Genomic DNA, 238169 nt, shown 5'->3' with positions numbered 1-238169 from the left:
GCCTGCTTCTCTTTTCTCCATCCTGCTCACCATCAGGCCATTGTCTGTCTTCTTGACAGCTGTCATGAGATGAGCTTCTCCCCTATGCTTTTTTCCCAGATGTTGCATCTCGTATGTTTTGTCTTATCTGAATGGCAAGAAGAATGTGCCTTAGGAAGTTGACTCCAGGTTATTGTCTGACCAAGTGGATGAGATTTTCTGCCTGAACTTCAAACTGTCTGTCTTACAATGAGAGATTTTTGTGGTTGCTTCTGAGTTATTGACTGGACTCTTCATAACCAATGCAGCAGTGCTTACACAAGGGTTTCTCACCCATTGTACTGCTGATATTTGGACTAGAATAAGCCTTTGTTGGGGAGAGGGAGGTTGTCTTGTGCATTGTAGGGAGATTGGCAGAATCCCTGGTCTCTACCCACTAGACTCCAGTAATGTTTACCCCATAGCTCTTGGGCACCAAAAATGTCTGCAGACGTTGCCAAGCATCCCTGGAAACAAATCCCTCTCAGCCAAGAATCACTGAGCTAGATGATGTGGTCCTACTGTGGGGGTTAGTTATAGCCTTGTTTTAGCTAGTAGCAACTTAATGGTTACTAGTTTTAGTGGTTACTTGCTCTTTCATTTAGTAACTGTGCAATCCAGTCAAATTGCACAACCTCTCGGTGCCTCAGTTTATCATGTTTAAAATGGATTTTATAAGCCTTATTATATACACAATGTACCCTTGTGATAAGGAATACATGCAAGACTTTAGAGTTGCATCTTAAATCTGGAAAGCCTTCAATACATTTTGGGCAATACTAAGCTGGTTTAGGAAATACCAAGTACTCCTTTTTCAAAGAGGCAGATTTTGAGATAAATCTTAGCATCAGTAACATAGGAAAATAGACACATTTTACATGCTATAGGATAGGAATGAGAGAGAGTGCTTTTTCACTATTTACCATGGTGTTAGATTTAATCCTCCACTAACTGAGTGAGATGGTGCTATGACCCATTTTGCAGTTGAGAAATTACATTATCAGAGAACTCAGGCAAGGAGCTCAGGGTCTCCCAAAGTAGAATCAGGATTCTAAGTTGCCCCGGAACTGGAATTTGTAACAGCTGAGATACTAGCTTCTTTTAAGGAACTGGCCTGTCCAGCAGGATAAAACCTCACTCCATGAGGAAATGCCCCACTCCTCCATTGACACGATTGACATTCTTACCTCCGTCCTCTATGGCTCTGTTTGCTCCGTGAGAGCCTGGGAAGGGCTTGTTCATCTCTATGGCTCAGTTTTCTCTCCACTCACCTGATAAGAATTGTTTAAGTGCTCGCTGAAAGAATGATTGGGAGAGAGTGAGGCAAGGGGTGCAGACTGTGTTTCTTAATGTGCGAAATGTATACTGGTATCTGAGATGATTTCAGAATGTGCCAGACTTTAAAAACATTATTTTAGTTTGTCTGTTTTGATTTTAAACTGTATTAGAAAAACCTATTAACACATTAAGCCTGGGCTTTCACAACTATTATTGCCTAAAATGTGACCGAGTGAAAAAATTGAATTGATTTTTTAAAATAGACTAAGTAGATAATGGTACATATTTGTGGCAATTATAGGAGATGTGACTATGAATGATTGCAGACGAGAGATCCACCAAGGGAAGCACGTTCATATCAGTTGCTAACATTTTCCTGGGTACTTGGTAAGCACCATGCATTATTCTCTGCTTGGCTTTCTTTATCTGTATTAATCCTCATGAATAACCTATGGAAGTAGTTTACTTCCATTTTATAGATGAGGAAACTGAGGCAGAGAGCAAGGTCTTGCTAACAGTCCTGTAGCTGGTAATTACTAGCATCAGAATTTGAACTGAAGCAGTTGCACTCCAGAGCTCACATTTCTATCCCAAACACCAGATAAAGCTGGAATGAGAGACAACAATGAGAGGGACTGGAGGTTCAATAGTTCAAAATATGGAGGAGGGAGAGGCTGTTAGTACTGAAAAAGTGGGTTTGAGCCCAGGGGAAGAAAGTCATTCCTCAAACCAAACACACAAGGACTCTGGGCTCAAGCCCAAGAGCTTCAGCCAAAACAGGAGCCAAGGTCCTCTGACACCCTTGCAGGCTCTGTGCTGCTGGGGTTATTTCAGTTCTTGCTACTGCAAGGTCAGGAGCATTCCCAGCTGGCAGTATGCCACCAAGTGCCCTCAGCAGGGACCTAGTCCCTTGCACCATTCAACATCTTTTGAATGCAAGGTTCTCTTTGTGCCCAAGAGTTCCCATTTTGTGGTGACTGTTTTTGTTTTAAGCTTTCTATGCAAATGACATGCTAATGGTCCAGTCCTGAGGGAAATCCCTTCCCAAGGTGACAGACAGGGAATTTTCATTTCTACAGTGTGCCTGTCCTTTTCTGCTGAAGCCACCACAGTTGGCATCTGCTCATTTTGTTCATTTTCCTCCTGAAATAGGCTGCCTCATCATTGCTTATCACATTTCTAATTAGTTTCTTTTTTTACTTGAATAATTATAGCTCCACACTCCATGGGTTTGGGGCCATGCCTTTCAGGCCTACTTTGCAAACTATGCTGATAAAGATAAGGCTGTGAACTTGCCCACAAAACATGGCCTGCCAATCAGTCTCACAGTGTAATTTAATTCTAATATACCTCCTGATCTTTGGTGCATTTAAAAATAACTTGTTAATAGTCTTCCTATTCTAATTAAGCTAAAATTGCACACACTGAAATGCTTGCTCTTTTGCATGTGCTTGCTCTCTCTCTCTCTCTCTCTCTCTCTCTCTACACACACACACACACACACACACACACACAAAATGATCCTTAAAAATCATTTCTGTATGGCACCTATGCAGCACAGTGCTTCTGAAATTGTCTCCAAGTTCTTCCCTCAACCTGTTCCCATAATGGAAAACCACAGAACACAACAACTGTAGCCCTGGCATCTTAGGGTCATCAAAATATTCATAATGAAGTCTAAATGTTGATAACAAAGTGAATAAAATAGAAACTCCTGGAGCTAGATGCCATTAGTTCAGATCCCAGCTCTGCCGCTTATTGTGTAACTTTGGGCAAATCTCCCAACTATTTCCATTTCTTGGTTCCTTAACGTATACAATGCTGACCATGATAGGCCCTATCTAGAAATGTTGTGAGAACTAAATAAGATGCCTTTTTAAAAGTGGTTAGAACAAAAGCATTAGTTATTAGACATTATTATTATTATTATTATTATTATTATTATTATTATTACATTCCTTAAAATGAAGTTGTGATGACGGAATATTTGAAGGATGTATTTTCCCCCAAATCTTGGAGTTAAATCAACTTCTTTGAGGGGGCTATTTAATGCAGGTGAGTAGCATGGCTGTGAGGTAAACACGGGGTCTGTGAGACAGGAAGCCTTAGCTATTAGTCTGGCTCCACCGCCCTGCTCAACAGACTTTGGCCCATCTGAAAAATCATCCCTGCCCTACCTACATAGAAAGCTGGAGAAAATGAAATGAAAGAAGAAATAAAAGACATGGGAAAAGTACCCAGATATCCTTAATGTGAAGTATAAACTCTCTAGGAACATTAGACCCTTATTCATTAGTAACATTAGTAGAATTTTCAAATATAACCTTTATGTATAGCATGGATTTATACATATTCGAATCATCCTAAGCTCTACAAAGAAGGTATTATTTTCTTTTACAGTTAAGGAAATTGAAATAAGTATCTTATTCAAGTTCATATCATTTGAATACAGGTCTACTCCTCTGAACTGTTTTTCTCCACATTTTTTTTCCTTCATCTAACATTCATAAGTGGAATACAACATGGTACGTTATCCAATATCTGCTGGCATCTTAAAAGCAAGAAATACATGCAACTCAGCATCTTATCCCAGCACCTAGCACTGAGTGGAGCATACAGTAGTCTTCTAATAAATGTGAAGAAAGAAATGGAGGCTCTTGGCCTTTAGAAGTCTGATCCACTTGAGGAGACAGACATACAAACTGCATGTCATCAGGATGTCCTCATCAGCAATGTCTTTTGGAATAAAACACCCTATAGATAAAACATCCTGGATTTTGCAAAGAAACTCTGAGCATGAGCCTGATTATTGTCCTGCATCTGCCCTTGTGGCACTAGCCATGGTCTTGTTCCTTGGTATCTTACAACTCTCAATGAGCTTGTATTAGTTTCCTAGGGCTAACCACCTCAATTTTGGCAGCTTAAACCAATGTAAATTATTATTTGAGAGACTAGAAGCTTGAAAACAAGGTGAATGCAGATCCGTATGGCCTCTGAAAGTGCTAAGGGACAATCCAGACCAGACAGTCTCAGCCTGGCTTTGCCTAGCTTCTATGGGCTCCAGGTGTCCCATAGCATTTCTTGGCTTGTAGACACATCACTCCAATTTCTGCCTCCCTCCTCATATCACTTCATCCTTTTCTCTGTGTGTTTCTCATGAGGATATTTGTCATTTGATTTAGGTCTCACCTGGATAATCCAGGATCATCTCATCTCAAAGTCCATAACTTAGTTATATTACTAAAGATCCTTTTTCCAAAGAGAATCACTCACAGGCTCCAGGGATTGGGACATGGACATTTCTCCTTGGGGACACCATTCAACTACTACAGAGCTTTAACCAATTCCCCTGGTATGAATTCTTCTGAAGTGAAAAAAATCGCAAGTTTATAACTCTCAATCATGCAAAGACTTTTCAAAAATGATTCTGACAGCTCCACAAATCTCATTTGGTTCCATTTTCTATCTTAATGAAATAATGGAGATGTTTACACTGTATAGTAATTAAAATATCATGTAAGGATTACTCTTTCTTTCACTGATTTCATATACTTTTTTACACAGCTATCATTTTTGCAGCAGTTATAATTTTTTTCTCTCCAGGACCATAAGAATGAGATGAAGTTGGCAATTCTCTTCCCACTCATTGTTCTGTCTCTGGATGCCACTCTGTGCTCAATAGCTCTGATACAAAGCAGGGAGCAAGCCATGCTACTCAAACCTGAATTCTAGCTCAAATCCTCTTACTAAGTCTCTCAGCTCCATGGCCTTGGGTATTCTAGTTATTTTACAATAAGACTTACTGGCTCAAAGGAACATTTTAATTTTGTTCAAAATTTTATTTTGATCCAAACCCCAAATTTTATTTTGTTCAAAACCCAGTGCAAAGGAAGGAAGCGTAGTCTCCTGCCACTTAATGGGAAAAGTATCAAAGTATTGGGGGGCAATGTTTTAAAATCACCACAAACAATTTACACCACATAAGTCTCAGTCTCTCATATGTAAAATGGGACAAAATTATCTCCAAGTTTCCTGTGGCGCTTAAAGCGTATAAGGCTACTTTCCTTCATCTATCTTAATTCATGTGCCATGTTAGTTAGCTTTGTGTTGCTGTAACAAAATACCTGAAGAAACAGCCCACAGGAGGAAAGGTTGATTTTGGCCCAGGGCTTCAGATTGTTTTAATACACACTCAGCTGGCTCCTTTGCTATGAGCCTGTGGTAAGGCAGAACATCATGGCAGAAGGAGTTGGTGAAGGAAAGCTGCTTACCTCAGGGTAGTCAGGGAGGAAAAGAGAAGAAAGAGCTGAGGTCAAGACATAGTCCCTGAGTTCATGTCCCCAGGGACCTGGTTCTTCTAACTACCTCCCACTCCTACAGTTTCTACCACCTTTCAATAATGCCATCAGATTACGACTCCATAAAGGATTAATCCATTGATGAATTTAGATGTTTCATGATCCAATCACACCCCAAAAGTCTCACTTCTGAAAATTACTGCCCTGGGGACCAAACCTTTGGCCCATGAACTTTTGGATACAGTTAGATACAAACTGAAAGCCATGCTAACTTCTTTTATACTATAACATAACCATATTACATAAAATTAGAGGGGAAAAAAAACAGAGGAAAATGGTTCAGTTTCAATAGCCTTTCACTTCTTTATGTGTATATTACGAGTTGTTTTGCATAGTTGAATTTGTGGGTGTGGTATTTATGTGTTTTAATGCGTGAATGTGGTAAACCCCCCAGCACACCATTTTTGAAATCTTTTTTCTCAAAGTTAAATAAGCTAGAAAGACATTCTGAAATTTTATCTTTAAGAGCCATTAGTTACCATTCCAACTAAACATACTGTGTGGCAGTAAAATTTAATATTCTAATTAATTTGCAGTGGTTATTGACTTTAAATTACAAACTCAGGTATGCAAGGAGTGTTGCATCTTAATTTTTTTTCCATAAATTTATTAAATTTTGATTCTGAACCCTTAACCTCCTGGATTGGCAAGAAATCTAGCCCTTGATTCTTAGCATGACACTTCCCTTAAACAACTGAGGCCTTGCTCTTGTTTCATGTCTCATGCAGTAAGAAAAAGGTAAGAGATTAGGCAGTTATTGGTGAAACCTGATTCATCCTGAGATACTCATTACCATCCCTGCTGGGCTTGTTAGGTCTTCCTGACCCCTGGATTCTTGCCTGGGCAAGTGTCACAAGTCTAAACCTGCTCTGTGGTGGGCCAGGGTTCCCTTTGTAGCCAGCACTTGGGAGCATCAGTTAGACACTCTCAGCTCAGAGACCACCACCATGGTAACTTTTTCAGGTCCTGGGGATTCTATCTCTTCACCTTTCCTGGCTGGCTCTACTCCTGCTCTTTTCTCAATGAGTGTTGGTAGCTTTTCAATTTGGAACTTGAATCACCAAATACATAGTTCACCTAATCTTTAAACCTTCCCTGTAGAAGGACATATTTGTATCTCATCTTTCTTGTGCTTCAAAGGAAGGCAAGACGAATCAAATGATTGTTTTTCCACAGTAAGAGTGAATGCTCACTTTCTGCTACAAAAGAACACAGGAAGCTTATTTATGTGCATTGCGTATCTCCCGGAATAACAAAGGGACTCCCACTTCCCTCTGATAGTTTGTTTGGGTCTGTGTTTGACGACTTCCTAAATCTCCTGGGTGGGATGGGAGAGTAGCCTCTTCCACAACTGAAGACACTGAAGAAATGCCAAAAAGAGAACAAAATGGTGGGCTCAGCATTTATTGTTGGGATTATACAAATCCATGATCCCTTATGTTCTAGATCACATTCAAAAACTGAGAAAAATCTAAATAAATTTTCTAGCTCATTGGCCTTCTAAACCTGACCCAAACTGGTGTGAAGCAGCTACTTATAGTCTTAATTTACCCCAGGATGATTTTCAGGGTAAGCTTGTTAAACTGAAAAACCGTTTTACATTTCCAGACCTTGAGCTTTGAATGTCAAGTGACAATCTGGGGCCCAGTGGGGGTGGGGGTGGGGCTCTACATAGGCAGAGGACTGGAAGCATCCGAACAGGCAAGGCTCCTGTTTCCCATGACCAAATCTAGTTAAAATTTTCTAGTTAAGGAATTATGATGACGTCAGATGTCTGCGAGTTCAGTGATCAATATGCTGCACACCTAGAGGGAACATGCAGATTGAAGCTAATTCATAATTCAGAGATTACCCACGCCTCATCAGAGTAGTACCTTATACTGTCAGCCCAAGGACATATCAGGGATGCAAAGTCAGCAATTAGGACACCTAGAATCCATTCAACTGAGCATCATATGTCTCGTGTGCTAAGGAGTTACATCAGTAGTCTTGTTCATGTTGGAACTGAGAAAATGACACTCCAAAGTTTGGCTTTAGGACATGCTGAGCTGAAGAAACATTCTCAGAACCAGCGTTTCTTTGACTTAACGTCAACTCTCTCCCACCCTGTCTCTGGATCCTCTTTTTTTTTTTTTTTCTGAAGTTCAGGGAGAGACTTGTTCATGAAGTTCCTTATCTACCTAAAGACCAGATTCATTAAAAAATTGCTTTCAAATCTCCTTAACAAAATGCCATTAAGAGGAAGATTAAACTTGTATCATAGAGGAAGGGACTAAAAACCAAACATCACACCTAGAGTCTAGAGGAATAGTGTCCCAAGCCATTGTCTGTTCTCTGGATTTCTTTTCTCCCCTAGAAATCATTTACTACCCATAATGGTTAATCTGAATTGCCAATTTGATTGGATTAAGATATGCCAAGGATTATGGGTGTATCAATGAGAGTGTGTCTAGGAATGATTGGCATGTGGGATAGCCAACTGAAATGGAGTCCCTCTCTAAGTGTGGGCAGCACTGATCAATAGGATGATGGCTTGGATGAACTAAAAGTTGGAAGAACAAGGAAGCTGCAGCAGACACAAGTTCAGTTCTTCTTGAAGTTTAACTCTCAGACTTGGAAGGTTAAAGTGAATGCTCTGCTTGGAAAAGAATGGGATCCTGCAAGTTGGGATGGTGATATATAAGAGGGGCCTAGTGGGGCTGGGGTCATTGAACTCTCATATTCTAATGAGTTTATTTTGCTAGAAGTTGTTGAATTCCCACCCTTAATCACCACTGAGACATCCCAAACCCCACCCTTTGTTGCTTTGGCTTCTCCACCCTTCCTGGAGGGAACTAATCCTGCTTTGCTTATGGAAACAGAAAAACTTTTGGTGATTCAGTTGCTCAGCATGAAGATGTTGATTCTCCTCAGGATTCACCCTCACCACCCACTTTCACTTCCAGGCCTATAACTAAATCCAAATCTAAGCAGGTCCCTAGAGGTGAGGTCTAGAGAGTGGCCCATGAGGACATACACTACACTCTGAAGGAACTTCTTGAGTTTTTTAATTCATACAAACAGAGGTTTTGGAAACATGTGTGGGAATGGATTTTAAGTGTGTGACATAATGGTGGAAAGAACATAAACTTATCAGGTTGAATTTATTGATATTGACACATTAAGCAGAGATTCTAGATTTAATTTAATAGCTCGAAGCATTAAAGAAAGGGTACTAATTATTTGGTTGAAGTATGGGTCCAAAGATGGTCTACTATAAATGAGCTGGAAATGCCTGACCTCTCTTGGTTTACTGTTGATGAGGGAATTCAAAGGCTCAGAGAATTTGGATCTGTCATGTACAATCTTCTCCTCCATACTTGGGCAGTCCAGAAGATGTACCTTCACCAAAACTATAAGAAACAAATGTGTGAAGGAGCACCAGCATCCTTGAAGAGCTCTGTTGTTGCTCTCCTTTGCATACCAGACCTTACCTTAAGAGTCAATCAATTGGAAGACTTAAATACAATGGGCATGATTAGATCTCGGGCAGGAACAGGCCAAGGGACAGCCCTCAATCACCAAAGACAGGGTGGTCGTAAGTTACCCTAATGAACAGCAAAAGGGAAGAAGTTGAGACAATGTCCTGATTCATGAAGGTCTCTGGCGTTGGCTAATTAGTCCTGGTGTTCCTAGAAGCCAAATAGATGGGAAACCCACCAAATTCTTACTTGACTTATACAAGCAGAAAAATTGCGGGGCAAATGTACAAAAGTATGCCCCAGATCATAGCAGCAGAGAATCACGGCCCCTCAACCACTTTCTAAATTTGAGTCAATTTACAGACCTCTAACTCTTTAAATGAAGGGGAGGCCAGGTACCCTTGAGGAAGGACCCTGTTATCCTACCAAAAATCTTTACTATTAATCTTTTTCCAATCCTTCCCTAAAGCGACCTAAGGCCTTTGCCCAGATACCTGTGCATTAGGGAAAAGGCAATGATCAAAACTTTTGGGGCTGACTAGACACAGGCTCTGAATTGACATCGATTCCAGGAGAGCCAAAAGTGTCAATGTGGCCCTCCAGTAAAAGTAGGAGCTTATGGAGGTCAGGTGATCAATGGACTTTTGGCCAAGATCCAACTCACAGTGGGTCCAGTGGGCCCCTGAACTCATCCTGTGGTTATTTCTCTAGTCCTGGAATGTATAATCAGGATAGATATACTTAACACTTGGCAAAACTCCTGTTGGATCCTGTTTGCATAAAGATGGAGGGAATATTTATAATATTTCTAGCCCATTCACATATTCAGAACGCCAATAATTTCATCAATGAATACACATTTGCACAACTATTATGATCATTACCAAAACCTCTGATTATTGATATACTGAAGATAGGTGAAATGCTTGTAGTAACAATTTTTGAGTTGGAACAGAACTGGATTTGTTGGAGTGCCACATCACTGTGGCTTCTATGGACTATTCTAGTCATGATGATGCCAGTATGGCTCTGTTGTTGGCACCAGTGGTGCCAATTGAAAAGCCGTTCATGTAGGCCATGCCTTGTGGCTTTGTTTCATGAGACAGGCACTGTTAACAATACAGATATTGTGTTAGGAAATTAAATCATTCACATAACAGCATTAGATTAAGAAATTAAGCCCTTCCAATGTTATACATCCTCACGAATAGATACTAAGTGTGATTTCTTTTTTTAAAATATTTTTAATCTTTTCATAATATCTTTATTTTTTGACAGAGAGAGAGAATTTTAATATTTATTTTTTTTTTAGTTCTCGGCAGACACAACATCTTTGTTGGTATGTGGTGCTGAGGATCGAACCTGGGCCGCATGCATGCCAGGCGAGCGCGCTACAGCTTGAGCCACATCCCCAGCCCCTAAGTGTGATTTCTTAAAGTTTTAATATTGAGTTTTTAAATTTAACATTGAATATTTGAAATTTGAGTAGGCGATAACAGAGGTGACTAAGTAAATGCAGTCAGTTTACCCCAAGAAAATTAGATGACAACTAAAAGACAATGGTAAGGCACAGAACATGCTACCCCAAAATATTGGCATTCCAGAAAACAACAGAAGCAGGAAGGCCACTCTCACCTGTCCCTCACCCTTCTGACTCTATCCCCTTATGAACACTCCCATTGCATTTTTATTTAGGAAATAATTGCCTTTCTAAAGATCCAATTGTTATAGCCTATTTTTGTATTATTAACAATACCTATATTACACAAGACCAGAGACTGGGTGATTCACAAAGGAAAGAAATTTATTTCCCACAGTTGTGGAGGCTGGGAAACATGACCAAGGGACTAGTATCTGGTGGGGCAGAGCTGCCATCTTGCTGTGACAATTGCACAGTGAAAATCATCAGCTGGGAGGAAGTGAGGGTGACAGGCCAGAGGGCTGGATGCCTGCTTTTATAAGGAACTTACTCTGAAGATCACAAACCCACTTCCATGCTAATGGCAAGTCCTCAAAGCCTGATCACTCCTTTGAGGCCCACCTCCCAACCCCACATTCGAGTTTCTAATATGTGAACTTTGGGGGACACATTCAAATGATAACACCAATAGATATCCAATTCTATTTTCTTAACGATTTTCTATGGCATTGTTTTCAAATAATCAGTAATTTATTCACTCAAGAATTTATTAAGTTGTATGGTATGGGCTTGACTGAAGATTATTTAGGTTTTCTAATTGCTAACCAATGACTGCAAAAATGATGGGGCGAAACATTGAAGGACAAACAGGATATTTGCACAGCCTTAAATTTCTCTCCCCAAATGTTTATTAGTTACTGCTGGTGATTTTACCAAATGTCTACAAAGTCTTTGAGACTCTTCCCTCTAGGAAATGGAGCTTAATTCTCCTCCACTGGGATTTGGCTTGGGTTTAGTAACTCAGTTCTAAGGAATAGCATGTGAAAAGGAGAAAAAGTGAGAACAATACCTTGGCTGTGGAGAAACAAACCAGGCACCATCTTTACCAAGTAATCAGGTTAGCATCACCATTAATAAAACTGGACACAGGTCAGATGTCTTAGTCTGTGGTTAATTTTGTCCTCCTACCAAAGCAAAGACTTTCTGTGTCTGCTACCTAATGTCCTGTGAATCATGAGTTTTTTCCCAGTACAGCTGGAAAAAGAACACAATATTCCAGGTCCTGTGTGAACAATGGATGCTGTCTTTTAGTTTGTGTGAGGAGTTATTAGTCCAGCCACAAGCAATTTCCTTTAGGCATATGTCCTAAGTCCTCTATGTACCTGGTCTCTGCAGCTCTCTAATATGTCTCCTTACCTCAGGGAGTCTGCTGAGCTCCTCTTGGGTTCACATCCCTGAGCCACCACCTAAAACTCACTCTTTCAATAAAGTGCTACAATAATGTCTTCAGCTTATGGGTTTCCTGATTCTCAGAGATCACTGCCTTTCATTGCCTAATGTCCAACATCTTGAAAACTCTCATATCATAGTTCTTTCCAGTTGTTTAGCTGTTTTGTGCAGGACAGTCGATGTGGTTCCTGTTGGAATAGATAAATTCCTGATGGAATAGTCCATCTATTCCATCTTGGATGAAATCAGAAGACCACTTTTGTTATTTCTTTCTATTTTTACATCCATCACCTAATCTTTTGGTCTTTGTGTTCATTTATTTTGCACAAGACAGTTTCTCAAGTTAATTTCTGCTTAATTTATTTTAAATATCCAAGTATTTTATATTTAATTTTTTATGATCAAAATACTAAAGCATTATTGCATTTAGTCATTTATTATCAAAATGCCAAAGCATCAAAGCAACCATATGTGTTGTTTCCAGTGCAGGGTTGAACTGTAAAAGCATAATGAGGATGTGCAGAATGTGCAGATAAGTTAATGAATCAATAAAATTTCCTTTATAGAGCTGTTGTAAAAATTAATCAAATAATATTTGGGTAAGTGTCTAGCACTAGAATGTGTTTAAAAATATTTTATTTCTATTTTCAAATGTTACTGATTTCTCTCCTTTTATTAATTGATTCTCTGAGGTCAAATTATTAATCTTTTTTTTCTAACTATGCTGCTTTTCATTCCCTTCCAGGTCATTTGGATCTGGATTTAAATTTCCTAAGGAACCCATAGGTGCTTGAACTGGTCGAGTGTGAGGCTCCACTCCACCATTGCTGTTCACTCAAGGTCAGGAAGGAATCTGATACACAAACCTGGCAGAATCTAAAATGTGCTTGAATTTTGTGATATAGAATGACTGTTTCTGAGTATTTTCCCCTCATTTTCATTATTTAAGGGCTATTCTGGTGGATAAGAGGTAGAAGGATTTCAGGGACAATTACACTTCAAATTAAGGAAGATTAGCAGCAAAATCAAGTTCTCAATAGAATCCCAAGTTATCCACACATACAGCTACTGTGTTTAATTCAGCACGCTCTTCAATGAACATTCATCGGAACTATCTTATTTTTATTATTTTGACAATAAAAACTAGAAGGAATTAATTTATGTAGGAACAGACCCAAGACTTTAAGACATCCAGCTATCAATCAGGCAGGCGATATTGCAAAATGCTGAGCTCGCACGAAATCTCAGGTCAGCAGCAGCAGCACAAATGCCAATCATTGGTTTCTAATTACCAGGCACTTTCTAGAAGACAGTAGCTGGCACTGCTGCTGGTGACCCAGTTTTTCTTCAGTCTTCATATGAATGGTAATGCATGGTTGTTGGCTTGTTCTAGTTTTCTGAATTATATCTCTTGTATTGCTCATACAAATTCTTTCCTCCACCTGCTTGCTAAATTAGCACCTCTCTAGTGTTTTTTTGGTGATGACAACCGTTTCTCCATTTACCAAGAATCGAAGATTTGCATGGATCTTCTCCAAATGCCCTTACTCATAAGCGTCCACCCTCAACGTGTCCTTCAGAAGAGGATAATCCATACACATCACATGTATTAAACTGCTGTCCTTGAAGGTATAACTTAAACATCAACTAGTATTCAGATCCATTACCTTGGGACCAATTCAATCTCACTTAGAAATATAATTGTTAGGCACAAGTAACTCTCTCTTATGCCAACTGGATTTGATTGTTTAGATTTAGCCTCTATAGCATTCAATCTATTCTTTTCTCGAGATATAAACGTAGTGGTGTTGCTGGATCACTGCTTTCCAGTTCAAGTTTTTTAGTGCCTTTCTGACTTCCTCTGTTCAACATATTGATCAAGAGTCAGCCCCCACCGCATGATCCCCATACCTTAAAACCTATAGTCCAGTCCCCGATATATAACTATACACACACTATAGGTTAAGAGTAGGATTTTTGTCAATATCTATTGAGGTCACATTTTTTTATGATGAGACTAATACAGCTAGGGGGTGCTATGCTGTAGTATAAACATGCAGTATTAGTCACATGAGTGTTATTCCAGTGGTTTAGCTAAGGATGAGAACAGGCCCACCTGCCACATAATCAGTTTAAGTGTAATCTCCAGGATTGGTTCTTCAACCTTAGTCGTTTACATTAGAAGATACAAGAATTTCCATTGCGACTTATTATGTGGATACAACTACATATGGATATCCTAAGCTTTCAGAGTGGAGAATTAAGAAAAAAACATCACACACACACACACACACACACACACTCACAATTTGTACACCAAATTAGTAAGTTATCTGGAAGACCAGCAAGCCCCTATAACAAAAATGTGAAACCTCCCTAGATGATGTATAGGTTAAGTTGTATAGCTCTGCCCCCAAGAAGGTGAGGGATGTCAAAATTCATCTGCAGGTTTCAGACAGCTGTCCGTAAAACACTGAGCTTGGGCTACCAGTTCCAGAATAAGAAAATTATTTCCTCTACACTCAAATCTCAGAGAGACTTTAGGGAAACATGGTGTTTAGGTCCTTGACTTCTTGACTAATCATTCAACTAAAGAATTCAACTTATATGATGATGTAGGCATGAGGTAGAAGACATCATTTAAGATTTGTCATGGGTTCTTAAATGCCCAAGAATAGGAAGGTGAGGAGGTAATGGAATTCTTTCAAGAATCCATTGCTCATTCCTTTCCCTGCCCAGTCCACCATCAGGATGGGACCACACCTGCAGGGAGAAAATCTGTTTCTATTAGAGTTTCACAACTCTCTTATCCCTTGGTCTCTGGCACAGCACGACCCACCCTCAGATACCTCAAAGCCTTCTAATAACATAGAATATATTTAGGACTCATCATCCCTATGAACTAGAGTTTCTACTATTTGTGTACTATACTGTTATCATCTACAGTTGGAATTTCAAATTCTGGTCTATTTTATACATAAACCTGTACCAGATTGTGCTAATGAAATGTTAAAAATGCATCTATGGCTTGTGCTGTTTTAATGTGGATGTATGTTCCTGTAAAAAAAATATTTAGAAATCAAAATCATATTTATTCCAAGAAATTTTTTTCTGAGATGAATCTAAATTAAATTTTAAGTAGAAACATTTTTCTTCTTTAGTGCATTTACCAACCAGAGCACTGATTTCTCAGCTTGTAGAAAGGGTTTTAAGATTAAAGGTGTTTTTTTTTTTTTAAGTTTTCTTTAAGACAACAGAGTAGTTGTTTAACATTTATCTATCTAAATGCCTCCTCAAATTAAAAAAAAAGTCATATCAAAGGCAATTTAACAGACCAACCTACCAATCACTCTTACTTCTACAATTATTTATTGAACAATTACTATATGCCAGGCTCCCTATGTGACAGTTTATATGGCTGCAGATACCTTTTGGGTGGATGGAGGACAAGCAGAGAAACTATCTCTAAAAAGAACAGAGAATCAAGTTGACATCTGATAGGTAAGCATACATTTTGTCAGGTGAAGAGATAGAAAAGGGAAATATCATTTAAGGAAGAAGTACTACATTCAACGGTTTTGACATGTAGATAAACAGGGTGGGATCTAAAGGGAGGCTGCATTTTCTGGACCTCAGTACGAAGAAGTCTGCTCCACATGAATCTGAAACTTCATGGGAGTTGGAAGGATTCAGGGCCTTGGCAGCTGCTTGTAGAATTTGATCTTTATCTTGAAAATTAGAATCATTTGCCTCCATATAGCTTAAGTAGCAAGATGGGACAAGATTCAGAAGCAACATATGGATGCAGCAAAGAGGCTGTGTTAGCTTTTAATCCCTGTGACAAAATACTTGAGAAAAACAATATAAAAGGAAGAAAGTTATTTTGACTCTTGGTTTAGGATGTTTCAGTCCATGTCCGCTTGGCCCCTTTGCTGTGGGCTTATGGTGAGATAGAACATGGCGGAGGGGAGCCCGTGGTGTAGTAAGCTTCTCACTTAGTGACTTGATCCAGGAAACAGAGAGAAAGCTCAATTTTATAACAAAACGCTTCCTTCAAAACCCATGAATCGACGAATCCAAAAAATGGATTCATCTACTGATGAGGTCAGAGCCCTCGTGATCCAACCACCTCCCGAGAGTCCCACTTTTGAATATTACTGCATTGGAGACTGAGTCTTCATCACACGTGTTTTGGAGAGATGCTTCAGATCCAAACTGTAACAGAGGTCATTACTGTAACAGAGGTTATAGTTCAGGGGGAAAGTAACAGAAACTTGAAATTTGGATGTGAAACCAGACACAGGCATAAACAGATAAGTGGAGATATATTTTAGAGCTACATCCAACAAGGCCTGTTAACAGGTTGGAAAGTACAGGAGAGAGGGAGATGGAAGTATGAGGCATCTGGGGTTTGCCAAATTAGATAGAAAATAGTGAGTTAACTGAGGTGTAAAACATGGAGAAGGGAAAAGGCCTGGGGAGTGACCTTGGGTTGTGGGTAGGAAATCATGAGTCCATTTTGTACATGCTGAATTTGAGTGGCATTGGGACACTCAGATGGAGTTATCAATTGTTACAGATTGGATCCAGAATGTCCCCCAAAGGCTCATGTGATAAAGGTTTGGTTTCCAATGTGGAAATGTTCAGAGACAAGTAGTTTTGAGCAAAGAATGGATGTGAGGATTCTGACTTCATCAATGGATTATTTCCTGGAGGGATTCATTCATAACTGAATGCACTATTAGGAGGTGGTAGACACTATAAGCTAAAGGGATTCGGTCCTTGGAAACATGCCTTTGGAGATTATGTCTTGTTCCTATTCCTTCCTTCCTCTCTCTCTCTCCTTCTTGACCACCACAAAGTAGTGGGCCCTACCCATTTGCCACGCTGTCCTGCCTCAACATAATCCCAGAAACAATGGAGTCAGCCAACCATGGATGGCAATCTCTGAACGATGAGCTAAAATAACTCCTTCCTTCTTCTAAGTTGTTTTTTCTCAGCTTTTATGTCACAGCAACAAAAAGCTGACTAACACAAACCCAGTATTTCAACATGGGGTCACGGAGCTCAGGAAAGGCCAATGAAACTAAAACAATGGCCCAATACTCCGAAATTGTTATTCTTCTCACCTTCAATGTGTTCCCTGTTAAAAAGTTTTAATAATTTAACTCAAAAGGTTCTTTGTGTACTACCACCCTCTGTCTTCAATGGCAAAAGCAGAAAGAAAAATTCCTGTTTTCTAGTTTGAGAAAGGTGCCGTGGCCGTCTGATAGAATTAATATCCCCTGAGACCAACTTAGTTATTGGTGCTTTTCTTTGCTAAGTAACTGTGAAAGTCAGGTACAGAGAGATTGCTGGAATTACTCTTTTTTTCCATGTGTACCCTCCAATAAAAGGAAATGGAAAAAGCTAGCCACGCTCTGGATGAGTTAGATTTAGATTTAAATCTTGTATCACTGCTCAGTAGCTTGTCAATCTTAAGTATTTTTAAAAATAATAAAAATTATTATTGTAATAATAATACAAGCTCCCCCACTGTAATAATAACTCCCATCTGGCGGGGTTTGTGAGGATACATAAGGCCCTGTCAAGAAGGTGGCATTGGAGGTGGCATATAGTAGGAGTGCCAGGTATTGTCATAATTATCCTTGATCTCTGCATTAGAATGTCCTGAAATTTGTAGGTGTTTGTTTGTTTGTTTGTTTTTGCCATAAGAAATGACATATCTGCAGGACAAAGGGGTTAAGGAAAAAAGAGGCCCATGCTACTTTTGTAATTTGGCTATGGTACTCCACATTCCTGCCCATATTCACCTCCCACCCCATGAATCTTTATTTAAGAGCCTGGGTAGAACAGAAAAAAGAGCTGAGAGATATAACTCACGTTTTTCCATTTATGACTCTGGTTTAACCAGGAGTTGTCTATTTACAGAACAATGAGTTATCCCCAAAGACCCAGGAAAGATTCCCCTTTCTGGATACTTCTGCTACTCACCTGTGCTCCCCAAAGTCACGCCATCATGAAAAGGGAATGTCTTTCTGAATATAGTTGGATTAAGGAAATTTCATCTAATATTTCTTAAGTTAAACTGTATAAAATAAACCTTATAGATATTAGAACAAATCAAACCAGGTGTAATTGGTTGAAATAAATTCCCATTGGATAATGCATTAGGTCAGTTCAGATGGGTTTAAATTAAGAAGAATCAAACTGGTCCTGAAGATCTAAAATTGAAAATAATTATTTTCTAGTTTCACCCAGGCTCTTATGGAGTCAAGGGGATTAAAGCATTTCGAGTTCTATCCATCCATTTCAGGATGGATTAGATAAGTACGAACCAGACAGACTGACTGGATTCCAAGTAGTTCTAATTGGAATCACCCTTTATCAGCCTTGGTTAATTAATGAGCTGTCTGGAAAAATAAAACTTTGCTTTAAGAACTGTTGTCACTCCACAATTGTGGCATGATGGTAAGGCCCATGAGTCTCCTCCATTGCCCATTCTTTATTACTGACAGGACATTTTTCTTTCTTAATGACAGGGCTACTTGTATAGATGTTGACATTAACATATCTGGTTAAAATGATCAACATCTCCACATCAACATATCTAGTTAAAATGAAACCACATACAAACCAACCAAAAAGCTACGTTTCCCAGTCTCACCTCAAGAAACACGTGTTCCCCAAAGCAAATCGTCGTGGTGGAGTTCCCTTCTGTTTCTTTGTGTTTGAAATGTGGAAAACATGGCTGGAAGCATGGGGTTGATGATTGAATTCATCCCTAAGGACAGCAGAGCAAAAGTATGGACTTGCTATGCCCTCCCTCTGAGGCAGCCTTCCCCCAATTCCACATGACTCTCTCCTTCGATTCCACATCTCCACTCAAATATCAGCTCAACAGAGGCCTCATCCAACCAAATTTTCTACATAGTACACAGGACCCCTCTCACTTCCACAATCTAACAAGAGAGTAAACTCTCTTGATTTTTTGTCAAAGTACTTGCCATCACCTGGTTTGGTATATATTTATGAGCTAATTGTTTGCCTTCCCTGGAATGAAAGTTTGAGAGTTTTATTCACTGTGTATCTTTAGTACCTAAGATCATTACCTACAAAATGGCAGGCACACTGCCGACATTTTTAGTGAATAAAGGAATAATGAGTTGTCATCACCCTTTCATCAAATACCTGTTAGCATTTCCCATTGATGAAGGAATTGCCACTTCTCAGAAGAAACACAGCAGCTGAGCTGTGGCTGTGGTTTCCCATTACTGAGGAGAAGACAGAGTACACAAGGCACAAACCCACACGGAGCTACAACCACTCTTTCCATTTTATTCAAGGCATTAACTGAAAAACGGCCAGCTTCCTATTTCCTCAATTGTTTAACTAAATTGCCAATTAATACAGTTCCCTTCTAAAAATGTATTGTTATAATCTGGCGAAGAGGAGATGACAGGAAAAGAAAAGTGAGTGACACGAAATACACTAATATTGCTCTTTATTTCATGAAATCCAAATTATTGCAAGCATCAATTTTAGGACCATTTTGTGTAGACATTAACCAAAAAAGGCAACAAGAAATTCAAAATACATACACACACACAGAACTATCACCACAGAATGTGAAGTAATTCAGAAAAAAAATTAAAATATTCTTTGATTAAAAGATGCTTAGCATGCAGAAGGCCCTGGGCTTGATCCCCAGCACAGAAAAAAATTATATATATTGGCTAAAGAATATATTGAGAAAACATGCACACTAAAATAATAATGTGCAATAAAAGCAAAACACTAAACATCTGCTCAAAATTTAAATGACATAAGCTAAAGATGAAGTATAGGAAGGTCACTGTATATGTTAAGTCTAACCCTTGAAAACTCTTCATTCACCTACCAATGCAGAACTTTAACTCTGTACCCACATCTTCAAATATTGTCCACATCTTAGTCACATGAAAGTCTTCTGGGAATCTAGGACCAGGACTACCATCCACTTCTAGGAAAAATGAAGGAGGTGTTTCCATTGAAAGAACTCTGATTCCCAGATTCTCTGCCCAATATAAGCCATGTAGTAGTCTACGCTGACATTTCAAAGCTTGGGAAAGGGAATGTCATACAACCATGGACTTCATTCTCGTTATTCTTACAAGGCAGAGAGCAAGACAAGGAATGGGCCCCTACAGATAAAAGAGACCCACACAAACATTACGTATGAGGTGTTCATCCCCAGCTCATGATGTGACCGATTTTAGGAAGTGAATTAAAACTATTGCTCCTCAATGGAAAGATCACACTGCAAAGTATTTAGTTTTTATCCTAATCTCTAATGTAGGTACTTAGAACAGACAATGGTTAATTTTAGCTTTTGAAAATAAAAATTTAGCCTGCATAAAGCATATATTTTTATAAGATGAACATTTTGTATAGTCTTCAAAAAAAAAATCTTTGACATGCTTCTGATACCCTTAAAAACACCATACTAAAATGCCACAGCAGTATTTTCAAAGAGTAGCTCAGGGGCTACTAAAGTATTAGATATCGTCTTGCTGGCAAAACACTAGTTATTCAATCAATAAAAGGCGTTTTCTAAACCAGTGTGTTCAGATTTTACCATGCATCAGAATCACCTGGGAGGCTTGTTAAAACACAAAATACTGGCTGCTGCATTCCCCTGGCCCCCTAGAATTTCTGATTTAGTTGGTCTGGGGTGAGGCTTGAGAATCTAAATATTAATAAGTTCCCCAGTGATGCTGATGTGGCTAGAGCCGAGACCACACCTTGAGAACCCTGCCTTAAACTATTAATTTATATGTTCTTTAAACAGCAAAGTAAGTTTAGAACACAGGATCCATATGGTATTTACTGACCTCTCTATAAGGCTGTGTCCAGAGACATCTCTTAAAAAAAAAAAAAAAAATTCCTCCTTTATACCAACAGTAGTTCCCAGACAGCAAGAATCCCTAATACCATTTGCTTAGCATTTTGGTTTTGCTGTGTCTGGACTGTCCCATTTCCCATCAGAAGTATTATAATTTACTACATGTCTCCAGATGCCCTCCCCAGGACAGGATCCATTTCTCTGGGGGACCAAAAGCCACAGCTACATGTCTCTACCCAGGAGGTCTATCTCATCCAGGAGGAAGTCCATGTCTTCCCGGCGCACTTGAGGGCTGATCACCACCTGGCGGAAGAAGTTGACCTTCCCCCGGTGGGGTTGGTAGCCCAGCATGAGGCTTCCCTTCTTCATCATCCTCTCCTTAATGGCTGGGGCCACCTGCAAGGGGAGAGAAGGGAGGAGGTGAAAGACAAGAACACCAAAGTATTTCAACTACATTTTCATTAGCCAACTGCTGGTGGGGAACCTACTCTCAGTACACAAGGCCAACGTTATAGTAATTCATTGAGAACTAACAGTATAGGAATACTGATGAGTACGTTAGACTTCTTATTTCATTTGATCTTCATAATAACCCCCTGAATTAAATATTACTAATTACATTTACAGATGAGGAAACTTAGGCACATGGAGGTTAAACAAATAGCTCAGGTCCCAGGCAGTCTCACTGTAAGCTCAGACTCAACACCTAAATCATTTTGCAATGTTGCCTTCCTAAAAATCAATTTCTATATCCACAGAGGTCACCATTTCAAAAGTACCAAATGTTATGTTCCCAAATTTGTCTAAAGTAAATATACTCCAGTTCCTATAATCCCAGCGACTTGGGAGTCTGAGGCAGGAGGATTGCAAGTTTGAGATGAGCCTAAGAAACTTAGCGAGACCGTGTCTCAAAATTAAACATAAAAAGGGCTGGGGATATAGCTCAGTGGTAAAGAGCCCCTGGATTTAATCCTCAGTACAAAAAAAAATCCTCTAGTTAAAGTACCTTGAATGAAACAATTTAATCATAGACAAAAACAAACAAAATCACTTTAAGTGTCTATCAAGGAAAAACCAATATGAGTATTATGTGTAATTCTATTTTAAAGACTAATAGTTATTAGGTTATACATAGGAAACTGTACCTTTTTTGTCAATTATTGTTCTCTAAAAATATTTGCTAAAGAAAAAGTCATGGAAGGAAATGAAAGCTTGATATTATCCTTGCATATATAAAATACAAATGCTGTCTTTTATTAAGGATAAAGGTGGTAATGCAACTAGGAAACTCGTATTTTAAGAATAAGAATTTGAAGTTGACTTGAGAAGTGATAATTCAAATGCACACATTTTTCTAAAAGTTTAATGTTTGAGGAAGTTAATCCAAGTTAAGAATCACATGGGAAAATCAATCTCTCAAAGCAGTAATGTGCCCACACAAGAGGTCAGTTGTCAAGTTTAAAATAGTGAAGTTAATTTTTGAAACTCCACAATAAAAAAAAATTAAGAATGCACCCTTATGGACTTGAAAACATACATAAAAGTTTTTTCATTCGCCTTTATTTTATCTCTTTCAAAACTTTTGAGCATGCCCTCTGTGAATATGTGGGAGGGGAACTTCATGAAATTCTGTCCTTGTCTTAGAACAAAGACGTGTAGCTCGCCCAGAAGCAAGGAATGCATTTAGAAATAATACCAGGCAGAATGGGCTTTAAACTCCTTAGGTATGGGCATAAATGTCAGCTCTCAGGAGCCTTTCTCTCATATGACACACCCTTAATACTCTACATTTTGAACATACCTATGTTTTTAGACAGCTGTGTACCTGAAAGCAAGGCCAGTCCACTTCACCCGACACTCAACACAATCCAATCCATCTTTCCCAAAGATGATGGAAAAATCAGGTGTTTGGACCCCAGGAAATATGATGTGTTGAGCTTAGCCACAAGGGAGGTTCAAGGGTAATTTAAGCAGTTTTTTTGTTTATTTGTTTTCCAGACATACTAATTTTAGAACCTAAATCTTTCAAAACATAGACTGTACCATGTTGACAACAACCAACACCGTCAGCAAAATCACCTTGGCATTAAAAGATTGGCAGTTTTTCTTAGAATATAACAAGACAAAAAGAAAATGCATGGGTGTTAAAAAAAAAAAAACAAACAGAAAAAGAAGATGAAATCTAAGAGTAAAACAGTGAAACAATGACCATCAGGGTCTATAAGTTCCTGGAAATGGGTCACATATTTTATTTTGAGCTTTCTAGAGATTGGAAAAACAGGACTAATTAAACAACAGCCCTCATTCTCTTTGCAAAACTTAGTGACAAGCATTCAGTGAACACTGAAAGCAGGAAGCTGTAGGAAACTCTCTACTATGCTTACCCATATCCTCTTGGATTCATAAATACATTATAAGGCACATTTTCTCCCTAAACTGTTTATGCAAGTATCATTTGTTATTAGACATAGTGCTAGGAGCCACAAGCAAATATACAATGTATGGCACCTTTGGTTGTAAAGTGACGCCAGCTAGCCACTGAGATGATTATGTTAAGATTTACATTCATATGCAAATTGGACTCCCGCTGTTCACCTTGGCCTGCTACCGGACTCATGTTACGGACTCATGTTACCAGACTCTTGGAGAGTTCCCATTGGTTGGGGAAGGATAGTAGGAGGAAATTCCGGGGGAGGTCCGGGGGACCCCGGGGTTCCGGTCGGCGCGCGGTTCCGGTCGGACACCCTCGTGGGAGGACCGGTTTTTGACTTGCTGGCGCTGAGAGTGTTAGCGGCTTTTTCAAAATAAAGTTTTGTTCCTGCTTGATTGGCTCGTGATTCTGTGCCCAGCCAAGACTGCGGCATTTGGCGGCCCGTGCGGGGAACGCCTGAAGCTTAGAGGTGAGTAAATTGCTCGCCCCTGAGGGAAGGCGACAGGATGGATGACCTTCTCAAAAAACAATGTGTTCTTGTTTTGATTTATTTTGTTTTTATTTCGAGCTCCCTAGCCCTAGAATTTTCTCAGGCGAACTGGGAAAAATGGTTGGCTCAAGGTTTGAAGTTATTCGGCCCTGAGAAAGAGAAAATTGATACAACCATTGTCTGCTCCGTTTTTGTTTCATTCTGCTTCGGCTTTGTTTTATCCTACCTTATTGGGTTAGGTTATAGTAGATTAGAATCCAATAAAAAACAAACCGAAAAACTGTTAAGTAAATTGTTAGAGGTCCAGACTATGGTAGAAAAAACGCTAGGTCAAGCAAAAGAGAAGGTCTCTCAAGCTAGTCAGACAGAGGAAAATTTAAAAAAAGCAAGCTTAGAGGACAAGCAGCCATCAGGTGGAGAATTACAACAGGAGGTTGCTACCAACTCCGTTCTATCACCAGAGGGCGTAACTCAGCCAACAGCTCCATCTACCGCTGAGCGGCCCTCAATTCCCGTAGTTGATGGACGGAATTCTGAGGCAGGACCCCAAAGATTAGCATGCCCTGTACTTGAGCAGGCAGGAGGGCAACGAATTCACCGTGCTTTAGATTTCAAAACAATAAAGCAATTAAAGGAGGCTGTAACGACCTATGGGCCGCAAGCTCCCTTCACAATAAGCATGGTCGAATCTGTTACCAACTTGGACATGACACCAGCAGATTGGGCTAACATGTGTCGATCTGTGCTAAACGGAGGACAATATTTGTTATGGAAGGTTGCCAATGAGGAATTTTGCATGGAGACAGCTAGGCGAAATGCAGAAGCTGGTTATCCTCAAAGAAATATAGAAATGCTTTTGGGGAAGGGACCTTATGAGGGTCAAAGACAACAAATTGAATATGACCCTGGTGTGTACGCACAAATTGCTGTAGATGCAGTTAGGGCATGGAAAACTTTACAGGGGCATGGAGACTTACAAGGTCAATTATCTAAGGTAATACAAGGAACTAATGAACCTTATGCTGAATTTGTAGATAGACTTATTCAGTCAGCCTCTAGGATATTTGGAAATACAGAACAGGTAATGCCATTTATAAAACAACTGGCTTATGACCAAGCAAATCGTTGCTGCAGAGAGGTCATTAGACCATGGAGACATGAGGATTTAAACACATATATTAAATTATGTAGAGACATTAATGAACAGGGGCAAGTCTTAGCAGCAGTACAACAGGCTTTAGATGCCAGGCCAAGAACATGCTATAATTGTAATCAAACAGGACATTTTAAAAGGAGTTGCCCCATAAGAGGAGGGTTTAACAAAGCTGGATATCAAAGGAATAGAATACCAGGTATTTGCCCACGATGCCGTAGAGGGAGACATTGGGCTAATGAATGCCGTTCTCAAACCACCATAGAGGGTATTCCGTTATCAAAAAACGGACAAGGACCAAGTGTTTACCCACGATATCGTGGAGAAAGGTATCAAGCTCCATTGCCAAAAAACGGACTAGAGGGCCCAATGCCCCGGGGCCCCAAACCACAAATATATGGGGCAATGGAGGAACCCAACAGCCCCATCAAGGTAGTGCCCAGGACGCATTATCCATTAAATCCCTCATCAGACAAACTAGAGGGAGCGCAGGGCTGGACATCTGCGCCTCTGCCAGAGCAGTACTAACCCCAGAGATGGGAATTCAAATCATTCCCACAGGAGTAAAAGGACCTCTTCCCCAGGGAACAGTAGGCTTATTATTGGGACGCAGTTCTTCTACACTAAAAGGACTTATGATAAGTCCTGGGGTAATTGATCCCGATTATGAAGGTGAAATAAAAATTATAGCTAGTTCTCCAAGAGGTATATCAGTAATTTCACCAGGAGATAGAATAGCACAGTTATTAATAATACCCAGCCTGCATGATAAATTTTCCAGTTGTAATGTAGAAAGAGGTTCCAAGGGATTAGGCTCCACAGGTGTAGATTGGGCTATGCTGTCTTTGAATTTAGATTCTCGCCCAATGCTAAAATTAAATATTCAAGGACATGACTTTAATGGGCTGCTGGACACAGGAGCTGACCTTAGTGTCATCTCTCGTCAAGAATGGCCAAAATATTGGCCATTACAACAAGCCACTCAAACGCTTCGAGGCCTAGGAGTGGCAACAAATCCCCATAGAAGTGCTATGGTATTAGATTGGAGGGATCCTGAAGGATGTGAAGGAACTATACAGCCCTATGTATTGGATCATCTTCCTGTAAATTTATGGGGACGAGATGTCCTAGATCAATTAGGATTGACATTAACAAATAACATCAATCCTAACGCGCCCACTACTAGGGCTAAACAAGGCTTTAGGAAAGAAAAAAGATTAAGAGAACAAGAACAAGGTATGACAGCACCTATTCAAATAGATCAAGAAATAAATAGACATGAATTGGGTTTTCAGAAAGGGCCACTGAGACAATCAAAATTACTTGGAAATCAGAAAGACCAGTGTGGGTTCCTCAGTGGCCCTTGACTAAAGAAAAGATACAAGTAGCCCATGACTTGGTCAGACAACAGTTAGCGGAAGGACATATACAACCTTCCGTATCCCCCTATAATACTCCCATTTTTGTCATTAAAAAGAAATCTGGTAAATGGAGATTATTACAAGATTTAAGAGCCATTAATAATGAGATGGTTATTATGGGACCTGCTCAATCAGGGATTCCTCAATTGTCTGCTTTACCAAAAACCTGGCATGTTTTAGTTATAGATATTAAAGATTGTTTCTTTTCAATTCCAATTCATCCCGAGGATAGTCCACATTTTGCATTTACTATCCCTGCACTGAATCATGAAGGTCCTGATCAGAGATATGAATGGAAAGTACTCCCTCAAGGGATGGCTAACAGCCCAACTATGTGTCAAATTTATGTTAATAAAGCAATCCAGCCACTTAGAAACCAAAATCCTGAACTACAAATATTTCACTATATGGATGATGTGTTATTGGCACATAAAGATAAAAACACATTACTAGAATGTTATGCCACACTTACAAACTTATTGAAAAACTATAATCTAGAGATAGCAATAGATAAAGTACAATTAAATCTTCCAATTAATTATTTAGGAGTTCTATTATCCTCAACCATGGTCCGTCCACCAAAAATTCAAATACGAGTAGATCAACTCAAATCACTTAATGACTTTCAAAAGTTATTGGGAGACATAAATTGGATAAGGCCTTATCTAGGCATACCAACAGGAGAGTTAGGACCTTTATTTGATATTCTAAAAGGTCCATCAGATCCAAATTCACCCCGCATGTTAACGCCTGAAGCAAGAAAAGTATTAAAAATCATTGAAACATATATGGAAAATATGCATTTGGATAGAATTGATATAAGTTTGCCTTTATTATTTATTGTACTACCAACAAAAAATATTCCTACAGGAGTATTTTGGCAAGAAGGTCCATTATTGTGGATACATTTATCTTATTCCCCTAACACTATTCTTACTAGATATCCTGAGGCTGTAGGACAATTAATACTCAAAGGAATAAAAGCAGCTAAGGGAGTGTTTGGGATTTCTCCCAATAAAATTATTACTCCATATACTATAGATCAAATTGATGAGTTAGCTAATGAGTTAAATACTTGGGCAATAATCCTGTGTAAAACTAGTGTTTCATTTGATAATCACTTACCATCTAATCCTTTGTTGTCTTTTTGGTCTAAGCATCCTGTAGTTTTTCCAAAAATGACAAGAAAAACCCCTATCATAAATGCTCCAAATATATTCACTGATGGGTCAAACAATGGTACAGCAGCAGTAGTTACTCCTGATCAAACTTTTACATTTTTAGTACCCAAACAATCAGCTCAAAAGGTAGAGCTTAATGCAGTATTACAAGCTTTTATGATGTTTAAAGATTCTGTATTTAATTTATTTTCTGATAGTCAGTATGTAGTTAATGCTATTAATTCCCTTGAAGATGCTGGTAGGATTTCCCCTTCCTCTACTGTTTTCTCTTTGTTTTCCGATATACAAAGTCTAATCTGGGACCGAAAAGATCCATTCTTCATAGGTCATATCAGGGCACATACAGGATTGCCTGGAGCCCTTAGTATGGGCAATGAACTAGCAGATAAATCTACACATGACATACATATTTTCTCCACAATAGAAGAAGCTATAAATTTTCATAAAAGGTTCCATGTCAATGCTAATACTTTACAAAAGCGTTTTAAAATAACTAAAGAACAGGCCAGACATATAATAAAACAATGTCAAAATTGTGTGACATTTTTACCACAAGTTAATCTTGGAGTCAATCCTAGAGGACTAATACCTAACCATATTTGGCAGATGGACGTCACACACTTGCCAGAATTTGGAAAATTAAAATATTTACATGTTACAGTTGATACCTCTTCCGGATTTTTGATGGGCTCCCTTCATGCCGGAGAAAAAACTAAAGATGTTATAGCTCATTGCTTACAAAATTTTGCCACTGTGGGCGTTCCAAAACAGTTAAAAACGGACAACGGTCCTGGTTATACTTCCTCCTCTTTTAAACAATTTTGCTCATCATTTGGTATTACTCACATAACAGGAATTCCATACAATCCACAAGGACAAGGCATAGTTGAAAGAGCTCATCAAACTATTAAAATGTACTTATTAAAACAAAAGGAGGGAATTGGAAAGGGGTATATATCCCCCAAAGATAAACTTAAAATAACCCTTTTTACTCTAAACTTTTTAAATTTAGATTCATCGGGACTTAGTGCTGCGGAAAGACATTTGTACCCCAAAAATGTACATAAGCCTAAGGTACTTTGGAAAGATATTCTAACAGGACAATGGAAAGGCCCGGATCCAGTGATAGTCTGGAATCGGGGCGCTGTCTGTGTTTTCCCACAGGATGAACAGCAACCAATTTGGATTCCAGAGAGATTAACTAAAACAATTTCTACAGAAAAAGAAGATGATTTGACTCAAATCCATAACAGCTGACATCCAGAGCTCCAGCTTGGCTATTCTTACATCGGCGACAGTGATTAACCAAGGTGTTTTTTTTTTTTTTTCAGTATCTATTTTATTATTGCATTTTTCCACATCATAAAGTTCTATTTTATTTTTGAGCTCATACAAACCTAGGTTAATGTTTTTCTGATCAGTTTTATTTTTTGACTGTGTTTTATTTTTTTTTTTTATTTATTTATTTATTTATTTATTTTTTGACTGTGGAATTTTTAAACATTGCAATGGAGATTTCACCTAAGTATAGTTACAAGGCCTTTATTTACTATTGTCTTATGTGTTGTATGTTGTGTGCACACTTCTGTTTTGTGTTGTATGTCTGTATGTGTGTATGTCCATATTTCTTATATGAGGAGCGCTCATGAAAAAATGGATCCGAATTTTTTCTTTATTCACGTGATTTATATGGTTTAATTTAAATTAGGTGAACAGCTGTTTATGATTGTTGTTAAAGATGGTTAACAGATCTGTTTGTTTACTTTCACCATTCCTTTTCATTATATTTAATAACTCTGTTCAGGATAATGTCTCTTTAGCATCATTGCCAGAATTTCCATCTCCATCCCAATTCCGGTGAAGACTGAGATAAAACCAAACTACAGCTTCTATGATAGCTATCACAGTAAACTGTATAAACTGATGCATCAATGAATATAACTCAACAAGTAATGCTCAATCAAGGACTTGATTTACTTTGGGAGGAAATGGACATATTGATAGACTCCTCCAATTTGAACTGCTTGCAGAACTTGCCTGGACTATATATCAGTTGTATACATTGTAAAATATCATCTGGTGCACCGAATTGTGGTACTGCTGGCATATCTTTGCTGATGGTGTCACCAGTGATGCAATTTCCTTGCCAGCTCACCCCATGTTTATTGTGGTAATACTGGCATATCTTTGCTGATGGTGTCACCAGTGACGCAATTTTTCCAAGGAGCCATCAATTGGCTTGGTGTCGTGGCATTTCTGTATCCTCCTCCCTTCTACTAGTGATGGTCTAAAATTTGGGGGCCAACAGAGGTGAGGCAAAGAACCTCACCCCCCCACTGGCACCAAGGCAAAATTTGGGGGCCAACAGAGGTGAGGCAAGAACCTCACCCCCCCACTGGTGCATAGGCCTATCCACGAGCATGGCTGAATGCTGGACCGGTAGTCAGCGACGGGTTGCTCTGATTACAGTGGATTCAACCTAAGACAGGAAGCTGACGCCTAAAGGTCAGTTCTCCCATGACGGGTAAGAACCATATGTTAAATTGGACAACCTACCAGGCACGGTCCCTAGCCACATTGCTTGTTGCTTAATTAAACAGAAGGGGGCAGATGCTAGGAGCCACAAGCAAATATACAATGTATGGCACCTTTGGTTGTAAAGTGACGCCAGCTAGCCACTGAGATGATTATGTTAAGATTTACATTCATATGCAAATTGGACTCCCGCTGTTCACCTTGGCCTGCTACCGGACTCATGTTACGGACTCATGTTACCAGACTCTTGGAGAGTTCCCATTGGTTGGGGAAGGATAGTAGGAGGAAATTCCGGGGGAGGTCCGGGGGACCCCGGGGTTCCGGTCGGCGCGCGGTTCCGGTCGGACACCCTCGTGGGAGGACCGGTTTTTGACTTGCTGGCGCTGAGAGTGTTAGCGGCTTTTTCAAAATAAAGTTTTGTTCCTGCTTGATTGGCTCGTGATTCTGTGCCCAGCCAAGACTGCGGCAACATAGAAAATTTAAAAAAAAAATGTATGTAAGCCCATGAAAGCAAGTATCCAAACAGAGTAGTTTCTAAAAAGACTAAGTAACATCTTTTGGAAAGACTAGGTAGAGGTGCCATCAAGGTAGATGTAGAAAGAGAACTATAAAGCTGTTAACACAAAATCTTGAGAATCTGGACTGATTCTGCACTCAGATTGCTACGTAGGTGTCTGGGTACTCACTATATCTAAAGGATCTGACAGATGATTCTCATAGAGCCTGATTTAAATAACAGAGAGCAGGCCTAATCTCTAGCCCTCTACTCAGGAAGAATTTTACTTGCTTTGAAAAAGCTTTGGAAATACTCATTTGTTGGGGGGGGGGAACCTTTCCATCAAAAGATGAGGAAATTAATGTGTACAGACACACAAGCAAAAATATTTAAATGTAAAATGCAAATAAGATAAAAATATTTAAGTTGTGTATGCTTGGATGTTTCACATTTTTGAAGGATTAGGATTATCTGCTTAAGTGATTCATCCTCATCACCTTAAGTATGAGGGCTTCTGATATACATGTGTGTATGTGTGTGTACATGTGAATATGTGCATGCATGCTCACAGGTCATATAAACTTCGAAAGTATCATCCATCACTCTTTTTTTTTATTGGTTGTTCAAAACATTACAAAGCTCATGACATATCATCTTTCATACATTTGATTCAAGTGAGTTATGAACTCCCATTTTTACCCCAAATACAAATCGCAGAATCACATCAGTTACACATTCACAATTTTTACATAATGCCATATTAGTGACTGTTGTATTCTGCTGCCTTTCCTATCCCCTACTATCCCCCATCCTCTCCCCTCCCATCTTCCCTCTCTACCTCATCTGTTGTTGTTCAGTTCTCTCCCTTGTTTTTCCCCCCCCTTTCCCCTCACAACCTCTTATATGTGATTCATCCATCACTCTTAAAATCTCCTGCTTTGTCACAGGACAACACAGAATCACAGTCCAGCTTACACTCATGACAAAAGCACATTTATTTTTAATTTAAATAAATGGTGTCTGGTCTCAGGAATATAAACTGAACCTAAGTGGAAAAAAACCTAATAGTTCCAATGCTAATCAATATTAGGGAGACCTGGTTCACAAGAGCCAAATGTCTATCCAAGAGAGCCACAGGCTATTAATTTTAGAACCTACAACTTGTGATTCTATGAATTTTTTAAGTAAAAATTCCCTTCAGGTACATCTCCATCATACTCTAGTTATCCAGGGAATAACCAGCTTTGACATACAGCCAATTTCAAAACAGATCTATTCTTGGCTTAGGCCTTATTTGCATAGTTTTTATTCCTGTTTACTTTTCAGTAACTCTATTTTTCTCCAGAAAAGGGGGTATTTTATGCCTTACCTTTAGAGAGCATTAGGATTTTGAGTCCAGTTCATAATGTGTCTGAGGCACAAATGAAGCAATTATCAATAGGAATCTGTCAGGTTTGCATTTTTTTGTAAGCAAACCAGAAATATTTTTAAAGTAAGCAAAAAAGATAAACAATAAGAGGACCCTTTGGATGTTTTAATGAAAAGATATTCTGAATGTTCAATTCAGAAGTGTGTTCTGTGGGCAAAACACATGGAATAAGAACCAAACTTTTAAGTCAAATTTTGTCACTGGCTTTCCAAAGATTATAAAGAGATGACTAATCATCTATGTGATTCAGAGAACCAATTAAGCAAGGGCCTGACAGTCCAACAGACATTTTTATCAATGTATCCATGAACCATAGGATTAATTCCTAGAGGTAGTTGCTGTTAGGTAAACAGGGAAGGTCTCCTTTTTCTATGAATACTTCATGGGAAAGAAGGCCATAAGCAACCCCAAGGCTGATACTCATTAAATCTCTCTCACAAATTATTATTGCTGTGGTAGTAGGGAATTATTGTTATTTTTAACAAATAGTTTACCAATCCTTTACAATTTGCAGTTGTTTTTTGTGTGTCTTATTCCCATAAATTCAACTTAAAGCTTATCTGAAAGGAATCCATGTTTTTGCAATTTAGGGACCAAGAATGTTCTCATTAACAGCCAGCTTATCACCTTTGCACTTAAAAAAAATCAAACATTTTCTATTTATTAAGCTGCAGACATAGTCCAAGGCTGGGCAATTTGGATATTCCCTTTTGCTGATCACAGCAGAGAAGCAGTCCTAATCTGACAGGATGGAATATTCACAAGGGAAAGAAAATATGCGCAAACTAAATGTAAGTATCCAAATATCACCCCTAAATGGAGCATGCATGGCGGAAAGCAATTTGGCAGCAGTGAGATTGCTTTCCAGCTCTCAATTATTTTACTTCTGGTTTTCCTTCAAATTGTAAATCACTTTCTGTGCTTGTGCCTCAGTGCACTGGACTCTGAATCTTAAGTGGAGGAAGATCCTGACATTTCTATTTGGTTGCACAGCTACTCAATCTACACGTTTCTGTAGAACTTCTGTTTTTCCCCCCCTTAAATTATGTTCGAGCAGTGATTCAGTCATTTAAACAGAATTCTGTTGTCATACTGCTGCAGCCCATGATAGCATTTGATATTTAAAAGTTACTTAAACTCAAGGGGAAATAAAATAAAATGTCACTCTCTCTCTCTCTGGCCAAGTACAGAAATTTGATAAGCAACTGACCAGGCAACATCCCAGCCTTGGATTAAAATAAAATAGTGATATCCATAAAATGCCATTTCTTTTGAAAAATGTGTTCCACACTTAATATTAACAAGAACATATTTTTTTTTTTCACTAGACAAAGTACGTCTCAAACTGTCTGTGGGAAAGGGATCAGTTTTATTTTATTTTTCAATGCATTATAGATTTAAGACTTTGGTAAAACATAATAAATATTTATTATTGGAAAAATAAATAAAAAGATACAAAAATACAAGCCTAATTTTGGTTTATATTTTTAAGTCCAACATTAAAGCTAATTTGTTAAGTTGCCATAAAAAACTCCTGAATAGTAGTAACTCTGTGTTCCCTGCTTTTCTTACTGATTGGTAATTGAGCAGCTCATGGATCTGTGAGGGGCTATAACCACAGTTGGAAGAGTACTGTTCTGTTTGAACTCCCTTGTCTCCGTGGGTATACTATTTTAACCATGACATTGGATGTCATTTTGCAGACTTATTTCTGCTTACTGGCATGGTCTCCACACTATTTTGAATGGTGATTTTGTATTCCACTATATCATTGTGCTATAATTGACCTAAACATTTCCCAATTGCCAGATATTGGCTTTGCTTCAGTTACACTGGCATGTCATCGAAACCATGGACCCAATCATGAAAACTCTTAAATCAGTTCTTCAAAGTGGAGTCCAGAGATCATAATAATAAATGGTTCAAAATATCCTAGAATATAGGATTACAATACAATGTTTTCCTATCAATTTCTATATGGGTAAAATAGTCAAAATTTTCAGTTATAAAATATGGGGTAGAACATCACCCAGGTTGGCTACAAGAACAAACCCTATAATTAAAAGAAATGATCCTTTGGCAGCAAATAGGAAGGACAAAGACTACATGAACTTCTACTATACACCAGGATGGCAAGACTACTCAGAACCTGAAATAAACTCAAAGCAATTTAAGTTTTGCTAAATCCTCCTCTAAGCCATGGCAAATATATATTCCTCAAACTCTAGATTTTAGGGCTGTCTTCTCAATTTCAATTTTATCAATTTACATTCCATTTCCTCCAAGGTAGTCAAATTATTTGAAGGGTGGAAGGCTAAATTCATAGTAATTTGTAAATCCTGTGGATATTGCACAGGACAAGCAGATAGATTAATGAATTAAAAAGTGAAGTATAAAAATTGTATTGCAATTAAATTTTTTTCAAAGATTATCTTGTCCATATCAAAAGCAGATTATCTAGAATTACTTCCTTTAAAGGGCCAGATAGTAAATATTTTAGGCCTTGCAAGCAAAGCAATTTCAGTGGCAAGTACTCAACTATGCCATCATGGAATGAAAGTTGTCATAGACAAAATATAAGCAAATGAACATGACTGTGTTCTAATAAAACTTTATTTAGGGACAAAGAAATTTAGTATCTTACAATTTTTACATGTCATAAAATATTATACTGTTTTGGTTATTTTGAAATCATTCAAAAATATAAAGCCCATTCCACATTCCTACACTGGCATAAATAAATAAGGACATAAGGTAAATTTGGTTTTGGACCATCATTTATCATCTCTCTGGTCTAAAAAAAAAAAAAAAAGAAAAACTACATTATGATATATAAAAACTAAGAAGCCTAAGTGTTCTAAGAAGACAGGAATCATAGTCCTCACCAGCTAAAGGTCAGTCAACCATCTGAGATAAGCAAACCTAGAGAGATGACTCATCCTGAGGGCCCCATTTGCACACATGGAAAATTAGCCATGTGAGAAAGTGTGTAGTCCCATTATTTGTTTACTAATTTCTCTGTCTCCATAAATAAAGCATTATGGATGCCCTTTCATGAGTCAGTGAGTTTGAAGATCAGAACATATACACTGGATTGCAAAACATGAAACATGGATATTTACATCTCTGTTTGCCTTTTAGCTTCAATTGAAATGAAAAAAAAAACAGATCTTATTTGTTTCTGATTGAAGAACTCAACAATGTGCTGCATGTAAGAACTTCCTAAAACCTAATGAATATTTCATATTTTAATTAGATATTTGGATTTCTTCTCATTGTAAATATAAACTGGGTTTTCCTTTCCTTTACACAACTTACAACATGTAGAGTTGAAATGAGTTTTTAATCCAGGTAAATATAAACACCTGGATATCTTCCATCTTGAAAACTCCATGTGACCCAGGGAAGTTGGTACCAAATGAATAGTTATTAAGATAAAGCATTTCCTGATGATCTAAACCTAACATAGTGCAACAGAAAAAGTGATTACATTTTGTCTTATATAAATGGAATATCTCACCTGCTATATCCAAAAACAAAAAACAAAAAAAAAACAATCCTAGCTCACAATTTAAAGAAGTTTTCCTTTGTGTTTCCAAACTGGTCTGAATAATTTGTCTCTTTCTCCAAACAAGACAACCCCCATACCAGGCCTTTACCCTCCCAATGAAGCTTGCTTTTGCCTATAACCCTTAACTGCAGAGATTTTGGTTATGCGTGATCTCACTGATAATTTCCACCCCACTGTGGAAGACACCAACATTGTCAAAATGAGTGTTAGTATATCTACATTCCTTAAGAGCATTTGCCACCTTCTTAGTTTATGTCCAGGTACTATCAAAATCTCTCTGCTTGGTGCTTTTTTTAAAAATTTTATTACTTATTTAAGTCTTAGGTAAAATGATCCTATTTCACTGTCACTTCATCAAGTTACATACTTTCCTTTTGGAATGGGAAATAGAAAAAGAACCCTGTCTTCTGTTGAAACAACTTGATCAGTGAGAACAGAAAGCTGATTCTCTCCTTTCTCTGTGTAGAAAAAAAAAATCCCACTGTACAATTTAAACTTCTTGGATTATTGTTTGTGACATTCTGGAAAAAGCAAACCATAGGGATGGAGAACAGATAAGTGATTGTCAGAAGCACAGGGTGAGCAGAGAGGTTGAGGAGGCAGCCCTTGGGAATTCTACAGGTGAAAGAATTGTTCCATATGATATTACAGTGGTGGATATATACAGACTATGGAACTACAAATTCTTTTAAAAGCTGGATCTTTATTTTTCTTTATAACCCACAGAGAAAATTTTAATATCTTACCAGTGGCTAACATTACGCAATGGGCAAAACCCATACTACTGTGTACCATAAAAGGTGAACTCTACCTGCATGGGAATTTTAAAATGAATACATGAATTAACTTTAAATAGAGATGAGGCTCTGTGAGGACATGTAGCTACATGACAGGTAGAGCTCCCAGCACCTCCATTCTCTTAACTGTAGGCAAGAGATGGTAACAAGAGTGCAGCACCTCTCCACCTCTTTGCTGACTACAGATGGCATGTGATGCCCGAGGTGAAGAGTGTACCCAGTGGACAAAAGGCAGCTTGCAGTGGAAATTGACATCCTTATTCAAGAAGAACCTACAGAAGAAACTCTAAGAAGGAGGTGGAATTCTGAACTGGGATTTTTTCTTCTGTTTCTACCACTAATTATGTGTCCCTAAGCAAGTCACCTAACTTCTCTGTAAGTCTAGAAGGGAGAAGAGTCACATTCACTTAGGTGCCAATGATGGAGTTATCAGGACAATGTGACACTTGAAGCTTTTCGACACCATGCACACAGTGGAATAATGGAAAGGCTTTGGGGTTCAAGGATCTGGGGGCATCTACCACAAATGAGATAAAACATTTAAATGTACCCACCATATATATAATTACAGAATATGTAATGTTGGAAGAAAACTTGGAATTTGAATAGAAGATTAATTATAGAAGATTTCATTCGAGTTGTGTTTATTTGGTTAAAATAATTTCATCATGTTTCATTTTGCAGTTTTCCTTCTGTATTTTGGAACTATTTTTAAAAGCTGTAAGATGATTTTATGTGTCCCCATCCCACTACCTCTCACACTTACTTTGCCTGATGGGTAAACAAACTAGCTATGTTCAAACCAGAGTGACCACATAGACAGTTTGCTTAGTACAAACCCAGCCTATACCTGGTTTTCTGTAATTATCAATAGCATTCCTTTTCACTCTCAAAACTGTGAAAGATGATAGGCTGTATGATTTCAACTGGCCACAGACAAGTAGACTAGTTTTAGACTGACTCAGGCCCAATTCCAGAAATTCTATGTGACTTTGGGCAAATATTTAACCCTTCTGAGAATCATATTAAGAACTCAGCAGTAACCTGTCTCTAAATAAAGTAATAAAATATTTAAAAAGGGCTGAGAATGTGGCTCCCCGTGGTGAAGTGTTCTGGGGTTCAATTCCCAGGACCAAAAAAGAAAAAAAGAGAAAAAAAACCTGATAATCTCTTGCAAAACTGTTAAGTGGACCAAGTGAAACAATGTACATAAACATATGGAGGGCTGAGTGTGGCATCTTTTAAGCACTAAATAATAGGAATTAATATTAATTAATTAATTAAATTACTATTATTAATTCGAATATTTCTTAAAATGAATTTATTTTTAATAAATTTATATTTATACCTGTTTTTTTTATTACACTACTTCATTATTCTTGAGGTGGGAGCATTTTAAAGTATTATGAAAAACATCACTTGCAATTTATTCTTTCTCCCCAAAGCATCTAAACTATATTTAAACACTTGTAAGAGAAGTTGAGCTAGCAGTTTTAGAAATTGGAGAAAAAAAGTCCTTTAATTGGAACTTGGGAGAGGCACTGGTGGGGTGAGAGGTGAGAGGTGTTCTGGATACAAAAAGCAATTTGAGAGAGCAGAGAGGTGATTGACAATCTCAGATTGTTCATGTGAATTAAAAAAAAAAAAAACAATGCCAGTAACCTTCAAAGAAGTTGTTATCCAACTTTTTTGTTAATCATAAAACCTGTGAAAGTGTTCAAAGCACTTATCCATGGCCAAAGAAACAATGAGCCTCTTTGTTTTGATCACTTGAAGAAGAATAAATTTTCCTCTTTCATATATGTTCTGCCATTTGTCACCTGTCTGACTGTTGTCTGACTCCTTTGCACAACTCTTACTCATGTCCCCTGGTATCCCCTCTCCATAATTCAGAGGTGAAATGTATCAGTATAAGTCTCTCAAGCTTAAATTATGCAAAATTGGTGGTCTATAGCCCATGAAATCATATGTATCTAAGAGATCATTTCAGCTTGGCAGAACAGGAAGAAATAAGCTACATTTTGACTGGACATGCCTTTTTCAAATATGAATTTTTACCCTTATTTTCTTCCAGAGTACATCTGAAAAATCAGACATGCACAAAATAACAATGCCTCAATTTAAAAGAATGACCCCATTCATGCTCTGTAATACAAATGGGGAAAGCCACAAATACAGAGTTTAGAGTCTCAAAAAGTCTGAAGAACATAGTTAGCTTTCCATTTGGTGTTTACAACATAGAAATGACGGTGACAGCAATTCTAATAAACGTAATGTCAGTCATATATTCAAGGCAGCTGAAATGAACAGTCATAAAAACAAACCAAACTGAACTGAAAGCTTTAGCTGAAGAATGGACACAATAAACATTTTACACACTCTATAAAGCAAAAGCTTAATACTCAGTTGTGTCCCCACAGCTATCAGAGCTAATAGCTCCTGAGTAACTGTTGTGGGCCAAAACCCAAATTGTAGCTCATGTTGAGAGATCCCTATTTCACTTCCTAAAATGAGGAGTTGTGCAGCAGCATTCAGCCAAAGGTGATACCAGCTCCCTGGGGGCATCTGGAAAAATTCTGGATTGTTGTAATGACTCTGGGGTGCTACTTGCATTTAGTGTTCCCGGATCAGGGACGTTAAACACCTCACCAGGATTAAAATAAACCTGACCAAGACTGTCCCTGTTGAGAACCTCTTTTCAGGATCTCCATTGGCACACCAGGGTCATTTGAGATTCTCTCATGATTTGGTAAGCTTGCTTTAGCCCTTAGCAGATAACAAAAAAGATGGGCCAGCAAAGTAAATGGGATCTAAGAGCTTAAAAGGATTTTCAGGTTGATTCCATATTCATGTTGTTTAACATATTCAACAAGTGCCAATCTACTGGAGAGCAAAACATGGGTATAATACCACGTATTTCTCTAGGTCTTATGGGTAGTGGTCCAGTGTTTTGGAACACTTTATCTGGTCATTTCAGCAGGGATATGGTGTTATCATCCCAGCATGGCTTCTTACTACAATAAGTGGGTCAGATTCCTAAAGTTTTGCTAACATGGATGTGCATTCAAACCTTCCTGCACATTCAGTGAGATGAGGAGTACCCCAAAACCATTCTAAGAAGGGCAAAAATGCTAATTGCTCTTTCCACAGCTTATCTCAAGGTCACTTTTCCTGAGAAACTTACTCCCCTACAATATTTTGCACTGGGCCTTTAGCATCTGAAATTCTGTGTATTGATTGATTGAATGCCACCAAGCTTCCAAGAACCAAAGAGGCTCTTTGGGGTGAAAATGCAAAAAAACCCCTACCTAGCAGCACAGGCACCAGTGTGGAAGGCTCTCTTGGCATGGGCACACTAATAATTTTAAGGTACTAAACCTACATATTAGGATTGGGTGAATTGGCTTCCTGAGTTGTAGAATTATTGGTTTTTCAACTATATTCTGGGATTTCATAAGGCCAGAGGTGAAAAGGAAGTTATCTCATGGTGTCATGACCTGAGGGATATGGCTACATGCAGGGTGCCACGACATTCAAATTCTGCCTCATTGAGATGCCAGTATCCACTGGCCTGTATCCTCTTTCCTGCTCAATCCCCTAAACCTGAGCACCTACCTCCTTGTTATAGTTGTTGTTGTTGTTGTTGTTTTTAATCTCTCTCTGAGTATTTGCTCCAGGAGTAAACTGAAATCTGAGTTGTCTTTTTCACTTATTTTTGTCCAGTTGAATACAGGTGTGTATTATCCACTACAGAGTCAGCGGGACACACAGGAAGTACTCCCAGCTCACCCCATGGCTTTTCTTTGCATCTCTATTTATAAATTGTTTTCATACAGCTCACTGCACTTCTTTTATTCAGCTTCAGTGCATCCCAAAGCATTCCAGGGTTTCCACCTCAGAGGCAAACCTGAACTTTTAAAGTCACAGGTTTTATGCACCATGCTTTTGCTATTGAAGGAGCATATTTTAAAATAGTATTTTTTCTCTACTGCTCATAAAAAATATAAAGAAACTGTTAAGAGATAGGTGTTTTCCTTAAAATCTTTATAAGTCTTTATAAAAGATCCTTACAATTAATGTTATGAATATTAATCAATAGTCTTTAATAGCAATCCAGCTCACTTAGGTAACGAAATGCTTTAGGTTTGCACATTTTGAGAGAAGTAACGAAAGTGAATTACATAGTCTTCCTTATAGAGCTCCCTCCACACGCTTCACCTATGTGCTTTTGACTGCAAATGGCCCTTTCCTCAAAGTCACTGTGGTCCCGTTCCATCCTGGGGGTTCCAGGCTAATGAGGGGTACAAAAGAGCTACCACAAAAGGCAAAAAGGAGGCAAAAACAGTCAGGAGCCTTCTCTACCCACACCAAATTCCCAGCTCCACTTTACCTGTTTTATGTATATTAAAGTTCTGTGTAAAATTTTGTTTGGCATTAAAGGCTTTGGTATTTAAAAAGAAAAAAGTATGAACTAGAAATGGGGATATACTATTATTTTTCCGTTTTCATTGTGGAATACCTGAAATGTAGCCCTCAAGATGTTACCAAATAGAAATTTTCCTACATGACAAGTCTAAGCGGAGGAGGTGGGTCTTGAAGTCTTAATTTTTTTTCCAAATTGGAGAAGCTGTTGAGAAAGATCACAGAGAACCACAATGATTTGCTAAAAGCAACATTCTTTTCCTTGAGAGTCATGTTCAAGTACAGCGATGAAAATAACAAATCACTTTCACAGAATTGAACCCCCAATGTGTTCCTAGTGCAGTTACACAACAAAGTATTATCACCTGCCAAAGGACTTCTCTGCTTCTCACAGGTAGTCCCCATTCCACTCCTGCATTCTTACTCTCCCCGATGTTTCTGCAGGGTTTCAAGTTATCCACTGGCCATCTAAATGTTTCTCTTTTTGTTAAATACCTGTTCAGGGCCTTTACCCATTTCTGTTTTAGGTGATCAATTTTTTTTCTTACTAATATAGAACTCTTTACTATTATTTCATGTAGCTTTAACATTGATGTAACCAAGCCTATCAATTACATGTATGTGTGCATAGAGAATGAATATACATATAATCCAATGAATTCCAACACTGGTTTTTTACAGTCCTATCCTCAACAAGGATTCAATAAATCGTGGTTGTTCTCTGATTTGATTTTGACACACACTTTAAATGCTTTCAAGCATTCTATTTGTACCTTGCATAAATTAGAGATAGAACCAATACCCCACATTTAACCAGTGGTCTCAGCACCACTAATGGAATAAGGCTGCCTTTTTCCAGTGTGACTGGGAACATATGTGATTCCTATAAATACTCAGACCTGAACTTTCTATTCTGTAGGATTAATCAATTTTCAGACTAACCCAAGCTATTTTACAGTTTTATAATGCTAAATTGCATGAGAAGAGAATTCATTTTAGTATTCCTTTAAAACATTTTTGCTATCATCAACCTTGTCTCCTACATGATCTCTGAAAACCCTTTTGACAAGTTAAAGCAAATCCTCTCTTTAGCATGACTAGAGCTATATTAAGCTCGTATATTAATTAGAGAACATTATTTTTTTTTCACTTAAAATTATGTGTTTTCCTGTTTCTAAATGTGGTAGAATTTTAAAAGTATGACTGAAAATCCTTTGGCACTCCTCTCAAAGAAATTTCTTGAATGGGACAGTGTTCCTGGCAGTCTAGTTACCAGTAGTGTGCAGTGGAAGTGCTGCTGTGTAGCCTCCCAGGTGAGGCCAGGAGGGGCAGACCAGTGTCCAACCTGTTTTCAGGGACACTGACTTTCCCCCAAGTCCTGCTCTCCTGCACCCATCATGCTCTGAGGAATCCTAGGCCACATAGAGAGGTCTCATGGAGGTTCTCTGGTTCTCAGCCCCAAGTGAGCCCCAGGCTAGGGCCAGCATCAACGATCAAACCTGTGAGTGAGAAGACTTCCAGAATATTCCAGTCCTAGACATTGAATCATTCTTGGCTATTTTAGTCTTCCCAGATGAGGCTCCAGATATCCTATTCCCTCAGTGCTCTTTCCGAATTCCTGAGTATAATAAAATGAGCTGCTAAAAGGTGCTACATTCGGAGTAATTTATAAAATAGAAATTGCTATTATTACACTAAGGATTGTTTTGGCCTTTAAAGTTTTATAGTTTTCTTCCATAAGTACTGTTCTTTATTTAAGTAATCTCTCTCTCTCTCTCTTTTTTTTTTAAGTTTTTAGTTGTTGATAGACCTTTCTTTTATTTATTTATATGTGGTGCTGAGGATTGAACCCAGGGCCTCACACATGCCAGGTAATCACTCCACTGAGCCACAACTCCAGCCCTTAAGTTATCTCTTATCATTATTTAATGTATCTTTGTTTTTATGATGATAAAGTAATTCTGACTAAAGAGCTGCTTTCTGATGTAAATTCATTTTCCTAGTACCTGCTTTCTTACTCCTTATGTAAGGGTAAAACAAACACAAAAAACTCTTTTTAAAAAGATATTCATATCTGTACATCTATCAAAGTAAATTCTGAAAGTCTTTTTATCTAATGCCCTTAAGGTATGTATGTATGTATGTATGTGTGTGCGTGCATGTGTGTGTATATATTTTTATATATACACACACACACGCACACACACACTCTGTCTAAAGTGAATACATTTTAGCCTTTCCTTTTAAATATTTTAAAGTTAATGTCTTTTCTGATCATGATATTGTCCAGAATGCCCAGAATAATATTAACTGCTAGCGCTGAGGGGGCCAGATGTTATTAATTTGCTACTGAGTTTATTGGGGGAAGCTTTCCATGTTTAATATATATTAATCTAATACATCATACCAGAAAACAAAAGAATATTCACTGTGAGATAACCTTAAACCTTCCTATTAATTTTTTTTTAAAGAGAGTGAAAGAGGGGGAGAGAGAGAGAATTTTTTAATATTTATTTTTTAGTTTTCGGCGGACACAACATCTTTGTTTGTATGTGGTGCTGAGGATCGAACCCGGGCCGCGCTGCATGGCAGGCGATCGCACTACCGCTTGAGCCACATCCTCAGCCCCTTCCTATTAATTTTTAAGGTCCTTTAACATATGCATTTTAGCAATTTTTTAAGGTTTTCTTCCCATTGATCCTTTTAAGTGGGAGAAATAATTTCAGATTCTGTTTTTATTTGCTTGTACAGAGACAGGTAGAAAATGATGTAATTGCTTTTTGAGGCCTGCTATTGCTTAGCTTCTGAAATAATGGAGTTCTAGTGAATGGAGCACTAGAAACGGAACCTGCATGCGATACCGTGTGCCACGCTGGCTGGCTAATCCCTCTCCTCAGACAGTATTTCTGAGTCCAAAAATGCTACATTAAATTTTTTTTTCAACCTGTGCGAGTGGATTATTGTGTGGCTCCCTGAAATAATCCTCTCATCTTTTAACACAGTTTTGACCCAGTTTGGGAGCATATCTTTAATATCTTGTTCTACTTCACTGACCGCAGGCAGAATAGCCAGAAATATCCACATTTAATAGGCAACTTTCATCTTCCGGCTCACAAAGGGGTTGGCTTTCTTTAAAAAGGAAATTGAAATTTATATCACAAGGCAGTTTTTTAAGTGCATTTACTTTCTATTTTATCACCTCAGCAAATAGAAAGCAGAGATGTGGAATAACTAAAGTGCCTCAGAGTAGTGTGCGCCTATTGATGGAAGTAAATCCAGAGCTGTTGGCTAGACCAGCATTTACCTTGGCATTGATAATTTGTCAAGTTATAGGCACTCACCCCAGAAAGAAAAATGGAAACACATGTGTGGAAGACTAGGTAAGGCTGGATTGCTAGAACCAAACTGACGACGACCCACCTAGGAAAGGAGCAGGTTCTTACTGTAAGTAATAACTGCATGTTAAAGTGGATGATCCAAAGGATGTATGCGGGTCTACTTGGCACATGGAGGGCCAATTGCGTTGGCCTGTGGTACATTTTATTACTGTTCTCTGTTTTTCAAGTGTCCTAGCTATAAGCATATGTATTCTTGCTCATATATTCCGGTACTAGTCAGCTTTGTGTTGCCATGACCAAAACACTTGTCAAGAATAAGTTAGAGAAGGAAAGTTTCTTTGGGCCATGGTTCCAGAAGTTCAGTCTATGACTGCCCAGCTCCATTGCTCTGGGCCTGAGGTGAGGTAGAACATCATGGTGGAAAGGCATGATGGAGGAAAGCTGGTCAGCTCATGGCAGCCAGAGAACAGAGGAGTGAGAAGTCAGGGACAAATAGAGTCCCCCCAAAGACCTATTTCCTCTAGTTACACATGGATGCTTAGAGTTGCCATCCAGTAGTCCATTCAAATTATTAATCCACAATTGGATCAATTCACTGATGAGGTTACAGCTCTCAGAACCCACTTCTCCACCTCTGAACATTGGTCTATCACCTAACACATGAGCTTTTGAGGGGATACTCCTAGATCCAAACCACATCACTCCTTACCTTCAGTGCCTCTTGGAGGAGAAGTACACACCTCCAGTCCCCTGTCATCTGACCACTTCTGAGCTGAAATGGTAAGAGCCATGTGTGTTTCTATCTGCCTCTTTGTGCTTTCTCTTTGTCACAAGGCTGGCATGCCCCAGGTTCCTCCATCAGCCTGGATCTGAAGAGAGCTGTCACTAACCTACAGGACATGATGTGATCAAGAAATAAACCCTCATTGTAAATCACTGGTATTTGGCTAGAGGTATGAGAACCTACTTGTTGCTGTAATATAATTATCCAAGTGAAACTTAATTCATAGGACTCAAACTAGATCTGAAGTTCTATTTGAAGTTCCATTTTAACTTCTGTTTGAAGTTTGGCTCTCATTAAATGTTCTCTGCATTAGACACATGAGACTGTTGTTCTAAATCCTGGGAATGCCACAAATTTGGATTTCCATAGGCAAAGTCAAAGCAACAACTTGATGATTCTAAGCTATTATTTGATGGTGTCTGCCATCATAAATGCGGTTGAGTCCTATCCATAGATGTCAATGTGTAACACAGAGACTGGCAACATTTTTCCATAATGAGCCAGATAGCGCAATTAGGCTTTTTAAGCCATACAGTCTCTTGCAAATTTTCAGGTCAAAACCACACATAGACCACAGAAAACATGTGAGTACTGCCATGTACTAATTAAACTTCATTTACAAAAGCAGGCAACAGGATGACCACTACTATAAAAAAATGATATAAAACAAGCCTAATATGTAGAAGAATGTTCTACAATTATTTTATTTTTTGGTGGGGGGGCGGTACTGGGGATTGAACTCAGGGCACTTGGCCACTGAGCCACATCCTCAGCCCTATTTTGTATTTTATTTAGAGACAGGGTCTCTCTAAATAAAATACAAAATAAAATAAAATAAAAATAAAATACAAAATAAAATACAAAGCCAGCCTCGCTTCTGCTGAGGCTGGCTTTGAACTGTCGATGCTCCTGATTCAGACTCCAGAGCCACTGGGATTACAGGTGTGCACCACTGCACCTGGCTCTACAATTGTTTTAACAGTGGTACTGTTATAAAGCTACCCACTGAAAGCTACCCAGTACCACTGAAGGACATGGATAAGTCTTTGGTTTTCCCACACAAAAAAAGATAGTAAAACCTACTTCATAAAGTTTTTGTATGAATTAAGATTAAATACAAAGGGCCAGTAAGAGCTCAATTAATTTCAATTCCCTTTACTTTTCTTTGTCCTACCACACACCACTCAGAGTGAAGTCTCAATGAAGGCCTAGTTAATGCACATCAAGTTAATGAATGAGGTCAAGTAAAGAGGTTAAGCAGAGAATTCTTTAAGTCAACATTTGCTGAGCAGTTGGTTTGGTAAGACAAACTTACAGTAATGAAGAACAAATATTAATGTATGTCATAATTTACATGTCAATTAATTAGATCCCTAAATATATTGACATGACATGGGAATGTTTTATGTTTAATTCAGAGATATATTTTGAATGAGAGAAAATAATTACCATGCCAATACATGAAATTTCTAAAGTCTTGCATTACAGCTGTCCTGTGCAGATGAGAGATAAAAAAAATAAAATAAAATCCAGGTGTTATATGCTATATAAGAGACTGCTGAACTAAATTAAAGTCGATTTTGTGATTTGTTGAACTCAGACTGAAAGGTTAAAGTTTCTTACAAAAAGCAATGAATCTTAATATGTTGCTCTATATTCTGTTAAATGTTTTCTCTCATAAATAATTAGGGTCTAATATGTTCAGGAGCCATGCTAGCCAAACTTTCTGGTACTTTGACAAAATGCCTTAAAAGGAGAAAAGGTTTATTTTAGTTCATGATTTTAGAGGTTTCAGTCCATGTTGCTTGGCCTTGTTACTTTGGTTCTGTGGAAGGGAAGCACATCATGGCAGGAGTGCTTAGAAGAGGAGGCCTATTCACCTTATGGTGGCAGGAAGCAAAGAAAGAGAAAGGTGCCAGGGTCCCAATATGCCCTTAATATGACCTAAGTTCTTCCAACAAGGCCTCCCCTCTTAAAGGTTCTACCACCTTCCAGGAGTGTATGCACTAGACACAAAGCCTTGGATGTGAGCATTTGGGGGACATTTCAGATCCAAACTACAGCAGGAGCCCAATGGCTCATATCTACCATCTTTGGCACATGGACCATAGTGACATGTGTTGAAATGACCACCTTTTTTTTTTCTCTGCAAGTCTATATGCCACCAAAGAAAAGTATATTTTTCCAACATGTTTTCCTGCCTGATTTAACATGTTAAATTTATCATTCTTAGACCTCCTCTTAGAATTCATCCTTTCCCAAAATACTATAATCCCCTACCTGATTCATTCCATTTTTTTCTATGGCCAGAGTTATGATCAATATCATTATCAACTTCATCCCACCTTTTCTGTCCACAAGCAGGGAAAACAGGATGTGTGTTGAATTTCACAGTGACCACAGAAGAGACCCACATGGGCATGAACACCTCTCCCCTGCGTGGTGTCAAGAGCAACGTAGAAATACTCTAATGTAAAATTTGGGTGTGAACTTGGGAGATTTCACTTTATTCGCAGTAGGCATCATTTCTAGTGTGAGTGAAATTCCTCTGAGGTGACAGTCTTGTGTGCTTGAGTGAACATACGGGAAAGGGAATACAGACCTGGGAAATGACCTAATACTCTCACCATTAATATTTTCATGGGGGGGCTGGGGATGTGGCTCAAGCGGTAGCGCGCTCGCCTGGCATGCGTGCGGCCCGGGTTCGATCCTCAGCACCACATACAAACAAAGATGTTGTGTCCCCCGAGAACTAAAAATAAATATTAAAAATTCTCTCTCTCTCTCTCTCCCCTCTCTCTCTAAAAAAAAAAAATATTCCTTAAGAAATTTATCGATATCTTCACTATCTTCTATTTTATTGGAATATAGGGTTTCAAAATACTTTCTAATTATCTTCTGTATTTCTGAAGTGTCTGTTGTGATATTGCCTTTTTCATCCCGTATGTTGGTAATTTGAGTTCTCTCTCTTCTTCTCTTCGTTAGCATGGCTAAGGGCCTGTCTATCTTATTTATTTTTTCAAAGAACCAACTTTTAGTTTTATCAATTTTTTCAATGGTTTTTTTTGTTTCAATTTCGTTGATTTCTGCTCTAATTTTAATTATTTCTTGTCTTCTACTACATTTGCTGTTGTTTTGCTCTTCCTTTTCTAGGTTTTTGAGGTGTAGTGTGAGTTCATTTATTTGTTGGTTATTTCTTTTTTTGAGGAAAGAACCGGAAAAAAAATATTTTCATGGGGGCAGGGGGGCAGGAACATAGCACGAGGGCCTATCTCATTGGGCATTAAAGTGACAGGTGAGAAAACATTTCTTATGAGATGTTTCCAGCTGTTTCAACTTTGTACTTTTCCCATCTAACCCTGTTGCCTCTGAAGTCTTACACTTAAAAAAATGACATAGAAATTGAAGATCCAAGGAAAAACTGCCATTAAAATAATTGCAAAAAAAAAAAACCACCTCAAACAAAAACAAACAAACAAAAAAATCAGAGCTACCATATGTACAAAACCATTTTCTATTAAATTTAATATTGTATTTTTGTGGGTCTTGGGAGCCAGCAATGCAGGGGAACGAAAATGAAATAGTATGAGTTTAAGTATTAAAGGGCAGAAGAGTACTGAAAAATTCCACAGTGAAGGAATGCAATTTAGGCTAAGAATTTTCCATACTTTATCCTCACAGGCCCCTTTTGTACCATGCATACAAGGGTGTCTCTACAGCTTGGTGCTTTTCAGGATCCTATGATTTTCTTTTTGCCCTTCTAATGATTTTCATCGTCACAGGCTTGAACTAAATGACTTGCATGTGAAGCACATCATTAGATGAATTAGAATCAGGCTCAGTTCTGTTTATGCTAACAGCTGAAGGATCCTAAGGATAAGCAAGTCATTGTTCCCTCCCAGGGAATTTTTGCATCCAGCCCCAATTGTCTGAAAGTTCTTTCTACAGAGCTGCCTCCAGACCTCAAATGCACGATGAAAAAAAAAAAAAAAAATTCAATCTCCTTGACTATTGACAATAATGAATCAACTGCTTATTCTGTCAAAATGATGGTGTGTTTGACTCTCTGAATAAGAGAGCAGGGAGGAGAGGAAAGAGTGAGAGAAATGTGGACTTAAATCGAGTCTGAAACCACACATACTTAGTAATTCGGGAAAAGGATAAATTCACATCAACTCATACATCTCTTTGGACATCTGTGCAAAATCCTCAAATCCAATTTCTTTTGAAAAGACAGTGTTCAATAAATTTTCTCAACCAAATGAATTTTTCAGTATTAAAAGAAACATTAAATTATCATTTACTTTGGAATGAAGGCTCCAGTCATGATCATATCCAAGGGAATGTGAACCAAATATTTAAATATGAGTTTTATCTGTTTGCACCGATTTATCCTATATATTTGGTAAATAATTTCTATTATGCATCAGTCACCACTCTCTACAAACCTGATTCTAGTTCCTGTTAGAATTGTGGCCTGTGGTTTGACTGACTGTCTTCACCAGGGAGTTAAAATGAATTTGTTCCTGAAGCTCACCGCCAGCTAGATGACTGGGGCCACTAATGACGGGTCTAGCAAAGCTTCCTGCCAATCACCCAGAACCATTCCATGGCTTCAAAGTGCTTTCTGCCAGAACTGCCCCCAAATATTTACAAATATGGCCTCCCAAAAAAGTTCAACAACATGCAGACCTAATTGCTCATCAGACGGTGGTGAAAGGTCCAGTCATTCTTGAAACCAGAGGAGAGAATTTAGGTTGATTACAGAGGGCTGGGTTTGTGTTTTCCCACCTTTCTCCTGAACCAGTGCAATGAGATAGAGACTATGGATTGATTTGGAACACCATCTAGTGAAGGATTTGAGGAAGTGCATGAGCAAAGAAAGAAATCCCAAACCAAATCCTAATTCAACTGATGCTTCACTCTAGACAATTTTAAATGAAAAAAAATGAATTCTTAAGGAAAGTAAAACAGAATGACAGTGTGTACTTCAGCACAGATCAGAGTGAGCTAATGATCCCACCTGCCTCTTGGGATAGAATGGTCAGTTTTGACTCTTAGCACTTTCCCATTGACTACAGGAAGAATGGAGTCAGCAAAATCAATCCTCCTGCCAGAAAATCTGGCTCTGGGACTGGCTCACAAAGGTTTGAGATGAAGGAGACTCGGGCACCAGAGTTTTAAACATGCATCTACTAGCCATGATGCTTTTCAGTTAAATAGTATACACATAAGAGGCCTTATCCATCAAAAATTTAAAATTTTTCTAGAACTCAATAGCTTTTATCACCAGAAAAATCAGTATCAACAGTACCTATTTCACAGTGTGCTGCACACCAAAAGCACTCAATATATATAACATCGCTCAATAACTCGAGGTGGAAGCTAGAATTTTTTACCTGGGAAGAAAGCTGAATATAATTCAACATTATATTTTGAATTCCTCTATATAAAACTATGTTCCCAATTTATTTATTTATTTTTTGAACTTCTCAACCCCACATTTCAAAGTCATGTCCCTTGGGACATTGATCTACGTGTGCTCAGTATTGAATGGATGTTATACAATTGCCTCTAAACTTCCCACAGTGGAAGGAAAAGTCAAAGCAAAATAATAGTCAAACCCCAAGCTCAGTGTTATGTTACTTTTACTAGAATTAACTCTCAATACTTTCCAACCACTTTTGCTTTCATGCATCTTTTTTCTGATTTTTGCAAAACCTCACCTCACCACTCCTGATTGGAAGCTTGCTTTTGTCATTTGTAGGTATTGTTCTACAGTTGCTTAGTCACCCTGCTGTTTTGCCATGGTGTCTAGTCTTGTGAGTAGCTGATTCCAGTTCATCTTCAGTGGAAGGAAATGCTGTACTTGAATTGTTTATGTTGCTAGGTTTTCCTTTTTTTAGGTGAATCAAGAAAGGCTCCATCAGGTCTCAAAATCTCATTTAGAGGTCACTGGGAGGACAGCCATGGCCTAACATACCCTTGGTCTTCTTGCTGTAATCAGAAGACTGACCAGAATGGTGAATTGTGGCTCTAGTTTCCCCTCCCAACCAGTGGCTAATTCACTGTCTCTAACCCACTCATGCATGGAGTAGCCCAGGCCTACTTTTAGCAAGAAGTGAGCATATCTTCAAGAAGCCAACACGTAAGACCAATTGGACCCAGGGTAAGCCATTGAGGCACCTCAATAGCAAGTGCTCAGAAGAAGCACATCACTGCTCAAGGAGTGGGGGATACCGGCAAACAACTATGATATGAGGTTAAATGGTTAAGAATCATAAATGAAGAATAAAGTGTGATGAAGATCTAAGACTTGGTATCCCACAGCCAAGGATCAGGTGTAATGGAAGAGTGCTTTGGGCAGGACATTCTGTATAGACAAGGGTCAGATTTTGCTGGAACCAAATCTTGTTTGCTTTATAGGCAACTTGTTATTTTTTTCAGATTAAAAATACAGGAATTTCCAAGTAACTCCTACTTCAAAGTAAGGTAGAAAATATTTAGACGATTCCCAAATAATGTTGCTCCCAGTCCTGCTTTGATGTGCTTTCAAGAATGGAAGAGCAAGGGTTAAACTTATAAGCATACAAAACTAGAGATGCTGGTTTGCTCAGGGGAGTCCTGATTGATGTGTGTTATTTTGCTCTCACAATGAATAGGACCTACTTCACTTTTGAAAGTGTCCTGAATTGGGCAATACACGCTCTGGTCATCAGATCCATATAAATAGTCTGGGCCTTGTGAACAGTGCAAAGGGGCATTGAGTGGCTCAAGTGGGCCTGCTGCATTGTAAGCTTCCCTTGGCACTGCTATCACAGACAGCCTCTCTCTGCTTAGGATTCCAAAATACTGGGACTACTGAGATGCCCAAACAACATTCCACAGGTGAGGCTGTGTGAAATGCCAGTGTCCATCAAGAAAGTATCAACTGATGTGTTCAAATGATAGAAACATCTCCTGAATAAAAACTCCCATTTCTTTTAATAGTGAATAATATTCCATTGTGTATAAATACCACATTTTCTTTATCCATTCATCTACTGCAGGGCATCTAGGTTGGCTCCACAGTTCAGTTATTATGAATTGTGCTGCTATAAACATTGATGTGGCTGCGTCCCTGTAGTATGCTGTTTTAAGTCCTTTGGGTATAAACTGAGGAGTGAGATAGCTGGGTCAAATGGTGGTTCCATTTCCAGCATTAAAAGAGAATAAAGCCATGGCATTTGCAGGTAAATGGATGGAGGTGGAGAATATAATGCTAAGTGAAGTAAGCCAATCCCCTAAAACCAAATGCTGAATGTTCTCTGATATGTGGATGCTGATCCATAATGGGGATGTGGGGGGAGCATGGGAGGAATGAAGGATAGGGCAAAGTGGAGGGAAGGGAAGGGAGGGGGCATGGGGATAGGAAAGAGGGTAGACATCATTACCTTAAGTTCATGTATGAAGACATGAATTTGTGACTCTATTTTGTGAACAACCAGAGGCATGAAAAATTGTGCTCTATATGTGAACTATAAATTGAAATGCATTCTTCTGTCATATAAAACAAATTAGAATAAATAAAATAAAAAAATCTTCCATCTCTCCTTTCCTTTCTTCCTTGCAGCTAATCTTTTAACAGGGTTGCTACAACTAATCGATAATACTGGCAACGCACACACAAGATATACATATTCATATATGCAATTCACTCTGTGTTCTCATATTACTTGATTTAAATTCATATCTTCTTCAAACTAGTTTATTTTTAGTCAGACTGAAAGATTACTAATTCATTTGCCTGACTTAAAAAGCTCTTTATTTACAGTGAACATTAGGCCCTCGTAGAGCCTGTAATCAATAGAGCATTATGTGTCTTACCTTTCTTTGGAAGACACAGGACATTATCTAAACCACAAGGGCAACCTCTATAGCAGATGTAAAGGAAGTGTGTTTTGAGTGAGCTATTTCATAAGCAAACTGAATATATCAGGCAGATGGGGGAAAAAAGCCCTCCGGATTGAGTGGAGATATCTTGGAACGTATTCTAACATGAAATGTTCAAGAAATAATCCTAGAGATTGTTTGCACACACTCCCGACCCCAGCAACTACTTTTTGCTAAAGATGTATCCCGTAGACCAGGAGATAGTTGCTAATGAGAAACTCAGATTTCTGTTATGCTGGCGCCCCCCCCTCCCCCCAATGGTCATACCACTTCCCTGCTCACAGCTTTCAGGGGAGACCCCCTTGGAAAGTTTTACACAGGTTTTGTGTCCTTGACTGGACACAGGAATAGGATTAAACGGCAAAGCTAAATCTAGCTTCCCTCCTCCCCCTTCCCAACCAGTCTTGTTCCCTCTCTTCCCAACAAGTGAATGGCAAAGGGTAATGAGGCCAGAGAGAGGGGAGAGAGAGGGAGGGAGGGGGGGAGAGGGGGAGGGGGGAGAGGGAGAGGGAGAGAGAGAGAGAGAGAGAGAGAGAGAGAGAGAGAGAGAGAGAGAGAGAGAGAGACTCGCTGATACGTGTCTGAATAAGATAGGATGAGATTCTGAAATTAAACCCAGCAGGCAGAACATTTCCAAAGGCCACCCAGGTCCATCATCTGCTGAAACCTATTTCATTAAAGCCCTGTTGTGGTTTCTCATTGCACACACAAAGAAGCACCTGACTGAGTACTTCACTCAGAAACTTCAGCAGAAGACGCAGTGCTGATTTGGCTCCCCTCATCAGGTCTGCTCAGATGGCTTCGGGGTTATTACCAACAGCTTTTTCTTCTTTTAGATTTAAGGGAGGCCAGATTCACAAATCCCAGTACCAACACTGGCTGGCATGAAAGGAAACTTCACTTCCATATCAGACTCTGTGGGGCCTACCTCTGCCTCCGCCAGTTGTAAGGTACAGTTTAAGCACAAAGCCTATTTAAGTGGTGCCCTTTGCGTGGAGGTATAGAAACGGATGGGGAAAGATGACAGGCACCACAAATCTGTGCCACAGCCAATCTCAGCTTTTAGATAGTGCCCTGCATTATTGCAATCTCCCAGTTATAACTGTTGCATTTATGATCGTTCTGGAGTTAAGGATGATATAGGACATGGTTCGCATGTTTAAAGCATCAGGATCACTTAGAAACAGTCTCAAGGAGTCTGAGGTGACTGCTTCCTTATCTTTTTTCTCTTGAACCATAAACACCTGATGGTTATAAGAAAATAGTCCTGGGAGCAGAGTCCACAGCAGGAGGACACTAGCAGATGGGGCAGATTCAATGCTGCAGATAAATCCCATCTCTAACTAAGTTCCTTAGTTCATTCTTAGAAAGTGTCAGAGTTCAAAGAGTTGTCAACAGTGAGCGAGGCTAATGATGTGTTAGAACAATTTGGACTACTGGAAGACATTAAAGTGCTTGTTCTATTTAAAAAGATCGTAACTTCTCAAGTTCTTAAAAAGAAAAAAAAAACTGCAAACAAGAGTGAAGGGCAGTCAAACCAGTTTAAGAGTGGTGAGAACACACTGGTGGGACTCCTGGATTCCCTGGAAAACTGAGAATGATCACCCCCACCAACTTCAATTCGCTTGGAACACTCTACCCTCTCTACATACTGGAGTATTAAATTTTAAGCATAATCAGATTCCTAAAGGAAGAGTCATGATAGGCATCTTTTAAATCAGCTTCTCTTTAAAAACAGAATCTCCTCACAGCCAAAACCCAAATGTAATGTTTTCTCATTCTGGTGAGAGTGATTTACTTCCATTGTGACTTCAGCTTCTAGGTAACCTTGTGAAATATTCACCACACTCCAAAGACCCCACCCATGACTGTTTGAAAGTGGAAAGAAATTGCCTTCAATTATATGAACGAAGACAGCTCCAATTTATATTACAATTTAATATGCATATTTTTATATATAACAGCATTTTTTCCTCTGACATTTGAACTCGGAAATCCTTCCTCAAAAGGTGTATTTTGAATCCTAGTTCCAAAAACATCTTTATGAATATCAATGACTGCTTTGTGTATAATATATATTTGGCCTATTTATCTGATTAATTGGGATTTTTGCTTACTTTTTACATTAATATTTTCTTCATTTTTATTTTTAGTGAAAACAGAATAAAATTCCTGTGTTAATCAGTTTTCTGTCACTATGAAAAAAATAACCTGAGAAAATCAACTTAGAGGAGAAAAGATTCATTTTGGCTTATGGTTTAAATGTTCCAGTCCATGGGAACTTGGTTCCATTGATTCTAGCTTATGCTGAAGGAGAACATCATGGTGGCAGGGCTTGGTGAAATAGAGCTCTTATCTCATGGCAGTGAGAAAGCAGGGGAGGGGGACTGGACAAGATATAGACCCCAAGGGCATGCCCACAAGGACTCCCTTCAACTAGGTCCTACCTTCTACAGTGTCTACCACCTCCAAATAGTTAATTCAGCTATGAATGCATCAGTGGATTAATCCACTGTTGAGGTCAGAGCCTTCCTGATCCAATCATTTCCCCAAATCCCACCTTTGAATACTGGTGCATTTGGAAACCAAAACTTCTACACATGAGCCTCTGCAGGACATTCCAGATTCAAACTAAAGCAACTCTCTCAGTCATTTATTTTTCAATCATAAAAGAAACCAAAGTATTTCTGTTAAGGAAAAACAATTTCTTATAAAAAGAGTGGTTAATGGATAACTTTCTCCCACTTGGCTGCTTTTTCTTTCAACAAAACAATCAAAGATCAACAGACCTTAAAGAGTAAACTACTTTTTAGTTCTTCTTCTGAGCAATCCTTAAATTTACTCTTTTCACCCTGTGCTTATTTGTGTGGGAGACATATAGGGGATCCCAACTGACACTTAGATAATAATAGAAAGAAACCAAGGTGAATCTCGTGGCCCCAGTATAAACCACCATTAAAAAAACAACTGGAGGGCTGGGGATATAGCTCACTTGGTAGAGTTCTTGCCTCGAATACCCAAGGCTCTAGGTTCAATCCTCAGTACCACAAAAAAAAAAAAAAAAAAAATACTGGAATATCACTTGTTTTGTAACTGTTAAACTTGTAAAGGCATGTATTTCCTATATGCTTTATCTAATTCATAAACTGCAAGAAAACCGTTTAGCTTCCTTGTACACTTAAATCCCTTCATGAGGTTCCTCATTCAGCACCTTCATTTTAGCTGGTGCTGTGAATAATATAACTAGAACCATGACTAATCAGAGAAGAGGAAGCATTTGTCTTGAAAAACATCCCCCTTTTGTTAGGAGCACACCAAAAGTCACGACACCCCCAAATTTCCTTAGGAGGCCTGAGGGCCACTTCCATTACTAATTTTATTCTATATTTTCCACCTTCAAATGATAAGTTAGGGACACGATTTTCTGAGAAGCATCTCTTTGTTAATGTGGCCTGCAAATGATTACAGACCTTTTTAATAAAAAGAGAAAAAAAATGTATCTTGTCTTTCCTTTTCAAAGGATGATTACAACCTTTTTCGCTCTCTCCATGGCTAAGAGTTCAGTGTAGGGTGAGAGGTGGTGGACAGACCACCAATTTATATTTATCAAGATTTATAAAGAGAGACTTATATAATGTTTTTTTTTGGGGGGGACAAATAGTAATGCTGTCCAACTGATGAAATAAAAATCATCATGTAATGATATCTTTTAGATCCCTTTAGGAAAGAAAAAAGGAGTGTGCTGTAACTATGTTTCAGAGCATATTCATGATGAGCATAAAGAAGCCTCAGTCCTAAAAAAAAAAAAAAAAAAAAAAAAACCATGGGAAAGACAATCTCATGAGAATACCAGTGACAAACACTTGAATTGACGGGAACCTGATGCATCATGGAAATGGGGTCCAGATTCCACAGCTAAGCTGACAGATGATGAAGAGTACATTACCTCAATGGCTCAATATTTAAGTTTCATGGAGGGGAAGATATTGATTATAAATGAGCCAAGAATACAAAATTTAAAAAAAATACTGCCTGTGAAATTATACTGCAGACATAAAATCTCAACTGCCCGAGAGCTCCAGTTTTTTTTTTAAAGCCATGGCTGACAGAGCAAATTTAGCAGTGAGATGTTTACTATGTTTAACAGAGATTAACTGGCAAACAGAGAAGATGTAATTACCTAGTATGTTTTTCTCAAAATGAATCTTCACTCTGTGCTATGAGAGGACAACTGTGGGGCACTAGTTTTTTCTTTCTTTCTTTTTTAAATTCCTTTCTGAAAAATACCCTCTCATGGGCTTGAGAAGAATTTGTAAAAATTTCCAGTAACTAATAAAATGCTAACTACTGAAAAATGAAGAAACTTTCACAGAGAAATCAGAGCAAAGGATAATCACTCAAAATTACTGTATCACCAAAGAAGATTCTGGAAGAAGAATATTGTTTGTTCTAGCAAGATAGCCAGAGTATGATCCCTTGTACCAAGAACTAACCTTTACTGTAAATGATACTGAGACCATATTTGTCATATATGCAATAGGAGAAAATTGTTGACTTGAAGAGACACAAATAGATGTTTACCTGATAAAATTACCAGTCTAATTCATTAAGGAATCTGGATTCTTTTTCTAGTTAATAAACAGCAACAATAAAAGAATAGAGTTCTATACCAGGTCTTGGAAGAAGATATTATTAGAATAAAATTTCAGAATTTCTGTATATTAAAACTTTCCTAAGCAAAAATTTATTTAAGCCAACACTAGAATCAATACAAAAGTGATTGTTTACATAATTGACATTCATAATGTATAAATATACATTAAAAATTATTAAGAGAATTATTAAGATTAGGTTGATCTATACTTTTGTATACTAATCTAAGGGATAGGGAAAGATTCTTGCTCTCCTTAGGGCCTGTTCTCTAAGGGCTGTCTCCTCTAAGGAAACTGTCCCTTTCTTTCTCTGAGATGTGGCAATTTTATAGAATATGCACTTGCAGAATGGAGGTAGTGTTACCATTATTTATATATGCATATGCTCGTCTGTATACTCCCCATGACTCTAAGAATATTGAGAATAAGGACCCTCCTGGCACAGCGTGTGCCACCCTGGGGATGGTCAAGGGTTGAATGTTTTCTCTCATATGTAAAAGATAAGCTAAAATAAGGAAAAAAGGGGGAACCTCATGAAAACAGAAGGCAGATCCGTGGAGCAGAGAAGGGAATTGAGGAGGAAAGAGGGGGGACAGAGAAAGGGAGGCACTGCAGAATGAAACTGACCAAATTATGCTATGTACATATACGAATATATCACAGTGAATTTCAATTTTCTGTACATCTATAAAACACTAATTTAAAAACTATAAATAACTAAAAAAAACTTAACACCAAAATAAACAAACAAACAAAACAAATAACCCAATCAATAAATGGACAAAGGAAGTGAACAGGCACTTCACAGAAGAAGAAATACAAATGGCCAATAAATATATGAAAAAATGTTCAATATCTCTAGCAATTAGAGAAATGCACGTTAAAACTACACTGAGATCCCATCTCACTCTAGTCAGAATGCCAATTATCAAGAATACAAGTAACAATAAATGTTGGTGAGGATGTGGGGGAAAAGGGTACACTCATAACATTATTCATAGAACTGCAAATTGGTGCAACCACTCTTTTTGAAGAATCTCAAAAAAGTAGGAATGGAACCACTATTTGACCCAGTCACCACACTCATTGGTATATATCCAAAGGAGATAAAATCAGCATACTATAGTGACTCAGCAATATCAACATTTATGGCAGCTCAACGCACAATAGCTAAGCTATGGAACCAACCTAGGTGCCCTTCAATAGATGAATGGATAAAGAAAATGTGGTATAGATATAAAATGCAATATTACTCAGCCATACAGAAGAATGACATTATGGCATTTGCTGGTAAATGAACGGAACTGGAGAATATCTGCTAAATGAATAAGCTAGTCCCCCCAAAAACAAAGACCGAATGTTCTCTCCAATATGTGAATGCTAACACACAACAAGGGGTGGGGGAGAATAGGAGTTCAGTGGATTAGACAAAGGGAATAAAGGGAAGAGGAGGGTAGGAATAGGAAAGACAGTGGAAAGAATTGGACATGACTTTCCTATGTTCATACATGAATACATGACCAGTGAAACTCTACATCATGTACAACTACAAGACTGGGATCCTAAATCAAATATTGTACTCCTTGTACATATAATATGTCAAGACATACTCTACTGTCATGTATATGTAAATTGAATGAAAAAACAAATTTAAAACTACGAATAAATATAAGTAAGACCAGGAGAGTAGAGGAAGAGGAACAGGGGAGAGAAGAGGAGAGGGACTCAAGTGGAGCAAAGTATGTTCCATACATATTTGATTACACCAAAATGAATGTAACATAGAATTATGTAGAACTATAATGCACTAATAAAACATAAAAAAATTATTAAATAAATGGGTGAATGAAATTAAAACTAAATGTTCTGAAATGTGTGTCATGATGGAAAAGGATTTAAACAGGTGCCAAAATACTCTCTTTTTTCCCTGGCAGTTGCAAAACTAAATTTAAGTCCTGACTATACTGAAATTCTGAGTTACTCGACTGATCTAGGCCTCAGTTTCCTCCTATGTGAGGTGGGAATGATATTAAGAATGAAACTGACTTTGCAGGATTCTTATACAAATTAAGTGAAATTTTGGATGTGGGAATATTTGCCAAACCATAAAACACCTTGTAATGTATACCAAGAAAGGTGTCTTTGTAGTAGAATGGTTACAAATCTAGTATTGACTGCTCTTAGGCCGATTTCGGCCATATGATTTTGAAGTTCTTCCCATCAAGAAAATGGAGTCTATTCTTCTACTTCACCTCCTCTCCAAGAGAGGCTGGTCTTGCAACTTGTTTTGGTCCATAGAAAACATCAGAAGTGAGAGAATGACCATTCTGAGCCTAGGCTTCTAGAAGTATTGCCAATATCCATTTGCTCTCTTGGAACCCTATCACTGCCAGGAGAACAAGCCTGGATTATTTTATGGACATTGGAAGATGACATGGAGGTGCTCATTCATCTCAGCTGAGCCAATCCTAGTCCAGGCTGTAGAAGCAAACCTACCAAGATCAGCAGAGCTGCTCCCTGCCCCACAGCTGCCTGCAGCTATCAGTGTGAGACCAGCCAAGGCCAGAAGAGTCACCCGGAAGGTCTTTAGATTCCTGAGGAGAGATAAAAGCTTATGATTCTAAACCACTAGAATTTTCAGGGGAGGGGGGAAGACTTTGGTAGCAACAGCTAATAGATATAGCAGTTTCCCCTCAATGAGAGTCTTTGAGAACATGTCCATAAAAAAGAGGTAATAGTCAGGAAATGTATGAGTCTTAAGAACCAGTGACTGCTATATGCTGCAGGTTCCCCCTAGCCTTCTGCAGCATTTCCAGGGTGGTTTTAGCCACAGCTCCTGGCTGACCTCAGTACCAGGGCTTCTGATCTCAGCAGAACAACTGCCCTTAATTCACAGAACAGGATACAAATGGCTAGGCTTCTGTTTCCAAGATACGATCTAAAAAGAAAACAAGAAATGACTTCTTGGACACTATCAAATCTCTCTTTAAGCATGCCACCTTTTTAAAAATATAGCTTCTGAAACCAACCTACCCTGCCTGACATTTAAAAATCAGCTGATACAAGAAAGCAGGAAAGTATTAGTTAGCCAAAGTAGAAAACAGATCAGAAGCTAGATCATCAGAAGCCTATAAAAATCACAAATGCACAGGAAAATCTGCCATGGAAAGTGGAAAGAGAATAAAACAGAGATGAAAGGGTGACCTGTCAAAGTGATTTTTATGAGTTAGTGTACCATTGCTCACATAATTCTGGCCATGTACAGCCGAAGCTAATGAAATGCCATTAGTAAATATTTTGAAATAATTACAGACCCATGGATTAGTGGATTTTTGCTATATATTTGCTTTTTGTTTATTTCCTGATGCAAAAAAAAAACCCTCCCAAAGAATATGCATAAGCATAGGAGAAAAGCTTAGAACTCCCCAGCCATCATTTTTCTCACAATGAATACATTATATTTACAGGGTTACAAGAATGTGAAGCAATTCTACAACTCCTACAAACATATTCCCACCCTTGCTTAAAGGGTTCTCTTTTAAAACTCTATCTTCTCCAAACCCAGACTTTCCTCTTCTTTCTTACCAGAAGACATCAGCGGCAAAGTTTCTCAGAAAGGTCAGTGAAATTTAAGAAAAAATATTTGCTTTAAGATGGCAAGGCTGGTATCCAGCAACCATAAATGTAGGTCCCATTGTTGTAAATTGGCACCACCTGGTGCCAATGTTACCCTTCCAATGAAATCTTCCCTGAAAGTCCAGTAGAAGACTCTAGGGAACCATTCAGCATCTACCCAGCCTCCCTCCAAATCCCTTCCTGAATCACACCTTCAAAAAACTGCCATGCAGCTCAGGAGTCTGATGGAATTGAGAGTTAGCTCACGGGCTGCACTTGCACAAGCCATAATTCCAAAACTGAGTTAAGTGGGAGAAGAGTCATCATGACAGGAATCCATTTCTGACAGGGCCTCTCATGGTAGAGGTGGCCAGCTCTAAGGCTGTCATGTATTGCAGCAGAGTCACAGTCCAACAAGCCACTTCAGATCGGGGCAGAGGTAAGAGCTCCCTAAGTAGCCCATTTTGGTGCATGACTTTGAGACATTGGCTTTTTTAACTCTTTAAATGATTCTGTAAATCTTTAATTCAGTATATATCACTTTTTTCCTATATTAACTGGAGTACATTTTCTTCTCTGTCTTGGATCTCTAAGAAGTAACTTAGTAGAATTTTTCTTGTTCTCCTTTCCATACCTAAAGTACTCCATTCCCGCCCATAATTCTTATGGCACTTGACTTTTTATTGTGTAACTTTTAGGCATATCTTAACGTTTTCCTCAAGTTGGAAGCTTTTTATAGAAGACACTGTCATTTGCATCTTTGATTTTCCTGTAGTATTTGGCACAGTGCTTGCTGAGTTGAACTGAGGTAGGTTCCCATAGCCAGGTTTTGAATTATCATGTGATTTTATGATTCCATATTCTGTATCTTAAACTATGCTTACACTGCATCTTTATTCATGGCAGATTCAGTTACTCTTTAGAAATATTTATCCTCATTTCTTCACTTTCATGGTAGTTATTTTTTTGTGGCTCCATTGACATTAGACTTGACTATATGGCTATTTTTCACTAACACAGGGGCAGAACATTAGTATCCACTACCTTTCAATACTGGGCTCAGCTCTGCCATGTGCTCTGGTCAATCAGATATTGGCAGGCATTCTTGTCTTTCTGTTATTTCCACAAAACATGCTGCAGATATCCACTGGTTCAAGAAAGAAGATAAAAGATTCACATCTCCAGCTGGGTCCTGTCTGAAAAAAAACAACACTCAACATCTCCCAGTTCCCTAAAGGCAATACGTGCTTACTGTTTTATATCACTAAAATTTTGTGATGGTTTGTTTCTCAGTATTGTTGTGGCAATAAGTCATGTTTCTCGGAAGACAAGAAAGGAAATTCTCTCTTTCAAAGATTATTTGTATTAGAAAGAGAAGGCACAGCCTCATATGAAATTTAAAACTCTCTTCTAACTCATCTCTTTCTCTTGACACCCCTCTTCCTTCTTGAGACAACTTTCTAATTTTCATAGAAATATATAATGCTCAAGGCCCATCCATTTCTCACTTTATCTTAACACTCTCCACCTTTCAATAGACGTGACTCAAGAATTTTGCTTCTCTTTGGGAAGCGTTTTCTTTCCTTTGAGTATCATTTTCAGAGACTTGAGTCACTTTCTGTGGAAAATTCCCCAAACTCTATCCCTATTTCTAATTTTTTCCTTGTGTCCTAGCCACTGAATTCTCTTTACGATCAGACTGTCTCTGATTGGCATTCCTCCTGGTATTTCCTACACAGAATGCACCAAATCGCACTCAGCAATGTCTTCTTCAGACTTATCCTTCTGTTACCTCTTTCTTTTATTGACCATCTTCCAGGCCAAACATACACAAAATATCAGTAACAAATAATTATCTTCCTCTTACCCAATCACACACATTTAATAACTACCAAACATCTTGCAGTTGAAATCATTATGGCTTTTATAAGCACTCAAAGGGGAATCATTTAGGTAAGTAGAGCTTTCAAGTTAAGGGAATACTATTTGGAATACCATTTGGAAAGTGAAGAGTGACTTTGGTAATGTGACTCTGCTCTGAATGCATTCTCTAATTTCAGAATTGCTACTATATATGATTTTTAAAAAATTGGGATCTGGGTGGTGATGGACAGATGGCAGAGGCTCACCTATACTAATAAAAAAGACTGTGGGTAATCATTTGATGGAGGGAGGGAGGACACAAGGCAACTGCAGCCATTCTCACTTGGGTTAGCAAAATTAAAGGCTGATTTCCTGTGCTGGCCTATTCAAAAATCCATGGCTAATCAGAAATGTAAGCAATATTAATTCAAACTGGCAAAATAGGGATTAAAACTCACCACGCAGAACACAGCCCATAAAAACATTTTGCAACTCTTTTTTTTTTTCCATTCCAAAAAGGATACAGCACTATCAATTTTCACATAGGCATTTAATGAAGAACCTCTGAAGAGACCTTGGATATAAATTTTGAATAGTACGATTTATTTACTCATTTAATAAAGTCCCAGTCTTCCCCTAAATCTGACTGAATTTCTAACCCATTGTACATTATTGAGAGAGATGTTCTATCACGGGTAGCAATGAGAATTCTGAGCATAGCCTCTAGGGAACAGGCAACCAGAGCCTATCAGAGTTCCTTACTCAGGTGCTGAGATAAAATTGACTGAAATATATTTATTGGGTTAACTATAGGCATGAACAATAAGTTTACAAAATATATGTGGGGTGTTTGAAAAAACAAGAGGCTAAGTCCTCTCCCTGGCCCTCAGTGTTAGCACGCACGCACACACACACACACACACACACACACACACATACACACACACACACATTTATTTTCACATTCCATTACCTATACAACATGGGGTTTTATATGTTTATTTTTACTTCATGGTGTCCTTTATTTTCTGATCTAGATAAGATTTGGTGTGTGTGCACGCAAATGAAAACTGGAAATTCAGAGTAACTGAATCTGCCATGAATAAAGATGCAGTGTAAGCATAGTTTAAGATACAGAATATGGGATCATAAAATCACATGATAAATCACATTTATATTTGATATATTCGTATTTATGTTTAATGAAGGGGTAAGCTCCCTGTCCTTACTCCGTGCCTAGCCCTTGTTTTTTACCCAATGAGTTTTGAGCCTGCACCAAATTTTACCCAGTTGAAAAGATCTATACCAAGCAGACCACAGTGATCAAAAGGGGACTGCAATGAGATTTTTTGAGGTGTCTGTGTGCCAGGGAATGTGGAGAGAAAATGACTGTACTATACCAGCAGTTAGGTCACAAAATCACCCGGAGCACTGTCCTCACAATAGTGCACACCCTTCCCTTGGCATCACCACCAATTACGGGCAAACCCGAATTTAGTACTTTTAAAGTTAATGCTGAACAGGTGCCACCCATGAATATGCTGTGTGTCACAAGACTTTTAATGTGAATTTGTATACATGTGCATGTGACCATGTATTACACATCTGCAGTATTTAGGGAAGATGGGGGTAGTGAGATTCTAAGAAAAGAAAGTACCTGAATGTGAGGTGCACAGATTCCAGGGATCTGAAAGACCATGTGACTTGGACAGGTGAAAGGCGCGCCTCCAGGTGGGGCAAAGTCACTGTTGCCAGATGCCTCTCCTGCCCTGCTTAGAAGCTTGCACTTGACAGAGAAAGCACTCAAAGTTCTTTAGACAATGAGACAATATGATTCTGCAGCTGATTATACATGGTCCTCTAACAGTGTGGAAAGAGAGGCCTGGGGTAGAGGCAGTGCTAGAAGCAACTGGATTAGGTGGAGACCGTTTGTGGCAGTTTCTACCCTGTACTTCAATATAAGAGTCCTCAATAGGACTATGCTCAAAGTTTTCATGCAATTTTTCTGAACTGCCAATATATTAAAAAACACACACCATACGCCTGAGGTCTATTCAATAGACTGATCAAAAATCTGACAATAGAAATTTTGAAAAAGGTATTTTCATAAGCTTATGAGCCCTTTTTATTCAACATACTTTGTACCCTCTGATTTCTACCAAAAATCTTTGTGTGTACAAATATATATCTGTATACACATTCAACATATATATGCAATTACATGTATATAAATGTACGTACACTTACATGTATACATATGAATATGTGAAATATTTTATAGGTAAAATTTTTAGTCAGCTTTTGACCAGAGATTTTTAAATTGTGAAGTGAAGAAATCAGAAGGTATTGGAAAATATATTTTTTAAATGGTGAAGATTTAGTTATCTATGTTTGGAAAATATAAGTTCAATAAAGTAAAAACAATTACTTTCTCATTGATTTTTTTTCCTTTGTAGCAAAAAGAACCAAACTTTTATAGGGTATTCTTATTAAACTAAATTTTAAATCTCTAAAAAAATAAATAGGATTTAAAAATACTGTTTTCACTATTAATTTTATGATAATAGCATAGAAAACATTAATATAGTAAATATTTTACAAAGTAAATTTATATTGGGTAGATAAATTTATATATCACATTTATATTTGATATATTCGTATTTATGTTTAATGGAGTTACCAGAAAAGCAATTTTATGTTTATACTTTGTACCAAAAAATAATTAAAAATTAAACTGCTTTAAGCAATTTTCAAAATTTAGCTCTCTTAAATAATAACTGAGGATATGAAGGATGTAATTCTTATAGAATTATGAGAATTCAGATCCAAGGTATTTCCTCTGCTCAAACTATAAGAAGATATGCAATAGAAACTAATTTCTAAGACATGATTTGATAGATTCTCATGTTTAGACTGAAACAAATCATAACTTGGTTTTGCAACATTTCTGTCAGATTACACTTGCATGAGTCTAAGAAAAATAAAGCTGCAGTTCAGTGGCATCACATGCTGAAAACCAGCTTCTTCTGCACAAACTGAAGAAGAGACATTCAGTGTAGCTAGTTTCTTGTCTTTTCTGTTAGTTTTCGTGAAACCTCAGCCTTTAGTTATCATTTTTCTAAGACCTTGGATGAGTACTTTATTAGAAAATGTTGTAAGAAGAGGATGTGACCCAAGCATCCTGAAAAGTGGGGGGCCCTCCATAGGTATTCAATATGTGTGTGCATGTGTTTGTGTTAGTGTTTGTGTGCAGGCACACACACACACACACACACAGATTCAAATGAGAATTCTGTCTCTCTGACCATCTCTTTGTCAGTTCTCTGCCAGAGATGATTAGTACTGACTTTACTGGTCACTATATTCTGTCCACCTCAGAACCACCTGGACGATCGGCTCCCCCAAGGTGTAGTATAGACAGTCCCCATCCTGAGTTCGGCATGGGATAATGCAGTTGACAAACTCTGCTGCAGTCCTGCCAACATCTGAAATATCCCTAACCCTTAAAACAGTGAGGGACTACTATCTCTTGGCCATCCTCATGGCAGGGAACATTTACGAGAAAGAGAGCATGATTCAAGGAGAAGTAGTAGAAAAAAATCTGAACTAAGCCCAAGAGAGGCTTAGCCATCTGAAGTCACACCTGCAAATTTGACTCTTTTTTTTCCCCTACAGGTATGATGATGGACAAGGAAGGTAAGGACAATCGTCTGTCTAGAAAACCACTATAAGCATACTATTGAGTTACCCCAAGGAGTAATACGCTATTTCTTGCCTTAAGTCATTGATTTTCATTTAGCAAACACACATTGTGCATCTACTGTGTGATAGAAACAATGTGGGAAAATTAAAGGAAGTAAGACTACTAGCAATCATTACTAAACACTCAGCACCAGGGCTGGCTCCAGGGGCATTCAACCTGGGCAGTTGCACAGGGCCCTGCCCTTGGAAAAGCATGCTTGGTTTAATACTCTGCTGGCATCATCTTAAAATTCTGGGTTATTTTGGAGCAAAGGGTCCTGTTTTTTATTTTGCTCTGAGCTCTGTGCTAGGCAGTCTTGGGAAACTTACACTCCTATGGTTAACCCCAGGGTGGGGCATGCTCCCAGTGTCTTCATCTCCCCTGGTAAGCAACACCATTCATACAAAGGAGAGAATCTTTGCTGAGAGTGGAGAGATTACCATATATCATCCCTGTGCTAAGACTCACCAGAAATTTCTTCTTTGGGGCAATTTCTTATTGTCTATTTCTTGTATCTAGTTTGTCACCATAGTTTCACCCCCCTAATCTTGCTATATTAGGGGCCAATTCAGGGGGAGCAGATGTATCACAGCAGTTTATGGAAAGGGTACAAACAATCAGGTGTCAGGAAATATTTCCTGGGAAAGCCAAGGGCTGACAGTCTATTTTGAGGTATGGTCAGACATAAAAATGCCTATATACAAGGTTGAAAGCTACAAGTGCCTTCATCAGTGTATGTGTATAAATGTGTGTGTGCGTGTTTGTGTGTGTAGCCTCCAGGACAACATTGCATATTAGGTAAGTATTAAAGAAGGAAGAGGTAGTAGGACAGGGAGGCAAAACACCAGGGTACAAAGGGAAAAATGTGAGCAGATGCCAGAGGTAAGAAGATCAACAATCACCCCCATCACTTTAGATTTCAGAGTTTCTGATTAAGGAGACACAACCAGTAACATCTAGGCAAATATTCCAAAATCCCTAAATCTCTGAAATTTGAAATACCTCCAGTCCCAAGCATTTTGGATAAAGGATATTGAAGCTGCACTGGTATTTTTTTTAAAGAATATGTATTATTTTACTTGTAGGTGGACACAATACACTGTATTTTATTTTTATGTGTTGCTGAGGATTTGAAGCCAGTGCCTCATGCTTACCAGGTGAGCGCTCTACCACTGAACCCCAGCCCCAGCCCTGCACTATGAATTTATTGATGAGGAAAACTGAGGCATGGGGTGGTAAGGTGCTCTGCCAAAGGGATAAGGAAGTGGAGAGACCAGGATTTGAACTTGGATTTTTTTTTTTCTAACTGCACATCCATGTGTTTGACAATAGTGGTATGCTGGTTTTTCCATAGGAAGACCAGAGCAGGTAACTCAGTTGGCTAGAGTACAGGGGAGAGGATGAGGATTAGCAGGAGATAGGTGAGAGAGTTTAATTCAATCAGATCAGTCCCTAAATAGTTATGGACTCTTTCTTATGGGGCAAAGGAGGAACATGAGCATTTACATTTAGGAGATTTATTATTGCCTCAGTGCATAAGGCACTTTGGAGAGGGACAGGAAAAGAGTGACAAAGATATTTGAGGTTCCTAAAGTCCTACAAAGGTGAAGTAATAGGATTCATAATAATGAGAGCTCATGTTTATCCAGAATTTACTCTGTCCCCGGCGCTGTGCTAAGCACTTTGCTCCTATTCAATCCCCATCAAAATACTACAAGATAGATACTTTTACTTCCTCCATATTATTGAACTTTATGGAGCACAGAAGGTTTAAGTAACTTATCCATCATGTCCATGGTCACACAGCCAATGAGTGACAAAGATATTACATTTAAATCAGTAAAAATCTTAAGATCTCTTTTTAACTAAAAAAAAAAAAAGATACAAAGAAAGGAAAGAAGAATGGGAGGAAGGAAGGAAGGAAAGGAAAAGGTTCTAAAAGACATTTAAAATGAAAAAATACATATCCTATTAAAGAATTCTAATTTTCAAAAGAGCCAGGAGGGTAGTTTTAGATTTGAGAACATATTATAAAGCAATACCATTTAAAAATCTTTGGTTCCTGGCACAAAAACAGGAACACACATCAATAAAACAGATTGGAAAATCCAGAAATAGAATAGTGTTTTAAAAAATGTAACACATGATAACACAAACTTCTCATAATGAAAATATCAGGAAGAATTACTTAATAAACCAAACTGGAATAACTAGTGAATAATTTGGGGAAATAACCAGGTGAGGTGGGTACTTGACAAAGTAAACAAAATTATTCCCCGCATGGACTAAGGAGTTAAATATAAAAATTGGATGACAGAAAAATCAGCAGGAGATGGAATAGAATATTTATCAGATTTGTGAAAGAACAGTCATTTCAGCTTTGAAGCAGTGGAATAAATCATGAAGGGAAAGACTGACAGATTTGAATACATGAAAAATTTAAAACTTCTGTACAATGAAAAAACACAAGACTAAAATAAAAAGCACATTATTCTGAGGGCAGTATTTGTATTCCCCATGACAAAGAGAGCTTTAAAACCCAAACGATATATACCTTCATTCAAATGTATAAGAAAACATCAGAGCTCAAAATATAAAAGGTAAAATGTGGAAAAAAAATCAGTAAAAAGAGAAAAAAAAATTGTTCAGCCCATCAACAAATTCAAATACAATGTGAGTAAAGCAAACTTAACAGAATTTTTCCAGGGTTAAATGGAATTCAGTCTTTACTCCATTTTGGAGGTATTGTAACGGATATAAACTTCTTTAAAATTAGTAATGTGTAGCCATAATCAGACTCAAAATCACACTGGTTTTCATAAATCAGCAATTAAACTTTGAGCACATTACATTCTGGAATATTAAAAGCAACAAAAGATGTGACCATGAAGATGTTTATCTGCTGTTGTTTACAATGGCAAAATACGGGATGGGGGTGGGGGAGGTCTGAGTACCCAAAACTACAGGGACAGCTTGAGACACTGTGACAGGGATTGTTGGCCAGGGTGAGAGGGTTTGAGCTTTTCTGGAGTGCCATCCAATGGGATGGAGCATGAGACAGTGATGTGGCTGGAGGGAAAAAATATGAAGGGGAAATCATGTAACCCTGTCCTTGGTCAAAGCCTGCACATGCTTATTGATGGAGGGGAGCAATATGGTAGAGGAAAAGCAGTGAAACTTTGAGAAACAGAGGAAGGGAGAGAAGAATGGAGGGTGGGAGAGGGGAGAGTAAGGGAGGTGGTGATGGCAGCTGGAATGAAGTCCTGAACAGAAAGTCAGCCCCAAAGGCATGTGTGGGAAAGTGGACTGTGGAGACAGGGACAGCCACCTCCAAGGAGAAGATGCAGAAAGAAAGAAAAGCACATTCAAAGTTAAGCAGGAACAATTCCATCCTTGGAGAATGTCTTCCTCAGGTGAGCCTTTCTGGGTCTGAAGACTGTGCTGCCTGACAGTGGTGATGCTGTCATTCTGTCACATTGTAACAGTATTTGTTGGGTGAGTATCTACTCCATCAGTTCTCAGCTATGAAAGGAGCAATGAGAAGAAGGGCCACCAGGGGGCAGGTTTGGCACTGGCAAAGAAACTTCAAAGATAATGAAAAAAAAGTCTTTTTTTTTTTTTCTCTTCCTTTCAGCACGGGGTCCATTCTTTATTTTGCAACAATAAATACTGCATCAAGTCCAGAGCAATTTCCTTAATGGTTGTGCTGTGGGTATGAATTTTGTTCCATAAACTCAGGTGTGCAAGAAATGTCATCAGACTTTATTTCCTTTAAATAAAATTAAATCCAATCTCAAGCCTGTGTCCTACTAGGCCAGGTTGAAAGTCAACCTCTGTCATGATTATGGCTCCCATAGCACCGGGGGTCCTGCAGAGGTTACAGGCTCTTAGCCAAGGCGAACGTTTAGGTTGTTGGTGCTTCCTTGTTATCACTGAACTAGGATCTGGACCAACATGATTTCTTGGCACACTGTGGCTGTGCTGTGCCATTACCAAAGATATAGGCAAAAGTTCCAGCGTCTGGAACACAGAGATGGGGACAAGTACCTGCTCAGGTCACCCAACGCAGAGAAGCTGGCATGATCCCCACCTGTACAGATCTTGTCTCCTGCTCTCCTTCAGCTTGAGGGCAATTTCTCCTCCCTCCCTTGTTCCTGTATTTTTGGCTCCTCTATGCTACCTTCACGGGTCACCTCAGGCTTTCAGAAAAGACAGGAAGAGGGAAGACTCTAGGCCAGGCAAGGCTTAAGAGGGGCTTCATGCCCAGAAGCCCTGCCTCACCCTGAGGATGGAAAAAGGGAAAAACACAGGAAAGAAAATTCATCTATGTATCTTCACTGTGCTGTCACCTTTGCCACAAGGTCACAGTCCTAAAAATACCTTCTTTTAGGTCTGACAGCAGGTGACAGTTTTCTCTTTCTTGCAGATGACACAGAGCTCAGGTGTCCCTCAGAGCAGGAAGACAAAGAAGTGACACACCCTCATGTCTAGGAGTGTCCAGGGTCACAGGCATGGAGACAGATAATTGAGGAATGACGATTTAGGTGAAATTTAAGCTGATGGAAAGCCTGAAATACCACTGCCAGATATATAAATTAAAAAAAAATTTTCCAGTATTTAAAACATCAAAATCAAAAGACAGTTCACATAGTCTCTGTAACTATAGCTTCTTCTAAAAGAGAAGAACCGGCAACCAAACCCTCATTCCCATATGGCAGTCATTACCAGGAGCTGTGTAGAGATTGCTCCCTTGACTTGGGCCAGTTCTCTCCAGTTTGCCACAGTCCCCACTAATCCCTATTGTATTACATGGACCTCTTCATAGATTCAACATTCCCATAGATTCAGCTTCTATAGAAATTTGGGTTTGCAACTCCTGAGTGAATAAACTAAATGACACTATACTCAGGGACACAGTGGTAAGTGTTACATGAACATTTAATTAAGTCTCTTCATTTCCTCAATACTCACCACTCTGTTATATTCGAAAATTCAGAATTATTTCAGTTGGACTTAATGACGTGAACAGAGTAAAGAAACTGAAGATTGAAATATGATTGATATACAAATGCTATAGACAAGGCCTACAGTACTTGGGCACAGAGCATAATATAGTCCCAACTTGCACATATGTAGAATGGCAGACCCAAGGGACAAAATGATGTTTGTAAGATGCAGCTGTAGCAGTGTTCCTTAGCCTCATTTCCATCACTGTGATGGAGGGTGCTAGTGGATTAGCCACTCACATTAGCTCATGTTCAGTGGGCATGAGCCCAAGAGGCCACCTATAAGGAAACCCTTCTTTAAAGAAAGGGCCTCATCCTGACCACCATGAGATCAGCCTCAGACAGCTTCCTTCTGCTCAATTTTAATTTTCAACAGATGAGCCAAGCTGAGAACTTCTCCCACAGTAATTAGAATAGTCCAACAGAAGCAAAAGAGAGAAGGCTATTAAACTCAGGAGAGAAAATATGTAAAAGAAAGAAAAAAAATATTTTTTTTAAATAAGGACATCTGTACTTGACTATTTCTTGAAGAATTAAGTCATTACTCATGAAAAAATCTTCTATCTGTGTTTGTAAATATTTAAAGGTCAAAAAGCAATATAATGAAGCAAGTAAATAAATATGTGAATTAATACTAACAACAAAATAAAACGTATATTGTCCGTGTGTTGAAAGATGCTGTTAAATACAATAGAAAACTTGCTGTGAATTTTCCCCATTGTGAATGCATAATCAACAAGAATTTTGCTGGAATGTTTTTGTTGTTTTTGTTGTTATTGTTTGTTTATTTGGTTGAAATTTTATAAATTCATTGGAGTAGCTACTTAGACTGTGACTAAACACTAGGGAATAAAGATTAGCATAAAAGCCACAAAACACTGGGAGTACCCCTGTTCCTCAGCCAAAGAGACACCCCAGCTTCTCCAGCTGATTTACAAAGGCCACTCTCATGTGGGAAGAGCCTTGTGTAATGCAAGGCAAGCACTCTACCAACTGAGCTATATCCCCAGCCCATGGCTCTTGGACCTTTAAATGCAGAATGACACCTGAACAAAACTGATAATAACTACAATGTCTGACAAGCTATGCACAGTCATATCTCTACCTGAGACACTACTCAAAAGAGAGGTATTTTATCTCAGGTCTTAATAGCATGGGAAAAAAGTACACAGTACTTAAAATATGTAGGAAATTCACTGTTTAGGCATTTTTGAAATCATATCCCAGACACCAGCAGAGCAAGTCATATCCAGAAACTCTTGATTTAAATGGAACTTCTAGATTAGACTCTCCTTAAATATGAAATTTGAAGCAATGTCAGCTTAAAAATGATGTCTATCCACTAAAAAGCTGAGGATTTTTGAAGACTATATTATTAATTATATGTCAAAAAAATTTAAAAAGACCTATTTTTTTAATTATTATTTTTTAAACTCCTCTACACTTTTAGATAAACAGGGCTTTTTCAGTACATAATCCAAAAATGAGAGATTGGACATACCATTATCACAGATGATGATTAAAAACAAATCAGAATTGGAATTCTCAATCAGAATCAGAAGCTCTCGAAATTTTTATGAACCACATGTATACACACCAGCAATATGCAGAGACACACCAAAGAGAGCAGAAAGCATTATATAAGTCAGAGAGGAGAGAGGAGTCCAGACATTGAAAGTGAAAAAGAATAATCAGGAAATGAATGGAGCAAGACAAAGGACATTGACATCCTGCCTACAATCCCAAGAAGTGGCTGTTTGTACATCTGTGAGGCTTCTATAGAGGCAATGACCATGCCCAGATCATGTAGTCTTGTCTTCAAGAACTGTCAATCAAAAGCCTGTCAGTAACAATACAAAATTCTCTCTAAAGCTATCTGGAATATAATATCAAGCTATATTATTAAACAAGCAATAAAACAACAAACCCATCTAGTGGATTCTAAAAGATTTATTCTTCCTTTACTGTGGAGGAGAAAGTAGCCTATAATAAATGACCAGCAAATCTGCACATCAGCAGATTTTTTTTTTTAAAAAAGGTTCAAATGACCATGCAAGAATAAAAAATGACAGCTTGTTAAGTACTTTCAAGAGTAAATTTTCTTGGTATAAAGTAGAATTATTTATGAAACGCCAACAAAAGAGGAAATCTGCCTCCGAACATTGACTAATGGTGAGGCAAAACAAACTAATAGAATTTTCAGTTACAACTGTGGAGCTTATGCATCCAATTTATCTTTACATTCCATTCCAGCATCCGCATCCTCAAGATCTGATCACTGTGGACCAGCTTCGGAAGAAACAATCTTGCACAAACTTATTTTAGGCTGTGGCTTTAGCATGTAAAGTACAGCTCTATTTCGATGCCTGAAGCTTTGAGGGATTCCTAGGAAACCAGGAGATCTCACTGTGAACCATCAGAGCCATGGCCCTGAAGTTGAAACCAGTGCAGATGGTGCACACATTGTGGTAAATGAGATAAAAGTAGAGGCAGAGACAGACACAGAGGTAGAGACAGAGATAGAAACAGATGTAGAGGAAGAAGAGGGGTGGAGAGAGAGAGACACATGCAGAGAAAGTATGGAGGTCAAGATCAAAAGAGAAGAAGAGAAAAGGGATGTCAACTATATGTTATAGCTGGGGAAATACATGAGAAAAAAATAATAGTAGGCATATTGATTGAATATTGTTTAATCATGGTCTCCAAAGTAGACCATCTCCTGTGGTTCTAGGAGAAAAGATGAGAATGTCTTTTAAAAATTAAAAATCTCAAACTTACACATAAAAAACTTTGTGTGTATTTTTTAAATGCACATACTGTGTTTATAAAGTAATACATGTAGACAAATATAAAAGAAAAGGCACAGTTGTTCTTTAACTACTAGCTAGCTTCTGCTTAAAATAAAACTTATGGCTTTCTGGGTCAATAATTGTACACTTCTACAGTATTATTAGTATTTTGTTACTATTTTCAAAAAAGTAATATAAATTAATTGTAGAAAATTAGGAAGTTGCATAAAAATTTTAAAAGAAAAAGCAATATAAATTTGTCTTTAAAATATTTTGATGCCTGTTATCTGCCCTTAATCCAAGCACAGAGTATTTTATATGTATTTATGTATTATGTATATATGCACATAATTTTCCAAATTGGTATCATACTATATTGGCTGATTTATAACTTGTTTTTTTCCCAGCAATGATATATTATGACCGTATTGCTGTGGAATAGAATACCAATTGTCTGAACACTATAAATTCATGTATAAATTCTTTATTAAAATTTAAGCAATTCCCTATAGCTGAATATTTAGTTACTTCTAAAATTTAGCTATTTTAAATAATAGCTATGAACTTCTGAGTAGCTTTTCACCCCTCACAATTCTATAACTATTCAAAGGAATAAATTTGTAGAAGTGGAATTTTTGGAAGAAAAATATATGCAAAATCAAAGCATGTAATGTGTTTTATAAAGTCATTCTTTAAAATAAAAGGTACAAATTTATGTGCCCATAGGTAGCGTATAGGAATCCACTGAGACTTTCATCAACCATAAGAAGTACAGTTATTTGCCAATTTAATTAGTGAAAGGTATCATGACCTAGTTCCTAATGTGTTTCCTCATTTTAGACAAATCAGTGAAACTTCTCTGGTCATTTACTTAGTACAGGGATCTCAATACTAGAAGTGACATTAGACTGAGTTAGGAATGTACCTTAGGACCACTATGGGGGCTTTGGATGCCAAGCAGAGGTGACTAGATTTTATTATGTGGACCAGTTGTTCTCAAGGGATACTACTACACTTGTAAGCAGTATCTTGAAAATAGGTGCAAATATTTTTTATTTTCATGATGTTTGGGGATTACTATTGGAATTCAGTGAGTGAAGATCAGATTCTCCAACTGCCCTCAATGTGTAGGGCAACCTGGAGCAGCAAAGAACTGGCCCAGGACTTGCCCAGCTTTCAAATGTTCTACTGAAAATGCAGGAGATGAAAATTCTGATTATAATCATTCAAGCCCTTCAGATAACTCTGTTTTCCATGCAATGTCAAATACTCTGTATCTATTTTTTTTAAACCACTGTTTTCTACTACCACATAAAGCAGTGGGAAATGTATTTTCTTCAGAGTTTTATTAAGATCTGTATACCATTTTTAAAAATATTTAATATCTTGGGGCTGGGGATGTGGCTCAAGTGGTAGCGCGCTTGCCTGGCATGCGTGCGGCCCGGGTTCGATCCTCAGCACCACATACCAACAAAGATGTTGTGTCCGCCGAGAACTAAAAAATAAAATATTAAAAATTCTCTCTCTCTCTCTCTCTCTCTCTCTCTCCTCTCTCACTCTCTCTTTAAAAAAATATTCAATATCTTACCTTTATTTTGTTTATTTAGATTTTTTTTTAATGTGGTGCTGGGAATTGAGCCCAGTGCCTCATGCATGCTAGGCAAGGCAAGTCCTCTACCACTGAGCCACAACCCCAGCCCTATGCACCGTTTTTGAAAATTATATTACCATTACCACACCACACCTTTCTTGTTATTTGCATCACCAACATCACCCACTTACAACAGGTTGCATTTGTGTATGGTTTACACTCACTAATTCTAAGAATATGTACAAGAATCTTATTACTTCTACATGTCTTGTGATATTGTCATACTCAAATACTGATGTGATGAAAAGCATTCTTATTAAAAATGGATTTCTCCTTTATACTACATAATAGGTCTTATACAGTATTTATGAAATTATGTATATAAGTAAACCATATTTTCTATTGGTTTCATCTTAGGAGGGTAAAGAGAACATTATTTACTATGAAGAGTGGTCATTGGGTCTGACAGGTTTAAAAATGGCTGCTTCAAAGAATGAGGAGCAATTCAGAGTCCTCCAGCAGGAGAGTGAAGATAAAGCAAAGGTTCAGGTAGGAAAAGGATGACTTTATGGTAGCCGTGGTGGCACACACCTATAATCCCAGCGACTGGGGAGGCTAAGGAAGGAGAATAACGAGTTCAAAGCCAGCCTCAGCAAAAGCAAGGCACTAAGCAATGCAGTGAGCCCTGTCTCTAAATAAAATACAAAATAGGGCTAGGAATATGGCTCACTGGCTGAGTGCTCCTGAGTTCAATCCATAGTACCAAAAAAAAAAAAAAAAAAAAAGGAATGACTATGACATTTGCCATAAAATGGATGGATCTGGAGACTATCAAGTTAAGAGAAATAAGGTGATTCCAAAAAACCTAAGGTTGAATGTTCTTTTTGACATGTGGATGCTAAAATACAACAAGGGGAGGAGGGGAAGAATAGAAGTTCAACAGATTATGCAAAGGGGAGTGGGCAGAGGGGAGGGGGACAGGAATAGGAAAGACAGTGAACGAGTCTGACATATCTTTCCTGTGTACATAGATAAATATACCACAGTGAATCTCCACATCATGTTCAACCACAAGACTGGGATCCTAATTAAAATAAGATATACTCCATGTTTGTATGAATAAGTCAAATTGTACTCTACTGTCATTTATAACTAAAAAGAACAAAAATTTAAAAAGTAAAAGAAAATGAACTGGAGAAAGCATGGCAGGAGGCAAAGGGACCAGAAAAGAGGCAAATACAATCTAAACAGGGAACTAATGAAGATCTAGGATATCATAATGCCTAAAAGAATCAGAAAGAAACACATTCAGGGAGGACATCTTAAGAAGAGAAGTCACTGGAATTCAGGGCTTGAATATCCTTCAGTATAGTGTCACAGAGTAACTGTCAAGGTATCAGATGCAGAGTGACTGATCTCAAAACCAGTCACCTATGTGCACACATATTTGTAAACACACACACCCATTTATGTACACCAACACTCCAAACTCAAACTCATTATCAAATAATCCCTCCCCCTTCTCCTGCCAGAGGGAAGGCTCATCACAACCAGTGATTCCGAAATCTGACAGCACAACCTGACACTAGTGTGAATCTAAGGGGCAAAGCCTTATTTGGTTTATTTATTTGTTTGTGATTCTCCATCCAAAGCAAATCCTGAAATAAATTTCAAGTGTGCATTAAGAGCACTGCAGGTTATAAATCACATACTTGTACTACAGTAAGCAGAAAACCATAGAGATTGACAATAGATATAGATACCTCACATCCACATTGCCACATTCATGCATATGAACCCACACAGAGAAAGACAATAATAGGAAACTAAGAACCCGAGGAACAACAATAATTTGTGTGCATCATACCTTGTTATTAATCAAAAGCATCCATGAGGATTAAAATTATATAATATTAGATCAGACAATAGGAAAAGATGGTTTAAAATGGCAGAAAAGTATTTCCAAAATGGAAAGATGGATAGGAACCATAAGAATATTGGGTATTAACCACATAAGAGAAGAAATAAAAGAGAATGTCTCAATTCATGTTTAATCTCCAATTAAGTTTAAAAAGTATATAATATTTTGAATTCTCTCATTTCAAATCATTTCAATTCCAAATGTTCTGAAAATAGAAAGTAACATAATGAGTGAAAAATATCCCCCGGTACAATGAAATGATCTGCTCATCCTTACCTGTGCAATACTACTGAGTCAGCAAAACACAAAAAACACACTGTCCATTTGCTTTCTTAGAAATCAAAAAATTATTTCTAGTTTAGTGAGAAAGATGGCAATCATATCTTTCTCATCTGGAAGCAGTTTCTCTCCCCACCCTGTCCAAAATCACCAGTCGCATTCTATCAAAGTGAAAAATGTGCCTCTAAACCTCACCATTAAATTCTCACATTGTCCAGTTCCTGCTTCTTTTTATGGATTACTTACCATCTGAAATGTATTCTTAAGCACTTTCCTGTTTGTGCTGTGTGACAAAAATACAAGATAAATCCCGAGGACTATGCTAACCACCTGAAATGGATAGTAAAGTGCTTGTCTAGGCCTAGACACAGGTAACAACAGCCACCTCTCCCCATTTTTGCTGCCTGACCTCAGGTTTGATAATAGGTGGAATATGTATTAGTCATCTACTATGTCCCAGTGCAGGAGGTGTAATGCATCATGAGGAAACAGAAAATGACCTGCGGCAGGTAAGACTAGAGATAGACATGGCTGAAAGGCAAGGCAAGATATTCTTTCTCTTAATGTCAGGGCAAAAATTCCAAACTCTTTATATTGGAAGAGAAAGCCCCATAACCCTGCTGCTCTCCTCCTCTCCCATCACTTCTCCTATGCACCCCTATGGTGTTGAACCCCATCCTCCCCACCTGAACCTCTGGGTCTTTGTGCTGTGATTCTTCTGGGCATGAATGCCTTTACAATTGTTCTTTGTCTAGCATCCATGTGTCGTCTAAGACACAGCTCTAGGGATGCACGCTGAGGAAGATGTTCTTTCCACTTTGACTACAAACAGAGTTTATCTCCATTTACTGGTTGTCTCTTTACTCATTCCCTCCTTGAACATGAACTTCTCAAGGGCAGAGACAAAGTTCTTTGATGTTTGTATCTCCAGAGCATAACACAGTGAGCACTCAGTCAATGTGCACTGTTGCCTGACAGATAAGTCTGTCCTTTTCTTCAAAGGGCATGTAGGAGGGCTATCACTATAAAAGTTATTAAAATAATTATTGTTTTCTCCACTGAGGAGAGGAAGCAGATTGCAAGTCAGAGCCTTTTACTAACCAAGGGCATGGAGTCTCCTGCGTGGCTTGGGAGGGAAGACACAGGGATAAGGGATTGTTTAGGTTTAATGGTACCAAACCATCTTGAGTTCTGATGCCACAACATCCCTATGGGAACTCTCAAGTTCATTTTCAGCATACATTATGTTCATACTGCAGGGGGTGGGATCAAGTAGTTCTGGCTCATGAGACTTCAAAGTTCTTGGATTCTGGATTAGAGGCACGATAGGCAAGGCGTGGATGAGACACAGCCGGCTCTGGAGTCTGGGCTTCTCCCCATTCTAGATTTTCAGTTCTCAACAGCTGGGCTTGGAGACACTTTTAAGCACATTCTGTTGGGTCATTAACTGAAAACAATTCCTGGAATTTCATTTTCTTCCTGGGAGCCTCTTGGGTATAATGCACAGGACTTCATTGGTGAAGAGGACAAATGCTGCACACTTAGAAAGGATGTCAGATTGAGACTTCTAACATTATTTCCAACTGAGGGGATGCAGCAATCACTGAGATGCTCCCGCAGAGCTGAGACCAGGAGCTGTTCATCACACAACTTTCACCTTTGTCCTGTTTGTTACCAGACCACATTTTCTGAAGTTCCGTGGGAAACAGAACTTCTAACTAATTCTCCACTCATCTTGCAAACAGCACAATTTTGTTTTGAATTTGAGTGTGTACCTCAAGTGTTGTTGATTTGTTAGATGGAATCATTTGACAAGTTGTTATTTTCTAATACAGTAGGAGCCACCTCTTGGAATCTTCAAGAGGCCACAACAATTACAGAATTATCTATAGCATCAACTGACATGAGCATTGAGTTTATCTCATTAGAAAGAAAAAAATATAATTTCCTTGTTACTTACCAAATGGAGTTTTTCCCAGAATTCTGGTCCTTCTTCCATCTCTCTAAGGCTTGGTGGAATGTACCAAAAGCAGATATTGGCATATTCAGGCTGAAGATTAAGAAAATTTGAAAGTTTCCTTATTACCTTAAGATTTATTTTAGAATACAACAAACAAATAATTCTTAAATTCTTAGGTCATCCCTTTTAGAGTTATCTTGTGTGTATAACTTTGATAATAAGTCAGAATCTTATAGAGTAGACATCCATTCTGACTAATTTCTAAGAACAGCCTATTGATAAACCTTTTTCCCCATGTTTGCACCTAGGAGATTCTCTTACATAAAAGTGGGTATAGACCACGAACTTGGAGCTAACTCAAAGCAGTGCTGACCATCAATCAGTGCCTGATAGACAGACATATATGCTCAGGACCTTCCTTTTCAACAGTGATCCTTAAGTTATTTTTTTTTTTTCACCACTATATCCTTTCAAAATTTCTTTTGGCAGCGAAAATTGGCCTTTTTTTACTAGCTGTACCTGATAAATACAAAAGCCCCTGTGAATTGATAGCAGTGTGACATACTTGGGCTTCACTATCCAGCACTGCCGCAACCCTAGCCAATATTACTAAGGATAAAAAGGAGAAGGCAAAGGGGGAGGACAAAGAGGAGGAGGAGAAAAAAGGAGGAGGTAACAACGACGATGATATCACCTTGACTCCTGGTTCTCAAACTTCAGTAAAAATGTGAATAAACCAGGGGACCCAAGTTCTTGTGCTCAGATCCAGGGTCTTATTGAGGCTAAAGAGCTGACATCTTCTACAGTGGGTAGTATGTGATCTTTGTTTGGGAAAATGGTATGAACTATGGGCTCTAGTTCAGTTACCTTTCCCACTAGCCTGTGTTCCTATCAGACATGATTTGGTTAAACACAGGATGATGTTCCAGAATAGGCTTCAACCCAGCCATTATCACAAACAATGCTTTGTCCTCACTAAACCATATAACAAGAGCCATGACAAAGGCAATCGCAATAACCAGGTGATCTGAGACATTATTTGGGTATTCACACATTGGACACCTGGGAAATTATATTCGGGAAAGAATACTCTTCATTTGAGGCTTATCACTGACAGTTTTGAAAGGACTTTCATTTTTCCATGACAAATACAGTTTGCAGATAACCAGTGTGAGGATAGTTCTCAATAACCATCAGAATTATGCATGAATGTCAGTACAGAGCACAAAGATCAAGCAAACAACTATCACCTCATATCTTAAGATCAAGACTGATATCATATAGCACTCTGATTTTAGTGGATATTAAGGCACAAGTGAGTGCTTGGGAACATTTCCAGCTTAACAAGAACATTGATCTGATCATCCTTTCATCTTCAAAATTTTTAACATTCCTATTGGATATGACAAAAACTAGAGTTACAAATCTTCAAAATATAGAGTAGTTAAAATGAAGTACTATGTAATTGAATTCAATTTCCACAAACATTTATCACGAGACTACAATAGATTTTTAAGGTCTGCATAATTTACACTTGGATTTCTGATTTATAATTGATTTGGTTACTTTCAGCTAGAATGCATTGGGCTTCCGACTTCTTTGATCACTTAATGTGAATAAATCTTTCCAAATAAAGTAACTATGATTAGAAAGTAAAAGAAAAATATAGTTAATCGTTACTAGATTCTAGGACTTTATGTCTGTATATCAAAGAGGACTTTTCCCCCAGATGCCATTTATGTCAGCTATAAATGTATTGCCTTTCAGTTCCAAATCCACCCTCTCTTGGTGTCCTGCAGTAATGGAGGTGGGGGGTGCTGGAGGTACACTGGAGAAGGAAGTGGGTATGTCTTCCTCGTTTGATATGCAAACTTCATTGGCCTCCTGAGGAGTCTGTGGTTGTTTTTAGCAGCAAACAGCTCCAGGTGCATTCTCCCCTCAAAAGACATCATAGCCAACTGGCATGAATGGTATTTCCTGTCATATGTCCCTCAGGTAATTTAATAGAGGAGTGACACCAGCCAAGCATCTGGCTGGCATGACTTCTCTAGTCACCCAGTGGGTAGCCTGCAAGGAGCTCCAAGTGACGGCACCTCTTTGGAGATGGCTTCCCTCAGTACTCCAAAGGGTGGTGTCTAGCAAATCCTGCCAGTGTTACATGACGTGAACTTCTCTGATATCTTGTGCACTATTGGTGACACCTCTCCAAAAAGGCCTGGATCTTTGTCTGGGAGAGGGTAGACAGAATACCTCTTCCTCTGGTGCTCTGTTTGGATCCTAGGAGTGGTGGATGCTCCCTATACCAGTATTCCTGTTCTGTTTGTTTGTCTTTGTGGTGCTGGGGATTGAACTAAGAAACTTGTATATGCTAGGCAAACACTATGCACTGAGCTACATGCCCAGCCCCGACTCCTGTAGATTTTTAATTTCTCTTTCTTTCCTATGAGACAATTCCTCATGACTGTAATTCTATGTTAATAATCCCCCCATCTCTCTCTCCCTCCCCTTGTATATATATACACACACACACACATATATATATATCCTTCCCACTTGAAATTATTGGGCAGTTTTGTTCTTCTAAGTAGACCCTGATTAACATATCATTAACTATATTCATTTGATTTTCTTTATTTTCATGAGAATGTTATAAAATATTTTATAACAACTTGATTTGGTACAAAAGATGCTATATTTCATAATTTGAGGCCTAAACCTTGTAAATATATTCCCTTTAGTAAGTTTCTGTTTAGATATTTTGATAGTGACATTTATATGATTCCTTTTGCCCATTCTCTTTTAGAATGGGATGATTTCAGTGCTAAAGACATTTGAAAACCTGTAAAGCTCTTTTGACACTTCATTTCTTTGGAAGAAATTTGATGCTCCATTTGGTGGAATACCTTCACTTTAATCATTTCCAAAATTACTGAGAGTTGAAAGACAGTCTCTGAATGTTCACTAAGAACATATTTGAGTTTTTCCCCTGTCTCTTTTGCGCTATAGCTTGTATTTCATACACTGGCTTTCTTCAAGACACTTCAAAGCTCTAATGAGTATTTCCAGAGCAGAACCATTCACATGCCACTTAATTTTAATTCCCTTCATATATGAAAGTATGACCTCTTGGGTATCTTGGGAAAACGCTTAGTCTATGTTCTTTAAAAACCATAAAAATGGAAAGGCATAAAAAGGAATTCATCTCTGTCGTGCAGGGTACAAAAACCCTGTAGCAACAAGAACACTGTCATAATCTTTAAATTGCCATTAGAGAAAAAATGAATCTATCCTGGTTTTTAAATAGGAAAAAGAAACAGATATACTCCAAGGTGCTTTCATGTGAATCCCAGGATGGATTATTGAGTAAATGATAAGAGACCACTTGAGAAATCAATTCATGGTCACCAAGAGATGACAGTTCAGTAAAACTGAGTCATATAAAAGGAGTCATCCCCTTCGTTTGCAAAGTCATTAAATCAGAATAGTAGTAATAAAAACAAATCGAGTCCTATGCATTTTAATAAGTATGAATGTGAACTCCAGCACACAGATTCAAATAATCAATCAGGCAAATACTGAATGAAAGCAAGCTGGAATGGTGGATTATAACTGACTTCAGGATCCCAGGTTTTAAATAAGATTGGACTATTGAAAAATGTCAAAGGCAGGTTTAGGTAGTACAAAAAGCATGGATTTTAGACTCATAAGGATGTGGGGTTGAATTCCAAAAGGTCTTTGCTTGAATATGGGACACATGTTCTAAGTATCTGCTTTCTAAACTATAATACAGAGATGGAGATGGTATTGCCTATACCACAGCATGGGTCTGAGGAACAGAAAGATAATTTATTTTCAGTATTTGGTACCACATCTGGCTTACGGTTGCACTCTATTAGATTATTTGGGGCCATATTGGTAGAAAGAGATGACTTTTCAAGTGGATATACCGCCTCATTAAAATCAGTTGAGATATATTACTGTGTTAATTTCTGGGTAGCATATTTGAAGGGGAACACTAAATCTTGCAGAGTATCCACAGAAGGCCAACTAAACAGCACTACATAATAATCAGAATTTCCTATACTATGAATAGTCCAGAATTCCTTGAACTATGCTTTGGGATGAGAACATGACTTAGTATACTCACCTCTAGAAATTCAGATGCAAGTAAGGGAGCTAGATGAGGCAGATAAACTACAATGGAGTGAGCATTACAGAAGAAGGATCATTTCACAATATAATACTCTGGCAAAGGAATAGTGCACATGTAGAAGCCAGTGAATTCAGAGGAATGGCAGATAGAATGAAGAGGGGACAGTGTTTAATGAGAAGAGGTGAAGCTGGAAATGGAGGTGGAGGTCATATCATGTGGGGTTTCCTCATAGACCATGGCCGAGAGTCTGGGCTTGATCCCAGAGGTAATGTGGAGTCACTGCAGAGTTTCATCCTTGGGAACAGATTTCACTTTGGAAAAGCCACTCATACTACAGTATGGCAGATGGGCTGAAGAGGTCAAAGACTAGAAGTGGGACACAAGAGGCAATGGAAAGCTGAAGAGCGATGGGTTCCCGAACCAAAACACTAGCTTTGGGGGAGGAGAAGGTAAATTCACAATGATATATAGGGAAAACAAAAGAGAGATGATGAAAGATGGGATAGAGAAAGGGGAATGAAGGGAAGGGAGGATGGGAATAGGAAAGACAGTAGAATGCATCAGACATGACTTTCCTATGTTCATATATCAACACTCCACCAGTGAAACTCCACAGCATGTTCAACCACAAGAATAGAATCCTAATTAGAATATGTTACACTCCATGTTTATATAATATGTCAAAATATATCCTTACTGTCATGTATATATAAAGAGAACAGATAAAAAATAAATTAAAAACAAGATTTTTTTGCTTGGATGGATCAAAGTTCCAATGACCAAAAGGAGAATATAGAATTTTGGTAAGAAAAATGGCTACACTTCAGTGTAGGAAAACTCAAATTTGAAGTTCCTGTGCAGTCTAGATGAAAATGACAGCACACACTCATATACAAAGGACTTCTATTTAGGAGGCAAGTCAAGGATGGAGACATATATTGAAGATATATACATACATACATATATCAAAACATCAAGGGTATTCAGATGAAGAGCCCTTCACAGAGACCAAGAAGACACTGGAAAAGATGAAAACTAGAAAAGAAGGTCAAAGCAAACAAATCAGGAAAATTTCAAGAAGGATGGAGTGGATAACACCTGTAAAATACTACAAAAATCCAAAAAGAAGAAGATTAAGCACTATATGTTAGATTAGGCAATTAAGAGGTTGTTGCAATCTAACAAATCTATATAACAAAATGACTATGTAACATAAAACACACATGCTTGACACATCTTAGTAGTAAGGTTCACTGAGTACTAGAATGTGAGTAATCTGTGCTACCTTGGAGAGAGATTAACTAATGAATTCTCTGCAGGAGGAAGTGTACAAGCAGAGGTTGATCACCTGTTGACTACCTGCAATGGACAGGAGGCCGACCAGATGTCCTTGAAGATGCTTTATAATTCTTCAAGTCTATGAAACCTAAATACCTCTTCCTAATGTAGAACTCAAAAAAGGAAAACCAAAAGTTAAATAATTAGGACTCTCCCAAGAGATGAAAATAAAATATGTGAATGATGGTGTAAGAATGAATATACCTCTAGGAAAACATCTATTAGATCTTAGATCCAATCCAGGAAAAGTAGAGATATGATTTTCAGGTGACTATGAATAATGTACAATTTATTTAAAATAATAACTTTCAATCATCTTCAGGAAGATATGCATTGCTTTTGATTGCTTCAGGGTCAGATATTCAAGTGCCAGGTCCTCGATTGTTGTGTTCACTTACTGTTCTCAATGTTCTGCTTAGATTTCTCAGTGTTCTCTGCTAACCACCAGTCTGTCTCTTCCTCCCTCCATCCTCCTCAACTCGACACTTGCATGTAAAATTCAAGGTGTAATTCTATTTTATTTCTTGAAATAAAATAAGAGGAAGTGGAAGGCGTAGATCACATACAGAAAAATCTTTATAGGAGGTGCTGGGGATGTCGCTCAGTGCAGAGCATGAGCTATATATGCAAGAGGCCTACAGTTTAATCCCCAATACCAAATAAATAAATAAATAGGCAAACAAAGAAAAAACTCCTTATAGTAGAAATTCTGGAGGATCATCTAGGAAGTCACCTTCACTGCCAGGGCCAACTGAATTCCGTAGGGAAAATACTCAGGAGCAGAGGCTGCCTATTAATTAAAGACTACCCTAACTTTCTTCACAAAGATATGAATGTAATTCCCTAAAGATGATGGTAAGAGGTTCCTTTCTCACACTGCTAAGCCTTTAGGAAGAATATATACATAACATCTTAAGTAGCTCATCTTTTTTTCTCAACACTTTTTTTTTATCATCTCTCAGAAGACTGTGCAGATCCAAGGTATACAGTATTTTCCATAAGCACTATAATTTCCATTGTTAAGAGAAACTAAGGCAACTGAAATTTGAGAAAATAAAGAAATAATTCAGACTCAAGAAAATCCAAAAAGTGACTCCAACTTGACTTAAGCCAATCACATGACTGTTGTTTTTCCCCTACATGGTTAGGAAGGCACCTTGAAAAACTCAATGGGTTCTTAGTTATAAGTCCATTCTTACAGTTAATGAAATTATCAATAATTCCTAAATATCCTCCAATAACTAGTTCATATTCAAAGTTACCCAAAACTCTTCCAAAAAATGAATTTTTATAGTTGGTTTGGTCAAATTAGTGTTCTACTCGTGTTTCTCATGCTGCATTTGGTTGTTAGGTATCTCTACTCTCTTTGAACCTAAAACAACTATCACCACTTCCTCCTTTGTGTCTCTTTAACCCACTTACCTGTCAAAGGCACCAGGTTGCCTCTCTTTAGACATCCCCACAAATTTGTCTTCTTGTTTCTTGGTAGTCTGACTAAAACATCATTTAAATGTGACTTTTCAAGTTCATTTGTATCTCAGATTTTCAGGAACTTCGAAGATTTAGAACCTCCTAATCTGATGCTTCCTTTGCAGATAGTGGTAGAAGCTACTCTCTGAGAAGTGCTTCTCAAACTTGCTGAGGACCGTCATGACATCTCACCTGGGCTACTACAACAGTATCCTAGTTTGTCTAGTTTATTCTCTTCTTGTCCTCCTTTCACTCCACCCCATCACATTCCTCCCTCTTCGTGACATCCAGCATGATATTTTCAAATTGGAATAGACTACACCCTTCTTGAAACATCTCCAGTAACTGTACTTGGAATAAGAACTGAAGGTCTCACCTTGATCAGCCTGACCCACCTGATCTCTTTTCTGCCCACATTTCCAACCGCATCATGTGCTTCACTTCTCTTTGTTGAAGACACCTTCTTTCCAGGGCACCAACACATAAAATTCTCTTCTACTTAGAATGCTTTTCCCTCAAGCATCTGCACTCATTTATTATCATTCAGGTCTTAGCTCAAAGATGAGCTTAAATGGCCCTGTTCCAACCATCCAAGCCAAACCAGTCCCCCCACTCCCTCATTTCAGAATTTTATCTTAATCATTTCCATTATAGAACTTGCCATACTGATAACATTTATCTGTATACTAGATTATCTCTCCTGCATCGGTGTACTTTCTTATGAGTTCTCACTACCTGACATTTTCCAAGTATCTATTCGCTTGTTCAGTGCCTTTCAATTTCCATTTGAATGTCAGCACTATCAGGGCAGGAACATACTCTGTCCCCATCTCCAGCATGCCCAGACTTGTGCCCCCAAAATAGTCATTGTTCAATATATCTTGCCAAACAAATGCTCACCAAAAATTCACTAGATTTCTTATATACAGCACAAGTTCCTAGATTGCAACCACTCGGTAATTTTATATTAGGTTAAAAAAATGCAATAAGGTATAGGCTATAACAAGATCTAAGAAAACCTCACACTTTCTTTTAAATCAGAATTAAACAATATTCTCATATCTTAGAAAGAATTCCTCTAGCTTTGTAACCACCTTACTTCTTATGTGTAGCAAACAATTCAACGACATCAACAACAAAATGACTTATTTTCCCAATGCTTCAAAGCTAATACGCTCTCATTATTTTATAGAAAGAGAAAAATGTATGCATTATTGTGCATTCTGATAATTGATTTTTCACATGCAGGCACAGTTGAATATTTGCACTACACTCATTATGCAATTTATATATCAAGATAGAGGTCATAATTTATTCACTATTATCCCTGGTAATTATTATTGAGCATTTTAATTTTCAATACTTAAAGGCAAATGTATTCCCTGTGAATCCAACAAAGGAAAAATGCTCACTAATAGAGTAAATTAACATAATGGACTCTATGAATTACGCTAATGACTTGTTTTTAAGTCTGCAACACAAAAACCAATGAAATATAATAGATTAGAAAATTACCACCTTTATCACTGTTGACTGACACACTCTGAGCACAATTCCACCATTACTTACTTCCATCAGTAACTTGAATCCTTCTCTTTTCTTGATTTCTTCTACTAGGTACCTAAAATTAGAAGTTACAATAATATTTATAATTGCAACCTGAAAATGCCATGAACATGGTTGACAAGTCTGTTATTTCTGATGCAGAGACAGGGCTTTTACATAAGAAAATAGAGCTAAGAGTACAGGTACAGACACAGATACGAATTTGAACAGATAATTCCTGAGCCCACTGCAGTCCTCTGGGTCTCCATGGAGAGATTCACTTTTTAATGAAATGAGGTCTATCAAACATGTTAACATCAGCTTTTAACTGCAGTGTGAAAGGCAAATAAAGGAGATTGGGTATATTTCTCTGACTATGTGGTTTTCACATCAATATTACAGAAGGGGGTGGTTTAGCATAGACACTTAAATTACCTCTCTTGCCTGAAAGAAAATGTTTTGGGTACAGAATCCTTACTTGTAAGTTAATTTAAGATCAACATCATCTCCTAAGATAATTAGTATCATGTTAAGAAATAAATGGACTCTAGACATTGGCAGAATATCTTTGATGTCATCTCAAAAACAAAGAGAGTTATCAACTAGAAGCAAAGGACCAGGTGCATGAGGTATGGAATATGATTGGGAAAAGACTAAAATGACATTAGGAATATAGAGTAAAATAACATTGATTCTTCTTCCCAAGCCTGTTTTTTTGTCTATATAAAAAATAAACCTGAAATGTTTGGCCTTGAAAACTAGTAATTTGATCAGAAGCCTTAAAAAGTTCACAATTTCTGACCCAGTGTCTCAAATTTTGGGGTAAAAGGTAAATTAATGGTCAAAAGTGCTGAAAGAGATGTATTTTCAAGAGATTTATTGTCATCTTGAATATAATACCAAAAGCAGAAACAAAGAAAGAGGAAAACATCAAACCCAACAATAAATAAGGACTGATGTGGAAAACTGTGATCTTCTCAGGGAATTATGGTACCATGACTATGTCACTAAATTATGTATCACCAATTAATTACTGAAGAACACACACACAAAATGTTCTTCTTGGGCCCCAACTCCCTAAGCTATAAAACTGGACTAAAATCAATCTTCCCAAGTTGAAAGTATCATTGTAAAAAATTGAATAAATCCATACACAAAATGTTGTAAAGTCAAAAAGCTATAGAAAAAGGGGGTATTTATTATCACATTATTTACTAAATGCCATTCTAGAATGTGTATACAGAATGCCTTAGGCTACAACACGCTGTTCCTTTTTTCCCCAAACTTATTTACATGGCTTCGAAAATAAGGTTCAATATTGATGTCTACATGTAGGTCTTGTCTTTGAAATGTACAAAATTTTATAAATATCCTATAAATATTAACTAGTAATGTTGATTCTTTATTTTGAGCAATAAAGTGACACCACACACACACAGAGAGACTCACAAAGCATTGAGTCTCTAAATACATACCCCTGTTCCCAAATATTTTTTTTAGGAGGCATTATGAATCTATAAGGTTTTGGAACATTTAGAAAAACTTCCTAACATAGAAAATGTAATCCCAGTAGTTAATAAACAAACATCAGAAATAAGGCTTGAGGTCATTGTTAATTTAAAAAGATAAAATATAAAAAGAATATTAATCCATATTCCCCACCTAATACTGGAAAAAAATTTTAAAGAGCAGTTACATCTAGTACCATTGAGCATCTGATAGAAAACTGTTATAAATCTTTTAAAGTTAATGATCCTCCTATCTCTGATCAAGCAAACCACTTTGGATCTAGTATACTAGGAAAATGATTAATATTAAGGATAATCAAAGAGATAGATATGATATGCAGAAAGATAAATATACATATGCATATATGTTGTATATAAAGTTCCCTCTGTGTGTGTGGGGTGGGGTGGGGTGTATATGTGTGTGTGTGTGTATGACACAAAAACAACCAGACACAAGATTAATATCCAGAAATTGGGAATGGTAGATTAAAATATACTATCGTGACCCAGAGTAATACAAAGCAGCTATTAGGAGGAATGCATTCTATCTCCTTCGGTTAAACCACAGGGATGTTGGGAATGTGTTAGTAAAAGATAAAAGTGAGGTACCAAGAATAGTGGATAATTTGATTCCATTTTTTAAAGATTTTTTTTAGTTATAGACAGACACAATGCCGATATTTTATTTTTATGTAGTGCTAAGGATCCAATCCAGTGCCTTCCACATGCAAGGTGAGTGCTCTATCACTGAGCTACAACCCCAGCCCCTTGATTCCATTTTTAAATAATTTTTTTAAAAGGAACAATAAGTTATCTATCCACACGCATATCTGAGCATAGAGTAAAATATGGAAGAATATACCTTACATCCTTCAAGTTTGCTTACTTTTGGGGTTAGATAGGAATTATTAAGATTCATAGATGTAGTTACTTGTGTAATTTTTTTAAAAAGGAACTTGAAAGATAACTATAAAGCACACCACAAAGCAGACAACTACAATCTCTACCTATGCAAAGAAGTCTTTGTGAAACACCCCTTTGTTCACCTTCTCAGGCACAAAAGTGCAAGCAATCCATTTACTCCAACCTCACGCTGTGATTTCATCCTGAGGAGACCCAACTGACCTCAGCATCCAGAGGCTCTGAGTAATGTTTTGACTCTCTAGAAACCACGGCAATGACTAGGTTAGAAAGGACTAAGATGCAGCAAATCGACTTGTAACCTGGCAACTTCTTAGCCTGCTTGAGCCTGCCTCAGTTCCTCTGGAGATGTAGGACCAAATCAGGGACATCCTTCCCTAGTAGATTGTGACTATGTGAAACTTATACCCACTATCGGTTGTCTCCACATAAATATTTCTGTCCAACTGGTTAATGCTGCTCCTGGGAGAAAGTGTTCCAAAACAGAACTGAATTTTTCCAGTTGAAACTCTGATTTTTGCTGACCAAGTAGACCTGAGCCTTTTGTTGGGGGTCAAGGTTCCCACTGCAATCATTTTTAAAGTCTGTAAAACCTCATGTTACTCTCCAGCTGAGTTGAGACTAGAAGTGATCTGGGGAAGAGGGAAACCTGCTGTTTTATTGATAACAAAAGTGTAACACGAGAATTTCCAAATTATGCTTCATGGTAACCAAGTTAATAGCACCACATAAAAGAGGTCCCACTGTCAAATAAACCTGAGCACTGCCGGTCCTAACAGACTGCTTCTGTCCATGATTAGAAGTATGCCTGGCTTCATTCAGCAGGCCACTTATCAAGCTGGTTGGCTGCTTGAGAGGATCACCAGGAACCAGATATTTTCTATCATTCAGCCCACCATGCTGAGAGGTCAGTAGGGTCTCCTCTCATGTTAACAGGATGACCACCACAACTACAACTAGCACGTCCTTGCACAAGGGTCCTCAGAAGGAACAGAGGGGATTAGAGACAAAGCGCTTTATTTTCTTACATGCACCTCTCTATTTAGGTGAGAACATTTTCCCCAAGTGTTCACAGAATGTGTCCTGCATCTTACTGATTGAGTCATACACCCAGCCACATGTGTGGGTTGGGTTAAACCAATGCTCCCAGATGGAACACTATTATCTAAATAAAACATGGTTCTAATGGCAAGTAAGAAGAGAGCCTGGTTGTTGGGTATCTGTTTACTGGTGACAGCAAAAATGTCTACTACAGGCCTCTTATTGCTCTTGTGAGCACTTGATTTTTTTTTTTTTATAATATTTTATTGTTGGTTGTTCAAAACATTACATAGTTCTTAATATACCATATTTCACAGATTGATTCAAGTGGGTTATGAACTCCCATTTTTACCCCGTATACAGATTGCTGTGTCACATCAGTTACATTTCCATTGATTTATAAATTGCCTTTCTAGTGACTGATGTATTCTGCTGTCTATCCCATTCTCCACTATCCCCCCTCCCCTCCCCTCCCCTCCCCTCCCCTTCTCTCTCTCCACCCCCTCTACTAAAAATCGTTTCTTCCACTTATATAATTTTTATCCTACTCCTCCTTTCCTCTTATATGTAATTGTGTATAACCCTGAGGCTCACCTTCCAATTCCATGCAATTTCCCTTAACTCTCCCTTTCCCTCCCGCCTATCATCCCTGTTTAATGTTAATCTTCTACTCCAGCTCTTCCTCTCTACCCTGTCCTTGGTTACTCCCCTTATATCAAAGAAGACATTTGGCATTTGTTTTTTAAGGATTGGCTAGCTTCACTTAGCATAATCTGCTCTAATGCCATCCATTTCCCTCCAAATTCTATGATTTTGTCATTTCTTAATGCAGAGTAATACTCCATTGTGTATAGATGCCACATTTTTTTAATCCATTCATCTATTGAAGGGCTTCTAGGTTGGTTCCACAATCTTGCTATCGTGAATTGTGCTGCTATGAACATCGATGTAGCAGTATCCCTGTAGCATGCTCTTGTTAAACACTAGTTAACATTTCCTACTCATGTTTGATCATGGAATTATTTTTTGAAGGATCATTATTAAAATCTTCTGGAAGTCTATTATTCCACAGAGCATAGTCCCAAAATGCTAGTTTTAAAAAAAGCTATAAATAAATAGAATAAAGATCAGTAGAGTGGAGGAAAAGGAAACAGGAGAAGGGAGAAAAAGATGGAGGGGGTAATCCTGAGGACTAAATTAAAGCAAATTATATCCAATGCTTGTATAATTATGTCAAAATGAACTCCAACATTATGTATAACTAAAATGAACTAACAAAACAGTTCATTGTTGATTGCACAAATGATGTGACTCTATTTCATGTACAGAGACGTGAAAAGTTCTGCTCCATTTGTGTACAATGAATCAAAGAGCTTTCTACTGTCGTGTAAGACTGATTGGAACTAATAAATTTTAAAAAGTTCATTGTAAAAAAAAAGAGAGAAGTACTTCTTCTATAAGGAATCTTACCCTCTTCTAAATAAATGCTTAAATGAAATGAGTTGTTAGGAAGGAATCCAAATAAATTTTGGGTCACCTCTGTCTATATTCATAGGGATGACTTATTCCTCACAACTTCTTTTTTCAATCTATGGAAACATCCTAAAAATAAGATACATTTAAAAAAAAACTATTCTTACATGGCAGAAGCCATAAAAAGATGTACATTCAGTTTTGGGGACATAATGCAGAAATCAGAAACTACTTCTATCAAAGGCAAGCCAGGGAGTGAAGTCCAAACTCCTCATTCTCCCTCCCACTGAGCCTGACACAAAAAAGAGGGAAGAAAAAATACACATCAGCACAAGTTTTTCCGAAGTCCTATTGCAGTAAATCTTATATGAATATTCTGACTTGATTCTGAAGCATACATTAATGATAATCTGGCTCCAAAGTGGTTCTCCTTCCTTTCTTTACAAATGTGTTCTCAACATTAGAGTCTCTCAATTCTCCAAGTAGTTACATGAGTTCATTTAAATTTTTTGGATTTCACTTGTCTGTCTTGCAAGCTGTGCTTCTCTTTCTGGAAATAGCCTTTCTAGTCCCTTTCTTAATTCGCCAGCCACTATAGAGTCCCCTTGGACCACCCTGGACACAGTAAGTTTCTCTCCCCATCTCATTTTCTCCATTGAAATTTCTTCTAATGGCTGCACCAAGCCTCCCAGGACTCTTGAGATTTTTCCATCTGCTTTCAGTATGCTCTGCATATATCCTATCTCATAGCTTCCTCTGATTCATCACAGACACCCACATACTCTATCCTACTGTGATTTTTTTTTAAAGTAACCAATTTAAAGAAAAGAATGAAAACATTGTCCCTTCTAGACTCCATCCCTCCCATTGCCCAGAGAAATCGACTAGCACAAAAGCCCCATTGTGTAACTGCTCACCTTTTCCAGACTGATAACGATACATCCCTCAGCACTCATGCAAGTCTATGAAATAAATTCCACCTGAGAGATTGCAGAGATTGTATGTCAAGAGACTAGATCAATGACACGCTAGAGACCAAATAAAGTAGCAGAAGGGGAGTTTCTGAGCCATGTGTTGTTGTTGAAAAGACTCACACACATGACTCTTCTGAGCCTGCTTTAAAAATCACCCTTTAGTGAGAATCCATTTAACCCGATTGCCACAACAAAGGTGCAATCAGGATGGAGAGGTGGGTAGATAGGTGGTAAGCAGGTAAGAGGTAACTACCCCTACCCCCTGCCCCACTGCAAAACACCGACAACTCTTTTGGGCAAAAAATAGGAATGCATGATCGCCTGCTTTGTGCTAAAAAAAAAAAAAAAAAAAAAAAAAAAAAAGATGGTTTTAAACCCTAGCCCTCTCGGTTTCAATTATGCTTAATAATCACATTGTTTTAGGCTCCCAGTATTATTGATATTCCAATAACAAAATGAAAAAAAGCTTTTCTTTGGTGGGGAGAAGGTACTGGGGATTGAACTCAGGGGCACTGGACCACTGAGCTACATCCCCAGCCCTATTTTGTATTTAATTTAGAGACAGATTCTCACTGAGTTGCTAAGTGCCTCGATAATGCTGAAGCTGGCTTTGAACTCATGATCCTCTGTCCTCAGCCTCCTGAGATGCTGGGATTACAGGTGTGTGCCACCGCACCTGGCTGGATAAAGCATTTTAATAATTAATATTTCATGAGAGAAATATTTTCTCCTCAATTGGAATGACAGGGTCAAATGGAAATTGGGAAAATCCTGAGATATATTTTAGGCACTCATTTTTTTCCTTCTTGCTGGATTTCTGACAACCTATAACTTCAGAATCAATGTCCTCCTAAAATCCTTGCTTTACCAGAGAAGAGGGAGAAAGCTATCTGGTTAGGACAGCAGTGCTCACTCTGATTTATTTATGTATTTGGTATTGGGGATTTAACCCCAGAGGCCCTTTTCTTTCTTTCTTTTTAATTAAATGTTACAACTTTAAAAAAAAAAAACTTTTTAAAAAAATTTTAGTTGTAGACAATACCTTTACTCATTTATTTTTATGTGGTGCTGAGGATCGAACCAAGGGCCTTGCATGTGCCAGGCAAGCACTCTACTGCTGAGCCACAATCCCAACCCAGAGGCCCTTTTCCACAAAGTTACATCCTGGTTATTTTTATTTTTTTGAGAGAGGGTTTCACTAAATTGTCCATGTTGGCCTCAAATTTCAGGTTTTCTTGCCTCAGCCTCCAGAGTCACTGGGATTACAAGTGTGTACCACCTCCCATGGTCAGGGCAGGGATCATCGTCTATCAAAATCTGGTCTTTAAATCTTTTTTTTTTTTTTTAAGAGAGAGAGAGAGAGAGAGAGAGAGAGAGAGAGAGAGAGAGAGAGAGAGAATTTTAATATTTATTTTTTAGTTTTCGGCAGACACAACATCTTTGTTTGTGGTGGTGCTGAGGATCAAACCCGGGCCGCATGCATGCCACGCAAGCGCGCTACCGCTTGAGCCACATCCCCAACCCTGGTCTTTAAATCTTAAAGTCAATATACAGATTTCGAGCTGGACTTACTGTGCCAGACTGTTATCTATGGAAGAATTGTATACTTTTTGGAAATAAATCAGAGTTAGTCTTAGAAATTATGCCAGGTAGAGTTTTCTGACCATGGATGGGAATTGTTTTTATTTGTTAAACTCTGAAGCAAATTCCCATTGGTCAGTAGACTTGAGGACAAAATTATTTTAACTCTAATCCTTCAGTGGTTCAAACTCTGCAGCTCACATAATCAGCAGTATTCCAGAACTAAAATATCTGCTCTTGCTTTCCCAGGGCAGAGGGAGAGAGTTAGTTTACTGTGGCAGGTGAGAGCCAGTTGCTAAATAATCCAGAGTTATACAAACCACAGCTGTGAGTAGCTTTCAGTTTACCATGATTAAAATATTTACACCAGGGGAGCTAAGGTTATGGCTCAGCAGTAGAGTGCTCACCTACCATGCAGGGGGCACTGGGTTCGATCCTCAGCACCACATAAATGTAAAATAAAGGCATTGTGTCTGCCTAAAACTAAAAAAATAAATATTAAAAAAATGTTTACACCATGGAAATTGGTAGACACTACAAACATTTTTTTTTCTTTTAGCAGCACAGCACTGCATAAGCTCAAGCAAACAGAATAGATCCAGGAATTGAGAAGATATTCTTATATTCCTAAAAAGTAGGACCATAAAGCAATCAGTAAATTTGAAAAGAAGACATAAAAATAAAATCTTTCTATTGTTAGTTTAATATGATCTAAAGAAACTTTAAAGAAACTTTAAGTTTGTAGTTATACATTAATTCCCAAGAGACATGCCTACAAAGACTGTCCTTTTCCTTAGCATTGAGGGGTGGGAAAACAGGGTGACCTTTACAGACCTCAGGAATACACTGTTGGATATCAACAGTATGAAAAGTTAAGGCAAAAAAAAAAAAAAAAAAACCCAACTATTATGAGTAGCAGCAGGAAAAAGGAGGGACTCTTTTTCAAATATTTAAATATAGGTTACAGAGTCTGCAATGATGCTCACTGAAATGTTAATTCAATTCAATTCAACTTGACAAACATTTACAAACAATAAGTGTTTGTTGAATTGAATTGAAATGTTAACATTTATCCTCCTGTGATATTTCTCTGCAAAAAAATAGAAAGTATCCTCAGACTATAAATTCTACCCTGAGATGAATGTTAACGTCATAATAAATACGACCATCAAATATTTATACCTAGCCTTATTTCAAGACACCTGTCATTGACTTACTTAGCAGCTTTGACAAAATAATGCAGAGATTCTAACACATTTAAATGCTACAAGAAAATACAAAGCAGGAAACAGAGCTTCCTGGACTTTTAATTTAATGGGCATCTATGAATATTTATAGTAGACTTGCTTTTTTTCACAACTGGGTAGTTATCTCCCTACTTTTAGTAGAAACACTTTAACCCTACCTCTACTGAAAGCACATTCTTCACCCAGTTTCAGTACATCCCTTATAGAAGTATTTGATACTCTCCTGGTACTAAGCAAAGACAGTGATGACCAATGCATGCATCATATTTCCCTGAGAACAGTGACTGACTCCAAGATGGACATTTCCCTCACTCACAAAAAAAATTAATTCTTAAGATTTTTGGAAGAGGAGCATACTCTCCTTCTGACCTTGACCTTGAACCTGGAAGAATATATATCTGACTCCTGACAGCCACCTTCCTACATGGAAATAAACCCAACATGAAGGAAAGCAGGGCTGAAAGATATAGAAAGATTCAGGCCAGGTGATATTCTTTAAACCCCTAGTCTAAGCCATCATTAAGCTAACCTTTTAAATCACTTCAGGCGATAATTTACTTTTCTTTGCTTATAATAGCTTGAGAGGTTTTCTTTTACCACAAAAAAAGAGTCCTAATAATATAATGCAACGTAACATATCATATCAACTTATAAAAGTCTTTTGAAAGTGCCAAAGTCATCTCTTTACCAGCCTTAATATCCAGGTCCTTTTCCACAGAATTTGCAGTTCTTCCTGCCAAAAGGCAGAGGCTACCTATTACCTCTGAAAGTTGGTCTTGGCCAGATGATTTGCTTTGGCCAATGAAATGCTGGTAGATATAATGCAATCAGAAGTTTAAAGTGAGCTTGCATGTATGGGCTTGCCATCTTGGGCTTGTTATGGCTATAACAAAAAGATGTCTCAGCATGCCTGTTGGTCCAAGGAAGATGAAAGAAATGTAGAGAGTAAAAGTGTAGAGAGTAGACTTCAATACTGCAGTCACCACAGTATAAAGTGGAGCCACTCCAGATAACCTGCAGATACCAAAGAATGAATAATTCCTGTTTAAGATACTAGGTTTCAGAATTTGATGCACAAAATACTCATTTCATTCCCAGAATTAGAAGAGGAAATTTATAAATATCTAAGGAGATTCTTCAGGATTTTGCGAGTGAATAGGGAGTTTTCAGGGCAAATCAGTGGCCAAGCAGGTAAGAATAGCCACAACTTATATAGCATGCAGCATATGCCAGGCATCGCGTTCCAAGTGATGTGAATAATTATGTTTTACATAATTAATCTCTGCAATAATAAATATTTGCTCTTATTGTTACTATTTTACTGAGATAAAACTGAGGACCACAGAGATAAAGAAACATGCTCAAGTCACATAGTCAATGCTAAGTTTTGAATCCACTTTGTACTGCTATACTATAGTAAATAGGTTGGATTTAAAAAAAAAATCAGTAGGCAATGCTGAGGACTATTGTTCTCCATAGGTTAAGGCCTCATCATGTTCATGACTGAAACAATGTAGGATTAAGAGTCCAACCTTTTGATAGAAGCCCAAAGTCCAGATTTGGGAGAAATCTATTTTAAAGTATTTTAAATGTCTAAATACTTTTTAACACCATGAAGGTCAACCCTATGCAGTGAATGTTCAACAGAACACATTTAAATCTAAATTCAGCTGTGGTCTGTTGTTTTGCACCCACTGATCTAAGTTTAGCAGGTCAGTCTTGCTCAGATGGCAAATGTCTGGCACCTGTATCTCAAGAGCTTTTCTAATGTCCTTGAAAGTCATGACAAAAGCTTTATTTTTCATGATACTAAAAGGCAAGCAAACATGGTGCTTCTGCAGTATTTTTTTCTTTATGCCTTCACACTGTCCCCATATTCTCCTGTACCTGCTTTGTGAGTCCTTAAAGCTACACTAGATTTCCGAATTTCCTCATATCCAGAGATTTGGGCTGGTGCTCCCTCTGCCTGGATCATTCTTCACTCTTCCTCATCAGGTCCCATTTAAATGTCTTCCTCTAAGAAGCCTCAGCCAATGTCCCTTGAGAACTCACTAGGGTACCTTCCTGGGTTCTCTGGGAGACCCATGTACCTCTTTTACCAAAAAAGAGAGTCACTTGTATTTTATCTGCTTCTCATTTGAAAGCATCTCTCAGTGGGCTAGGATCTTGGAAGGCAGTTGATAAGACTGCTCTGCTCACAATTCCTAACATGTAGTAGGTGTTAAGAAAAATGCATGAAAGGAGAAATTGCATGAAAGGAGAAATTCACAAATAAAAGAACATGTAGAGATCTTGCCAGAGTTACAAATGTTACTTCATTTGGTCTTTCTATTATAGAGACACATGGACAGACAGACAGACAAACAGACACACACACACACGCGCACACACACACACACAGAGTCACAGAGAGACACACACTCACCTAGATAAAGCAAGAGCACGATTAACTCTTTCTTCAAGGCCTAATGTGCCCAGGGCCTTCCAGGTCATCCAGAACTTGAATGCATCTGGTCTCCTGCTACATTGGATGGACTTGTCTCCTGTGTCATAGCTGACATCATAGAATTTATCCTGCTGGAAGAGATAGGATGCCTTGGCAGAGTAGCATTTCTTAAGAAGGTCCTTTGGAAAAAAAAATAAGAAAAGATGAAGAGACTGTTTATTTTTAAAATATACTTGGATTTTTAATAATTTTAAAAAAATTTTTTTATTCTAATTTGTTATATATGACAGCAGAATGCATTACAATTCATATTACACATATAGAGCACAATCTTTCATATCTCTGGTTGTATACAAAGTATATTCACAACATTCATGTCTTCATACGTGTACTACTTGAATTTTGAAAACACAGAAACAAAACCTATAAGTCATTCTACTACTGGTACCAAAAGTAGTAGAATATGTCCAGTCCCTGGACACTCTTGGTATGCTCTGATTTTGAGAATTTTGATTCACTGAGTTAAAAAACAAACAAACAAACAAAAAACAACCCTCAGATGCTAGGAGCCACAACCAAATAATATGAAATAATATGATGCATGGCACTTTTGGTTGTAAGGTGACGAAGCCAGCTAGCCATTGAGATGATATGATTATGTTAAGATTTACATTCATATGGAAATTGGACTCCTGCTGTTCACCTTGGCCTGCTACAGGACTCAGGTTAAGGGACTCCTGGAGAGTTCCCATTGGTTGGGGAAGGATAGTAGGAGGGAATTCCGGGGGAGGTCCTGGGCCCGGTTCCGGGAGACGGGACGCTTGGGGGAATCGGCTTGCTTGCCAGGCGTGTACGGAGTATTGGTGGCATTTTCAAAAATAAAGTTTTGTTCCTGCTTGAGTGGCTCATGATTCTGTGCCCAGCTAGACTGCGGCACTCAGAGTTGACAATTCTAGGTTCAGCTCCACAGTTTCACTGATGAACAGGAGAAGTGAGGAGACCATGCCTTCATCATCTCTGTGAACATCAAGGTGGCCAGTTTCTCAAGATGAATCATCTGGAACTCACTCAAAGTTCCAAAATGAGGACAAAATATCTGACCTATTGTATATGCTGTTATACGATTGCATAAGCAAAAAGCTAGGTTTTTAAACCCTATTCTTTTCAACTCATATCCACAATGAAAGGCCAGACATGACAATAATCCAGGGATGGAAACCTAAGGAAGGAATTTTGGAAGAGTTCAACATGACCTGCAAGTTCCGACAGTCACAGAGCATCAACTGCCACCCCCAGGGGTCTTTCACATTTGTTTTTGTTTCATATTGGTCTTCTTTACAACCAAACTCCCTTCACATTTACTAATTGATTACTTTTCACTAAGAAGCCAGTAACAATTTCCTGTTTATCACCATTTTATGGTCTTCACCTTGACCCCAAATTATTAGAGTTCAAACCACGTTGCCCTCGGTGTCATCAGGCATCTACAAAACCCCAGATTTCCTGACCTGTCATCCATATCCCTCACACCCTCCTAAGCTCCTTCATGCCTGCAACACATTTACTGGAACCCTCTCCACTTCCAGGGTAGTCAATCTTCTCAATGTCCCTAAACACAGAACTTTGTGCCATCTGTACCTTTGCTCACATCATTTGCTTGAGCTTGACTCTATTTTATTATAAGATTTGACACCTTCAAAAGAATACATGCAATCAGTACATTTATAAATTCTGAAGATTACCATCACTAAATATAGCCTTCCATCTTTATCTAGGTCTACCGTTTCAGTGGGTCTTGTCAAGTTTTTCTTGACAAGACAAGCTTCTGGTCCATTCCATCAGACTCATACTTAGCTGCATTTGCTGCCGTGCTGTTCCCATTTAATGAGTAGTAGTCACAACATTTTCCTTGTGTGTCCCAGCAAGTTCTTGAGCACAGGGGTCATTCCTACCCATTTCCATTTTCATGGAGCTTAATGCTTTGCTGGACACAGCGTGCCCTCATTACACACAAGGACATGATGCCCCTCCCCAAAGCCACGCTTTACATGGGGTATGAACAGAAAAAGTCCAGATACTCGTGTTTCTCATTCAGTGCATCTTCCAAACTTTAACAATGTAAACCTGCCAGGTCTGTCCCAGAAGCTACAACAAGACTCCTCCCTAGACACAGAGATCCTAGTAAAGCTCCTTTCTAATCAGAGAATATATTAAGTATGTTCCATTTGACTGATCAGCTTGCACTTGAGAGAGTGAAAAGAAAATTTCAAGGCATCAAATTCCAAATAAAAGACCAATCTGCCTTTTTAATAGAAGCATTGTCTTGTGTGGACACTAATCTCCATCAAAGTATGTTCCATTACCAAAAAGCATGATTTTACATAATGGTAAACCATTATATACCAAATATGATCAGGAAGTCCAACATCTCACTCACTATTCACAATAAATGAGTATAAAATAATAATCAAAGGAATACTAACTAGTTAGATGTGAGGCTGGCTCTGATCCATATTCTTGGTGAACATGGGGGAAGAGTAAATTGCTCAGATGTAAACACTAAAGTATAAAAAAGCCCCCTACTCTTAAATGTTCACTTTTATTTTGCCACCACTGTCCCTCCCTACCTCAATGGTCAAAAATTTGGTTATTGTTTCCATACTATCTGCTATATAGTATAATGTTATAGTATAATGCATTTATTTTAGGTACAAAACATGCACACATTCACAACGCCATTATACACACACTCATACTTGCACCATGATTCGAAATTGGCTTTTATCAAACATGAAAGACTTTTTAAAAATCCCCACAGAAATGAACTTTGATCATGTCTCTGGGAAGCTTCAGGGGCTTATATTAGTGACTGAGATGAAGGAAAGTCCCAACCATTATCAGAGGACAAACTGCATCCTCAGAGGCAGATAAGGAAGAGCCAAGAAAACATAGAAGAACGAGCAATTGTCCTGCAGTAGTGACACGGTTAATTTCACTGCACAGAAAAATCCTCCTGCCTCAGGAAGGTTTCATAAAGAACAACTAGAGGCTTGGGATTTACTTTATCGAGAATAAATGAAAACTTCCCCCTAAAGTTTCTGCTTTGCATTTTAGTCAATGTCCTTGTATTAAAATGGATGAGAGGTCCTTTAGTTTCAGGAAACACATTAACTAAGAGAAGAGGCTCAGATCTCTAGAGAAAACAACATTTTGAACTAAGTATATAAAAAGTTAATATTTTTGAAAAAAAATATAATTACTTATTACTGTGCTATCAAAAAGAAGGACCGGGCTTAACTTACTCATCTTCATAGCTTTAATCCTTGCAGGACAATAAATACCAGTTATAAGAATTCTGGCAATAAATACCCAGTGAGAATACCAATTGCTTTGTATTGTGATATTAACTCACACTGTTCTCAGGGATTAGCAGACATTGCATTAGGACTTGCATAGTGGCAAATGAAAGAAGCTTTAGCAAAAGAAAGAGGAATTTTTATAGGCTTGCCTCATATATTTAGAGGTCTAGTCATATAAAATCTTCAGGCACAGTTGGATTGGAATTAAACGATATCCATCATCAGGAATCTGCCTTTTCCTTTTGTTCTATTGTCTTCTGTACTGTCACTCCCCAAGTAGAGAACCAGCAGGAGGCAGAGGAATTAGGGCTTCTGAGTGGGAGCCCTGAGCATGGGCTATTTAGAGAGAGAAGAAAAATAGAGAAGAAATAGCTTCTACTGGTGAAGAGCAACTACTGATGAAGAGCAACTCCTTGTCTAAACCTTCAGTAGGATCTTCTAGACCCTCTGAGTCCCCATCTTGGCATCCATCCTTATTGGGGCTGCACTACCAAGTTCCAGCAAGGATCTTGCTGAGTTGGTTTAGAGAGAACCCCCCCCCCCCACACACACACACCAGCACCACCACCACCAACAACCTGGATATCTGATCACCTTTGGTATCTCACCCAACTCTTCATTCCTCCTCCTCAGTGTCTGGTTACCCTAGCTTGCCTTCAGCAAGAACCCTGCTAACTTCTATATCCCTTTCATTGCTAGTGTTTTCTCAGTAATTTTCCATCCACTGACCCCTCACCTGCTCTTTGGCTATAAATCCTCACTGTTCTATGTTATGTTAAGAATTGAGTTCATTTCTATAAATAGGTCTCTTTTTCCTAATTGCAATAATTCCTGAACAAATTCTGTTCTTATCACATTTACTGTCCAACTCTGATTTTCTTTAACATTACCCAGGGAGAGAGAGAGAGAGAGAGAGAGAGAGAGAGAGAGAGAGAGAGACTCTTGGCCTCCCCACCTCAATCTCTTACCTGAATCTTCTGCTAGACAAACCTAGCAGGAAGCCAATTGGCAAGGAATCCTGGGAAATGTGCCATGTAGGAGTCAGCCCTCTTTACACAGCAAAGGAGAGGAAGGTGAAGAATGGATGGTACAATAAAGAGAGACAGGCAGTGAGACACACGCTGCATGAGGACAGAAGTCACAACTTTCATTTTCACTCTGTGCACAACACCTAGCACAAAATAATCATAATGATCAGAGCTAACATTTATTAAGCTCATACCGTCTGCCAAGCACTATATATGCACAAACTCATTTAAATCTCACAGTAAACCAATGAGCTAATATTATTATTGCCAACACTGTGATATGTGTTTTGCTACATAACAAGGTCCATTTAATTGCCTGAAGTCATGTGACCACAAGGAAGTAGGGCTGGATTCCAAACCAAAGCTGCTTAAGTTCAGGGCCTGAACTCTTAGCCATTTACACTCTGCTATATCAACAGTGGACACTCAAATATGTGTGTGAGATACTTGTGACACTGGTGATATTGAAAGATATCACTAGAAACACACAACTGAGTCAGTAGGTTGCAGATTCCCTTTGATAAGATTGGCTAAGCCACATTTGATTTCCACAGTCCAGATGAGAATCAGCAGACCCTTCTCCAGGTGTCGTGACCACATGGGCTACTTTAAGTCAAAATCTTTGTTGTAATTAATTCATTCCCAAATTATGTATTAGTTTCCTGCTATATAGCAAGCATCATGATGCCAGGATCATGGGCATACAACCCCAGGGAGGTATTAAGCATCTAAGCTAATATTTGTTAATTGAATGTGCAAACTCAAATTAGGCATCAATAGAAGAAAGGCTGGGCTCTAATCTAGAATATAAAAGTGAACTTTAAAAATTATTATGCCAACTCATATTGGCTTTATTTATTTGTTGAGTAAATATTTTGAGTGCTTTAATAGATGGAGAAAGCTATGCAAGCTTGGGGATGTCATGGTATATAAGAAAGTTATTATCCCTAAGAAGTTTCAGAAGGGAAAGGGACAGAAAAACAGGCAATAACAGTACAGTGCTAGGATAGGAGAAATAGCCAGAGCCACAGAAGGGTCACCAGCCACTTCCTTGGAGATGTTACACAGGGCTTTTCAGAAGAAATGTGTCATCTGAGAGCTGAGAGGTGAGGAACAGCCGAGTAGGAGAGGATAGAATTAATTCAGTATGAATGGAGCTAATTAATGAAGCCGGGCACAGCTTGAGAGCCCGGCTGCAAAGGTAGAGTAAGATTCCAAGGCACCAAGAATCTTAACTGCCATGATTAGAATGATTTGTTACAAAATCTTCACAGGCTGATACGGATATTACAACTTGAACTTCATTACTCATCTGGCAGAATAAAGTGAGAATCAGCAGATGTGGATTCTGCTTTTGATTTATTCATTTGGTGTCAGAGCTCAAATCAAGTCACTTAACATCTTGGGCTTCATTTTTCTCATCAACGTAATGGAAATGAGGATGCTTGCTCTCTACTACATCCACAGATCTTGTGAAATCTAATGATTTAACATTCATTAGGAAGATCCCCTCAGTCTTTGGCCAAAATCCTATTTGCCATTTCCTCTCTAGCATATCTTTGAGCATCCTGACCTCTCCCATCCTGACCCAGTCACTAGGTCTTCCTTTGGCTTACTCAGAAGAGCTGTAGGGCAGGTATCACCTCTAGATTTCCTCACTGTTTATAAACTGAGCATTACAACCCTGTCCACCTCCCCTTTTAGTGGTACCTCTCTGCCTGTTATGGGTCATAAAGTAGGCTAAAATGACAGAATAGATTAAGGGCATTACAAGAAATCTTAGAGCAAAACAAAGGGTTAACCATAATCTTTGTCCTCCAAAGGGGCAGAGCCTGACCCATTCTGAATACTCTTCTTAGAGACCTTGGCTCTTTCCAAGTCTCAGCATGCTAAAATTCAAGACAGAAAGACATTGTGTGGAATGCCAATGGACCAGGGAAAGGAGGGAGGGAACCAGCGCAGGAGGGAGAAAAGGACAAGAGAGGGAAAAGGGAAAGAAACAAAGAAAGCAAGAATGAATGAATAGTAATGGGGGATATTACCCAAGTCAAGATTTCACATGCTGAAGTACAGTTCAGTCCAAGGCATCTGTTTACCTGAGTGTCTTTAAACCTGATGGAAACCCACTGACCATTTGATTTCTCCCCCAACACACTGAGATTATTGTATTAGCATACCATCTTTAGAAATTTTTTTGCCATTTTTGTCTAAATTGAAATTGATGAATGAAGGAGGAAAGTGGAAATATAACTCTCTGTCTTCATTACTCCAAAGATGTGTGCCCACAACTTCTATCTTCCTTTGTTCCACCTTCAGCATCACCAATGTTCCCTCTTTCTGGCTCTCTAAATGTGTAGCACAAACCAATATATCAAAGACCCATAGAGGAAATGAAAGCTGATCAACAAAATCATTTGCAACATCATGACCACCATATTTATCCACCTCCACTCTCCTATCTTTGTCCTTCTATGTGTCTCTACTTGTCTTTCCTAATCTTAAGCACAGTTATTGACTGATGGTGGAGTTGGCATTTCCAATACTCAACTGTTCATTTACTACTGGGAATCTGCCTTCATCTTTAATCAACCAGGTCTCATCTTCCCTCTGCTCATCTGCCTTCATCTTTAGTCAACCAGGCCTCATCTGCCCTCTGCTCATGATATTTTCTCCTCCTCCTCCTCCTCCTCCTCCTCCTCCTCCTCCTCCTCCTCTTCTTCTTCTTCTACCAGAAATTGAATCCAGAGACACTCAGCTGAGCCACATCCCCAGCCCCTTTTAAAAATATTTTATTTAGAGACAGGGTCTTGCTAAGTTGCTTAGGGCCTCATTAAGTTGCCCAGGCTGGCTTTGAACTTGTAATGCTCCTGCCTCAGCCTCCCCAGCTGCTGTGATTATAGGTGTGCACCACTGGGCTCAGCTGCTCATACTATTTCTACATTTGACCCTTTATGTTCACCTGTGTTACAAAGCAAGTATCCAAGTATTTTTTCATTTCTGAATTCTTTGGACAGGGTGCTTTCATTTTTCTTGTGACATTTCCTTGATCAGTCTTGTTGGACTTATTTAATTCATTTCTTTTTGTTGTCATTTTTTTCATTTTCTGTTAGAATAAAAATTAAAATATCCTAGTATTGCATTCAGCTTGGAGGGGGGAAAATGCTATTATTTTGATATCCATTTTTTTTTAAAACTTGCTACCATATTTGAGTTCTTGTTTGCCTTCTCCTCTGCACCCTGAAAGGCTAATCTCAGACATATTGTGCTTCATTGGCTACTTGGATGTGTATAGGAGGTTCATATCCTGACATACAGGCTTCTGAGGATCATTTTTTTATCAATTGATTGATCTCTTCCCCATCCCTTTTAAGCATTTTCCAGTTACTCATATTCCCCACAAATCAGCTTCTGCTTATGTCTCCAACTCATTTTCCAATTCCCACTGACCTCCTTCCCTGACTGCTGGCATTTGGGGATGATGTGAGGTTAGGAAATTTGCTGATACTTCTGGGGCTTGTGCTTGAATTTCTCAAAGACTGGTGAGCAGTCTGCCCTGTTCCCTTCTGCATGTGGTGACATATGTGAGCTTGCCGTCCTGCCATTTCAACATCTCCTTTTGTAATTCATGTCAGCCTCCGTTTTCTCAAAATACCGCTGTGCTGTCAGACTTCTGCAAAACTGGCTCCTGGTCTGCCTGAAATAAGGTTTTTTTTCCAGAAGGTTTCTGGGTGCTATGTGATAGGTGTCCAACAAGATATGCCTTTCTCCCCTGTTTCAGCTCAGGAACATGATGCTTTCAACATCACAGTCAACAGCCAAGGGACATTCTTTGAGAAAACCCTTTCATTTTGGGATCCTCTGAAATAAAAGTTTTATATGATATTTGTCTTCTACTTTTGGCCTTCAGGTTCATATTCTTTTGAAAGCTTTCAAACTGCTTTGCATAACTGAATTCAGCTTCTCCTTAAATGCACTGGATGTGCTTTTGAAAAGTATCACTTTCCCACTGTGTGTATTGCTTTAGGTTATCAAACAGGTCCTACACCTCTGTGCCCAACTCAAGGCAGGAGGGGTAGGAAGGATCACTGGGTGCATTGGATAGGACTCCTTGGTTCACTTCTGGGCCTCCCTTAGCTGAGAGAGTCCAATCCTCTGGCAGCTCACTTGCATTCTGTACTTGTTGCCCCAGATCTCTTTCCTCCCAGTCTCAGCAAAATGACTGGAGGAGACAGCAGTCTTCAGGCATACAGAGGAATGAAAGCAAAGGTGGGCAGGGGCGGGGGGGGGGGGATTGGAGGCAGACACAGCATGTCCCAGGGGCATGGCTGCTTGTAAACCACAGGACTTATGCAGTTATCAGTATATGGACCTCTAAGAGATCAAAGGAACTGAAACACTTTGCTATATCTGTAAAAATCATTGACTACCCTGAAATATCGAAACACCTGGGGTTCATACCAAAGCCCCCTTCTCCTTTCAGAAAGCCTCCTGGAAGATTTGAGAAAGTAGTGTTAAGTTCTAAGCCTATAGGCCACATAGGGATTTTCAGAAAACTGAGACTACTTTAGTGCATGAGCTGAGATCTTTTATTTTTCTCCTGAAGTGTAAATCTTCCTTAAATTCCCCTAACTAAGGGTGAGGATGAACTGATTTGAAAAATGAAGAGACTGAACTAAAAGATATTTTTAAGAAATGCAACTTAATAATTTTTAAACCATGACACTGCCTACAGGAGTGAGGAAAGTTGGACACAGTTTCTTAGAGAATGTTAAGTGCTTCTATAAATAGGCAAGAAGCATCTGAGAGTGCACAGATCATCTGGCAATGCCTCTGCTCACCCTGTAAGCAGTTAAAAATAGCATGACTGGGCTTCTCTCTTAGGACAGACAGGTTTTGATTTTCCCTAGGTAACGATCAGCACACCTTCTCTATTAAAGATAATCTAAAAGTGTTTTCCAAACTTTGACTACAGCCCACAGTAAGTAATTGTTTTTTTTTTAATAGTGATGCAATATCCATACTAATGTACATGAACAGAAACAAAAGTTGGTAGGCCTGTTTGCCTCCTTGGCACATAGAATGCACAGGGGCATTTTCTATTCCACTCTAATTTGTTCTATTCATTAAAAGGGAAGAACCAAAAGCTGGTGTGAGTTGCAATGGACACTATAACGCAAAACCAATTAATGTGATGGGTCTTAGCCCAGATAACATTAGAATCATCTGAAGAGTTTTCCTTTTTTTTTTTTTTTTAATACTGATGGTTCTTATTTAAGACTAAAAAAAATATGAATTTCCGATGTGGGATAAGGGCAATGTTAATTTTTGAAGCTCCCCAGGTGATCCTCCTGTGGAGTCAACATGAAGCACTACTGCTCTGAAGGGTCTTGACCTTCTCCTAAAAAATTCTGATCTAGAATGTTCAGCCTGCATCATATTACATTCATACTAGAGCGAGTGACATCTGAAGTACTGAGTTTTTATGAGAACATAAAATTAGGGTGATTATGGGATTTCTTTTGGTGCAATTAGTGCCCATTATCCTCACCTTATTTGTGTGTAAGTGAGGAATGGCTTCCTTCTAGGAACCCAAAATAAAGAGAATATGATCATGCTCGAGTCTTAGGGGGAAGGAAGCTCCAAACTATGAACATATGTCATTAATCCATTCAACTTTTGATTTACTATATTTTTGTCACATGGAGAAAAGCATTTGTTTCAGAAGCTAATCACATCAACAGAGATATGAGCAAATGTTGCTCACTTAACCCCTGGGAGAAGAAGAGTTGTGATCTTTGCTCCTTTGGCGCACGACACCCAACTCTAACTTTCTGTGATTATATCTGATCTATATTTATTTGCACCCTAATTTCTTGCAAAAGGGACTTAAGGCAGCTCACAATAGGGTAGGATTAGGAGAGAAAAGAAGAAGGGAAGGAAAGAGAAGAAGAAAGAGGCAGAGGAAGAGGATGAGGAGCAAAGAGAGTTGAGGGAGGAAGGAGAGAAGCTTGAAGAAAAGATGAGGTCAAAGTCCAAAGAAAGTATGATGAAAAAAAATACAGTTTAGCCCAGGGTAACACCTGCACAAAGAGGTGCATTGGAAAGGAAAAGAAAAGGATTATTGGCCAACTTTTGGCACACCTGGTAAAATCCCAGTTATCCACATATAGCAAAAGCATCCCTTAGTTATTTGTTTGCTGCTTTTAAACCCTGGATATTTACTGTGTGACTGTCAACCACCTCCCTTTGCTTCATCATATCACATTTTCGTGCATCTGTAATTGAGGATAATGATATTGCACCACAGCCCACCTCCTGAGGATATTTTGATTATTTGTGGCACAGTGTTTAAATGCCTGGGAACAAAAATTCATTAACACAAGGCATAATTCTTCAGTCTAGATAGATTAATTGCAACTCTCTAAAATAGGTGGACAGGAATGAATGGAAATTCTCTCTTTCAAATTGGACAAAACTGCCAGGGGGCAAGGATGCCGCTTTGGATGGAGGCTAGAAAAGCAGTCTCATGCCAAGAGCGCAATATTTAATGAAATCAATCTATGTCTCCAGCTTATTCTGATGCTGTTAACCAGGGCACAGTTTCTTCTCAAAAGGAATTTTACACATTCAACAGCAAGGCCTCTGGTCTGCATATCCTAGAGTTGAAGTACCCTAAAGAGATCTGCCCTCTGAGGTTTGGAAGAGAGGTAGGAGATAGACTATACTGAAGAGAAAAATGCAACGTGGGAAAGGAATTTCTGAAATGCTAAGTTCCTTGCTCTTCTTTGTAAAATCCCCATTGAAGAATTGTTGAAAATTGCTGATATTAGTACAACCATGAAAAATTCTATTTAAACTAGCCTTGACTAAGAGTTTAAAATGAATCAGGAAGCACTTGTTAAAACCTTGGACAGAACCAAAGGTGTAGTGGACAAGAGCATTTCTTTTTCAAAGATTTATGATAAAATACAGAAATGTGCTACAATGAGGAAAAATTTCTCCACCATACTGTGGACATGCTTCAGACAGAAAAATCTACCCATTCACATGTGGCTTACTCCTCAATTTGGATAGAACAAGAAAAAAATGGTTTATTTTCGTTTTTGGTTTGAGAAACATTTTATACAATTTCCACAGAGGATGGCATTTGATGACCTGAACCCACACTGGCTTATCATTTCTAATTTCCATTGATCTATCAATGCCCTAAAAAAGAAAAAAAATCGTTCTGTGATGAAACTGTTTAAATCTGGATATTCATTTTCTGTTTTGATTCTAAGGTTGTATTCTACCATTTGTAATGGATCTTTGCTGAAATAATGTGGCAGAAAGGGCTATGAATCTCAACCTGAAAGCTCTTTATATGCAAACAGCAAGTAGGAGTTACTCCTGGTTAAAAAAAAAAAATAAAATGAAATAAAAAAGAAGCAGAGACGGAAGGCAGGCAGGCAGGCAGAAAGAAGGGCTCTCTGGTGAGTTAGATACAGGGGGAGGAGATGACTTCTAGGAGCCTCTGGCCCTGTCAGTCTCTAGGTATGAGAATTATAACTAGCAAATCAAAGGAGAACACACTTGTCTGACAAACTGAGAGTATCCCGTTGGGGACAAGAGAACCGGATGTATTTAGAACAACCACACTGCAAATCCTGGGGGAGAGTGACTCTGCCTACAGAGTTTCTGTACATCCTGGGCTGGCAGAGAAAAAATATAATAAGAAAAACCTACGGGCAAGGGTCTGGAGACTAAATCATGGAGGAGATTTATAGGTCAGCTTTACCAGGCGGGCTGGGTATGTGGAAACGAATTTGAATTAGCAAAATCATCACTAATACTATTTGACTTTCTATTGGTTCTAAAGGAGATTAAATAGGCTTTACCTTTCTAAATCAACAGTTTCTATTTCTGTACATTATTGTAGCTTTAAAACTCATGGTTTATGGAGCTGGAGACACAGCTCAGTTGGTAGAGTGCTTGCTTTGCATGCACAAGGCCCTAGGGTCAATCCCCAGCACCACAAAACACACACACACACACACACACACACACACACACACAACAACAAAACAAATAAACACTCATAGTTTATGGCAGGAAGTGAAGTTGATTCATTACCTGCCATCTTGATATAGGAAATGTGAGCCTGATTGGTTTAAATCCCAGTGCCATTCCTTACTTGAGTTTTGTGAGAAAAAAATTGTGGGAATCACATAGGCGAGGAAGAGAGTGCCTGGTTTTCCGCAGAGAGGTCACAGCCTGCCTAAAGGAAAATGCAAGCACTGGACAGGATGCCCTGCAGAGATTGTCTCTCAGCCCCATCTCCCGGCACACCAGCAAAATGCTCCCCAGTTGCAGACACTTGGCCTGTGGCCTTGTCTGCACATTACCTCCTGTCCCAGGGACCTCACATTCTTAATTTCTGATGCTTTAGCACTTGTCAGAAATTGAGTAATAACTATTTCATAACATCAAGTCTACTATGCTTCTACCTCTGTCCTCTGTCCAAGCACAAAGAGTCCCCAAGCCGGTCACGCTCAGTGTGTTCTCTAGGAAGTCAACCTCAACTAATGGATTATGCAGTGTCCCAGATCCATGGTGACCTTCAGTGAGCCACAGACATCTCTGCCTCACACAGTCCTCAAAACTGATACAGTGACATCTTTCCCTGAAACCTCTCCTAGCCTGACACTGATGTCCAACAATTTTGGTTCCAGATAATGATGATAAATGTCTTGAATACAAGTGACAACTTTTCTCAAGAATGCCTGAAGTAATAAAGGCATTGAAGGGGAAAAAATACTATATAGGAAAAGTTAAACCACAGGGGTTCACATTAATCCATTGTTACGCTGTTCAGCCAACATCACACTCTAGAATATACTTAAGACTCTGGTTCCATGAAATGAACCTCACCACGAATCATGGATGAGTCATTTCCTCCATCATGATTTTTTTTAAATGAAGGAGAGACATTTGAAAAATCCCACTCCCCTGGAGGTTTCCTCTTGGATTTCAATTGAACCTTCAAAGTGAAGGGGGCCCTGTGGCTTTTGTAATTGGGAAATAAAACCTATTGGAGCAGCTAAACTGCTCACCCTTGATGTTGCTACCTCACAGGGAGAAAAGAATCTTTTCCTTATTATGTATAAATTTTTAGTTCTCACTAGCTCTGAAAACATCCTTTCACTACACCTCTGGCAAGTTGGATACTGAAATGACACAAAGATTCTGACAGTACTCTAAATGAATGCATTTGTATTTCTGCAACGGAACTCGGAGGATTTAATCTGTACTACAGTGCTAAAACCGATAATAAAACAGAAGAATCATGCCAATATAAGATCCAAAGGTCACATGATAGTGACGTGTGCTACTCCATGACAAGGGTATAATGATATGTCCTGGGAAGAAAGTAGCCTTCTGAAAAAGCTGTGAACTTTCTGATAACTGCTGTGAAATTAGAAATGGGGCAGATGAGATCTACCTTCCCTTTTCCTTTCAGCTTCTGAACCACCTTTAAAACCGGACAATCCATCTGTAAGTGTTCATGCAAGAGATGAAAGATGTTTGCAACAGACACAAGTTCCGTTCTATGCTAGGTTCACCAAGACCCCTTTCTTCCTTTCTCACCCATCCTTTGCCACTGTCAATCAGACCAGAGCTACCTCACAGGGAGGCTAAGAATCAGGAACCAATACTGAGAGGTTCTAATTTAGCAGCACTAGTCTCTTGGGCACTTGGAGGTGCCACATTTTACCTGTCACAAGATATTAAAAGCAAATATAATTGTTGCAAATTTCAAAATTATATCACTTTGGATATGACACTTAGTTTGGTCACTTCTAAAATACTCAAAGTGAATGATTTCTCACACTATGTAGGTGTAAAACATGATTAAGATTTTCCTCCTGAAAGCCCTTTCTTCCTCTGCTTGCTCTCCATTGAACATTATTGTGGATTTCACAAATGCCTCTGAGAAGGGTTCCCAGTTAATTTATAAAATCTGCTATTTAACTTGATTTTCACATAAATTTCACAAAACATTAGCACAACTATGCCCCATGCAATATCTGAAATATACTTATACTAAAATATCATATGTAATTTACCTTAAATTAAAATTTAAATGTGTCCTATATTTTTATTTACTGCATCTGTCAACCCTACATTGGGGAGTGAAATCCGCTTCTCCAGCCTGGTCACTGCTGTGTTCTGCTGACCACCAGCTCCGTTCCCAGATCCTCCTAATAAGGTCTTTTTCTTCCTGCCCACGTCTAAAGTCCTTCCAGGACCTCTGACTGTCAGATCCCAAGGAGTCACATTCCCTGCTTCCAGTCTTCCTTTGTATCTGTCACTTTTGGTTGATCCCTACTAGCCACTCTGAAGCCAGTGGGAAAACTGGGGCTCTCCCTCAGGCCTAGATGCACTCCCTGGCGTCTCTAATTTCCACTTTCCCATATTGACATGGGGGATGCAAGGAGAGGCCTCCTATCTCTCTGAACTTCATCTAGAATTTGAGCCTAAGAGAAAAGAGCCTATGTGTCTTAACACTTACAAGGAGGCTCTGTTCTTCCTCCGTGCCCTGTGTTTGCACATTCATAGTTAACACTTGCCTCCTCTTCCTGTTTTCTTCTCCCCTCAATTCTGAGAACTGTTTATCTGCTTGGGAAAAAGGGTGTGAACAAACAACTGGTTTCTGGATGACAAGGGTAACTTTGGAGATGAAAAGGCAAAGATTTGTCACTCCATCTCCAATTTCATTCTGATAATCATCCGATTACAATGAAACATGCCAGAATTTCATATATATTTCATATGTATATTTATATATATCTTACTATATATAAATATATAAACAATATATAATATATGAAAACATTTTATATATAATATTCACACATATATTGTATATAAATCACGTATATTTTAATATATAATATATTTATATATTATACACACACACACACACACACATTCTGGATCTAACCCAGGGGTGCTTAACCACTGAGCCACATCCCCAGCTTTTTTTATTTTTTGAGACAGGGTCTTGCTAAGTTGCTTAGGGCCTTGCTAAGTTGCTGAGGCTGGCCTTGGACTTGTAATTCTCCTGCCTCAGCCTCCCAAGTAGCTGGGATGGCAGGTGTGCATGACTGCAACCAGTTGTCATGGCATATCTTAAAGTACTTGGAAGATTAAGTCACTCTTTGCTCAAAGAGTAATCACCGGGCTGGGGATGTGGCTCAAGCGGTGGCGCACTCGCCTGGCGTGCGTGCGGCCCGGGTTCGATCCTCAGCACCATATACCAACAAAGATGTTGTGTCCGCCGAGAACTAAAAAATAAATATTAAAGATTCTCTCTCTCTCTCTCTCCTCTCTCACTCTCTAAAAAAAAAAAAAAAGAGAGTACTCACCACTTTTATTATAGATTAACTGGAAAATACTTTAAATAAGGACACCCAAAAACAAAACTTAAGAAGTGGAGGCAAAAATGCCCTCACCTGTAAATTAACATTCTCGTAAAACAAAACATAAAGAAAGAAGAAAAAATGAATCATAATTAAGTAAACTTATTAAGAATACGAATTGAAAAATAGATGCAAGAACTGATTCCTCACAGAGAGAAGGTGATAAGATAAGCAAATCAGATCAGGTAGACATTTTTAAAATATTCTAAGTATTAAGATTTAAGGCAGGGATATAAGATAAGAATAAGAAAATGATACTTTATGGTAACATGTTTGAAAGTTTTAATAAAGCATATTATGTACTTGAGACAATATGTTATTGAAATTGACTCAGGCAGAGCAAGAAATTCTTAATTGTTCAATAAAATTGTGAACAATGAGCACAAAAAGAATCATCTCTCCTAAGATTACTGAGAAAGAGCTTCATTATTAATATTCTCCAGCATTTCTACAACTGATGATCCCTATGCTGTAATAATTATTTTAAAGCAAAGGGAGTGTTTTAAAACCAGCACTCAAATACAATTGAATCAAGATAAGATACACACACAAAGAATAGATCAATCTTGTGTAGAGGCAAAATTCTAAAAATATAAATACATTCATACAGTAAAATAACAATTAACTGCAACAAAATGAAGTTAATCAGTAATGAAGAAAATCTATTGACACATTTAACTTTGTTCAAGAAGTAAAATGATAGGTTTTCCTTATTAGATAATAAAAAAGAATATGGTAAATCCAATACTCATTCTTAGGTAATTTCTCAAGAGTATTTAGAAAGAATTTGTATCTTAAGGCAACTCAAAAAATCTCAGAGAAGATAAGAACACCTTCTATTTATTATACTAACCATATTTCTGGGAATGTCACAGTGCATTGTAATTGTAACTGATATGAACCTTAGATGTTAGAAAGGAACCCAAATTACAATTTAGACTGATATGATTATATTCTGAGAAATGCAAGAAAATGGGCTGGAGATGTAGCTCAGTGCTTGTGTAGCAAGTGTGAGGACCTGGGTTTGCTACAAAAAAAAAAAAAAAAGAATTTCATATGTCTGAGAACTAATAAAAAATCAGGTCAAATAGTTAAATAGAAGTAAATACTTTAAAAAGTTTCCTTTATACCAGCATTAACAGTTAGAAGGTTAAAAACAAACAAGATGCTACACATAATATTAACAAGTATAAACATTTATAAATAACCCAAGCAAATCATATTAAGTTCTCCTATGAGAAAAGTCAATGAAAGTCTGCAAAGTTGAAATATTTCCAGGTAAAATGGTATAATGTTGATGCTTTTTCCCCCCTTCAATTATACTGGGAATGGGGAAGGGACAGATGTGATCACATCAGCTATAATTGATCCTTATTGAAGTTAAGTGATGGGTTCATGAAAGTTAATCTCTGCTTTATGTTTCAAATTTTCCATAAAAAAAATAAAAAGAACTTTTCTGTGACATAAAAGAGATCTGAATAAATGAAGAGATATTACTGTTTCTAGGTGAGAAGGCCAAAATAATATAAAGATGTTAAATATTTTCAAGTTATTTAGTAGATTAAATATAACTCTACAGAGGAATTCCAGTGGAAGGTTTTTAAACTTTAAAAATTCACCCAAACCGGGCTGGGGATGTGGCTCAGGCGGTAGTGTGCTCGTCTGGCATGCGTGCGGCCCGGGTTCGATCCTCAGCACCACATACCAACAAAGATGTTGTGTCCGCAGAGAACTAAAAAATAAATATTAAAAAATTCTCTCTCTCTCTCTCCTCTCTCACTCTCTCTTTAAAAAAAAAATTCACCCAAACCATTCAGAAGAACAGATGAGAATACTTCATATTGTAAACAAGCGAATAAATAATATTCCATAATGTATATGTATACAGTTTCGATATCTATTCATCTATTAAAGGCATCTAGGTTTCTTCTACAGTTTAGCAATTGTGAATTGTGCTTCTATAAAATATATTGATGTGGTTGCATTACTATAGTATGCTGTTTTTAAGTCCTTAGGGTATAGACCAAGGAGTGGTATAGCTGAGTCAAATGATGGTTCCATTGCATGTTTTCTAAGGAATCTCCATACTGCTTTCCAAATTGGTTGCACCAATTTGCAGTCCCACCAGCAATGTTAAGAGTGTGCCTTTTCCCCACAACCTCACCAACACTTATTGCTGATTGTATTCTTGATAACTGCCATTGTGACTGGAATGAGTTGAAATTTTAATTTTGATTTGCATTTTTCTAATTTCTAGAGATGTCGAACATTTTTTATATATTTGTTGATTGATTGTATTTCCTCTTCTGAGAAGTGTCTGTTCAGCTCCTTAGCCCATTTATTGATTGGGTTGTTTGGTTTTTTTGGTGTTAAGTTTTTTGAGTTCTTTATAAATCCTGGGGGAAAATGCTCTGTTGGAGTTTGTGTGGCAAAAAATTTGCTTCCCAAATGTAGGCTCTCTCTTCATCTCATTGATTGTAATTTTTGCTGAGAAAAAATTTTTTAGTTTGAATCTGTCCCATATATTGATTCTTTTTTAAAAATTTTCTTTAGTTGTTAATGGACCTTTATTTTTTTATTTAGTTATATATGGTACTGAGGATCAAACTCAGTGCCTCACACATTCCAGGCAAGTGCGCTCTCACTGAGCCACAGCCTCAGCCCCCATTTATTGATTCTTGATTTGTTAAGGAAGTTGGGGCCTAATTATGGTATTTACAGGTAAAAAGACGGAGTTGGAGAATATCATGCTAAGCAAAATAAGCCGATCTCAAAAAACTAGGGGCTGAATGTTTTCTCTGATAAGTGGATGCTAATCCATATGGGGGGTCATGGGATAAGCAGAGAAACTTTAGATAGGGCAAAGGGGAGGAGGGGAGAGAGTAAAGGAAACATGGTAGAATGAAACAGACATCATTACCTTAGGTATGTGTATGCTTGCACAAATGGTGTGACTCTATTTCATGCATAATCAGAGAAGTAAAAAATAATGCTCCATTTGTGTACAATGATTCAAAGAGCTTTCTACTGTCTACTTTATAACTTATTAGAATTAATAAATTTAAGAAAGAGTTAATACAATTGTAGCAATGTTAAAAAAAAAAGAGTTAGAGTGAATGAAGTCTTGCCCTACTAGATGAGACAAGTTCTGAAGCTATAAAAATGGCAGCCACATGGACTCAGTGAAGCAATCAGAGCCATTTGGTCCTATGGATGGGTCACTCTCGCAATGGAACATTTTGTTAGATTCTTGTCTTACCCTATCTTCTTCTGACTTTTAATCAACATTCCTCTATTCTTTCATTCTAAAATTCCCAATGTTTACACAAATGAGTTTTCAGGGTAGACTGTTTCTCATGTCCTCAGGTGGTCAGGTAGGGGCTATGAAACATTGGGCCTCATCTGGTGCAACTAATGGGATAACTTATATCTATGGAAGTCTGGTTTCACTTTGAAATTTTTTCTCTATAGATGAAAGTTAATATGTGTCAAAGGAAAAAAAAAGAGACAGATGACAAAATCCCATGAGAAGAAGAGATGGCTGGATGAGATTTAAAAATGCCAATATCTCCTAATTGAAGGAGACATTAGTATCAGCAGGGTTACCTTCTTGTCTTTGTAGCAAAGTCACTGATAATCTGAGCAGTTATGGGTGTGAGGGGTGTGTGGATGGGAATGGAAACAGGGGGAGAGACATCGTAGATTTTTCAATAGAAAAGGGGCTTCCAAAAATATATATGAACTTTCACAGGAGGACCCTGCAGAGCTGGACTCAAGGTATTGATTTAGCTGCTTCCACAATAAGGATGGTCATCATTAAAGGAATGATGTCATTGGGACTTTACAAGCTCCAGTAGCCTTATGTTTCTCAGATCATAAGGCAGCAAAGGACAGGGCACAGAAAGTAAGATGCTGGTTATAGAAGCCAAATAATCTGTTTCTATCAGCATGATATAGACATATTAATATAATAATATGCCTCCATCAAAATAATTTTTAATTCTTTCACATTGCCTAATGGTTATAAGTAATTTTTATGATCTTCATTATGCTTGATTCTGTTTGTTGTGGCAATTATATTAATGCTTTTTAAATATGGGAAGAAAATACCAATAAGTGATATTTAAAAATTCGTCTCTACTGCACTGAAATTTTCTTGACTAGCCCCCTCAGCAATGTGCACTTATTTGAACTATATACCCCAAACAACTTATTTTTTACTTATATATTAAAATGCATTATATTTTAATTGTTCACTTAGAATTGACTGTCCCTATTAGCTTTTGCGTTCATTGAGGGTAGGGATCATGCCTTGTTTAAACACATAGTAAGCTTTATATATTTGCAGGGTATATGGAAAGAGGAATAAATTAATGATTATTTATCCCCCCTGGTAATACTAAATAGCAGCTGTGTATTAAAAATCCAAAGCTTGGCACACACCAATTCTAGCAAGAAAGGACTAGAGGAATCAGGAACCCTCTCACTAAACACAAACAAAATGCTGAGACAAAACATTGAAATTGCATCTAATGAAATATATAGCACTGCCCAAGACAGAGATGAACTACTATAAGGAACAAGAAAGGAACTCAAAGGGGGATTCTTGAGACTTTTCTGTTCCATGACATTTTCAGACTCTGGGAGGACACCGAAGATGAGAAGCAGAAAGATGAGAAGGGAGGGAACATGGATAAGGGTCCTGTGGCCACCAAGTCTAGGGACTTGATGTTTTCTATCATTTCTCAATAATATATACCCCATGGCTCAGAGAACAGTTTAAGGAGTTGAGTGTCATTGAGGTGAGAAGAGCTATGTTTCTTGTTTGGGACCCAAAGATCTCCACCCTAAAGTGGAGGTACAGGTCATATCCTGAAGGTCTAGAAAGTCTTTAAGGTTTGGTCTTGGATTTCTAAGTTACCCAAATGCCCAGAAGAATTCATATAAAATCCTCCAAAGAGAAAAAAATTATTTCACCCCAGGTCTCAAGTTATTGCTAGAAGTAAAATTTCAAATACAATATTCAGTACCATCAAAAAGCATAAGGTGCTGCTCTTGACAATACAGTAGCCAAGAATCAAAAAAGAAATGACAGGAATATTACCAGAGAGAATTTAGGTTTTGAAGTCAACCAAGGTGGGCTGTCAATTTATATAGTTCATGGTGTTCAGGAAGACAACCATTTATCTTTAAAATGTCAACAAGAAGCTAGAGACATTATGTAGGTGGAAAAGAATCAATTAAAAATTAGAAAACTGTCAAGATGATAACAAAATAAGATCAAGAGGGGTGGCTTTTACAGCAGATTTAATAACCCCGAGGAGAGAATTAGTAGAATCCAGGACAGGTCAGAAGAAATTGACCACAATGAAGCATGGAAAGATACAATTATGGAGCATACAAAACAAAGACTAAGAGAAAAAATGAGATAGTCTACATTCATTTAACTGGACTGCCCGAGAAAAAAGAGAGAGAAAAGGAAGCAGAGGCAGTAATTAAACAGATCATTTCTCAAACCTATAAAACACATCAATCCCCAAAGTTAACAAGTCCAGTGAAGCCAAAACAAAATCCACATTTAGAACACCACGGTGAACAACAAAGAAACTTAAAAATGTTAAAAGAAAACAACAGGAAAAAAAGTTCATTTTTAATATCAAATAAATGATAGTTAACATTTTAAAACAATATTAAAAGGCTAAAGCAAAAAGTATGAAAATCAAAAGCATGTGTAGGGAAATGTATCATCAATGTACTGAAAGAAAACCACTGACAGAATTCCATTCAGAGAAAAATGAAATAAGGACATTTCCAATGAGGCAACATCTAACAAAATGCTATCAGGCAATCCGGAAGAAATTCCTACGTATGGTCTTTAGAAAGAAAAATTGTCCCAGATGAAACCTCGGAGATAGAGCAAACAATAAAGATATGTCCACAAAAATGCTCACAGCAAAGTTTTGTAAAACCAGAGATTGGAATAACCCAAATGCCCACAAATAGTAGAATGTAACATTGTTCAATTGTGGGATAGTATAAAAGAATAAATATAATCATCAGCTTGTGCCACACCATGCATGAATCTTAGAGACAGAATAAATCAGAGCAACAGTAACAACAAAAACCCAAATACACACACACAAACACACACACACACACAATGCATGCTGTAGCTGGGCCTGAAGGTGCACACCTGTAATCCCAGCTGCTGGGGAGCTGAGGCAGGAAGATCACAAGGTCAAAGCCAGCCTCAGCAACTTAGTGAGGCCCTAGGCAACTTAGCAAGGTCATCTCTGAATAAAATATATTTTAAAAAGGGCTGGGAATGTGGCTCAGTGGTTAAACACCCCTGGGTTGAATCGCTGGTACCAAAGAAAAAAGAGAAAATGCACAAAGTACATTCCAATTTTATAAAGATCAAAAAGACAAAAGTAAATTATATTATTTGAGAATGTGTAGCTACAGAACAGAACTAAAACTCAAAAAAATTCAATATGCAGAAGGAGGACATGGAAAATTTCTGGGTTTCTGGTTATGTTTGTTGTTTTAAAAGGTGCGGGAATAACTTGGTTTCTCATTTGACAATAAATTAAACATTTAGCATACAGTTGTGCCTCAGCATCCATTGGGCTTGGTTTCAAGACTTCTCCCATACCCAAATCTGTAGATGGTCAAGTCCCTTATATAATATGGCATAGTATAGGTTGGGTGTCTCTTATCCAAAATGTGTGACCCCAGAAGTGTTTCGTATTGTGGAGTTTTTCAGACTTTGGAATATTTGCACAGACTTTACCAGTTAAGCAACTCTAATCCAAATATCAATCTGAAACTTCATGTAACCTACACATCTTTTTGCATACTTTAAGTCTTCTCGAGATTACTTATAAATATAAGTTATAAGTAATAATTTATAGTACAATAAATTTAAAATGTAAATACAAATTGATGTTATCAACAAGAGAAGAAACTGTACCTGGTCAGAATAGATCAATCTTTTTTTCAAACATTTTTGATCTGAGGTTGATTGTGGATCTAGAACCATGGATATGGAAGGACAACTGTATTTTTACATTTTTCTTATATTTAATAATAAGTTTTAATTTCAAAGAAAGGCTGACCCCATTCAAACTCTCCTAAATAGCTCTCAGAATGATCTACCAGAGAATATGCTGAGTTGCTTTTGCAATAAAAAACGGTCTACATTGTGATTTTTCCACCAGCATATATTTTTTTCTTTTTGGTACTGGGGATTGAACCCAGGGGCACTTAACCACTGACTCACCTCCCCAGCACTCTTTTATATTTAGAGACAGGGTCTAAGTTGCTTAGGCCTCATTAAGTTGCTGAGGCTGGCTTTGAACTTGTGATCCTCCTGTCTCAGGCTCCCCAGCCTCTGAGATTATAGGCATACACCACCTTGCCCTGTTTCCATCAGTATTTTAATGACTTAAAATGCTTTCTGTATGAGGGTATGTGTGCATGTGCTCACATGCCTGAGTTATATGCACCTTCACATGTTGAAAGCAGGAGATTCAAGTTTAGGGTAACACTTCTATTTTCAGATATTCCTTCTTTGGGTATTAGGATCCCTATGTAAAAAATAAGGTTGCTATTTTATTGTTTCTGTTTTTCTACCCAAATTGCAAATAATTTCTTTTTTATATGTCATTGACAATTTCTGTACAAATTATAGTTTGAATGCAATTACTAAAATTTATGTCTATATTTAACACTTCTGAACTAATTTCCAAAATTAAAACACGTCTTCTTTTCATGTGGTCTTATATTGACATTTGGAATCACCATGGAAGAAAAAAAAATCCAGAAAAAATATGACTCTGAAATGTTTTGTCCTTGGAACAGCAAAGCTAGAAAGCCTAATTACGACTATCAGGTATATTGTCAGACATCTTCCCTGAAAAATAACAAATATGCCAAGTAAAAGAAATGGAGTGATTCACTGCAAGAAGTCAAAGGGATGTCAAGTGTCACACTAGAGAGAAAAAATAGAAGAGAAGGTCTTGCTGCTATAAATCAAAAGTAAAATAAAAGGCAGAAGAAGGCAGATGCTTGGGAGTCTTTAAAAACACTAAAAACAAATATATCCTACCCACTGAGGCAGGTGTAGCATGCTAATTATGGCATAAAATCTTCCATTAACTTCATTTCAGGTTTCTTTTTATTGCCCCTACCCTTATGTTACTCCTTTTCCTTAGATTTTCACTTATATATTCTTCCTGTACTATAGGACCCTAATCGGTATTATTACATTTTTGTAAGGTAGGAAAAAAAATCATTCTGTAAACAAAGACCTCTCCCTTAGGTATTTCTCAACTGCTGATTTTTGTTGAATCGGTGACAACAAAAGAACACACAGTGTAATTTCATTTTTTCCCCCTTTTTGGTCATTTCTTAGCAAATCTGAAGTCTTTCGTGGTGTTTGGTAAAGAATCAAAGTTTGGAGTTCCGTACTGAAATGGGATATCTCCCAAGATGAGTGAAATCTTTACCTGGAATGGGGTTAGAGAGATTCCCATGCCCCCAGTGTTCTCTAGAAATAGAAGATGAAATTCAATAGTGGGCAAAACCCCAACTCATCAAAAAGCCAAACTGATGAAATAAATGTAGCTTCATCAGTATGACCAGGTGGCGCTCACACAAGAATTTTGAAGGAATTCAAGGATGAAATTGGGAAGCTGTTGGCCAAGATGCTGGATCCAACATTACAGCCATTGCCAGCAAAAGAGCAGATTGTGAACGTCATTCTGTTCATTAGAAAGGGTCAAGAGAGGACCCAGGGAACCTTAGAGAAGCAAGCATCTCCTCCACTTGTCCAGTCTCCAATAAAAAAACAGTGTCATTAGACATTAAGACAAAAATAACTTCCCAGAGGAAAGACAAGAAGGCTTCTGAAAAAGGAAAGCATGAGTCAATGACTTATTATTGGTCTCTGAGGCATGTAAATAAAAGGCCAAATGGTGGCACCACATACATTCTTCTTTTCTAAGTGTCAACATGAGGTGAGACATAAGAAAATATGGGGATATATCCAAATTTATGGATAAGACAAACTATCATTTCTATCCCCCATCATGAATTCCTATTTAATAGTGAGCAGGGACACTTTTTGACACTTAAAAGATACAATTGTGGGGTAAAGGACACAATACTCGACACTGTGGGTAACAAATTTTTTACGAAATACATTACTATCTGGTCGTACAGAAAAGAGATACATTCAGTCATGTCCAGAAGCATTTTTACTGAGCATTAATTGACACCAGAGCTTGTACACAGCAGTCAGACTGGAGTGGCAAAGAAGGACCATTCTGTCCTCAAGTAGTTCGGTCTACTTGAGATGATGCCAAGAACCATGGAATAGGCCCTGATAGGCTGCTCAAGTCTTGCTTTGGGCTCTGCAAATGCTTATGACTAGATGGTGACTGGTGACTGAAATTAGGTGGGTAAATCATGACTCTGCAATGACATATCCCCTGGGATCACAATCAGCAATAGGATTAATATATTATGATTTAAGGAGAATGGATCTAAAGCAAAGTGCCAGTGCAAATTCCCTTGTTAAACTTAATGGCAAGGGTAATACCAACAAATATTAAAACCTGAGTATATTGCTTTGTTTGGTCGGGGAGAACAGTGAATCTTGAACATGAGACTCCGACATCATTATATCCCCTTTTCTCATAAAGGAAAGCAGAAATGATCAAAGTGTTTGCTACTGCTGATAACATCACATTTTAATGTGATGCACCCATATATGCAGGCACAGGCACCAAATTTCCAAAAGCCTCATGAAAAGGAAATTACCTGTTGTTTATTATGATTTTAAAAACATAGGATTCAAGAAGGAAAGGACCATTTACCAAAGCTCCGATGCATTCTGCAAGTGCAATACAATTTACAACTTTGCTGAAAGGCCTGGGAAGAATTTTCTCGGCTCAACTGAGAATATCCAGATACAGAGAATGATTTTGGCAGCACCAAGCACAGGAGATTGATGTCTTCCCTATAATTGATACGTTTCTCTTTTCTAATCGGTTTTAAACACCTACTTTCCCCTTTTTCTGTGACATTAGCTTGAGACTATCATTCTAAAGAAATTTAGAATGCGTGTATATGGGGAAGGTGTGAGTAAGCTCTGGCATGAGAGGAAACAAATGCCTTGGTGATCAGATTACTCATTCTCAAAGCATCTAATGGCAGTTCCATCAGAACTCTAAAGAAAAACAAGAGCTGAAAAAGAAATCCTCACAAAAACAAATATTGTCTGCTGTGGTTTCCATCATAAATCTACTTTCTTTTCTTGCACAATTTTTAGAATGGCATATAACAGGGGTCATTTAAAGTCTCATTTACTATTTAGAAAATAAATTGAAATGGGGCTCAGTAGTAATTAGTTCTTAGATGTAATAATCAGGCAAAAATTCTCTGCCTTCTTCTTCAGAGCCACACTGGAAAATGACATCAGTGACATTTCTCTTCCTTTTTTCTTTTCTTTTCTTTTATTGTGTGTGTGCAGTGCAGTATGTGGCTATAGCATATCCTCAATGAGTATGTTATGGATGAGTTTCCTACTCCTCTTCTTCCTACTCCTTCTAAAGAAAAATTGAAAAATTCTGAGCCTCTTTTGAAATGAATATGAATGGAAAAGAATTGCAATCCTATCTCCCAAGACCTCGCATTTGAAACCTGGGTAGCAAGGAATTGCATGTCAATACCTTGAGCCAAAGAAGTCCCTTGAGAAGAACTAAAATGTGAACAGATAAAATTGGCAAACATCAGTATCTGTGTCTGTAAATGAACAAATATCTTGCCTATCAAATTGACATAAGTAAATACCCCTTCAATGTCAAAGGTTAAAATGTACACACGTACACACACATTCATACTCTGCCAGTGGGCATGTAAATGATTTTTAAAGGGAATTATGGTACACGTATAAAAAAGCACCTTGAAAGCTAATTGTGGTTCTTCTACTTCTGGGGATTTGTCCTAGTGGGAGATTAAAGAATCTGCACAAAGATTTAGCCTCAATGATGGCAACCAACTTCGTAATAGCCAAAAACAAAACCATCTAATTGGTCAGTAATAAGCATTAGCCAAGTTAATTATAGTATATTAAAATGACAGAGCACCATGCAGCTATTTGAAATTCTATAGAATTCATGCTGATGTAGAACAATGTTCACAATTTTGTTAAATTAGAAAATGCATGTTAAAAGCAAAATGTGCTCCAAATTTCGTAGATTAGGTATGGTGCCTATGTATACACTTAAGTGAAGCTTCTAGCAGGAGGGAAACATCTCCATGAGAAATGTGTGTCTTGGGAAATACATCAAAGGCATCTTTGGATATTAGTGTTTTGTGTCTCCTTTTCTTCATCTTTCTCTTTATCTGAATTTTCTGATTCATCTGTGATTAATATGCATTACTTGTGCAATAAAAATTTAAAAAATGGACAAGATTTTTAAAAATCCATAGGGTAGGTGCAACATAATCTTTCTAAAAAAGAAAATGAAATATCTCATTTGAATTCACTGTGGCTGCTGAGTTCACCAGGAAGGCTTTGTAAGTTAAAATCAGATGACGGCGGTAGATAGAAATGGAGGGGAACAATCTACACTCAAAAACCTTCTGATTAGCAGATTTCCTGTTCTCCTGCGTCAAGTTTTTTAACACTAAAAAGTCCTTCTAATAAACACTAAAAATCAAAAAGCCGATATTGAGATTTGCTGTTATCTATGAAACTGATTCTTAGAATATATTGCCTTTTATTTTAGATCAAAGCATCAAAACTGTCTTTGATACAAAACAGCCGTGTAGATCCAGCATTTACATCTGAAGTCAACTTATTTAGAATCACAGATTTTTTTTTTTTAAATCCCTGATTTTCTCTTCATCTCTACCATGAAAGACGGTTAGTGGTAGTACCACTTCAAGATTATCAGAGATGCTTAGTTTCTGAACCAGTCCTTTCCAATGCAGGAAATTAAAAACACAAACAGGACCAGACAGTCAATCAAAAGATGGGCTTTGTGAGCAATGTCAGAGCTCTCACTGCTCTCGGGGTACAAATTAGGGAGTTAATTTCTGCCTTAGCAGTACACTCACTAAGCAATTTGCTTTCTTTTAACTCAAGTTACCCCTTCCATCAGCTGGAGAAATGAGTCCAAATTAAAATCACTATTCATCCACTACTGCCAAAGGCACACTCAAGCCCAGTCTGGGACCAAGCAACAGATCTCATCAGTTAAAATTTTAATCATTGTATCTCAGAGCCCTCAAAAGGAATAATTTGGGGTAGGGAAAAAAACTGAAAACTCCTAGTTACTGCTGACATGGAAGCAGATATTTTGGGGATTTTTAATGTACTTAATCCATCATTAAATTTCCCCATGATTTTTAGTTTTATTTTCTTTTTTTCCTTTTTCAGTGAATACTTCCTAGATACTGGGTGGACTGAGGTGACTATAATGATTTTAGTCACTTTCCTCATGCAGTTTACATTCTAGCAGGAGGGAAACATGAGAAATCATAATTACAAATAGTAATGAGTACCACAAAGCAGGGGAACATAGTCTCAGAGAGATCAAATGGGAGAGGTAAGTGTACCTTGGTTGGTCCCAGAACATTTGAAGAAGTGGCACTTAAGTTGTGACATGGAGGATGAAAATCACTCACATCCCTCATGACATTGTCAGGGTTTAGATCAAAACCCCAAAATATGGCATCTTGGAGGTCACTCTCTGACCTTCTCCTGCCTTCCTCCTCTGAATAGGTGATAAAGAATTCTCTGACCTACCACCTGTGAGAGCAGTTCACAAGATCCTTATTCCACGGGTTCCTGCCCCATCTCTGGAGGCCAAGGAGAACCCGGACAAGCAAACCTTGCTAAGCTTTCATATTTTATCACCACCAGATTAGACCCCTTCTCCACACACAATTGTGTATGCCTCAGCCATAAAAATACTTTGTTTTCCCTGGGTTTTTGAGTCCTCATCTATGTCCCACAAAATTTTGGTTAAATAAATTTGTTAATGCTTTTTTTCTTGGTAATCTATCTTTGGTTATATAGAAGTGTCAGTCATAAGTCTTGTGATCAGTGAGGAAAAGATATGACATTTCCTCTCCATTTATTCTTTCAATTTAATTGGCATCACTCTCCCCTGGCCTTCTTACTACCTGCCTTCATGAGGTGATCTTCTTCTTCTATCCAAGTTTTAGACTCTGAAATTCTTCAGGATTAAGTTCTAGCCCATCTTCTTATCTCAGTCTAAAGTTCTTCCCAAGGCATCCAATCCATTCCTATGACCTCAGAGATCACCTCTGTCAATAACTTCTTAATTTGACTTTTCTATCAAATACTTCTTTTCCTAGACTCAGTCAACTAACTGCCTCAAGTGGATATCACTTAGGAATCTCAAATTTAATGTAAAAATAAAGATATTTCACTCTTGAATCTTCTCCTTCTCCATCTTCCTAAACAGGACCATTCACTCAGCTGCCATACGAGTACTCAAGGAATCAAACATGATCCCTCATTCTCCTTTATCTACAATATACAATTGGCAATTTGGCTGTGTCCAGTTGATACCTAAGATATATCTAGGATTTCACAACATTTTTTTTCAACTTTCATGCCATCAACTCTGCCAAATTTCTTTCAGTCTTGCATCCAGCCTTGCCTCCAAATTATTGCCTTAAATGCAAATTTCCAATTACTCTCTAGTTTTAAAGTTCTCCCATTTTCCGAAGATCAAGTCTAAAATCATTTGAATGGTTTCTAAGATTCTGTCTGATCTGCTTACTGCTTATTTTTTTTTGTCTCATTCCATGTGAATCTTCACATTAGTCTAGCCACAGTAAATTTATTTCAGTTTCTAAAATTTACAAAGGACTTTCTCTTCTGTGAGAATTTGCACATACTGTTCCTTTCACCTGAACATCTCAAGTCTCCATGCTACATGTGATCAAAGCATGACACCCAGCTCTGTACCAGATATGAGTACATTAGGCTGTAAGCAATAGATTACCCAATGGAGATGATTTCAGCAATGAAGCATTTAATTTTAATGATTGTATGTCACAAAAAAAATCTGAAAGTAGGCACTTCCAAGGTTGGTATGAGACCAACACTTTTCCTTTTCTTCTCTGCCATTCTGTGCATGTTTATGTTTTAATTTAGGGTCCATTATCTAACTGCTGTCAGAGATTTGTGATATGACTGCATCTGGGCTAGAAAGAAGGGGGAAGAATGCTCATTTTTTGTGTGTATCACCTCCTACCAGAGGGGAAAAAAAAAAGCCCTCATCACATTCTCCTCCATTGCATTAGCCAGTTCTGCATCACCTGGCGATGAAAGATTGCTTTGGTGAGTATCTGGGGATGGATAAGAAGAAAAAAGGGATGAAATGGCTGTTGGTTTTACAATCAGTGGTGTCTGCCATTCTTTAATGCACTGATCAAAAGAACAATCAAAGATGGATAGAACTAGAGACCATCATGTTAAGTGAAATAAGTCAATCTCAGAAGGTAAGGGGTCATATGTTCTCTCTCATGTGTGGAAGCTAGAGAGGAAAGAGGAAAAGAAATTCAGGGGAATCCCATGAAAATCAATGGGAGATCAGTAGAAGAAAAGGACCAACTGGAGGAAGAGAGGGAAGGAGGGAAGAAATACTGGGAAGGGATATTGGCCAAATTAGATATTGTTTGCGTTTATGAATATGTAACAACAAATCCCATCATTAGCTGCAACTATAATGCATAAATAAAAAATGGAAAATAAAGGATGATGGGAGAAAAAAAAAGACAAAATAACCATTAAAGGAATAAATATGTCCATTTTGTTCACTGTCTTCTCTGTGAGATAATCATCGCTTCAACTCTGGGAAATACATGTGTTTTACACACTGCTATAAGCCTGGAATCCTCACAATGCTGGGCCCACATAGATCAGTCAGTGTTGATAGAAGGATCAAATTAATGAATATTAAAGAGAACAGCAGAAGCAGAAAGCAGGTTCAAAGGAGACAAAAAGCTGCCAACACAAAACTTAAATTGATTGCCCTATCTCAAATCTCATGGTTGAACTTTTTATTCCATTTAAATTGAAAATAATGTTTTTATCAAAAAATTAGACATTTTTTAAAAAGTGCTCAATTCTTCACACAGTGACTACAACTTTCCTAACCTCTCCAATTCCTGCCACATGGGTAGACATAGGTCTTATTTTTATCACTGAGATCCAGGAATGAATTATTTTTAAAAATAAAATTTTAGGGCTAGAGTTGTGGCTCAGTGGTAGAGCACTTGCCTAGCACATGTGAGGCCCTGGGTTCGATCCTCAGCGCCACATACAAACAAATAAAATAAAGGTATTGTGTCCAACTACAACTAAAAAATAAATATTTAAAAAATATTAAAAAATATTAAGCCCTGTTAAGGAGTTATATGATCCAGAACAATTTCAACTGTCTTCTGTACATACATATAAGTTAATTCTTGGCTCAATCATTTAAATATCATTAAAAAGTACATAAAATCTTAAAAAGAACAGATATAAAATTTTTGGTCTAAATTTTTTACCCTTGAGAGCATCACACCAACAGAGAAGTTTGTAATTCAGGTTGGCTGAATAGGAAGATGGCAAATGTAAAATGTCAGGCACAAGAAGTTGCTAGGTGCATTTTAGTTCTTATATCTAGTCCAAAAGGAAGGTTTTACTCCTATTTCTATCATGTCCTAAGTACATACCTATATGCAAGTTGATTATGTTCTTTGGATGGCAAATGATAAGGTAATCTTAAACTAACCTTTCAGTTATAAATAAAGTTACCCCACAATTTAAAAGCCTAAGTTAAAAAAGGCAAATGATATTGAGTACAGTCAGCTATAACCGACCTAACAAAAGATTTAGAGGAACACTCACATTCCTGAGAGTGTCTATTTCTACAGATGGAGAATTTCTGCTTAGATTCTGATGGGCATTATGTTTGGTCCTGTCAAAATACATAGGGCACTGACTTACAAACATCACATTTAACAAAAAAAGAATCTTAAATATCAATACATGCAAGAGTAGGTTTCATATTTTAAGTGTTTTTTTATTTGAAATTTTTAAAAAATGCTTAAAAACAAAAAATGACTTTAACATTGGCAAAGGGAGTCCCCCAAAGAAAAAAAAAATTATAAACAGATGGCTGAGAAAGATCACCCACATGCAGAACACAGATCTTGAGGAGGCATTTCTAAGAATGAAGTAGCACTTCCCAGCCTGGGCCACTTCCCACAAGAATCCTTGTTTAACCCATGGAAAACTCCAAGCTTACACCATGGGCCAAGGGGAACCTGAACCCTTTCCCATTGCCTCACAGTAATCAGTTTCCAACTGTCCCCAGTGTTCTCAGAGAAGCTAAGTACCAGTCACTTGAGACCAGCAATCCTCTAATAAATCAGTCTTCCATGATCAGCCCTGAACTAGCATCTTCCTAGTGAATGGGCTGTTAAGCCCTAGCTAAGCATATTAAACATTCAATTTAATGTATGACACACATCTGTTCCACTTTCTCAGTGAGCAGAAGTTTCAAGACAACTTAAAACCCAGACTTAATCAACGAGGGAAAAAAAAATATTGGCAGTGTTTAAAACTGAGTTTTAAAATATAATCCAAATGAGGGTGAGAGAGACCATTTTGCTGTAACTAATGAGATTACATAATACCTAAATAAAATCCCCAAAATTACCTGAGAAGAAACACTAGATATTTTATCTGGGCCCATTTATTTATTTTTTTCCTTTCAAGGCCATCAACATTTCCCAAAGACCCTTCATGTACACCTGGCCCAAGACATTAAAGAGCAAGCTAAAATGGCAAGCCTTCTACAAACACAACAATTTAACCCCTCGGATGCCAGAGGACCATAAAAGGAAAACTCACAGACTTGTCTTTCACAAGGAGAGCACAACACTGGATTCCAGCCATCAGCATCTTGTGCGGGTTCCAGGCCACCGAGTCAGCCCTATTGTGTTAAAGAAAGGGACAGAGTAGGAAGGGCACTTGATTAGTTTCCACAGGCAAAAGGACATTCAGTCCTCACACATAAGTTACTGCTCTACAGGATTCCTTGTCTGAGTCATCTGGGGGAATTTAGAAGAAAATTTTGTTTTGTTTCAGGAAAAACAATTATTTCATTTTTTTCCTGTTTTCAAAATGTCACTTCAATGGGCAAAGTCCAAAGAGATTCTTTTTTTCCCAGATAAAAGCCAGTCACAATGAGGAAAGGACATTTACCTGTGGATACCATGTAGAAGCCTGCGGTGCTTCCTTGACATCAAAGCTGAGCCACCCCAAGAAGCCTGTTGAGATATTTATATAACCAAGGTAATGTTACTTCCATGTTATTTGTTTACCAGTGGGTTGTCATATAGAAAATCCTCAGTGACAATCTCAATCTGTGTTACTTGGTATTTGGTTTGATGTTCTGTTAAGCAATTTGTACTCCAGGGAATTTTAAAAAAATCTTTTTTTTGGAACTGGGATTGAACCCAGGGCTCCATGCATGTGAGGCAAGGGCTTTACCAATGAGCTATATCCCAGTCCCAGGGGATTTTAATTTCTGGCTCTACTTAGGCAACCAGAACCTCATCACAATAGATGGGTCCTTACTAACTCTTAGAATGTATATTCACACATCATAAATACATGGGCACACTAACCACTTGAATTTGTGCAGATAAAAAGAGATTTAAAAAAGATAGTCCATGCCCACTTGAAGCCTAGACTCTAAAAGGGACAATGTCTTCACAAAGCTGACATTTTGACATTCACACTGTATGGTGAGTCATAGGCCAATGGCTGGAATTCTAAGCAATGAATGAAGCACTTTATTGACACAGTGGATGAAAGGTTCACGGGGATGATTAGGTGGCAACCTACCCTTTAATGAAAGAACTATTCAGTCAAATGGCATTCAGATACATTTGCAAATCAAAGGCGGGAGAGTGGAGGAGGGAAACCTTGGGACTTTCAAGGAAGTTAGTTATTCACTGAAGAGGCAAATTTTCTGCATACAGGAGAAGGAAGCAGAGAAAAGGGAAATGAAAGGAAGTCCCACAATCAATAGGTCAAGAAAGTAGGAAGAAGGGATCAAGGTAGGAAATACAAAAGTCAGTTTGATCCTTGAAAATTGTTCAGTCTTCCAAATTTTAATCTAGATAGGACAAGGAAGCATGAGTGCTGTGGAAGAATCTGGGGGAAATAGCTTGAGCTAGGCTGAATGCTCTTGCATTTATTTAATTCTTACAATATCACCCTGGGGGTGGAGTTATTATCAACCTCAATATTTACAGATCAATGGAAGCTCAGAGGTGGGAAGCTAATTGTCCAAGGTCTCCTGGATGATAAAATCAGATCTAGGATCCAAAACCAATTTTCTATTAGTGAAGGTGACCATTGGAAAACTTGGGGAGTATTAAAATGGGGAACTGAGGGTGATGGACATACTTTAGGGAAGAGGTGAGTTCAAGAGGTGCCAAGGATATAGAAAAGGTGTCCTACTTCAACTATAGAATTAAATAAGATAGGTGGATAACAATATCATATAGAAAGAAATGACAGGATTGTATTCAATATAAATGTGAAAGATAAAGGAAATGAGACACTTCTATGATTCTCACTTTATTACCAAAGCTGGACCCATTGGTAACCAATGAAGATAAAGCATAGCAGAGGGCACTCTGTGGCCTTGACTCCCACTTAAAAGGCAACTCTCCCCTTAAGGGCTGGAAGTGGGTTGAGGTGAGTGAGTCACTTAATTACACAATTTAAAAATGAACTTGGTCTCAAATCTGGACTCTTGCATGGCTCTAAAAATGAATTTAAAGTGCTTAAATTTGAGTCATTGAACCATCTCTGGTCTCAACCTAGTTCTAGCTCTGATTTCATGAACTAATGTCTTGAACAACACCATGAGGTGCCCAAAGGCTTCTGTACTCGATGTATCTTGAGGGTGATGTATGTGTGAGTCCCACAGACTCCTTGTAAAGAAACCATGTCTTGGGGCTGCCAGCTAAGTGTCCTTCTTGCCATACTGTTATACTGTCTCCCCAGTCCTCCTGGGACTCACAACAGACCATGGATGACTAAGATGGGCCACAGCAGCTACTGCCTTCAGCATCCTAGCTTACTAACTGAAGGTCCCCAGGTCTGAATTTTGAGATCTTGACCCCCCACAGACATTAAGATGACTTATGGATTAGGTTCTCTTACTTCCATTACACACCCTAAATACTAGCACATTTTACAGGCATTATTAGTTCACTGGTTTATCGAGTCACTGGCAGGGTTAGGAAGAGCTCAGTCACAAATTCACTCCTCAAAGGAGCTAACAGGAGCCCAGCAGACACCCAAAATCCATAGATGCTGAAGCACCTTTTATAAAATGGCATATAACCTAGGTAGCCTTCCCAAATAGTTTAAAATGATTTCTAGGTAACTTGTAATACCTAAAAATATAAATATAAGTAATTGTTGCACTGAAATATAAAGGGAATCATGACAAGAAGAAAAATCTGTGCATCTTCAATATAGGCACAATTAAATTTTTTTTTTTTTTTATCTGCTAGATTCCTGGAACCAATTCCTTGTGGATACAGAGAGATGAGTTTCTATAACTTTTTGAAACAAGACAAACTGTGGAGACCATATATAGATTAATGGCTGTTAGGGATTGGGAAAGGAAGGGTTGAACAGGTAGAGCACAGAGTATTTTTAGGGCAGTGAAAATGTATGATACTATAATGGGGGATACATGTTGTTATACATTTGTCAAAATCCATAGCATGTACAACACCAAGAGTGGACTCTAAAGTAAATTATGCATTTCACAAAAACAAATAAACAAACAATAACAACAACAATGAGCTAAAAAAGGAGAAACAGATAAAACTCCTGATGTCCATATCCTACTTCTATTTGCTTCTCTTTCTCAATCTCTAACACTAGAGTTTCAAGTACAGCAACCAACCACGTAAGTGATGAAAGAGCTTGATTTTTGCATCTCTATGGGGAATTGCCATTTATGGAGCTAACACTATATGCCAGACATCACAATATGTTAATTTGCATGTTTTTCTCCTTGTAACTAGTTAATAAATTAATAGGAAAACCAACCTTAAAAGAGAGGTGGAAGCAGGAGTGGCATCTAGATTCTATAGCCTCTAAAGTCCATGCTTTTAAAAACAATGTTACAGTCTCCCTAGGACTTGTAATGAATAGAGGGGAGACAGCAAAAAGCATTGCTGGGCACTTGAGTCCCCAAAGAAGCCACCAGACTCTGCCTCAAAGGAGAGCAGGGCAGCCCTGCCTCCTTCTAGTTGGAGACTTGAATTCCATCCCCTCTCACGGGGGAACGATGGTCCTGAAGGGAAAAGATCCTCACAAGACTAAGGCTTTTCTTATTCTGTTGTCTAAAAATGCATTATAATTAATCGAACTTAAGATATCAAATATTCACTATCATTTGTATACCACTGAGAGGGGAAAAAAAGACATTTTCAAAATACCAATATCAAAGATGTAAAAACACTTTTTTAAAAGTGCAAGTTAGAATTAATAAAGTATGGTATATATATATGAGAGTAGAATATTTAAGTACAATTGCTGATGTATTAAATTGTTTCTCCTTATTTCCACAGTTACAAAAGGACTCACTTCATATTATCTTTCATGACATAATGTATTGTTATGCTTCTAAGTCTATAAAAATCAATAAGATGTAAGTTGGAATATGAACAAATACTCATATATATATATATATATATGGCAAGGGCAAATCAGTTTTATGGAAAACTCAGACTAATAAGTAATAATAATGGCATTTTAAAGAGAAATAAATAAATACCAGTTTTAATATTTGAAAAACTCTTTAAAATACTCTTTAGCCGATTTCTAGTAGGTCAAAGCAATTATGGCAATTTTGTTAATATTCTATCTTCAAAATTAATGAACTTCCTGTGTTATGTGAAATTTCTTCAAGATATGCTACCTATTGCTGTAGTGAAATGTTTTCAACAGATTGAATCCCTGAAATAGCAAAGAATGGGCAAAGACTATCTCAATTTTAGAGCTTATTAATTTCTTTAATATGTCAGAAAGAGTGTGGTCAAACTCAGTCCAATATTATGGGCATTTGCCAGATGCCTACTATGTGCAAACAGAATAATTTAATTTGGCTTATGTGTTTCCTTAAAAAAATGTTTACTTCAAAAGTTCAACCTTTAATTTTTCAAAAACCCAGGGAGCTTTTCATTCATATGTATAAATCACAATTTTCTCTAAGCCCCATAAATCTCTTAATATCATTCCCAATTTAACAACTGTTGTAGTTACTCTGTTTTACATAAACTATATAATCCATATTTGATGCTTCTTTTATGAGAGTAGAATATTTAAGTACAATTGCTGATGTATTAAATTGTTTCTCCTTATTTCCACAGTTACAAAAGGACTCACTTCATATTATCTTTCATGACATAATGTATTATTATGCTTCTAAGTCTATAAAAATCAATAAGATGTAACTTGGAATATGAACAGATACAAATACTCATACAAAAAATACAGATACAAAAAAATCTCATTTAAAGAAGTTGCAAATAATCTACCTGGAGTAGTCCTACTGGCATGCTAATCATGTCTGTGCCTCTCGTAAGCTTCATAGTGCTTCTGCTTTCACCAAATATTGTCACACGCTTAATGAAAATCTTGAACTTCTGAAGAATTCCCTCCACATCATATCATCTACATTTAATTTTGAAAGCATAAAAATCATCTGAACTCTAAAATTTTATGAAGGAAAATAGTCACCTTCTGTTCAACAAGTAAATATATATATATATATATATATATATATATATATATATATATATATATTTTTTTTTTTTTTTTCCTGATAAGGAGTATCTGAACCACACACCTACCAGAGGAAAGTTCCCTAAAGTCTCATCAGCATGGTTAAACACCTCTTTTCATGGATAGAATAAAACTAGTTAAGTTCTGGTTTCACTAAATAATCAAAATAAGAAAGAAAGAGTAAAATAAGGGGACCAAAAATCTCAAACTGAATATTCACAACTAGTTGAATTCAACTTTTTAACTCTGAATAAGTGGATTTAAAAATTATCTTTAATTTTAGGGAAACTTTATTATGAATAACCTCAGGACTCACAAAATTAATTAGGAAAAAAGCCCATCTTTTAAGTAAGAAAATTATGAAGTATGTAAGTCATCTCAATCCTTCTTAAATAATTATCTACGAGAGATACATATAAAACTGGCTTTAATTATTGCATGCAATTATGTAATGTAGTTTTTACATTTTCTGGCTGATTGAAATCATAAAATTTCAGAGCAAGAGGATACTCTACAGACCACATCAGCCATCTCCCTTTACAAAGGAAGAAACTGCAATCAGGAGGCCTGAGATCACAATGAAGAGGCAGATTATAATCCCACCCCCCCAAAAAAATTTCTTGATACCATAGTCCAAAATGTATCCTTGACATTATGCTACTTCATAATTCAGAAAGGCAAAAAGATACCACTAAGGACAGGGAAAAGTAAAGTGGAATCCAGAAAATTAATACAAGTGTCCATGAAGTCTTGGAATTTTGAAATAAACTCATTCCTCACAGAAATGACATACTAATTTCCCCAAATTAGAAGCACAACTAAAAGTAGTTGGGGCTTTGCATCTAGGTTCTGAGAACCTGCAAGAAGCTACAGAATGACAAGAAAGTTTGACAGGTGTGTGTGTGTACGCAGGTGAACTTACATCCACGTGAAGCCAGAGACCATGCCTCTCACAGATGTCAGCTATTTCATCCAGAGGGTCGAAGGCACCCAGCACAGTTGTGCCAGAGGTGGCACAGACAAGAAACGGCATTGTCCCCTGTGAGAAGGATCCATACACAGAAAGAACTGTTACCGTCACCACCAAAGTTTTGTTGGAAACACAAAGCGTTATGCATCCAGACATCGATATTGGCGTTTTGAAGGTGATTGTTAATTCAATGGGTGTTTTTAAACTTCTACACTATATGGACTTTTGTAATTAACAGGTTGGAAAAATGCTAAGAGGGCAGTAGTCTTTTGTGCAAGGTCAATATACAGTCTCGCTATTATTGCTTTCATTCTCCCTCTGTAGTATTCTGTGCTCTAAGCATGGCTCAGACAGAGCATAAACTGCCTCTGTGGCAAAGGCAAACTGACAATCTGTATGTGTGTCCCAATTCCTTCCTAGGGAAATAAGTTGGGCCTCCATGGTGACATTGTCACCCTTCTCCAAAACAAGAAGGAACATGATTGGCAGACAAACCCCCAGGGGGTAAACCATACAGGCCTTTCTGGTTGTCTCCTTGTAAATTTAGTGCAGTTGCAAAACAAAGAATGTGTTCAGGTACAAAACCCAGCAAAATTTGAATACAGAGAATCAGGCAACCTTGTGGGGAGGCCTTCTCCACATGGGTGTTACAGTAGAGAAATTCACTGGAAGGTACTGGAAAACAGAACACTTGATTGCTGCATCTTGCAGAGAAAACAGATGAGTATCTGAACCATTGGAAGATGGGGGAGAAAAGGGAGAGTGTGGGGGCACATGTAGAGATGAATGGTAACAGTAGTCATGCTAGCCAGGCACCCTGACCCCTTAAGGGACTTTATGTCAACCAGGCAGAGGAAGAATACAACAGGTTGTTTCCATATAGCTGAATCCCAGTGTGGCAGCAGAGATGAGCTGCTTACTGTGGAAGCATCCTGGAGGGAAAACTTACAGACCAATGTGAGTTGGTGACAAGCGACTAGAATCCTAGGATTCTAGAACACCTGAGGAATAAGTGACTCCTGTCACTTCACCACCTATGAAAGTCATTCTTCTTCCATTTAGCATGAAGGTATATTTTCCCCTCAGCTTTATCATGAAGTGCATTATTATTGCAACATTCTTTTTTTATCCTTTGATGCCAAGAGTGGTTGTGTTTGAAACAAACTCATTCCAATTTAACTGACCTTTGACAGAAAGATGTTATTTCTCAACAGAAAGTGGGGCAGAGCAAGAACACTTGGTCCCACATCTCCAAATTGAGATGCACAGGAATCAAAGTGATGGTACATAATGAATCCAGTTGCCATTTTGGGGAGACATTTGTGACACACAGAATCGAGTCTACCCCAAACCTCTCAGCCAGGCCAGAAGGTGAGAGAGCCCCTGGGAAACCATGGGCTTTGGAAATTCTTCCCTGTTCTCAAACACAACAGATTAAGTCTTTATCATGTCAGTGACCTAAATGAAATGAGAACAGATGTACATCAATCATCAAAAGCAACAAAAGAAGTAATTTGCTAAAGCTGTTTAAGGTGTCTTTAATGGTTGGGCTTTCCTGCCACAGACTATATGACATTCTGACAGCTGTGAGAAAATACCTATGCACACCATCATAGCCTATTAATGAGTTTTTCTCACCTTTAAAAAAAAAGTTCCTATAAATCAGGTCCAGAAATTAAACTTTTGCAATCTGGATTTAACCTTCCATATTTTTTTTCCTTCCTCATACCTCATACTGTTAACAAGAAAATTCAGTAGAAAGGGTATAGATTGCATGCTGCCAATGGGCTATATTCCCTGAGAAAGTTTGTCATTTCAAGTACTCATACACCAAAATACCTCCAAAATATTCGGTGGTCATACTAGTTTGGGCTTGTCAATAATCACTTTAGAACCTCTGGTGCCTTGTGGTTTTCACTGTCTTTGTAATAGCATCAAGTAAAGGTTACTGCTTAAAAGAGTTTTTAATGGATTGTGATCCACCAGATACTTGAATTCACCCCCACAAAAAAAAAAAAAAAAGCTGAAATACTGTTGCCTACATCTGAAACAGTATGAGTTAAAAGCTTGAAACAAAACAACTAGGTCTAAGCTACTGAGGAAAATAAACTACTCATCATATATTATCATCTTCGAATGGGTACAAGGTTTGTTTGAAGTAAATCCAGGCTAAATTATCAGCTGACTTGAAAGAAAATCAAGAAGACATATCAGCTCTAGCCCCTTGTCCTACTTTTAAATGTACCTAAAGCAATTTTTTATTACTTTTTTAAAGACTTCTTTTATTAAGCTCTCAACTTTAGAATTACATTGGCTTCGTATATATCATTGTCAAAACAAAAATTGGAGCAACTAAATAATAGTGACTGCGGTGAAATAAAATTCACTCTGCTAGAAATATGAATTGTTGCTGGTGGTATAGCTCAGTGGTAGAGCACTCGCCTAGCACATGCTGGGCCCTGGGTTCAACTGTCAGCAACACCAAACATAAAAAGAGAAGGTGGGGGGGGGGAGGAGAGGGAGGGAGAGGAAAGGAAAGGAAAAGAAGAAAAGAAATATGAATAATTAGTGATACCAAAAATTTGGGAGACCATGTTTATAGAAAATTAACTCAGTATTTTGAAAATTGGTCAATAAGGGGGAAAGAATAAATTATTAATCCTGCCTTGCATGTGTAAACTGCTTCCTTAGGGAAATCAAACAGGGATGAGGAAACATTTTTCTTTAGAAGTGTGTTGTCAATAATAAGGAAGGAATGAGAAACTGAATTAGAACATCAGTTGATGAAATGATGGGTCTGGACAATGACCACCAATGGTAGCAAAATCCATGAGGTGAGGGACTGACTGCAAACTTTATAACAATACTAGACCCTACTTTAGTGTTAGCACAAAAAGGCACATGAGATATCTCCAGACAGAAAGTCAAAAGGAAACCTTCCTGCTTTTTTTGTTGTTGTTGTTGTTTTGTTTTGTTTTTTAAATCCAATTTGAATCTCACTGGGTCTCAAGATCTAAATTATACACTACAGACACAGTGGTGGGGAGATCCTTAGCATCTCAATTCTTGATGTAATCCACAAAATCCATAATGTGGAACATTCTACCAGACAAAGGACCTGGCTTCTTCAACAAATCAATTGTAGGCAACAAACAAGGAGGAGGACCAAGCTATGGATCAGAAAAGATTTGTGTGGACCTTGTTTGAATCCCAATGTACACAAGCCAATTATTTTTAAAAAGGCAATGGGGAAATTTTTAATATAAGCTGAATATTTGATAACATTAAGAAATTTTAGCTTTTAAATATAATCATGTTTTTTTTTAAAGAGTACATATACCTTACAGATATTCTCCATGATTTATAGGTCAAAGGAGATAATGTCAGGGCATGCTTTAGACTCGTGTAGCAGTGGTGAGAGGACATGGGGTGTGGATGAGGCACAGGAGAGCAGGAGCTGAGGATTGCTGGAGAGACATTGTGGGCATAGGAAGGCTCCTAATATTGTTTCTGTGTAGGTTTGAAATTGTAATCAAAAGTTTAAAATTCAAGAAAGAAAGAAAAGAGCCCCGGGGTAGGGCAGGTGATGGAGGAGGAGGAGAAGGAAAGAGGGGAAGGAAGAAGGAAGAAAAAAAATGTGAAACAGGAAAGAAGCATCAGCAGCATCCCCCACCATCTAACATCCAGGACATCATGAACATTCTTTTTAATGAGAACTTTTGTAGAATAAGATGGAACTTTTGTAGAATAAGACTCAAAAGCAGTATCTGTGGTTCACAGCCAGTATTTTGCAGAATTTTACACAAAAGTCAAAGGCATATATGCTAATCTGAACCACCAGAGAGTTATCAAATCTACTTGTCCTTAGAATGGCAAGAAAAACAAACAAACAAATAAATAAGTGGATACAGATTTAAGGATATACACCTGAAGGCAATACAGCCACAAGAACTGCAGAATTTTTAAAATATAGAGTTTGAACAAAATACAGTAATCTATCATGCCCCAGGACAAGCTGATTTTTATGAAAATTAAAAAAAAACCCAAAGAGTACAAGAACAAAAATACAGTATTAAAACTTTTAAAAAATTACCCATCATTCTTAGAGTGTGAACTCCTGTGATAGGTATACCTCACATCCCAGCTCAAAGATGGGATTTTTAATTTTCTTGGGCCTGACCATTTGCTACCTGTTGGAAAGTTACTAGAAAATTATCTGAAGCTCTATTAGCAAGGGAAGAAGTGGGCGGAGTCAGTGAGGTAGGTGCACCAAATCCAGCAGGTTTTTGGTCCAAAGAGCAAATGGTTAGTACCAAAAATAATCAGCTTCCTCTTCAAAAAGCAGGTAACCAGAGTCATGCCCTGCCTTCTCTAACAACCGGCATTTCAGCTGGAATATATTCTAGCAGGTGGGGAAGACAGGATATTCTGCCACTGTAAGGCTAGACCCAGACCCAGTATGAAGGGGCACTAATGGATGGGCTTTGGGTTGGAAGCAACTGGGAGGAGGGATGGATAAAGAAGTCAACAATCATTTTGAATGCAGCACAAAGACATCTGTTTGTCCTACAGATTTCTGGGAGGGAGGAGCTACATAGATAGCAGAGTGCATGCCAAGGCTCTGTTGGAGAGGCTACGTTCATCTTTAGGGCTTATTCTTGCCAAGAAATCTGAATATGGTGATGTCAGTGTTTTAATAGGCTCTGGCTGCCTGGGAATGAGATATCAAAACAAAAAACAAACAAACAACAACAACAACAAAAAAACCAAAACACCACAGACCATGGAGAGCCACGCACCTGGAAATAGAATATCTGTAAATGAGCTTCCTTATTTTAACTCCAACATGCTCTCTTCTCTCTCTCTCCCACACATATAAATGGGTTTGGCTGTTTTCATTCTCTCCCTGTTTCTCTCTCTTCTCTCTCTCTCTCTCTCTCTCTCTCTCTCTCTCTCTCTCTCTCTCCCAGATGCACACATATGCACTTGTGCTCGCTCTCATGTGTGATCTCTCTCTCCCCCTCTCACCTCTTCTCTGGCTTGCCAGATTTGCTTCTCCAGTTCTTCAGGTATCATTTTACCTCTAAGGGACACAGATTTAAGACTTTCAGTTATGTTTAGTAGTTAACAGGCAATGGTACTGCTTTGGAAACAGTATAAATTTCCCCTTCCACCCACCAGGCTTCCAGATCCTGTCCCCATTACCTTCCATCTGTTTCCACAAAGCATACATTCTGGGTACCAATCCCAAGAAAGGAGGCTGCTTTCTTCATGGAGTAATGACACTGAATTAAAGGGCAAGAGAGGGGGGAGAGAGATGAATGCATAGCACGAAAAATGTATTAGTTATTATTTAAATAAGCATGTCTTCATAGTTGAGCAAAATATTTGGAACATTGTTGCATAAAAGAAAAAGATAACAGTAATTTAATTCCATTCCTTAGTGTAATGGCTGAGAACATTGACTTTGGGGTCAGAGGAACCAGGATTTATGAACAAATAATGCACACACTCTGAACCTCAGTTTGCTAATCTATAAAGGGATTGTATCGATAACGTGCTTTCCATCAGTTTATTAGAGAATGAAATGGGTCAAAATACAAAAAGGATGGACACAAAGCCAAACAAATGGAACAAACTTGGACACTGATGGTTATTATTCTCTATAACGTGGAGAAAAGTTTCTCTTGATGCTCTAAGGCTCACTATTAATGGAAACTTAGAATCTAGTCTGTTGCTGACTCAAAATCCTCTAAGGAGAGAGTTAGAATGTGTATCAAAGATTGCAATCACAGGCTAAAGAAGAATTTAATTATTTCCAAGAGAAAACAATGGGTTATAAATGCTGATCAGACACATGACCAGTCTTATTTAATATTGAATGTAAGGCAGAAATTAAATCATATAGGAATGAGGCTAAAGTCCTAAGAATAAAACTAATATTAATTTGTAGAAATTCTACTTTACACAGCTGTGGCATGAAGGAGGCTTATAGATGCTTCTGGAATGAGGTCTGGTCCATTTCTTTTTAGCAAATAGTGGAATATTCTTTAGATTGTTTGGCCTTCCCCCTACCACCACATGCCGTCTATAAAATAATTAGTATTCGAAAGTTGGAGATGTCGTTCTTTATATATTAGTGAGGACAGGTGGTCAATTAATTCTTTTTCATGCCAGAAAAATGAAGGTGCTAAAGGACATTATTGTACCAAAAAAAAAACCTTAGTAATTTAATTTGTAGGTATGAATACATTAAAAGAGTAGTCATGCCTTCACACTTAACTTGATGAATTCCCTCAAATGTGGTAATTTTTTTCCTTCTTTTGTCAAGAGAGTTTTATTGGGAGCTCTTTTTTTAACTCTGTAAAAATAAAATGCAGAGGTAACACCATCAGGAAAAAAAAAATGAAACCATCCTAAATAATTAATTTCCAAATATCAAATAGGACACATCCAAAATGCCTGCAGGATGTATTTATTTCAGGTTGTTACAAGAACATATGCATATTGAAGAGAAATAATGTACATGAAAATGTAATTAATTTTCCACTTGATACATCAGCCTATGCTGGTTGGAGGTAACAGGCCTGCCAGAGCTAAGGTGACAGAGCTAAGGTGAATTATTTCTCACCAGAGATCTGAGCTATGGCAACAAAACAGCTATTGATTTCATAATGATAAACGCTAGCCTACCTCCACCGACATCTGACTATAGGGCAAATCACAGTGCTTTACTCCCGAGAATTAGCAAAATATCTCCAACCAATAGATGTGCTGAATAAAATATCTGTAATCAGACTAAGAATAGCTTCAGTGGAGCTGTCTTTAAGTACCTCGGGGCAAAGTACAGCCCAAAGTCAATCTCAAATGGATAGGGACAGATAAAAAGTCTGTAAAACTGAAGTCTAAACATCTGAAAACATCCAAGAAGGCAAGAACCCTGGAAGGGGAACAGAAAGAGAGAGGGGGATGCTTCTGACATGCTGAGTAGTTTCAAGGCAAGGAAAACCCTGGAAGGCTGGAATTCAGAAGTAACCACTGCATTTAGAAACAAACGGCGGCTGTTCCCATCACTGGCAAAAGAGAAGGCAGTCATTCTGAGACTCGACCTCCCTGTAGGTTTCATAAATCTACAGAAGGCACAAAAATCTCAGCGGGTGCTCATTTCTATCAAGATAAAACAGAAAGTGCCTACATGAAAGACAGCATTGAGCTGAAGTTTTACTTTCTGGTTCCTGCAAGGATTTCTTTCTTTTTCCCCTATGACCTTGGATTTCTCAATGAACTGCTGCTCTCTCCTCAACATGCACTGTGCCCTGGACATGTGGACTCCTTCCAGGGCTTGACTATTTTGATATTCACATTAGCTGTTAGGGAGAGTGGAGTTGATACATGTTACATGTTAAGGAAGAATGAAATGAAATAGAATCCAGGGGATCTCTTCAAAAACACACTGCAGGTTCAATTCCTAAAGAGACAGAATTAAGAATCCAGGTGGATGGACTTAGCCTTATGCTTATCAGGAGAGCCCAAGGTACCCCTGTGTGCTGTCGAGAAGACTGGAGGCAACATCCCAGCCCAACTCAGTGAGGCACCAGGGTACAGAGTGTAAGGAGGGATAACCCTTAGCCACACACCCCCAACATCTCAATTGCCCCCTCCAGCAAGGACCCTGACAAAGACAAACTGGTCCCATTGGTCACTGGCATGGGAGGTGAGTTTCTCTGTACTTTCACCTTTCAATGGCGGTCAGTGATCACTACTTTATGTGGATTCCTAAAATGATTTGAATTACTCAGGAACTTTGCAAATCTAATATTTCAGCATGCCTAAGGAATTCATATCAAAGAACTAATCAAGTCATAAATTTATGACTTCAATTACTTTTCTCCAGAATTTCCTTTCTCTTTGCCATTTAGCACCTGGGAGGCTAATTTTGGATATATTGATAGCACAGGGGGGACTCTGTTAGATCTTGCAGATCTCTACCAATAGCTGGATCCAAATTCAAACCTGAACAATGCAAAAATGGTGCAAGACAGAGATAGAGTCACCTGGGGAAGCATGAAAACTGAGGGGCGGGGGACACCTAATAAGACAGTAGAGGAACACAACCTCTGGGCCATGGACCACACACCTAAAACAAACAAACAAACAAAGAAAAAACAAAGATCTAGCAAAAATCTTCCATAGGATTGAAGACTGTTTGGTAAAAACAACATTGTTTAATTTTTTTTAACAAGAGAATAGATTGAATTGTTATAATAAGAGTAAAGGTGGTTATTAAATTATAAATTAAAGTAATGCAAATGCGATGCCCCAGTCTCTTCAGGCAGATCAGGGAAGGCATGAGCTACAAAGTGGAGTCTGGAGGGAGGGAGTGAAAATATATATTCAGGGCCACAGAAGGCTCACAGGGTTGGAATTTTTCTGGGGAATTCACATCCTGCTCTTGGATTTTCTGGCGCCAACTTCTACCGGCTTGTTATCCATGGCATACATTTTGCCTCTTGGGAAAAACAAAACAAAACAAAAACAAAAGCCGAACAACCTCACTGAATCCCTGAGTTCTGGTTTCACAATGACATAAGAATTCCATTTCTTGCAACTCTCCATTCCCTAATCACACTTGTGTTACAGGTCTTTCCCAGGTGTGATGTTTAGTCTAGGCTTTCAAAATGATTTCTTCTCTCTTTCCAGGGCAATTATGCCACAAAGGAAATGCTAGCAAATTTTAAAACAAAATAAAAAAGGGCAAAAATAAAAGTACTGAACAGACATCCAGGCCCCATTTCATCAGTTTTCCCAGGCTTGGAACTGGCGATCCAAACATTGAAAGGTCGGTGCTTTTCTGATCCACTAAGTTTTCTCAGACTGAAATATCCAGGCTGGAACCCGGAGAGGGAAGCCCTCTTCTGCAGTAATCCCAAATAACCAGGTATGTTCCCCAGTTGTCCCCATTATTATTCTTCTCTTGCTACAGAAAGAACATGGTATGAAGAAGGGTTGTGGGTGGCTGGGTCAAGGATCTGAACAGATGACATTTCCCAGGGGACTCCTCTCAGGTGCCTCCTACCACTCAACTCCTGCTCTGCACCTTAGTGCTGATGCAAACAGTGATGGTTAGACAGGACGGGAGGAAAACATGGGAGTGGCTGGACTTCCTTGCACTTTGGGTCACTTTGGACACAATTTGTTGTTTTGCAATAATCAAGTAACTTTCATTCTTAGAATAAATTAAAAGATTTAGAAAATCCCAGATGGAAATTATATATATAGAGATTTCAGATTTTGCCCACCTCAAGTTGTTGATAAGAGACCTAGTATTCTCACAGAAGGTGAAGAAGCTAAACTTCCTTCCAGGGACCTGGGGAGGAAGCAGTGTCAGAAGGACAAAGGAATCCACTGGAATCACACAGAAATAGAAAAAGGAGAAAATAAGAATCTTCTAGATAAGACTGTACTTAAGCTGTACCATCCATTTCTATCCACCTCTTATAGATGGCTTGTTCTCCTCCTATTAATAGTAGCTAATATTTTTGATATCCATGATGTCCCAGATTCATTTAGTCTTTGCAACTACTCACTCATCAGTGACTATTATGTAGTTGCTAGGCAGCCTTATGGGCCTAGCTGTTCACTGCTACCTATATCTTTCAGGTGACTGCAGCATGTTTCCTTAAAGGTATGGTCTATTTCCCATGGATCTGGGTTCAGAGATGAGACTTACTTTGTCATGACAATAAGGCATAGGTGACAATGTGCCAGTTCTGAGGCTAGGACTCAAGAAGCCCAGTATGTTACCATATTGTTGATCACCTACATGGCTGCCATGAGAACATACCAAGACTACGTGCCAGAGGCTGATAGACACAAGGGGTGGAGGAGAGCCACTGCAGATGTCCAGGCTGGGCCACTCCTACATCAGCAATTAGCCCGCCAGTCCCTGGACATATAAGGCACTGTCCAGCCAAGGACAGCAGAACTGCCTAGCTATCCTGAGCCTTACAGTGATATCACTTACAGGTGATAATATATAGTTTTTAGTTCTAAGCTACTAGGTTTTGGCATAATTTATTAGGTATGAGGATTGATACACTCATTTTTACAAATTAGGAAACTGAGGCACAGAGGAGTTAATCGACTTATCCAATGTCACTCAAATGGGAAGTGACGGGGATGGTTACTGAATCCAGCCAGTCCAGCTCAAATCCAATGCATGTATCTACAATCTGACCTTGGAATTCAGTGAAGTGTAAGATTAGAGAGAGGAGACTGTGGCAACATAAAATTGTATGTGTGTTTATGTGTGTGTGTGTGTGCGTGCGTGTGTGTGCAATGTTGTTACCAAATATCTTCCTTTCACCTTGAAAATGAAAATAAGAACCCATTATATTAGACAATTAAAGCAATTTTACAAGAAAATGTGAGTAGAAAACATAGCTGAGAACAGTAGCGGTCATCTAAGTTCTAAGACACAGGATACTCATAGAGAAAATGCAAAGATAGCACTTCAAATGAAAGATTCTTGACTCAAAGAAAATGTAACATACTATAAATTTTTTTTCAAAAGGTGATGTACAAAATTGGATGGCCAGGGTTTCAAAACTAGGCCCATCAGAATTCCCTTTGGAATGCAATATTACATTATACTTAGGCATATTAATCACAGAGTGTAGGATACAATTACAACAAGGGTCCTCAAACAAATGAGTTCTCTTAAATAATGCATACCCAGAAAAATGTATGTATAATAATAAGAATAATGTTTTACCTCTGCAGATGTGAAAAGGGTTAATCTTGGCAACCCAAACAGCCCCTTTTCTTTAATATCAGGACAATATTTGTATCTAGCTAAATTCATTGCATACATATTGGACACTGAACCACCTGCAAAAACAAAATTTAAATGTCATACTTATGGCATGGAGTTATACTACTTAAAGAACTGAATACAGTGGAAAGCAGGGATGTTCATGACTGTTCTAGGCTAAAGACGTCAATGTAAAAGCACCCAAATACCGCCCTCCTCCCGTACTCTGAATATTCCTTAATCACCTACTCCAGAACTTTTCAATGTCAGCTGAGACAGAAGCTTTGGTCTCTTTTCTCATTTCAGTGGTTTCCCACACTTAAAAACTTTCAGTGTTTGAGCTTCGTACCCAAGTCTCCATAATTTTCTTTCTTTCTTCTTCTTTTTTTTTTTTTTTGTATCAGGAATTGAACCCAGGGGCACTTAGCCACTAAGTCACATCCCCAGTCCTTTTTTAATTTTTTCTTTTGAGACAGGGTCTCCCTAAGTTGCTTAGGACTATACTAAGTTGCCGAGGCTGGCCTTGAACTTGTGATCCTCCTGCCTCATGCTCCCAAGTAGCTGGGATTGTAGGCGAGCACCAGCAAGTCTGGCCCAAGTCTTCACATAATTAGTAATATTCTTTCTGTATGTCTCCTGATCAAGAAAATTGAAATAAAAATATGTGCTCATCTCTGGGTCAAAAAATAATTGTAGGATAAACAAATGAACTTTAGGAAATTTCTCTAGTAAAATTGGTTTTAAAATTTGGAGGACTTATCATTGCCTTTCCAAATTCCCAACAGCAGACAAATTCATTCGTGTTAGACATAAATCCTAAATTGTAGACATTTTATTTGTTAAGTATGTATGTCATTTATTTAGCATTTATGCAAAATATTATCACTCTGGAGAAAGGCATAAGCTATTTGCTTACCAAGTAGCATCATTAATACCCAATTTTCTGTAATATGTAAATCTGCAAGGAGGTTTTTTTTTTTTTTCAAATGAATACAATTTTAGATGCTCATAGTGGAAGGGTGACGGCAATAACTAATTGTACTCACCTGGGTTAAATATTCCATCCCCTTCTTTCCAGCCAATAAATTCAATCATTTTCTTCAGAACCGCTTCTTCCACTAACAGAAACACTGGGGACACCTCATACGTATAACTAGATAGATATAAAAAACACTTCACTTCTATGACTAGAGTCAAAACATCCCTTGGGTGTCCCAAGAAATGCACAGAGTTTTATTAAAACCAAGGGGCTTCTGAGATGTAGGTCGTCTTTGGAAATTCATCCATTGGAAATAAAGAATTGCTCCCTCAGTAATAGCATTGGGCATGGTTAGATAATGCCAGGAGCCAGTGGTATAGGAGACAGGCAAGCTATTTCAGCAGCCCTAGTTGAGAAGACACCATCAATTCCATGAGGAGAGAACAAGGCAGGGTATTGAGATTCTTGGTATTAGCCATAGGCAGCGGTGTATCAGTATTTGAATACTTTGGATGCTGCACTGGATGCTGATGTTGGTTACAGAAAAGCCATTGTCTTGGAAACCAGGTTTTATTAGATTACTACTAGGAGCATGCTAACAGTCAGGTCTAGATGTTTTACATGGAGTCACCCCTAACTGTGGCTTCCTCTACCACATTCTCTGCATCGATACAGATGGGAAGTATTCTGGGGGACAGCTCTCACTGTGTGATGATCCGACTGGAAACTCTATCCAGATTCCTCCTCTGTGAAGCATTTGTGGCTCTAGTCTGGAATGCTGTTGTCAGAAAGCCTTGCAACATCAGCCCTGACTGGGAAAGCCTCGGCTGCAGGGAGCCGCCTCCTCCAGATCACATCCCTTCTTGTGGCAGTCCATACATAATGACTGGTCACTCCAGAGATCTCGGAGTGAGATCTAGAGATCTACTCCAGAGATCATCATTGAGGCTGCCCGGCAGCTTGATTTCTATCCCTACACTCCTGCCTCCTATTCCCCCACTTTCCCAGCCACTCAAGTTCAGGACAAGGTTACTCCCTAATGAGCATCCACTAAAGAGGGTCTTCCCGGGGAACCCAGATGACATCAGTTATTGCACCTTGTTTTGTAATGTTTGAGTCTCTTTTCTCCTCCAGATAACTAGAGGATGACTAAACATCTCTAATCTCCTACTCAATTAGGTGATTACATTAAATTGTATCTGAATAAATGTGTTCTCTAAATATGTAGGCTAAGTAGATTCATTTAGATTTATAGTCACAGAATTTGATGCAATTATTTTAACATCTGGAAGGGAAAGCTTTGGAATGGAGGCAAAAACATTAAATATCTACTCGGTATCACCTACCTATGTGCCAAGAACTCTACAAATACTACACCATTTAAAAAACAAGATAGGCTCTGTTTTCAACCACACTTTGAAAACAGTTTACACACATACTAGAGGTGCGAAAAACGTATACATTCAGGTGTACCTAAAATATTAATAGAATAATCATTCTTTTTTTTTGTAACAAAGAGTTAGTATTACACGAACTATTGAAAACTAGCTCAACTGTACATCTGAGAAAGGGGCTTGCAGGTGGACAGGATGATAGAGAACACACTCAAGGACGAGCCACATTTTGAATGGATGGTTCAGTTTGGCAGCAGTTTAACACTTATCAAAGTTTCTCAATTTTTCAGATTAAATACCTAGAACAGCCAAGGGTTCAAAAAGTCATGTAATCTTTGTTATTTATTTATTTATTTTTGGTACTAGGGATTGAACTCGGGTGCACTTGACCACTGAACCATCTCCCTTGCCTATATTTTGTATGTTATTTAGAGACAGGGTCTCACTGAGTTGCTTAGCACTTTGCTTTTACTGAGGCTGGTTTTGAACTAGCAATTCTCCTGCCTCAGCCTCCTGATCCACTGGGATTACAGGTATGTGCCACCATGCACAGCCACAGAGTTATGTAATCTTATTGTCTTTTCCAACTTATGTATTACCTCCTCTTCTGCATGTGGTAGCTGTTTTTTCTCTCATTACTGCACCAAATATCTCTGAGGCCACTCATGGCATCCATGTGGTAATTAGGTGGACACTGTTCAGTCTTTGTCTTAGCTAACTGCCCAATAACATATGACCCTAAACAAATTCTCCTCCTGGCTTCCATACCAATCCCCTTGATTTTCTCCTGGTCTCTCTCTATTGTGGGCTGATCTGACTCCTCCTATTCATTAATTGTTGGATGCCCTCAAGGCCCAGTCAAGAAGAAAACAGCCCCCTTCTCTCCTTATTCTATGCTCTTTCCTCATGTTAGTGATTCTCCCTCCTGGCTGCTCACTAAAATCACATGCAATATATCCCTATATGAGGCACACACAGGGAAATTCATATTTAATTGGTCTGTAGGATCCAGGCACCAATTCTGTTTTTAACGGTTCCCAAGTTGACTCTAGCGGGCAGTGGGGAGTGAGAATCACTGGTTTTGGCAATCTCGTGCACACCCACTCTTCATTCCAATTACCGTCATTTCACCAACAACTTTTTAATTCCTATAGATACCAGAATTTCTGGCCCATATATGTCTCAGATTACTTGGTCTTTCTTGTTGTATATCTCAAACTCAAATGTCCACAATTGAACATTAAATTCTTGATCTGGGCTTTTCCAGTGAATTTTTGAAAACTGGTCCCCTCTCCCAAGGCCTCCCAAATTGATGAGTGACATGACCGTGAACCAACTATGAAAGCCTGAAACCTAGTATTATCTTAGAAACTTCCCCCTTGTCCTCATTTCCAACATCCAACATATTATCTAGTCCTTCATGTTTTATCTTCCAAACATATTTTTTTTTCCTCTCTATTCCTTCTGCTTCCACCTAAGTCCAAACTGCTAAGGTCTCTCATCTGACTAAGGAGATGCCTTCCTGACAGATCTCCTCCAATGCACTCTCCAAATTTCTAGCAATCTTTTTAATAGCAAATGTCACCCAGTGATTTAGAAACCTTTAAGAACTTTCCAACGTACTTAGAATAACTCATGAACATACTCCACAAGGCTCTGCATGTCTGGCTTCTGTCTCTCTCCCCCATATTATCCTCCTCTACACTCCCTGTTGCTCTGTCAGCTACACCCACATTGACCTTTCCATTCATAGAGTATATCATGCTGCCCCCACCACAGGGCCTTTGTATGTGCAATTCCTTCTACTGGAAACCAGTTCCTCCCATTCCACCCAGTTAACTGTTACTCGTCCTTCAGCTCTTAGCTGTCACTTTTTCAGAGAAAAATTTCCTAAGTTCACAACTAGAAAAAACTTCCCCAGTTACAATTACGGCACTGTGTACCTCTCCTGCACTTAAGAGACTGAATTTTACATTAATGCCATTTTTTACTAGTATGGCTCTTTCTCTCACCAGATTTTATGCTTCATGAGGACACAATCGAGGTTTATTTTCATTCAAAGTCTCTCTGTCACTGAGCACAGATGGTTTTTCATGCAGGAATGAATGAAAATTTGCTTAGTCCATGTTCTCCTATGTTCAATGAAGGTAACATGGAGGTTACCTGCCTGACCCTTCTTACGATACCACTGTTCAAATAGCTGCTTGAACACTGGTGTCATAAGATTATCCCATGATTTATGATAAAAGAAACCATTAAACAGAAATTCACGAAATAAAATTGCCTCTATTTAAGAAAACATCTCTTATCCTTGTTAGGTGAGAAATTCCAGGAACATGGCACTTACATGCTGGGGTTTAATGCTTCTGTCATAAATCGGGCCACCAAGGAGTAATAATCAAGTCCAGCATACAACTGGTTGAAAAATCTTGGGTGGTCTGTAAATTTAAAACAAAGTATTCACTATACAGCAATCAAAAGTATCAGTAAAATAATAACATGAATACATCAGACAATGAAAGTGACAAGACACAAAGGAATATGCATAGCATGATCCCATTTATAAGACACTCAAAATCAGCCAAAATCAGCAAATCCACCTATGGAGAGAGACTTTAGAACTCTGGGTATGCTGGGGAAGGAACTGTTGACTGGGAGAGGGATTGAGGAGCCTCTGGGTGCTAGAAATGTCCCCAATCCTGACTTGGGTGGTGGTTTCATATGTACAGAGGTGTGCAAATTTATTGAGCTGAACATGAAAGATTTACACACTTCATCAAATAGGAATTACACTTCCGTTTTAAAAAACATCCCAAAGAAAATTTTATAGGAAAGCGATATTGAAGACCTTTCTCATCACCCTCTCTATTGCCTGATATTTCTAAGTAAAACTTGAGCCTTCTCTTAAGAGCTCTGATGACATCCTGCTCTTTACCATCCACATCCAACTCGAACCCTTGAGAAATGGATCTGAACACTGTTGGCCCAAGTACCATGGCCTGCTGCCTTTATCTCCTGAAAGTAGTAGGGTTGACTTCCCTCACTTCAAATGCATTTCACTCATCAATAGGGTTCACCTCAGGCTACAGGCTTCCAGGGGCCTTTGCATTTTCCAGATTGGATGGTATGGTTGGCATTATGTAGATGGAGATATGACTCATCGTGCAGCGTACTTACACTTTATGATTCAACTGACTTCAAACACAGCCTCCTTTAAGATTCAACATCTAGTTCCAATTTTCCACCTCTTTTTTTTTTTTTTCTCATATGAAAGGTCCCAAAAGGTTCTTGGCTTAACACAGTGCAGATATTCACACCAAACACCAGGCTAACTGGCTTGACATTCTCAGTCATAGGAAGCTCAGCAGGACAAGGAACAAAGAGATAGGAGGTCTAGTTCTAATTTTAGGATTCAGGAACCATTTTAGTTAGTGACCCCTCATTACAATTTACAGAATTTAACTTGAATGCTCTTCTTTCTTCTTTAAACTAAGAATTCAATAAAGAAAAAAATAAATCTCAAAAGAAAATGTCTTTTCAATTAAAACATGGAAAACTTCCTCTGATCTGGCAAAGGAAACCAGACATTGCTACAAGTAATTTTAATAAGATTTTTTTTTAGTTCTGTGTTAATTTATGATTGATTTCCATGGTAACATTATGGAAAATATCCAGTAAACTAAAAAATCTACTGCATTAAATGTCATTCTACACTTCTGACATGCACTATAATAATAAGATATGTATCTCTGCTTTTGAAATGCTAACTGAATTTTTGATACATACACCAGACTTTCCCAAGGGAATATAAACCAATTATATTTAGCCAGGATTTTATTATGTTCTTTCCACTAAATTTAGTCCAGTGTCAGAATTCACAAAGCATAATATGTCTATATGGTTTTCAGCACTGGATTACCTTCACAATCACACAGAGAAATGCATACTTTGGAAAGTTTTTCTCCCACTTTTGAAATTTGCTCATTGGGTGTATAAGTCATTAACAGTCAAGTTGGAAGAGTGCTTCCATGTAGGACTGATGTCAAGCCACTGCATGTACAACATATCACAGTGGCTGTGGTGTTAGTGTGAAGCGATCACAGCAAAACTTGCCACACTTTCATTTTGCTTATATCTGCCTGAAGGTTTTCATTTTTTGATCTTGCCAGATATGATAAAAATAATTTAGCGATTATCAACTGCCAAGAGTTAATCAGTGTCTTCCAGATAAATCTCTTCCTGTTTATATTACAGATATGCTCTTGAACATATTTTTTTGCATATTCTAGAAAAGCCATAAAGACTTAAAATCCCTTGGCAAATTCATAGAATCAAAATATCATTTGCCAGTTTGGACCAACTCAAGAAATGATAAGTAGCAGTGATAAAAATATATGGTCTTGTTTATAGATGGAGAATGGAGACTGGCAAGGAACAGATAATATTTACATTAAACACCAACACCAAAATTTTTACTATTATCTTTGAACTTGACAACAAATCTGGATTAGGAATTAAATGAACCACTGTAAAAACATCAGAACCTCTATTTTTTTTAAATCTAGGTTTCTCATTCCATAAACATTATCAGAATTGCTCTTTTAAGAGGTAACTAAATGCTTTAAAAACCTAAGAACTTGTCAGAAGTATAGTTGAAGGAAGTAAACTGAGGTTCTTACTTGTTTTGACGCTGAAGCGTATGACATCCTGGCAGAGTTTCAACAGCCGGTCATGTGATTCACCTGTGTCTCTCACCTCCAAATCAAGAAGCTTTTTCAGTTGTTCAGGAGGCTGCCACTCACACACCTGGAGATTCAGCAACAGCATGTAATTAACTGAGCATGGCAGAAGCCCAAGATCAGGAAGATGTTAGAAGCACCAACTTGACCCTTACAAAGCTCCCAGATAATTGGGAGATGTAGAGATTTGAGCATATCACCCTACTTCAGCACAAAAGAGCTATGAGAATAATTCAGATACTGTTGGAACAGAAGAGAGGTCTCAGATCTTCAAAGATTTCCTGGAGGAACCTATAACCAAGTTGTGACACAACATAAAAAAGAATTGACTCAAGCAAAAGTTACCTGTCCATTTCCCAATCTCTATCAGTGTCTCCCTTTCTCTTATTGTGTCCGCAGCATTTATAATGTTTCAAATACTGTGTTACTCACTTATTATGACCTACATAATTTTCATGAGAGTGGAGAACTTGGTCTATTCATTCACTGATTCCAAGCAAGTAACATAGAGCCTCCGAAAGAATAGGTGCTCAATACAGGGGTACTGAATAACTAGATGAATAAGTGGAGAGATAAAGCTAAAACATGGCAGGCTTTATGAGAACTACTACTGAGCTTGACTTGGCTGAGAAACTCATTAAAATGTTCAAGATAGGTGAAGTAAATGGTCATATGTGTTTTAGACAATAACTTTACTTGCTAAGTAGAAATTCCAAATGAATTAGAAAAAGGAGGTAACTATAATAGATCAGGCAAGAGAAGATGGTTGTTTGGATAAAGGTAGGTGCTTTAGAAAAGAAGTATATGGTTTCTAGAGGTATTTCGAATGCAGAATCAATAGAACTTGGAAATGAGTAAGATGGTTAGGATGAAAATGAGGGACAAGTCAAAGAGAATTATGAGGTTTCTGTCTTAGACACAAGATCTTATGGTGGCAACGAGATAGCTGGAGAAGGGTCTGTTTGGAAGTAGGGTGAGGATGATGACTTAGACTTAGTCTAAGTCACCCTTAGAACATCCAAAAGGGGTGTAGCACTCAGTCTGATGCTCTTGTTAAAGATCAGGGTCAGAGATGGATGTCACAGTCCAGAGAGAATCTACAGAGAAGAGGAGAAGGCACAGGAACACTTAAGGGATGGGCACAGGAGCTCACCTTGCAGGTGGAGGACAGGCCAGGAAGGGAGACTAGGAGAACCCAACACCACCAAAACCAAAAATGAAGAATGTTTTAAGGAGAAGATGGTGGCCACTGCCAAATACTTCTGAGATGCCAAATGAGATAAAGACTGAGAAGTGTTCATGGGATTTATCAACAAGGAGGTGTTCTTGGCAAGAGCAGTGTGACTTAGAGAGGTGCCGGTGGAGGCCAGATTGTGGTGAAGTGAGGATGTGGGAGGTGACAAAATGGAGGGAGGGAGTGTAGACAATCTTGAAAAAAAAAGTTTGCTTGTGAAGTGGGAAGGAGAGAGACCAGGGAATAGCCAGGGAGTGAGAAGCCTGGGAGGTGGGAAGTTGGGGAAAATAGCAAGTTGTGTGAGAAGCATGAAATTAAACTGATGGTGTAGTTATGACCGGAAGAGGGATAGATAGCACAGTGCCTAAGACAGCCCACGGAAATGTCTGTGGATACACTCACAGTGTGGATGAGTCTCGAATGAATTTTGATAAGGGAGAACAGCAAGTCTCAAAAGGCTACTTCTGACATGATGCCATCTGCACGACACCCATGGAAAAGACAAAAACTACAGGACAGAAAATAGACCAGGGGTTTTCCAGGGGCAGGAGGGGCCATGAGTGGTTGGTTATGAAGGGGCACGGGGAAATTGGGAGGGAGATGAAACTGTTCTATATCTTAATTGTGGTGATGGTTGCATGACTTGTCAAAGTTCATGAAACTGCACATCAAAAGGGGTATACTTTACTGAATCTAAATTATAAATCAAGTTTTTAAAAAATGGCTAAGAATGCTTACTAGAGAGGGCACTAGGAGTAATCATCTCCCCAAGAGTATTGCAGGTCACCTTTTAATTGTGTCCTATTGAATCTCAGACAAAGGTCAAGTTAGTGGTATAAAATCTTCACCTCCATCCCCAGCCCCTAAATGCTTTCAATCAAACTTCATATGAATGGACATCCTGCACATCTACAATACTGTGTTCCATGTGTGCTTCCTTAATTGATAACTTAGGATGACAAGCCTCACAACTCCAATTAGTACCCTGTATATGAGCCTTTCTTTCCAAAGAAAAATAAAAATAAAAGCCCTTTGCTATATTCAATACATATTTCTTTTTTTCTTTTTTCTTTTATTTTGTACAGTGAACCCAGGGCACTCTACCACTGAGTTACATTCCCAGCCATTTTTATTTTATTTTATTTTTTATTTTGAGATGGAGTCTCACTAAATTGCTTAGGCTGACCTCAAATTTGTGACCCTCCTGCCTCAGCTTCCTGAGTGACTGGGATTGTAGGCATGCACCCCTGCACTCGGGTGCATCTTGGCCTTCTGCAATATTCTTTCCATTGTTTATGTTTCTGCTTTCTTTAATATCCCTAGAAAGAAGCATGCCCACTGGAGATTTCTCTCTACCCACCAAAATCTTACTCAAACTTTACACTCTGCATCAAAGTTCAAAGTTCCCATTTTTCTGTGAAATCCCTAAAGTCTGCCCCAAACTCACAGCATTTATCACATTCTCACTGGGACCTCTTTTCTCTTTTTCCAATGAAAATTTATCCTTCCAATTAGATTATGAATTCTGTTCAAAGCTGGGTCTTTATCTTATGTTTCTTTGTATCCTCCAGGGCTGAATATAATGCCTCACCAGTAGCTAACACTCAGTTAATATTTAATGACTGAATAAAGGCCAATTTAAAAACATACTTGCCAGAGGAGCTGTGGGCTCCAACGCAAACCAGGTCCAAAGTATTTCACAAATACAGAGAAGACCAAAAATATGCAATTATAAATATATAATTTGAATGGATAAGAAATACCTTCAGCACTTTTGCCTTGAACATAACCATTCCAAGTTCACAGGTCATATAAACCTATTCTGTTGGTTTTCTCAAATGAATATGACCAAAAATTCAGAATAAATACCACCACATTCAAAATCCTTTTAATATGAGTTCTATTTCCTGCTAATATAATTGGGAGGGTCTCTCCCATATGCTCATTTGTTAGTAATCCAATTCCAAAATGAAAACTGATCAGTGTCATAAAAGGTAATTTAGTGATTTTTAGACGTATATGAAGAAGTTAAAGAGTGAAGATGCTAATGCTAGATTGCCTGCAATTTAGCTCCAGCTCAGATACTCACTAGTGGGTGATATTGGGCAATATATTTGATCCCTGTATGCCTAACTTTTTCCTTCATCACTAAAATGGGACAGTAATTAGTACCTGTCTTTTAGTTTTTTTAATTTTAATTTTTAGTTTTTAATTGACACTTAAAGATTGTACATATTTATGGGGTCCATGTGTTATTTCAATACATCAAATAATGTTCAAATCAGGAAAAGCATATCTATCTCCCCAAGGATTTATCATTTCTCTGTAATGGAAATATTCAAAATCCTTTCTTTTAGCTTTTGTGAAATATATGGTACATTATCTACAGTCACCCTATTGGGCAATAGAATATCAAGGAATTTATTTCTCCTCTAACTGTAAGTTAACACCCCTTGACCAGCCATTCCCCATATCTGTTTCCCTCATTCACCCCAGGCTCTGTTAACCAACATTAAGGATTAAATGCACAAATACATATGAGGTAGTACTTAGAACAGAGCCTAGCATGGAGTAAATACTCTTGAGAGTCAATGTTATTATTAGTAGTTATAATAACAATTTGAAACTGAATTTGAGCTTGTATTTCAAACTTAGAATAAGTAATTGGTATCAGACAGGGATCAGATTTAATAACCCAAGGTTTCTAATCTAAGCTCAGACAAGATTCTGGGAAGGAATGTTAGATTAATAAAAAGATATTTCATAGCCTTTTCAACCTTCTGTTTGATTTTTCACTTGCAAATGAAGGATATTTACAATAAAATAGAGAGGAGTTGGGGGATGAAACTTAGTGGGAGTGCTTATGAAGTATGGATGAGGCCTTCAATTCCATCCCAAGCAAAAGAAAGAAGGAGAGAGAGAGAGAGAGAGAGAGAGAGAGAGAGAGAGAGAGAGAGAGAGAGAGAGAGAGAGATCTGTGAGAGTTGGGGAAGGAAGGAAGGAAAAATAAAATAAAATAGAGAAAACAGTATGTTTTAGAGTGTACAAATCATAGCAGCAGCAGATTATTTACAATCCATATTACTACCAAGGGCAGGAAGCTTCATCACTGTGTTTCAGAGCCTAATCTGGTTAAGCCCTGGAGCCTCAGTTGATCTCCCAACAAATGATGGCTGAAAAAAGTCAATCCTCAGAGAAGGTAGACACTGGGTGGGGATCAAGGAGGGAAATGACCCAAACACTGGTATCTGGACATCATCCCTTGACACAAAGGTACCTGGGAAATGAAAGCCTGTATTTTTCATTTTCCTTATATAAAATCATATAGATATGGGAAAGATCTATTTTTCCCATTTCTGCCTTAGTCTCCCAAATGACTGAGATTATAGACATGCAACACTGAGCCCAGATTTTTCATACAGATAAATTATTTTTACCTTTTCTTTGATATCTGTAGCTTTCAAAACCACCTCTTCCATTATTAGCTTACAGGCCTCTTCAACAAATTTTTCTCCAGTTTTTGCATTTGTTGTAGGGCCATTCAGTACAACCCCATCCACAAGAACAGCACTCTTCTTATTTGGAACCATCTCTTGCTGATCAATATCGCCTAGAAGCACAAAGACAAATTGTGTTTGAGAGGTAATCTATTTATTTCATACAGTGAAACACAGGCAGGATGAAAAAAAATAATAAAAGAAAAAGAAGGAAAAAAGAAACAGGATCACTACCCCAGCTCCAAGTGGTATACCTTCTTTTACTATATGAAGGTGCCATTAGAGGTATTGAAATCAACAATTTCTTATGGTACCCAGTGGCATGACAGAGCTAAGGAAACTTCATAAAGCTTATGATTTGTGGGTAAGTAAATCTACCTTATTATCTGTGCTACTCTATGCTAGGCTGAGTTAGCACGTGGAGTGAATGAACCCTGTTCAGTATAATTTCAGGTCTGATCAGGAAGAGTGCATTGTATGCAACATTTCCCATGCTGAATGGTGATGAAGTTGCAAAAGTAATGTCTTCCATAATTAGAGATTTGGTCTACAAAACTATCACACCTAAAAGAGAGTAGAATGTTTTCTGGCATTCCCAAACATATACCAATGATTGCCATCAGATCCCTTCCTTAGATACATTCCTCCTCCCTCCACAGTAGGGTGTGTGCTAAAGGGAGAGGAACTAGGCATTTGGAGAAGAGGCCTTCAAATTTTACCTGGAATCAACACCACCTTTATTTTGTAAGTAGCCCTTTGCAATATAAAGCATATTTGTTCTAACTTTCAGAATCTGGTACACTGAGTAGATAAATCATACAACTGAGGTAGCAGGCTTAGGTCTACATTTCCCTAAGCAAATTAACTCAGCATTTCTGAGTCCTCAGAGGAAACCCTGTGCAGAAGTACAGGAAATGGCACCTGGCCAGACACAGATTGTTTTCCTCAAGGAAGCAATAATGCACTTCTGCAATGGAATACCAAACTGAATATTATAAAGTTCCATCCTGTATTTGATGTATCTGAATTACAGAAGGAACCGAGAGGGATCATCTGGTCACCTTCAAAAAAGTAAATAGTGAAATCTTCAAAGGCAAAGAGAGCTATCTACTTTCTTCCTAAAAGACTGGTTTGCATAAGCATGTTTCTCTAAACGTAAGTACCCGTTTCCTTTAGGTATATGTAGTTCTTGGTCCGTTTCTCCGTGATCTAAATGTCAACATCTGCACAGGAAAGTGGTTCTATTTTCCTTTCGTGAAGCATGCTGTTTAGCATCAGGGAGCATGGAGGAGCTCAAGAAAGGCAAACACAGCACACATCTTTTGAACACATGCATGGAAAGATCTTGGTAACACGGGCTCAGGTCTGTTTCAGATACACATTGCTGTGTTGTAATTTGTTCAATTTAACCATGTGTCCTCTTTTAATAAGTTATTCTTAAGGGAGAAGGAGCAATATAAACACTTTACTAATTTTTTATTGATTTTTTAAGAAAATAAATGACAGTGGAATGCATTACAATTCTTATCACATATACAGCACAATTTTTCATATCTCTAGTTGTATGTATGACCCTCTATGGTAGTGACAGTGCTTTGTTAATGAGAGTCTTTCCCCTCCCTGAAACTCACAGCCAACTCCTGCAAAAAGAATGAGAAAAAAGCGAGTGGTAGGAGGGTGTGTGAGCTTGTCTTTAATAACGTTAGACTTTTCACATGTGCAGCTTTATACCAGAAATATGGGACCGAATGTGCACAGGATCGTACAACAGCGAGGGGGGTGACTAAAGGCTAAAAAGTCAACATGAGAATCTGTATCTCAAAAGAAAGGTTACTGCCTACTCAAAATAGCCCACCACAAAAATAATTCTGGCAATCTAATCCAGATCGTCAACCAATATTTATCACAAGCTCTGATTTGATCATATTCTCTTCTTTTTTTAAAAAATCAGTATCTGTCTCCTTCTTATAAGGTACTTTTGGTTGCAGAAATTTACAGAAACAAATTTTTACAGTGTTTTTCAGAATTGCACCTCTCAACATACCTTCCATCTTAAATCCACCTAAACATGCTGAGAGCCTATTCAAAACAAAACTAAACTCTCTAAATATATGTGTTTCAAATAATTCTATTCTTATGGAGGGCTCCAACTGTATTAGCATATACTATGCCTCAGATCATTTTTTTCCTCCAAGTTGAATGTTCTGGTAAAAAAAATTCTGCAACTTTCTAAACCCTTTCATTTTGTTATTGACAACTACAAATGTTGCCCACAAAGGCACCAGATAAAACTGTCATGGGAAGAGCCTCCAATTTGGGGAAGACCGAATTGCAGCAAAGGCTCAATTTCGCATCCTCCTACTAAAGACAAACCATCCAGAAAACTCCAGCGATGAATTTCGGTTTCACCCTTCACTTTCACTTATCTTTCACTTGAAAGGATGCATTTGACAGGGTTTAGGGGCAAATGTTGAAGCACTAGAATTGAAATTTTAGATGGAAATGCTCTGAATCCAAAGGTACTTTCCCCTAAAAAAAAAAAAAATGGTGTTTTTTTTTTTTTTTTGGTTTTGTTTTGTTATTTTTTTCAGGTCTTGAAAATAAAATAGGAAAGAGGGCAATTATTCTGGGAACCTTGGTTATGTCAGTAGGCAGTGCTATTATTAAGCACACAGAAAAAGGCTTTTTTAACCTCATTAGTAGGATTTCAGGCCTTTATTGCCCAGGGAATAACAGCAGCTCCAGCTCTTACCTCTCAGCCTGTCCTTGTCCCTCCCACCCCACCCCCTGTCTCATTTATTCTTTCTCTCTGTCTCTCCCTCTTTCTCTCTCTCTCACACATACACACGGAAGATAAAATAAAAACTGTCAAACACCCACTTCCAAACAGAATAGCAATGAGATTTAAACCATCAATGTCTTCACATCTGTCAATTAAAGAAATCCCTATAACTCATATGATTAGGAGAAAAATACTATGGCAAGTCTATGAAGAGGTGGGTCTGGATTATCTGTTTTCTCCATAGTTATGCTTTATTCTATTGCCAGATGTGATAATGTGCCTCTGTTTCCCCTTCATTTGTCTGGTTTGGGAAATACCCCTGGAGACCCTCTAATAGGCCAAACTGAGTCCTCTGAGGGTGCACATCCTGAGATTTCTTCTAGAGTTAATGGTGGTATTTTTGAAGTCTTTTAACTGGAAGAATCTTACAGGAACTGCCTGCTTCTCCTACCACCTTGGTCCAAACCATCATCCAGTGCTGGGATCACTGAGTAGCCTCCCAGCTAACCTCCAGCCCCCACCCGCTCTTTTCATGACTTGTGGACTGTTATTATAGCAGCCCCTATGTCCCTGTGAGGTGATATCACATGATGACTCCTCTTAACCATTCACAACCGCTCATCTCCTCAAACTCAATTCCAGAATCCTCACAAAGACCTCCATGCCTCACAGGAGCCCATTTCCCCATTATCTCTTCAGCTTCTGATGTCCTCTCTTCCTAAGTCTTCTAAGCTCACCCAGCTCTTTCACCTTTGGTCTCATCACTATTACTTAATTCTGTTCTTAACCATCAGTTTCTGAGGAGGCCTTCCTTGGCAATACTATATGATGCCATAACCCCCTCTCTCTACTACCTTCTTACTCTACCTTGACTCCAGAGCAGGGACCACCCTGTGACATGTGATACCTGGATGAATTAATGCATCTGTTTAAACCTCGGTCTCTCCAGAAAGGGTTAAGCTTGATGCCAACATGAGCTTGGATCTGCTGGTTTCACCATTTGTTTCTGCAGCACCCAGAACATTCCTGGTAGTTTGAAGGGGTTTGGTAACTATTTGCTAACTCTTAATCAAAAGACACTTGCTCCGGGTTCCTTCAAACAACCAGTGAAAATATGTTCTGAGATGCCACTGCAGGTTATCTGAAGGCCTCTCTGATTTGCCTGCAAAGGGAAGAGCCTAGACCTAACCAAGCAGGAGACACCCTTGGCTGGGATGCAAAGACACAGAATAGAACTGATGGGCTTGAGAAGAGATGGAGTGGGGGCTGAAAGAACTTGGGTCCAGTCAGGAGGTGCACCTGAGTCCATGGTCTCTGGATTAGTAAAGGAGACCATGCAGAAATGACTCTCACTTTCCACCCCCTCCCCTCTTCTCTGTCTGCTGACTCTCCTTCTGTATTCTCTCTTTTTCTTTGGGGGTCATTTGACTTCTGAAAATCAGTCCATCAATGATAGTCTCCACCCAGGAATCACACTGCCCTCTGAAACTAGTCAATCCCTAAAAACTCCCACTCCTGCATTTCTACCAATACCTCAAATCCATCCCTTCTAAAACTGTACATAAATCAATGTTTGCTTTGTTCAGAGGATGCACAACTCTCTATTACTTCACAAACATTAAATCCAGCCTCTGATATTGTTCCAAACATTTAGAAGTGGCCTTTCTCTTTGGCAAAGAATTGGATGAATGAATAGAGATGAAGCCTTAAAACAACACAGAGTGGACACTCACTAAAGTTAGCTATCCTATAATATGAACTATCTCAAGAAATGTTAGTAACTGTAGTAGACAGTAATAATACTTATTAAGTACAGAAATCCATAAAGGAATTTGCATGTGGTGGCAAGCTATGACAGGACAAAGGGAGGTCTTCTCAGAATGTTCACATGGCCAGTACAACAAACTCTACACCAAGAGGCTGTTGAGGTGTCTTCTGTGGAAGAGGTGGATGAGGGGCCACAGTAGCCCTGTGAAGAGAGAAGGACTCCTCCAAGTATTTGGGACACACAAGGGCTGGCAAATAGATCAGCCCCCATTGGGTGGGCACTTGTCCACACAGCTCACCTTGTCACTTTCCACTGTGGTTATCTGTGTAGAGGTTTTTTTTTTTATTTATTTTTTTTATTGTTTGTTCAAAACATTACAAAGCTCATGATATATCATCTTTCATACATTTGACTCAATTGGGTTATGAACTTCCATTTTTACCCCAAATACAAATTGCAGAATCACATCGGTTACACACTCACATTTTTACCTAATGGCATATTAGTGACTGTTGTATTCTGCTACCTTTCCTATCCCCTACTATCACCCCTCCCCTCCCCACCCATCATCCCTCTCTACCTCATCTGCTGTTGTTCAATTCTCTCCCTTGTCCCCCCGCCCCTTTCCCCTCACATCCTCTTCTATGTAATTTTGTGTAACATTGAGGGTCTCCTACCATTTCCATATGTTTTCCCTTCTCTCTCCCTTTCTCTCCCCCCACTCGTCTTTGTTTAATGTTAATCTTTTCCTCATGCTTTTCCCCCCTGTTCTGTTCTTAGTTGCTCTCTTTATATCAAAGAAGACATTTGGCATTTGTTTTTTAAGGATTGGCTAGCTTCGCTTAGCATAATCTGCTCTAATGCCATCCATTTCCCTGCAAATTCTATGATTTTGTCATTTTTTATTGCTGCATAGTACTCCATTTTGTATAGATGCCACATTTTTTTTATCCACTCATCTATTGAAGGGCATCTAGGTTGGTTCCACAGTCTAGCTATTGTGAATTGTGCCGCTATGATCATTGATGTGGCAGTATCCCTATAGTACGCTCTTTTAAGATCCTCAGGGAATAGTCCGAGGAGGGCGATAGCTGGGTCAAATGGTGGATCCATTCCCAGCTTTCCCAGGTATCTCCCTACTGCTTTCCAAATTGGCTGCACCAATTTGCAGTCCCACCAACAATGAACAAGTGTACCCTTTTCCCCACATCCTCGCCAGCCCTTGTTGTTGTTTGACTTCATAATGGCTGCCAATCTTACTGGAGTGAGATGGTATCTTAGGGTGGTTTTGATTTGCATTTCTCTGACTGCTAGCGATGGTGAGCATTTTTTCATGTACTTGTTGATTGATTGTATGTCCTCCTCTGTGAAGTGTCTGTTCAGGTCCTTGGCCCATTTGTTGATTGGGTTATTTGTTATCTTATTGTCTAATTTTTTGAGTTCTTTGTATACTCTGGATATTAGGGCTCTATCTGAAGTGTGAGGGGTAAAAATTTGTTCCCAGGATGTAGGCTCTCTATTCACCTCTCTTATTGTTTCTCTTGCTGAGAAAAAACTTTTCAGTTTAAGAAAGTCCCATTTATTTATTCTTGTTATTAACTCTTGGGCTATGGGCGTCCTATTAAGGAATTTGGAGCCTGACCCCACAGTATGTAGATCGTAGCCAACTTTTTCTTCTATCAGACGCAGTGTCTCTGATTTGATATCTAGCTCCTTGATCCATTTTGAGTCAACTTTTGTGCATGGCGAGAGAAAGGGATTCAGTTTCATTTTGTTGCATATGGATTTCCAATTTTCCCAGCACCATTTGTTGAAGATGCTATCCTTCCTCCATTGCATGCTTTTAGCCCTTTTATCAAATATAAGAAAGTTGTAATTTTGTGGATTGGTTTCTGTGTCCTCTATTCTGTACCATTGGTCCACCTGCCTGTTTTGGTACCAGTACCACGCTGTTTTTGTTACTATTGCTTTGTAGTACAGTTTGAACTCTGGTATCGCTATACCTCCAGATTCACACTTCCTGCTTAGAATTGCTTTTGCTATTCTGGGTCTTTTGTTTTTCCATATGAATTTCATGATTGCTTTATCTATTTCCACAAGAAATGCCGTTGGGATTTTGATTGGCATCGCATTAAACCTGTAGAGAACTTTGGGTAATATTGCCATTTTGATGATGTTAGTTCTGCCTATACATGAACAGGGTACATTTTTCCATCTTCTAAGATCTTCTTCTATCTCTCTCTTTAGGGTTCTGTAGTTTTCATTGTATAAATCTTTCACCTCTTTTGTTAGGTTGATTCCCAAGTATTTCATTTTCTTTGAGGATATTGTGAATGGAGTGTAGAGATTTTCTTTCTTGTTCCAGATTGTAAACTCCTACAGGGAAAATATCCACATCTCCTGTTGTCAGAGTTCAGTAAACTGGCTTTCACCAGCTCTCTGAGGGACTGACTGCCTGACAGTAGAGTTGTCTTAGAGGTCATGTCATCTAACCTTCTCAGACAACCCCCAATTCCCTTCCACAACCCAGCAGTCTAGACATTAAGAGACCTAAGTTCTGCTCAGTCCCTCCTGAGCTCTTTGATCCTGGGCCGACATAACTTGTCTATGCCTCAGTTTCCTAATTTATACAATGAAAGAAAAGTACTGCATTAGCTTCTAGAAGTCCCTGGAGGAAGTAATAAAGATTCAGATTCCTGGATTCCTACCCCAAAATGATTCATTTCTAGGTGGAGCACTTTAACTTATACCAATAATACTAAAATAGACTAAATAAAGTTCAGGTGGCTTTGGGAATCGACAATTCTGGAAGGAACTTATAACCTTAGAGGTCCTTCCAAACTCTTCCCTCTTCAATTGTCTGGTTTCTCTCTCATCCTTAATGATCATGCATTCATTTCAATAAACATCTATCAATCTCCTACCATGTACCAAATAACAGATAAGGGACATAGACTGAAGCCTCCAATTGAGTAGCCCAAAGTCTCACTGGCGAATGAAGCACTGAACAATTATAAGACATGTAATATAGTGCTTTTTATGTGCCAGGCTCTGTTCTAAAAGTCTAATGGATTTGACAAACTTAGTTGTAACAAAAATTTCAGTTAGTGACTCAGTTTTATAGGTAAGGAAACTAGGGCATGCAGGGTTTAATTGATTTGCCCAAGGTCATAGTAGCAGTTAGTAGTGACACTGAGGTAAACAGGGTACTGTAGTTCTGTGAAGGAGCAGTAGGTTCTGTTTTAAGGACATCTACAACTCGCAAGACAATATTAGGGAGTAACTGGCAACAGCAAGAAGAATTACGCTCAGTTCCTGGCCTCAGTGACTAAGAGCTCAGAGGATTGAATGACTGCAGTAGAAGGTAGGAAGTGTCAATTTCCATGAGAAAGACACCAAGAAAGCATTTTAAATGTAAATAATGTAGACATTTGGGGCTAAGGCCTGAACTTGTAGGAGATGCTGAGGTGTCAGGGAGGACCTCTGAGTAGCAGACTTGTCTTCTAGAATATCTGTGTTAATAAATAGTAATAATTTTGAAACCTCATCCTTCTAAAACCAGTGACTCCACTGTCAGCTGGAATGGTCACAAAGCTTCTCCCAAGACTGACTTCAAATATGCATTTGTGTCATTTGTACAAGATTTTACAGTAAATGAGAAGACATAACAAGTCTAACTTCTCTTTATCGGGACTCTAACTCAAATATGCAAAACTTCTATTAGTTCTCGTCTCAATTTCTCATTTTTACAGTTAAAAGTACTCCAGGTTTTTTCTCAGTAGTTTGCGATAGCCCATGATACTTACTGTGAGCCAATTTGCTTTTATCTTATAAAATGCTGGGTAGCACAACTCCAGGTAGGGCCTCATCAACCCTAAATAGAGTGAACTCATGGTTCCTGTCCTCTGGTTACCATGATTCTGTTAATGGGCTCCTATTAGCTGAAGCTTTGAACTAGGCAAATCCCGGCCCAAATTCTACATCTGCTGCTGTGAACATACCCATAATATTTAACTTCCATGAAACTCATATTTCTATTCTGGTAAATGGGGGAAATTGCTAGGCTATTACCTTGAGTCATTGAAGGGGTCAAAATGTGGTAATTCATGCAAGACACTTAGGAAAGTGCCAGAAACAGTGTAAAAGAACTCAATAAATGGTAACAACGAAGGCGACTAAGTCCATATGGATTCTATTTTGGCATGCACAGACGCTATTGGCTCAGGTAGAGGTTATAATTAACAGCCTACAGTTTTTATCAGAACATCTGCCAACAAGAGCAAAGTACCCCCATCCAAGGCTTTTTAATTGTTAAGAACAAATTAACAGTAGAAAAATAATGTTTGCTTCCCAAGGACAGAAAAGGAGAAACAATGGATCCAAAGTGAATCCCAGCAACCTGGTTGGGAGGCTAAGGAACTCTTCAGAAAATTCATGCAAAGACATTGGAGATCAATGAAGTCCTGAGGGTTGGGACCTAGAGAGCCCAGTAGATCAGACCTGGAAAGGCTGAGAAGCAAAGTCAGGGGCGGGGAGGGGGGGGGAGTTAGGGTGGTAAAAACCTATTGTGTATCAAGCACTCAGCCTGGTGCCTGGGGATAGAGAAGTAAACCATACAGAGTTCCTGTTCCCATGTAGCCAAAAGTCTAGACAAGACTGTTTAGGGAACCAAGGCAAAGGAAAATCAAAGTTAAAAAAAAAAAATCAAGATACATCTCTCTGTTCAGAAGTTTTCTAAGTCAGGAGTCCCTCCTAAGCCCCTCCCTACCTCGTTTTATGGATATAGCCAGTGCAGTCAGACTCAGTGCAGTCAGTGGTGTGCCTTTTCAAAGGCATGTTTGCATGCCTTTGAAAAGGCACACCACTTTTAAGCCATTTTGCTGAAAAATAAACATACCAATGAGAGGTAAATCTGTGGTAAACCTACAAAGAAGAAGACTACAGGAAATAAAAATTAAGAAATAACAGTGATGCAGGGCAGTTATTTGTGATTTGTGCAATGGCAAATTAACTTCTCTCAACCTAGCCCTGTGGCTGGGGAGGATCAGAGAGCAGCAGGCTTAGGGGCTGAACAGCTTTCAGAGTGCAATAGCAGATACAAAGTCAAAGAAGAAAATGAACAAATGATAATACAACTTTAATTATCTGGAGAGGGGGGCCTACCTGCAAAAGGGGGGAAAAGAAATGAAAAAGAAAACCTAAATCATTCCTTGAGTCCCATTTTAGGATTGAATTCTTCTTAGCTGAAGTGCACAGAAAACAGATAGGTTTTTAATTTATACTTTCGTAAAATATTCATGGAATATCAGTTGAATTCCTACTACGTGCAAGACCTTGTGGCAAGTACTATGGGAAACTCAGATATGAATCAGACACACAGATGGTGACCTCAAAATCCAATAAGAATTAGATATGTTTGCAAATGCTTGGAATCCCACCACAGAAGAATAAAGTATGATCCTTGAGGTCAGACAAAACATGCACAAAAATTTCAGAGAAGAGTATTGCTTCTAAATGTGAGAAGCAGAAAGTTCTGGGCAAAGTGGCATTTGAGATGGCTCTTCGTTCAGTCACTCACACATACTTATTTACTGCCCAGTATGCACAGAACACCATGATGCATCTATGGCTGAGGAATGAACAAGACGACAGGCCAATTTACATTCAGACGAGGTGGATGTGAGATGCAGGTAATAAAAATGCAAACAGATGAATCATTAGGATAATTGTAACTCTGATAAATGCTTTGAAGGAAATTACCTGACTGGATAAAATAAGGACAGGGAGCTATTTCAGATATGTTTAGGAAGAAGTATTTCTACAGACGAAATATTTGAATTAAGACATGAAAGAGGAGGAACAGATATGAAAAGAAATGGAAAGGAACTAGTCCACGAAGAAAGAGCAGACAATATAAATACTCAGTTAATTGATCTTTTTAATAAATAAATAAATAAATAAATAAATAAAAAGATCAGCATGGCCCAAGTGCAAGGACAAGGGGAAGGAAGGAATAAAATGAGATTTGCAAAGACAGATTAGGAGCAGGCCAGGTAAGTTTGTATTTTACTATAAAAGAACAGGCAGTCATTTGAGAATTCAAGATAGAGGGCTGACATGAGCTAGTTTATGCTGAGGGCCATTACCAAGTAGAAATGACGCATCAAAATTTCCTTGCTAGCGTACCCCATGTTAATGATTTCGCTGTTGACATTGCATGTAAGGTGACCTTGCTCAAAGACCAAGGCGGATCCGGGTTTAGAGCTGATCAGGTTTGAGGAAGTATCCCGGTCCTTGGGTTAAGGGCGTTCCCAGTTTAAGACCTTGGATTTTAGGGAAGTTGGATGTTGAGGATTATTGCTGCTGGAAATAGGGCGTTCCTGCTACCTGAGCTCCCTTGGAGTTCTCGTGAGATTCAGAGAGCATTTTTGGGAAGAAAAGCCTCGTGTAGTAGGTGAATTGGGTGGCAGCAGAACTGGGATTGCCCCAGTACGTGTGTGGAGGCCGGTGTGAGTTTGGGAATAAAGATTTGCTGTTTGAATCTACAAAGCTGTGTGGTGGCTCGTGATTCTGTGCCCAGCCAAGACTGCGGCAAGTTTACATTACAGAACATTACTCTGGGGGCCGTGTAGAGAAGGGACTATCAGAAGATACACCTGGAAACAGAGAAATTGCTTGGAACGCTACTGCAATTGTTCAGGCAAGAGATAATGGTGACTTTGGTCTGGAAATCAGCCATGGAGAAGTGAGTGAAGTGATACAACTGGGCAGACATTTTGGTGGTAAAACTAAAAGGACTTGCTGAGGAATTGTACATGGGGTCAATGAAACAAATGAATCTAAGGTAGCTATCAGGATAGAGGTCTGAGTAATGGGTTGATGGTAAATGGTGGTGCACCCTATATTGACATAGGGCAACACCAGAAAAAGAGCAAGTTAGGCAAGGGTGGCATGGTGGGAGATCAAAATTTTTGACTGATTCATAGAAACTGGTGATAACAGGGTGGAAACAAAGATCATAGCAAGGACATTCAAGACATAAAGGGACATTCGTGACATAAAAAGCAATGTCAGCCTGGCATGGTAGCGCATGCCTGTAATCCCAGCGGCTTGGGAGGCTGAAGCAGCATATCACAAGTTCAAAGCCAGCCTGAGCAACTTAGTGAGGCCTTAAGAAACTTAGCTAGACTATGTCTCAAAATAAAACATTTTGGGCCTGGGATTATAGATCCGTGGAAGAGTGCTTGAGGCACTGGGTTCAATCCTCAGCACCACATAAAAATGAATAAAGAGATTGTGTCTGTCTACAACTAAATTTTTTTTTAAATTCAAAATAAAAAATTTTAAAAAGGGCTGGGAATGTGCTCAGTGGTTAAGCACCGCTGGGTTCAATCCCTTGTACAAATAATAATAATAATAATAATAATAATAATAAGAAGAAGAAGAAGAAGAAGAAGAAGAAGAAGAAGAACAACAACAACAACAACAACAACAATGGCAGAAAAGTATGTGTAGACATACATGAGTCCAGAATGCTTTAGGAGCCGAAAGAGAAGGCATGGAGACCAATCTTACAGAGAGTGCAGAGGCCCTGGCGAGTCTGATGATCAGGCAATAGGAAGCCACTTAGAACTTCTGATGGGATGAGAAGAGTGCTTTAGAAAGATGAAGTGGGTATTGGTGTGGAGTTCAGATGGGAAATCAAGAATTGGAGGCAGAGAGATGTAATGACAATAATACAGGCCAAGGAGAGGGAGAACATGAACCAAGTAGTAAACAGGACAGAGGTTTGTATTTATTTTGCACTTTCCCCTACAAGAACATACTGGAATGAGCCCAACCACTGCTCATGGAGAGGATAACTTTTCTGTGCTCTACTATAATATTTGGGTGAAATAGAGAACAAAATAAGACAAGGGGAAAAATCATTTTGTGTATCAATTTCTCTCTTGCAGAGCCCAGGTAAATATATAACATTTCTGGGAGGTGGCATGTCCCCATCACCCAGGGTTTTATTTTATGAGATCCTGCTGGGTTAGCATGAGAGATACCCGACAGATGATTCAGATTCTACTGAAACCCCAAGTCATCTCCTTAACAAAGGGCCAGGTCCATAAAAACCACCGGCTCCTCAGAAGGCCATCTCTGAACAGCTACAAAAATAGCTCTCTGGCGGTGGACACAGAGTGCTTGGTGAGCCATAAACCCTATTTTACTTTTTTTAATTTCAAAAATGGTCTTCTTTCAAGGACACCAGGCCAGCCATTAGATACCCTTCTGATCTTTTCAGGGGAGTTTTTCTGAGACATCTGTCCCAATTGTTTGAGCAAAGAGGACTTGACAATCTATACATGACGCTTGTCATATTATTGACAGGTCTCTAAACCACCCCTTGCCACCCCACCTTGAAATCTCATGGGTTTCTCTGATGAATAGCATTTATCTTGGAAGGCCTTTAAGGCAGTGGGCATCGTGAGAAAACTGGACTTGGCATACATCCTGGGTAATGTCATGCCCATCCTTCAGCCCCAGCTGTGGATGATATGGGGATAGCTAGTGCACTATAGTACAGGACTTTTCCTGGGAGCTGTACTCACTCAGCTTCCTGCTCCTCCTGGTCACCACCACTACCCTGTGAGTCACAGCATTTTCCTCCTCTGCAATCTCATCTGTATGTCCTCAATTATTCTTCATCTTATTTCTTGTCTACAGATTCACGTGAAATACTAGATTTCACTCATGGCTTTATTCTGTTTTCTAAGCTGTAAGGCTGAGTGGCATGAATGCTCATTTTCAGTTTGCATGTTTATTTGGAGACACTCTTGGCCTAGTTAGCATTCCAAATGAAGCCATCCTTCCCCCAGGACCTGGTCTCTGTAAGACTCTCCATTGAGTGAAGAAAGATTACTTGTGTTGGAACCTCCAAGTATTCCATCTCTCCAGAGTTGCTTTGGTTCCTGTATTTCCCAAGATCTCATTAACCACCTTTCTCCAATTCCATGTGCTTCCCCAGATCCTCCCAATATACCCTCCCTCTTGGACAGCAGGAGTCATTCTGTACTATGTGAAACTAGAGAACCATGACTAATACTCTAAGTAACTTGGACTCTGTAGCCATTTACAACTAAGGAAAATTAAAACCATCTTGGCACTTAACTAAGCAAGTCTTGGAACAATGGGAGTTTTTCATCATTTTTTATTGTTCTCCAAAACTAAAAGGTCTTTCAGTTACTATCACAAAATAAGCAGGGTGTGTTTTTTGTTTTATTTTGTTTGTTTTCTGTTTTGTTTTAACCTTCCACTTATGTACAATTCTGGATGCTTGAGGTCAAGGAATGTAGACCCATCTTCATGAAAAGAGTCCAGGCCGATGCTGCCAAACAGAAATATAACTCAAGCCACAGATCCAAGCCACCTGGATAATTTTATCTTTCTAGCAGATCTTCTAGTTTTAGTTTAGCATAAAGAAAGCAAAACTATAACTTCACTTACAAAATAATAACAGTGAATCTTTTATGGTTACTTACAATGAACCACGTGCAAAGCTAGCACTTCATATGGTTCATTCCATTTTATTCCCAACACAATGTTTTGATGAAAGCATCTTCATTAATTCCACTTTCCAGATAGAAAAGCTGAGCCAGAAAGATGAAGAGAATAGTCCAAATCATACAGCTAAGCAGTGACAGAGCCAGAATTGGAAGCCAGATAGCCAGAGTCCAGATACCTTGTTAATAATTATCACATTCTGCTTTTGTTTCCCCAAATAGGCATGCAAGAAGATATTGCTTCCTGTGTCTCATCAACCACAATAAACTATTTGGACACATATTTTGTACTCTTAAAGCAATAAGCAATTATCTGGGAAGTATGTATTAAATTGCAACGTGCTGCAATTTAATATCTAGTTTTAAAACCAATTTGCTCAAGTGTTGACTTCAGAATTTTAAATGTATTCCATTTAACTAGCAATTTAAGTGAAAATTTAAATAAATGCTATAAATGGGTGCCTAATTTGCATGATTTGTTGATTAACTCTGATGTGGGCCTCATCTGTGCCTAGGGTTGTAACTTATATCTAGGGCTTTGGCAAATCACTTTCTAGGTAAGAAAGGGGGCAGTCACTTTTAGTTCTTCTGCACCTTGGCACTCACCTGGGACATTCCTGTGTGGCCACCCTCAGATGCAGAAAACCCACCAAAACTCCTTGGTGAAGTTACTAAATATGGTTGTAAAAAACACGGAGAAACTGCCTAGAACAGCAATAAGATCTCTCCAAGGGGTATCTTTAAATACAAAGTGGTTTAAACTGCCTTCTGAGAAGACTACTTTGTCACTCCCAGGGATAATGCACAACTGAATTGTGAGTACCCAGAGGGGCCAGAGCTAAATGGCTCAATGAAGTCAGGCAGAGGTCAAGGATGTCACCAACATCTTCCTTCTCATCTTTTACATCATGCAGAATAAAATTAGAGCAAATCTTCTAAAACTCTGATGCTGCCTGAGAGCCACCACAGTGATAATAGGTGGTGTTCCTCCAGTGACCAACATAGGAACTCTGGGGGAGGTCCACGCACCTCTGTGCTGCCCTGGTGTTGAGAGGTAGAGCATTCACAGAATAGCCCATAGCAGATGGCAACCGCACTGGCATGGGTTATCCCGCTCAACTGAGACCCATCGAAACAGGAGTTTGGATCCATCTAGAATATACTCCAAGGATTTTTTTTTTTTATCAATTATGTATAGGAACTTGGGACCATATAGAGCTTTACAAACACGTATAGATTATTTAGCCAATGTTCTCCCTTTGAGTTTGTGGGAACTGGGGTTTAAGGGTACAGGGCTGTTGATGTTCATGGAACTCCTGCTCCAGGTCTACCGCATCCACTAAGGATGGTCAACACTCCACCCCTCAAGAGCATCTTGAACTATTTATTTCATGTCATCATAGTCACCACTTATTTTGGGATATGTGTCAGATTTCTGGCAAGACTCTTATTAATAGCTGGACACTTATCCAATACAACAACCCCATAAAGACACAAACGACTAAAAAGCGCTTGGATTAAGCAGGAAAATAAATTATTGAGAGGTCATATCAGTTATCTCTAGTTGTATTAAAAATGGCTCCCAAATTTAGTAGCTTAAAACCAAAATAATATGTTCATTCTTAGGTGCTGGCTGGGTGATTTTGCTGGTCTTTCCTGGGCTCACTCACATCACTGTATTCAAATTGCTCACTGTCTCAGAGCAGAGCTCAGTGGGGAAGACTGAGGTGGCTGAGCCTCTCTCTCTCCATGTGGGCTTTCATTATCAAATAGATTAGACTGCTCTTGCTCACAAATTTGAAGGCAGCGAAGGAAGAAGTTACAGAGACTCTTGAGGTTTCAGATAAGATGTCACACAACCTGACTCCTGCCACATGCTACTGGTTAAAGCAAATCACAAAGACAGCTGGATTCAAAGGTACAGGAAAACAGCTCACCTCCTGCTGACTGATGGCAATGTCCAATTGCCCAGTGTGCTTGCGGGGAAGGAGGACCTTTGAAGCCATGTTTGCAATCTGTCACTCCGGCCTCTAACCATAAATCATCCATTTTCTTCTCATCCACAAAATATGCCCCTTTCCATCCTGAGATCTCCAAAACTCTCGTATCCCATTATAGAATTAGTCTCAAAATTCAAGAATTCACATCTGAATCTGCCTGCAGGCAAATAAGGCTGCTCAGCTGCAGCTGATCTTGGTCCAGCAACCCACAAACTAAAAACACAACACCACGCCCGACATACAATAGTGATTCAGGACATAGCAACACCACAGAACTCCCAGGAAAGACCGGGAGGCACAGGGCAATCACCAGTCCATCGCAGTTCTGAAATCCAGCAGGGCATGCATGGCACGTGGTCAACAGGGTCAAGTTCTGCCCTCTGTGGTGGTTTCCTAATCCATTTTTCTGTGTGGCTCTTGGCTCTGCATTCTGGCAGAGGTGCAGCAGAGGTACAGCCTCTCCAACAACCTCTAAGGTCAAATAAGGTAATAGGTACCCGTAGGCATGCCAGCAGGCTAAGGCTGGTCCTCCCTCTCTTCTTCCCTTATCTCAATGCTTGGATATTAAGCCACAGACAGGCCAGCTACCCGGAGGAAACAGCTTTCTTTCTCCAGCCCCTTTCACAGTCATGGTTTGTCAATCAGACATGTCTGGATTCCCAAATTCCCCCATAAGATCCAACTTGGCTGCCCTTGCCAGTTCTTCTGTCAGGTTGATTAGTGACTGTTCTCTGATTTCCAAGTCCCCTTACAGACCTTTTTCCTTGTTAGATTTTATCATTTTTGTCTAAAGTCCAGTTCCTATAATAAATTCCTTATTCCATAATTCCTTTATTCTCTTTACTTGGATATTTTATTGTATTTAATCTTCACAACAGCTGTACAAATTACATACTAACATCTTCATTTTACACTTGAGGACACTGAGACTCAGAGAAGTTAGGTAACTTGCTTAAGGCTACATAGCTAAAAAAAAAAGTATCATTTTCTTGTTTCTGTGTTGCAAAGACTCTTACTATTGCTAATTTCATGGCACCAATCCTTTAACATCTGGCTTACAGGGCTGGAAGTGTAGATCAAGGACAAAGCATTTGCCTAGTATGCATAAGACACTGGCTTCAGTCCCCAGCACCAAAAAGAGGGGGGAAAAAGGCTCAACAATATTTCTGAATTTTGAACACTCTCAGGAGCTGGAGCTGGTCTGAGGCGGTTTCAACACTCCTCTGAATTAGGAGCTAGGAAAACATCAGCTCATCACTGACAAGGCAGCAATAGTTATCAGGGACATGGTGGGGTGGCTGGTCAGCTGACTCATACATGTGCCCATATGGGAGCCAGCCAGCTTTCCAGGGCGGCCATCTTTGTGTCTTTGCCCGCGGTCTTTCTATTTTGATCAGAAGCTTCTCTTCCTTCTCACATGTCAAGTCTGAAGCTCTGAAAAGTTAATACCACATCTCATCATCCCTTAAACAGTAAGTGATAGTAATGAATGTATAAACCAGGAGTCACTTGTCCTTCAGATGGGACAGCTCTGATGTGTGTGCTCTTCCCTAACACCTAGGGTTATCCAGCGAGATCAGGCCTCAGTTACCTTCAGTGACACTTTACTTTATCATGCACCCTTTGTTGGCTACTTCCTTGGGATCGCTTTACCAAGTAAGTATTTACACTCAAATCCTCCATTCAGAGTCTGCTTCTGGAAAGCCCAAATCTAACAAACAGTTTCTACTTTTTGAATGCCAGTGAACCAGAGAGATGCTGTTTTAGGCTCATGTATGTTTTGTCATTTTTTTTTTTTTTTTGGCAGTATTGGGGATTGAATCCAATCTTATTTTGAGACAGGCTAAATTGCCAAACCTGGCCTTGAACTTATGATCCTCCTGCCTCAGCCTCCCTAGGTGCTGGAGTGTGCAGTCCCATTCTTGCTTGCATAAATCTTAATGACACCCTATGAGGCAAGTATCATACCCAGCTCTACAAATATGGAAATGAAGATCAAAGAGATTTCTTAATTCTATGGAGATCACAGAGCTGGCAGAATAAATAACAGAGCTAATATTCAGACTACGATTGATTTCGTTGTCTCTTCTTCTTCCACTAAACTATGCAGCCTCTTGCACCCAGGAGAGTGGACTTACATATGAAACAATAAAAGAACAATTAACTGCTAAGCTGACATACTGTATTGAACTCTTCGAGGCAAAACTGTCATCACACTTACATTCCACAATTACTTTCTAAAATTCTCTTTTGTTGTGCCATCAACCTGAAAAATAAGGACACTGACTAATTTTACAAAATCCAATTGTTCATAGATTTTCCTTCTTCTCTTTCTCTATTTCATAAAAATTAGGTAGTGAAATACAACTGGGCTGATGGCATCACAGAATATACCAGATGAAAATGCATATGAAGGAAATATGTTGCTTGGGTGTATTTCTTTGGCCTGCATAGCATTGAAAGAACACATATATCATAAAATACCAGCTAAGTCTCTATTGACTTTATAAGTCAATACAAAGTATTAGGAGATCAAACAACCCAACATCCAGAGTGCCGAATTGGGAATAGTCTTATCAGCTAACAACTTCAAACAAAGGGAGCGGTGCACAATATATTTAATGGGCAAAAACTAGAGTGTGGAAATTAAAAGTTTGTTGATGCTGTGGCTAAATCATCAAAACGGATGTTAATATTAATGATGGCTGACTAACATCAAGTAATTTAGATAGTTGTTCCGAAATATTTAGGATTAAGCAACTTCTGAATGCTGAAATTCTTAGCCGTGCATCAAGAAGTCTCAGATGCTAGTGGAAAGAAACATAAGTTCCAAGTCTGATTTAATCAGTATCTTGCAGGGTTGGTTTCTTACTTTTAATTAGCTGCCTTCACGATATGCAAATAAAGAAGGTTCTGAAATCTGGGGTGGGAGAGTCTTCGCCCTGACTCTGACCCTAAGTAGCTCTGTGACTGAAAGTACTTGAACTTCCCTGGTTGATGCTCTCAGTCAAATGGTGCTCCACAGGACGCCATGACCCTCTCACAAGAATCCCACAGCTAATGCCCATTTTTCAATTAAATTATTCTTCACATAATTAATGCAGATCACATTCTATCACTTCTAAAATGGTCTTCATCACTGTTCTGCAGAACCACAAGCTTCTGAAAAACCAGGAACTTCATGGAGGTGGCTCAGGGCAGGAAGTAGAAGAAGTAGGGGAGAAGATGAACATATGCTCTTCAGGCCCATGAATCTTACTTTAGCTGTGGAGATGCTACTTTATCGCTAGTCTCACTATATTATTATGTTTAAATAAAGAGTTTGTAGGCAGAAATGAATATATGAACGCCTTGGTTTAAAGTAATAAGATGACCGATAGACATTTGTCACCCATCTTTTTCCCTCTTAAAATATGGAGAACTGATCTACTAAACTCACTTACCACAGACCCTTCCACAGCAGATCCAAGACCAGCTTTGCACATATTTCTCTTGGACACCTGAATTCTCCAAAGATAGTGCCAGTGGCACTGGCCGCAGAGATGACTGCATTTATTTTAAGGATATTTGTGGTGCCATTACTTTTATGACCCTAAGGTACACAGAGAAGATATTGTATCTTTGTTTCGATCTCTATTTAATCTTGCCTTCCTCATGAGTTCCCATTGCTGGAGAGAGGTAACAAATTTACTTTATTGAGTCCAATCTGGTTAAAATTGGATCAGATATAATAAATTAAAAGGTCCTTTTAAGCAATGGTCTGCTTTTTCTGTTTGAAAATGTTTGATATCTCAGATTTCCACCCCTCTCTTTCCTATTACTCTTCTTAACAGCTTCTCGGTACACAAGGAGAAAGGACTGTCTCACTCAAGTGCAGGGGGAAGGAAGAGAGGTGGAGCCCTTGGATTCACCACACTGGCACCTTTCTCTCTGGACAATCTCTCTTGTCTACATCATTGCTCCTTCCCCCACCTGGTGGTCATGGCTGAGCACACTTGTGGTCTTTTTTCTCTCACCTTGGCCAGAGAATGGCAGGACTTCCTGGCTGAGGTAGCTTCACCTTGGCTCTTGGTGATGGGGTAGATCACTCTGGGCTTATGCCCATGACTTCTGTCTCTATCCTCATCAAAGAAGGACCCCTGGGAGAATCAAGGGGACTTGATTTAACCATCTTCTAAGATAAAGGGATCTTTCTGAATCACTATCTGAGGTGCTCAAGCAAAGCGCGCTCTCTTTCTCTCTCTCTCTCTCCAACTTCGGTGAGCCACCATCTTGGCATTGACCAGGCTACAAAGTGGCATGGCAACAATCTGTTGTTGCCTTCCATGCTTCCATAAAACTACCACATGCACTAACCGCTAGCTTCTCGCCTTCCATTGAGCCCAAAGTAATCTGACATGGAGACTGTGTTGTATATTCACTTGCCTCTTTCTTGCCTCAGTTTTTCTCTTCCCATTAAATTATCACCTCAAGCCAGAAATGGAGAATTTTTATGGATTTCTTCTATGTCAAATATTCATTTTTCTTGACCTTATCCCCATGGATAACAGGAAAGATGCATCAGAGTCTATTCTCTGGACTGTGGATCAGACCCCATAATTTTCTCTATCAGGCTTAGTGGGTTAAAGGGAAAATGAAAGAGTTTAGAAATGCTACCTCAAGGCAATAGCATGGCTTATAAAACTATCACTTTGTTATGAAACTCCTGTTTTGACTTCTGGGATCTAAACAGCAACTGTCTTCCTCTTTGCATTCTACTTACAAGGCTCATAATCTCTCCCAGGCAGAGAGCTGCTTGCAGAGGTGAGCAGGTACTCAGAAAGGCAGCAGAAGAAAAACACAGTAACATGTTCACAAACATGATATTCAAAAATATCATGTCCATGGGTTATGGTACAAGCTCAGCAACTCTGCAAATACACTAAGAACTGAGCTATAAACTCAAATAGGTAATGTTTATGAATGTAAACACTCTCTCAATAAAGCTCCTTACAAGTCACTTAAGGTGGAGAAAGGAGTGAAACAGAATTGCCTACCCCCCTGTAAGCTGTACTACTGACTCTCAGTGGTGCTATTCATGGGAGCAGTGGGAATAGAGAAGGAAAGGGACAGGCACTGTGCTCTCCCTAGGTTCAGAGATTCGTCATACTCCCAGTGTGGTTTAGTGAGTCGAAAGCTGTAATTTTCCTTCAAGCTGGGACTTAATCTGTTAACTCTGGTTACATATGTATCTTCAGTCATAAAATGTTATCAGTTTCTTCAATTCCTGAATGTGAATTGTAACTATGCAACAATTACAGAAACATTTACATAAAATTTTTTTTTCATTCTCATAGCAAAACCAAATATCTGGGACACACAAAAGAATACAGGAGAATGCAAAAACAATATGACAATGTCGATGCAACAGACACCTATTATCTCCTCTTATGGAGGCTCTTCACGTCCCACATAGAGGCAATCTACATCACATGCAGCACAATCCTATCCTCTTGTGGCTTAAACTCCAGAAGATGACATGATGTCCAAGCTTGTTAAAAGCAATACATTACAAGAGGCATAGCGAGTGATGCTCAAAGATGCTACTATGACTAAGAGAAGAAAGTATAGTTGACACAGTAGATTGTGCTGAAGGAGACAGCAATGATATAAAAGAAGATACATGAACCATGAATAGCAAACTAAGGGACAAACAGCAGGACACCTCTCGGAGTATTACAATATGATCAGTGCTTACGTTGACAATGCCAAGATGCACACACAATGGTTAAACTTGCTCAGGGAGTGCTAATGTTTGTTGCTCTACAACTCAAGTGGAAACTCAATTGTCAATGTGATGGTATTTAGTGGTAGGATCTTTAAAGAGCTCATTAGGCCATTAGGTCCCCTTCCTTATGTGTGGGACTGCTGATGTTATAAAAGGGCAAGTTCAGCCCTCTTCCTCTCTTTTGCCTTCTGCTTTCTGTCTCGGGGTTATACACCAAGAAGGCCCTCACCAGTTGAGGACCTTGCCAGTTGAGTTGTGGGGGTCTTTTACATATTCTTAACATTAAATCCTTGGCAGATATATGGTTTGGCAATTTCCTTCTATCCCATGAGTTGCCTTTTCTCTATTGGTTATGTCTTTTGATGTACAGAATATTTTTAGTTTGATGTGATCCTATTTGTCTATTTTTGCTTTTGTTGTGAGCTTTTGTTGCTCTATCCAAGAAGTCATTGCCAAGTCCTATGTCATGGAGCTTTTCCTGTTTTAGGAGTTTTATAGTTTGGGCTTTTTCATCTAGATCTTTAATCTGCTTTGAGTTAATTTTTGTATATGGTGTAAAGTAAAAGTCCAACTTTGTCATGTGAATATCCAGTTTCACAAACCCATTTATTGAAGAGATTGTTCTTTCCCCATTGACTGGTCTTGTTGACCTCATCAAAGAGCATCTGTCCAAACATATGAAGGTTTATTTCTGGGCTCTCTAATATATTCCTTTCATTATGTCTGTCTATATGCCACAATACCACTGTTTCAATTATTTTGTCATTGTATTATGTTTTCAATTCAGAAAGTGTTAGTTAGCTTTCCTTCACTACAACAAATACATGAGAAAAATAATGTAAAAGCAGGAAAGTTTTAGTTAACCTCACTGTTTCGGTGCTTTCAGTCCATTGTCAGCTGGTTCCATTAATTTGGGGCTAAGGCAAAGCAGAACATTGAGGTGGAAGGGCATGGCACAGGAGAACAGAGAGAGGAAGGGACCAGGGAAGAGACACCAGGCAGCCACCATGCATCCACTCTCTCCAACCAGCTTTCACAACCCACGGTATTCAACATCTCCCAGTGATCATTCAGCCATGAATCCCTCAATGGATTAATTCACTAATGGGGTCAGAGCCCTCATGATTCAATAACTTTCCAAGAACGTCCACTCTGAACATGGCTGCAATGGGGACCAAGCCTTCAACACATGCGCTTCTGGAAGAACATTCCAGAACACAGAAGTGTGAGTCCTCCCACTTTGTTTTGGATTTTATTTTGTTGTTGTTTTGTTTTGTTTTCAAAACTGAAATTTCATATAAATTTAGGAGTCATTTTTTAAAATTCTACCCCAAAACATCATGACATTTTAGTAGGAATTGTGCTGGATCTGTAGGCTGCTTTGGGTAGTATAACTATTTTAACAATATTTTCTTCCAATTCATGAACACAGGATGTCTTTCCAATTATTTGTGTCTTTCATTTATTTGAGCAATGTTTTATAGTTTTCAGTGTTCAATTCTTCCACCTTCTTGATCTGATCTATTCCTAAGTATTCTTTTTGACACTACTGTAAATCATGACTTTTAAAAATAAAAGTTTAAATGCTTGACTTTTAAGGAGATTAGCAATGAGACAGCCAGCTGTGGAACAGACCGCTGATAACCCACAGGAATTAGTCCACTTTATTCTAAATATCCTATTTACTTACCCAACTCCAAATGCACCCATGTCTCAGTCTACACAATCTTCCATTCCACAGTCAATAAGAAACCATAATTGGTCCATAAAGATGTATTCCATATTATCCTTTTCTGTCTGAGAACCAAAACTAGCTGGGTACCATCCCCAGCTTGAAGTGCCTTAGCCACAGTAATCACAGACCAGATAATTTTAAGTAAACTACTTAAACCCACAGCTGGGATTTGGTAGAACCTCAGTTGGAATAGGGGAATGCCTGCCCTGTGACAATCTTGTTCCATGAGAACTTTGCAATATTGTTCATAAAATGAGAGTCAGGTGAAAACCCATAGTAGAGGCTCTGAGATTCATTTCCTGAGCAATCTGCAGCACAGCCCTTAAAACAGTGGTGGCACAAATAGGACCAACTACAATTCCCTAAATCCACCAGAGATGAAATCTGTCCCTGTATAAGTTTAGGGAAACATCTGCCTCAATCACTGTAACTTAGCCAATAGAAAAAATTTCTATCTCCCATAGTATATTTTTCTATTGCATTGTCTACCTGAGTTGCTTCAGTTCTGAGCCAGAAGAATCTTAAAAACAATTGCCCCTTTTCAATTACTCTCTTAAGAATGATAGAAGTCAAAGGTTTTCCTACCTAATTATACAGTGTGTTTGTTATTTGGTTTGGGGGATTTACTTTAACTAAGCCACATTTAGAAACATACTCCCCACAGAGTGCCATGTTTATTTATCCATACAATTCAAGGCAATAAATATTTATTGAAAGAGGAATGGAGGACATACTTGCCTTCAATGTGCCAGGTATTTTTATATAAGCTCTACCCATGAATCCTCACAAAAATCATGAGGTAACTAATGTCCCTCACAGCCTCACTGTATTTGGTGTGTGAATGGACCTCACTCCTATTACTCACAAATTGAGCTTCAGTTTACCTGAAATCAAAACTCAAAGCCTGGCTTTCCCCGCTCACGGCCCTAATAGCAGCCCACTGTTTGCCCAACAGCAGGTATTGGATTCCATTCAATTGTTTAAGATGGCCATTTGTCAAAATGTTGAATATTTCCAGACACTGCATTTCCAAGAACTCATACTTTTGATGCACTCCTGGGCAAATTTTCAACTTTCTAATATGCCTTACAATATTCTCAATCCTTTTCCAGAATGGTAGGTTTCCCCTAATTTTTTTCTTCTGTATTTTTAATTAATTTTCAGCCAATTGCTTTGTTCTCTGTCTTGTTTATTATAAAACAAATTATTGAAACAACATAAGTGTTCAGTAATGGGAGATTAATTAGAACAATTTCAAAATCCAGTGTAAGGATATTTTGGGACAATAGAAGTGACATTCATGCCTGTTTAAGAAAGATGAAAACCAACCCAAATGAATAAAATGGGAAAGTCTGGCCTAAAATGAATGAGAAAAACATTTAAGCAAACAAAAACCCCATCCCAAGCCTCTTCTTCCACATTTTTTTTCCTTTTGTAAAAAAGCAATGCAGATTCACTACAAAAAATGCAAACAAGCAGAAGGAGCTAAGAAAAATCCATGATCTATCCTATCATCCACAAGTAGCTTTAATCCCTAGATACATATTTTTTCAGTTCCAGTTCCCTATGTATAAATGGATTATTATTTTCCAATTATTACTTTCCATAGAGCTCTTGCTCTATGCACTATTTTGCAATTTACTATAATTTAAATAATTCTCAACATGTCCATTTTTCAAACAAATCCTTATTTCTAAATAATTCATACCCTCCAATGCTTTATGATAATGATGATGATGATGATGAAAATAATTGCTTAAAATTAATAGATACCAAAACATAACAGAAGAAAAATTTAAAAAATTAATATGATCAAAAAAAGGCTTAAAATAGAAAAGTTTGAGGGTTGGGGTTGTAGCTCAATGGTAGACCACTTGCCTAGCATGTATGAGGCACTGGGTTCTATACGCAGCACCACATAAAAATAAATAAATAAAATAAAGGTACTGTGTCTATCTACAACTACACTTTTTTTTTAACAAAAGAAAAGTTTGCAAAACTGCTCAATCATGCACCCGACTACTAATATTTAAAATAATTAGTAAATTGAAAGCATCAGTTTTAACCAACTCATCATAATGTTTAGAGAAGTTAATGAAAGATTTGAGGAGTTAAATAGGAGAAATATAATAATTGTCTAATAATAAGTCTAGTAGATAACAATGATTTCATGCTTGTTTGTAGAATTTAAGAATCAGATGGAAGAATGCAACTTAACCAAGAAGACTAGCTATGTCCAAAGGAAGCGGCACTACAGAGAAATTTCTACATATTAAACAATACGGCACTGCTTTCTCAGACTAATCACAGTATCCAGAGATTCTGCAGAAGCCAACAAGGGCCTTTCCAGAAAGCAACTATACAGTTTCACATTATAAAGAACAAAAAAATAGGCACAAGAACAAACATGCTCTGGTGAGGAAAGGTCAGCCAGTGCTGGGATGCAGAGTGGGATGGTTAGTGATGTCTGAAACAGAGGCTTCATTGTGGGAGAGGGCCCTGGTGACCTAAACAGTGCTGTTCTAAGTAGAATGCAAACTTCTCCCCATGCCAATGACTGGTACTGCAACCTTTTGCTGTGTTGCGCAACCACTGCTATCTCATGCAGAGAAGACTAGGGGATCTCGATTGCTCTGGGGTATTGCTGCACAGGAGGTCCAGGCTTAGTGCTCCAGCAGAAGCATCAAGTAAGCAGTAGACAAAAGCAGGGACATTGAGTTGATATGGTACACTGGAGCCTCAGTCACAAATGCAGCCTGCCTCTTCTCTCCACTGAATGAGAATAATCATAATAGGAGCAGTGAATATAGAGAAAGCATTTACAATGACTAAACCAATGCTAAGTATTTATGTGGATTATCTCATCACCAGGACTGTGCAAGGCTCCCTGCAACTCTGGAAGCAACTTACTAGTTATGGACGGGGAAGCTAGACCAGAGAATTCAGCAGCAAGATAGAGGTTATAATTTAGTAACTATGGTGCTGAGAGTTCAGTAACTGGTGCAGTCTAGAATCCAACATGGTGTGTCACCTCAATCTTCTAGGATTTGTTAAATAAGAGGCCCTATTGCATTCAGGCAAGGACTGAGAAGGAAGAGGGGTTGGGGTGACATAAGCCAGAGCTCAAAAGAAGGCAATCTTTTAGAAAATAATTTAAGCCATGGGTGCAAAGAAGCAAAATCCAGATTATGGGGAATTCTATAGGTCAAATGGCCCAGGTTCTTCACCAAGTAAATTATAGGAACAGAATAAGAGGAGAGAGGAAATCTGCACATTAAATAGGCATATCATAGATTAAGATGGATGATAGTGAATTGTTATGTCTAAGAATGCACACATGGACAGTAAAACTTTAAAAGCAATTGCTATCAAAACCAGGGTAATAATTTCTTATAGTGGAGAGGGCTATGAATGGAGTAGGGCCCATAGAAGGGGCTTCTAGAATGACAGACAAACTGTATTTCCTCATCAGAGTAATGGTTACTAGTGTACAAAATGATAGCTAGGTGTTCTATCTGCTCATTGCTCAAAACCCAAAAGAAAGTTCCATGAACAGAAAACGGAAGCCACCATCATGGAGCAGCAGAGTCACTCAGGGATCCTCAGAAACTTGGGGTGAAAGAAGAGAGCAGGGAAGAGAGAGCTCTCAGGAGCCAACTTCTGAGATATTATTTTCTTTCAGGCATTTTCCCCTTCCACGTCCTTTCTACCACAGAAGGATGGAAAAGGACGTGGACTTATAGGGAAGGAGTATACTAGGCCAGGTAGCAGGAAGGGAGGGCGTCTAGGGGCACTTGAGGAGTCTATAAGTGTCTGTGCAGATAATCTCAAAAATGAGGTGGGGCTCCTTTTAAGACTGAAGAAGAGTTCCCCACATGGACCAGTGATGTTGTTGGTTGATCCTGGGAAAAGGGACCCGCGTCCTCCTCTGTCAAAAGTGAAGAAGCATGGGATGTTAGGAAGACTACAAGATCATAATTCTCCAAAAGAAGATGTTGAAGCAATAGGAGGATCTCTACAAAATATATAAATAGGTAAAATTAAAGGTTACTCATTCACAATCTGTTTCCACAGAGTACTGGTTTAAAGGAGGAGGAAGAAGGGGAGGCACTCTCAAAGTTCTTGCTCCTGGAGCTAACTCTCCGGAAAAAGAAATGCTACTCAGCAATGACCACCCTGAAAACACCTCGAGTTCATGCACCAAACAATTTGGTCACACTCACAAATTAACTAAGCACTCACGAATTGTCATAAAGTGATTCTGTAACAAAGGAGAAAATGCCAAAAGTTAGACAGGAGACCAAATGATAGCTTAACTGTTTGCAGCAGAGTAATGCATTTGGCATAACAACAGGTTGCAAAATTAATATCCTTGGTCACTGGCTTTGAGTGGATTTTCTACTTTTATACTTTGAGTTCTTTTTTTAATAGCTCATCTCTTTTAAATCAGTCATGCTGTTTTGGAACACTGAGAAGTGGGAACTATCTTAATGCTCAAAAAGAGGAGAGTAAATTCAGAAAATGATATAAGCACTCAGCGTCAGGTGGTACCATATAAATAATCTACAATATGCCAAGCATGTATTTATTCTGTTTCTTTCTTATAAAAGCAAGGCAAGCTCATTACCTACGAATCAGAAATAATAAGTAAGCAAAAGAATTTAAGGAATATCCATAATCCCTTCTACCCAGAGACAGACCACCTCTATTAATCCTTTGCCATTTATCCACCTAGACTCTTACAACATATAATCATTTTCCAAAATATGGAATGCATTCATATAGTATTTTATACTCTACTATAATTTATTTAAACCATCCAACTATTAAATATTTAGGTGTTCCAAACAATATCCTATTTTTTGAGGTGTACATAGTTACCAATTTTCACTAAAAAAAATAGTTCCAAGAAGGAAAAAGTGAATATGTACTCAAATTTAAATGCAACAGTGAACAGGACTAAATATTTCAGGAATCATGTATTGTTATGCAAATTGTCCCATCACCCTCTGAATCATTACTTCATGCACAAGTTCACTGAAAAAACATATGTTGAATAGATGGACTTATTATGTGCTCAGTGTTTTGCTAGATGCTGAGAATGCAATAAACAGATGTGGTCCATGTCCTCACAGAATTCAGGCAAGAAAAAGGGATACAGACATTTAAAAGCAAGTTTTTTGGGGGGGATACCAAGGATTTAACCCATGGGTGTTTAACCACTGAGCCACATCCCAAGCCCAGTTCTTTCTTTTTATCTATCTATCATCTATCTATCTATCTATCTATCTATCTATCTATCTATCTATCTATCTATTTAGAGACAGGGTCTCACTAAATTGCTTAAGGTCTCTCTAAGTTGCTGATTCTGGTCTTGAACTTGTGATCTTTCTGCCTCAGCTTCCTGAGCCACTGGGATTACAGTGAACATCATTGCACCCAGTAAGTTAGAAAAATTTTGTAAAGAACTATGATATGGGCAATTTGCCAAATTACTCACACTAGAAAAATCAGTGAGCAGGGATAAAAACCTGGAAGCCATCAATGGTGGTAACTCCACTATACTGTGGACCACATTGCTTTTTGAAAAAAAAAATCACTTCTCCAAGGATCACCTGGACTCTTAGTTCATTCTTTGATTTAATATATAAATCAAGTTTTCAGTCTTTTCCAAAACTGAATGCCCAAATACAAAAAACTCAATAACAGCTTCCACATATAAAGTTCATGATGATTAGATAATTACATATCTGAGGAGCTCCCTGCGTAATAGGCAAAATTAGATTGCACCCAGTAGCATCAGAGTTAAGTGACTGTTACCCTGGCCTATCTTTTTACAAAGGCATATGGTGCAACCACTTTACAGTTACCTGCACAAACAATTTTCTAAACATAATAAGTCTATTTATGGAGAGCTTACTACCTGCCATATGTTCCGTGTATTCTTCCTTATCCTCACAATAACCCTAACCAATGGATATCTTTATTCCTACTTTACAGATTAAGAAACTGAAGCTCACAGAGATTAAATCACATATATCCAGGGATACACAGTCTGACCAGGCTGTGAGTCATAGCATTTTCTTCTTCCTCCATTCCTATAGTTACCCTCAAGAGACCTATGAATCAAGGTGGGTCTGTCTGCTCCCAGGGCACTACCTTGAAAATGGACCCATCCATCATGGTCTGAGAAGAACACAAATTAGAATCCTGCCCTGGGAGAAGAGCTGGTACACAGTGAGTCCCATGGGGTGTTACACATTTCCCTCAGAGATAAGCCACTTCTTGTTCTTAGCAACCAGAAGGTTCTACCCCAGGGGCAGAGCAGACATGCCTACCCTGGTAAGAGGGACAGTGAGCTGCTTCCACACACCTTCAAATACTCATAGCCTTTTCATGTCCTTCCCATCCTAAGAGAAGATTGTAGAAAGCTGCTGTCATGTCAGTGAGCCCAGAGTCACATCTCAGAGCCTTTCTAACAGTCCTATCTGTAGAGGCAGGCAGAGAATGCCATTCCAGGTCACCTCTCACATTCAACATCCTCAGCCCATCAGGGCTAGAGGTTAGATGCTAAGATGTAGACTCTCAAGTTAGACCCCTTGGTTGAACATTATCCTCTCCAGCCTCAGTTATAAGGGACATTACTCTCCCTCTCCTTGACTTGCAAATGAGAGTTAGATAAGAGACAACAGCTAGCTCAGCAAAGCAAAGCAGGGCTCACATCCCAGGTAATGAGTTCTGCCCACAGTGGGTTCTCTTAAATATTTAAATGGTGGAAAAAAGGAATACAGAAAAGTGAAGACATCACAGAGAAAGAGACCTAGAGGCAGTGGGAGGAATTACATAAAGAAATTTTGTTCCTAAATATCATGGTTTCAACTGTATTCCAACATACCAGTCTCCAATTTTATAACAACATATGAAAGTCAGCCTTTCAACAGAAAATATTTCTGTTCCTTCCCATGAAAACTGAAAGTTTACTTCCTTTTTAAGAGTTTGCAACAAGAACCAAATCTATTTAGGCAGAATTATGTGGAGGGTGGTGGTATCATTTCAAAAAATAGGGGCAAATATTGGATCCAAAGAATTTTTTATTTTTAATAAAATTAACCTCAAACTGGATGTAACTAATTGCATAGATTTTTCTTGGATATATTATAGCAAGATCATAAACTATATCAAGCATGAAGCATGGATTAAGAATTCTTCATCTGTAGCTGGATTACTATGATATACTTCCATAATATAGAGGTTGGTAACAGTCAACAGGAGAGTTTAAGATAAACATATCATTTAATATACTCATCAACTGTCTCTTTGCATTATCTCATCATAAATCCTTGAAAATGTACTAAGTCTGACAGATACATCCAGTACTTTTTAAAGACGTCATAGTAAGCTTTAGCACAATTAGGTGTTATTAAACATGGGGTTTTTTTTTAACCTTATCACTTGTTCAAGGATAAACAGACAGGAGGTGAATAAAGCCTTCTGATGCTCCAAGGAATTTAGATTTAAGGTGAAATGTCAAAATTCTCTATTCATTTACTGCAGCTATTGAAGTCACTTTAAACTACAGAGAGATCTGGTCTAGTGAGCACTTTTTGCCTCAGCATTCATTTTTAAAATATAAGTTTAACTTTCTCAGAAGCAGGTATCTGTCACCTTTGACACAATTTCCAATGCTCTATCCCACTTGAATCATTCCAAGTAGTAGTCATTGTTACAAACTTAAGAGGCATCTCTCCCAGGTAGGGTCCTTGCCTTTTCACTGTTCCCCTAGAGGGACTTCTATGTGTGGGAACTTTGCGGGAGTCACAGTATGACCTCCTGGAACTAGTCCTGCTTGTTTTAAGCCCACTCATGAAAGCTCCCCTTGGGTTTGGTTTGGATAAAGCCCTGGAACCGATAAAGGTTCAGAGTTTCCCTGTCTCTCTCTGCTTGCCTCTCTGACCTCGGTGTATGGCCTTCTTGCATATTGTGTCATTGAAGCTACCCTTATAATTCTATCACCCACCCACACAGGTGGGCCTGCAGAAGATGCTACTATCTGGGCCTCTGGTGGCTTCTGGGGACAGTAGCTGCGTGCTGAGTTGATAACAAAATTCAATGAATTTCTTTCAGAACACGTGCTTGATTTGGGAAGAGTGGGTACTTATTTTAAAATATTTCTATCACATTTCTAAAGACCATGTGGCATTAAAATAGAAATTAAGGTTGAAACAAGCAAAACACAGCTGGGGTAAGGTGGTCAGACACAATTGCCCTGCCCATCCTTGCTTCACATAAAAAAGGCTGCCATATAATTTGGGGAGTTTATATTTTAAATCAACAATTTAATCTTAATCAGTTCTCAAAAAGTCAAATGTCTTAAATCATAGTATGGACCTACAGCAGAAGAACAAAAGTAATAGTGTGTCAAAAAGTTCCAGCTATTTAAAGTGCTGTTTTATTTGTTTATATTCTCTAGTGACAATAATAAGAATGTCATTTTATTCCCTTAGCTTTTTTTTTTTTTTTTTTTTGTACTAGGTACTGAACGAAGGGATGTTTTACCACTGAGCTACATCTCCATCCGTTTTTATTTTTTATTTTGAGACTGGGTCTTGCTAAGATGTCATGCTGGCCTCAAACTGTGATCATCCTACCTCAGCCTGGGATTACAGGCATGAATCACCGCTCAGGGAGCAAAGCAACTTTCAAAAAGTGTTTTTGTTTTTTTTTTTTTTAAGAGTATCATTGGAGCAATTATGTTGGGAACTCACTTTGGGACAATAATAAGAAAGAATGGAATATTTCTTTCAGTACTATGATTCTTGTCTTGCCAATTACTGAACAAAATACCCAACTCTGAAAATGACTGATCCACAGGGAACTCTGTGTGAAGTTACCTGATGTACCTGTTGAGCAGAAGCCCGAGGGGGAGTTTTAACTCCAAAGAGGCTTCATTAAGCCATGCTCAGTACAATCCAGAGGGTTCTGATACAAATAGGAGTTATTCCTGGCAGAGTGCTCCTTCTAAAAGGTCAACAACTAACTAGTTAAGAGAAAAAAACTAAATAACAACTGCAATGACCTTTCAAAGAAGGGGTAAATACCTGGGGAATACAACCAAGTCAAGGGGGTCTCTCTGAAATTGTCAGCAAAGATTCAAATGTGTATTAATTGGTGAATTTTGATGGGTGCAGGGTTCAAAATATTTCATCACAACTTCAAAGCAATCTGAGAGCCTTCCCCTGAAAAAAGTTTGGTAATCATTATTTTAAAGAAATAGAACTAAATGACGCCCAAGTTATAGAGTCATTTTCAGACATTCTGCTGCAAAATGTCTTATGTTAAGTAACTAAGGTCCCAGTTTTCCAATCAATACAACATTATTAGGGCAACACTCAATGAACTCAAAGTTGGTTCTTTTAACACCTTTACGAAGTAGTGGAGTGGAGGTAGGAAGACTGGCTGTTCTTGTCCCATAGTAGTAGCAAAATTATCTTTCTTTCAGGGAAAGTATTTCCCCACCCTGGTTAAGGATACCCGCAGCAGCGCGCCAAACAGTGAAACTTCAATATGCGTTTAGCAAACCCCATTCTGCGCCAGGTGCGATTCTCTATACTATGCAAAAGTTAACTCCATTGACTTTAAATATAATTCTAAAAGGCCCAGAAGACGGTGCAAACATGCACAAAAAATAGGGGACTTCCCACCCATCCGGCCGTTCTACGAGGAAAGAACCGGGCTCCGAGTCCCCAGGTCAACAAGCACCGGGGAAATGAAAACCCAGAAATTGGGGCGGTTAAGGACAAAAACGCAGCCGCGCCTAAAACGTCGTTACCGTCCACCCGGCCCTGGCTGTCCCAGTCGCAACTCATCGCGGCTCCGGGTCCGGCACTCCCCGCTGCTGCTCGCTTAGTCTGGGCGGCGGCTGCGGTTGCTGAGGCAGCGCCTCCTCCGGGACGCGCAGGTGCACCGGGCAGTCGAGGCGCAGGCCAGGGCCAGGGGAGGGACCAGGACAGGAGCGCTTGGCGCTGCTTTCACTTTGCCATCCGAGCCTCCAGAGCCAGCGATTCTCTATTAATACTTGGAGCGCCGGGGCTGTGCCACCAGCTTGATGCAGAGCCAGGATCCCTCAGTCCTTGCCGGGAAGGAGGGGGCAACAGTCTGGAAGGGTGTTGGATAAGTTTTGAGTGGAACGAGAGCACCTCTACCAGCTCTTCTAGGGTAGGAACTGGGAAGGGCAAGAGATTGAGCCTTGGCCTGGCGACTGTCCCAGAATCTAGCTTTTAGGAGTAACCACCTTGCAGGGTCTCATCTGGCCTGAGGAGCCCCAAGCTAAATATGATGATGCCTGCTCCAGGCCACCAGCTCAGGAGACCTATTTTAGGGGAGCTGCAGTGAACAGGATCTGCTACCCCCATTCAGTACTGTCCTGACATTTAAAAGTTCTGCAACTGAATCCCTTTCCTGATCCTATTTCAGCCTTTTGCCTTTGCAAAATTCTAAGTTTGGAGAAGGAAAAGGGGTGGGCATGTTATTACTGGACTGTAAAGAGCCAAAGGAGGTGAGAAATTAGAATGGCTCAATGTTTTCCTTCTCTAAGGATTAAAATTTTCCCAACACTGTATTTGCACTTGCAAGCCCCCAGAAGTTTAGTTTCGGTCATATTCCTTTTGTAAATTTAAGTTTGATCGGTGAGCCCTACTTACATTCCTCCAACAGATATTATATTTAAATTCCCTTAGGGGCTTTTGAGGTGATAGGATCGATTAATGCCATTTCAAAGCACATTTATGACAAGTACATTATGGAACAGCATTTGTAATCTAGATCCCTGAACTAAAAAAAAAAAAAAAAATCCTGTTTTACTTTTGACAAAGCCTAGTATTATTTTTTGATGGTGAATTAATCACTTACTCTGGCAAGCGTAAAGTCCACAACACCAAAGAGAGTGCAGAGTTTTTCTCCCAAATAATTATTGATTATTTCTAATATATAGTTTCCTTAAGAATGTTGAAGTTAAATTTTAGAAAGGCGCTATAAATTTGAGATCATTCTCTCATCTACTCTTTTGTATCAAGTTACACTGAATAAAGTATGGAAATCTAATAAAAAGGAGCATAATTAAAAATTGTAGGAGTTAACCTTTCACCACTCTATTAAAAATACTGAGAAGGGGTACACTCTGGAATGTTTTCAATTTTTTCTTTTAGCATTGCAATACGTGAACACTCTTCACTCCAGATCAGAATGGTGACCAATGTCAGCTGCTGTTAGTTTACATACTTCACCATGTGAGACAAACCAGAGCTTGCCAGGGCTGCAGTTGATTATAGAAAAGTCCATTTACAAACATGGACAAGGGCTTTCCTCTCCGCCACCTCCCAACTCCCTGCCAAGCAGAGAATATGCCATTCAAATTTCCTTAGACAACCGAACCTGCCCTGTGAGTTCCCCTCTTACTGACTTATCTCAACTAACAAATTTATTCCTGTTTTTTAAAAAGCATCATATTATATTCTTTCTTGCATTGATTCTTCAGTGACTGCATTCTTTCCCTGTGCCAGGCACTAAGGATTTGAAGAAAAATTCCATCCTCAGAGTTAAAAGGGACAGGCTTAGGACCAGCTTACCTTCCTCAGATGTTTTATGTTCTGTGAAAGATATGGGGGCCTTGAGCCTTAGAGAGAGACTGGCTAATTCTACACAGGGAATTTTTTAAAAAATGCTTCTAACTTAAAGTGGACAGTGTGAAATATTTAGGAAATTTCATGAATAAGAGCTCACAACACATACAGTGATCTAGGAACTCTGCCAAGTGCTTTTCGTATATTCCCTCTCGTAATCCTTATAAGAACAGGGATTACTACTGTCCACATTTTACAGATGGGCAAACAGAAGCTCCAAAGTTACTTGCTGAAGAACACAGAGGTGAACAGTTTTGGGACCATGATCTGAATGGACTCTATATTTATGAAACCTGTGCCCTGTCTCTATACCACACTGTGCCTATTAGCAAACACTCTTTCCCCAATCTTTTTGGTAAGACATTCTCACCAAACCTTTCAAAGAAAAATGTGTTCTTTGAACACCAGTTGGTGTTATAGTAAACCAGATTATACCAGGCAGTCAGTTCTCCACCAAGGAGATCCTACTTTCCGTAAAAAGATAAGACACATAAATGACCCTTAAGGAAGAGCCAGGCCAGACTTCAGGGAGCGCAGCATTCGTTAATTCATAAATTAATTCAACATTGGTTGATCACCTACTATATTACACACACTTTTTCTGGAAACTTATTTCATCCCAGTAACAGATTTCTCTAATAATGCTCTAAGGGATTAGAATTTTTCAAGTAGAGAAGGAAAAAGTGTTTCTCCATGCAGAACTGACCACTGGAGTAATTTACTTGAAATTAAGAAATGTGCATTTACTGGACAGTAAGTGAAAGAGATGAAAGAAGATCATGAACTTGCATTCCCATGAGGACATTTCTACTATTCATACTGATCAAGAAGGCACGAAGATTGTATGAATCTGAAAATTATATTGGCATGCTCAGCAGATAGGCAACAAAAAGCAGTGATTAAGAATCCAGTCTTTGAGGTCTGATGAACACCATGTTCAAATATTCTCCACCTGGGAAATGTGGCAATAGAGAAGCTTCCCCCGAGAAGAGGAATGTGAAGAGGTTAGGTGGGAAGAAAGCTTTGGACTCAGGCTGGATTTGAATCCCATTGGAAAATTACCAAAATTACACTGAATCTGACTTCCTTAATCCTAAGTGGAAAATAAAAATTATACCTAACTTGTGGGTTTACTGTAGAGAACAGATGAAACAAATATTTAGCACAGTGCCTATAGAACATTTACTATTGTGAATTAGCATAAAAAAGTAATAATTGGGCCAGTGTTTGAAAAAATTTTTTAAAAATTGGTCTGTTTATGAGATTGGGAAAATGAGGTACAATACTGGTTTCCCAGACAGAGGCAAAGTGTTGATATGGACAAAATTATGATATCTAGGGTGCTGTTTTCTAGAGAGGGTTAAGTGAGGAGATGGATATCCAGAGATGAGGGTGGTCCAGGGATCAGTGCCTAGGCCCTCAAGGACTTCAAGACCATGCTTAGAGCTTAGACTTTCTCCTACAGGTATTGAAGACCTACTCAAGAGAAAGATGGTGGTACTATGGAAAATGACTGGAAGGCAGGGGGGTGGGAAGGGTAAGACCCAGAAGAGGAGACAAGCCATTGTAATAATTCAGGTTAAAGATGGAAAGGTATCAGGGAAATGCACATCAAAACTACCTTGAGATTCCATCTCACCCCAATCAGAATGAGTATTATAAAAATCAATAACAAACGCTGACATGACTATGGAGAAAAGGGAACCCTATACATTGTTGGTGGGAATGTAAACTAGTACAGGCACTATGGAAAATAGTAATGGTGGTTCCTCAAAACCTAAAAATATAGCTGAGTGCAGTGGCACAGGCCTGTGATCCCAGCAGCTTGGGAGGCTGAGGCAGGAGGATAGAGAATTCAAAGCCAGCCTCAGCCAAAGTGAGGTGCTAAACAACTCAGTGAGACCCTAGCTCTAAATAAAATACAAAATAGGGCTGAAAAAAAAAAACCTAAATGGTCAGGTGCCCCTGAGTTCAATCCCCAGTACCCCACCTAAAAATCAAAAACAAAAAAAAAAATTTAAAATAGAACTGTAATATGATGCAGCTATACCACTCCTGAGTGTATACACAAAGGAAATGAAATCATTTAGAAAAGAGACACCTGTATACCCATGTTTATTGTGGAGTTGTTCATAATAGTCTTGTTATGGAATCAACCTAGGTACCCTCAACAGACAGATGGATAAAGAAAATGTGGCTTATATACATTACGAAGTAGCATTTAGTTATAAAGAAGAAAGAAACCATGTCATTTCAGGAAAATGGTAGGAACTGGAGGACATAATGTTAAGTAAAATAAACCAGACTCAGAAAGACAAGTAGTGCTTATTTGCTCTCATATGTGGAAACAAAACAAAACAAAAGATAACTCTAAGGTAGAAGAGGAACTTTTAGGGAAAGGGAAGGGAACCAAAGGGCGGGAAGAGAGGTAACACCGGGTATCAGGGAAGGTGGATAGGATTCAAACACTGGATATGCATGTGTGGAAAGTCACAGTGAAACCCATTTATTTGTACAATTAATATGAGTTCACATTTGTATTGATAATTTAAAAAAATGTCGGGGAGAGTAAAACCAGAAAGGAAAGAACAGAAGAAAGCATGGAAGAGCTAGTTGTGAGCAGGGGCCTCTGTCTGCCTTTTCCACTGCTGAAGCCCCCAAACCCAGAGCAGGAGGAGGCCCTGCAGAAGGAGGTGCTACATGAATGCATCTGCAGGAATTGGAGCTGGATTCAGAAATAATGGCCAGATGCCAAATGGGGTATCCCTCCTCTTTGTGATTTTTCAGAGTTCTCCCATCATTGGGGTCACACAAGCCACCACTACACATATAGATTTCCTAGCAGTCTCCTACCCATTTCCTCAATCTTGAGAAGAACTTTGAAATTTCTATTTTCAAAAAGAAATATTGACTAGTGGTGAAAAATAAAAACAGTGATTAATTTGGTAAAACCTGCTAAGTTGATTAAAATATTGCTACTCAAGAAGGACGACAGTGTTGGGCAGGTCAGTGAGGTGCCATAGGGCAATCAGAGATTCCTTATTCATTCTTCAGTGCTGTTTGGAGAGTGTCCTCGGTATTTACACTTGTATTCTAGATGTCTTTTAGTATGGTAGTACTAGTGTCCTTTTAGGAAAATAAATGTTTCTGTTAATGATAACACAAGCCTTTCTGGAAATTCTTACCACTAAAGTTACACCTTGGGCCTAATCAGAAAGGAAGTGGCAAAATCTCTGGGACATGACTTCTCAAGAGTATGGTCTGTAGTCCAGTGCTCATCTGGGAAGTGCTCATAACTGATGCGTGAAAGATAAGAATAAAATTCAGGGTTATCATTTAGACAGTGTCACAGTAGAACAACCTATGTACTATTGACATCTGGGACCCCACGATGGCTGTGGAGCCCCCTGTGCATTGTGGGATGTGTAGCTGCATCCCCACCATCTACCACTAGGTGCCAGTAGCACCTCCTCCCAGTTTTGACTACCCAAATTCTTTCCAGTTGACAACAACAACAACAACAAAATCTCCATTTATTGCTAAAGGCCCCCCAAGACAAAACAATCCCAGTTGAGAGCCACTGCTTTATTGCATTATGACAGAGTAATTTTTAGCCTGTTGACACCAATAGTGCGAAAATTAAATTGGGCTTGCGTTTTGTGTGTCTTTTTATTTCACTTTTTTAGTAATTTATTATTATTATGCTTACTACTACTCAGATTGAAATGAGCAGTCCCTTCCCCACATACAGCTTGAAAAATTGATATAGGTCACTACTGAAATAGAGAAGTTGTCCTTAGGAGAAGGGATCCAACATTGAGCTGTATCCATAATTCCTCTGCCATAATGACCCAACATTACAAGGTGAATTTTGGAGAAGTTACCTGCTTTTTATGTTTCTCCTTGTATAGCCCACGAGAGAAAATCTTAAACATTGTCATCACTGCTGTAAAGATAGATGAAGCCAGAACTAGATACTCCATTATGGTGTGAGAGTTCTTTGATTCCTAGAAGAGATGAAAATTTGCTAGGTAAAGTGTAGGCCATCCTGGAGGCAAACCCTAAAAGACTTTTTTTTTTTTTTTTAATGACAGAAAAGCCTATGTCAGATGTTACAAACTGGCTAGTCACAGGTTGAATTTTATCTACAGACAGGTTTTATTGAGCTCCCACATTTACCTTCAAATATTCAATTGCTAATCTATTTATCCTAAAAATCCCCATTCCCAGACACTCTTTAAGAATCAGAATCTTCTGGTGACACTAGGCCCAGCTTCTATGAATGCATCAATTGAATAAAACTAAAAAGTAGCCACTGTCCTCAGCTCTCTCCAGCAGTACCCTGACACACCCACCTCCTGACCCATTCAGGATCATGAGTTGGCAGACCCTAGGCTAAGCCTACAGAGTTGGAGAAACAGAGAGGACCAAGGATTTGACCTTCAAGGGTAGAGCAAGGTGGGGCCACAGACACTACAGGCCCATGGGAGGGCAGCTCAGAGACTCAAATGCTTATAGTAACTAACATTTGAGTCTCTTGACCTTTGGAGGGAGGTGGGCTCTATAGATTATCTACAAAATGATCAGACACCAGATCATCCTGGTTGTCCATTAGAAGTTGAGCCAGGGAAATGGTCTTCCTGGGCAGCAATGACCACCCCCATCCAACTCCTCACTCACTAGCTAGTGGATAGGACCCTCTCCCATCACTAATCATTTGGTCTTACAATTCTCAAGGGGCCCCTAAATTCCACTGCCAGACAATACCTAACCAACCTCAGAGACACTCAAACCAAACTTAACAGACCTTACGAAAGTAAGTGACCGTGAAATCCAGGAAACACTCGTTGTCAGTGCACCATGTGCAGGTGGCAAGGTCCCAAAGACGGATCAGACATGAGTCTTTCTGGCCTTGTGATGCTCTGAGCTGGGGATGGAGACAGTGGTGTAAAAAGAGAATTAAGGGACTGGGGTTGAGGCTCAGTGGTAGAGCACTTTCCTTGCACATGTGAGGCCCTGGGTTGAATGCTCAGCACCATATATAAATAAACAAATAAAATAAAGGTATTGTGTCCATCTACAACTAAAAATATTTAAGAGAGAGAGAGAGAGAGAGAGAGAGAGAGAGAGAGAGAGAATGAAGACATGTTGGGTGTGTGCCAGTTCAGAGGGTGAGCTGAACCCAGGAGCAGACAAAGGATGGGGAACACAGTGGTCTGCTTGGAGAAATCAGGGCTTTTGGGAGGAGATGGCATTGCTCAGAAGAGTAGGTGAGGCTGAGGCTGACTATGTGAAGACAAGTTAAAAGAAAGAATTATAACAGATGAAATCTCTTATGCAAGTAGAGATGGCTGGAAGTACACAGGCACCAGCCTCAGTGTAGTGTGGCAAGAACAGGGAGCAAGTGAACAGAGTGCCTGGGACTTGAGAGGGTTTGGGATCAAGTTGTATCTTATAGTCAAAGTAATGAGATTTGAGCTTGTAAGTTTACTGCAGACTCAACAATATTATCAGCTTTGTTTCTTTGGGGGCAAAACAATCTGGTGGCAAATGAAAGAGAATAGGCAAGAACTGGGGTTAGACCAGTTTTTTCCTTTTCTTTTCCTTTTTTTTTTTTTTTTATACCAAGGATTGAACCCAGGAGTGATTAACCACTGAGGCACATCCCTAGGACATTTTATTTTTTACTTTGAGACAGGCCTCACTGAGTTGCCTAAGGCCTCACTGAATTGCTAAGGCTGGCTTTGAACTTGTAATCCTCCTGCTGCAGCCTCCCAAACCGCTGGGATGACAGGGGTGAGCCACTGCGTCTGGCCAGACAACCAGATCTGAGGCTGTTTGCAAACCTGAACAAGGGCTGTGACAATAGTGTGACTCTAGGGAGGCATTTTCAATTTACAGTAAACGTGGGGGAGATAAGACAGAGGAGCTGAGCAGCTCTCTGATTTGGGGAGACTGGGTACATAATGAAACTGTCAACAGAGATTGAAAAATAAACAGCAAAAAGCATGTTTGGGGAGAGACATAGATAATGAGTTGTTTAAGGCAAGTTTGAAACAACTGTGGGAACTTCCAAAAGATTTATCCAACGTAAGTTATTGAAGTTCCAAAGAGCAAGAGATTTCATAAATGACTGATGAAGCCATGGGAAAGGCTAAAGTTGCCAGAAGGAGAACAGGGAGACCCAGGATAAAGCCTTAGGGAACCTGTGCATTTAAGGGACTAACAGAGGAAGATCCAGGAAAAGGTGGGGGGAGGACAACTGGAGAAATAGAAAAGACTAGAGCAACAGAAGCCAATGGAGAGTGGAAGTTCCCAAAACCCTGATCTGTTCCTCCAAGGAAAATATACATGAGATTCTCTAATTAAGAGGCCAGTGATGACCTTGGCTAAAGCCACATGGAGATGGTGGTGACCAGAAGTTAGAATATTAAAGGGCTGGTGAGAAGTGAACCCAGGGTCTGTGAGAGTACAAATGGCAAAGGTGGACTGTTGATTATAAGAGTCGCATGTGTAAGTTAAGGCAAGAGTCAGGCCACAGTTGTGGCATTTCAGCTTTGTGTTAGTTTTTAGACTGGAGAAGTCATGAACATATTTGTAGGGAGAGGGAAGAGCCCGGGGAAAAGAGAGAGGCCGAAAATTCCAGATGCTGTTCTAAGTAAAGCTGTTTTTTTTGCCTGGGAATGAGAAAAAGACCATAGCCTGGCTTTGAGAAGGGTGATAGAAGGAAGGTTGCCCTGAAGAGCTGTCCTGAGGGAAACCTAGCACTTCTCAAGGGTTGGACATGTGGAGCACAAGAGCCCTCCCTCTGATGCTGACTAAGCTCAGCAGGCTCCAGTGCCTCCCCAGGACCCATAAAATAATTATATCTAGGAGGTCAATTCCAGGACCTGCACTTCTAACCAGGCTTGAAGCAGAAGGCTGCCATGTGAGAAGGCTGTGGAGAAAGCATGAGGAGACTGACTTCTCAATCTACGTTCCCTGAGTTCAATTCTCATCTCTGCCCACTAACCAGGTCTATGAGCTTGGGAAATTCATTAAATTTCTCTATGCCTCATTTCCCTGTTCTGAAAAAAAAAATGGAGGTGATATTGCCTACCTCCAAGGGTGAGTGGTGAATAAATCAGCTCAGGGAGGGAAATTTTAAGAGTTCCTAGTACACAGTAAATGCACAATTCGTGTGGACACATTGTTTTTATTCCACACCCTTTTCCATAATGGTTCTCAATTTATAGAATGCTCAAAAATTACTTGGAGAAATGTACTAAAATTCCAATTCCACTGCTGAAAACCCAGAGATTCTGATGGAGTTGGTCTGAGGTAGGGCCCCAAATTCTGCATTTTACACAAGCCCATTCTCTGGAAAGGTGATTTTAGTATGGATGAGCACTGGACCACACTTTCAGAACGAATGTTCTGTAGGTTTAAACCTCCAGGGTGGCTGTGCCCTTCTTCCCAGCTCCACTTCCATGCTGTCTGATTAAGATAGCTCTGATGCTTCTTGAGGAAAATTCACAGTGAAGAAAGAATGGGCTGCCAGCTGGAACTAATGTAGAATTTTAAAACAATGTTTGCTCTTAAAATTTGACTCTGAAAGTACTTTCACCCCAATTCCTCATTTGTCTGCCTTAATTGCTACTACTGTTTTATTTGAGATAGGGAGGGAGCAAGTTGAAAAGAGACATGTGTCTTTGTGTGTGTGTGTGTGTGTGTGTGTGTGTGTGTGTGTGTGGTGTGTAGGAACTAACTTTCAGAGATGTGCAACAGTTTTTTCTGGTGTATTTATAGCAGAGTCAGTACCATGTGTGCTGGTTTTAAACCTGACATTACAAAAAACAAGAACATCAGAACTTAAAAATGAGCTCGACAAACCAAATATTTTCTTCCAACGGGGTCGAGGTTCTACAATTTCAACTTGAGTACTTGGCACCAAAGGATGGTTCTTTACATAAATAAAAGTAATGGAAAAGATGTTTGGAGGTGAAATTAGATTCCTCCTGGCAACTCTACATGAAGAAGGGTAATTGCAAAGAAAAGCCAGGTGTCCGACCCGCAGTGTGCAATGCAGATGAGTCCCTCTTGCTTTTCTTTTCCCCACTGGGCAACTTTGAATTGACTTACTGTGAACTCTGGCTTTTGGCTCAAGTTGAGGCACAGGTTCTCCATGTCCTGGAGTCTCAGGCTGAAAAAGGGCAGGAGACAACATGGTCAAATTCTGTCCACCCCCCACTCCAGAGCAGATTCTTCTCAATTTTTCAGGGTCTTCATATTTTCTTTTTATTATTAAAAACATTCGAGCTTAGCTGATTAAAAGGCTTGTAGAACCATTGATCTGCAGTTGCGAATGGGATATCTGAAGCTATAACTGGACCAAAGAGGTATCCTTTTAGGCCTGCATAATGTTTTTAAAATTTCTAAAGAGTTGCCAGGTTTTTCTCTTAATGGGAAAAGTTCATGTTAAAATTTTTCAAGTTCTTAAAAAATACAGGGTCATTCTATTATTACCACATGATTACAATGAGCTGGAGACAAACATGTTCTCTGTATTCATGACTCTGTGCTTCAGTATTCTTACCTGAAAAGTGAGGGTAATAATTATTCCTCTCTCATGGAGCTGCCATAAGCAGAGGGGTTGATTTATTTAAAACAGCTCCTGGCATTTAATAAGTCTTCATCCATTCCAATGTTAAGATTCTGTGAAGCGTGTAGATTCCATGTGTTTGCATTTGTGACCCTTGCTGTTAAACCATGCAAGTGACTGTGGATGTCGCCAGGCACAGTGGTGCAGGTCTGAATTTCCAGTGATTGGGGAGGATGAGTGGAAAAATCACAAGTTTGAGGCAAGCCTGGGCAACTTGGGGAGACCCTGTCTCACAATAAAACATTTTTAAAACGGGTCTTGGCAATAGTAAAGTACAGCTCATTTCAATCCCCAGCACCAGGGGGAAAAAAAAAGAAAGAAAAGAAAAGAGAGTGGTTGGATGTTCCTTAGCATCTTTCTGCCCCAAAGAGCCTGCCCTGGGGAATTTACCACCTGAGGAGGACTAGAGCTAACCTGCTGAGGAAATGAAGTAAGGAGGCCAATTCTGCAATGCATTAGAAATCTCGGAACACTTTCTTCATTAAGCTTTGTAGTGCAAGTTTGAAGCTTTGGGATGTTCTTTTTGCTTATTCTCTTTCTCTCTCTCTCTCTCTCTCTCTCTCTCTCTCTCTCTCTCTCTCTCTCTCCCTCTCTTTCTATCTCTCTCTTTCCCTCCCTCCCTCCCTCTCACCTGGGTGTCAAATCTCTCTCTCTCTCTCTCTCTCTCTCTCTCTCTCTCTCTCTCTCTCTCTCTCTCGTGTGTGGGGGGTGAGCTCCCCACCGCACCCAGGGGAGAGGGGACTCCCCCCTCCAGGGAAGTCCCTGCTGGCTCTCTCTCTCTCTCTCTCTCTCTCTCTCTCTCTCTCTCTCGGTTGCCAGTAATACACATCCATGGAAACCCTCAATTTTGTATGTGTTTAAGGGGAAGTAAATAAAAAGTTCAAGATTATGCTCCTGAAAAATTTCTACTTAGAACAGTAGTCACGTGGCATCATCCATAGGAAGCACCATTCCATTTGTCACCAAGGGTCACCCCATCTTACTGTGCGGGATATTTTCCACTGGTCCTCTCAGAGTCTCCCTCCCTTCTTCTCCACTTGTATGAGGCTCCCAAGCTGGCCTGTATGACCATCCCATTGGGCTTCCCTGCCCTCTGGTGTCCAGCTTGATTCAGCCAAAGGATGAATACTGGCGGAAGTTCAGAGAAAAAAGGGAAGTTGGATGGCACTTTGCTTCTCTGCAGCCTGGCTGTGACCCCTTAGCCCTGCTCCTGCCAGGAAGCCCTGTCCCAGCAGCTACTTTCTCTGAGTTCCAGTAACTAGACCCCTGCCTTTGCCCTTCAGGCAGGTAGAGATGACCAAGGGATCATCACCATTATCGCCAGTGTGCGAGGATGCCGCAAACTTCCTCAGTGGTTTCCCTAAGGCCTGCTGGCACTTTGAGAACAACTCCTTTATTAATCTCTCCATTGTTCTGACTTTACGGTGACATTGGTTTCCTGCCAGGACCTTGACTGCTAAACATATCTACTTCATAATATTCATTGCTTGCTACGTATTTAAAAATAGACTCTCCAAAGTTTTCTGAGCCATGTCCTTATTGGTAAATTATTAGATTTCATCCAACCATTATATGCTCAGTCAGTTGTAACCAGTAGATTAAGTAGTATGTTCATCAAAATATTTAATGTTGCTGAGTGGTGAAGTTTTTAAAAATAATATTATACATCTCTATGAACTTTTGTCTACCACTACCTTAAAGTAATAGGGGAAAAAAAAATCACCAGTTGCACGAGCTTCAAAAACTGCCCTGGGACAAGAGAGCATGACATATCTTCCCCTGCACCCCAACCTTGGAGTTCAGGCATTTGAGTTCTTAAATGTAATTTTGGCAAAGAGAAGGTCTGTGTAAAAGAGAAGGATGAACTTATTGTGAAAGAGCAGAGCTGCTTGCTTGTCCACTGTGTAGCCACAGGCACCTGTGGCTACTGAGCAGCTGTAATGAGACTAGTCTAATCCAAGATGCACCCAAAATGTAGAATGCATACTTCATTTCAGAAAGTTACTGTGAGACAGTGTAAAAGATGTCATTATTAGTGTCTTGGATCGTAACTGCATGCTGAAGATCCAAGTTTTTAATATATTGGATTAAAGACAGCATGATTAATATTTTTTGAAAAGCAATGGTAAATTAGAACTTTTTGTGCCCCTTGGCCTCACTTGCAACCCTGTGGGCTTTACTGAATAAGGGAGCAAGGGAGAGCTTACGCTTGGCACAGAGCTTGCAGTGGGTCTTCTCAGACACATCTCACATATGAAATTCTTTTGTAAGGAGTGCCCAGGTAGAGAAGAGATTCTGCATGGCCTAGACCTCATCCATGGCCATCTGTCCTTGGAAAAGTACGAAAAAAGACTTTCCAACAGTGTGTTGCCTATCCAGAAGGAGGTCACCTGCTTTCTTCCTCCAGTGGTCTCTGTTCTTTTTCCTCACTTTCTGTGACTTTTCCCTCCCATAGGTTTCCTTTGATTTGTCCCCCAACTTGTCATGCAACATACCCAAGTATGAAATGAAAGGGGAAGGAAGTGAATTCTTTCATTCCAAAGCACTGGGGATGTCTCTCTGGCCACCTTTTCTGACAATCTACTGCTTCCCCATTCCTGCAACACCTTTTCATTCCCAAGTTCCTTTTGGTTCTTCAGCAGAGCAATTCAACCATCTCTTGGTCCTGCTACATTTTTTAAGTCATATCTTTTTTTTAAAATTTGTTTTAGACATGGACAGACCTTTAATTAATTAATTAACTTATTTATATGTGGTGCTGAGAATTGAACCCAGTGCCTCACTCATGCTAGGCAAGCACTCCACCACTGAGCCACAACCCCAGCCCTCAAGCCATATCTTGAAGTCTCATCTTCCACATCTAGAAGAGACTGTGATGGTTTGTTTTTGAACAAAAGCCTTTCTTCCCCCAAATATTCCACTAGAACTTACAACTTGTTGTGTGACTTGGGTTTGCATATCTTTATTGGAAGTTATTTTTTTTAACCCCAGTGGGTCTGTTGTAAATAATACATGAGACAATACACTGAAGAGCACAGAACACAGTGCCTCTGTGAAGCACTAACGAACCCTTTTATTAGAGGAACACTGCTGTTTGCTACTAATCACAGGGACTTGTACCCCCTTATAGGAGCAACTTTCACTTTCTGCTAATGCTTCTCTTTGGTAGGTGCTTAGCTGCCCCCAAATACCTCTATAGACTAAAGAAACTGCCACCCTACCCAAGGTTTTGAGAAGTCACAAAATTATCATGGCCCCAGCCTGTACTCATTTCCTCAAGCTGCTATAAAAATTACCTCACACTTGGCGACGTAAAGCAGCACAGATCTGTTCTTTCATGATTCTGGAGGTCAGAAATCTAAAATCTGTTTCACTAGGCCAAAATCAGATTGCTGGCAGGGCTGTGCTCCCTCTGGGGGATCTAGAGGGGGAATTCTTTAGCTGCCTTGTCCAGCTGCTAGAGTTTCATTCCTGCATTCCCTGGCCAGGCCCTTCCTCCAGCTGCAAAGCCAGCGAGTCAGCATTTCAACTAGTCTTCAGCTTGCCTCCTCCTTCTCTTCTACAGTCAAATCTCTCACCACCTCCCTCTCATAAGGGAACTGTGATTACAATTAGGAACCAGAGGATCCATGAGAATTTCCCCATCTGGAAGTTTCTAATATAATCACATCTGTAATGTCCTTTTGCCGTGGAAGGAAACATTCACATGTCCCCAAAGATCAGGATAAGAACATCTTTGGGATCATTATTCAGCCTACTATACCTGTTACAATTCACCTTGGTGGGAATAAGGAATTTGACCAGTACTCTCCCCACCTCTTTTTCCTTTGAAGGCAGGAAGAAGTGCCTAATAGACAAATGATCAACTCTAACATTCTTCATTCAGTCTCCAAGAATAAGAGTCTGCCCCTAATGCCAGCCCTCAAACATGCAAATGCAAACAGCAGATTTTAAATTCCATCCATTCATTTATTCTTCTACTGATCTATTCATTCATTCATTGGTCCATGAGTTAACAAACATTTATTGAGATTGTACAATGTGCCAAGCACTGTGCTGTGAACTGAGTAAAAAAACTGGGGGCTGGAATTGTAGCTCAGTGGTAGAGCACCTGCCTTGTACATGTGAGGCACTGGGTTCGCTTCCCAGCACCACATATAAATAAGCAAATAAAATAAAGGTCTATCAACAACTAAAAAAAAAATATTTTTTAAAAATGTTAACTGCTTTCAATGGGAATATGATTCCTGGGTATGGTGGGGCCAGGGGAGGAACCAAGTAAGGTGAATAGGCCAGAGAGATAATGTGTTTTAGATGCTGCTACAATAGAAGTTTGACATGCAATGGAAGTGTGGTCTGTGCTTAAACAAGAGTTGTGTGAAGTTAATGTGACTTTGCCAGGTAGTGACCCTCTGCTTCTAAGAAGAGTAGGCCTTTAACAAAAAGAAAGGGCTGTCCAAAGCAAAAGACAGCAACACTAAACAGCTTAGCGGTTTTGGTGAACTATGGCTTCTTCCTAAGGATGAGAGTGGAGGTTATCCTAGTTACTGCACACTGGATTCCCTGGGTCTAGAAGAATTATTAGATACTGATGCCCTGATTATACCCCAGAAATTCTGGTTTAATTGGTCTGGGCATAGCCTAGGCATCGGGATTTTTTAAAAGTTCCCCAGGTGATTTTAATGCATATCCAGATTTGGGAACTGCTGGCAGCAAGCCTTGTGAAGAGCAAACAGAATGGTAAAGGAGAAGAAAGCGGGTAGGATGTCAAGCATGGCTTATGATGGGAAGTTGTGCATCCCTTAGGAAAAATCAAGAATTTTTTTTTTTCCTGGATGTGAATTCCAACATCTTCCCTTTTTGCTTAAATGGCAGTTTCTTTTTGGTTTTTACCTCGGGACTGTCTTGGCTTCTCGTGTTGTTTAAACAAAAGCATTAGAAATGGTGAGAACTTCACATGTTTATCTGGATGCTATCTGTTGGATCAGGTGGAATCTATACATGGGAGCATCCGTGACTCATGAAATAACATCAGTCATGTTGTTCTCCAGGGCTGAACTCATCAGCCAAATGGGGATGAACATGTAAAAACTTGTGAGTTATTGTATACTATAAAATGCTTGTGAGAGATAAAATCCTCAGGATAGTACCTGGCACATTGCAAGCCTAAGGAAACAGTCACCTTGTTATCAGCATCTGAATTAACTACTTAACAAGAATCTGGGAGGATTGCTAAAAACAAAAGAAAATACTAATAGAGAAAAACAGGAGCACTCTAACTTTTTTATTTTTATTTTTTTCTGAAGCAGTTAGTCTCCAGGAATGGTCCCCAGTGAACCAAGCTTCCTACAATTCATGTTGTGGTATCATTCTCTCCAGTGAATGTGAATGGGTCTTGTGATCCACTTCTGACTATAGAATGTGTCAGAAGTCATATCACACTCCAGCAAGCTCCAACAGAGTCTTGAAAACTCATGAAACCCTCAATCTGAGTTCCACTCCCTTGAAATGGCTATACTGTAGGGAAGCTCAAGCTAGATACCTGGAGAGGTAGCAGGGATAGACAGCAGCGTGAGGCAGAGATGTAGGGCCAGCTCCTAGTTGTTCAGCCACCGCTGCTGGCTGACATGCCAATCATATGATGGAGGAAGCCATCTTGGATCTGTGTGTCGAAGCTCAAGGCTTAGCTTCCATTCCCTGTGACTCTCTTAAGAGTTTTCAAGAATGGTCCAGTGGAGGCTAATCAACAAACTAACCCATTCAAGAAAAATAAATTAGGTGGGCGCGGTGGCGCACACCTGTAATCCCAGTGGCTTAGGAGACTGAGACAGGAGGATCATGAGTTCAAAGCCAGCCTCAGCAAAAGTGAGATGCTAAGCAACTCAGTGAGACACTGTCTCTAAATAAAATGCAAAATAGGACTCAGGATGTGGCTCAGAGGTTGAGTGCCCCTGAGTTCAATAGCCAGTAGCTGACCCCCCCCCCCAAAAAAAAAGAAAAGAAAGAAAAATAAATTTTTATTTTAACCACTGAATTTATAAGTGGCTTATTATACAGAATAGAAATCAGGTATAACAAAAACATTTTTCAGTGTTTTACAAAGATGTCCCCCTACTATTTGGTACATTTTCAAAGAGTACTTGAGACAGGTCTCAGGAGAGTTACACCTCTTAGATAGTGGTTGGCTTCCTTCAGAGTGAGCCCACTGGAAGAGCCTCAGTTGGAAGCTGCAAGAGTTTTGTCATTTGCTGTATTTTATAGTCAAAAGAGAATTGTAGGGCCCCACAGATTCCCTGGAAGGGATGATACCAGGCTATGAATGTGGGAGAACACCCTTATTGGGTGCCATCTTGGAGACTACCTGTCCCATGTATAAGTGTGGCTTCTTAAATGGCTGCTGAATTGTTCTATCTTGCAGTCAAATTATTTCATCCATTTTCGTCATTGAATTCTGCTCACAGAAAGACATCGAGAGCTGCCACCTCAGTGGACTGAAGTACAAACTCAACTGGACACTCTCAAGGACTGGCGGGCCCTGCCCCACAGACATCATTTGTTTGCCTAAACTGTAGTTAATTATAATCCCACTGAGGGTCTGATTAATGTTCAGGAAAATGAGGTATTCAAAGGTATGGCCACCCATTATTTGTATCTTCTCACATTATTGTTCACAAAGCAAAGTTAAGGTCTTGAAGAAGAAGGAAAAAAAATCTGCCTCTGTTTTTGTTTTGTCTTGCATAACCAGGAGATGATCTTTCATAATTGCATTAGTGAAGTTCGGCAAATGAGATGACATCTGTGCTTATCACAACAGTCATATGAGGACACGTTTCCTGTATCTATTTGCTTGGGTTGGTTTATTTTCACACCCACTGACACCCTCATTGAGTGAAGAGCATTTTAAGATTGGTATAATAAATACGTTTTCTTTAGATAAATTTTTAATTAATCAACTTTATTTCTAGAGCAATTTGAGACTTACAGGAATGTAGAAAGTTGCCATACACCCTTTCTCCTTAGCCCCTCCACTCAATTTACCCATTACTATTAACTTGCATTGGTGTGGCCCATTTCTTACAGTTGATGAATCCAGACTGATACATTTTTATTAACTAAAACCATAGTTACATCAGGGTTTACTCTTCTGGTGTACATTCTATGGGTTTTAACAAATATATGATGTTATGAGTCCATCCTCCTCACACTATCATGCAGTATAGTATCTCTTGTGCACTACCTGACATATTTCCTCTTCATATGTCATTGTCTTAGAAATGAAGGTTTCCACATACCACTGATAGCTATAATTAATGTCATGTCCTCTTTCCCTCTCCTTTTCCTTTCTCCTTACATTCCTTCCATCCATCCTTCATCTGAGAGGATGTTATTAAATTGATTGCATGCAGTACAATTTATGGCATCTGAACATTGACAAAATACAGTAGTAAAAGAGGCTGTGATATGATGCCTGATGGGTATATTTCCTTACCCTTTGTTGCATATCACTGAGAACAAATAGCAGGGACCCTTACATTTTCTCCAACTGGGAAAGTAGGAGAGTTTAGCCTGATGCAGCAAACACTTGGTCTGCCATGGGTACACACCATCTTCTTCCCTGCAAACAGAATCTGTCTTTGTGTTCAGGTGGCATGCTGTGTTTCTCCCATTTTTCCTATGAAAGCTCGTCTTCTCCATCTTTCTCTACCCTACTGTCTGCACCAGAGGCTGCCCTGTTGGATTGCAACAGTAGCCCCCAAGTCCTTTGGCTCTCAGTTGGGTGTCAGTGAGGGGTCCAGGTGGGAGAATAAAGGGAGGGGAGGGCAAAGCTCTCCAGGCTGCTCTTGCTCTTCCCCTTGCTCTGTTCCTTGATGGAAAGTTGCTGCTCCTGTCAAGGTGGCTGACTTCCTGAAACCTTTCTCCTCTGGTATCTTGCAGAATCTCACTCCACTGACCCAGGGTTGCTGGCAGCCTGTATTTTTATACTATCTATGTGACTTTCCTAAGTCCCTAAGCTATATCTTCATGATTAGTCCCTTATATCTTCATAATTAATTCATCCTCCCCAAAGTATCCTCATTTGGATGTGTCATCTGTTTGCTTTGGGGTTCTCAATTGATACAGGTTGTGAGATTATCTTCAGCACAGGGACAGTGGACCTTAGTCCCAGGGTACGAATCAGGATCAGTTTAAACAATTTTTGATGATCTCAGTCTTTGTTGCTAATTATTCACCTGGACCTTAGATTTTAGGGATTCTTATAAATGTAAGGAGAAGTGTGCTGAAGGACTCCACTTCTTAAATATAAAGACAGGGGGTATCAGGGCAGAAAAAAATTTTTTGTCCCTGCTGATTCCTTCCTCTCATGGCCACTGGTGAGAGTACATGATACCTGAAGATGCATGAGGTAATAAAAAAAAATCCTATTACGGCCAGAGAGAGTAAAATAAAAAGTATGTGTGTGTGTGCGCGCGTGTGTGTGTGTGTGTCCAAATATCCTAGGAGACCCACCATGAGGTGAGTTGTTAATGGCATTTTAGAGAGAATGCATAAAACCTGAAACCACCTAACTTGGATTACTCTTTGGGTGAAATGATTAAATGCCCTTATTGCTTATGCAATAGAGAATCAGCAAAATCTATTCCCACCTGTTAGAGTGAGGGTGGAGGTTTAATAAGGGTAGTGTGAGTTGAAATGGAAGAAGAATGGGAAAATAGTGAGTCTACACTGAAGGAGGCTATAGCTTGACCTGCCTTCACTCCTCTGTCTCCAGAAAAGCAGGATGAGCCCTTCACAGTCCCCTGGACCTGTACCATCCCCAAGGCAATACCAAATCCACTGCCTCAGAAGCTCCTCTGTGCTCAGAATCTGACTTCTACAGCCAAACTACGTCAGCGAGGCCCTTAACCTGGGTTCTTAATTTCTACCTTCATGCTCTTCCAGAATCTGATCTGACCTGAACTTCCACTAAAAGTGCTTTTGCTAATCCCTTAGACTCATCTCAGCTGTCCATTTGGAGATTCTAGTTACCAGTGACCTCTGAAAAAAAAAAATCCTTCTCTATCTAGGGGCCAGGTCACCATTATTTCTTTCTTGCTTTCTTTTTAAATTTCATTTTTCTTTTTAAATTTCAGGGTCTTACTAAATTGCCCAGGCTGGCCTCAGACTCATGATCCTTCTACCTCAGTCTCCCAAGTCACTGGTATTACAGGCATGAGCCACTGTGCCTGACTTCCAATATTTCTTAAACATTTACTCAAATGTGAAGCCATCCAAGCATTATGTATGTAATATTTTTAATCTTAACAATTCTGTGGGGTAAGAACTACAACAGTTCTGATTATATTAAAAAAAGGCACTAAAATTTTTGAATGTAAAATCACACAAGCCTGGCCAATTACCCTGGCACACACTTGTAATCCCAGCTACTTGAGAGGCTGAGGCAGAAGGAGAGCAAATGTGTAGCCACCCTGGCAACTTAGTGAGACCCTATCTCAAAATAAAATATCTAAAAGGGCTGGATACGTAGCTCAGTGGTAGAGCACCACTGGGTTTTATTAGAAGTGAAAAAAAAAAAAAACAAGACTGTCTCAAATCTAAGTCCCTTTGTTTCTAGGACACATAAGTAAGAATAAATTCTGAGCACACCCTTCTCATGCCTTGGACACTGTCACCCCTGCCCTGCATTTTCCCTACTCCCAACTTCTCTCTTGGTCTTTTCCTGCTGTCCATCATTCTGACAATCCTCAGCACCGATCTGGCACACACACACACCCTGGGAGCAATTTTGGTCTCACTTTCAGACACCACCCTCAAGCTCTGAGGCTGCCAACAGCCATAGAGTAACCTCAGATCCTTCAGAAATAGACTTCATCTACTCATGCAAAGCTGACATTATCTCAGGATCAATAGCAATGTCTAATTGACATTTTTGGTGTGTGGAGTCCATTTTATTTATTTATTTTTCAATAGCTTCTGTCTTAATCTATCGTGAAGAACCAAACAAGAGTATAAAACACATTACCCCAGAAAAGAGATTAATTTATCAATATCTACTCCTTTGGGAGTCAGGGTAGTGATAAACAAAAGGGATTATAAGACAAATGACACTCCTGTCACTGGGCTTGTTAAACACATCCACCAGCGTACTCAGCAATGACTGGCTGTAGTACATCTCTAGTAAAGAGGAACCATAAGAAACAAATTAGGAAATTTCATACCATCCCAGAGGACTTCTTTCTGATGCCCAAGCATCTAATATATTTGTTTTCCTATAATTCTAGGTAATACAATTTTAGGGAGACATAGGCAAAATGTTTAATATTTTAATAATACCACTCAGTATAATATTTTTCAAAATCATAGTTCTATTCTATTTTCAAAGTACGACTCTCACAGATTTGGTTAAACTTGGTGTGTACTCATCCTTAACAGAACCAGACAATGCCTTGGTAGCCCCTATAAAACTGGCACCTAGAAGATCGTTCTAAGAGATAATGATACACAGTGAAAACCAATGTGTTATCATTTACAGCATTTCAATATTCTTCTTCAGTGTTCTGAACATTCTGGTAGAGCTAATTCATTGAATCATCAAACAACTCCATAGGATTACACTATTCTTTTTCTTTTATTTGTGACATCTCAGACTCAGCAAGTTTAGGAACTTTCTCAAGGTTCATATGCAGGTAATGATGGGACACTGATTATAAACCTGGTTTACCTAATTCTAGAACCTACCATTAATGCTCTGATGACTGTGTTTCTTTCACTGTCATTAAAACCTCTTTAAGACCTGAGATAGTTCTACTTGGAAGCAGAACCTAGTAGACAACTAGGTTCCCTATAGAGATGATTTTGCCAAATTTTAGCACATGGACTCAAGCCAAGAGGAAGACAGGCCAGGACCCTCCTGCTTTAGGGATCTCAAGTGAGGAAATGCTCACTTTACCTTTGTCTCTACTAAATTACAGGTGACTCGTGTTTGTGATAAATTTTTCATGAATTTTGATTGCACAAGTCAAAGTAGAGGGGGTGCTTTTATTCTCTGGGACTCTTCCTTGGAAGCACTGAAGTGTAAGCCAAGTAAGCACATGACAAGAAGCTTATCCATCTGGCTGAACATCTCTCCCAACCGGTGATCTGCAATGCCCTTTTTTCAAGAGTCTTTGAGCAAATGAAACTAAATGCTCATTTTAATGTTTCCAAATAATGAGGTCTATAATTTTCTGAAACAGTGGCTCTGCTTAAGGATAGTTAACTGTAACTCGCACCCTGAAAAATCATCTGTTCAAAGAAGACAAGTGTAGTCACCGTATTAAATGAAGAGAAATGTGGGGAAGGCAAGTGCAGATAATGTGCTAAGGTAAGAAAGTAAACACATCAAGGGTAGAGAACATAATAGGGAGGTAAGAGATGTTCCTGAAGATGATGGCTGAGAAACGAGCTTAGTAATTAAATCAACATTTAGTCAACCTACCAAATTATTGTGACATATAGAAAATGCTTGATGCCCAATTTAAAAAAATCAAGTTATATGTTTTCTAAAATCCTCTAAAAAAATGGACACAGAAACCAATCCACAAAACTACAACTATCTTATATTTGATAAAGGGGCTAAAAGCATGCAATGGAGGAAGGATAGCATCTTCAACAAATGGTGCTGGGAAAACTGGAAATCCATTTGCATCAAAATGAAACTGAATCCCTTTCTCTCGCCAAGCACAAAAGTTAACTCAAAATGGATCAAGGAGCTTGATATCAAATCAGAGACACAGCGTCTGATAGAAGAAAAAGTTGGCTATGATCTACATACTGTGGGGTCGGGCTCCAAATTCCTCAATAGGACACCCATAGCGCAAGAGTTAATAACTAGAATCAACAAATGGGACTTACTCAAGCTAAAAAGTTTTTTTCTCAGCAAAAGAAACAATAAGAGAGGTAAATAGGGAGCCTACATCCTGGGAACAAATCTTTACTCCTCACACTTCAGATAGAGCCCTAATATCCAGAGTATACAAAGAACTCAAAAAATTAGACAATAAGATAACAAATAACCCAATCAACAAATGGGCCAAGGACCTGAACAGACACTTCACAGAGGAGGACATACAATCAATCAACAAGTACATGAAAAAATGCTCACCATCGCTAGCAGTCAGAGAAATGCAAATCAAAACCACCCTAAGATATCATCTCACTCCAGTAAGATTGGCAGCCATTATGAAGTCAAACAACAAGTGCTGGCGAGGATGTGGGGAAAAGGGTACACTTGTTCATTGTTGGTGGGACTGCAAATTGGTGCAGCCAATTTGGAAAGCAGTATGGAGATTTCTTGGAAAGCTGGGAATGGAACCACCATTTGACCCAGCTATTCCCCTTCTCGGTCTATTCCCTAAAGACTTAATAAGAGCATGCTACAGGGACACTGCTACATCAATGTTCATAGCAGCACAATTCACGATAGCAAGATTGTGGAACCAACCTAGATGCCCTTCAATAGATGAATGGATAAAAAAATGTGGCATTTATACACAATGGAGTATTACTCTGCATTAAAAAACGACAAAATCATAGAATTTGGAGGGAAATGGATGGCATTAGAGCAGATTATGCTAAGTGAAGCTAGCCAATCCCTAAAAAATAAATGCCAAATGTCTTCTTTGATATAAGGGGAGTAACTAAGCACAGAGTAGGGACGAAGAGCATGAGAAGAAGATTAACATTAAACAGGGATGAGAGGTGCGAGGGAAAGGGAGAGAGAAGGGAAATTACATGGAAATGGAAGGTGATCCTCAGGGTTATACAAAATTACATACAAGAGGAAGTGAGGGGTAAGGGAAGAATAATACAAGTGGAAGAAATGATTTACAGTAGAGGGGGTAGAGAGAGAAGAGGGGAGGGGAGGGGAGGGGAGGGGGGATAGTAAAGGATAGGAAAGGCAGCAGAATACAACAGACACTAGAATGGCAATGTGTAAATCAATGGAAGTGTAAATGATGTGATTCAGCAATCTGTATACGGGGTAAAAATGGGAGTTCATAACCCACTTGAATCAAACTGTGAAATATGATATATCAAGAACTATGTAATGTTTTGAACGACCAACAATAAAAAGAAAAAAAAATTAAAAAATAAAATCCTCTAAAAAAGTAGCAGGCAGGATCATACTGCAGAAAGCTCATCTAATCCAATGAGAGGGAAATCTAGGAACAGGATGGTAAAATGACGAAGTCAAATAGTTCATTAGTCAGGACACAAATTAGGCTCCAGATCTTTGAACTGTTGATTAATTTTTTTTAAGAAAAAAAGATTAAGATGGACAAATAACAAGGGACAAGCATTCACCTACAGAATCTCAAAGTTCTAGAAATTGAGTGAAGCTTCTCTTTTAGCTATAGAGTTTAGTATTTCATTTAAATTTTGATGTTATCTTTACTTTATAAATGCAAATTAGACTCCCAGATCATATCTGCTACCAAGTAACATTTTTTTTCAAAGTAATTAGAAATTTTCATGGGAAAGGTAATGGTGGCAATGGAAGGACTCTAGAGAGGAATAGCAAAGCTGGATTATCTCCTGATAGGTTAGACAAACCTAGCAATCTCTTGTTGTTATGGGCCAGGCTATATGGGCAATGACCATACAGACTCCATTTTACCCTGAGACTCCATGTCATATAAGAGAGGCTTCTTCCATGGGAACACTGCGCCTCTGATAGCAATAGTTGTTTGGCATAACATGTTTGGCAACATAAAATGGCAATTCTTATGCAATGTAAAATTTTTCTCTTTTTGGTTTCCATTTTTCTTGGACAATGTACCCTGTCAGAGATTTACTGTCTAGACGTAACCATTCTCTAACTTGTATTCAACTAGGGTCATTTTGACCCACTTCCCTTCTGCTTGCTTGCTGCTATGGCAATCTGGAAAGTCCCGTGGGAAATACCTATGTACTCATTGCATTGTTTCACTAACTGCTCAATTCAGCTTCTGTACCCCTGACTGTTTGCAGCTACGTCAACCCAAATGTGGTTTTTACTTTTAAAGACCCTGAAATGCTCAGGCTTGGGGCTGTTCCTCGTAGAGACAGTTCCAGGTCTTAGGGGGAGCAGTTGCCAAAATGGACTTGGTATGTTTTCTGAGCAGTCTGCCCCACAACATTGGCTAGGCAGTGACTAGGTCAGGCTCAGCTCTGGCAGGGCAAACTTCTGTTCCAAAAGGAGTTATCTCATGTTCTCTGAGCTAAGAAGCTATTTTGCTGACACCCACTCAAGGTTTTCCCTCTGCTCTTTCTCCTGGGCTTTCCTCTGAACTTCTCTATGGTTGCCAACTCTACCTGAAGAAGAATCAAACATCCATACAGAACATTGCATTTCCTCTCAATCACAATGCTATTGGACATTTACCATTTGGGATGTGATCACTGGATGAAGGACCATCTCCCCACCAGCTTCTAAGCTTCTCATGGGCTGTGCCCATGTTGATCTTTCCTTATTATTGTTCACAGTACTCAGCAGAGTGTAGGCAAAAGTAGGCCCTCCACAAGTACTTATGAGAAATAGCCCACGCTTTCTCCTCTGCATGGGAAAAAAAGAAATCACTAACCAGAGCTCACTCATTTTCCTGCTGTCAGCCTCAAAATTTGCCTGTCTTCCCATCCTTTCTCCATTCCCTCCTGTTACAGTTGAAGACACGCTGGTCCTACCTATGGCTAATCCTTCCACCTGTGCTCTGGGTTACAGCCTTTTCTACCTTTCCATACAGCATACTCTTAATTACTCCCATTCCTGTCTATATGTCTTCAACTTGCCCATTTTATTGGCTCATCATCATTAAAATGTAAAAAGACACTTAGGCTGTATTAATTTGAAAGAAACCATTTCCCAAAGAAAGGTGCATGCATGTGGGTGGGGGACAGATCTCATGAAAATCAATGTAAGATCAGTGAGTAGAAGAAAAAGACCAGAGGATGGAGCAGGGTGTGGAGTGCAGTGACTTGATCATGGTCTCTCTGGCTGTGTTGCCCTGGGAACTTCTTGTGAAAAGGTGCAGGTCAAGTGGCCCAGTTGCTATGGTGATGCCCAGCCCAGGAGTCTCCATGCAAAGGTGCAGAGCTGTATCAGTCTGGACTTTGAGCTTAGTCACCAACTTCCAGACAGGGAATTCTGAGCATAATAAGATGACCCTAATGCCTTGTCAGTCCTGTGTCCTTCAGATACATGCTTTGCTGAAACTTTCCCACAAACAACATTTTGATAATAAAACCTATATAATAAATGTTCTGTGTTAGTTCTGAGTCATTGTTTCTCCATCAGAGAACAGTGTCCCACCTAGCCCCAGCTTTTTTTCTCTCTCAATGTATGTCTTTTACTGTTTTCTCAATCCCCTGTTGCTCCTTGCTGGTGTTTTTCTGAATTAACGGCCCTGGCTGAGAGATGGGGTAGGGGCTACAGGGGAGGTAAAGGGGAAATACTGAGGAATGATATTGACCAAACTGTATTATTACATTGTGTGCATAAACAAATATGTAACAGCAAATGCTACTATTATGTAGAGTTATAATGTCCCAATAAAAATATGGGGAAAAAGTATAAAACAAGGAAAGAAACCCTTTTCCAGCTACTGCTCCTCTTCCATCTGCCCATTTGCTAGTAAACTTATTGAGACTTGATGACACTGTTTCTGAGTCCAACCTACCATTCATTCTTCAGGCTCCTAAGACTTCACTGGAAATTATTTCCCAAGGTCTCCTTTTCACCAAGCCCAGTGGTTCCTTTTAAGTACTTTTATTTCATCTATCAACAATATTTGATAGTGTTGATCACTCTACTTATCCAAACTTGTTTCCTTTACAGGACAGACATCCTCACGTATCACTCCTACTTCTTTAGCTCCTCTCAGGCTCTTTGTAGCTTCATTAATTTAAAAGCAATTTATCAGTCATTTAATGTGTGCCAGCCACTGTCCTAGGTGCCAAGGATAGAGTTGTGATCGGCACCCCAGTTCCGATCTTACAGAACGTATGTTCTAGTGAGGAAGTAGACAAAAATGTAGATTTTTAAAAAAAGAATAATATTAGAAAGTTATTAAGTCAACCATGGATTCAACTTCTGAGTAATGTTAAGCTCTCTTGACAGAACCCGACACACCAGAAGGGGGGTACTCAACAGCAAGAAGTTAAAGAACTGCTGAAGGCTGGAGTTGAAGGTGGAAACGTAAAGAGAAATTAAACTAGTTTAGATCTCCTACCTCACAAGAACTTCCCTAAGGAACTTTTCCCTTTCCAAGAGGAGCCCATAAAGAACTTGCATTCTGATCTGGAACCAGAAGTCATATAAGAAGGACCCACTCTCCTCAAGGAACATCTCCTACCTCTAAGATTCTAGTCAGTGAAAATAAACCAATTCCTAACCCAGATCAGGACACTTAGAGCCAGGCAATGACTAGTCTATCCTGCATGCCTCCATTGCATCTAGTGTGATGAACTTGGTTATCAAGAGGACAACTAAAGCCACTAAACCATGATCCCCTTGTGCCTAGCAGTCATTCAGCACATATAAGAAAGACGTGAGACTAAATCATATGTGCCACACCAGTTATTTGCCTGTTGACTCGCAGATGTATCCTCCCTCAGTCCCTTGTTCTGCTTTGGATCATCAGGGACTGAGTCTTGCAAACTACATTTCCAAGCTTCCCTCAATTCTTGCCATCCACTTAGTTACAGCTAATGTGAGCTCTTGGTAGGAAATGCAGTACAGTTGGAAGAAGAAGCCGAGATATTTTCTAGCCCCTCTTGCTTTTTTGGGTTGTATCTCCAGCAATAGCTAAGTGGTTGCAGGCTCTGTCAGACAAACACCAGGATGATTACTATATCCACCACTTGATCCCAGCTCTTGGACTCTGCTAATTTCAATAACCCTTCCCACATCCCTTTGTACGACTCCAAAGGATGGGAACAGCTTCCTGCTCTTGCTCTTCTGAGTTGGCTTACCTTTTTCTGCTGTTTCTTCAGGCCTCCAAACAGTTCGGTCATCAAGTATTTTTCGTACATTTATTCCATGAAATTACTCAAAATAGACTCTGTTTTCTGGCTGAACCCTTACTGGTACTCAAACCCTGGGCAAATCACCAAAATATAATGCAAATAATAGGCCTTATGATCAATTGCAACAGAATTACCCACAGAAGAAACATAAATCCAATTCCAAAGCCTAAAATTATTACTATTATACAATGATGATGATGATGATGATGATGAAGATGATGATAAAGATGATGTCCTGACTAAACCCTCAAAGAGGTTCCAAGGAGATGAGAACATATTTTTTGCCTCACATAAAACAAGGTCTTGTGACATTCAGTCCTGTATGACTCCTTAAAAACCTGTGTTGATTCTCCTGCATCCTTCAAAACTAACAAAAAAGTTTTCAAAATACAATGGCAAAACAAACTGTAAAAGATTATTTTTATTGAGATTCATTAATATTGAAGAGTAACTTTATTTGAAAAATAATTTTATTTTGCAGTAAATAACTGAAATCCTCAATGAATCATCTTAAAGTTATGAAATTATTTAAATTTTCATTACTCTAAAAAGCAAAAGAAGAGATTATGCTGAGAAAAAGCAATAATTAAAAGATGGTAGATATATACCCCTAAATAGCAATAATTACATTAAATATAAGTAGGCTAAATATTTAAAATAATGACTTGGATTGTTGGACTATATAAATAAATTTTTAAAATTACTATATACATAGAAAAATATGATCATCAAAATGTGATAAATTGAATAAAGGTTGTACAAATTCTCTACATTAAAAGCTGCAAAACTTTATTGAGATCAATTGCTAACAAAAGGTATTGATGAATAGTCACATCATACTTGAGGATTGAAAATAACCAGTATTACAGAGCTGCTGGTTCTACCTAATATGGAGAGTGTGCAGGTTCCAATGCTGGTCACTTTCATGTTACTTTTGACCTGGTGGAATGGAACACTACCTATGGAAGAATCTAAAGGTAAAGTGTTGCAATCCATGGTCCAAGAGATGGCAGTCTTGATAAAGTACCTTTTCTGGAGAGAAGGTAGACAAATTCAACAGGAATGTGTCTCATAAGAAAGAAGTAAACAAGTGGAAGAAATTAAGAGGGGCTGGGAACAATTGAGTACAACAATCAGAATGCACATTAGCTCTTTTCCAAAAAAGATGTTACACATTAATGAAAGTACACTTCACTGCCCTGACAGAAGAGGGCACTCTTAATCTTAGAAACCTATTATTCATCCAAACCCTTCTTTACTACACTTCTTAATGATCCAGTTAAATACAAGATATTAAAAACAGAATATGGTTGCTACCCATATAAAGCAATTATTACAAGAAAAAAGAAAATGGGTATCAACTATTCTTATCCAATGAAAATGGTTTTTAAGAAGGAAAAACAATAAAACTGCAATACATTTCAACATGAATTATGTTATTTATAAATAAATGCAGTATGAGAGAACACCTCAAATAAGAAATGTAGAATAAAATGGGCATAAAATAGAAATACACAAAATGGATCATCAAACTTAGGAAATAATCTGAATTAAAAATAGAGGTCAAAATAAATTTCAGGGTCTCCAAGGGGAAATCAATTTGTTTAAAAATAAAATAACATTGAGGAGATGAATGAAACCAATTAAGAGAAAGGAAGTAAATCAGAGGAACTGAGAGCAACTACTTTTGGAATAGGCATAATTGGAATCCATGAAGAAGAAAAACAAAATATGATATAACTAATATTTTATAGTACAATTCAACAAAACAGTCCAAAGGAAAAATATGTAATCTACATAGTGAAAAGGCCACCATGACCAGAATTGTCAATTGCAAGCTATAACCTGTTGGAATTTAAAAACACTGTTACACTTTAAAGACAAAGAAGATATACCACTAGCCTCTCAATTAAATGGCCAAGTCATTTGCAAAGGATAGAAAATCAGATTTGCAGCAGACTTCTCAATGACAACATGCAAAGTAAAATAAAACTGGAGCAACATTTCCTGAAACTCAGAGTCAACTCGCGCACGTGTGTGTGTGTGTGTGTGTGTGTGTGTATATGTGTGTAAAACAAAGGTGTGGTAAGGATGGGAGAATTATTTGTAAGTGGCATATGTTTTGATAAAGTTAAAATAGTATAATTTAAAAAGGGTAGAAGGGAAGGAGAAAGAAGAATAAGCTCATTGATTGTCACATAGGTAATAGATATTATTAGGAGGACATCACTTAAAGAAGACAACACAAATAGTAGATGTCCAAATAAGGAAAAGAGAAAAGAAGAACATTTTGAAAAGTAAATATAGAATAAAAATATACACCCATTTCTAAATATAAAAAAGAAAAAAATAAGCAAAATAAGACTACCTTGGGGATACAAAAGCAAAAATAGAAGACAAAACGCACACAACATTGTATGAACGACAGATAAGTAAGGGTAAACAAGAAATAAAACATTAATGTAAAGCATATGAATATTATTCCACTTTACCCCCTAATGGAAATATACTTTCTTAAGCAGGTGTGGAAAAACTGATGTTAGGTTACCTGTAAACCACAATAAATTTCATAAAGCAGAAATAGTAGGAATAGTATTCTCTTGTCACATTGTAATGAAACTAGAATTAATAACAATAAAAAATAACAACAAAGCAGAGACTTCAACCTGAAGCTGGAAAATCTCTATAAACAGCACTTTCAATGTAAATTAAAATTAAGGATTTCTAAATAAAATAATGATAATGAAAACAATAGCTGAGAAATGTTGGGTGAATGTGATAAAAATGAGAGTACTACTGACCATGATGGTAATAATAGTATTTACTGAGCACTTGAAACTTCATACCTGATGCAGAAGTTTTCTACGTATTTAATTTAGCTATACACACACCCATATGCAAAAAAACATAATTACATATAAGGATATAGGTGTGATCATGGATGAGTTTGCTAGGACTCTCATAACATTCAGAGACTAAGAGCCTTAAACAAATGAAATTTATTTCCCCAAAGGTCTGGAGATTAGAAGTCCAAGTTCAAAGTGTCAGCAGGGTTGATTTCTGCCAAGTCCTCTCTCCTTGCTTGTGGATATCATTTTACAGTGCCTCGTTTCCTCTTTTTAAAAGGATACCATTGTATTGGAACGGGGGTGCACACCATTAACCTCATTTATCACCTCTTGAAAGGCCCAAATAGAGTCACATTCTGAGTCCTGAGGATAAACACTTCAACTTCTGAGCTTTTAGGGGAAAATATTCAGCCCATTACAGATGCTAAACTTTTTCTTGTTTTGTTGTAGTCTTTTATTTCTTTATCCTTTTTTTTTTTTTCTGAATTCCCTGGTCTCATGTCTTACTCACCTCTTTCTGCATTTTATGTTCCTATTCAACCATTCACATGAAAACACTTCCTGGAAGCCCTCTAACTTATTCATCCCGCAGGAGGCACAACATTATTGGTGCTGGTGTAGATGTACCAGTCCATCCAGCTGTGCCCTGATGGTTTGTGGGCAATAGAAATAATGCTGCAGAAACAACCCTGCCCTTATGTCCTGGACAAATTCCAGAAGTAGGGTTTCCAGTTGGAAGGGTAAACATACATTTGATTTCAACAGATGCTGCTATATTGGCTTTCAAAATGGCTGCAACACTTCACACCCACAAGAGGTAGTAATATTACCTCCTCTTAAGGCTCAAGAAGCTGAAGTGTGAAAAAGTAAGGAATTTGCTCCTGCTTATCAGCGGCCAAACCGAGGTCCACAGTCCTCCTGCTCAGCCTACAAATCCACACTTGGTCCACCCAACACTCAGCTTCCCAAAGTGACAGACATTTGCCCTGCGGCATCCAGGTGTGTGAATTTCAGGGCAAAGAGCTGTTTTTTCTCTTGACTCTCTTGTCCACTCAGTTGTCTGTATCCTCATTGTGGCCTGCTGGGTCACAGCTGCTGGGCTTGTACTATTTACAACACATAATAGTCCTCTCATAAAAATATAATGATGTGCAATTTGTAAGAATAATGATCCTGCAGGAGCAGAAGTGGATACTAGAGCTTGATGCCACTAAATTTTATCTGAGGGGTCACATGAGATTACCAGTGTAGTGGAGAAATATGGGGCCTCTTCTACCCAACCAAACGCATTATCCAGGTAAATGCTCTACAGACATAGTAAGAAAAAGAGAGGCAGGTACTGTGGTCAGTTTTGTTATGACATCTTTGCTCTATAGTTTTTTTTTCTTTCCGTAAATAACTAACAAAAACGCTATTCAATTAGGTCCTGCTTACTTAGTACATTTTTGAGAGAGACAGAGAAAGAGGGAGACAGAGACAGAGCAAGAAAGAGGACGAGAGCAGCATTAATTTTAAGAATAAACAAGCTGAGGCATCTTTCTGTAGCTGTTGTCAATGGAGCTCATTTTGAGAATCCAATTATGCCTCTGGACATGTACACTGGAAAAGGTTAGCTATAATAATTCAAACAGCATCGCTGTAACAACATCCTTTCCAAATAAATTTGAGAGAAAACAAACAAGTTTCTGTTTTGACCACAGGGGGAAAAGAATCAGCATGGCGTTTGAATCCTTTCACAGCTTATGGGAGAGAAGTTCCGCCTATTTGTGAGTTTTGGCAGGAGAGATGTGAATAATAACATTTCATTTTCTCCTTGGAAAAATATAAGAGGCAGCCGTTAGGTCGACATAGAAATTGGCAAATGGTAAAATTCAACAGGTCTAATTCACACTTGACCATGAGCGCTACTCTGTGCAATGGCACAGGCCTTTCAAGGTCTCTGGCAGAGAGGAAACTTGCAGGGAAAATAAGGAGCAAGAAGAACCACCAGAGTGATTCAGTTTTGCATGATGGGGCCATGTTGTATAATCCCTCTGACCTTCAGCCTTCTTTTAAACAGTTCTTTAAATAACTGGGCTCTTCATTTTTTTCCTTTAATATCTGTTACAGTCACTTTGAATGAATGCTCTAGTTTGAAATATCCTCAGGAAGTGGCAATTAAAAAAAAAAAAAAGAGAAACACATCTAATCATGTCTGTGTAGCCTCATTGAGTCTGCGTAGCGTCCTCCAATTAGTCCCGTATTTTCTTCTTTCTATTTCGCCACTTGTTCTGGCTTTCTTCACCGCTAATAATATTAGTGACAAGTGTTTGTAGAGTTATCTTCAGCTCTTCAAGAGTAGACTTTTTAACCACTTCCCAGGGAGACTGAAGAGTAGGTGTAATTTGTCCCAGTTTATAAACATGGAACAGATTACCTAAGTCACCAGCTGGCTCAAGGTCACATAGTATTCCTGGCTAGAAATACTCCTAAGCCTCCAACTATGGATCCAAGCTGTTGCCATTGCCTTCCACTTTAACAAATAGCAAGGCAGATTAACTGTCAGTCTCTTTCACCTTCTGTATGAAATCCACAGGCTATGGGATAATTTGGTACCAATTAGCAGTGGCTACATGGAATGCTATTTGGGAAGAATCATGACATCATCAATGCTGTGGTGGGTGGGTTCGTAATATCTGCCATGTATGTGGAGAGGGGCAAGTTAACACACCTAATATATACTTTCCAACCTTGTCAGCCCCAGAAGACTTACTTTCCATTTTGATGATTATTTTCATTGGTACCGATTTTGTGTCAATCCAAACCCAGGGTCATTTCCTGAATCTTATTTCTCAGGGTTGAACCATGTCTATACTCCCCTGTTTTCCAACCTCTATACCCTGTTCTTCCATCTCCCTCAGTTCTTCCTCTCACATCCGTATTATTGAACTCTAAGAGCATTCCCAACTTCTTGACCCCTTTCTTTCAGTGTACTTGACTCTATTATTCATTACTTCAATTATTAAGATGCTAAATTTGTTCTCCTTTGTCTTTTCATTGCACTTTATTTGAATATTTCATATAGTCAGTTAATCCAGTCTACTTTATTCCCACATTTTTATTGGTTCTTATAGCTGTGCATAATGATGGGATCTGTTGTTGCGTATTTATACGTGCACACAATATAATGATGTAATTTGGCCAAAATCACCCCCAGCACTTCCCCACTCTCTTCCCACCTCCCATTCCTTGTCCCTTTCCTCTAATGATTTTCATGAGATCCTTGCCCCCCCACCTTTCTTTTCGTTTTTCCTCTCTAACTTCCATGTATGAGAGAAAACACGACTCTGGATCTCAGTTTGCTGTATTTTGCTTAGCATAATAGTATCAAGTTCCATCATTTTTCTGCAAGTGACATAATTTTATTCTTCATGGCTGAATGACACTCCATTGTGTATATATACCACATTTTCTTTATCCATTCATCTGTTGATGGACACCTATGCAGGTTCCAGAGTTTAGCTATTGTAAATTGTGCTGCTATAAACATGGGTGTGCATGTATCACTATAGTCAGATGACTTTAATTCTTTACAATAAATACTAAGGATACTAATATCTGAGTCCTATGATGGTTCCAAGCCTACCCTTTTTGTGGACCCTCTGTACTGATTTCCATGGCAGTTATACTAATTTACAATCCCACAACCAATACAAAAGTGTTCCTTTTTTTCCACACCCTCTCCATAATTTATTATTGTCTGTATTCTTGATGACTGGCATTCTGACTTGTGTCAAATGATGTCAATGTAGTTTTTATATCCATTTCCCTAATTGCTAATGATGTGGAACATCTTTTCATATATTTGTTGGTCATTTGTATTTCTTCCTTTGAGAAGTGTCTGCTTAACTCATTTGCACATTCATTAATTGGGTTATTTTTTTCTGACCAGTCTACTTTGAAGTTTGAGCCCTGCTGGTGTCAAAATATAAATCTTCAGGCCACTAAAAACTTTTGTTTTTCAGTTGCAACTGGTCTGAGGTGCTTTTCAAATCTTTATTCATCAATGTTCAGTGGCCTTATGGTGCACATCACTGTGTGAAAGATGCTCCTAGAGCTACACAATGCAACTACACCATTGGTCAGCAGCCCCTTTCATTCCACTTATTGGTTATTCCAAACCTTCAGAACTAGCTCCAAATTACCCAAAGAATATATCCAATCCCTTAACCCATTAAAATATGACTCCATAATTTATCAATTTGAAATCATTATATAAGGTAGACTTCAATCTCTCAGTCCTCAACTTAAACAATTGTCTATATCCACCTTGAAAACACTGGCCACCTCTTCTACAGCTGTTCCATCCTCCTATTCAAGCTCTAGACACCTCCTTTCCTCTGAGATTCCACCACATGAATCAATTCCTCTTTCTTAAATCTTAAAGTACTTTCTCGTGACTCCTTTTTTCCCCTCAACTTATATTAAAGTTTCTCAAACTTAAATGAAGAACAGGACACACTTTTTGTAATAGATATCATGAGCATGCTACCCACACATCCTTTCCATTTGGAGGTACACCAGTGTGACTTCACACTGCTGATATCTGCATCCTTGTGTCTCTGGCCACCAGAGCCAATTCTGCCTTCATTCTGCAAGCTGACAAGTTCCATGGGATTAATGAATCTACCCTACTGCCAGAGTAGTCCTCCACTAATGATTAATTGTAAATAGTACATAAATGCACCATAAATCTCTGGCCAGGTGAGATCAACTCTAAAGTATATGTTCTGTATTATCACCAGTTTCCTCAACGAGCCTTAAGTCCAGTTGCCCCAAATAGTACATTTTATTTTTAATGCTTCCCTTCTCTGTCCCATTTCAGTTTTTCTCCAGAAGCATTTCCTGGGATTCCTTCCAAAATAAACTACTTGCCCTTGAAACCATGTTTCCAAACTCAGCTTCTGGGAAAACACAAAACCAGGACAACCTTGTTTGACAGTCTGATCACACGACCTTTCACTCCCCTCTTACTGTTAAGGTTCTTGAAGAATAATCATATCATTAAGATATAACAGTTACTACTGGTGCATATAACCCCAAATGACTTATGTAATTTAAGGGTTTTCTTGTTATCATGAAATGATAAATTTGAACTTAAGGATCTCTGGGTTGATATGGCAGTTATACAATGTCGTCAGGGACCCAGGCATCTTAGGTCTTTCCAAACTCAATTCTTTGCTTATCTTAGAAACCTCATGGCCAGTTCCCTTCTTCAGTACCACCTCTAGGTTTAAGGAAGGAAAATGGTGATGGGTGGACATGAGGCAAAAGATTCATGCCACCCAGGTCAGCTCTTTCATCAAGGATCTTTCCCAAGAGTATTCTCCTTCTTACATCTTATTGGCCAGAATTTAGCCCCTAACCTTAAGAGAGATTGAAAAAGATATTTTTTTTTGTTTGTTTTTAAATCTGAGTTTTCTGTTTACCCTAACCATATTGGGATTCTCCAAAAATAGATGTGGAGTAAGTAGATAAATACCTATCTCTGCTACAACAGTCTATGTGACCAGTTGGAACTTCATAACTCCTGTCTTCTACCATAACTCCTGATTTCTACTATTCAGTGAAAAATGCTCTAAGTTAACAATTATTGCCTACCTCCTGTACACAAAAGACAATGTTCAGTTCATTTCTTATTGACTTTCTATTTTTCATTGGCTCCCTGATTTTATTTAGCCCTTTGGTCCACATTTCCCCGTACTGAATTGAACTTTAAAAAGTCGTTATGGAGCTGGGAGTATTATAGCTCAATGGTAAATCTCCAGTACTAAAAGAAACAAAACAAAAAGCCCTTACTGAGGTCTCTAACTTTCCAAAGTACACTAGTTTTTTTTTTTTTTTGCTAATGCTAGTTAAAAAGAAATGGAGAACGGATATAAAATGGTGGAAAGAAAATATCATCACTCTGTCCAGATCCCCTTGAATCCATTTTTAGCATTTATTTCAATATTGTTTTAGTGTTGGGACATTGGTGTACTTTCACTTCCAACAGTTCTGTCTATGAGGGTCCTGTCCACCAGATGGAGTCCTCTTTTCCTGAACAGAGAGCTGGAGGTGCTAGAAGAACTGGCCTGTTCCTTGGGTGCAGAAGTATGAAAGTCCCAGCTCCCTTGCTCAAATATTGACAGCTGTGGTGCTGATGTGTTTATAACCCCGAGCTGCCCAGGGGATTGAGATAAAGCTCCCTTCTGCAGGACTTCACCTCAGAGCCCCAATCTACTTCCCTGTCCTGCTTCCCACCCATTATTCAACTGCACCGAGAATAATTCCTTAATATATCACTTGCACACTTCTGGGGAATCAATTTTAAGACTATAAGGTAATAAATATTTGTTAGACTGAAGGAACTGAACTAAATCAAACAAGTCTTTCAAGATGTGTTGCTGCATTAAGATAGCTTTTGAAGTTTTTATATTACCTTTCTAGAAATTAGAATGTTGGTTCTGGAAAGCAATATTTCGCTACAGCTCATAAAGTCTAAGAAATCCAATTGCAATCATTTGCTTAAATGTGTAGTTTTTCTAACATTTATCCATAAACCATAGATGAAATCACATCAATAGTTTTAATACAATATTGTCCAAGCAGTTTGGAATTGTGCTCTATACTAGCATTCTTAATTTTATCATTTCCCAAGAGTTATTCGTTGAAGTTATAGAAATTTAACATGCAGTTTCTGGGATATCTCACTGGAAATATGGGAATATATAGACACATTGTCTTTCTATAAACCCATCCTTTCTTTTCTAAGGAAGAAAAGTACAAAGGGTACTAAAATTTCCAGTATCTTTTTCCTCCCTTGTGACTGTGCAAGCTATCAATGCATTGCCTCTTACCAAATGTATCCCTCTGCCTTCTCTGTGACAAGGGCGGGGAGCCTTATCAATATTTCTCCTTTAACTACAGATACCATGTTAAACCTGGTCAGTGGAGGACACTGGACAACACCAGGAATGGAAGGGGATTTGTCTTCTTGGTTTTGCTATGTTCTTCTTGTGGAGTTACTTGTATCCCTGTGAGTGGTGGTATTTGGGGGTCATTATCCCTGCCTTGTTTTAAATATTTACTCCCTCTAAAACTCATGTTGATACCCCTGTGACAGCACTGGGGGTGGGGCCTTTAAGAGGTGTTTAGGTGAGAATTCTCCACCCTCAAGAAAGCATTAGTGCTGTTTCATTGGGAGCAGGTTAGTAACATAAAGAATGAGTTTCCTCTCTCATATGCATGCTCTCCTGCCCCTCTACCTCTTGCCATGTAATGACACAGCAGGAAAGTTCTTGCAAGATGCCTTGATCTTGGACTTCTCAGCCTCCAGATGGAAACAAGTGTTCTCTCTTTATGAATTAACCATTCTATGATATGCTGTTACAGCAGCAGAAAACTGACTAAGACAGCCTTCATAGCCAGCAGCAAAAATCATCTATCTGCTTGTGCTGAGTGTTGCTAACCTCCTGAGGATAGCTGAGTGTATCCCTGGCACCTGGAACATTTTTTTTTTCTGGTGATTTCCTGACAGTACCCTTTTGAGTCAAAGGTACCTGCCAGTCCCTCAGACATCTTCCAGGAACATTTCAAGAAAATCCATCTGGTCCCTGACTAGCTTTCCAGGAATTCTGTGGCTTCTTCCTCTTATTCCGCTTCGTGGTGCCTGCTGAATTTATCTGACCTTCCAGAAGGTGGTTCTCTGCTCACTAACCCAGGCTCATCCTGCTGACTTTGAATCATATAGCCATAACATTGATTTTCTCTGCAGATTCCCAGACTTTAACCATGCACTCGCCAACAAGACTTGCATCCCAGCCATAGGAAATTCCCTGTGTCCCAAGTCCCAAGTTAGTTCCCTCCTTGGGTACCTTCCCTCAGCCCTGGAGTATCCTTAAGAGTTCTTTTTACCTGATCTTAGCCAGTTGCCTATAACTTCTTTCCCCTGTGAATAATTGTTCACATTAGACTTTTCTTGTTCTGTAGGATCCTTGACCAGGGCAGTGATTAAATGATGAAAAATACTTAAATCTTAAAATTTGCTCATTCTGTATGAGAAAATCTTTGCTAGCTTCTCTTCTGGCAGAAAATTAATATCTAGAATATGTAAAGAACTCAAAACATTTAACACTAAAAACATGAACAACCCAAATCATAAATGGGTGAATGAATTAATCAACCATTTCTCAAAAGAAGAAATACAAATGACAAACAAATATATGAAAAATGTTCAATATCTTTAGCAATTAGGGATATTTCATCTCACCCTAGTAAGAATGGCAACCACCAAGAATATAAGTAATTGTATAACTAATTAGAACAAATTTTAAAAAAATAAAAGACAGGAAAAGAAAGAATATAAATAATAATAAATTCTGGAGGGAATTTTTTTGGGGGGAAAAGAACACCTTTACACTGTCAGTGGGATTGTCAATTAGTATATCCACTACGGAAATAAGTATGGATGTTCCTCAAAAGACTAGGCATAGAACCAGGCATAACACTCCTTGGTGTTTATCCTGAAGAATTAAAATCATCTGACTATAGTGATATATGCATACCCATGTTTATAGCAGCACTATTCACAACAGCCAAACTCTGGAACCAGCCTAGATGTCCATCAATAGATGGGTGGATGAAGAAAATGTGGTGTGTTTACACAATGGAGTTTTATTCAGCCATAAAGAAAAATGAAATCATGTCATTTTTAGCAAAATGGATGGAACTTGAGACCATTAACCATGGTTAAGTGACATAAGGCAATCTCAGAAGGCTAAGAGTCATGTCTTCTCTCACATGTGGAAGTCAAATAAGAAAAAGGAAAAGAAAGGTGAGGGGCAGGTTGTTTCATGAAAATCAAAAGGAGATCAGTAGAGCAGAAGAAAGAGACCAGGGTTGGGGAGGAGGAGGGGGAAAGGGGAAATACTGGGGAGTGATATTGGCCAAATTCTATTGTTATGTTTTGTGCTTGTATGAACATGTAACAACAAATCCCACCATATGTACAACTATGCTGCACCAATAAAACCAAAAGACATTACTTGTAAAGATGCTAAGAAATGTAATAACTATAATCGATAATGATTGAAAATACTTGGTTCCCCAAGATGTCTTATTTGTTATTTCTCTGAAGCTATTAAGTATAAACAGCAGTACAAAAAGTTGGCCATTCTTTAAATGTATGAGTTCTTTGAAGATTATGTACAGAATAGAGGACACAGAGACTAATCCACAAAGCTACAACTATCTTATATTTGATAAAGGGGCTAAAAGCATGCAATGGAGGAAGGATAGCATCTTCAACAAATGTTGCTGGGAAAACTGGAAATCCATATGCAACAAAATGAAACTGAATCCCTTTCTCTCGCCATGCACAAAAGTTAACTCAAAGTGGATCAAGGAGCTAGATATCAAATCAGAGACTCTGTGTCTGACAGAAGAAAAAGTTGGCTCCAATCTACATATTGTGGGGTCGGGCTCCAAATTCCTTAATAGGACACCCATAGCACAAGAGTTAATAACAAGAATCAACAAATGGGACTTTCTTAAACTGAAAAGTTTTTTCTCAGCAAGAGAAACAATAAGAGAGGTAAATAGGGAGCCTACATCATGGGAACAAATTTTTACTCCTCACACTTCAGATAGAGCCCTAATATCCAGAGTATACAAAGAACTCAAAAAATTAGACAATAAGATAACAAATAATCCAATCAACAAATGGGCCAAGGACCTGAACAGACACTTCACAGAGGAGGACATACAATCAATCAACAAGTACATGAAAAAATGCTCACCATCTCTAGCAGTCAGGGAAATGCAGATCAAAACCACCCTAAGAAACCATCTCACTCCAGTAAGATTGGCAGCCATTATGAAGTCAAACAACAACAAGTGCTGGCGAGGATGTGGGGAAAAGAGTACTCTTGTACATTGCTGGTGGGACTGCAAATTGGTGTGGCCAATTTGGAAAGCAGTATGGAGATTCCTGGGAAAGCTGGGAATGGAACCACCATTTGACGCAGCTATTGCCCTTCTTGGACTATTCCCTGAAGACCTTAAAAGAGCATACTACAGGGATACTGCCACATCGATGTTCATAGCAGCACAATTCACAATTGCTAGACTGTGGAACCAACCCAGATGCCCTTCAATAGATGAATGGATAAAAAAATGTGGCATTTATACACCATGGAGTATTACGCAGCACTAAAAAATGACAAAATCATGGAATTTGCAGGGAAATGGATGGCACTAGAGCAGATTATGCTTAGTGAAGCTAGCCAATCCCTAAAAAACAAATACCAAATGTTTTCTTTGATATAATGAGAGCAACTAAGAACAGAGCAGGGAGGAAGAGCAGGAAGAAAAGATTAACATTAAACAGAGACATGAGGTTGGAGGGAAAGGGAGAGAAAAGGGAAATTGCATGGGAATGGAGGGAGACCCTCATTGTTATACAAAATTACATATAAGAGGTTGTGAGGGGAATGGGATAATAAATAAGGAGGAAAATGAATTACAGTAGATGGGGTAGAGAGAGAAGATGGGAGGGGAGGGGAGGGGGGATAGTAGAGGATAGGAAAGGTAGCAGAATACAACAGTTACTAATATGGCATCATGTAAAATTGTGGATGTGATTCTGCAATCTGTATTTGGGGTAAAAATGGGAGTTCATAACCCACTTGAATCTAATGTATGAAATATGATATGTCAAGAGCTTTGTAATGTTTTGAATAACATATATATATATATATATATTTAAATAGGTTGTATCTTATATCTCTTTTTTTTCTAAAGTTGTTCTTGCACGCTTTACATGATTTTCAATTTCAAAGTGAAGTTGCCAGCTCTCAGAATGACAGCTCAGATTTTAATATATGGTTAACATAAAAACAATTAGACCAGCAGCTCAGGAGGCTGAGGCAGCAGGATCAGGAGTTCAAAGCCAGCCTCAGCAAAAACCAGGCACTGGACCCTGGGAATGTGGCTCAGTGTTTGAGTACCCCTGAGTTCAATCCCCATTACCAAAAAAAAAAAAAAGTTGTCACTCTTGGAGTATCTGCCTAGTGTTTCATACTCTACAAACAAACATCATATTTAATTCTCAAAAGACCTCTCAAGATCAGAATCCCTGTTTCTATAGTAGAGAGAAGAAAACAGAGGCTCTGAATTTCAGCTCATCCCCTTCATCACCTTAGGTTCTTTTTTAAAAATATATGTTTTCAAATTTGTTCTCATTAGTTTATACATGATAATAAAATGCATTTTGACACACTGTACACAAATGGAGCACAACTTCTCATTCCTCTGGCTATACATGGTGCAATAACACAGGCAGAGTTGTCACACATGTATATAGGTTAATAATGTCTGTCTCATTCCACTGTTCTTCCCATTCCCACAGCCTCTCCCCTCCCCTCACTCCCCTCTGCCCAATCCAAAGTTTCTTCATTCTTCCCTACCCTCCTTCATTATGGATCAACCACCACTTATCAGAGAAAACATTTGGCCTTTGTTTTTTTGGGGGGATTGGCTTATTTTGCTTAGTATGATATTCTCCCACTCCATCCTTTACCAGCAAAAGCCATAATTTCATTCTTCTTTAAGGCTGAGTAATATTCCATTGTGTATTATGTACTCATTTTATTTATCCATTCATCTATTGAAGGGTACCTAGTTTGGATTCCATAGCTATTGTGAATTGAGCTGCTATAAACAGTGATGTGGCTATGTCACTGTAGTATGCTGATTTTTAAGTCCTTTGGGTATAAACTGAGGAGTGGGATATGGTATCTCCTTCTGACAATCTCCAGATATTTTTCTGGTGTTCCCTGTTCCAGAGTCCATTGCTGCCATCCCTGATCCTGCCTCCCCAATCACAGAAAATATGAATAGGAGGTATGAGGACTCAGCTCTGGGAGCAGCTTTAACCTATACCCAGGTTCCAGCAAGATCGCATCACACAGAGGCAGCTCATGTGGTCCTTTCCTGTTGCTTCTGACAGGCCAAACTGCTGCCCAGCATAGCAGTGCATTCCTGTAATCCCAGCAACTCAGGAAGCTGAGACAGGAGGATCACAAGTTCAAGGGGAGAGACAGAAACTAAGCAAGGCCCTATGTCAATATAAAAAATAAAAAGGACTGGAGATGTGCCTCAGTGGTTAGGTGCTTCTGGGTTCAATCCCCCTTAAAAAAAAAAAAGGGAAAAGACATAAAGAGAAAAACAATAACAACAACAAAAACACCCTACAAGCTGCTGTGGCTTCAAAGCAACCTTTGTTCTCCCCCTTCTTCCTCTTCTTCCTGTCTTTTTCTCTTCCCATGAGGCCCACCCCCCACTCCAGTACCTGGCTGAATGCTGCTCACCTGCCATGCTCAACTTTAGTATTAACTCCTCCCTCTAAAGCATAAGGACATGGCCCACCATGGCCTTGCAACACTCAACTCTAATGGCTGATTCCCCGTGGGAATCGGGAACATCTGTAGTACAAGGACTGTGTTACATTCGCCTTTGCATCTAGCACCTAGCCCTGAGCTGCATGGAAGCCCCTTAATAAACGTCCAGGGAGAGAGAATAAAAGCAGAGAAGAGAGGAAGAAGGCAAGAAGGAAGGACTTGGGAAAGGAAGGAATGTATTTTTTGTCTCTCTTTGACCATTTTGGGGCATTTTATTAACTGAATTAAACTTGACATTTGGGGTATCTCCAAAACCATTTCAGTTGTCTCCTGGCTGAGCGCCTATTCCAGCCAGTGACCTCACTCAGAAGCAAAACGAATTATTCCACCACCATCACCACCCAGGACAACAAGAATGACATCAAACAACAGCTAACATTTAGTGAGCTCCTGTTATGTGCCAGTCCCCTTGCTAAGCATCTTTTGTGCATTATATCATCAATCACCACAATTACCCCAGGAGTGAACACTGCCCTGTTTCTATTTAAGGAAACTGAAGCTTAAGGATGCAAA

At 38.7% G+C, this 238169-nt stretch overlaps 1 protein-coding gene across 4 annotated transcripts; it reads right to left on the bottom strand.

The window, feature by feature from the left end:
- Nucleotides 1-20892: 20892 nt before the first annotated feature.
- On the bottom strand, nt 20893-195000 carry GADL1 (glutamate decarboxylase like 1). Of its 4 annotated transcripts, XM_081284072.1 has the most exons (16): nt 194796-195000; nt 194065-194202; nt 161307-161479; nt 156576-156702; nt 154244-154334; nt 150570-150676; nt 149485-149600; nt 143916-143995; nt 143739-143793; nt 138663-138779; nt 133121-133185; nt 132767-132848; nt 99943-100142; nt 88797-88848; nt 80267-80356; nt 20893-21264 (listed from the first exon to the last, which is right to left on the bottom strand). In XM_081284072.1, exons 3-16 carry the CDS (start codon nt 161457-161459, stop codon nt 21091-21093), a joined length of 1509 nt encoding a protein of 502 aa, XP_081140198.1. In that variant the 5' UTR covers nt 161460-161479; nt 194065-194202; nt 194796-195000; the 3' UTR covers nt 20893-21090. The 4 variants fall into 4 exon arrangements, with proteins under 4 accessions (XP_081140198.1, XP_081140197.1, XP_081140196.1 ...); XM_081284071.1 differs by lacking the exon at nt 194065-194202 and having other exon boundaries at nt 194796-194998; XM_081284070.1 differs by lacking the exons at nt 194065-194202; nt 194796-195000 and adding an exon at nt 177402-177770.
- Nucleotides 195001-238169: the final 43169 nt, after the last annotated feature.

The sequence above is a fragment of the Spermophilus citellus genome (assembly GCF_964194105.1).
Source record: "Spermophilus citellus genome assembly, chromosome: 3".
NCBI lineage: Eukaryota > Metazoa > Chordata > Mammalia > Rodentia > Sciuridae > Spermophilus > Spermophilus citellus.
Note: the sequence above shows the minus strand (reverse complement) of the source record. Positions and strands in the feature narration are given on the sequence as shown.

Bases quoted from the DNA above. Each gene is read 5' to 3' on its own strand.
- GADL1 (XM_081284070.1), bottom strand. From the start codon at position 177,513: ATGGATGATTTATGGTTAGAGGCCGGAGTGACAGATTGCAAACATGGC. The intron at 156,703-161,306 runs GTAAAAATAATT...CTGAATCTCCAG, and splicing joins CTACAGATATCAAAGAAAAG to GTGTGTGAGTGGCAGCCTCC. The intron at 143,996-149,484 runs GTAAAACATTAT...CCTTTAATTCAG, and splicing joins CCCTTTTCACATCTGCAGAG to TGTCATTACTCCATGAAGAA.